Source organism: Rhamphochromis sp. 'chilingali' (genome assembly GCF_963969265.1).
Source record: "Rhamphochromis sp. 'chilingali' genome assembly, chromosome: 21".
Lineage (NCBI taxonomy): Eukaryota > Metazoa > Chordata > Actinopteri > Cichliformes > Cichlidae > Rhamphochromis > Rhamphochromis sp. 'chilingali'.
In genome coordinates, this window is record NC_137949.1 from 21,965,995 (window position 1) to 22,254,352 (window position 288,358).

The following is a 288,358-nucleotide window of genomic DNA, read 5'->3' on the forward strand; positions in this document are numbered from 1 at the left end:
ACAACTGTGGCTTGAAGACTGATGGAATTGTAAGAGCTTAACCTGTCCTTTATGTAATGGAGTTCTGAATCTGTATCTGTATTTTAAAAGCTTGTGAAACTTTACCATGAATTCCCTGCACACTGCAATAATCATAAATCTTATAAGTCTCCCTCACGTCATTTTCTTTGCGCCCTTTTTATGGATTTTCCCACCCTCATCTGTAACATCTCAATTCAGTGGCTCCGCTTTGACAAGGCTGCAACCTGGGCATGGCTCTACCTGCCTTTCCCAGTGCAAATGTGGTTAATGATTAGTATATTAAAATGTCTGCAATTTACACTGTAGGTAAAAAGCAGTCAGCCATGCACACACACACACACAAAGACACGGCACCAGACGTGATTTTTAAAAACACGGCACTTATTTTTTTCCATTTTGCTCACCTGTCTCCTCACTGTTGTTGTTTTAAGACATTAAGAAAACATTCTGGCTGTTGTCAGCTGCTTTTAAAAGTGTTCATTGAGCAGAAGCACGCATGAAGTCCTGTATTCAGCCGGTATTACTTTCTCTGCTCAGTGTTACTCTGTAAATGGCTGTCTTGCTTCTAATTGCATGCGGAGAAGTAAAGATAACCATATGACACTGAAGTCAGACTCAACTTAATTAATTGTAAACACGTGTCTGCCCTTATTATTTTTTTTTTAAGTACGCCTTTTAGACCTCTCTTTCCATAAAGCTGACCAACATTAAACTACAAGAGCAGGGATTGTTAGACTTTCGAGAAGCTTCCTCCTGTCTAGAAAACACACTGTTCCTGTTTTTTGAATACTGTTGTCAATTAAGACAACCACATTTTAATTTTGTTCTGTGAGTCAGACTAGACTAACAAGGCTGTGTGCAGTTCATGTAGCTTAGTTGAAAGGAAAAGTTGTTTGGCCTTGTTGTGTGTCGGCTGAGGTAAAGAACAGAGCGTGTAACGACTCTTTCATGCCACTCAGAGACTTAACTATCATTTGCCGTTCATGATGGATGGTGGATGGTAAAAGGGTGGCCGTGATGGCTGGCTGGTACAGCGAGTGAACATCTCGTCTCTGTGATGTGGTTCACATACGGTCAAAGAAACACTACGATCCCTGAGCAACGGTCCGTGACCACTGGATGCGGGGAAGACTGCTTTCCAAGTCAAATCAGCTCCTGCATGGGGAGGACTGTTGACACTGTCACGTGCAGAGGCTGTTTATGCTGTATCGCGGGAGGGAAAGAAAAACTGAGCCGCGCACCTACTGAACCATCGGCGGCAGGTAATGCTATGCGAAAGAGCTGGGTAAGCACCTATATCAAGTTATCAATCTACAACTTCAACTAAAGCCCAGTTTGTGTAAATCTGTGGTTTCCACTGCAGGGCTAGACAGGGCTTGCCAGACTCACTCGTAATTTATTACACTACACTCTTCCCCCCTCTACACTTTCAGAAAGTATTTTTGCATCATTTTGCAAACATGTCATTTGTCAGATGGCCTATGTGCTTTTCCTTTGTAATGAACACGTTGAGTTGGCCCTGACAGTCCTATTTGGCCCTTTATGTGGCTGCTGGAGGTTCGTGTTTGGGTCACATGTCTGATGACCTTGGAAACCGCAGGCCAATGAGTCTATTTGTGGCTCTCTGAATGTACATGGACTGCACCTGACCCCAGGAGTCTAGGACTCTTGGGCACACAGATCTCAAATTTGTTTGAAAAGCTGATATTTTTATTTACTATTTTTCCCACAAAACCATATGAAAAAAATTCTATGACTTAAAATGGTTGAAAATTATAATGCATGACATTAGGCTGTTATTATTATTTTTTAAAGACAGCAGGGCTTTACTGGAATTAATATTCTATGTTTCAAAGTATAAATATACACTGCATTTTGACTTTTTTTCAGTTTGGTTGCAGTGGGAAATGTCCAAAATTCTCTTATGTTTTGCACATTTTATTCATTTGTGTTTTATTTTTATTTATAATTTTTATGGGAATAATCTGTTAAAATAGTGCGAACCCAAATTACTCAAATTGTGTTTTTGTCACTCTAATGCACAGGTATAATTTTTTATGCTTACAGAAAGGACCGCATTAAATGTAATGAGGTGAGAAGACATGTACCCATTTTTAATGGCCAAAGGACTTTCAAAGAATTGCTTCAAGTGGTCGCAAACACTCGTGCTCCCAAAGCATTTCTGATGAAGTTTCCTAGTGAGCCATGACGCATGGTAATAGAAAATACAGGCCTTGTCAGCGTGCACACGTCTTTTTTTTTTTTCTTTTATGGAAAGCAGTTTCCTGCTCATGTAAAACAGGCCAGTAGGCCACAATGCCCTGAGTCTGGAATAGCTGGAAGAAAAAGAGATGAAATATTTTTAGCTGTGATGGTGCACTTGTTTTCTGTTCTCCGAATAATAAGTGTTGAGGAATCCCCAAACAGCCAGAAAACTCCACGAAGACCAATAAAAGCCAAACAATTTAATAAGATACATTCAATTTCATTGTGCAACATTTGACAATTAATTATGTTAATGCTCTAGACTCCAATGTGCCCAATGCCAATTCTGTCTAAATGTGCGTGGAGATGTCCATGCTTTCTGTAAGACTAATTGCACTTCATTCAACGTACCTTTAATCTAATAAATAAACTTCCCTTTGAAGCTCTTGCATAGGCTACACTTTTAGAGAAGTGGAAAACAACGCTCCATAACAGAGTTACTTTTATCAAATCATAAACAAAAAGCATACAAACATAAAAAAACAATAGCAATTATTATTATTAAGCACCCTGAAACACTAATGTAAAGTTTTTTTTCCCTTTTCTTTGATTCTGTATTCATGAAGTTATACATTACCCCATTTTGCCCAGAGACATTTGCAGATGTGCAGTAAAGAATCTGAGAGGAATTATGTTGATGGGTGGTGTAGCAGTCATATGTCAGTCTTTGGAACACCTGTCCTGCAAGTACTTTTAGACAACACATTTGCTGTAAAAACTGACAGGCTTTTTATTCGTTGTGTGTCTTTGGTCTGACTGCGCTTAGCTCGGAGGGGCATCATATACCCAGTGGCGCAGATATGAGTCCTGGGGCCGAGTCCTTCATAGAAAGCTGGCAATGGGAGTGGAAAACAGTTGCCACCATGGACAGACTTGGAGTTGAATGTCCTCTCCGTCTCTCACCCAACCCACTCCCCTTCATACCCTCCCACCCCCCTTTCTCCCATCAGTCTGTGGAGTTGACTTCACAGCACCGAGGCGGCGACTGGGTGGATGGCGTCACGGTTGGCTGACATCCTCTTGAAGGCCAGCGGGGTGGCAATGTCACAGCTGTGGGGAGATAGAGCATTGCCACTGGCTGGCTGCCACGTGGGTCCGGTCACATAGGCCGACGTGGTGGCGCTGTACCCCATGTAGGGTGACACTTGGGTGGGAGGGTGGTAGGGAGGGATGCTGGGTGCTGTGACATAGCTGTTCACTGTGGGCAAGCCATTCGGCATCTGGGATTTAAAGAAGAAAGGGGAAAATAAGATTAAGATAAGAGCCTCTTAATTATAGGTTTAAAAAGTCACTAATAACTCATTTCATCATTAGTCATTTTCCTTTTCTAAAAAATGATCAAAAAGAAATTGTTTGCCACAGACATTTTCCTAAATAGGGACTGTAATAAGTTCAAAAAATTTCTGCCCATCCCAGGGAAACACACAAAAGCAGCTGCTGTAATTAGAAAAGGAAAGAAAAACTGGGGCAAGCTGTAGAAGAAAGTGAAAGTGATGTTGGTTGAATTATAAACAGCAGAGAGCTTAATTCTAACTTCACAGCTACCACATGAAAATAAATATTTTCCCAGTTTCGGGAAGCATACGTGCACTATATGGAGCTTGTTTTCAACTCAAAAGTGGACATTGCACCAGTGTTGCTGATAAACTGCGCCATATGATGGGAGACAGGCTGGTTGGGGGCGGCACTTAAAGGATGTCATGACAGACTGAGAGGGAAAAGGCACGCACAGGGGAAATATCATGGTTCGAACCAGGAATGGGCTTTGCTTCTCTGGCACAGCGACAGGACTTAACTTGAGGAATTCACCAAAGCATTTCAGCAGGGAGGCAGAATTTCTGTTCCTGGGTGGTCCCGGACTACTGAGAATTATTTCTATACAACTGGGATCTTTTCTGTTCCTCTCACTTATTTTCATAGACTTGCTTGACTGACAAAGTCACTGGCAACTATCTTAAAAGAGATATGAAAAATTATCTTCCTAACTGGCATTTGCGGTGATTATAAAAACACAAGTACAGAGAAAAAACTGCGTGTGTGTGTGTGTGTGTGTGTGTGTGTGTGTGTGTGTGTGTGTGTGTGTGTGTGTGTGTGTGTGTGTGTGCATGCCTGGGCCTGGGCCTGCAGGTGTCTGTGGGTCTGTACTGGGTGGCTGTGGGTGTCTGGGGCAGTTGTTTGTGGGTGTCTGACCATGTGTGTATGAGTATGCGGGTGTTTTGTATCATAACTTCACTCAAATATACTGAAATGTATTTCATTAAGTCCTGTACAGACAGCCCATTATATTATTCTTGTTTTTTTCCAATTTAAATCAACAAATGTAATTAAACAGTTTCCCCAGAATTAACACATTTCCACTCTTGAAAAACATCATATATTACACACAGCCTAGTGTTTGCACATGGTATACTTATACATACAGACACACATTCGGCTCATGGCAATGTCTATCTATCTATAGGTATAGATATAACATAGATATAGATATATAGTATATAGAGAGAAAGAAAAGAAAAGAAACTCCCTTTCAGTTTTACGCAACTGACTACTGCAAGAACACAACTAACTGCAGCCTCCGGAACGACCACATAGTTGAATCAACACCTGTCTGACACAAAGTCAACAAAATCAAACGAGTATACAAAAGGCGAATTTATGGGACTGATCTTGTATCTGATTGTATAATTTATAAGGCGGACCTGTTCTTTCATCCTCCGCCCTCCGTATATATAAAACGTTTTTAAACTTGAATTACATCACTTGTACTTACTTTAACATTACTATTAAAAAGTTTTAAAATTCATATTAATAATAATAACATTAAAGTGTTTCATTGTTATGAATAATAATAAAAATAAATAAAACACTTGGTGTATTTGGTCGACTATGCGACAAAATACTTTAGCGAATTTACTGCTGCTCTAATCCCTGTATTTCTTTTTTAAACAAATAATTTAAACTAAACTTCAGGACATTTACGAGTTTGTTTGTTTGTTTTTTTGTTAAATTTCTAGAGAGTACAAATTTTAAATATTTTTTTTAGATATATATAATATGTAGGCTATGTTTTGTTAAACATTTCGCCTCTTTCAAGCGTTTTTAAAACACTTTTGCATTAACTCCGAGCCGCGGTTCGTGATTTAACCTTAATCTGTGTTAATGATGCTCGCAATCTTGCAGAGAAGCACACACGGGTGCATCTGCCCGCTTTGCCTTCAGAGCAGAGGCCAAAGGTTTCTAGCCGCGGTCTTGGTCCTTATGGAAAAATAGGTGTTAGGAAATTTGTCAGAAATGTAAAGCCGTCAAAGGTTTTCATTGGCCAGGTTTGGTTAGTTTTCTTAGCTGAAAGTAAACCTTTAGAAAAATTAAAAAAGAAAACCAAAAACAACAAGTTCCCTGCTGCTGCAAGAAAGATCGTGCTTTGAAACTGGTGGTAAAAAGTGACTTGTAGTTTGATAGATACAAAGTTGTTTAGCCATCTTGTTTGAACACGATCCTGGCAAGACCGCGCACTTTCCCTGCGTCTCAGCCTGTCTGACAAACACAAATTTAACAAAGTCTAAAGTCACATTAGATCTTAGCAGGCTGCAGAGTCTGCATGTATAAAATCGGAGTGATGGGGCACATTTTAATCCTCAGTGTTTTGGTGGAACAGTTCTTGCTTCGCCATTCTTTGTTTTTCATGCAATAAACTGTGTAATTTATGGAGTTGTTATTTTCTGCATTTAATGGCTCACTTCTGTTTTTGTATAGCTGCTTGGCTAACCGCTCAGACAGTTATTGTGCGTCCACTTTGAGCGCTCCTAATCTTCCAGCATCGGTTCAATCTTTTTTTTTCCTTCATAATGAGAATGAAAAGCCCCCCATGATAAAGTAGCAAAATAAATGATGTGCATGGAAACGTTTTCTGTCAGTGACCAGAATCACAAGCCCTTTCAAAATAAAAGAAGAAAAGGAAAGCATGCGCACACAAGCGTGATTTGGGAGGGAAATGACATTAAAGGCCTGCGATGAGTGGTGTGTAGACCTGCGTTAGTTTTAGATAGAAAAGCGGAGATAAAGCTGAATAAAAATCTATCCAATCACTTTCAGCTTATTGAGTTTGGCCATATACATTTTATTAAAGCTACATAACATTAGGAAATAAAACGAAAAACATCTTAAGTTGCATGAAAGTCAGTAACGATTCGTGTATTAATTTTTCACTATTGTATGTTTGAGTCGGCGTTTTTAGCGTGGACTTAACCGCTCCAGCAAAATAACGAATGCACCGGACGCTTAGAGCTGCAGGACTGCCATTAAGGACACAACAATATCCCAAAGCCTACTTTAAAACTCACAGACAAATGACGGGATGATGGTTGTCGTTGACTAGGCTACAGCATTAAAACCAGCCAATTCAAATACTGTATAATTTACCAGGGAAACGAAAACAGGAGGCAACTGGCTCTTATTCAGGGGTCCAGCCATTGTCTCGAGTGTGAAGCACGCTACACTTAATTTTCAAAATCCTAAAAGTTAATAATAACTAGGCTATTTAAACCCCCTTTGATGTGCTTATTGTTAAATAATCTGCTCTGTAATCATCCATAAAAGCACTGACCAAGCAGCAGGGCCTAAACGAACTGCCCCTTGTAAAGCCAGAATAAAAAAAAGAGAAGAGAGAGTGAAATAAAAATGCACCCCAGCCAGCAGAAGGAGCGCATTAATGCTGTGAAATGGGAAGTTTCCATGCTAACTGTTAAAATAGAAGAATACTCAAGTCTGCAAGTAGATTAATAGCCTACACTCTTTTCGCTCTTTCTGTACTCCTGATTAAAAAACAAACAAAACAAAAAAATAAAAAATTGAGATTTCCACTTTTTTACCTGTGTGTATTTTGCCTCAGGTTCTAAATGCGCCTTATCCACGCCATTGACTAGTGGAGAGCTTGCTGGTAGGAAATTAGTCCTGTTAATAGCGCTCCATTCTTCTAGTTTGGTGCTGGGAAAGGATGGACTGTCACTAACTGGGAGGGGGGCAAAAGAGAAAGAGAGAAGAGAGGGCGGTCAGGAGGAGACTGTGCTAAGGTTAGGGGGGGAAAAGACCGGCACAGGCCGCTGCTGTGATTCATGCATCCGTTAACCGCAGGTTAGCCAGGTTGCACAAGACAATAAACCCTGTGACATTCTGAACTGATTATTTGTCAATTTAGGTATGAATAGCACGTAGGTTGAAGGTCTTTCCTGTGCGTAATGCTTCTTTAAATGTTTCCTTGAGCCATTAAACAATTATCTTTGTATTATCTATTATCCGATGTACTGTATTTCAGCCGAGTTTCAAGTGTATGAAACCTAGACTCTGTATTATTTTTTTCAAAAATTTTCCAGATGTCTGAAATTGAGATAATCTCTTCTGAAAATAAAAGTTTGGGGAAAGTATTTTTTGCCTGATAATTGCCTTTTGTCGTAAATTTATATTTTTCTTTAGGGCTGTGAATGAGAACCTAACACAAAGGTGAAATTATCTGTCATATTTTTAATTATGTATTTATTTATTTTATTCGTCGTAAAGAAAATGTGCTCAGAATACATGGGACTAAATGTAGTTGGGGTTTTTTTTTTAATCCATTTCTTTTTTAAGTTATGGCTAAAGCGACTCCCTCTCTCTGGGTCAAGGATATTAGAGAAAAAAAATTGTCTCGCTGTCGGAGACAAATTGAATTGACTTGCATCGTCTCCTTCTTGTGCATGATGGGCACACTACATAGATTCCCCGTTGTTTATTGTGAGAGAAGCCATCACAACAATTTCGACAAAGAGCTGTAAACAAACTGCGTGCTGCACATATTAATATTATAACACTCTGCGACTTTATCAACCCTCGGGAGTTTTGAATGTGTTGTCCGTGTGCGTAAAAATAAAAACTACCCTAGACAAAGCCACTAATATTTTACATTTTTAGCCGTGCACGTGTTTTATTTTATTTTATTTCCTATCATTTCCATTAATTCCAAACCCATTTTAAAAAAGTATGTGGCAAATCTCTCACTTTACTAAATGTACTAAAAACTTCAACTCAGCGTTCAAAAACCTGCCACAAGCATCTGCTAATAATTTAGAAATGCATAAATTGTTTATAAAGGCAGCCCCTCAAAACACTGTTCTCCCCCCACCCACCCCCACCCCGTGAGCTTTCGTGGATATCTGCTTTACATTTATGTTATTTATATTGCTCGAGTGAAGCTTTGCATGGCGGTGGAAGTGGAAGAGGCCGGGGCGTGTTTCTGCATGGCAGCCCTGAATCCTGACAGCAACAGGATTGCGGCAATGGACTGACAACACTTCCCTTCCTGCCACTGGAAAACAAGCTCTTAGAAGAAGCCCTCTCACACCACCGAGCCGACCATTAGCACTGATTTATGCTGGATCCTGTTTCACTGTTTCCAAAACAATTGCGGTTTTGTTGAGTACAAGGCAAAGTTATCTGGGCCTACCTGCATGTGGACAAAACACAACCCACGCAGCAGAAAACGCATTCTAATGCGAGATACTTATTTGAGGCCTGAATCGGGCAAACCGCTGAATGCACAGTTCTGCACAAAACGACTCGCTCCAAGTCATGGCAAACATTCAGCACACCTCATTTTGATACACTTCGTCTCACCGCCTTTCCCTCCGCTGTCCCTCTAATATTCCACATCCGCCTCTTAATTATTCTTGCAAGCTGGACCATCTGTTTCTGAACTAACCTGCCTCCTTTTAAAATCAATATCAGCAGGCAGGTCAAATGGCATTTAAGCTTTCTCTCTCCAAAAAGGCCTGTGGGTTTATAACGTTCCAATAGTTACTTTTGGAGGCCTTTAAAAACAATTACACTAACTCAAAGGGAGAAAAAAAACACAAGTGCCGGTTTTATTCCAAATACACACACACATACACACACACATTCGCACTCTTGCGTGCAAAACCCCTTCAAAAGTTGGTTATATGTGGTGCAATAAACAAATGTAACCGCCCTCCATGCAGCCATGCTTACTTTGTTGCTCTGTAATAGACCGTATCCCCAGAATATCAGTTACAGAGTGCGAGGAAGGCCATATCCTGTGCATGGCCATGTGTCCGGGAAGGGTGGGCATGCCAGGGGGAGTGGGCACTTTGGACGTCGGGTATGAGTATAAGTGGTTGTAGGGTAACGTTGGTTGTGGCGGTGGATGAGGCGCCTGCTTGCCCGACTCATACTGGCTCTGCTGGGACAGATTCCCAATCTTGTTTCGGAGGATCCGACTGATGGAGCTAACGGAGGGCAGGTTGAACTTGTCGCAAACCCCGTCAGCGAGTAGCCTGTCCCGGATCTCCCAGGCAAAAATCCCCGGGTCTCTCTGCTTGTATGTCCGTATGTGTTTGACAACGGTGGGTGTGGTGACCCGCGGCTTGCTGCCTCCGATTGCCCCCGGGAGGATGGAGCCGGTCTCGTTGTAGCGAGCCAGGATCTTGCTGACACAGCCGTGGGACACGCGCAACTGCCTGCTGATGTCACAGGGTCGAATCCCGAGTTGGGCCAGCTCCACTATCCTGAGCCGGATGGCGTTGGGGAGCGGCCTGCCGTTTACGAAAACACCACCGAGTTGGTTCACTTCACCGAAGGCAGGCTCTGGTGTCAAAAACAAACACACAGAAAGGCACAACAGTGAGACAGCGATTAGGTAACCAACCCAAGGCCCTCCACACTGCTAACGACCCCTTATTTATAATATAACAGAATATTTAAATAATATATGCTTATATTACAGATATGAATTTCAGCAGATATGCTGATAGTTTATTTGTGTCTCAGTCAACATATTTCAACTTTTGTTATTTATATACGACGGGAGGGAAAAAAATCAACCTTCTCACATTTGCACTTGATTTTAAACTTGAATTTTTGTTTTTTCAGCAAAGTTTTCACTCCCGCTAAACAACTGAAGTTATGGATCAACTGTGTTAAGTGATCGCTGATAGCTGTCGTTCATGCAGGGTAGATTTCACACCGATGTCCGGTGGGAAGTGCCAAAATTCGTGCGTAACCTCCACATAAATACTCATCGCCCTGTTTTATATCCTCTGGATTAAAGACTAAACTAATCCGTCAAAACACCACAGACAATATCTCGCTAAATTCCCCCCACCTTGCTTTAAGAAGTTGCACCGATCGCTGCATCCCTGTCAAGAAACCAAAAAGCGATACAACACTGAACTCACCCATCGTGTTAAAGCCGCAAATGAAGAATACGGTGTCCGCTTTGTGCCTCCTGCGTGGGTCCTGCTCCGCGTCCAGCGTGTCCACTTTCTAAAATCGCGTCCAAGAAAATCTTCTTGCGCGATAAGGAACAAGAGAGACAAAATTCTCGATCTGTTTCCTGACGGCGCTGGAGACAGGCTTACATTTCAATCTGTTGAAATCAGGAGGCTGGGCTTCCGAGGGTTCTCCCCCCGCTGATTGGATCGGACCCTCCCATTTGCCATCGAGTTTGCACAGACCTAAATTATCATTGGCCCAGAAGTTTGTCATGACAACTTCAGAGTGTCACACACACACACCCGGGTTCCTCTCATCCTGCTATCCAAAAAACGGGGACATGCCACCATGAATGGCTTTGTTTTTTAGGCAGGTTGAGTGCAATCCAGTATCCGTACGGGATCGCATCTTCACTCTTTCAACAATGATGTGAAGATAGCAACAAAAAAAAATGACAAACAGGTTCCTATTTGTGAGCATCACAAGGAAACACCAACTGAAATATTATGTGAATTTATTTATAGGGGGAAACCCCACAAATGTGTGCATTTTCGACCCCAGCAGTAACCGGTTTTATTTTATGCAGCTGTTTTTATAATAATCAGTTGCCTTTCAAAATAAAATAAAAGTTCAGCTCCAAAGACCCGACTTTGTGTGGCTTTATGCTCCGCCACACTAACTTTCATCTCAAGCTTTTAAATGGCATCATTAAGGAAATGGCAGGAAATGAATGATTGCTTTTCTGTAATGTAATTGGCTGGTTGATGTTTGTAAATTCTATCTCATTGCACTTGAAGGTTATCATAACTTTTTTCTTATTTGTCACCCAAGTATTTCTTTTCTTCTTCTTCTTCTTTTATTCTCTTTCAGGCGTCGAGCATAGACTGACAGCAGACCAAACGCTCCAGCGATTTGGTGAAAATGAGGCGAATAAGTTTAATCTTTAGAATGTAATCTCTCTTGTCATGCAGTTTGAAAATACACGGCACAGTTAAAAACCATGGCCAGGTTTCAATTTTGTGCCCATTTGACATTAAGTATTATTTCGTTTTTTTAGTCGGACACGTGTCAAAAGAAAAATACAATTCAAATCATTGTTTTTTTTTTAAACAATTATTTATTTTCACGTTTCTATTATAAGCTGCACGTCTCTTTAGGCTTAGCCTGCGCAAAGCAGGCCAATTTTTTTAGCCAATTATGCCCAGCGAGCGTTAATGGAATGCAGGTTGTTAAGGTTCTTATGTGATAACATAATTCCCTTTTATTTCTTAACCTTTACGCGATTGTCTTTCAAGCTCAACGTTTGCAGCTCAGTGTGTTATAGAGGGAATATTCCTTACTTTCACATGTTCAGCAGGCATGCACTTTCTGCACAGAAACCCCAGTTGCAAGCAATAAGAAAGATTTGTTGCTCCCCGACACGAGAAACAAACACACGCCATAATTTTGCGCCTTCGCTCACTCCCCGTTTTGACACATGCTTTGGATTTTCCGTGTCATATTTTAAGAAGGCCACGGTGCATGACTGACCTTCATCTCTGTACAATCTAAAGAGATCAGTGTGCATGTAAACATCAAACAGCACCCCTGCGCTGCAGTGCAATTAAGAATATTGTTGAAAACCTCTGCTAACATTAAACACCGAAGCGGCTTTGAGGGGCCAGAATGTACACGAAGTCTTTCTCGGTATTTGTTTCAGCACGCACAGCTCTGCAGGCTGGATGCTGGATGCCTATATTATGATTAGCTTTCCCACCTTTGCTAGGATCGCGTCAAACTCAGAAACTGAACAAATTATAGTGCCTCCACGGCAATGCAAGTCGGTTAGACGTGTCTTTAAAAACGCGTAAATTACTTTTTCTCCCCACGCTGGAGTTGTTTTTGCCTTCATGAACGGTTATTTGTCATAAGAAGACCAGTTGGGGTTGTCTTAATGGACTCTTTCTTCTGTTTTATTTTATTTATTTTTTTTTGTTTGTTTTTATAAATGTATTTATCGCTGCATCACCTCTTGTGCACCCACCTGCCCACCCTCCTCCGCTCCCAGGCCGCTGATGCAACAAGGATAATGTTTACGGCGGGGAAACGTGCCCAACTTGTTTGCCTTGGGGTGCCTCTGGTAACTGAAATAACACAAGGTCAGGAGCGAGGGATCAAAGGTCTTCCCAAACTGCTTCATCTTCTGCATTTTTTAGGCCGGACGGGCATGCACCTTCCTCCCGTTTCTGTGACATAATACACGTCTAAGGTGAGGCAATCTGAAACCGGGTGACGTTTTAAAACAATAATAATAATAATAATGCTAGCGAAATACATGCTTTATCTGATTAATGGCACCGCAACTATTAACATTTAAACGGTAGTAGACAGTGCATTTTTACGCAGTTGTTCAAAAATTCCCATAAATTAATTAAAAATAATGTGATTATTACAGTCAGTGAAACTGTTGCAAATTATCATGACTGTTATTTTTATAATAATTATTGTAAATTGTACTTTTATTAACGGTAAAACGAAACTAGTACTAATAATAATAGTGTATTCTTAAAGAATGCTGCTAGAGTGTATTAAACACATACAAATAAATTTTAAAAAAATTGTGTCGTCACTATCAGACTAAATATGTAAATAATAGCGGTTTAGCCTGTATGGAGTATGTTGGCATCAGTGAGCCTCCACGCACGATTTGCACACTCTACACGCCTGTACTGTTCACGAGCCCAGAATGGTCCGTGTCGAATTGAATTGTTCATACCTCAAGTGAAGGCAACGCATCACTTGTCAGACAAATTGCGTAATGATGGAGTCAGAGCTTCGTCCTGTGCTCTGCAGGAGAGAGCATAACCCAAATGATTTTCCTCTGTCTAATAAGGTTTCTGTGAAATCAGAGATGGATTGTTAACAGGCTTATCCTCTTGTCTATTCTGAAAAACAGTAGGCTTGTTGTTGGGTTTTTAAAGTTACAGTCTACACTTTTATTTTAAGACTTTAAAAAAAAGTATGTATATAGGCTACAGTATTAATGCTTCGTTAAAAACACCAACATGCTCTATTTGAAATAGTCCAGCTCCTGCAGGATGTACTGAGTCATGTTATTTGGTTCTATATGCTGCCAAGCAGACGACTGCATACCCCAGCGTTTGATGGCCCACACAAACAGCGTGCGTCCGGTGGTGTTGCGCACGCACAATGCCTGCGCAAGTGCAGCTCTTCCATAGCACGTCGAAATCCATAATTTAATGCTTGAGGGGTATTTTCTAAATAACATCACATCACATGCTTGAATTTCTAACACTTCCTCTGCTTGTTTGCACTGATGTGCCTTTGAGCCCCTTCAGGTTTTTCTTATTAAAGCTGTTTCTCTCTCTCCGTTTTTAAAACCAGGATGCTTTAATAACGTGGTCTATTTGAGAGCAAGACAATGGACCGTTTATTAATATTTTTATGAGCTCAAAAAGAAGACGACTTTAGGAATTGTAATTATTTGTTTCACTTGTTTATAGTTCCGTTCTTCTATTTGCCTTCAGTGGAATCGCAAGCTCCAACAGCTGTGTTTGGGAGCCACACATACTGCATGGCTGCACGTTTAACTCCTTATATTGCAGTTCACGTCAAAGTGCATGGCGTGGTTGTGATCGTTTTCATGAATATCGAAGCTACATATTGGCAAAAATACCTAGTTTCGATTTACTTCTGCTTTTCTTCTTTTCCAAAAGAAAAAAACTGTCAGAAAACTGAACACTGGGATGTAATGCTGATGATAATCCATCAACACTCAGCAGATAAACATGTTAAGCTGTGAATGCTTATCGTGTAACATGCTGAGTGAAAAACGTAAGCGCTTCGTCCAATTTGCATTTCCAACGGAAATTCATACGGTCCACGTCACATGAAGCCCACAATGCGATAATATTCTTCTTTAGAGCAAAGTTATGGGGTGTGCCTCATCCTCTTATTTGGAAAAACATATCCATAGGTTATAAACGACATCTTAAGGCCTCTATCTGGGTAGAGGGAAAAAATTAATTAGTGATAAGAAAGGGTTCCATGGTTTTGTTTACCTGTGCTACTAGCAAAACAGCCATAAATTCGGATGACACAGGCACTCTTACCACAACTATCCGCTTCGTGTGTGAGCGAAGTCACTAACCCACCTTTTCTTTTTAATTTCCTCATGTTCGACAAGTAAAGGCATGAGGAGCTCAGTTGTCACCACAAGGCTGTGGTGCAGCTATACAAAATTTTAAAAACAACAAAAGAAAAAGCTGAACTAGACTCCCTGGTCTTGGTTTCTCAGGCTGTTAGACTGTTTTGGTATCTGCTAAACTGTAAACCCGTTAAAACAGTTGTGTGGTTGCAGGATTTCGATTAAGCCTCGTGGAAATGCAAAAGAAACTCTCAACATTAAACGCAACTTATTTCCCATGTGTCTTTTAGTTCCATTCAAAAATTGGTGCATCTAATTTTATATTAGCCCACTTTACTGGAGATGCAAACGTAAATCACTAACATTTATCTTACAAATCAATTTACGACTCAGACCGAATTAATTCAAAGATGGGAGGACATTCTAATTTTCGTGGATGCTGAAATAATCTCATAATAATTTTAAATAACGTTTTATTAACGTAACAGTCTAAATGATGTAATCTTTCTAAAAATCGTCAGTACCGAAACAGAAATTCTCGTATTCAAATACATTCGTTTTCTATCCACCGCAAATGCGAAAATAATGATGATGTTCAAAATGACGATGATGACGAAACGGCTACGTTCTGCATCCTCTAGCAGGCATCAACCATGTAGCTGATAGCCCTTTAATCAGATCAATTAGACACCGTTCTAATGCGTTCCATTTAATGTAGTTTGAGCTACCACATTTTTACCTTTTACTCTCCACTCAATCGGATGACACCGTCATATCAAGACGAATGAAAGTGTGACACTGAAATAAAGTGACACACTTACTATAGAAACCACAAGACCATTGCCAAACAGTGCGCATTTAAAGTCCGTAACAAGACTTTAATAATGAATTCGTAATAATCATCTTTTCTTGAAATTAAGAGGCAGCACATAAAGGGGGGGAGGGGGGGGGGGGGGTATTGATATGCCCAATATTTCGCAAAGATCACTTTAATAGCTAAACCAAATAGCCTACGGCATATTACAATGATACAATAATAATATTACAATAACTACAATTAAAGTCTTTGTGCATTATTATTATTATTATTATTATTATTATTATTATTATTATTATTATTATTATTATTATTATTATTATTATTATTATTATTATTATTAACTGTGTGACTTTGTACCAGTGGGACTTAAGACCCTGTGTCATGAAACAAGCTGCTGAAATTGGATTGAGACGCTTTGACTGTAATCCGCCCAGACTGCTACTTCCTCTTTGTGGTCTGAAAAAAAAAAGTGTAAGACAGAGTTTCTTATCTGCAACCTTGAGACGCAGAGCCACCACGCTGCTCATATTATCCGTGGAGAAAGTTACAGAGGGGTGTTAAAAAAAAGTTCCCAGCTCCAGGTTTAATGTTCCCAGTAAGATCCTGTGGGAAATCCAAGTTACCACTAATGGGTTATTATGGGGACACGCAGTGATTTCTTGTTTCACAAAGGGGTTGGAGGTCTGTCATCTCATACTAACTGTCCCCAAAACGACTGACATCTGCAATAAGATACACACGTGCTGAGAGTTATAGTGTTTGTGTGTGTGTGCGTGCGCTGCTCGGAAAATTGAGGTCCAGCAGCAGCTTGTCACCCAAGAGCACCACTAATCCGCGTTATTAAAGCGGAAAAGACGTGATTTCCCCTCAAGTTGTTTGATACAAACGAGATAAGACTGTGTGGATTTTTACTGTGTGGACACTGCTGTTTTTTAGGATAATGCCATCGCTTGGCGCCTTTAAAATAACCCGCACCGACGATTCTAACCTTTGCAGTCCAAATAGCGGTGACACCATTAAAGTCTTTCTACAGGTTAGCACTTCTCCAGGACTGAGTGGCCCGGTAACTTTAGTGCGGCCTTAATGAGGACGAACGCAGGTTAACGACGAATGTAGTCGTGTTTCAGAGGCCAGGCCTGGGTTTCAGCGGAGAGGGACAAAAAGAAACAATATTTACGACACTTTTAAGCATACATCACTTTGACATCTGTTCGTCTGGCACCTGGCATCCATTAGTATTAAATATTTCATTCCGCCCTAATTTGGACCTCTCTTTGTCCCGTACCAAGGACACTGGGGGGGGGAAATGGAGAGCTCTACCTTTATTGCGCTTTTACGCGCCGATTACTTTGTGCACAAAAAAGTGCAAATGGGGTGTTGATACAGACCACACCGCTATGTTATGCGTTGTAGATACGAGGAATCCTTGAGTCATACCTGGGCTGGACTTATATTAAATTTCCTAATCCATTAAGATCCCCGCATAAGCGCGGAAACATTCCTGCAATTAGTCAAGTTTGGGCACACGAGCTTCAGATTTTTACGCAGTGTTATTAGATTACTGAGTGGACGGAGTGTTCAATATCCTCATACACAAACAGAGGTCGGAGAGAGTCAGATGTATAATGTCAGCGTGGACATTGACAAAATACTGGCCCTCTGATAGCCCCCTTTTTTGTTATTTAATTTGGAGTCTGGCGCCGAAAAATAGAAGTACATGTTAATTTAAGGATGGTAGAAATAAGAATACAATTTCATCGTTCTCTCTGGGGACATGCAGTTAAATTGTGATTGATGTGTTTCATAAAGAAGAGAGGATTACACAGGAATATCAGCACTGAAGCACCGAGGCCTCCTTAATCGGGACGCATTGTGGAGACACAGGAATGAGAACAAATTTTGTCTGAAGATAAGGGTGGAGTGAGTTAAATATTGATTTTATTATTAATAATAATATTAATAATAATAATGTAAAGGGATTACATTTTTGAGCATCAAATAGCTGAATTAGTTAGAACCGGCTTAAAATCTTTCCATTTGGTCTTTGTTGACACAAAATTGTGACCAATTTGTTTTAATCTTCTTTAGTTTCACCGTACGTCCTTGTTGGTGACACGCGGTGCAGGGGTCACAAACGCTGCTGTGCCAACACACACTTTACCTGGGCAAGTCTGTGTATTGTGAAATGCAGTGGCGCCATCTGGTGGATCTTCAGGGAACACGTCAAACATTTCTTAAGTATTATTCCACGACTTTTTAATAAAATACCAGAATCATATACTACACATATACAATTTTAATTGCCTGATAAATGATAAGTTTTTACTTCCCTGGATTGGCTCGTTCAATTAGTAAAATTGTAACTATATTGAGTTCTATTTCACCTGTTTAGACTGAACTTATTTCACTTTCAAATATGCTTGTGACGTGTCTGTTACGCAAGTATACGTTTATTTGCATTTCTTTCCTTAAACACTGCGTTCATCCTTCCTGCTATTGGTTGTCTGTGTGAATATATGTCAGGCCAAGTTGTTTTTATCTTGATAAGTTCAAGTTACTTGGTACACACACACACACACACAAAAAAAACGTCTATTCAAATGGAAGGTTCTGCTGTATATGAAATACGACCTTTTTTAGATAATCTATATTTACCGGAGAAACAAAAATAAAAAGTCAGTTAAAAAAATCAATAGTTTTTACACACCTTACAAAACCATAATCGGTTATGTATTACAGCTAAAAGGAGTGAAAACTGGCCTTTGACCCTGGCCTGTTAGACCCACTGAACAGTTGGCACAAAGAAAGCTGTTAACAAATGTTAAGCAGCTGATATTTCTTATGGTGGTGGTGAACTATCTATAAACCATGCATTTTAAAAGATATATATATATATATATATATATATATATATATATATATATATATATATATATATATATATATATATATATATATATATATATATATATATATATATATATATATATATGCTGTACGTGTTTGTTTTCAAGGGTATTGTATTTTGTAAAGCATTGCATTCTCCTTGTAGTTTCATTTTGCAAACATCATAACATAACGTCATAAGATTAGCAAGGGAAAATATGTGTAAGGACAATAAGAGCAAGAGTCTCTTCTCCCCCATAGCTGTATAGTTCACAAAGCTGAAGCCCTTCAGGAAACAAAGAATTAGTAAAAATAGATGAAAACATTAGACACTGCAGAGCTGTCATATCTGTTTGCCTGTATAAGTTGGCGCAGGGATACTAAGGGTGCTGGGGCTACATTAAGCTCAAAAGAACTTAAAGACTAGTGAAATAAACTCCTCCCACAGCTTGTGATTGGTTGAAAAATGCTAAGACGAGTCTGCCTCTCAGTTTTAATGTGAATCCTGCAGAGGGCAACCAAGTATCACACATGTCAGATGCATCTACAACACTCAGAAGGCTTTAAAAATATACATCATGCAGTCGAAAGTAAGCGTATGTAAAAGCATGAATGAAAAAGACTTTACTTGGTCTGTTTGTTTGTTTTTAGTAATGCTGTTTCTCTTAAATGAACAATGAAATTGTGTGAAATTGAATTTTCTTGCCTGAAAGCATTTTGGTGACAGAACACTCGTGTTATTAATGTTGTAGATTTTAAATCATCTCTGAATGCATATGGATCCATTTATACATGTCTGCTTTTAATGCCATCAGAAGTCAATAGAACGATTACAATTAGTCATTTATTGTATATCGGTCTTGTCATAATCAGGACAAGAGCTCAGCTATATATCAATTAATTTGTAAATATTTATAAATGTGGGTCTCTCCATCAACTTGACTTCAAAAGGTGTATATTGATCATGCTTTGCACCGAACATAAACTGTTATTCTGAGTTTGCTAAAGTATCTATCAGGACTGCACTGACAGGTGTGTTTGTTTCTTTTCAGTGGTCAATAAATGATCAGTGCTAACTTTATTAAATGATCAAGATGAATATTTAGCTTTTAACTTCATTTTTTCTTGGTGTTTCTGTCTCCACTTCATTCTTATTTCTAAAGGTGATTTATTTTCCACTAAAATCGTCAGTTTGAAATTCAGGGTGCTCTCAAATATTTTTGCCTCCCCTGGATTTGTTTTATTTTTATTATTTATTTATTTATTTATTTTTAGAATACTTTCTTGTATATTTTTAGTTTCTTCAGGAGTTTTGTAACTCCTTTTTATAAAAACGTCTTTGACACACACTGGTTTATTGTCTTTAAAAACAATACTTTTTGACACACTTTCACCGAGTACAAACATACAGCTGCTGTACGGTCAAGCAGCCTCACAAGACTCCAGTTTACTGCAGCGCGAGCGATGTGGCTGCCAAGTAATTATCCCCCACAGCCCCTGTCCAAAATGCTAATGGTATTTACAGGAGAGGACATCAGCAGCAGGTGCAGCTGCTGGAGCGTGATGTTACGCTGAGACACCACACTAAACTGAGAAGTAACAGAGGAACCATTGTTGCCATAGGTGTTAAATAATCAGTCAGACTGAAATCAGATAAATGTTGTTGTTTTTTTTCAGCAGTTTTTGTCTTTTACTCCGATGCGACAGCTTTAGACACAAATATAATACATATATGTCAGCAGTTGGTTTATTGATGCTGTGGCATGAGTTTGGAGTGAGTCGGAATAAAAAGATTGCTGATTCCAAACTAACTCCAGATTTTTACTGCTGAGATTTTGTTTGCTTTAAACTTTCTTGTTAGTAGTTCATGAAAGTACAGTCCAAAAATTCTGTCTTAAGGATTTAGTGCGGATAGGAATGTAATTTTACATAATTAAGTGATATCTCAAGTTAAGCACTGTGAATGCAAATCCATGAACTCAGGTCTGTGAATTAATCCTATAAAATCTAATATTCCGGGTTAGGACAGTCTTACTTGCACTCTGTCGATTTCTTTTTTTAAAATGAGCTTATAAACCAAATACTGATTAAATGACTTGAGAATGTTATTTGGAACAGACTTCATTAAACATTCATTTTAAAAGCTTAAACGTTTTCTGACTGGAGGAATAACCTCTAAGCTTTCTTAAAAAAAACTACAGTTATTTACAAAAAATTATCATTGCATATGTTAAATATGTTAAATGTTGCTTTCTACAGTCACTATATATATATATATATATATATATATATATATATATATATATATATATATATATATATATATATATATATATATATATATATATATATATATATGATTGCAGGGTGGAAAACAGAAAGAGGTCTCTTCGTCGAACTTCTAGGGAAAGCTCTAGGGAAGCTGTCAGTTCAGCTGCTGACTAGAACCATGAGAGAAAAATCTCCATTTGGCTGAGGAGGGATTGGGAATGGAGAGCTGAACAACAGAGTAAATATTTGGCAGTGGAGAGCTCTTGGGAGATGCAGAGAGCCCACTCTGGCTGAAGCCCGCGGGTGTTAAATAGATTAAGGGGCTGCTGGGTCAAAGAAATTCCCGCTCTTTGGACATGACTTTTCTTTGCTTTTGGGTGTTTTTGCTCTCCAATCGAGTGCCCTCTGTAAACTACCCACTCCAGCTAACCTGCAGTACTGTAATCCTCTGCTGTTTGTCAACCACTGGGAGGCCGATGTGTACACACAAAATGTGCTTCGGGAGGAGTGCGTCTTTTAAGACGTTTGTGCGTGATGTAAACACTTAAAGGTTACTTAACACTGTTTGGTTTTCATGGACGAGATTACGTGTGCGTAAAAACAGTGTAAAACGACAGGTAAAGGTGGATTTCAGAGCATTTTGGCGGAGTAATAATACAGGTCAGCGACTTTTTTTGAACTCGGAAATCTAAATGGAATTTAACAAGTCCTGAATATTGCTTTGAGCTATAGACTTGGTGGCAGTAGACGCAGAGCAGTAGATAGTGTCCCAGATCCTATTCAGCTCCATTCAAAACCATGACAACACAGAACAAGCTCGGATTTATCTTGCTAAGTTAAAGGACATTGTGCCGGGGCGTCAATCAGGCATTATTGCTGGACTGAACAAATGCAAAATCTTGACTGGAACAAATGCTTCCAACGGGTCTCGGACGCGGGGCTACATTTTCCCCCTTTGTTCCCCTTCTCTGGTTGGCATGTATTTGTGTTCCCCCTCGTTCGACCACCCAGGACGACTGGGGAGGCATGTCTACCACTACTCTCCTCCTCGGCCCTCGTGCACCTTGGTGAAGTGGCTGAGGGTGGATATCAATATCAGTTACTAGAAGTAGGGAGGAGGAAAAGCACCCCCACCACCACCACCACCAACATCGTGTTGACATGAGACTGGATTCACGCTTTGCAATTAATGTGCTTTATAGGCTAGCACAAGGGTAACAAATTGACCAACCACTGCAGCAATTTATCAGAAAATCCCCCAGGCTTATTTTCGTGTTAAAGTTAGGTAAAAATCTGCTGTTGGGTTACAGTTATCGCTATTATATTAGCAGTTCTAAACACGATAAAATACAAATACCTTAAAAAAATATTTGTCAATAATATAACACCCTTATTTCAAATCATATCTTCCAAACCAAGTTTTAACATTTCTGTTTGCCCAAAAATTAAACATGATAATAAATCATCTAGTCCAAAAAGGACGTTTCGGAAAAAAAGTCTGGAGATCCTCCGCCGTCCATAAACGTCAAGACTTCTCACGTCTGCAATTAATACGCCCATTAGAGGCGTATTAGTTAAACCAACTGGCAGGCATCACACTAATTGCTCACTTTGTATGCAAATATTGGACAAGTTGTTTGGGCAAAAAAGAGGGAGGAGGGAGGCGAGGTGTAGGAGAGAGAGAGGGGGTGTGTGGGGGGGATGGGATGGGCTCTGTTGTCAGTTGCCACCCAAGATGTGATTCAGCTCCAACAATTACCATTATCTGTTTCCCAGTTTGACGATACGGGACGAATCGGTAATGATGACGAGTGTTTCCTTCGCTCATTCTTGAAGCTCTGAGGATTTTTTTTCTCAGTTCACACCTAACCATCATTGGGTGTCAGCACTCGAGCTATTCAGGTACTCAGCAGAGGAGGAGGCTATTTATAAGCGAGCCCCTTGTGTTTGCAGCTTATGAAGTGCTGTTTGTGTAAATACGGAGGCCAGCGCGCACACTGGTGTTTGGACAGTGCGTGAAGTGGACTTTTTTTTTTTGATAGATTTGGTTTGAGTGCTTGCTTCTTATCGGCCAGAACAAACCCAGAGTGCATGCAAGGAAAGGATGGCTGCACCGACCAAGTTCAGTTTTTCCGTAAGGAGCATCCTGGATTTGCCTGAGCAGGATGCGGATGCAGCAAAGCGGTCTTCCCCGATTTACTCCTCTTGCTCTTCCAGCTCACCCTACAGCTCATGGATCGACTGCGAGCGGAGCCTTTGCATGTGTAAGTGGGCGTTTAAAGCCATGAGAGATGGGTGATAATGAATTTTAAAAACAACCCGCATTTAAAAACAAGGGGAGAAAAAACTAAGACTACCCTGAAATGTTTTAACAATTTGCTTTCTCAAAATGATAGATAGATAGATAGATAGATAGATAGATAGATAGATAGATAGATAGATAGATAGATAGATAGATAGACACATCAGTTTAAAAATGCTTATTCTAACTTGCTGTTTTTTTTCTACAGCTTCTGACGATTGCAATTTCGAGGCCTCTCCTGACTCAACTAAGCCCGATGACCCGTCCCTCGATTCAGAGCCTGAGCAGAGCAAGAAGAGCAAGAAACGCCGCGTTTTGTTCTCCAAGGCCCAGACCCTTGAGCTGGAAAGGCGCTTCCGCCAGCAGCGCTACCTGTCGGGTCCGGAGAGAGAACAGCTGGCACGGCTGCTGAGCCTGACTCCAACCCAGGTGAAGATCTGGTTTCAGAACCACCGCTACAAGATGAAGCGAGGTCGAGCAGAAGGAACACTGCAGGACGTAGAAATCCCGCAGCCGCCGGTGTTGCGCAGAGTCGTTGTTCCGATCCTGGTCCGAGACGGGAAACCCTTTCACACATGCTTACTTGACTCTGAGAAATTTGGGTGTTTACCTCCGTCATCTCAGCCGGTGCCCTTCCCTTTAGCTTACACATCTCTTCAGCATCCATCATCCATCCATCCATCCATTGCTCTTCCTCCAAGGTACCACCAACACTTTCCGGCAGTGGCGGCGGCCTCCAGCTTCGCCTGGAGAGACTTTTGGAGTGATTCGGTTCATCTTAATTCTTTCAAGTAAAGGTCTCGTTTAACTCATTTAGAACGGCATCAAATGTTTTCTGAATGTTTTGTAAATGTTCGAGCAACTTAAACGTTTAGATTTTTTTCTATAGAACGAATTATATTTTGCACATTATTTACGCACGTATGCGGAAATTTTAAATGTTGTTTTCTCTTAAATGGCTCATTGCTGTAGCCTTTAGATTTTTAATTACCGAGGTGTATTCGTGTGATTTTTAAGCCTTTTTAAATGTAATATTTACATAAATGACTTGATAATTGAGTTCCAGTAGCTGCATTAGGCGGTAGAACAGGATAGGAGAATAGGGGCAAAGCCGCTATATAAGTATGAAGGGAGAATATGCCATTTGTTGGTTTTAAGGATACTTTTTTAAAGATTTAACTGTCTTTCTGTGAACAAAATTATTAATAAAATTCTTCATATTTTGTATATTTTGACAATGTAATGTGCTTTCTTTCTTTCTTTCTTTCTTTCTTTTTTTATGTGTTGGCCCCAAAAGCGTGTACCCTGTGCATGCATTTCTAAAGACTAAGCTAAAGATAAAAGGTTTTCGTTTTCCTACAAAAGGTTTTGTGTAAAGATTTATGTGAAGTTCTAAAATAAAAACAACCTTAAAAGAAAAAAAGATTTATTTTTTTTTTATCTAAAAAAATGTAGCAGGTCTTGACAGAGGCCCCAGGGAGCTTTTATAATGTTAAAAACGAATTTTGCACCCAAAAGCTGAGCAAACATCACATCTGAACAGACTAGGTTTGGCATAAGAATAGCCAGTAAACATTAAGGCCTGTCCCTCTACAGCACGCTGTTGTTGTCTGGGACTAAGAGCTGCTTTTCCCTTATACAATTAACTTTTGTTATTCTGAGGAAAGTGGTCTTAATATAGCTAACTTTATCTGGAAATCTTGGTGTGTGTGTGTGTGTGTGTGTGTGTGTGTGTGTGTGTGTGTGTGTGTGTGTGTGTGTGTGTGTGTGTGTGTGTGTGTGTGTGTGTGTGTGTGTGTGATTATGATGATGATGTGATTTTTGAGGGGCATAGCAGTAACTGAAGGCAAATCATCAACCCTTTTTCACTTCTCATACAGAAATGTAATATTTATTCCACAATTGAACTGTTCTAATTTACAAATGATTTAAAAAGGCAAAATGAGCTCTTACTGTTGTTTTCTAGTATAAACACAACACATTTGGGTTTTTGTGTGTCTGCATTCAGGCAACAGTTTAAACCAATCCTCGAGAATAATACAAAAACATTCACTACAATGTTACTTGTAATATTATAGCTTATCCTAAATATAATACATACGTGACTATTTTTTAACATTGCTGTGCCACCTCAAGAAAGCAGGTCCACTCATGCTTATCTTGAAAAATATGCCTCAGTGTTTAAAATCATGTCAGTTTTTCATCAGTGATGAGGGGGGTCTTCTGCTTTCACGCCCCCTATAATGTTGTTTGCTCGTCCTGTGACCCTGCAGCCCATCGTCACTGTCACCTGGCCCTTTGTCCGCATCACTGGGGCCACCTTGTATCACATATGGAGGGGACTGGCCGAACCCCTCAGCTCGCTGCATCTCTCCTTAAATGCTCTTTTTGTTTGGGTGTCTCTCTGTGAATGGACCATTGTCCCTCATCCAAAAGGGACCGAGACAAAATCTTTAGTGTTTCAATTCCCGTGATGTTTAATCAGTCCCTGCGACAAATTTATGAGGTTTAACTGCACAATGGTGTTTTAAAGCATCTTGGGGTTTAAGGGTGACAAAGACAGGCTTTTTAGAGGTTGCCATTGGTTTTTTAAGTTGGTCAGAAGAATTGCCTGAAAAGGATGGGCAGGCTAATACATGCCCATCCTATAGTTTTACTCACTGGCCTGCACTGGGGCCCCTCCAGGAAAGTTATAAGGAGCTATAAGGTCCATGCTAAGGCCACATGGAGGAGTTTTAAATTGTTGTAAAGATGCTCACCAAATATTGCCACCTTTTCAAACTGTTTTTTAAAAATGTAAAATCTTATATTTATTTGTAGAGAAAACATTAAGACCAAACATTTTAACCCCAAACCGGCCTTTACGGTTATTTTGTCAGATGTTATTTTGTTTGCTTTCTATACTACAAACCTACAAATCAAAGTCAAAAAGCCGGACTGGCCATCGGGCATACTGGGCAATTGCCCGGTGGGCCTATGATGATTTTTCATTTTTATGGGCCGATGTTTTTTGTTTGAAAGGTGGTGGACTGGCCAACTGGTCATGATCGACTCTGGCCTGGGCAAATTACAGCCAATGAGGTCGAACTTTAAAGTTCCGTATTGAGATGAAAATGAATGCGATTAGAATTTATTTAGCATTTCTTTCTAGTATCAGCTGATGTTTGCTGGAGCCACAGCTGTAAAAGCTGCTGGTCATGATATCGGTTTGGATATGTGGTGAGAGGGAAACATGAAGATGAAACCAGGGGATGTCCTTACTGAATCATCAGAGCTGAACAGGTGATGTAGAAACATGTTTACCTTTTAGGTGACATGAATGAGTTGACGGGAAGTTATGAACTGTTTCTGAGAGACAAATAACACCAGGATCCTTTTCTAAGTAGCTGACAGCTGGTAACTGTGCAGGGGCGGATCTAGCAAAGCTTTGCCAGGGGGCCAGGTAGGGCATTAACAGGGAAAGGGGGTCACAATGAAATACCTTTCTTTCTTATTCTCATTTAAAATGTCTAGCTTTTAATAAATGATTATCTGAATCTTACAACCAAAATGTTAATCTTAAATGTATAAAAATCCATTATTGTATATAGTAACTATTAAATCTAATATACATCCTAAGCCATAGTACTTTTTCCTTTGGGAAGGTATCATCTGTGCAATCTGCAATTCTGTTGAAGAATGGTAAATGGCCTGTATTTATATAGCGCTTTACTAGTCCCTAAGGACCCCAAAGCGCTTTTACATATCCAGTCATCCACCCATTCACGCACACATTCACACACTGGTGATGGCAGCTACATTGTAGCCACAGCCACCCTGGGGTACACTGACAGAGACGAGGCTGCCGGACACTGGCGCCACCGGGCCCTCTGACCACCACCAGTAGGCAACGGGTGAAGTGTCTTGCCCAAGGACACAACGACAGAGACTGTCCAAGCCGGGGCTCGAACCGGCAACCTTCCGATTACAAGGCGAACTCCCAACTCTTGAGCCACGATCGATGTTGAATCTATTTAATTATTGTAAAAAAAAGAAAAAAAGAAGAAAGAACCAAAAAAAAAGGTGTCTGTGCATTTGTTTTACACATGCATTAAATTAAAGTCTATTACGTCGATTAAGCATCATGAAGCGGAGGGTGCGGGGTGGTTCCCTTATTTTGTTGTTTAATATTTCTGCTAAATACTGTTTAAAATACCAGAATCGGGAGGATGTCGTAAGTTTAAGTTTATTAGATCGATACATATATACCAACAAGACAGTGTACATCACTGTTTTCATTCAAAGGCTTTATGGCTTTTCCTATAATACCCGGTGGGCTCAAAATTCCCAGGCTGATTTTTTGTCCCAGTCCTGCTCTGCCTCCACACAAAACTCATAAGTTAGTTTCACTGTTGCTCCTCTTCTGGTTTGTTGTGTTCTTCATGCAAGAATATATTGACTTCTGAGTTTGCTTTGCTGTAGCTTAGCTGTTTTGTTTTTTAGAATGGAGTAACATCAAGGTTTAGCAGTCAGCCCTCCCAGGGGTCTCAGTGTTTTGCCCCTAGCTTTTGAGCATGCCTTTACCTCTGAGTGGGGCACCATCTTCTAATGTGCTTTGTTCACCCCTTTGAGCAAAAAAATAATTTGAGCAGATATAGATGTAAAGCTTTTCTCACTCAACACTACATAAAGTGAGAAAAGCATTACATCGGCATGTCCACTATGTTTAAATCCTTTTACATCTGAAAGACTAATGTGAAGTTATATTTTAAGCAGGAGTAAAATAAGTAAATGAAAAAGAGAGCATTAGCTTATTTCTACAGTGGCTATCACCTCCTGGTTTGCACTTAGCTGACTGGGGTTTTTCTGTGTGGAGTCTACATTTTTATCTGGTGCCTGCATGGGATCTCTCCGGGTACTCCAGCCTCCCCCCTCAGTCCTAAAAATGCAGGCTAGACTGATGTAGCCTATATCCTGGGTGTACCTCACCCTTCTCCCAGTGACAGCAGGGATAGGCTCTAGCTGTTATTGCTACAACCAATGACAAATATAAATAATTGCAGTCAAAGCTGAAAAAGTCCCTAAAGATTATTGATATTAGCATATCGATAATGTTCCTCTTACTTTATAATGAAAGACTTTTGGTTAAACGGTAAATGAAACATTTGATAATCACGTTATCAGCTATGATAAAAATACAGTCATGTTTAGTCCTGAAACATGCGAGATGGCATGGATTACAGAAATTCAATAATAACTAAGATATATCCTGATTTAAATCAATAAACCAGATCAGCGATCATTTAATTGTAATAAACTGGATAACACATCAGTACCTCAGAATTTAATGGTATTTGAGGCTGAGAAGTTTTTGAGATGCTTATCTGTAAGAATACTGTATTCAAAAGATACTCAAGTCCAATATAAAGTAGAAGTAAAGGAATATCCTCTTAATCCTCCCAGTATCAAAATTAATACAGAAGATTTATTATTACTTTATTATTACACCTTTAGTCATTTTAATGTTCAGTGTAACTAACTCACAGATTATAAGTATAGTATTTTTTTCTCTGAAGTAGAAAGGTGAAGTCCAATAACATGACTCAAGTGAAGTAGTGCTACATTTAAGTACTTAAAGAAATGTGAATGTAGTTTTACAGCTAATATGATCTGATGATGATACTCGTAATGTTGGAAATAAGAATGGATTAGTAGGTGCATCAAATACTGGGTCCTCAGGTGGGAACGACCCTTCTTTGATCCTTTGTTGATAAGCTCAGGACATAAGAGGGTTCAGTTGCTCTTCATGGTATTCACAGTGCACCTTCCTCAGTTCCACATGCCACCATTTTCGCCTTTGCGTTCAGTCCAGATTGTATCTAATGGCAAGGATTTGATTGCTTGTTGGAGGAAGTAACTCAACAAACAGATGTGGCAACAACACTTCTACACTGAAAATATTGAAAATATTGGTCTTTCAGGTTTTGAGGGTCATGACCAACCTCACTTTGTTGCATTTAAATTCTGCTGGGAGACATGAGATCCCTTATTGCAGTTTGCTATACCCACTGTGAGAATTTGGGTATTGTGTAATGATCTGACTTTCCAGCACTTTTTCATAGGTGATTTAATACTAAACCAAAACTACCGCAGTTTGAGTTCTTTTCTAACATATACAGAAAAACTAATTGTATTCTCTTTGACCTGTTCAAACTACTCAGTTTCCTTATACTTTCATGTTTCTCTTGATGTTCACCATGATGTTTTTGTACTTCAGTCAGAGTCTGTGTATCACATTAGACATTTTACAGTTTTATACTCCATACTGCACATTTAAAAAATCGACTGACTGATATAGGTTAGTGTGGCATATTTAAAAAAAAAAAAAAAAAAAATATATATATATATATATATATATATATATATATATATATATATATATATATATATATATATATATATATATATATATATATATATATATACGTACTGTTTCCATGGTAACCATATATACATACATGTATATGTATATATGTATATATATATGTATGTGTGTGAAAGGCCAAAGAGTGAAAATATTTAGTTTAAATTTGAAAAGCTTTAGCGTTATATTACCCCCTCCTTGGGTAAAAGAGAAAATACACACAAATATGGCATGGGGTCATTCAATACATGTCACCATAGAGCAAGACAAACAAAAAGAAACTAAAATAAATACATCTATCAATAAATTACTCATGTCCAAATGCAGATAGAGCTTCCTTAAGTTTTGCAAGTTTACACTGCATAATAATGTCTTTAGGGCTAAACAGCTCCCGTTGTCTTGTATTCATTTGGTCTCAACCTAAAATATACAGGCAGATATTTCTGTCTGTGCGACTTAAAATCCCATTCCATCCCATAAAGCACCTTTAAAAACAACAACAGGGCTGACCAAAGTTCTGTACAATAACACAAAACTTAAAAGACAAACACAGGCCAGAAGGTCTAGAAATGTAAAAACTTAGAAGTTAAACAATAAAGGAATAAATCAAAAAGTAACATAAGATCCAATAAAAGAACTACATTCAGATAAATAATGATAACCTGAAAAGCTTCAATATATGAAATGTCTTCATTGCCCTACACCTCTACACCCATACAGATATAAGACTGTCTGATCAAATAACTGTTAGTGACTTTCAACAGATAATCCCAAAAAGTCTAGTTTTAGTTAAAACACTAAAGAGCTTTCCTAGCTTGCCCCACTTGTGAATTTGTGTAATGGCATTATTTTTCATAACATTCATGTGGCGAGAATTATCATGTCCTCAAAATGAATCTGTGGGTATTTATCAATAAATAAAGCATCAACCTCCAGATGGCGCAAGAACACACGGTATCATTTCGGAAACCCTCTCACTCCCGTCATGAAAGAAATGCACTAAAGGGTGATTTTCGTTGCTTGGATGGAGAGAGCCTCTGGACCGCTAGGGGTCGTGCTTCACTGGAAAAACACTGGTTTCACTTTTTGGAACTCAACTACTACGTTACTTTGAAGCTGCTGATTGGGTGCAGCAGTATGTCTGCCCCTAGTGGCATCATATTGGCTTCGTCTCGTGACGTCATGTTTCAGCATTTCCTCATAGGCTGTGTGACAGGGTCCAACAACACCTCTCATTTGAACCAAGTGGATTTTTCAACGTCTACAAAATAAATCTCAAAAATTCAGAATGACGTGAGCTGATTGGATAAATTATGAGGTGGGGAAATAAAGGGTTATTACTAATTAGTGACCTCCTGTAGTTCACAGTTGAAGCTGAAACAAGGAAATGACTCACGAGGTCGTCAGGACTTTCACGTGAAATGATGAAGCACACACATGCAGCCCACTTTTTCTCTCTGTTTTTTCTTCTATCCTTCTATTTTAGGCTGTTTACGGGTACAAGGTGAATGAGATGTAGCTTAGTCAAGAAAACAAAAGTTGGAGTTTCGAAAGAAAAGAGTATTCAGGCAAGCCAAAGGCTGCAGGAGCAATAGCAGGTAGTTGCTGCACCTCTAATCTGACCACTTTGATAAAGCCAGAGTCAGCAGGGTTAGTGTTTTGGCACAAGAACACTGTTGACATTTAACAAAGATAACTTTGTAAAGTGGCCTGAACGCTATGCTGGTTTTGAATACAAATTACACTAATTTAATAACATGGTATTTATTATTTGTCGTATTATTTCAAGAGAGATAGATTTATTTTATGTATACTTGATAAATTGATGAAAACGCGAGTGTGGATGTTTTTGGAAATTAATTTGCAAAGTTCAGTATTTTTATATAACATTTAAACGTGGTACATTTGTTATTTTCCTGCTGCTCTGGATATCTTTTAATGTAAAAGAAATTAAGGGTTTAATTGATATTAACAACAGCAAGCAACTTCCGTTTTACTTTTTATCGTCCGCATTTTATTTTTCAAGGTCTGTAGTTGCTCTGTTGAGTATATCATGCACCAATCAGTTCATAACTAACAACATGAAGCCTCAGTAACAAAGGCTCGGTAGCCTCATACCCGCCACTTCAAAGTGTCCTCATTATTGTGAGGAATTAGTCGGAACATTTGAACTAATTGCCACTAAGTGGCCGTAATAACTGTGTGCCAGAACAAGAAAAAAGTACTGATTTAGATGATTAAGAATGTCTTGCGAAATTCCGTAATTAAGGAATGCATAAGCAAGATTTACCTTGGATGCAGAAAGATGCTGTAATTTTAATTGCCTGCGATTATGCACCCGCACCGCGGCTATCATCCGAACAATTTATTGCAGCTGTAACATTTAGTCTTGGACTATAAGACAATATTGCTTCATTAAAGATTGGATTGGGTTGTTTTGGAATAGAATGGATTGAATTGTTTTGATATGTATATTGTGGGGACTCCTTATATTGGACTAGTGGGCTGTAAATAGAGCGCAGATTATCCTGCAAGGACATGCAGGCAGCCGTGAAATATTCACAAGCCAGGAAAATAGCAGAACTGGTGATTCCCGTGACAAACTGGCAGTGATCTGTATGCCACTGCAGGCTACACACTCACGGCGCTGACCCTAGCTCCCGTTTGGCAGGTCTTTGCCTTTACTGCGCCATTCTTACTATGACAAACAAGCAAATATTATATCATGTAATTAAAAAAAAAAAAAACATTTAGAATCACAGCGGAGTGAAGGAGATCACAGCGCAACGGCCAAGCGGGGTTGCCACCAGAAGACGCTGTGTTTCCTTAATTCCTGTAGGTGAGATGGTTTGAGTCTGCAGGCGCAGACTTCTGCGGCATCTGGCACCTGACGTTAGACCGCCCCACAAGACCTCTACATTATCAGCTGTTTTATCTGTTTAATGTGTGCACAGGCTCAAGGCATCACAGACTGTGTAAGTAGAAGTTACTGCATCGATTTTAATTCGCCTATTTGTTTTGTTCGGTGTAATTTTATAAATTCTTGGGATTTGTAACCTACACGTAAGATATTGATTTATAGCTAAAATAATCCTAAATAATAATAATAATAATAATAATGATAATGATAGTAACTATATATATATATATATATATATATATATATATATATATATATATATATATATATATATATATATATATATATATATATATATATATTGTTTGTGAAGAGGAGAATTCCACCTAAAAGTGAACTCAGAGGCACCACAGGGCTTTTAAAAAATATTTTCTCATACAAACATACAAAATTTTACAAATGAGATATGATTGGGTTAAACGGTAATGCCTCCTTGAGCATTAAGGCAAGATGCTACTGAGGGCTATACCTGGCGTTGTGCTGCAGGAGAGTAGCTATTTGAACGCCGTTAACTTCGCATGAGCGCCTCTCCTACTCCAGACTCAATTTTTTTCACTGGGTCTCTTAGACGAGTGTGTGCATCTGAATTTAGGTAATGCGCTCCTTGCGTCCAATGATATCAAAAGGAAAAAAAGAAAAAAAACGAGGGGGGTTAATCATTTACGCAGCCACTTAACACGCGGATGTGTATTTATTTACTTATCAGTATCAGTCATTTTCCCTCCGCGCAAGTGCACTTTTGCATGTCTGAGTACGATAAGGCATAACACAAACAATCCTGCAATCACTGGAGGCCTCTCATGGCCATTAAAAGTCAGTAGTTCAACTGAGGAGTGGTTCTCCAACTCTCAAGTCCATATAGGCCTCCTTTCATCAAGAGGCCCTCGTAAACATCACTACAGTTAATAAAGTGTATTGTGGTCACTGCAATCTCAAGGTGCAGCCACGTGTTCATCAGCAACATCAACAAGTCCCAAACTCCACACATGCAGCAGCTGCAGCGTGCTCGGACACCGCTTGCAGTCTCGGGGATGAACATTTATGATCATGCACGGTGCTTATGTTATTGTTAGTGGGAGGGGAGCACATGTCTTGTAAATGAAATTACGCTCGACGAAAGGAGGCTAGAGCTGTTTTGTATTGTTGGCGATGCCCCGCCTCTGATGGTAGCCTTAAACCTGGCACCCAGCTAAAACAAACCAAAGCCAGCACCGAGCTCCCACTCAATCCAATTAAGGCGGACTTGAGGTGCTCTCTTACGTGTTCATCTACCAGGATCGACGTTGAGACAACAGGAAGCAGAGGGGCTTTGGCCAAAAAAAAAAAAAAAAAAGGCAGAAGGAGAGATTGCCTTGCCTTCTAATTTCTCCCTCTCCAGCCCCAGAACAATGTCGATGAGCCCTAAGCATACGACTCCTTTTTCTGTTTCCGATATCTTGAGTCCCCTTGAGGAGAGCTATAAGAAAGTAAGTATGGAGAATAACAACTTGGGGGCACCTCTCACTTCTTACCGGCAGCCGCAAGTCTCACAGGCGGCGATGCAGCAGCACCACATGGGCCATAATGGGACTGTGTCTGCGGCTTACCACATGACTGCGGCAGGTGTTTCTCAGCTGTCACACACGGCCATGGGGGGCTACTGTAACGGCAACCTGGGCAACATGGGCGACCTGCCGTCTTACCAAGACGGCATGAGGGGCAGCGCCACGGCAACCGGCTGGTACGGAGCCAACCCAGATCCGCGTTTTTCCACCAGTGAGTATCCTGCACCTGTTCTTTGACTCCAGCTTGGAGTTATCACAGTCCGCATTGAGCTGAAATCCATATTTTTGCGGATGTTTCGTGGTGCTGTGTTTTAGGAGTTGCAGTACAGTTTTTATAATCTTTACGTTTTTCGGCACAAAATTGGCATTTTTCAAGTTTCGGTACTTTAGATGTTTCCAGTAAGGAGGGGCAGAAATCGCGCAAATATTCAAGTTTTTAATCCACAGATTTCAACATTTGTAAAGATTCTCACGACAGAAAAATAATGGAACAGTTTTCCTTCAGGGCTTTCACACTCATCCAGCAGTAACAGCTTTGCTGTCATTTATGAGCGGCTCCTTAAATTTGGTCGATGTAGTTTATGAACACGCTTTCACTTTGACACTTTTGAGTTTTAGGTGTTGTAAATAAAGGTGTCTGCTTCTTTGAGACCCGTGAAGATTTATAAAAAGCTGATAATTGAGTAACATTGTTGATTTTTGCATCTGCAAATGATATTTGTCCATACTAAATTTTCTCTCCATATAAATGTCTCTATGTAACACGAGAATATAACTTTTAAAAAAAATTGAATTTAATTACAATTATTTTCCCCCCTCAGTTTCCCGCTTCATGGGCTCATCATCCGGGATGAACATGGGCAGCATGGGCAGTCTCAGTTCCCTGGCAGACGTGGGTAAAGGCATGGGCTCTCTGTCAACCACACCGAGGAGAAAGAGGCGAGTGCTGTTCTCCCAGGCGCAGGTGTACGAGCTGGAGCGACGCTTCAAGCAGCAGAAATACCTGTCGGCGCCGGAGAGGGAACACCTGGCAAGTATGATCCACCTCACCCCGACCCAGGTGAAAATCTGGTTCCAGAATCACCGGTATAAAATGAAGAGGCAGGCAAAAGACAAAGCCTCCCAGCAGCAGATGCAGCAGGAGAGCGGCTCCTGCCAACAACAGCAGCAGCAGTCACCTCGGAGAGTAGCTGTGCCGGTGCTGGTAAAGGATGGGAAGCCGTGCCAAGGCAGCGGCCACACGCCCACATCCTCCGCTCAGACGCACCACCAGCAAGGGGGCAATGTCATGATTATGTCTAACAACACGTCCGGCCTCGGCCAGCATCAGAGCCAGCAGGTGGGAAGCACAGGTCACTCTCCAGACTTGGCGCAGCACTCCTCCAGTCCGCCCTCACTTCAGAGCCAAGTGGCCGGCCTCTCCCACCTCAACTCCCCCGCCGCAGAGTACGGCTCGGCCTTGCAGTGTTCAGCCCTGTTATACGGCAGGACATGGTGACAAGAGGCGCCGGCTATGATTTAAATCTAATTTTAAAAAAGAAAAGACATTTTTATGTTAATGCTCGGCAAGTTTCACTGTAAATGTGCGCACTTGAACAAGAACCGAGTGAAACCGACGCAGCTCTTCTTGAATTTTTTCTCCTCCCCATTTCGAAAGGAAGTGTGACTCTTGTGGAAGAATCACTTGTTCACAAACTGCGGATGTAAAAGTCTTGGGATTTATTTATGTAAATTATATTGACACAAAGGAAGAATCAGCAGTCAAATAGGCCCCATAGTTGGGATAACTAAACCCGAAACAGAGACGCAGATAGACTGCAGGACTGCTGGGTGCTCTTAAATTTCCCTCCTCAGACACAAATGTGATGACTCTGATTCATAATAGAATTTAATGTAAGCCGTAGATCTAGCTTGTATATTTCAGTAAAGGGTTTGAATTTTAGCTATTTGTTGTACAAAGTTTTTGACGCTATTGCCGGTTTGTTGTCGTTTCACTGGTATTTGTACGTTTTATTTCTTTGTAACTTATATAGATATTTGACTTACAGCAAAACAGTCCTATTAATAAATTATGGAACCCAAACAGTTAAACTTTGTTGTGAAATTAAATAATTATTTAGGTAAAGACAACAAAACAGCAGGGTTATTATTATTATTATTATTATTATTATTATTATTATTATTATTAGTTTTTTGCAGATAAAATGCAAGAAAGAACAAGCAACTAGAAGTTTTCAAAATATGTTCAGATTTGTCAGAACGTGGGAAAAAATAACTAAATGCCGCATTAGTTCTGACATGACAGTAAATACTGGGGCCTATTTCACCCCCCAGCCCCTGTTTTTTCTCCTGCTAAATCACATACCTCGCAGGCTTATCGTTTCATGGCTGCAACTCACACAAGCATGCCCTGGAGAGTAAACTGAGCCTTTTATGTGCTTTTTTCTTTTCTCTTTCTGTATGTGTGTTTTCTCTCGGCGTGAGTCAGAAAGGTAAGGTACCTCGACTCCCAACATCAAACACAAACGCTGCTCAAAGGGCAGCTTATCGATGAAATCCCTCGCCAAACAGCGCCGTATTCTTCTCAAAAGAGTCGTGAGGTGAACCGTTGGCGCGGGGCTATCAGATGGTTCATCAATAATCAATCCGGGAATTGAAAGGAAACAGGCTGTTTGTGTCGGGCATTAAAAACAAACCTGCCTCCACACAGATATTTATATATGTTAAATATTAGACTGTAGATTTTTTTTTAACCCTGTGGGATGTTTGACACTTGGAGATATCTTTATTTTCAAAATAAAGAACTCAAGCTGTAATTTATTTCCCTTTAGTTGTAGGGTTCGGTAAATAAAAGGTATAATAATCATTAGAGACTATTCTCCTGCCACCTAACAGAGATATAGGTCTTAAACAGTAAACAATGTGGTAGCTAAGCGGCGGGGTTAATGATGGGCGATTTTCGGTTATGGCTTGACCAGGGTAAGTTGTTTTCAAATCAGCGCTGTCATGTGTCATAAAGCTATAATTTTAGAGCCTTTCAGACAGGATACGTAATGAAAATAATTTATCTTTAAAGCTTTTTTTTTTTAATCCTCCAGCTTCTTGGCTTCTACTGGCTTTCATTTCTGATGCTGCCTGAAATAAGTGAGGATTTAAAGCATACACTTTAATAAAACTTCTCTGGATGTTTATCCGTTGTCTTGAGATAATTGATCTTTACTCCACATGATCCAACCAAAGTAATTTTTCCTTCCATTTGCCTATCTGACTTTTCCGGTCCTGCTGCACTTTTAATTCCTGAAATTTTATTAATTATATGGAAACTTCTTTATTTCTAGACCGGAATGTACTCAACTATTCACATACTACTGTTTTTCAAAGTCACCCAGCTTTATTTGACGCCCGAGGTGACCATTATGTTTTGGGGTTTTTTTGTTTTGTATTTTTTAATATTCTCTATTTTTTCTGATACTTACCGTATGCATCGGTGGCCAAAGTACATGCGGCTCATATAGTACAGTTAGAAGCCTTAGTCCACAACTGGACCACAAGTTGTTTATATGACTTTTGCATAAGTCCCATTTTAGCACAGATTCTGCAAAACACTCAGAGAACTGGGGCTCAGCAGTGCTTTTTGCTTAATGGGAGCTAATGTTAATACAAATACAAGAACATTAACTGATTTTCTACAACTTTGTATTTAAAATCCAAAAGCATATTCAGTCAGTATTATCGTATAAAAAATGTGATGTTCAAAAAAATTAGGCACTAAACTCACGTCCGTCTCCTTTCCAAGCACGCAGTAGGTCTTTCCCTTGAAGCCAGAGAAAGATACAGTTTAAGGGCACCAGGCAGCCCCTAGAAAAGCAATTTTAGAGACTTTAAGTGAAATCTTACCAGCATCAGAAACTATCTTCTATTAGGTATTTTGCAGAGCAGGTTTTGTTCGGGAGAGAAGTGAGAACTTTGGGATTACATTAACATGTCTTTGGCGCGGTGTGTGGTCTTTGTGTGCAGCTTGTAGCTGTTGAGAATGACTTGTTGGAAACGTGTGTGCTCTCATCGCTCTCTTTTGTAGAAACCCACAGTGCAACTTCTCAAGTCTTCCTGCCTTTATTGTGGGCTGTCTTCACGAACCCCAAGCAATTAGTCTCTAATCTCAAGGTAATCATATTTGAGTTAGTGACTAGCTGCTGAATTTCATTCACCCAGGGACCCAGTGTATCAGTAGTACGTAGTCAATACTCAATTTAAAGTTGAGGAGGACAAAATGTATAAAATGTGTATATATATATATATATATATATATATATATATATATATATATATATATATATATATATATATATATATATACATATATATAGCTTCAGAAATGAAATAAAAGTGGGGGCTGGGGTCTCTTTAACTTTTATTTTAATTTTCCCTCAAAATGTATAAATTGTGGATTTCTTTTCAGAGCACATTAAGCATTTTATTAGATTCTTTTTATTAAACCCAACAAATATCGACATCGTGGTAAAGAGACAGCCTAACAGCTAACTAGTTAGATACAGTGAGCCTAGCAGGGCAGTTATCAGTAGCTTGGGTTTCTTTTTGTGTTTGTTTTTTTAATTTGTTCTAAAACTACAACTTACAAAACAGTTTTCAAAAGTTTTTTTTTATATTGGGAAAAATTCAAATAAGAGTAATGCTCACGTAGATTACCTATTAATATTAACAGACCTGCAATCATTAAACAAAAACTAGTGAGTCGTTGGTGATTTTGTTCACTGGTGTGTGATTCCTGACATACATTGCTGCTGAGTATGTGACGATGGCGTGGCCTATTCTCGACATTAAGAAGTGCTCCAATAATTACTTGAATTTCACATAAACAAATAATAATAATAATAATAATAATAATAATAATAATAATAATATGCTAAGTAAGTGTTTGTAGTGCGTTTAATTGCTTTTCTTCTGATTTAGATGTTAATGATGACACGGGTGCTGTCCACGGTGCTGAAAAGAATACGTCAATGGGAAAATGAAAAATGAGCACAAAGTCTGCATTTATTACATAAGATATACTCAAAAAAGCATTTTCATATTAGTCGTTGTATAATCTTATAAATCTATATGTATATATGAAAACTGTGTTCTTTTTAAATACAGCCACTCTCGTTCTTCTTTCTTAAGTTCCTAAACATTTCATTGCAGCAGGCCCAAGCATTCATGAGGATTACAAATAGGACAATTACACAGCAAATGCAATCACCCCCCTTGGTAAATGTTATTGTGAGCTAGCAGCAAAAATCTTTAATTTTGCTACGTTTATCTGCTTCTTCGAGCCATTGTGCAAAGAGCGCAAACGAGGGTCATTTGCGAACTGAAATACTTTGCATGCAAAGCGGAACACAAGATGCTGTAATACTTGACCTTTCAGCATAATTGTTGAAGGCATGAAATGCAGCATTCAGAGCTCGCTGAGTGGAGTCTTTCTTTATCTCTCCCTCTGATGAACAAAGTGCATTTTATATATCTTCGGTGTTGGCTTTGTTTCTTTTGAGAAAAATTTCCCTGAGACTGGCTGCAATTTATCTTCATTTTAATAATACTGCTTGGGTAAAAAAAAAAACAAAAAAAACAAAAAGAACCCGAAAGAATGAAAGAAAAAAAGAAAAGAAAACGGCACAAATCACACGACTTTTCAATTCAATACTTAATGGACTTCATGCAAAACCCAAAAACCGACGAAACTTGTAAATAGATGTTCTCGTATAAAAAAAGAAGTCTGTAAATTAATCATGTTTGGCAGCTGGGGTTCAACATATTCCTCAAGGACAATTAAGGCAGAGAATTTTGCAGATGGTTAAGTCTCATTTCTCATGTTGGACGTTGTCGTGGTGCCACTGTAAAATTTCAAGAAGTAACTTTGTTCGAAACTCTCAATGCAAAAAGGATAAAAAAAAAGATTAAAATGAGCTCTCTAGAGTTTCATAATTTAATTGATTAATCTATATAAAACAATCAAAATCGCAATTAAAAACATTCCCTAAAGTGATCAACAAAAATTCATCTCTCCTTTGGAATTGTTAAAGTAAGTAAAAGAAAAAATCCCAGGTATGTTATGCTATTTACAGTAGGGTGCAGAATTTCTAAATACTAATAAATTTGCATGCAAAATTCTGTATTTGGATTAGACATGACACTGAAACATTTAGATTTATATTTCACTTGTTCCTGATCATTTTGTAATAACATCAAAATAAGTAAAGCACTTTAAATTGTCTGGAAAAAACTTATTCAGAGTTCTTGCATAAGAGATTTCTGCTAAATAATCACCAGGCTCTTAGGTTTTGTAGATTTAACATGTTTTTTTCATTAAGGTAATTGATTGTAAGGAGAGTGTCATCTGCATAGATGTTAAAGTCACCGTCAAAAAGAGTGTCAGTTTTGATTTTTTAAATTGTTTGTTTTATATTGTTTGGTTTGGTTTTTCTAAATGAAACAACATGAGGATGGGGTCTATAAAAAGGGGGGTGCAGATTAGCAATCATCTTATATTAAGAAATCTAAAGGGGAGTGCTGGCCTCTGCACCTCCATTGCCAGAGTAGGACAAGAGGTTGAAAAATTAGTTCTAGACAAATTCGATTTTAGAAATGTAAACAAATTTTAGGCTGCTTAAAATCAAAATACACACACCAACATATTGAAACCTCCCAAAACAGAAGCTTCATGTGGTCCCGTGCCATTTTTTATGATGGTAGTGGTTGCCACAAATTATGTTCGTTTAGATAATTTTATAAAATATTGGATTTGTTGTTGTTGTTGTTTTACAGAAAGCAAATAAATCATTTTAAAAACTGACACAGAGTAGGACTTAGAAACTGTAATTTGTTCTGATTTCTAGGCTTACACAGACAATTTGTAAAGTAAAAGGGAAACAGTGATACTGCATATATTTCTTTGTCAGAGTTGGATGATATCAACCAGTTCTGGCCACAGAAAACCTGAATGCCCAAACTGAGCGACAGTGAAAGAGAATTTCTAATAAAGCTACAAATGCATGTTTAATAGATGATACATATTCAGTTTGCCCAGATAAAAGGAAAGCATTTTATTTCACTAGCTTATTAAATAAGGCAATTGTTCTTGAAAATATTAGAAATTAAATCTAACCTCTGTGTACTTACTTATTTCTAACTTGTTATTTAGACAGGAATGCATACCCACAACTTATTTATGTAGATTCACACTGAGGACATACTACAAGCCAAAGGTTAAACTTGAAATCAGAAACAAACACCAACAAACTAAATGTTATAAAATAGCAGGTGGTTAAGTTTCTTATATTATTGATAGTTTTAAAGTGAAAGGAAAATCTGTTACAAAAATGAAATCTTAGTTATGTGCAATAACACGGTTATATCTGCGGTTGGAGGGCAGGCAGTGTGGGTGTCACATGTTAACCGTAGGCTCTCTTCTTCTAAACTAATGAAATCATTTTCTACCTGTATCCATCGAAGACCCAGTTCGACTTAAGTTCAAGATACATTAGGAGTTCTTAATGTAAGTAGCCATAAAATTAGAATAGACTCGGGGTAGAAAAAGAATAATAAGTAATAGGCTAAGGGTTTCGGGCTGTAGAAATTGGCATTATGAGTAGCACTGGACACCAGGATCTAGTTGGATTTAACTTAAACAGTGGACATTATACCTCGTATTCAGTGACCATGTTTAGAAGCAGTGTCACCTGATTTCCATTCTCTTGTTACATGATGACATACCATGTAAACTGGGGTATTATAGAACCCTCTAAATATTGATAAAAATGTATTGATAAAATAAAACACTTTTTTTTTTTGCTTAACCGACTTTGTTGATACTTTTTAAGCTACTTTACTTTATCAACTAGTAAACTTTATTCTGTGTCTTAACTTTTGTATTGCCATTACAGCACTTAATTTTCTTATTTATTGTAAGCTATTTTGTTGTACAGTGCTTTGTGACAGCTTGTTTGTGAAAAGCAGTTTATAAAACGCGTACTACAAATACTTAATACTAATGCTCTCATTTAATTACTTAATATTGTACAAACTTGGGAAAAAAACATGCACAGCATATTTTTACACATGTGCACTTAAGACACTTAGAAACAAAAAAAGAAATGTTTTGATCAGTCTTTATACTTTACAACAATAAATTGTTAATTTTCTTTAAACTTTAAGTTTTGTAGACATTCCCCACCTTTCCATCGCTAAAAAAAATACCTATTTACAAGTACTGTTAAAATCCTCCGAACTATATTTTGGCCATGGCCCTTAATTCCAATGTCCTTCAGAATAGGCCCTAGCCTGCTTTCATGGGTCTGTATGAGCTTATTTCAGGAGAGGATCTTATAAACACTGCAAGGCTACTGCCATTCTCTGTGACCTGAGTGGGTATAGTTTTTTTTTTAATCCAAAAGACAAAATGAGCAGGTTCATATCCAAGCATCATAAACCAACCCAGTTTTCTATGGCACAATACATGAATTGTTTCATCAACTCTCCATACCTTCAAAACTACTCTACTTGTGTGTTTGTCCAAAAGTAACAGTGTGAAATATGTTTGTTTTGTGCACTCACCCAATGCCACATAAATGTAAACATACTTTTGACATTTGACAGAAATGTGGATAAGAATAAGGCTGGATTGAGACTTAAGTCTCTGTGTGGAAGGTCCTCATCAGGATAGAAATTCAAGTAAATGAGTGAGCTGGTGTGCGCGCCCACGCTGTGTGTGCTCCTGTTAAACATGCCAATTAAATGAGACCAGACTAAAGCGGAGTTGTCATGTCTGTGTACAGTACCAGCAGGAGTCCTTTAGAAACCAACGAGCCATCACTAACCCCGTTAACACCAGACCCTCCAGACCGACCCGGGTGCCGCTGCTCGCTCTATAGGCCTGCAGCAATAACTTCTCCATTTAATGAAGGTTTGAATAGTCCAAGGCTATCCCTTTCAAATAGTGAGACCTAAAGTGAATTTAAATTGATTTGCATGCTATAAATATGAGAGCACTTATGAATTATAGGCTATAATAACATTTTTTAGAGGAATTAACACAAAAAAGTGTGTTTAGTTTATAAAGGATGTTCGGCAATATTAAAAGGAGTGCTGCAGAGTAACTAAGTGGATATACTCAATATCTATATGTAAATGTAAAGATACAAGGGCTTACTCCGAGCTCTGTTTTCTATTACTCTTCTAAACTGATTTGAAAGCTACAATTTACAAATTAAGATTTTAGTAAAAACAGCTTCTGTTTAGTAACTACTCATCACTGCAGTTACCACTGACCACCTACAGCATTGGGAGTACTTCATCCAAATAAAAATTAATGATAGTAATTCTCAGCTGATAGGTATAATGAGTCCACCTACTTTTAACCATACTTTATTTTATTTATTTATTTTTTACAATTTTTGACCAATACTAAGCTTTCTTTTTTGTATCTGGTATTGTTATATGTGCCACTGCTATGAATAGTTCTTCCAGAGCTCTATGGTAACATTTTCAGGTAAGAAACCTTAAAAGTCGAAACCAGTTACCCTGATTTTTCTTTTTTGCTTTGCCCAGTAAGCATTAAAAGCTTCACACACATGCCTAACGTGAAAACTTAAAGCATAAAATGAATGAAACTTCCCATATGCTCTCAGTAAAGAGGGACAACTTGATTAAACCGCACTGAATCCATGGATAATCCAGCAGTCAGTCCATTCTCCTGTGTGAGTGAATGGTGGGGTAGGCTGCGTCTCTTTGCAGACTGAAAAAAAAATTCCTTGAATGTTTCTACACAATAAGCAATCAAGATCCCAAAGCCTGGACATTTGACAGCTTAATGAGTTCAGGCTGCAATCACTTTAAGAAAAGCCATGGTCCCTTTTAACCAGAGCACAGTCTATATGAGCCGAGCTGAGAAAAGGCACAGCGCGTCCATCTAACTCACAGTAAAGACGCACATAACTACAGGTTAATAAAAACACGGGGTGGAGGTGGATGTAAATAGGTCCTGTATATTAGGACCTGTTGAGACTTGCATGTTTTGTTCGGCTACAGGAGGAGGGGTGATATTTGCCCCCCTAATGAAATATGTCATTACGAGGAATTCATGTGACACAAAAGGGGCGACAGTCAAAAATTGCCCCACTGCTGTTCAGTAATTATATAGTTTGCCCTGGCAGCGCCTTCAGGCAGGTGGCTGGTCCATCATGCAAATGGCTTGGCTGTGCCGACATAATTAGCCACTGCGAGCCGCTTAAATTAACAATTAGCTAACATGCAATTCTGTTCACAACGCGGTAGTTCTCCTTTTTGGCCAATTGTCACTGTATGTTATTCCGGTGGCTGAATTGCTCAGTAGGATATAGGCTATGTGGTTTCTTACTTGGTCAATTTACAGGCTAAATGAACGGAAATCGACAGAATGGGGGTTTATATCCTAATCCCCAAAGAGAAGCTGCATGGCAGCGCATTTATGTTAAACACTTAGTCGGGAGAAAGAAAAAAGCCTGTAACACACATTTCATGGATGTCAGGCTGACAGGCAGCTCAATATAGGAGTGTCAGGTGTTGATAGTCAAATGGCAGTTTAACAGAAAACAGCAGTGTAAGTGAGAGTGAATCGGACTCAGGGGCCACACGCTGCGCTTCAGCCAGCCCTAAAGGTTCTGCTTTTTTAACCTCTTCACTGATCCCCTTGCAGCCGGTGTCCAAAACACTATTGCCTTACTGCAGGCCAATCACGGCCCACCCACTCTCTCATTATTCTCGCTGCCCTCCGACATGACACGGGAACAAAGTAGACATTAAGCAACATTAAACCCAGGGATGGGAGTAATCAGGAACCCGTTATCTCTTAATGAAGGAAAACACATGCGGAGCGATACACATAGCGGGTAATCAATAGAAAGGCCTGACAAAAGGAATCGGAGAGCCCAAAAAGGGAAAATGCAAATCAATTAGAATCGTTGTTTGCTTTGAAACCGTTCAGTCTATTTCCATTAATTACATGTTCATTAAAAGTAATTCGTCTAGGCTACACACCAACAACAGTTGTCTCTCCCCTTGTCCCTTTTTTAAGGGAATGGCTTAAAAAAGGGAATGGCTTGGGTCCAACTTCTTGTTAACATTTAATCTCACTCAGGCTTGGACTTTTTAGGGGGGGGAAGGAGTTTGAGTCAAGCTGCCTCAGTAAGTCCATCTGCTGAACGATGTATTCTGAGCTAAAACTGTATGAAAGTCATGCTTGAGCTCAATTTAAATACCTTAAAAACTCTGTGTTGGTTCAAATCATCAAAAGGCAATTTGTACAACACTTATATTCACTCTCATTTAGTTTAGCCTGCCTATTTGCTTAAAAACAGACAAAACTGTGTTTTTTAATAGAGTGTTATGTGGAAATGTCATGTTTCACTCTCACAATCAGCATGCTATCTTATCTCCTTTTTTTTCCACAATCTGAGTTGCTTTTACCAAAGGCCCACAACCTCTTGTTGGTTGCTATAGCATTTTCAAGCACCATTCTGCTAAATCCCAACCCCCACATAGACCTGCTCTGCACACTTGTAATAAATTATCCTCAAGTGAAACGACTAAAAATGAGCTGGACCGAAGCTGGACAGGGCCACTTTACTGAATCACACCTCATAAACATTTTCATTTTTGTGTGACTTGACCCCCAAAGCTTTTATACAGTCAATGCATGTGTCTGGGTCTTTCATCACACATGGTCTGAACCTTGCCAACTCTATGGGCCTACTGTTATTGAAGCTCTTATCTGCCTGCTGATGACTGATGTTATGCAATCACATTTTGCAGCAGCAGTAGACAAAATCTGTAGGCGGCTGGATGCATCACTTATGGAGCCTCCTCCTTATCCTACAGTGTGAAGTGCAAACATATGGGCCTGGAACGCTAGTGAGGAGAGTGCTGATTTGTTGATTAATTAAACATGCCCCCCCCCCCCCCCCCCCAAAAAAAAAAAGAATTGCTCCCTAAAATCCCACATTCACAATGCCGTACCACCAAGTTCAGTGTTGAACAAGTGGAAATCTGAATCAGCCTCTTTATTCCATGAGCCCCATCTTTGCCAAATTGAATGCAGATTGAAAATAATTTTTCAGCTCTTGACTTCAGCTATTCACCACTCTGAATTGGTTTTGCTACTGTCACGTTGCCACACAAATGTAAATAAACACATTTTAGTCTTCAAATTATTGTTCAGCTAAAATTTGAGGGATATTGTCTAATGCGCAAAGAGAAATGACAGTGCTAGGTTACTGTAAATACACTGACATTTTGAATAAATCCTCAAATCTCTGATTAATTTTGCTGTCACTTTCACCGCATTTTCCAGAGAATAATTTCAAGATTTTTTTAACATGCAATAACCAGCACAACTACTAATACATGTAAGTGCACCTCCAGCCATGCCAAAAAATGAGGCCGTTATAATGATTTTATTAAATGCATTATACTTAAAATGCTTAATATATGTACATATCAATGTCTGCCACAAACTCTTTAGCACTCACCTATTCTTGTGGTTTCCCAGTACAGGACCAGTGCCTGCTGTGTTTTGGCAGGAAATCAATACAGGGAGAAAATCTGTTCTAATCATCTGTACATTTACCATCACAATCAACAATCAAAGCCAAGACCTGAATCTTTATTTGTAGGCCTGAACTGAACAATTTTCCCACTGTGAAAGGCAAGCTAAATTAGAACCCTTGGTTCCTGTTAGTAGCTCTTAATGGCTCTGATTTGTGAACTGCTAAATGAGGTTATGTAAATTGATCCTGAATGTAGGCAGAGGCCCCCAGGTGACAGGTGCAGTCAGCTGAAGGTGGGGGCAGGGATGGTGTCATGCAATGGGGAATGGGGGGAGTAATATGCTAGGATGTATTTACAGGCCCGCAGGGAGACAGAGTTGCAGACTGAGATTAGGTGCATTACCTGGGAACTGAGTGAAAAGTAACACATTTTTAGTTGGGTTTCTTTTCAGCGTTACAGAATTATTTTGTCACTGCTCTTTCAATTCCTAGCAGGATCAATCCAAACAAGTAATAACAATGAAAAGATGCAAAGTATATTTCTTTAATAAAAAGTACTTGTTTACTTTTCCATTTCACTTTCACTGCATTTTAGATACAAATTTTAATTTACTATATATGTGTTCCCTCTAAGCTGTGCGCGTGAGCAATCGCGCACTGCTGACACGGTCTCCCCACACAGAAAATCTGCACTGCGCACAAAAAAAATCCAGACTGAATTGGAATAAAAGTAAAAACATGTATTTATTTTATTTATTTTGCTCATCCAAAACACAAAAAATTAGTGTGTTGTTTTAACCGAGCCCATGCTCTTTATGTATCATTTCTATATTGGAACCAACTTTGTACAAAAAAAACAACCTTTCTTTGAAGTATCCACAAAAGCAAACAACATATAAATATTTATGGAATAACACTTCCTATAATTTAGTAATAAGCCAGCCACTTCATTAGTTACCCTGTGACCGATATATCAGTTTTGCCCCCCTTCGCTTTCAGAACTTCCTTAATTCTTCATGGCAGACTCAGCAAGGAGGATTTTGGTACATGGTAGCATCACATAGTTGTTGTAGATTTCAGCTGTTCATTCACAATGCAAATGTCCTGTTCTACCGCATCCTAAAGGTGCTCTACTGGATTGAAATGTGGTAACTGTTGAGGCCATTTGAGTACAGTAAATTCATTCTCATGTTCAAGAAACAACTTTGACATGATTAGAGTTTTCTGACATGGTGCATTATCCTGCTGGAATTAGCCATTTGAGGATGGGCACACTGTGCTCATGAAGGGATGAGCATGGTCAGCAACAATACTCAGGTAGGCTGCAGTGTTTAAACAATATTCAGTTGGTGCTAAAGGGCCCAAAGTGTACCAGAAAAATATCTGCCACACAATTACACCACCAGCAGCAGCCTGAACTGGTGATATTGATAGCAGAATGGATCTAAGCTTTCATGTTGTTTACAACTCTACCTTCCAAATGTTGCAAAAATTAAGACTCATGAGGCCAGGTTGTATTTTTCCAGTCTTCTTTTGTGCAATGTTTTGAGCATTATGTGGATTTTACCATCATTTTCCTGTTCTGAGAGGAGTGGAACACAGTGTGTTCTTCTGCTGTAGCCCATCTGATTCAACGTTGAATGTGTGCATTCAGAGCTGCTCTTCTGCATAGCTTGTTTGGTTGCATAGGAATCTGGCCATTCTACAGTGACATCAACAAGGCATTTCACCCTTTTAATTGCTGCCCACTAGATATTTTTCACTTTTTTGGACCATTATCTCTAAGCCCTAGAGATAAAAACCCATTCACCCATATTAGCTCCATCCCATTCAGTTAAAACTTTACAATGGTACATAAGAAGTAGGTCTATTAGAAAAAATATTCAAAATGACTTAAAAAACCACACTGGTGGTTTTATTGAGATGAATAATGAATCCTGTTACATTTGAAACATTTGTACTATATGTACATTTTGATTAAGAGGTCTAGTTTTGTACTTGTACTTGAGAATTGGAATACTTTTTCCACCAGCTGTACATGCAGGGCTTCTACTAAAATTGCTGGTGATGCTCAGAAACATTGTGCATCCCCACTACAACATCACTTTCCTTTATGCTTTCTCTATCATTATTCATGACAGATATCTCATGTTAAGTGTTAAGGCACACACGAATATGATTCGGACACGTTTCCATAGCTCTAACCAAAGACATAATAACAAGGGAACTATCTACATACAGCCTCTCAGGGAAAGACTGCTGAGTGATTGAAGCACTCTGACTCACCGCTCTTCACTTCAGCCATTTAGGCTCTGCTGACTACTGTCTCAGCTGCGTTAAGGACAATGTAGGTGGACTAAGTTGCCACTGGTGACTTGGTCAGACTTTTATAAGTATGAAACCCAACCAGTAGTGAAATGTAATTGGCTGCATTTACTTAAGTACAGTACTGGTGCAATTTTATATTCCACTACATACATTTCACAGCTGTAGTCATAGCTGTAGCTTTCATTGTGACTGTAATAGTTAGTGACTATATATTGCCAGACTATAATACATATTCTTAAATTGCATCTGTTTAGAAACTGCTAGTGAAGTAACAGTCTCTGTAGGTTCATTACTACAAATAACTACTGCAAGAGTAATTCATTAATTGAATGAATGAAAGAAATGCTCTTCATTAACCAAACATCTCCTTGTTACTAGACTAAAACTAATTTGAAAACTAAAATGGAAAATACAACTGGATTGTGTGTTATCCTCCAGGTCTATACTCTCTTTTTTTTTATCTAAAATGGCAACTTCATCACGGGTTCACGGATGAACTTCACTCAAAACTCCTGTTTTATCCATAATCTTAATTTTGTTCACTAGATTCCAGTTTTCTCATGTTTACTCCTCTCCACATGCAGAAGTTAGTCATGGAGTTCCTGAAGGATCTATGGTAGAGCCAATACTTTTCACATTACCCAAAAATTTACTTTTACCTGTAAATCAGACCAAGTAAATCGATTGAACTATAAGAACATTGTGAATTGTAAACTTTTTAATTTCTAAATCAAGAAGTGTTTTGTTTTTAAGACCTTGCAAACAGTTACTCTGGTTGGCATTACCATGGCATCTGTTTTTATTGTGATATTTATGAGCAGAACATTTCATTAAATATTGTATATTATTTAAAAAATATATCCTTAGGCCTTATACCTTGTCAAAGTTAGGACTATCCTCTGTCAGAGTGATGCTGAAAAGTAGTCTACACATGTATTACTTCCCTATTCTAATTCCTCATCAGAATAACCCCATAAAAGCCTGGCAGTGATCCAAAATCAGTACTGATCAGAACTAGCAATAAAGATCACATTCATCTTCCAGAAATAAAAATAAAATTAATTCCCTTAATGACTAAGCTTCATTGTGTTTTTAAACTGATCCCCTGTTGAACCAGGTTTGATTTAAGAGTCAGAAACCCTTTCTACTTTTGAAGCAAAGCTTAGAGCTACTGGCAGCTCCTAACTATGCTGCTACAAGAGCCAGTTCCTGGTTGACCTCCATCATCCAGTACTGCTGCTCTCATTTAATTAACTTTTTATTCTCTCTGTTTTCTCACTATCTCTGTGCCTTTTTAAGTCTGGCTCTCTATCTGAATATTTCTGATCTAAGCTTACTGGCTCACCAAGGCTTGGTGGTTATTTTCTGTTTTTCAATACTGATATTTTCTCCACTCATCCTATTCATTAGAGGCAGCCTTCCCTGGATTTGGTCATGCAACAGGTTTCTTCTTGTTAGAGGAGTTCTTCCTCTGCACTGTCACCAAATGCTTGCTCAGCTGGAATCATTAAGTTTCACTGGATAAACTACCATGAAACAACTTCTATTGTGTTCTGATAAAGCTGTTAAAAGCTACATTTTAAAAAAAGAAGGTAAAACCATATATGAACACTGATGAAACACTAGACCTCTTGAATTGCTCCATAACATTCAAATTGACCTGTATTAAGCTGATTAAGCAAACGCACAGGAAAGAGCTTGAGTGCTGGTATAGACTTACATCTTTCTCTTGTGATTGTAGACTAAATGTGGCAGAAACAGCAGTGCACAGCAGTAAAAGCCAGTTAATAACTTCATGAGGATCCTTAACACTTTGTCCATATTATTAATGCTCTTCACAATCAGAAGTGGCTTAAAGCAATAACTTACCTCCCTGTCCCTTGTGGCTAACTTTTAGTTGAGGCTGCATCACATTGCATTGCTAACTCACAATGAATTATGAAGAGCTGGGTTTCCCTTAGTGTAAGCAGGAAAAAGATTCTGAATAATTCCTGTAGCTGCTTCCAAGTAAAGATGTTTTTCCCGTTCTCTTGCCTAGTGTGTGCTGCAAGGTACTGTTTTGGGGCCTTTTCTTTTTTTCTTATATCTAGTCCCTTTTCAGCATAATTTAAGATTTCTTATCACTCTATGCAGATGACATCTTGTTATATATCTGTTTCAAGCTTCAAGCTGTTTCTAAGTTAAATAGTTGCCTAGTTGGTTAGATTTTATTATCAGTTGGATGACTGAAAATTTTCCAGGAGAAAATGAAAGTCCTTTTTTGTGCCCTGAACACATTTCTGATGGAAATTGTAGTTACACTTGCTATTTGCCAAAATGTCTATAGAACACTTTGATTCAGCTTTAACTTTGCTAATGTGAAATATCTGGTTCACGCTTGCTTTTATCACTGAAGAAATATTGCTAAGCTGAGCTCCACTGTGTCATACTCTGATTTAGTCATGTCTTTATTTCATCACATCTGGATTATTCATATTCATTGTTTACATGTCTTAACAAAACCTCTTTCGAACATTTGCAGGTGGTTCAGAATGCTGCCACGAAACTTTTGAATAAGTCTTCCAAGTCACTCGCCTCCCACCTGTCACTATTGCTAATTTAGTTCCACTAGCTCCCAGTTAACTTGAGAGTCTGCTTTAAGATTTTGCACATCAGTGAGGCTTTGCATGCATACTTCTCCTGCAGGTCCCTGGGGTCATGTGATCAGGATCTGCTAGCTGTGCAGCACACAAGAAAAAAAAACTAAGGAGACAGAGCTTTCATGACAGTGCTTTCAAGCTCCTTTTTAGCTCGAGATCTGTGGACTACATGTTTTTATGTTTTATTATTTTCATTGTGAAGTATTTTGTGATATTTATCTTGAAAAGTGCTATACAAATAAAAAAAAATTGAATTTACTAATTTACTATTTTTGTTGCCAGTAATGGTAATTGACTTGCATTCTAAACTATGTCACTAATCATAAACTTAAACCCGATAAACATGGTACTATTGTCAATAGTTGATACTGTATCACCAGCCCGAACATGTTGGTATCACACAATTCTAGGTCCTGGGGTGAGTGGGAATAGAGGCAGGGAACATCCTCGGCAGGTCACCACTCCATCACAGGGTCAGCAGAGAGACAGACAACCACACACTCTTACATCCACACCAATTAACAAGTAAAGCTTGGGACGGTGGGAGGATTCCTAAGCACCTAAAAGCAAAGTCTAATGACTAGTTGTCTAGTGTAAAGAATAAAAAAATGTATTTGTGTTTAAAAAAAAGTGTTTCTATCAACTGAATAGTTTTATTCTCCAAAATATAATAGCATTATTTCTTTGTATAAGCCATCACGTGTAAAAGTCCATATAATTATATATGTATAAATGCTTGTATATAGATATAGATTTACAACAGTTTAAGAACTAGTAGGAGCCCAAATAAACCTTTTTCTGGGACAATAGCGTTAGTATAGGGAGACAAGCGAGGATGTGTGGCAGTGTAACAATGAGAAACAACAGCAAATAGAAAGAGAACTGCAGTTGATGGGTCTACCAAACAAAGCAGTTCTTCCCCTGTTACACTTCATAGGGAGGATTAGGAGTTCAGTGGGAATCTGTGACCAAGTGGACAAAAGTGGCAGCCCAGAGATTTCCACTATATGAGTGGACATAGAAGACAACAGTACATAAACATTTTACCTTTACAGTTCATGCACATGTAAATACTGCTTATGTTTGCATGCATCTTCAGAACTGAGAATTCCAAAAGTGTTGCAAGTAATGTGCCAAAGCAGTTCAGAAAAAATCTGTAAAAAGCTACTGAAGTCACTCTCAAATCCAGCACCATGACTAGTCTTTTTTTTTAAAAACATTTTTTCTGCAAAATTTACATTTGTTTCCACGTATATCTTTTTATTACTTAAAAGCAGTACGTAATGAGCTGATCTGTGGGAAGCTTGGTCCCAAACTCACAAGAAAGGAATACTTTTAATTATTCCTCTCTGGGGGAAATGAGACAAAACCTTCTTACTGCAATCCACTTCGCTCTTTACATTGTGCTGCCTCTTTCTCCTGATCCTCATGTCTGGCCTTTACTCCGTCTCATGCTCTGTCAACATAATCTGCCACCGTGCAGCAGACAGGCTCAAAAGCGGACCTTTTTACTTTCCTGCAGGTGGCTGATGTGACTGAGGCAAGAGGCAGCAACAATCCCTCTTCACTCACTTCCCTCTAACACTAGGACCACCTTATTTCCTGTATAGCACAAATTCCCTCTGCCTGCCAAGAACACATTCTTGTAAAGCAAAGAAAAAAAATCTTATTAAGTTGCACAAAGAACCATTAAGGTATCCTTGTAACACTTTTCAGCAATTCTCTATAATGGCTTTAGCATTTACAAGCAGTGCATAAATACTTAATAAATGGTTATAAATTGTAATGTTATGTTAGGAATCTACAATTAATATGATTTAATAACAGCAAGAAAAACCAGAGGTCAAATCATTCTCTGGAAACAAGTTAGCGCATTTAAATCAGTTTGCTGTACCTTACTTTCAGCCAATTAGATAAATACAGTACTACTTATGTTGATGCATCAGTAATAATGACCCCACGGTGTAAGCCGACAATGACTAAGGCCGTTGTGCATGAACTTTTACTTGTAAAGGAATATTTTTAGGCTGTAGCACTTGTAAATACTTTTTCAACCACTGGTTTTTTAATCCTCTAAAATTGTTTTTAAGATGTAGGAACATATTAGAGGAAAAGGTGACATTTAAAGATTGTGAATATCTGTAATACTTAGTTTTGGTTTCAAAATGTAAATATAGCTAAATATAAAAACATTGAGCTCAAGTAGGCTATCATGTTTTTTTTAATGGCTCATATAAATGCCTTAAATCACAACTCTTCCCCGTTAGAAGAATAAACAGCTCTTTGGTCTGAAGCCAGCCAAATTAAATGAGCAGTTTTTTAATTTCTGAGCGCCTTGCTGTGTGGGAACATTCAGCAATAGCTCAGCATGTCAAACCATGTCAAGTGTTACAGTTCCTTCCTGTTTTGGGGGGGAAAATATCACCTCAGAGATGAATTAAAGTAAAAAGGCTTGTCTTCAGACCCCTTCCTAAAATGATTAACCCTCCTAAAGAGCATTATTGAGTTCTGAGTGGTTGTGCCTTCTCTTTGCCTGTAATTGTTCTTTTTCTGTTGTTTCCTTCATCAGTCTCTCTCCTCATTATATGAAAAGAAGGGGAAAATGTCTGAATAGAGGAGGGAGATTTTCCCACAGTCACTCAACACAAAAAAATACGCCATTGTAACCAGGTTCCCATCCCAATGCCCTGCTGCACAGTCCACTGCGGTCAGAGGGACAATATCTTTATAATTGAGTGACCATTCTTTCGCCTGTTTGAAAAGTAAGTGACTGAGAATACAGTTAACGGCACATTTGAGTGAGTTCAGTAGACGGGGAGCCTGCTTTGTATATATCACAGTGTTTTAAAATAAACGTAATAAAAATTGCAGGTCATACAAATATATAAGAACTGGCATTCTAAACATATAGTGAAAATAAAATTTGACAGATAAACATGCCATAAGACGACAGAGAATAAATGATTTAAAACATGCTTTAAAAGGCGTTAAAAGAGAAAGTTCAGAGACTGGACATCTTTGGGCATTTAATAATATGCTCCAGATGTGGCACTACTTACAGGCTTGTTTTCAGGTAGAGAACACAAGTCATAAAATTATTTTATTAATATTAAAATAATACTTGATTGTTAATAGAACTGTCTACCAGTGTATGACATTACAACATTAGCTTAACTTGACTAGAGGCAACAATAAAATGTTGCTTGACTGCTAATAGATTACTGTATAAAACCACAGGGTCACTAATGCATGAAGAGGGCTTTTATATTTGATGATAGTCATTAATAGGCATATTTAGTTTGGATTTTATGGGAACAGACTGAAGAGAAGTAGAAACAATTGGGTAAAAGATGAAATGTGCATGAAATGTTTGGAAATAAAGCTATAAAACAGGTTTTTCAAAGTTTTATAAAATCAGTTTTCCTATACAGTATATATAGAGATGATCTTACCCACCCTGTGTCGAAGAACAGTTCAAAGATTTTTAAATTTCACATTTTATAACTTTATTTGTTTTTTTATGCTGTTTGTTTTTTCAATTTGCTATCATGGAGCCTGATAATATCTAAGTATCTAACATCTATATCTACAGAAAACTGATATATACTTAATTGTAATTGCAGTTTTAAAAGTTGATCCTTGACTTTAAGAATTATGTAAACAATTTCCTTTCAATCTGTTAAAAGACTGAAAAAGAGAAATGCCTTAAAGCTTTCAGAAATACTTGCACAATAAAACCCAGTAAAAATAGTGAATTTAATTTAAGCATTTATTATTACTAGTATTTTAGCAGTAATATCAATATTCTCACAACTACGGTTGTGTGCGTGTACGCATGCGTGTGTGGAGCCTCGACTTCGTTAAGCGCGCACACGCAGAAGCCTGCACTCGAACCAATCAGCGCACAGTATTCTTCGGCTTGTCGAACAGCAATGGCGGAGGCAATGAAGCTAAGTAGAAATCATGCTCCTCCCAGTGACTCCAGTAAAATGTCCAGCTATACAGACTGTATGGATTCGTTACTGCAACTGCTAGCAGACTTCGGGGAAGAGGTTTGTTTGGATTGTTTAAGCTGCCTTGTTTCGGACATCGCTCCTTTCAGTCCGGGGTGTTAGCTGGCTGCATGCTAATGTTTTTAGCAATGTGGTGTTAGCAGGGCTGCTTAGCGGACCCACACTGTTCATTCATTGTCACTCACACAGCGCTGTGGTGCTTTTTTTTGACAAGTAGGTTGTTGCAAAGTAACTGTGCTTTAAATGGTTCAGTGTTGTTTTGAAAGTAATTTAAGATACAAGATCGAGCTTGTGCCTTGACTGGGCTTAACTAGGCATTCTGTTTCATCAGTAACAGCAATGTTTCATGTCATTATCCCTGTTGCCGTGCTTCTCGTATTGGATTGAATACACATCTAAATAAACCTCTTTATTCCATACATGCAGTAAATGATCTCAAGCCCTGCTATTTGTGTGGTAAAGCACAAATAAAATATGCATTGAATAAAAAATAAAACCATCGCCTTTCACCCGCTTTATGAATCTATAGAAGTTCATTATTTTCCTAAGTCTGGGATAATCTTATTTTTAATTATGTATTGATTGACCACCATTGCAATAATCAGCCAAATATATTAATTTTACAGTGACAAAAAACAGCTGAAAACAAGAGGAAAATAATCCTTTATTTTACATTAAATTGAAGCTGATACCACCAAATGCTTTTTCTTGAACAGTAACAAATCAATAATAATTACCCAGTTAATTATCAAAAATAGTTTATGTACTTTCACATCAATCAATTGTAACTTGCATATATGAGACAAATGTATATATTGTCCTGTTGGCATGCAATTGCATGTTAAATGCTGATTCACAGTAACATCCACACGTTGTCTTTCCTGAAATTAAGCTGAAATTTGGGGATGCTGCTTTGAAAATAGATGTCAACCCCAGCGCTGTGAATCTTCAATCATCTCCACCTGCTCATGTTTACAGCTCATTACAAGGACATATCGCTAAATTACAGGTAAAAACTTTAGAGGATTTTCAAGAGCTGACATAGATTATTATGCAGCTTTTTATTGTGTTATCATTGCAAGGAAATAAAAGTAGATTCGAATTAACAATATCTGAATTTTAAATTTTCGATTATTCTTCAGAGCTTTAAATAATTACATCTAATATTCTTCTTTCTGGCCTGCTGTTTATTTAGGCTGTTTCAGAAAGCCTAGAGGCGTTGTTGGATGCTGATGCATCCTCTTTAAAGAACACATCAGAAGATGCTGTCATCTCATCTTCAAGCAGTGCACAGACGGCCACGCAGTCTGAGCACCATTCGCACAGCTCCGGGGCTACAGAGAGCAAGACGGCGGCTGATGATGTCATGGTTCAGATCCGAGCTGGGAAGTCAGAGGTTGGTCGCTGTCAGCAGATCTGTCAGCTGTTCTGGCAGTGAAATTTTAGAGCCCTCTTTACACTGTGTCAAGCAAATGAATAATCATAAGTAATTGTTCCAGAGGATGTGCACATGACGTGCCGCAGCAAAGCAAATGCTTGATGGAGACCTGATAAGCTGAGTTCGGTAGAGAATAAGGGGTCCTTTAGTGCTGCGGTGGGGTAGAACAGACCACATTGCTGGAGGGTTTTGAGAGAGGGCCAGGTCCTTGATGGATTATGAAGTGGATGCTCATTACTCTGAGAATGCATGTGGATGAAGGACAAGAGGCCCCATTCTGTTGTGCATTTATTTTGGTAGCCAAGCAAACAGTATTCATATTCCATCATGTGATGATGGCAAGCAGTTCAACTTTTTTGGCTACCTGGAAATTTCTGAAATGTAAATTGCCGCACCCTATTTGTCCCACATCATTATCGTTAAATAGTCAAAAACATAGCATTCTTGCCACCTCATCAATCCATTGTATCTTATTATGTTGTCTTCATTGTAACCCTAGATTGAGCGAAGAATATCTGCATTTATGGAACGCAAACAGATGGAGATCAATGAAAACAATGTACGCGAGTTTTGCAACGTGATCGACTGCAATCAGGGTGAGAATGGGAGAGAGGTGGGGGGGTGGAGAGGGTGCCTGCACACAGATTGCCAATGTTTGGGAGAGAGCTGATTTCCACAGGCGAGAGGTCAGGCTGAACTGCTCCAAGAGTGGGGCTGAAGTAGCTAACACACTCGGCCTCAAAACACAACCCGCTTAGTCCAGAAAAACACGAGACAGAAGAACCTTTTTTAAATTCAAAGCCTGTGTGAGACACCAGTAACAGAAATCAGGAGTAGTTGTTATTCAGGTGTGATATACATATACAGCTTTTGGTAATCATGTTTAATTGCATTTGGTAATTCTAATTGCAATTTATATTAAATGTGATCATCTGTAGAAAACAGCTGTGCCAGAACAGATGCCGTATTCACTCCTTACCCGGGTTTTAAAAGCCACGTAAAAGGTAAGAAAATGTCAGAATTTTTAACAGCTTTTTTTTTTAACTATCATTTGTGTAATCAAACTAAAACATGTTGTTTACTAGAATCTGTTTAGGACCGAGTTGTATCTTCTGTGTTTGTTTCTTGGCTGGGCAGTCACACGAGTGGTAAACACTTACGGACCCCAGACCCGTAGTGGGGGAGACCAAGCAGAGGCTGGGGATAAACAGAGGGGGCCATTGACGAGAGACTGTGGAAATGCAGCCATAGAGGAACGACTCAACAACATCGAAGCTCACCTCAAACTTGCAGCAGGTGAGAGACAGGAAGTTATTGTGAGGCTCAAATGATCTTTGTCTTGTATATAACATTGTACAATATATTTAACTCAGCAATTACATGACACCTTTTATTGGCACTGTATTTTTTACTTATAGTAAGCCTTTATTTATAAACTGATCTATTATTTGGTTTATCTGTTGTTATCAGTCATTCTTTGTTTGCTCCTACTCTAAATTTCAATTTTCAAACTGTTCAACAAGTGTTTTACTCCTCAGTGGGTCCAGTTCCATTGAGTGTCTACCAGCGACTCAAGAAGTTGGAGGATCGTATACTCGAGTTGGAGGGACTCTCGCCTGAGTACTTTCAATCCACAGTGAGTCCTCTGGCTTCAAAATACAAATACAGATACATCAAAGGCGTTAATAGTTATTTATGGCAGAGGTCATGCATGTTTGAAAGAGGAATGAGAATTTATTTTAAGGCACTGAATGTAGTTTAATTGCCATATGTCTTAATGAAATTCTACGAGTTGCACAATTTGTGTCAGTTTTAAGCCAGTTTATTTCCAGCTATTGCCAGCTGCCAGCCTGTCTGCTGCGATTCATACAGTAAGCAGGTGCTGCATTTCACCTGAGGAGCCTGACTAAAAGAAACTAACCATGAAGGCAAACCTCCCTGTTCACACAAAAGACTCTCTGGGCCCTCGTGAGACTGAAGTTTACAGGCGTGTTAATGTGGAGCATATAAATCATGCGTCCTGCTCTGATTAGAGTTTTTGTGTGTGTATGTGTGGGGTTCCCCCCCCCCCCCCCAAACCTGTTGTCAGTGATTTTTTTTTTCCCTTATTCAAGTCATAGTAATCATAGAGAATTTGGAAATTGTTGAACACGACAGTCTGCTCCTTCTCCATTTTGTTTTGAAGTGCTTTTATGTTGTCGCATTGGAACTGAAAACAACTTTGCTTCTATTTCCAAATGGAATTGCAACTAGTTTGCACTTCTTAATGACTTTTGAGTATTGAGGCTCTGGTTGTGATCAGGATGCTAGTTTAAGGTTCAATTCACGACAGATGGCACCCTTTTCGTATCGGAGAAAGACAAAAGATCCATACTGCATTGGTAAGAAGGCTTTAGTTTAGTTAGAATTTTGGTTTCTCCATTTTGCACACTGTCAGCTCAGTTGTGTATGATGCCTAAATTGGCATGGAGAGTATTGGTTTGCTGTAGGAAAAATCATTTCAGAGTGATATCTACTTACTGAAAGGAGTTTGTGGGTTATGAGAATGGAATTTCTTCTGTTATGCTTTGATACTTCAACACGTTTCACTCTTCAAGTAACACTTAAGCTGATTTAAATCAGAACTGCAGTGCCTTTGGTTAGATTTACGTAAACGTTTAGGTGAGGGCAGACGGATGAATCTCAGAATTGACAACTGTTCATTGCTATTGAGATGACGCTGACTCAAAAGATGACAGTAGGTAATTTATTGGTCTTTCTATTCAACCTGTCAGACATCAGCAGTCACACAGACTCTGATTTCCCAAGCTGAAGGAGTCTGTCCAGTGTGTTAGTTATCTAAGTGTACTTGAGATGCTACATGTCTCTTCATCCTGGTATTTCTCAGCACAGCATGCTGCTTCTGTGAGTATGCTGCTCTCCATCTGCTTTTGACTCACTGCATGTTTGTGTGAGCTGAGCAAGAGTTGTTGAGTGTCTTTGAATAAACTGATGAGGATGGGGGTCTTTTATATTCCAAGTTCGCCCCCGCCCCTCCAACCCAGCCCTCCCTTTTTTTGCATTAGTTTGGTGTTTTCCAAAAAGCTGTACACAGTTGGCCCATGATTCCAGGGACAGCGTTTAAATGCTGATTATTAATGGAGGCTTCCTAACAAAATTAGACAGCAACATATCAATAAAAAATTTGACCGTGTTTGAAAATTAGAACTAAAGGTACAGAAGCTTACACAGTCTCACATACATGAAGTTTTCTATTCATTTTTGATGGTCTTGTTAGGTGAGGCCACCTTTATCTGTCTCCCAGTGTTTATTGTTTACCTATTTATTGTAAAAGCATCCAATAAGGACACAAAAATGTTTTAGATTAAAATGGAGCTTTTCCTTATCCTCGGCTTTGTGTATTCCCCTTTTCTACTGCGTTGTATTCCTTTCTGGGATAATACTTTTTTCTGTCCTTGAGAGGGCAAAGTAGGAAGGAGCACAGATGAGCACCTCAGTATGCTTCTCAAAGCTTGTTTAAAAATTGCCCTAATTAAGAAGGTCTTATGTGTATTTGTGTGCTTGTTTTGTAGAGTCACCTGCACAAACGACAAAAGACGTCCTCTGCTCAGGTTTGTTGTGTTTCCTTTCCTCTCGCAGTACTTTGTAAGTGGAGGTTAACCTATATTAAGTGAGCTGATCATTTTTTTTCTTTCTTTGTCCTTCAGTCCTGCAGCCTGACAGAGCTGGATGAGAAGATAAGCGCAGTGAAAGCAGCTCTGCTGAAGAGGGCGACTGAGTTTGGGCCTGAATTTGGAACAGATTGTACATTGTGATATATTCATAAGCACAAACAAATACTCGAGTTCAGTTGCTCAAGCATTCACAGTGTGTCATCATTTTCTTTTCCTCCAACTCTCAGCTACTCATTAGCAGCATTCTCATCGTCTGTGTCATTAAAAACTCCCAAAAACTCTTCATATGACATTTGATGATATTGGATGGAAATCATGTACTGCTATAACAGTTAAATGAAATGTAAATTTTCTGTAAATAAATCTATATTTTCCTCCATGAAAACCCTGACTCGTGGTTTAATCACAGCTATTACTATATTAGTTAAATCTAAAATTTAAGCTAAATGCAGTTTGTGACTTTTATAGGTAGAAATTAGTAGTGCAAATAATATTAATCAGATTGATCAAAAAACATTTTCACTGTGAATAATTTGTTCTGTAAATGAAACCAAATGTCAACATAGTATCCAGCCTTATACTCAGTGTATTTTTGCTTGTATTATAACTTTATGAATAATCAGTGGTTTTTAAATTTCAGCTCAAATAGATAACACATAACCTAAAATACTCTTTTAAATTTAACATTATAGAATGCATGTATATTGGATCTTTGACATTTTCATTTTCACACCCTAATGATAGGAAGGCAAGTGTGTGCGTTTATGCATGACAGTGTGTGTGTGTGTGTGTGTCTAGTCGAGATGAATCAGAGAAAGGAGGGAGAGTGCACCTGATTTATCTGCCTGACTGCTGTGTGACGATGATCACCCCTAATGGTTGTCATTATAACAAATGACCTGATTACTGCAACTCTGTTTGGGAAACATATTGGAGACCCAACAAACCAGCATTAAATGGGATGCTGCTGCGTTTGACACTGTGACATGTTCATAAAAGGCTTTTGCATAGAGCTTTAACTTCGCTAGTGAGTGAAGCTGTAATTATGATTTCTTTTTTTCCAGCTATCAGCAAATCTGAAGGGCTGTTGCTTTATCTTGAAACTGCTTCAGTAGAAGAGGATGTATATAGAAGCTTAAGAAAAATACTAACACAAGTATTTGTTACACAGATTTCTGCATTTAAAGTCGTATTTTTGAGCAGCAAATTTATCAAAAGGAAAAAAAATACTTAACTTTTACCCCCATAAGTATTAATTGGTATTAGAAATGGCACTGTTTTTAACACACTACGGCCACAGTTGGTCGAGATGATAATCTGCAAACTTTAAATATTTATAAGGAAAATTTGACTTTAGAAGAACTCGCATCAATTCAGAGATACTTAAAACATGCTTCTTCTTTTTTCTCGTGCCAAAAACATCAGGAATCACTGGTTTCTGAAACGTTATACTGCTATACTTTATATTTTATTTTTAAATAAGAGTTCACCACATAACTTGAAAAAGTTATTTTGTCATGTAGATAAATCATCTGTTGCCTGTCATTGTGTGTTATAATAAATTTGTGTTTATTAAGTATACGTAATATGTTTCCATCGAGGAAGGGGCATTGTATATTATCTTGGAGAGTTGATGTCATGAAATAAATAAATAAATGTAAAGTAAGTACTAACAAGACCTGTCCATTAAATGTAATTATATAAAATGTGCAATAATGTCCTCTTAAATTTAGTGCAAATATGAAGTGTCATAAACATTCAAATTAGCTGGGTTTTAATACTGTGAAGTGAATGAGCCCAGTTTAGAGGCGAGAAAAGCACTCAATTAATTGTTTTTAAAACGAAAACTCAACAGATTGATCGAAAACATTTTTTTAAAATTCTATATTATAATATTGTATATATGTTATAAAAACCAGCAGCTTGAATTCATGGCTAGCAGACCCAGGCACAGTCTATTTTTCAGAGCCACAGGACAGAAATTCTTCTTCTTCTAACTGAATAAAAATAGCAATGTCATTTTCAAAATAATTTTTGCAGCAGGTGTGACAAACTGACAAGTCCAGAAAAACAACTTTCTCACGTCTTGGGAAATTACTGTAACTCCCCTTCCTTTTCTCTCCAGTTGCTCTTTGTACATCTTGTCAAGATTTATTTCAGAGTTGATTGATGGAGTGACCTGAATACAACGGCAGACGTCGCATTGTGTTTTTCGGAAGATATTTCATTCTAACGCGGAAATGGGGAAATTTCTTTTCACCCCTTCTTTCAGGTGAACCCCGCTTGTTGGGGTCTGTCCATCTCTTGCTCATAGACTGGAACCTTCTAGGCAACAAGGGGCCACAATGTGCTGGGAAGGGGAGCACTTGAGCTGTGGCGATGTGGACGCGGGGAGGCCGGGGGTATTCTCATTGTTCCTCTGGAGCTTTTGTCTCAAACACAGTCCCCTTATGAGGGTTAATGAGGACAAATTGGTCTGAGTGTAACAAATGGATTATGGAGTTGGACAAAAGCTCGTATTTTGTGGGCTGCTTTCTCTGGGATCCACCCATCATCTGCCCATTGAGCCAAATACGCTATCTAGCGTCTACGTGAAGTGGCTTCCTAAATATCTCATTATCTTTATCCTGTCTGATTTATTCATTGGCACATTATGCATGCAGCTTCCTACGGTGGATCTAACAAAAATGTAAAGTTTATATCACAGTAATGCAGTTTCAAATCATGGCAATTACCTCTCCTCTTTCCTACTGCTTATATCAAGAACACAAAGTCAATATGTCAACACTAGTGTCAGTGGTTGGTGCTCTATGTCTGTGTAGGCATAGTGTACCTGTACCCTTCCAAATGAACAAAGAGCCACTTCCTTTTTGACTCTATGTAATTCCTGGCTGTCAATCAGTCCTTCCTCTGCCAGATGTCTTGAAATGTCCTTGGGAACCTCAGTAAAAAGACACAGAGGTGTTCCTTGTCTTCCGTGGGTCCAGTATTTTTTGTGGGGTCGAAGGAGAGGATTCATATCCATTCATATCTCACAAACTCCTAATGGGCTCCAAGCCCTCCAAAAAGAAAGCTCTTTCCTGTGACTAGTCAGCTCCAGTCTTTATTCATCTGTGGCTCAGTGTCAAAAAAGACTGTTGCTCGTTTGTGCCCTGAACAATGAGGAACAAGGCTGAATCTCTAGCTGGGAACAAAAGACAGAAAACAGGCTTTTCACTCTGCAGAACATTAGATTCTGACACATTTTGCCATGGCAGTTTTTTCCCCATCCTGAGTGCTGTGGCTCTGGTCTTTTAAAGAGACCACCTGTTGGCAACAAGCCTGTTCTTCATTACAGACAGGCCTATTATCACAGGATGAGGAGCGCCACAGGCTAACTTTTTTAAGTTAACCCTGCTGCAGTTTTCAAAGCTGGGCGATTAGGAAACATAGATTACGCATTACCACTGGAAAATCTATTTTTTCTTGTAATTTTAGATGTTGTGTTTGAATATGGGCTTTTGTCGCCGTAAGGGGGAAGTACTTTATCCATGCCCTTGTCAGTCGCAAATGTCACAAAGGGGGCTCAAATGCTCGCAGCTTCAGTTTTCTATAACTATAGATTTGGAACCAAATTCAGATGCATTTTAGGAGAGAGTCCCAATGGACTTAATGCTACATTGTTGATGGTGGTCTGGGCTTTTTTTTCTTTTCCATCTCACTGTTTCTGTTGAGTGATTTTCAACCCACAAAACATTAGCATAACTACAGTATGCAGCATCACAACTGTGTGTAAAATAAAAATATTGTGGGTGGCAAAATGAAGCAATCAAGTGTATACTTTGGTTTTGAATTGGACATGATAAACACAGGCTGACAGGAACAGGGAGTGTTCTGCCGTTTGATTGTGTGGAAATTTTAAAGATAATGTTAAATAATTTATGGTTCTCATAGCTCTGAAACCACACGGATAATTCAAATTTCATGACTAGTGCTTGCTACTAGCACACATTTTGCATGTACATGTAGAGGTTTTTGGTGGCCCGGGACGCCGGTGGCAAAATTTCACTCTCTTTAAGCAACATGAAAAACACAGCAAATACCATCACTCTCAGGTTATATCCAATCCAGACGCATTTGTTTCATGTTCATAAACACCAAGATAAAGAGAGTGCATGCACCTGTGACCCTCCCCCACAAAGCAGACAGCACAAGAGAGGATCCCCCTGTAGCCCACAGGCTTCAACAAGAGGCAGTCAGCTGCTCTCTGTGGCCCTGCTGCACAGTCCCCAGGCTCTCTGGAGTTAAATGTGCCTGTGATATTGCCAGGAGGGAGCAGCGGGAGTTGAATTCAGGCAATTACAATCAAGTCAGGGCATAGTTAGTGCGTGGGTCCTGGCAGCACCTGAGCTGGATGCTGATGAGACACTTAGCCACAAACCCTCATGCATTGGCCCAGGCACTGCATAGAGCAAGCCCTCCTCCCCCACCTTCCCTCTCTTCCCACAGCAGCAGACCCCCTACTGGACACTTCCACTTCCCTTTGCCACATTTAGGCCTCTAGAGCTCTCTCATACTCTCTCTCTCTCTCTCTCCCTCTCTCTGGCCCTCACATTGCAATACTTCTGCTTTATATAGGTGGCGTGGAGTACTGCACTCAATCACTCTTCATTCATTCACACTGTACAATAATAGACTACTACTCCGATATTGTCCTTCAAGCACCTGTGCATAGCAGAGCTTTAAACCTGAGATGTGTCATGCCAAGTTCTTGAGAAATGTGTGAAGAGTTATTTTTCTTAAATGCACAAAAAAAAGTGTGGATAAGACACTTTTGATTATTTCTGTTGCACCATAATGTGCAGAAAAAATCACTTTCAGGAGAGTTTTCCAGCATGTCCCCATCTTTATTAAACATAAAACCATCATGCTCAAGCCCCGTCACACTGCCATCTCTGCACGGATATTCATTTGCAGGTGGCTGAGTATAGGACTGCATGTCCCGACTGATGTGCTATGGCAACAGGAAGAGAAAATGGAAAGGGAGGAGCGCTTCTTGAATATCTATGACCCAAGAATATGGAGTCAGGCATCACAACAACAACACTCTTAGCCCCTTTTTCCAATAAGATGCTCTCAGCTCTTTCTGAGGGAAAGCCTCCCGGCTCCCGCCCTCTCTCAGCCACCACACTTTGCTGAAGTGTCATTAGGATTGTAAAGGGCAGGTTGCCATAGAACTCAGATTGCTGCAGATGTATGGACTCAAAGATAAAACCACAATATTTTAAATATAAAGATCTGAGTGTGGTATCTAATGTAAGGGGCCATGCTGGGGACTGCACTTGCTGTTTCTTCATCTGTAGTCTCTGTGCATGAATCTGTCATGTGTCGCTTTAGTGCTGCGTTTTGTGAGATTGCTAGCTTTGCTCTTCAATCCACTTTCATTGTCTATCTGTAGCCGTGCTTGTTAGTTAGAGCTGGGCATCGTATTTGGCAGAGCCAAGGAGAAAGGTGGGACACCTCTTTCACAGTTTTTGCCATAATGGTTGTCTTTTGATTTTTCCTGGGCTTTGGAGACTACCAAGAATTGTCTCTTTGAAATTATTCCATTTTGGCCATGAAAAAGAAAATGGATTGTGCTGATCCTGTTTTGTTCCTGGGGGGACGGCTGCAGTATTATCCTGGGCTGACACCGGTGGCGAAGAGGCAATCACTGTGGCCCTCGCTCTGACAAAAACACTCCATCTGCAAGGAGAGGAGGAAATCACACCACAATGATGTCTGACTCTTCTGCCTCACTCTGGCAGCTGGGCCCTGGAACCCGTGAACTGCTACACAACCGCCACCGCAACGGCTTCTATACAAACGCACAAACACCGCACTACAAATCAGCAGCTGTAACACACAAAGGCAATGCACCTGCCATCAAACAACAAGAACAGGGCTAGTTTGTTTGGAAAGTTTCTTTGGCTTCTCAAGGCTAGTTAAAATAGTCTCTCTTTTATGTTATGCATTCTTATATTATTATTGCTGTGCATATATCTAATACCAGTATAAGAACTAATAATGTAGGTCTTAGTATGTGTCACTTAGACCCTATATGATTTCTTCTGTTTTTCTTGTTTTTGGTTTGGGTGGTTTATTTGAAACAAGCTCATATTTCAACCTTTACACCCACTAATCTCTTTGCAAAGCACATACCATTAGGACGTCAAACACACACACACACACTCACACACACATTATACAAAAGATAAGCAGGCATGTAGCACAACCTGTTAGTATTCAGTAGTGTCATCTTCTTCCCTCTGTGTCCCATACCTGGGGATCAAACGCACCTCTTTGTGAGCGAGGCCTGACCCCCTGCTATTAGCAAACAGAAGAGAGCCCAGCTGACACCACTCTTGAGATGTGCCATGTAGACGGAGGCCTGTGATTACAGCACAATCCTGAGGAGACAACCCTCCACCTCGCTCCAGCCCCAACCTCCTGCAACTCCCCGCTCACACACAATCTGCCTGCGACCACCCCCACCCACCTCTCCTCCACTACAAATTCACCTATCTCTGAAATAGATGTTAATCTCTCACCCAACTGCCTTCCTCTGAGACCTCGTTGACACATTTATAGCCATCCCTGAACCATGAATAATCAATAGGGCGCTATTTACCTGAACATACGTACAAGAATAGGGTATTTCTGGTGACTATTCCTCCGGAAGATTAGAATCAGAGATTGGACTTTCAGATTTGTCATGGAGGTGGGTGTGCATGTATGGGTTTTTTTCCCTATGGTTGTGGTCACGTGTATGGATGGAGAAGCTCTTTCACGAATACACTGTAACACAGGAGGGATATGGGTCTGCGTAGTGCCGTCATAGCGCCACATGAAAACCAATGAAGGTAAAGCAAGAGGGGGGATTAATTTGTTGTGTGAGAGGTAGAGGCTCAAGTGGGTCTTCCAATAGCAAATTAGCAAACCCTCATTTCAAAAACCCTCATACATACTGAAGAGAGAGTAATGCACAAACACACACAACATGCACATGGATCCAATATATTCACACAAGGCTGTAGCCTAAAAGAGCCAGGCTTTGTCTTTTGTTTAAAAAAAAGAACCATCTTTCCTACTCTTATTTTTCTTTTTCAGCCTCCATCCCTCGTTGACACATACCCACGCGCACACAGACGCACACATACACACACTTGTGCTCATGTGCACACACATGAAGAAAACTTCAATTTTATCTGCAGGGGCAGAAATCAATCTCACATCTCTTTAGTTAATCCGCAATGACTCTCTACAGATCCCGACACTAATAAGGTATTGAGCAGGTGAGGCCAGGGGCTGAGGAGGAGAACAGAGAGGGAGGAGAGGCCTGTAGTCTGGGGCCTGACTGGCGGCTGGCACCGTTCCAGTGCAATTATGGGGCTTGTGTATGGGAGAGTAGGGTGGAGGAAAGAAGCAGCAGAGATAGAAGGGCAAGAGAGAGAGAGAGGCAACAAGAGAGAGGGAGCGAGAGAGGCATAGAGAAAGGGTGAGATAGAGGGGGTGGGGGGGGGGGGGGGGGGGGGGGCGGGGGAAAAATCGATCCCATCTGTGGTATGATGGTTAATTAAAGCAGCTCTTGAGCAGCCCAAGGATGAGAGGCTTGGCTGGGCTCCTGGAGGCACAGCTCTGATTACTCACACAGAATGGATGGTTTCTTAGCAATGAAAGGAGGAGGCCAAGAGCTGCCTGGTGGGGTGCACAGACAACGTCAAGGAGGAGAGACATGTGCATGCTGCACACTTACACATGTGCATGCACACATGTGCAAATGGACTCGCATATGCTCACATGTATACATTTACATACGGAAACACCTGTTCGCACCAACATACATCACAAGCTTGCAGAAACCAGTGCAAACGTCCCTTAATTATTCGAAAATAAATATAGCAGGATGCTAATCGAATACAGCGTGATTCCACAAAAATGAACATTTTTCAAATAAGATGAACTCAAGAGGTTAATAACAACTTAATTTACTCCAATCTAATGAGCTCAGTGCACTCTAATGTCACACCACAGTTACATTTCACATGTATTACTTACTATTTATAGTCCTGCATGAAGTTTCCCAGGATGAAAGCTCTAATTTTTTAGAATTACAAGTTAATACAGAACATTATAATGATACTTTCCTCACACTCGTCTCCATCATATACCTGAACAAGAAAACACAGGATCTGCCTCCTGGTTCTCGACAGTTATCAAAATTTCATATTATAAATCGACCCATTACATTTAGATATCCCTGAAACCAATTACACCCTCCCCTTTGACATTCATGGCTCTCTCAATATTAAGAGGGCATGGGTGACAGCACTAGCACTCTGGTATGACCCCACCCCCCTATGGCGAGATTTGGTATTGCATAACATAGCCAGACGAAATATTATTTTCAAGAGCACACACATTAACATTCACTATCACTAGTGTGTAATAGCCAGAGATGCAGAAATGACAAAACTTACTTGATATCACAAACTGCAACAACATGTAACTCTATGCAAAATGATGTAGATGTAGATGTAGATGAGAGAGAAAGACAGCCCTTTTCTCCTATTTTTATAAAGTTGAAGCTGACATATAATCATACCCTCAGAGTAAAAGAGGGGTTATAATAAACCTCCAAATCTGAGGTGTATGAATTATGTATATAGCAATGATTTGATGGCTGCAAAATAGAAAAGAGGGTGCAAGTGGCTGATTGAGGCACGCCACGTGGTGCGTCGTTGAGCGCCATGTCTCCTGGTACAGACATCCGAGGTCAGGGCCCTGTGCTAATTGGTGTCGGGCCAAACGCTTGTGAGCTAAATGAGAAAATTACACGTTCGGGGAGGAATCAGCTGCAGTTGTTGTGGTGCTTTTTACAGTACGGCTGCAGACGTATCTGGGCGGAAGAGACAGCCGTCTGGCTCTGTTTGTTGGGGACATGAAAGGAAATTAGACACTAAACTTTAGTCCTTTAATGGTGTGGGAACTTCAGTTAACCTTTACAGCCAAACCCTTTAGATATACATGCACTGCTGGAGCATGTGGTTCAAGTTAGGTTTTCAAATCAATAACTTAGATTAAGCATCAATATTTTTTTTTACCTTTCATGCACACTTTCTCTGAAACACCTTTCAATGGTCCATTCACTCACATAACAAAAATGTCTAGTTGTATAACCAATAAAGTAATAGGCAAAAATGCCTATATTTTTGGCTTCTTCTTTTTTCTTTTTTTTTTTGGTGTGCAATGTTTTGCAATGTCCAAATGCATAAAGGAGCTGATAAGGTTAGAGTTAGAATGGACAATTTGTTACCAGTCCTCAAATACAAATGACTCTTTATTCCCATCACTGTTTGTTTTTTAACTAAAATTTAGTATGACTCCAAAGGAATGCCACTTTTACACTCTCACTGTGTAAATGAGTACCAGATTTCCTTAGGTCTTCATATTTTATGCAGGTGTCCATGCTGTGTTTAGAACTTGACAAAAACAAAAAATCTGCATTAGCACATTTATATATTGTTTTAGACATTTCTTATGTACTCTTCAATGAATTTTAGTCTCTACTTGTATTTCAGTGCATTTCTGAGAAATAGGATTGTTTTTTTACTTTTTATTTTTGTTTGTTTTTTTCACCTGGCTTCTATGAATACTTATTTGTTTGACTACTCAGTCTGTGATTTTAGTAAACCGATCCCATCTGCTAGAAGGGGACATAGATTACTTAAGTACAATGTTTAGGCTCTGGAAAAACAAGTCTACCTAAAGTAACATAATTTTTCTGTCATTTACTCTCAGCCTAAGACTTTGACTGACGTTTTTTTTGCTCTAAGCGCAATCAGCATCAGCAGTAAGTATTCTTTGGTGTCACACTGACTTATTGCATTACATGATGAGTGATACTGTTTGAGAAATTTTTATTCTTCTTAAATTATGATTTATTCATGAAATGCTTTCATCACATGCTTTTGTGTGAGTCAGTCAGAGTTGTGCCTGTATGTGTCATTCAAGGCCTGGACAAATTATTCACTTCTAACCATAGCATTCCTCCACTCCTCTGGCACACCCAACAAACAGACAAACAACAATGTAGACTAAATGACCGAAGCATTGAATTGCCTTCCTTTTGTTCTTTGGCGTATTTCTCTTTTCTGCTGGTTCTTTCTCTTTCCAAGACAGACTCCTTTGGTGGTGAGCCCCGTGTAATCTTGAGTAAACGTCATTAACTGTTTGCTCATATCGCCCACAGAAAGTATGCTGCAGCCTCCTTTGTCTCACTATCAGTTGTTTAAAAAGGTTTGTTCTGTAATGGCGTGGTCAGTCAGTGCCAGGGACTTTAAAGTGCCGTCTCAACCGGTGCATTAACGTCAACAGTCGCTGAAAGCTGACCCTAAAGTTGCATTTTCAGGTCACATGACAAAATAACTAATAGAAAACTTGTTTTTTTTCTCAAAGCAGAGAGTCTCTTCTCGCATTGAACATGTTCTAATAAGGCATCCTTCACATAAGCTTTATCAGTTGAACCCAGTTACTTAATGGATGTTAATAAGTAATTTATTAATGCTTTAGAGATCATAAACGTGCCTTTAATGTTCGTTAAATGGCAGGTTTGTTTGTCACGTATTGAAATACTCCTGAATTGTGTAATGAAACGTGAATATGAATGAAAATGTGAAATCTATTTCTAACATTACTTTATTTTATTTTTACATTTAAATATACATCAATTAAAAAACGCCCCCACCCTTCACTCCACAAATGAAGCATTGTAACCCCAACTAAATGAGCGAACATTCTGACAAAAAATCATGACAACCATGCATTAAGATCTATACTAGCATATATGTCTGTTTTATAAAGCAACTATAATTAATATTTTTGAAACAGAAATATAACAATTGATAGAATTGACCAAAAACAACATAAAGGTGGTTTACTGTGAAAAAGAACTCACAACTGGTCAACTAAACATGTCCTCTGAGCTCTACAGTGTTCCAGATTCAAATGTGCTGGTCAGCTGGGACATTCAGGTGTATGATTTCTGTATATGTGATTTGAAAACATGCAAAATCTGTCTGGAGTTTGCATGTTTTTACTTCAACTCACAGAGATGCTTTTTCCTCACCCTGGCCACCTCATCCAGCTGATCTTGGAACAGCAGAAAAAGCTGCTTTAGGAGTGCCTGAGCCAGCTGAAGAGGGAGGGTAATGTGGAACAGGAGGAGAACTATCATGGATGACCAAGCCCCTCCACAGGAGGAACCATAGACAGACAAACGAAGTGCTTGACATAAAGAAATCCTATTAGAAACTAGAAAGGGCCACCTCAAAAGACCTGGCCCAAGTTATAGACTGTGCAAAGATGCCCAGGGAAATACCCAACACATTGTAGCAGGATGTAAGATCAAGAAATGACAGCATATACTAAGAAGTACAACCAAGTGGCTGATATAGTTTACTGCAAGTCCCGATGAAAGATGCAAACATAGATGGTAAAGAACTACAGGGCTAAGGTCTTTTAGGACTTCAGCTTCCAGACAGAAAAGCAGCTGCTGGCCAACCAACCATAATAATGGTGGTTGACAAGGAGCAGAAGACTGTTTGAGATAGATGTGGCAACCCCAGCAAACACCAACATCAGAAACCAGGGGAAGTACCAGGAACTGAAGAAACAACTGGTGCAGAAGTGGAAGGTAATAGGATCGTTAGGACCTGTAACCCTAAAACTGGAAGAATGGCTCCAGCAGATTTCAGGCACAACGGCCTTGTAGCAATCGTTGATGCGGGTGTTGGTGGTGTGATGGTGTGGGGTATTTTATTGGCATGCTTTGGGCACCTACCAACTGAGTATCATTTATACATTACAACCTATCTGAGGATTGCCCATCTCCATGCCTTTATGATAAAAGAAGGTGTCCAGTGCATTGTTGAATCTATGCCACAAAGAAATTCTGGGAAAAAGTTCTGAAGGCAAAAAGGGTCCAACTCAGTACTTGCACGGTGTACCTTTTAAAGTGTTCAATGAATACATACTGCTCCACTATCCATATTAAACATAGCCAAAATTTCAAATCATGAGATTAGTGTTTAGGCAAGTAATCAATCAGAACCAAAACCTTGTGGTACAGACTGCTTTCAACACTTAGACAGTTGATCCCCTTTTGGATGTTTATGATGTCAAGAGGAGGGTGTTTCTCTAATACTGGTCATTTTAGGTTTCTGGCTGTGAGCACAGATGCACTGAGCACAGAAGTCCCACCCACTTGTTGAATTTTGCAAGGAATTGCCTCATTACAGTGACGGAGAATGAAGCTAAAACAACTTGTTTCAGATAGGACTTTTCAGGTGTTTTTGTGCAGTGGTACAATAATAATACAGGTAGAATCCAAGGTCAACTTTACAGAGGAAACATTTTATGATGTAGTAAAAACTGAAAAAACTGTCATGTAATAGCACTCTTTTTTATGTCAACTTCTCCTTACATACAAAATCTTGAATATCAAGGCCACATCATATTGTAAAAACCTCATAGTACTATTATCCAAACAGAACTCTCTTAGACTGCAGACTTACTTGGAATTCCTAGTCTTTTCAAAAGAAGAACGGGTATGGATTCATACCCTTTGTGTACTCTCTACTTTTAAGATTAGGCTTAGAAGCTTCCATTTTGAAAAATCTTTTCACTCCCTGTGTGTTTATACACCATTCTGCATTTAATCATTACTAATTGTGAAACTCTCTCTCTTTCCCATTGTTTGTTCTCCTGTCTCTCTTTGCTCTCTTCTCTTTCCCCTCAACTCAACAGGTCACTGCATGTGTGTTCACTGAGCCTGATTCTGCCAGAAGTTTCTTCCTGTTAAAAGGGAATTTTTCCTTTCCACTGTCACCAAGTGCTTGTTCATATTTCTTTAACTTATGTAACACTGTTAATATTTCTGGTATCATAGACCAGCAGTGTGCAACCAGGAAGTTAGTCTATAAAGCATTAATAATATAGTTATTAACCATAAATATCAAATATCCCACCATTTAAAAACTCAAGTTTCTCCTTTTATAAGAGGTATGATCTCCATTTTCTTCAAATGGTGCTAACTTTGTCCTTTATCAGACCCATTATCAGAGAGATTTGAGCTCTGGCGGGACCTGGGTGAGTAATGGCAGCAGTGCATTAGGAGAGAGAGGGAGAGAGATGTGTGATAGCCTGAGTTGTGAGTCAACATCAGAGGCCGCAGGCTGACCCCACAGGGGATTACACACTCTGATTTAAGAGCATCTCTCCAGCTCCCCTCCTTTCCTCTCTGTACCACTCGGGTCCTCGGTGCATACAACACCCACATGATGCAACATAATGTCCAGAAATACAGACACAAGCTCACATGCACACTCTCTCTCTCTCACACACACACACTTGTATGCGGGATCATTCTCGTTATACCCTTATTCTTAGCCCTGCTCCATTTTCTGTTATAGGGCTGGGGCAGAGTAGGATCATATCAGGGATTGTATCCAGAGAAAGAGGGAGAGAGAGATCTGAGCCCCTGCAGTGGTAAGTAAATACAGCCTAATGGCCTCTGATTAATTCTACATTGCTCTCATCGGGCCAGTAAAAAGAGACGTAATGACCTGCATCTCTCTCCCTCTCTTTCCTTCTCTCTTGCTCCCTCCCACCCCTCAGTCTTTCTCAATTTCTGCCTCATTTGCTCAGATTTTGATTATGAATTAAAAGGGATTGCAAATGGTATACTGTTGGTTGGCCCCCTGATTGCCATATTTGATTAAGAAATGTCAGTGTGCATGTTTCACATGTCTGTCTTTTCTTAGCCTTTCTGCTCGCAGTAACATTCACACATCCACAAGGAACACAATGGTGAACTTGAGCTTGAGCAAACTTGCACTAATCAAACACATTCTTTCGTCTCCCCTTTCGCTTTTCCTCAGCCTCTTTTCTCATTTTTTGCCTTTTCAAGGCTCTGTGGGGTTTTGTATCTGCAGCAACACACCAACAACAGAGAAATCACAGACAATTAAAAAGCATTCAAAAGACAGGTAAAGCTGAGAATAAAGACAGGACAAGTGATGGAGATCTGTATATTCTAGTTGAGAATGAAATCAGAACAGACAGGACTAGTCTTCTATCTGAATAATGAAAGACAGACGGACAGACAGACAGACAGATATCCAATATTGATCTGCCTCTTGGCAGATTTAACAGATTTCTTCAGCTTCTCAGCATCTTTTGATTATATTATGTGCTGTATAAAATGAAATACTCAAACAAATACTCTGAGGAACATCATTCATAAATGACTCCACAATATGCAGACCAAGTTCTTTTGCGGACAGGGCAACCTTTGCCCATCTTGACCTCTAAGAAAGTCTGCCTCTCTAAGATGCTCTTTTTATACCCAGTCTTGTTACTGAACTGTTGCAAGTAAACCTAATTAGTTGCAAAATGTCCAGGCGACTGTTTCTTTTTAGTACCAGGTACTTTTCGAGACTTTTGGTGTCTCCGAATGAAGTAATATTTTTCATTAAATTGTAAAATGTCTGAGTTTAAACATTCAATATGTGTTGGATGATCTATTTTGAATAAAATGTGAGCTTATGAAATTTGGAAAGTTTTGCATTTTGTTTTCACTTACCTTTGACACAGCATCTTTTGGAAAACATTAACATCGATATTATTTATATGAAAAATACATGATCAAGCATCTTTTTTTATGTTGAACTACAATATTACACTGTGGAAGGCTTCAGCTGCACTGAAAACTGTGTAACAGACAATAAGTGCCAGTCATGAAAAATATAACAGATTTTTAAAGTGATATGAGTTTAACAAAAAGATAAAATATCAGTATAATTAGCAAATGTTTCCCTCCAACATATTTTTTCTGTGCTTTCATGGACACAAGTGTACTGACTGTTCACTGACTAAGCTTTTTCAAAATTCAGCTCCTTACTTCTAAGGCATGCTCAGACTGGGCCTGAGGTTTCCTGCAAGCAGTATAATATTATAGTATAACATTGTTATTATACATTGTGTGTTACCATCCCTGATATGGTTATTGGAGCTGTTATCTTACTTGTAATTTTAGAGTTTTGGTTCTATGTTCTCACAGCACCATTTCTCTCCTGCAGTTTCCAGATGTTTTCAGTCAAATGTTTTTAATAAGAGCTCTAAAAACATCCCATTGCATTCTACTTGTCGTATTTGTTGTTCTAAGCAGGGTTTTTTACCTTGAAAGGTGATCACATGTCAGTGGTGTGTTCACAACTCATTCCCCACTAAAGTAACAGGTCATAAAGTTATTAGTGTTCTAATATTTCTTATTTTGTTAAGCCCATCAGAAGCTATCGATTTCACTACTCAAGGCTGCACATTTACCTGCAGCTGCTTGGTGCCCATAAATAACCTCAAATTTCATCATCACTCCTCATTTTTCTTCCCAATTTATCTTCAGGTTTGAACATTTCTGCCTTGCGACCTCTTCAACCCATTTAGTGCTCCTGTCAAAGCCATTAGTTTGAGCTCAGCAGGACATACCTGATGAATTCTCAGTCACAGGGATTTTACCGATATTCTCTGCACATTATCTCAAAGGCCACACTCACCAAGACTGTGTGAATCAGTATGTGTCTGTTGTTGTTTGCATGCAAGTGGCTCGGTGCAGCATAACCGTGAATCCATGCTTGTGTGAATGTGGACATGTGTCTGCATGCATGGATATGTGAACAAATGCCCCTTTTTGTGAGTGTCCATGAGTGTGTGCTTGCACTTGTGTGTGATAATGGGCAGCGTCCATCAGCACACAGAACACGAGCCTCTGTATCAGGCAGAAGACACACTTAATGCCTGTCACAGGGTCAGATCAAGTGTGTACAAAGGAGAATTGATTCCTTTGAAAAACAGAATCCAACCAAGGACAGTTTTCCCATTTGCCAAGGAGTAAGAATGAGAGAGGTGTATAGAAAGAGAGGAGAGGGAGAAAATGGGAGAGAGAAGTGGTGTAGGTGCCTGCAGGAGAGAAATGTGTTGATCTTTTGAGATGAAAAGCCCTACTTTCACAGGCTGCGAAATGGAATGGTGGGCTTCAGGGCCAAGGCTATAAGAAGAGGAGTTTCTTTCCCCTCTAGGTTCTTTTGTTATTCGCCCATCAGTCCATCACAGAAGAGGTGGAAGTATAGTGTTAGGGCCTGGGAGGAGGTGACTGTGTCAACTCTCTGCCGAACTAGCAAGAAATGGACTCCCTCCCTGGCCCTCAGGGGGGTAGATACACAAGCTACCTTACACTGGAGATGAAGATGGGCGCAAAGAAGAAGGTGTGATTGAAGTTTGGAGCTGGCATAGAGTAGAGGAGGCTGTTAATGAGGGGACAGCACAAGTAGAAAAGGTTCCACTGGGCTCTTTTTTTAGAAGTTGGCCCCTCTCGCATTATATTCTTGACTCCCCTCCAGGAGGGCCTAATGACACTCTCCCAGGATGGTGGAAGAGGGGTGTGGGGATGTGGGTTGGGGGCATACTGGGAAGAAGCACCCCGAACGCCACAGAGGAGGTAGCCAAGAAAGGGGAGAGAGAATGGCGTCCCCACTAGAGAGACGAGTGAGAAGGAGCTCTTTTCTTCAAGACTCTTCATGTGCCCATCTTCCTCTCATTTCAACCTCTCTCTTCTTCTCCACTCACCTCTCCACCTCCAGCCATCCTCCCCTTTCTTGCCGCTCTGTCCTCGGGAGCAGGTTGGTAATTGTCACTACAGAGTAGTACTACTTTCCATTTACTTAAGCATGTACAAGGAGCTAATATCTAACTGAGATAAATGTGCGCTTAGGTGGGAGTTTCAAGCTCCATCGCCTGCAAAAGCACCAACCGTGGCATATGCTTTAATGTATATATAACATTTTTGGAGAATTTCTCATCTTTCTGAATGTGTTTTCTTGCAATTTCAGAAACACATTTAGAACTCACACCCATCCACCCACAACCCCTTCTTTTCCCCAAGAATGCCAGAGTATCCATAAACAAAATCAGAGGGTACAGTAAGGTCTCTAATCAAGGCAATCAGTACTGTTTTCAGAGGTGTACAGCACAGCAGCAGCGCTGGTCTCATCTTTGTCTGTGCTTTAATTACTTGCTTTTGCATTTTGATGGAGGGGGTGATGGGGGTGATTGTGCCTTATCACCTATCTCCAAGGATAAAAGACAACCCAATTACTTTGTTTGGATGCTAATGATTGCATTTCATTAGTAGCCGCTCTTAGCCCTCCTCACCCAGTAAATGAATGAATATGCCGTAATTTCAATTATTGGAATTATGAAAATTGCTTTTAAAAAGACGGCACGGGTATCATCAGCTTTCCACTGTGACATAATGCCATTTTAATTTCTATAATAGTTTTAATTGTCAGTGGCCCCTCTGTGCATTAATCATTTAATTGTATTGTCTTTTTCCTGCTGCAAACACCTACACCCCCTTAACACCCACCCACACGCTTTCCCGCCCCAGCTTTGAAAATACAAATCACAATCAGCACTATCATCTTGAGAGTGGATGAGACACGATGAAAACAAAACCAAGTTAGAGGCGTGATTCAAAGTTCTGAGACCGAGTGAGACTGTTTTTCTCGGGGATTTTTATAGAGTATATGTGCAGCATGTGGACGACGTGTGACCTTGGATTTATTCAATCTCTTGTTCAAGTTTTCAATAAAAAAAATAATGAAAGTAAACTGAAGAAGGTGAAAAAAGAATTTTATTGTAGCACTGCACTGCAGGATTTAATGGCATCAAGGCTTCATTCCCAAGAGTTTTTTGCAACTTCTGGACAACACATTTTTTGCAAATATGTAGAAAGGTCACAAGCCAAGGACATCACACAGCCCCCCAGTGACAAGAATAATCTCTTTGCCGCCAGAATGACTTCCAATAACCCCACTGCCACCCCAACACATGGACACGCAAAGAAAGGAAATTCCTGGTTCTGAGCATTTTGTGTGTGTTTTTTGAGTCTACCTCGCATCTTCTCCTGAATGTAACAATGACACAAGTTAGTTTTTAGTGCCAAATGTAAAGCAAAAAGAACTTTGTTACAAAACAACTATAAAGAGCAGCTCAATTAATTCAAATTTCAATTTCAAGGCTGTAAGATGTTTTTAAAAAGGGTAAAACCACAAATAATTCTTATAAATAAACACTACGAGCCAGAAATGCAGTAATTTGTTGAACAAAAAGGTGTAGCATCAAACACTTAACATGACAATTTATTCACTGTGTTTTCATTGTGGAGGTGTGAGCTGAGACATCCATGAGAGGATAAAGTCTGACTGGCAGCCCTGAGAAGCTCTCCACTGTCTCCTCCATTGCTCCTCGAGAGGGAGGAGGTCAAGTGTACCCCCTCAAACAAACACACTCGGATGCCCATGTAGAATACCTTGCCAAGCCTTTTAGCCGCAGCTATTTTTCTTAAACTCCTGTCGTCAGGAGTACCAGGAGGCATCTCTCAGGCTTGAACTTCAGGTTGTGCGGAGTGGGCCAACGAACGGGCAGGAAAATACACGAGGAGTGTGAGTAGGATCAGAAAGTGTGCTCCCCTGTGAATACATTCGATGCCTCTGCCTCCAAATGTTTTCTTGCTATAGTGTTTTGAGCACAAAAGAAATTCTGCGAGGATACCATGTACATGTGCAGTTGCACTCTGCTTGGTTTGAAGTGTGTGCCTTTGCCACAGCTGTGCGATACTTCATATTTTTTATTATATATTTGAAAATCTTTAGAAAGTTACGTAACAGATCTCGTTATGCCATCATCCCATAATGAGTTAATGCAAGAACTATTTCAAGAGGTAGCAGTCATTCTTTTGTTTACCATTAGGGACTGATCAAGTCTTTTCTGACTGTACACGTTAACACTTAATGGAAAGCAAGTAAATCAATTTTAACTCACAGTTATTTCACATATTCAGTTATATAGCACCTTATTGGAAAGACAAGGCCACTTTTCACCCTCTTGAAATCAGACATGTTCAAAGCAAAGCATTCTCACTGAGTGCTCGCTGCAAATATCTACATGTAGCCGTATAGCCAGCTTTGTTTCCATCGAAATTACATGCAAAGACTTACCCTTTAAGTTTCGCTGTCTTTTTTAGCTGTCATTCAAAAAGAACCCTGAAAGTAACAGAAAATACACACATGCACCTGGCATTGTAAGCAGGTTGCAAACTATCTATGTATATATTCCTAATGATTGCTTTATTAACTGTATCTGCACATTCTAACACAGTCCAGTACAACAACAATGCCTTACAATGTATTTTCACAAAGCTCGAAATGTTAATTTTTCTGTCGATATATATAATCATATGTTTATTATTTATAGGTGACAGCTGTGGTCCGCTGGGCTATGATATACTGAGAGGTCATTTTAAGGTCATAATAGCAGAAATAGCTGATTATAAACAATTTAACAATTTAAGCAATGTCCTCCTGGTATTAATAAATAATAGTATCAACAAAACTGAACATTCTAGGTATTATATGACTTCATGGCAGGGCACCTGTGTCGAATTGACTCTATATATCTAATAAAATGCACAATGTGTCCAAAATTTGAATCGTGTATAACAATCTGATATTTTTGAAGAGAATGGTTTCATTAAGCAGTGTAGATGTTTGAATTTGACCACCAGTCTGTTTAAAATAACTCCCTTCTTGATTTCATTTTTTTTTAAAAGGACAATTTGTACATTATTGTATTGTAATCTTATTTATTTATGTATTTTAAGATAAGGAAGTCAAGTCCATAAACATGATTTTTCAGTTTTTGGTTGATTGATTCACATCAGTCCACTTATATCAACAAAAGTTTAGAGTGGGCAAACTTTCCTTGAAATTTCAGTGAAACTGCTGATTCTTAAAGTTTCTGAAACACTATCCTCACTAAGCAAAGGATGAAGAAATTCAAAATGTAGCCTTCTTGATGGGGGTCATTAACAATGTCCACACCTCCTCAAAGCAGGACAAAATAGCATTTTGAAGACATTTCTGTCACATTAATTTCAAAGTCCAGGGATAAAAAAGGATCAGTGTAAAGTCCCTGTGAGAAATCTTGCCATATAAAACACAAGGTTTACCTTCAGTGAGGATATTGAACTTTTATTTAAACTTAAAAATCTTCAAGTGATGCTCTTTTTGTTAAGGTTAGGCTAGCAGATGCTTAAATAGTTTTTAATCAAGCAAATGTCCTGTAAGCTGCAGAACACCGGGAACCACCGAGTTGGTTTCTGCTGGTGTTTTATCCCAGCTAAAATTGACAGCCATTAAAGTTGTTGAGGACCAGACACTGTCACTCAAGAGAGCAAGCAAGGACAGAGATAGAGAAACAAAGGCTTGTGTGTGTGTGTGTGTGTGTGTGTGTGTGTGTGTGTGTGTGTGTGTGTGTGTGTGTGTGTGTGTGTGTGTGTGTGTGTGTGTGTGTGTGTGTAAGAGAGAGAGAGAGAGAGAATAAAAAAAGTGTGAGATCGAGCGGAAAACAGGAAAGTACACTCGACTAAGGGGAGGATTTATAAAAGACTCGCCCTTGGTGGGTTTGAATTATATGACTCCATGGAAGGGCTACATACTCTTCATCTGATGCTTTCTTTTCAACCAACATTTTTTTTTTTTTGCAAAACTAAAAGACCGTGACATTTTGGCAACTTGTTAACACTGTCTTCAGGGCAAAGGGTCAAGAGGTCTCTTAACATACAGTGCACAAAGATGGATATACTGTTTTCTATGACTGTCTAAGGAACAAGACCTCAGTGACAAGCTTTTTATATTGCATCAATGGCACCATGATGAATGCCAAGCTTGTGACCAGTTCCTACACAATTGTGCCACCTTCTGGAATAAATGGGAAACTCTATCAAGGACAGGCAAGAATTCAACAGGGACTGAATTTAAGAATTATCTTTTTTGACCACAGTAAGACGAGGGAAACCTGCTTTTCAGTGTACGGTATGTATTATTTTCTCTGGTTCTGGTTCTGTTCCTTCTCTGCAGCTCTGCAAGTCTGCTTTACTTCTGCTTCTTGCAACTTTAACTGAATTCCTAGAAAGTATTACATTCATTTTAATTCACTTTCTTTATTAAGGTAGAAATGCTTTATTTAACTTTAAATGTCAGAATTATTTTTAAAACAGCTTTAAATACATCAACTCCCCGAGCATTCTGATCAGTGTGCAGAAAATCAAAAAATACATTTTATTTTCTTGAGTCAATCATTTAGCATTCAGTTCAACACGAATGGGCCATATTTCTTTATTTCACGTTAATTCCTTTCCATCTCTAATTAGTATTACACTGGTTCTTTTTAAAGAACTTTCTTTAATAACAAATTAGTTGAACATCATCCATATGGAAATAAGTCATGTCTTATAAATCCAACAGCAACCTGAATTGAATTTTCCAAGTATTTCTGCAGGGTCATCCACACAACTGGTTAAGGTGGACATACTGTATCTGTATTTCATTTTTCATGTCTTCAGATTTAGGGTTTGCAGAGCTGTCAGCAAGGCTTGGGTGGGGGTTCCAAGGGGCACTCATGAAAGCATGGGTGTATGGATGTGTATTTGGGGTGTGGGGGCCGGGGGATGAAAAGAGAAGATTGGGGAGTGATTCAATTGCTACACAAATGGATTTGGCTAATAGAACGAGCCTCTGATCCTGACTGGTACACAGCTGGAGCTCCCCTAATTGGAGAGGGTGAAGAGTGGAGAAGAGAGTGGAGAGAAGAGAGAAAGAGAGAATATGGCCCCAAGAGAAAATGCACCTCTGCTGTAACACTACTGACTCAACATGGACCATGACACACGTTAACAGGACCCACGCCTGGAAAACAGGTCATGCGGAAGCACATGGTACCTCAGCGTTCATATTCTCAGCTTCAATAGCAGCTTTGTGTAATAATTTCCAGTGTTTTAAATATCTGATGAAGTGTGCCATAGGAGCAAAAAGTGGACCACTTCAAATCAGCAAGGACCATTAGAGAAATATCTTGTTCTGATAGGTGAAAACGGGAGCCTCATAACCATCTAGCAGCACTAAGTACTCCCCACTTTTTGTGAATTGGATTCATTGCGAGACAAAGCATGCAATTCACTATTATTGACGACCTTTGTTATTAGCGCTGCCTCTGAAATAGCTCAAAGCAACAAATGTTAGGCTAGTATGAAAGTATGAAATGATTTCACTCTTAAATTCCTGAATAGATTAAATTGAGTGAACATCACTTCAAGGTACATTTCCAGTTTGCTGCTGCCTTTGTGAAAGTCTGAATAGTTGAGAGCGTGTTCAAAACATCCAAAAACGAGCAAGGCTCATCATATTGACGGCAATAGTCCAGCAATGACAGATTATAAGAGCTGTTATCCTGTAATATTCCACCCGTCAGACGATAGCTAACAGAAAAATGGAGGGAAACTAAGCACAATTTCTATAAAATTTTGCATCTGAGCCAAAATGAAGACATGCGGTGTGCATAAACCTTGTTTACTTGCTCCTCCATTATTAGTTTCTGACAAAATAGGATAGTTGTGATGTGAGCAAACATGTCCAAAGCATCCAAATACATACATTTTCAAAACAGTGAACACAAACACATAATAAATTTCTATGTTAAAACTGCAGTACCCAACAAATCAAAAAAGAAAGAAAGAAAATCCATAACAACCTTTGGCCAGTATATAGTAGGCTAGTATAAAGAGTGAAAAAGCACACATATGAAATAAAAGTGGACTTTCACCTAGTAGAGTAGAGTATACCCTCCAGTGTGAAACTGAATGGGCACTGCCTTATTTGCCTTTGTGACAGGGGAGAGCTGGAGAAGGAGGGCAGTCTGGGGAGTGATCCTGCTCTTTTTTCTCTCGAAAGGTCTCCAAACCTCTCAAACTACAGCCAAAAGTTTTGAGGATTAAGAAAAAAATCCGAGGTGATGCAAGAAATATGTGTGTGTATGTGTGAGACAGAGAGAAGCAGAGTGGGAGAGCGCTTGTGTGTATTCTAAAAGAAGGGGGTTCTTCCCAATCACCGAAAATACAAAGAGCTGCCGAGCATGAACTCACCAGGGGGGCTCTTAGGAAGCCTATCAGCTCACATAAGGGCAGAGGAAAGGCTTACATATAGGAAACATGCTCTAAAGGAGGAGCACACAAAAACGCCTGCACTTTCATCTCTGTGAGGATGCTCTGTGACATAGGAACTTCTTAACTCTCAAGCTGCACCAGAGTATCGACCCCAAATTACACATTTGGATGTGTGTTGCAAAGTGGCGAAAAACGAAGGTCACAAAATTTGCTTATCTGAAGTAGTTCCTCACAAAGATACAAATACAAATACACACACTGTCTCAAATCCTGCATGATGCTCTTATTCACGACAGAAGTAGGAGGAAAACCTCTTACACCTCTTACGCTACTTGAAGGGGAGTTCCTACAGCACAAATTGTCCGTTTGATAATCCACAATCAAGATCAACATATTAATGAGCAAACACAGACATACTGACAGATATTGCGGGAACACGTATACAGGGAGGCAGTCCGGCCAACCCTCCCACTGTGCTTCCTTTGTAGCGACCATTGTAACAGTTTTGTCTGAGCCATATGGGCTGATTTAGGGATGTGGACCCCCGGCAGCTGAGGCTTTGTCCCTGTGTCACAAAGGTCGCTGGGATTGTGTTCCCAGCTAATTCCCTCTTTCAGGGACTGCAGATCAGAGTCTATAATGATCTGGGCGGCCTAGAACAGGGATTACTGCTGCTGCTCCTGACATCAACAGGCTTGTGTGTGTGTGTGTGTGTGTGTGTGTGTGTGTGTGTGTGTGTGTGTGTGTGTGTGTGTGTGTGTGTGTGTGTGTGTGTGTGTGTGTGTGTGTGTGTGTGTGTGGGTTGGGGGTGCGAAAGCGCAAGGGAGATAGAGAGAGATGACATCTTAAGATGAAACATTGTTGCTACTCCTTTAGCAGGAATCAATTGATTCCCTCCTCACACCAAACCCACCCCACACACAGAAATAGATCCACCCCCAACTCACACACACACACACACACACACACACACACACAAACACACAAGTACACTCCGAGTTTTCCACCTCATTTCCCTCAGTCCCGCTTAGGCAAACATTATTAGCAGAGAAAGTGAAGGCAGTGAAGGAAAAGTAATAGCTTCTTGTGTTTTCACTTACCTCCATTGTCATCATGTGGTCTCCAAATTAAAGGCTTCTGTCTGGCTACTTTGTTTAAATCTTACACTTCCAGTATTGCTCCTTCAGGATAACTAATTAGTGCAGCATTTATTACGAGATATTGTATGCAATAGTAGCAATAAAAAGAAAAAGCTATCCCCACCCAGTTCAGCTTAAACTTCTGCAGTCTAATACAGGAGTCCTACAACCTTAATTAAGGCTTAATTAACCTTAGATTGTCTTAAAAGTTCCTTTGAGGGCTGTTGATTCAACTATATGAACATTTTCGAGGACATCATTTTTGGTTTTGCTGACACAAAAAAGGTGGATACAGCATCAATCCCAAATATAAGCTTCATGAAGGATGGATTTATTGAAGGAAGGCTTTTTTTTTAGACTGCATTAGCTTTGGCTGGGTTTACCTAACACACTAAGCGGCTGTTTCCAATATCCTCTAAATAAACAAATAAATGAACAAATTGAGGCACAAACTCAAGAAGGCTTTTGAATCAGAGCTCTTCTTATTTGCAATGATCACAGATAAAAAGGATTACAGCAAAGTAGTCTGTTAGTCAAGCATTACATTTCACACTTTAATATACCTTACGTTTCAAAAAATCAAATTTTAGGAAAAATGCCCCCCCCCCCCCCCCAAATTCCAGTAGCACTTTGCCGTATTATTAATACCCAAGTCAATGACATGCCATTGTTTTCTCTTGTATGTGTTTTTAGTTGTACTTTTGATTGCAGCTTGGTAATAAGGTGATAATAGTTGTGTAATAAGGTGGAAACTGTGCGCTATTAATACGGAAATACCAAGTTAAACATAATATTTACACCGTTTACCTCCAAAGAAGGATGTTGGCAACATAAGATAGCATTTATTACTGTAGTACAATATGATAAAATATATGATATTATGTTAAATGTGTTCAATCATGAATCAGTATTGCCTTATTATTATGAGGTTACTATCACTTGAAAGTCAGTATATGCCTTTTGTAAATTAATTATTAATTACTATACTACTACTACTATACAGCTATTACTATATTAATACTAGTTTATAATACTACACTAACACTATTGATTGGTTTAGCCACATTGTTGTCCCTCTATGGCTCTTTATTACAAAATTATGAAAATGTTAGTGTAATAGTACATGGCTAAAACCATTGTTGTGACAAAGTTGGTGCCAATATTTATTTGTTAGTACTAGACTATTACTTTGGTAATTAATTGGTAATAACCCGCTATCTCCATATTATTACCTTCTTGTTTCCACCTTAGTACACCATTATTACCACACTATTTCTTATTATTAGTCTTTCTAAATAAATAATGTGTAATCAGGTAAAATTCTTTAGTATGTAAAAAGATGACACTCTAACATTTTTCAGTGAAGTGTACTACTTGTACCTAAATGACTTTTCATCAGTGTTTACCTGTAACTTCAGTGAAACACCAGGAATATTCTTCGAGTATGTTTTCCCTCTTTAATACTAGAAACTGAAAAAACATTATGAAAATAAAAATCAGCCTCCACATGGCTCCATCACAAGCTATAACTGTCAGCTACATCACAAATAGAAAATACAGGGTTTGAATGAAAGACCTATTGATACAAGGGCATTTCATTTACTTCAAGGGAAAAAATACAACACTGATGTTGCTGTACCAGACTGCTGTAAACAATCCTGACCAGACAGACTTTCAGGAAATCTAAAAAAAAACAAAAACACACACACACACAAAAAAAGAAAACTGAGTAATCAGGTATATGTGTTCTCAAGAAAAGACATGTCTACATGCTGAATGAAGAGCCCTCACATGGATACATGCTCAGGATGAATCACCTTACCTTTATAATGTTTTCCATTGTTTTATGGAGAGTACTTTCAACAAGGGAGCTGAAAACAAAACTTGTTTGCTTTCCTTCAACCCTCTTTTAATTTTCTGCTTCCAATTGTTTCTCTAGGCATTTTCCCCCCGGTATTTTATTCTCTTTCTTCTTCCCCCCAGTGAAAAGAGACTTTCATTGAAATTCATTCTCTCAAGGACCGGCACCCATGCAAGGCCAGAAGATAATAGGCCAACCTATTTATCCGGCAGTTTTATTTATCTTTTTTTCTCCTTCCCTCCACCTTTTCCCCCTGGCTTTGGATTGATCATGGTCGCAGCAAGATGACAGCTGTCTCCTGTGCATTAGCAATGCAAATGAATTTGAAGAAAAAGAAGTGGAGCTTCAGTGTGCTGGGCCATAGGTCTGCAGTCTGGGCTGAGACATAGAAGACCACATCCTGACCAGGTGCTTCCAGGACTCTGAGGGACAGGGAGCAGCTGACAGTAGGTCATAGTGGCTACACTGTTAGCTTTAACATTTCATGTTATTCTTGATGAAGGTAGGTAACAGGAATCGAAATGCAGTAGTGATTCAAAGGGGTACATTTAAAAGATTTATAAGGTTTCTTTATGCACCATAACATCAATTTGTTTGCAATTAAAGGTCATGCAAAGGTTGGTGTTAGCCTTTTTTCTGCTACCTTCTATTACTAGGTGGAGTCTCTCATCAATAATTTCTTTCTATCTTTAAGAAAACAATAAACCTTAGTTTCCACATTGTATCATACAAATCATAGTCCCACAGCAATAACTGAGTCCATCCATCCATCCATTCGCTTCCGCTTATCCTTTTCAGGGTCGCGGGGGGCGCTGGAGCCTATCCCAGCTGTCGTAGGGCGAGAGGTGGGGTACACCCTGGACAGGTCGCCAGTCTGTCGCAGGGCCAACACACAGGGACAGACAACCATTCGCACTCTCATTCACTCCTAGTGGCAATTTGGATTATCCAATTAACCTATCCCCACAAGCTGCATGTCTTTGGACGGTGGGAGGAAGCCGGAGTACCCGGAGGGAACCCACGCAAACACGGGGAGAACATGCAAACTCCACACAGAAAGACCCCGGCCTGATGGTGGAATTGAACTCAGGACCTTCTTGCTGTGCGGCAACAGTGCTAACCACCGCACCTGAGTCATTTTACAAAAAAATACATTTTCATTTTTCATGAGGATTTTCATTCTCATTTGGGAAAAAAATCATCAGGCTTTTCCAGAATCATATTTCACCATTTCAGCTGTAATGTCTTAAGTCTAACAACTTCCAGCTTTTTTCTCTCTCTCTTCAGGTATTTCTTTGTAATCATCTACAGCTTGTATGAAATAATGACAACTAAAAGCTGCTACCAATAACATCAACAATAATTAGATCATTTTTAAAAACACAATATAAGTATTAGGATGCGATACTAACATTCATGACTTAATGACAAGGCATTAATTACAGGCTCTACTGACACAGCCGTTGCAAAACTATGGGTGATTGTTACAAATTGTTACATAGTGTAATGGCTTACATGTTTGCTTAGCAAGTCCAAGGTTGCTGGTTCAACCTGAGCTGGATACACAAAACCTCTCTGTGTTTGCATCAAGAAGGGCATTAGGGATGAAATTCTGCCAAATCAAACAAATTGCACTCCCTTCTGTGGCAAGCATTTTACAAACCAAAGTGAAACTTCAGGTTTCTATAACAGAATTTAAGCTTTGATGGGTTAACCAGTGTAAGTATAAGTAAAACTAAAAAAAAATACATATTTACACAGTGATATAGAACAGAAAATAAAATATGTGTCATATAGGTTTTTATTTATGATCATAAATTGGTATTTATTTAAAATTTCTGTGTTTCACTATTATGAGTTGTTGCCCCCCCGCCCCTCCCCCGATGGTCATTAAGATATTCTTAGTCCCTCTTTTTCATGACAACTCACATAGCATTTCTTTTACCCAGGATCTTCAGGGTCGCTCAATGCAGCGTTATTGATTTTATTCATATAAATTAACCATTACAAGGATGTTGTACATATTGTGTGTTGAAAGAGCATGCGTGGAGGTAATAAGTATTTACTTTGACCATGTAATGAATGGACCTTTGTGAATCCAGAATCGATTAACACAATTTATTCGCAAGGACAACTCATATTAAGATCACTTGTACATTGAAGGAATACAAGGAATACAGGTAGGTGATTGTCCCAAACCTCTCTGAAGAAGTATTGTCATGGTAACCAGTAGGTACTTTAGACAGCACTTCATGTATCCTCATGACTAAGAACTGGAACGCACACATGAACATGAATGTATAAGCATAAATAAACCAGAGAGAAACCTAAAGGTGGTGTTGTGAACGCTGCTAAAAAATTAAAAAATAAATAAACAAAATAGAAGCATACTCTTTTTAAAATTTATCTGGATCCTTTTCAGCCCGAGCAGTTGGTTCTCTATGTTGCTCTTAATGAGCAGTAACTATGTGCCATATCTTGTGCATATTTTTCTTCCTAGGAGCTAAATTGTCTTGTTATTTTTTATCTTGAGCAATACTTCTCCAAGCTTTCTGAAGGTCTTTCAAAAAAAATTTTTTTAAACATGGCTGCTTTTTCAATCATTTTCAGACCAGTCCGTGTTCCTGATCACTTTCAGACAAATGATCTATTGTTCACGAATAGTCTTAGTGGAAGGGTGGCTGTCAAGAAGCCATGTTTAAGTAAGAGAAACAGAGAGATTTTGATCCACCATGCAATATAGAATATGAAATTAATGAAACTGATGACTGCTAGTATATATAATTATGCTAATTTATATCTAAATGATATCTATTATAGATTATAGTGCTAAAGGGAACTGGGGATAAGGATGAATATGGTAAGTCTGTAGAGTGTTGACTGTGGGGTAGGGATTATTCCAAGTCACCGAGACTTTGTTTATTTTGTTTGAGCAAATATGTGTACGTATGTGTACATGTATATGCAGGTATCTGTGTATATGTGTATATACTGGTCTGTTTGCTTTATATGTCCAAAATAAGAGTTTATCATCTGGAAACCATCTTATTGGTAACGGCTACATTTTTTAGCATGGCATGACACTGGCATGACAAACTGGCAATGCGGTAAAAGCATACCTGGATAGAAAAACACACAATGGAACACCATGAGTCAAGGATTGTGCTCCCCAGAGCCAGACGTCAACATTAATAGTAATAATGGATTGCCTTTATATAGCGCTTTTCAGGGCCCTTAAAGTGCTGTACAATTCCACTATTTATTCACTCTCACATCCTGGTGTGAATGCAAGCTATAGTTGTAGCCACAGCCACCCTGTGGCAGGCTGACAGAAGCGAGGCTGCCATATCACACCATCGGCCCCTCTGGCCATCACCAGTAGGCGGTAGGTGAAGTGTCGTGCCCAAGGACACAACGACCGAGACTGTCCGAGGCGGGGATCGAACCGGCGACCTTCTGGTTCCAAGATGAACTGCCAAGTCTTTGAGCCACGATCACCCATTATTGAAGTAGTGTGGGATCGTCTTGACCGAGAATTGAACAAAAGGCAGCCAACATCCAAAGAAGAGCTTTGATTGTCCTTCAAGATACCTGGAGAACTATTACTGAAGGCTACTTAAAGGAATTACAAGAAAGCTCGCCTAAGGGAGTTCAGGCTGTGTAGAAGAATAAAGATGGTCATACCAAATATTGACTTTGAAGCTTGTTAGAACTGTACAAACTCTGCTTTTGAGTTCAATGCTATAGATCCATGTATGTCTCTAAATTGCCTCTATTTCCCTTTTTCCTAGCAAAATACAAAGAAATAAGGGGCAACTTGAGACTTTTACACAGTACTGTAGTACTCCAGTACTGATCCGTTTTTTAAAATTCCACTACACCTATTGACTGTAGGACCTTTCCTTTTTACATTTGACATTGAAATTTTACATAAGAAGAACAAGCTTATCATAGCAGAAGTCTCCCATTGTGCAGAATTCACCTACACTGTGCTGTGTGCAGAGTTTTCATTCTCACCTTGACCTGGCAGTTTTTACACATGTACAAGCAAGGCTTTTGTGTATGGTAGTTGTTTAAAAAGCAGATCTTAGCCCAGGAAGGCCAAAGGTCTTAATGTGTGATTGGGTCCCCAACTTTTTTTGCCTTGTTGGCACTCTCCCAAAAAGTAATATTTAATTGGATTCCTTGTCAATTTTCAGATGTCTTGATCAGCTTCATTTAGATACTATAACAGGTCAATCCCAAAAGAGGTAAAGTAACAAAATATTTTACAGAAAAAGTCAACCCCAAAACCCCATGGACTCTTGGAATACACACTTTCAGAACCATTTATGCTTTTGCTGCATTCTCCTCTACCTAAGTAAGAATTTAATTTCAGGGCTTGTAGTGTCACCCTGCCATACAGGAACTCACCTCACTAAATGTATGTCTTCCATCACTGTTAATAAGAGTCACCTGAGAAAGATCATCTTCTTAAGGCCCCTCAGAATACATGGGTCCAAAGAGAGGCACAGAGGAAGGACAAGCAAACTGCCTGAATCCTTTACAAACCTAGAGTGGCCATCCTCCTGCCAGTCCTCACACAGGGCCACAATTAAATTCTTCGCCCACTTATTCTTCTCCTCTTTTTTTGTCTCTTGAGAAGACACCTCACTTGAAAAACCACTGAGGCTGCTTTTTAAAGGTCCCTGTGTGGCAGGGTGACAGAGGACACCACTCTCTGCCTTTTCTCTAATTTGGAAAGACCGGGTGAAATTGAAAAGGGGGTTCTCAGCTCCCTCCCCAAAGACCCTCTCCACTCCTGCCCCCACCCCATCACTACCCCCCGCATCCCCAGCGTGGCCTGGGTGGACTCCCCTGGTCGGTTCTCAGACCTCCCCTGTCTGTGTGATACCAGTGGTATTGTGAGAGGCTGACAAAGAACAGGAAGCCCAGGGGTCGGTAGGGCAGGCCTGAAGGTCAGCTCAATCAGTCTCTACATGATGGATGCAGCATGGGGGCCAGGTCACCTGAAAATGTACCAAGCAAGATGTCTACATGCGCACTCGTCTCCGCTCACTTTACCCATCCAACTGTCTATCTTTCTACAAGAAGTGTGGGAAACATCTGTGTTTTCTGCACATTTGAAGAGCAAGATTTTTTTTTTTTTTAAAAATAATTAACATTTTAGGGACATTTTAGGTCTAACAAATTTTTGTGCAGAAACTTTTGTTTAAATTAAAGCATAAAAGTGATAATAAAGGCACTTTTTATCTACAAAGCAAATTCTACACTTTATTAATAACACATAAATATTTTTAAAGCAGTGTCACAAAGTTTTTGGACTTTACACAACAGTGTTGATGTAACACAAACCAAATAATGTACTGAAAGGGTCATTAATATTTGTCATTTACTAAACATCATCATGCATGCATCATGCATCTTAGATTGTGTTTTAAGGCGTCAGCTCTTTCAAAAGCAGCAAATGTATTTTTACATTTTAATGCATACAAAATGAAGTGTGTGTGAGCCAGTGCGTGTGTGAGTGAGTGGAGTCCACAGTCGTCATGGAGACCTCTGGCTGTGGGAAGCAGTCCAAACATGACAGAGCTGAGTTTACTGACTCAAGGTGACTGGGCCGAGGGTGCAACAGCACACAACGGGGGGACAATGGCTGCTCCATTAGTGCTAATGGGGGACACATGTAACAGAATTAGGGTGAGGACACGTGGGGGGAGACCACATGGGGAGATGGTTCATCCCCATCCCAGCCCCCTCACCACCACCCCCCAGCCCCACCCCAAACAACCCCTCCCTGTCCTGTCCCACTCCATCAAACTTGCACAAACCCACAAGTCATATGCAGAACGATCTTTGTTTGACATTGATGTTTGACATTTTTCAGCACCTTAGCGTCAACAGAAAACTATGCCACCATACTCAAATTCATCTAATTTTTTTTTTTTAAAAAGCCTAAAGGTAACGCCAAACAAATCTTTATGGTGAATGAAGTTGAACATCATGTATTTAACCAATAGCCACTGGGGAAGAAGGGACAAATAACCAAAGTGAACTGCATTAACAGGAAGTAGTGTTGTCATCCTGTATTTGGAGCTGCTTTATAAAACTGATGTAATATTGAATGAAATAAAGTCAGGCTAAACTTGAAATAAAATGTGCAGGAAAGTAGAAGTACACTAGGATTAAATGAAAACGGATATGTCAATTTTTTTGAGAAGAAAAATGTGTTATTTTGGTCCAAATAAACTAAAATTAGTGTATTATACATCTCAGAAATATTGTCTATGTTGTGAAATTAGGTTGGACTCCAAGACTTTTTGAAAAATATCTAATTGCAGCCAAATTGGAAAGTTTTAATATTGCAGAACTTAAAAGTTATTGACTTAAAAGTCATTTTAAAAAATAGTTTCTGTGTTACTGCAGTGCAGCCACCTCCGCATTGCCTCCTATCTTGTCCTCCTCACCGCAGTGTAAATCAAACGGACATAAATCTGAAACAGAGGTCAATGAATCTCTGCTGGTGGACTGTGAATCTTCCTCAGTCATCCTGCCCCTCCATCGATCCCCCTTCTGCAAATTCCTGCACTCTGCCCAAGACACCCAGTCAATTAATAAGACATTGTCTCCTCCCCTTGGAGCCTGTGCACAAGAGGCCACCCAGGAGCCAGCGGGCCTTCCCTCTAAAAGCTGCTTCACTGGTGGCCCCCAGGAATGCCAGTCGCTTTGGGAACAGGCAGAGCAGGGTAGGGTGGGGGTGAGGTGGAAGGAGGGGTCTGGGAAGTTGGATAATAGGAACAGCCCCATCATCCTCATGTGCTGGGGCAAGCCAGTCAAAAATTGGAGGGCAACAAAAGGAAATGCGTTCCACTCCCAGGGATCGAAGGCACTTCACCTCTCTGGAGTCCAGCTTAAACCTCACCCTGTGGAGTACAAACACACACATGGTGAAACACACACATTACTTTGCCCATACCAGAGAGACAACAATGCCTCGGTTTATATTTACTTCCTTCTAAACTTCAACTTATTAAGATTTTTAGATCTAAAGCAGTGAATCATGACATCATAACAGAGCTACACAAAAAGATTCTGCCATGATTCGCCATGCTCACTCCCCAACACCATCTAATTTATTGCAACATCCTCCAGTTTGAGGAAGTTCTCAGCTCTCTGAAAAATGTTAATAAAAAAGTGTTGGTCCTGTAAAGGTATATCACACATACACATCAAAACCACACTCCAAGTTCAACCTCCTCCCTTGCCCTCTGTCCCATTTTGCATTCATCTCTCAAACGCTGCTCTCCTCTTTGAGGACATGCCTGGGAGGAGCTGCAACTAAATCAGAGGCTGTGCAAAACCTTTGAGATTTGTTGGTATATTTGCTTTTTGGTTTAAAATATTCACTTAAAGCATTTGTTGCTTTTAAAAGCAGCTTTTCATTCATAACAGAAAGCATTTGTTATTTCTTCTTGATAACGATTATCTTTAATTAATCTGATTAGGTCTACTGCAAAATATATGAAAAAATATTCAATACTAGTACTGGGACAGTAGAGCCCAAGCAAGGGATGTGAAAAAATAATTTGCTAAAAATTTAAAAACTATGATGTAATTTTATAAAGTTAAAATTTAAACCACTATTAAGAATGACAAAACAATAATTATATGTCCAAATTTCCCACTTATGTTATATTTAGGAACTAGAAATTCTAGGATAAACATGATGCATCATGTCACATCCAAAGTATTTAGAGTAAAAGAAAGTTGAGTAAACAAATTATTCTCATGGCATCTTAAAATTCTAGTAAAATTATTGGTTATTGTTTATTTAAGAGGGGGGCCTTTGAACATTTGGATCATTTGGAATATTTTCTCCAGGTCCTTGGCTCCATCAAGTTTAAAACTGTTTCTATTAAGAAAAAACAAGTAGAAGTAAAACAACAAATTTTCTCATTTGAAAAAAATGAAGGCCTGGAATGATTAAATACTTGGCATATCTCTTAAATTGTAACCTTCTTTATAGACTGACAAATTATAGCAATATCATATATAAATTATTGCACATTTAGTCTTGTTTTAATTGTAATTGGCATTTTAAGCAGGTTTTGTTTCTAATCTGAGACGTTATTTCAGCGTGGCGATGCATAAAATAAGCCATGTGCCTAACTGCATGAATTATCTTTGAGAAATGTCTGTAATCATTTTAACATTTTGCGTAGTGCTGAGTAGTGGCAGATGAGGAGAGACGAAATGCGGACACAAACAAAAGTAACATTGTTTCAGGTTGTGCTCTTTGAAGGTGAACAAAAAAGGCTTTGCATAAATTGTGCTGTATCATACAAAGGTCTACATTGTTTTCACTTTACTACAGTTAGCTGAATTTCTGGTGCTTTGCATTTTAATCACTGTGCCACTACATGTCTACCATAAACCATATCTTACACACAGGCACCCTTGTGATTATGCAGCACATGGTTATAAGATGTTCTGCTTTCTGTGTTTATTTTTGTCTTTTTTGGTGTATTGGCAAATAGTTCTCAGTTATGGGTTTTAGAGCACAGACCTTCCATCTGAATACTTACCTACTGTATACCACACATTGTTTAGTAATGGCTAGCATGTTAGTGGAGAGAGAGATTTCAAAGAAAAGAGATATCATGTCCATGTCCATGTACACACACAGACACACACACACTGTATAATGAGTTTCTCCTGCAGAGCGTCCATGTTGCAAAATTAGCCAGGCAAAAGTGCTCTGTAAGTGCACCATCTGTATTGTTGCATATAGTAGCAAGTGGGGTGAAACCACAATAAGTGGATTGAAAGCCATGAATAGGAAAAATCTTCTTTGTTTTTTTAAATATTATGCAGGAGTACTGTCTGTGTCCTGCAGAAGCCAGCTTACACTCAAAAACATGACCTGCCTACTGGTTTGTATTAAAATGGCATTTGATTTGATGGTGGAAAAAGGAAAGTATAAAGGGAACAGTATCTTTTTGAACACCCTGCAAAGTAAACATTTGCATGAACAAGTGCGGTTTTCCTGTAGAATTTCTGCTGCCATGTCCTTCAAAAAACAACCCTATAGCTACAAAATACAACATGTTTACATGAAATATTTTTCATAACTGTTATGACGAATATTTAATGTAAACATGTTGTATTTTGTTATAAAGAATACTGATGCAAAAGAAACTGTGACTGGTGTTGTACATTCTTTTGCCGAAATATATAAAACTCCGTCTCCTTCACTTTTCTGGGACTTTTTTCAGAAGATGTAGATGAATTATACTGGACATAGAGTCCTCTTCGGTGAGAGGTGTAGAGCATCCTCTCCTGGTAGCATATGATATTACACAGTAACTTCCAGCTAAGTAAACTGGCAGAAAACTATTTCAAAAACTATATTCATACTTCACCGATTCTGAATTGTGGCACGTATGCTATGATTAATAACTTAATCGACAAATGAGTAAAAAAAGCTAATGATTTACAAATAATTTACAATTTAGTGGAAAAGACATTTAATATGTTGGTATTGAGGAAAACAGATAAAGCTGGTTTAATAAACATCATTCTAACACTAAACACAAACAGTAATAATTTTGCTTTTAAATAGTCTGAGAACCCTTTTTTCACATATTTCCAGATGATTAAATTATTACATTTGTCTTATATCTATAAATACTGCCCTGTATACAAATAAGTAAATCAAAACATAAAAATGATATAACAGGAGACTGGCATATTTATGGAGAGAAACAGTCTTAGGGTGCTTAACAAATTTAAAAGACAAACTGTAATAAATGCAAGAAAACACAATTATTACTATTTTAAATTCATCAAATGTGTGTTTTAAAAGTAAAAACTATATTGTTATTTATGAGGCAAATAAATTGAATTCTTGTTTTTATGCCTAAATCTGAAATGAATCAATCTTAATATTCAACCCCTTCAAAAAAAAAAAAAAATTATTACTATTACTACTAATACTATTTTTATGTTTTTGATAAACAAGAAATTTGAAAATTCACTTCATATTAAGAGCTTAACTGGTGAATTAACCATTAAGGAAATATACAAAATTATTTTGGTAATTATCAATAATGTTAATTTAGGGCACCCATGGCATAAACCTTACATCTGGTGGTGATTTAAACAACCTTGAAGACACAATTTATTGTAGCAATGTTTAAGATAATATATGCTAAACATAATTTTCTACTTGTTTCTAAAGGCTTATTGAACAGTAAACTGCTCTTCTGGTTAAACTTTATTAAACACTGCCATCTGGTGGCTGCCGTCTGACATACTTTTAAAACTCTTGTCAACATGACAAGTTCACACCTGATTTATTAAAATCAAAATCATCAAGTGAACAGGAAATCGTACGTTTATTGTCTTTTTGACAACTCATACACACAAATCCTGGTATCACAAAATATCTTCATTAATGACGTAAACACTTAAAAATACAATGAAGCAGAGGATCTATTAAAAGACTCATTACTGGTATCAGATTATCAAACGTACACATGTATTCAGCTAGCACGTAAAGCATTTATTGAAGCAAATCGAGGGTTTTTTCCCCTCATACTATCGACGGTGTGCCCAAAAGTCCTGAAGGATGATTTTCACAGTGCCTTAAGAAGCAGGTACGCACATGGTGTCTCCTCGCCGTATCTAAAAAGTACTACTGCTGAGGTTTATTTTATCTTAGAATTATCTGACAACAACCATCAAGAGAAACAGAAAGATGAGAAACATTTGAACCTGCACAAAAGAGGACATTTTTCCTGCAACATATGTGTGACTAAATCAACATGTAAGTGCAAAGTTTTGCCCTTAAAGCTTGATGTTGTGTTTTAAACCAGTTTAGTGACCAATCTCAAAGGGATTCACTGCTACAGTACGTTTGGACAAGTTTTGATAAGAACAGAAAGATTGACAGGAATCAAGCAACATCAGCACATGCATGATGGCTGCACTGGTGACGAAAATGATGATGATCACGATGATGAGGATGATGCCTTTACATCCCTTACAACCCATGGATGTGGAAGCATTAATATCTGTTACCAACTTTACATATGCTCTATGTAAAGTTGGTAACAGATATTAATGCTGAGTCAAATAAATTAACGCAAGAGAACACGTCCTCATGCAGGTAAGTGTAGCTCAGCAAGGCCACTTTGTAGCTGACCACTTGCTTTTAAAAGGCTGAACTGTAAGGGGGGTATATATACATATGGCTGTCACTGCCCCAGAGATATCAGTGTAGTTGTAGTTGGATACTTTTAATCAAAGTAACTGTTAGCATATACTCCCAAATTAAAACAAAAAAAGTTCACATATTTCATTTCCTGGCTGAAATGATTCTGGATATTATTTAACATTATTAATTCCATTATTTGTATCCAAAGTGGAGCGTATTAGGTCCTTTTTATCTCAGTAGTGCCATTTGTGGACACTACCAGGGTGCCTTTGCATGATTAACCTTTCAAATGAATCTCTTTTTTTTAATCATATACTGAGCTTTTCTCCCTTCCCGCTCCCTTCAAGCCAACTTTCTGTTGATTGGCTGCCCATATCTGGGATATCTGCTCTCACTGACATCATAAAATGTCAGGTTCAAAGACCAATAGACCAAAAAAAAAAAAAAGAAAAAGAAAAAAAAAAAAGAAAGAAACCAAGAATTCAGAGCGGTCTGAAGTCTGAGCTTTTGCCACGCAGAGATTACATGTTCAGACATTGAAGTATTTTAGACTTTGATATAAACATCTACAACACAGAAGCACAGCAAAGCTGGACATTTTAACCATTCACTCTTTCTTTTCTCGCTCTTGATCAAAGCTGCTACACCTGACTCATGACTGATGAAAGCTCTACCTTACTTGGAAGTGCTCTAAATTGTATCAATAAATATACTTATCATTAGCCATAGCGGGAGATTTTGTTTGTTTTGAAGCACTTTTTCTGTGGATTCGTTGAGCCACTTAACAATCATCATGGTCATTTTAAAGGATCGCACTATTATGCTTCTCTCAAACAACTGATAGTTTGAGCACTTCAGCACCTTGGACAGCTCCATACATAAGGCAGTGACCAATCAACATGTCTTGAGTCACCCATCACTTCTTTGTATTTTGCTTCCAAGGAAACATACTTTAACTTTTTTTAACATTTTCTAGAGCAAAAGTTCTGTAATCTTTCTAAAAGTTGGTCTGTGGACACTAGTTGCTTTTTCATTCATTTTTTAGACAAGAAAAAAGAAAAATCCAACAAAGACCTAACGCAGGACCTGAGATAGACATCTGGTCCTGCAGTTGATCATTAGAAATGATCTCAAATGAATAGTGACTAAAGAAACCACTCTTAAAGGAGGGAAACTGGGAGAAAAGACAGGTGTGCCAACTATACAAGTGCTGGACTAAAAATAAGTGGGAAGGTCTTATAGAGTGATGAATCCAAATTTTAACATTTTGGAAGTCAGGAGAGAGGTACAACAGTCTACAGCCATCTGTAAAACACAGTGAAGGTTCAGCCATTGTTTTGGGTTTGATTTCAGCAAGTGGTGTTGGCGATCTTTTCAAAACTGATGGAATCATGAATGCAGACAAGTAGCATCAGATTTTATCCACCATGCAAAAACAAAAAGCATCTCATCGGCACTGGTTTCAAGTTTTAGCATGACAATGATCCCCAAACAAACTGTTAATGTGGTAAGATCATCCAAGAAATATCATACAATGAAACATTTTGTACCAACTCTGATTTTGCCTGTATACTGTATTTCCAAGTTAGTTTCTATGTGTCCGATAATTCACTGCACATATTTCCAATTTTCCTGGCAAAATATAGAGAAATGAAGCTTGGCTCAAGACTCTTGCACAGTACTGTACACGTCCTTAATGTTGACAAAAAAGAACAACACTAGCTGCAAGGTGTGTCCAAAATTATCGACGTTCACAAACAACACATGCACACGAGCACCATACTGAGAATCAGTACAGGATGTCACTCAACGCTGCCCTTAGTGTCTTAATCCCATGCGTGACTTCATGGACCGGAGCACTAAAAACACACCGCAACATCCCAAGCCAATTTCTCTGACTAAAGTGTACAACAGCAGTCGCTGGTTTACACAAAACAATTCAAACTACCAGCCCTCTAATTAAGTGTTGGAAAAATGCTAAAAAGGTTTAGCATCATTAGGCGTGACGCTTTCAGGCTTAGAAACGAGGAAGCACTGTAGGCAGAAAAGGAACTTTCGTTAAAATTTAAGGGAACTGACAAAATAATGTATCAAAGGCAACAAGGCCTAAAATAAGAACCGGCCTCCCTCTGTCTCTCTTCCTCGTGGTGGCACAATAAACAAGGTGTTCATCAAAAGAAGGAAAGCCTAGTTTGGAAATCAGCCCCAAGAGACATTGATACTAAACCAACCCTTTCCTGTGATGCACTGTTATTTTCCCTACAAAGAAAGTGAGCCGGGTCCCACAGAGGCAGTGAGTAGAGTACGGTATTTTCTTTGGAACAAACAGCACTGCAGCACATCAGCTAATAGAGCCTGGCTCCCAGAGGGGAGCTCAATATAGGACACTCTTCCTCTTCCTCCACTTGAGCTATTAATACACCCAAACAAAAGAAAAGAGGCTTAATGAGGCAGCAACGGGGAACTCATGCGAACTAAGTTAGACGAGAGCTTTGTAGTGTTTAGCTCCAAGGATTCCAGCTTTTTCATACTGGGAATCTTTTCCATCTGTTCCATTTCTACAGTGGCTGACGTTATGGGAGTAAAAGTACAGTAAACACTGATCAGCCAAAACATTAAAAACACTCTCTGCAATGTTCTGCTGAGAAAACTTGGATCGCACCATTCGTGTGGATGTTCCTTCACCGTACGCTTCCCACCGAAATAACTGCTTTTCCCAGCAGGACAGTGCACCTTGCCACACCACAAAAATTAAACAAAAAACATGAGCAAGAGCCCAAGGTCTTAAACTGCTCTCCAAACTGACTGACAGCAGTCCATCTGCCCTGTCCCAGAAACTAACAGCATCTCACGTCTGTTCTCCAACATGTCAGAGCTGTTTCTTCTGGCACAAGCTGGACATTACACAATATTTGGTGTTGTAGACGATCAGCGTATAGAAATTTTGTTACACCTTTTTAAGCACTCTGCTTAAACCCATTCAATGAGGTCTTTGTGAAATGGCAAAACAAGCAACACAAAAGTGTAAAAGAGATGCATAGATTTAAGCATGATAATGTGCTGGGTATTGATATTACTGATTCCATAAAGAATCTCTGAAGAAAACACATTATGTGCTGTTAAAAAAAAAAAAAAATCATCTGTACTAAAAAAATATCGTTCATTGAATGGACCAAGAAAAGAAACTCGAACAAACAGAAAATGTGATATATGAAGCTTTTTTTTTTTGCATATTTGCATGCAGCTTAAAGCAGCTACCTTGAAGTTAATGCTTTGGTTCTGATTCAGAGTAAAAATGGAAGAGGATGACAGCGTGTGTTTAAATGCACACAGTAGTCCAACTGAAAATCTGTATCCTGGCTGAGCAGGAGAATCTGATTCTAGGTAGCTTCACATACGGATCACCAAGTACCCCACACAACAGCAAAATACAGTATTTCAATTATTACAATGAAAACAGACAAAGACGTAATTAAAAAAAAAAAAAAAAAAACAGTTAACAGAGCATGGCATTTTTTTCCCCTAACTATCCCAACTAACACCAGAATTGTAACACTGGGATATTACAATATTTAGGCTATTGTAACAAGGGGTTTTGTACACCCATCACAATTTTAAACAGTAAAAGTCCCGAATTGAAAATTGGTTAAGCAAGTAAACAAACTCACATTAAATCAAGTAAGAATCTGCCCCCCAAAAAAGCCCACAAAGGCAAATAAAGGAAGTGGTTGATGTTTCGGGTCATATCATGCACTGGGGACCTAATACTAACAAGATATCTGCCTCAAAGTGCGAGCTGTCACACAGTGCAAAGATCACCTTTTCAGTCATGCAGTACAACATGGTAAATAGAGCAAGGACGGCATCAATAGTAAAAAGAAGCATGTGGTAGGGATGCACTGATTGTTAACTTCTGGGCCGACTGGCAAATTCTGATGTACTTATTCCACCTTCTGTTCCAGGGAAGCAAAGAAATCTTCACTATAAATAAGCATAACTGAACTTGAAGTCTTTCAACGCTTCATCACACTATACTTGAACAATAAGCCAGTTAAACACTGATATGATTCGCACATCAGACATTTTTAATTGCTGAAATGAGTCAACAAGGCCCACAACAGCCAGATACCAACATTTGGCTAATATAATCAATCGGTGCATCCCTAATTTGTGCTCAACAACTTGTAATCATCAAAGTTCGGCATTTTGCAGTAGTTTTATGACTGAAGACAAAACGGGGCTACTTTTGCTCTACATTGTCTCCAAATGTCCTAGTGTCTGACCGTCTTTAAACGCAAACATTACCATTCAAATGCAGTTTGGCACATAAGCCTTCCTTTAATTAATATTTTTTAATCTAAAAGAAAAAAAAAAAGAGGTCACTTGAAACTGCCCTCAGGCATCTTGGTTCCAAGAAGGCTCAAATCTCAAACTACTTGACGCATTCGACCCTTACGCTAAGCTGATCTTCATTTTCCATTTGGGACATTCTGCTCAATCCAATTGGTTGTAGTGATAATGAGACAATTAGGTCTCTACTGCTTGGCTAAATACTGACTTCAGGATCAGACCACATGGAACAGCAGCAATGCTAAGTCCGGCAGTAGCCATACTCCCACATAAGAGACAAAAAAAAAGTCTAAATATAGCTGTTCTAGTCAGGTTGCACTGCCTCAGGCAGCAGTACTCGCTGATAAAAATCACAGATTTGGCTGAACATACTACATCCACATTTGGTTCTTACAAAAAGATGTGCACACATTTTCATCTTTTATATGAATCAGGAAATGTATATTTTTTAAGCCACTAAACAAATATCAATCTTAAAATTCACCTTAAATAATTAGCAGTACCTATAAAGAACTCTGGTTTCATGACTTTGACTCTTACGATGTATACAAAACAAACTAAAACTGACCTACTAGACTCTTCGATGTGTCTAACTAGAAAGATATATGAAAGATCATTTCACTGTATGGAAAGTTTTTTTGAGCTGATAGGAAAACACACACACACACATACACACACAAAATATCTTCTTTTTTTAGTCTCACTGTATCCATTATTTCTTTTCAGATCATAATGAATCATAAATAAGTTAATAATATAGCTTATCATAAATAAATTTCAGTCTGCAAAATTCACATATAAATAAGCTGCTCCGTATAGCAGAGACGTAAGATTATCCTCCGGCATGTGGCCTTTTGTTTCTCTCTCCTTTTGACAGAAATTACAAAGCATCCGTGGTGTAAACACTGACTTTCCCTTTAAATCTCTAAAAACTCGGACAAAGACAGAAAAGGAGAGGACAGATGTTGTGATTTAATGACGAGACTGAAGATGTCTCTCCATTCTCTGGACCGGGGGCAGTAGGGCAGCCCTTTTCTTTTAGGACACTGGTGACACTTCTTCCTGGTCCAGTCCCTGATTGATAGTCTGTGTGAGAAAGTCAGAGCAAAAGATACGATAGGATAGGCTATTGCTAGTGATGATTGATTGATTGATTGATTGATTGATATAGAGGTGACAGTGCTGCTCCTGCTGCATGCTTGGTTTTAGAGACGTGCTGACATCCATGCAATTGAGCCAGAGACAGAGAGAAAGAAGAAGGATGTCTCTATACTAGTCCAAGCCAAACTTCTTCTTCATTTTTTTTTTCAGACCCAACTGTCTGAATCTGGATTCTCCTCAGGCTGTCTTACTGTCCTTCTGAGAAGGGAAAGGTTGGAGGTGCTGGCTGGTGCCCAGAATCTGTTCCAGAGGGCACCGGTGTGTTGACAGGGGTGATGACAGGAGTGATGTTAGAGTGCTGTCGATTTGGGTCTCCTTCTTGAAAAGTTTTCTCCTGTGACTGGGAGGAAGAGGAGGACGAATGGGTACTCTCGCTGGAACTGCTGCGGGTCTCTGTGCTGGTACTTGTTTTTTTCATCTTCCTCCTCTTGGCTAGAGGCGCCTTGTCCACCGTCTGGAGGCGGAACCCTTCCCGCTTACATTTGTTAAATGCCTGCGAGTACAAAACAGATGTTTGGTTAGACTTTTACATTTTAGTTTCAATGAAATGCACTGCTCTCATCTTTTTTCAAGGGATCTTACGTTTCAGATCCCATCAATATTTGGCCAAAACCCAGGTCACATAATTATATCATTAGTCGCATTAATATCCATTCAGCATTTTGATGAATCGCAATAACAACACAAATCCAACCTCAAGTAAGACAAAAACTAGCATCTGCGCTTTGTTGCAGTATCAAAGTGCCTTTTGATGCATTTTAAATTACTAATATCTTTAGCATTTGTTTGAATTAATCTTCCCACAATACGGTTAATATAATGTGGTCTCCATCTCTATTAATAACAGCCGGTTGACACTTAGCAGAAGCTACACAATCCAAATTTTACACTAGGTTGGAACGTTCTGACCTACTATCTAACATTAGCACCCTTCTGAACATTTCATACATTAAAAGTAGCTTTGACACAAGTGTGGACAGAGGCAGTGGAGGATCCGAGAATGTCTGGGGTCATAAGTGGGTTGGAGGACAACTGGCTGTCGTCCTGGAGCCAGGCGTTGTAACGGAGGCCACACATCTTAATCCTCTTGTTAGGGTCGACCGTCAGCAGCTCTACAGGAACAAGACGCAGATAATTACCTTTAACGCTCTTAATCCAGGTGGGAAAAGGTGAGACACAGGCAGGAAGTTATTTCCTCTTTAGGAAACCTGATCTCTGAAAGCTGCTTTGTGAGTAGAAAGTTCATCCAAAACATGTCATCACTTACTGACATTGCACTAACGGAGCACTACTTGTCCATTTCTTCTTCCAGACTCTACCAGCACCACCAAAATCTGCCCTAAACACGACTCAAAGCTTTTGCATAAACCTCATTTTATTTATTTAACTAATTTACAATTTCACAAAAACAGTTCATACTACTTTATTTTGAAAGTCGATATTTTATTCTGAAAAAATGAGCCTGGAACAAAGAATCTACCGATAACAGAAGTCTTGGAGCTGCAAGCTAACACTACTCACTTTCATAACCATACCCTAAAATTTGTAGTACTATTTAAGTGGAATTTTATAAATTTAGTGCACTATGTTTCTATGTTTTTAATGGGAAAAAAAGAAACCGAAGCTCAAGTTATTCAAAAGAAAATGAGCCAGTTTTTTCCCCTCACCTTGTATGAGGTCCTTAGCTTGCTGGGACACGTTTCTCCAGGCCTCTCCTTGAAAAGAGAAATCTCCCTGTTTGATTTTACGCATAATCTCTTCAGCACTGGTGTGGGTCAGGCTCTTCTCCTGGCACTGAAAAGGCACCTGGCCGGACAGCATGGTGTACTGCAAACAAAGGAAGACCATGCAATCTGCTATGAACATAAACATATTAAAATAAAGATGATTTAGAGATCTCAATGCAATTTTTACAATACAGTCACATTTAGACTGGCTTACCAGTTTATAATAGCTCTCGCTTAGCTTTTCAGTTATAGACTTTAAAGAGAGAACAACGTTTATTTAGGTTTTTGTTACATTGTTGAGAAAAGTCTTGGAGTGAGGCCAACTGTTGGTCACCTAGAATTAATAATTATTAAGTTATTAGTTTTTTAATTTTTCTCAGCTCTTCTCTGTCTCTGAGCTAACAATAGCTGCCACATCATCAAACTGTGGCGACTCAACCATAGCTCGCCACAAAGTGTAGACGCACCTCTGACACCTACTTCCTGTTAAAAGAGAGGTTTTGCTTCCCACTGTCACCAAGTGCTTTCTTAAAAGGGGTCTGATTGCTGGAATTTTCTCTGTATTATTGTAGGGTCTTTACCTTACAATATAAAGTGCCTTGAGGTGACTGTTGATGTGATTTGGTGCTATATAAATAAAATAGAATTAAATGTGAAAGATGCTAGTTTGACAAAATTGGGTAGCACAAATAGAACAACTGTGTCAAAACTTGAACAGTGTTTTTGTGAAAAGCTTTACTACAAAGTTAATAACGACTCCATTATTTTCCGTTTTCAGTACAACACACTCTGCAACTTTGATTTCCAGGAACTGGGATGCTGTGTAAAATGTATATCACCAAAATATCACAATAATCCAATGATTTTGAAGAATTTATAAGGCCTAAATAAAACAAAGAACAATATAATCTTGAAAGAGACATTGCACTGTTACTAAACTCATTTTTTCACAGTAAATATGAAAAATCTGAACATCTCTTTGAGACTCATGGATGCTGCGTTCTGCAAACTACACAACACACTATTTAAAACCAGCATCTGTGATAATTGGGAGCAATAGTGCATATAGAATTAGCTACATAGACATGTGTAAAGGCACCATTAATGCAGATTATGTATACAGGTATTAGATTATTCTGTTATTATATGTTACCTTATATATGTAATCAGAGTAGTTGAATTAGAATACTGCTGTAGATCACATTATACCCTTTAATATAGAGTGTGTGAGCTGTATGTAGTTTAGTTCTCATTATACTTTTGAGTTAACAGAACATATTCACATATTAGTTCATTAGATAAATGTGCATCACTCTGTATCCTTGATCTGCTGGGAATGTGTTACACTGTTTTCTTGACATGCTTAATTGTTGAATCATGAAGAGAAGGTTGTAAGCAGGAGACTCTGTGTCTAAAGACAGGGGAGATAGATAGACCACATTCCACACCCCCACCTTACAGAAAGCAGAGAAACAACTGCCGAGGTCATAACTTAGGCGCTGTAACAGAGAAAAATGTGATGTTTTGGCTTTTACGACTAGCTGGGGGCCACTAGAGACTATAAAAAGCTGAGCAACCCGTCACCATTTTGAGACATGTGCCTGACCCTCTGGTAGCATCTCTCCCGTCCGGACGTTGTAATGCTCTTATTGTTGAATTGTATGGAAATAAATGATTGTTGATTGAGCATTTATACACCGAGTATTGTCCTTCCTTCAGCCCAAAGATTCAAAGAATTGGGAGAATTCAAGAACTTGGTGCCGTGACCCGGATCTTTGGTGTGCTGAGGAGGTGTAGATTTGGCCTTTGGTGAGATCGTGGGGCAAAGTGAACAGAAGGCCGGCCTAAAACAGAAAGGTAAGCACAGCCTGTTGTATTATAAATACCAAATGTGCATATTGGGCTTTCCAAATTAATCTGTTCACTGAGTCACATGTATTTTCACAGTAAATTTGTCGGTGTCTGGTTTTTGGCGCAAGATACTAACAACATAAGTTGAGGCTGAATTCCAGTGTGTTAAATAAACTGCTTCTACCGAGAAACTAATAAGACACTACGTTGAGCTAGTTGCAGTAAACTGCTTCTACCGAGAAACTAATAAGATACTACGTTGAACTAGTTGCAGCCACTTTACCTTCCACATTTAATTTTGTCTAATACTGGCTTCTGTAGCAATAATACATTAGAATTTATTCTGAAGACGCGGCCATTAGTCCAGTACATTGAAGTCGAGGTTTGTTTATTTTGTTTATGGTGTCAGTGACGTCCTGGCTTTTGCCGGCTATGAAATAGAAGTTGATTTAAGGAAAAGCAGATGCTGGCTTCACGGTGCAGTTGAACGCTGGCAACGCGAGAGCGAAACACGTCCGTAGGTTTGGTTTATGATACGGCGTGTTCCGGTGGTGCGGCCGTGAAGTGCAGTAGTGGTTGGTGCTAGTTTTAGTACATTGGATAGAGGTTTTGACGGTGGTTTGTGGCGTCAGTCGAGTATAAAGGGCTGCGGTCATAATACAAAGTAAAAATTTTGTACATAGCAACACCTGGTTTATGATGTCAGGTATAACTTCGGGGATGCAAGCATCACTTTTATGATGCGACTTTGCCCCGTTGTGGCGGTCATAAGCGCAGAGAAAGGGGTATTTTGGTCTATGGTGCAGTGTGCTTTAAGAAGATCTAATAGTTGAGCTCAGAGGTTTCTGTGTAAAATTCCCGCTGAGGAAAAGTGTTGTGTGTGAGTGTGAAGGCGCGCTCTGGGTGAGAGAGTGTGTGTGAAGCTGCGAAGCGCGCTCTGGGTGCTGTTTTGTGGGTAAAGCGCGCACTGAGGGAGAGTGTGAGTGAGGCGCGCTCTGAGTGTGTTTTTTGTGTGGAGTGTGAAGCGTGAACACAGTGACAGTGACGGTTGATGTGTTTGATTAGGAGGACATTAGAGCAAATACACATTTTAGGATCAAAGGTTGATGCCTAGTGTACCTGTGGAACATTTGCCCTAGGAGTGGCGACCCTCCTGTCCGTGGACGCGTGGCCAGGACCGGCGTCGTCCGGGTGCCGAGGTGGTGACTTGGGGAGGTGAGGGCCCCCGCATAGCTACGGAAATAACACTGGAACGGCCGTGTAATCACGGGTTCACATTTATTCCGGACAAGACACATTTTGCGAACAAAGGTTGAGTCTAGATTAGTAAAGAAATATAAAAAGGTTGAATTCCTCGTTTCAGTGGTTGAAATTGTTGTGTGCCTGTCCCCTGACGAGTGTGAAATTAAAATAAAGAGGGAATTTGGAGCCACATAGAGATAGACGGGCATAATTGGGTGTATTACTCTGTGGTGTAATAAAAATAAAAAGGAGAGATAGTAAGAGGTGTGCAGTGGAGAATTATGGAGGAGTACAGAGAGGAATGTGTTGGGAGACTGGCGTACAGTTTACGCTGTCAAGGTAGGCGGGTTGCCTGCTTATCTGTTTAACATGTGATGAAAATGAAATTAAATAAATCTCTTAGTGTGTTAATACAGGAAGCTGCGGACCTGGACCAACTGCCCCCACAAGCACAGCGGTCGAAGCAAAATTATAGGTAATGGGAACCACACCCAGCACGAATCAGCAGCTGTGAAAAAGACAGCAGCGAGGAGAGAATTAGAGGAGAAATTAAGAGAAGTTTTAACACATAAAATTGGGGCCAACGGACTTGTGGAGGTTGGGAAGGCGTCCGGAGCATCACAACAAAAAGGTGAAACAAAAACACACAAGCAGAGAAATCTGAGAGAAAGGCTCCTTTTAAGGTAACGCCTAGTTTGAGAAAAGATAAAATTAACCTGCTTTTATACAAATGCACATACACGCAATGAAGAAACAGCTTACACTCATGAACACGTGAAGATTTTCCAGCAAGGTTAAAGAAAAATTAACATACTTAAATGATGAAGTCTATACATTACTGACAAAGAAACCCTCTGGGTTGCAGGACAACAATTTAACTAAAAAAAAAAAAAAAAAAAAAAAAAAAAAAAAAAAGGAACACTGGTCTAACCAACCAGGCAAGACGCAACAAATTTAGTGGTAAAAAGAGTCAAATTGTGACATGTTTTCTGTTGATTGATTAATAAAAGTGATTACTGAATGAAAGAAAGTTCCTTTTTTGGGCTTTTAAACATGATCTTAAGAATTTTAACATATACCGGTGTTGTCCTGTCAACTTGGTGGGTTAGGAGTTGATTATATCGGGAGACAAAAAAAAAAAAAAAAAAAAAAAAAAGGGGGAGAGAAGGCTGACACAGGGCCTGGCCCCATTGTCTCCCCTCTGAATAACACAGCCAACACAACATCATTTTCCTGTTCATTTGTTTTTGTTTTTTGTTTGTTTTTGTTTTGTTTTTTGTTTTTTCTATACATATTTAATTACAGGCTGCTTTGCCGGCCCTGAAAGCCGAGGCTGACTGGACTCCTGCTCTCCCCCATACGTGACACTGACCAAATGCTGCAACAGCTGGACCCACAACAACGACCTGAGAATGTCAACAGACCTGCAGGAATGTGATCTCATGCAGCCGAGACGGAGAGCACTAAACCTAAGGCCCGTTTCACTACACGGGGGAAAATTCCCAGACTGCGTCAGCTGACAGAGCTGTGACGAGACGCCCGCCAAGCCCGAATGAAAAGTAAGGCCGAGCGAAAGAATGCTGACCTTGATAACTTTGCATTCACACTGTGCAGGACAGTGATGGACCAACACGGATGATCGGGTGGCGAAAAAGGGCGTGACCGAGACAAGAGGAGTAACTGAGGACAGAAGGCACCTCAGAATGGACAAAAAACACAGAAGAAGATGCAGGTTTCACCTGCGGTGAACATCGACACTGGAGAAAGGACTGCCCCAATTGGGGTCAGAACCAGGACGGACTGAATTTTGAGCAGCAGCAGCAGCAATGGTCGCAAACAAACTGAAAAGGAGGGGGGCAGGACCCCAGGGCACGCTTCAGGCCGTGGTTTACCCAGAACACCAGAACAGGAAAGTGATGAACACACACACACACGTCTCCAAACACACAGATTCAGAATGAAGTGAAATACACACATGAACACGTGCACTCGTTGAGTGAGTGAGAAATGACACACACACACACACACACACACACACACACACACACACACACACACACACACACACACACACACACACACACACACACACACACACACACACACGGGAATGCTGATTCACTGAGAAGTGATGCACACACATACACATGCACACGCTTGTGCAATGAAGAGTGATCCACACGCACACACATACACGCTGATGCAATGAAGAATGCTTTGCTTATGCTGATATGCAAAATGCTGCACACAAACATCCCAATGCATAATTTTTATGAGGAGCCATTGATTACTTAGAATGTGTTATATGTCACCCAGAGGGCATTTATGTAGATTTTAGGAATAAGGTCTAAAAAAGTTTGGTTATGAAAACAATGTCTGTGCGTGATGTCTGTTTATGGCTCAAGGCCTTGACTGAATTCTTTGCTGTGCTTCACACAGCCCTGATGAGGAACAGTGGCACAGAGTGAAAATGATGAATTAATAGTGTAAGTTTTAGGTCGGAGTACGGCATTTTCTGTGATTGAGTTTTAATTCAAGGAGGAACAAAAGGTGTTACGGCACCTGAGGTTCTCATTCCCACACAATATTGTCCCGGCAGGAAGCAAAATGTTCCTGTGAATTTCTGGTTGATTGTTTGGTTTTGTTTAGCGCTAGCTTGATTTTATCAGTGAGCTTTGGCTTGTGTTCTTTCTCGTAAGCGAGAGAGGGATAGTTTTATGCTTGGACATGTCTGCAACGGGCCCTAGTTTGTGTTATTTTAGTAGTATTTTGTTGGTTATGTCTGTTTTCGTTTTTGTTACAGTGCACTGGAGAAAAAACATCTGAGAGGTGTGATCCACCGGTGGTGATATGGTGATATTTTGTGAGTTCATGATTTAACAATCAGCTCTTTAAACCAGGCCTGAAAGATTGAAATTTAAAGCGCTATAAAATATTATTACTGTAAACAGTTGCAAAGTGTGCTTCTCCATGATTGTAATTGGCTTGGGAGAAATTCACTTATAGGGAACACTGATCTAAAAGGATTGCACCGAGTCAATCCGGCCCAAAAAACAACAAGGAATTGTTTTCCTTTAAAATGATGACGTCATCTTGCTGGTGATGGAGGCTCGAATAGGTTGCGCGGGAGACTCCATTATCAGCAACATCTGGTATGAATGTGTATGGAGGTATGCATGTGAATGGACTGTGATGGACGGACTGGAAGCTTTGACTGACTTGATACTGAGACAATGACTGCACCAACTTTAGGATTAGTAAATGCCAATAAACAATTCATAAACAATTCACCCAGCCGACAAGAGAAGGGTGGATGCTTCGCTTTGTTTTGTTTTGTTTTTTCAGGAGCAGGAGGATAAGAGAGACTGGAGGAGGAGACTCTAGCTTCACATAAGTATGAACTGCAGACTTAACACTGTGGTTGCTGATTTTGAGTTACCGATGTTTGCATTAAGAAAACTGTGCTATATTAGCTGTGTTTTGATTAAGGTATCATGTTATATTATTGGGAATGCCAAATGCTACAGTGGAGAAGACTTTTGATACCACTCATGACTGGAATATGTTATTATTAACCATAGCAGGCCACTGTAAAAAGTCAATTAAATTTTATAGAGGAAAATCGCCAAAATTGAACAATACCTATGAATGACTGGCCACATTCAGAATAGAGATATGCAATAATAAACATTGGTCCACGTGATTTAGGTTCTCACTTGAAATAGTAAGTTATTAAATGTAGAATATAATCGACAGGGACATTTGATAGGATGTGGTACTGAAAAAGAACAAGAGCAAAGTAAATAAAGAAAATATTGTGTTTAGTTTGGATAAATTCAAATTAAAATGTACCATTACACTCAGAGGATCAATATGAAATAAAACATATGCAAAATTTGTAGGAAGTACATGACTGATAACTGTTCTGTCCTGAGCGTTTGTTTCTAGAGCACCCACTTGACCACACCAACAGTTTCTCGCCACCGAGGAGGGGTACTTGCAAAAAGAATAAAATAAAAATCTGAGTTTAACAAAACATTTTAAATGTAAATATCAAGCTTACCTTTCTTTTTCCATGAAATGTGCTTGTGGGCACGCCAGCCATTTTGAAAAGGTGGGCAAAACAATTGGCAAGGCCACACCCCCACACATGTGATATAATTTTAAAGGTACTGTTGCCCTCTCTAAGAAACATCAGGAATTAGAGGAGTGGCAAGTAGAGTATGCGAGCTACAAGCAAAAACTAAAATGTGTACTACAGTGTGCAAAAATGAAATACTGGGTCATCAGGGGGTCATGAGGGACATTTATAAAACTAAAAGTCCCACTAACCTTAAAGTGCACTTGAAAAGCCCACACAAGAAGGTTAACCTAGCTTACCTAGAAGACCTCATCAGGGGGAGCACACTCCCCCTCCTTGAAGAGCTCACCCACTCAACCCGCATCCCCAGAAAACAGCTAACCCCAGATAAGGCAGCGTGATGTATCCCGAGACAACAGGACTGGGACATCTAAATAAAGGTGTGAAACAATCCCCTTCAAAAGGTTATCAATTCACTTCAACCAAAATTAGGACCACTCGGTGCGGCAAGAGTTAATAGTTATTAGTCTCAACACCCAAGGATAACCAGAAGAGCATGACTGATATGATGGAACTGGGATTTTGTTACACTTAATTTTTTGCAAAACACAAATAAAACTAAATTGAAACTAAGGATTTTCAGAAAATAAAAACTAAACTAAACTAGCAAACAATTGGTAAAAACTGATTAAAACTGATGAAAATTGCAAAACTATTACAACCCTGGTCCAGACTAAGATGGTGTTGGACATCTTCAGGGCAGAAAAGGGTTGGTGTGACCAAGGTGTGGTTTGGCTTGTTGTATGTACATTTCAAAATGTTACAGCTCTGGATGGAGCAGTTACCAGGGCATGGAAGGATGACAGACTTTATTACATGAGGAGAAGGGACATTTTCGGGATCGAAGATCCTCAGGGATGACAAGGCTGGAGCAACGGTACTCGAGAGAAGAATTTCTGATACTTTCTGAGATATGATGTCACCAACCTTCTCTTTTAATTGTCTAGCTCCAATGAATTGACACATGGGAGTGTGTCAAAAAGGGGGAGTTGAGTTTGAACATCAAACAATGGTGATATGAAAATTTCTATGAGTTTATTTTTGTGTTTAATAAATTAGCTATGGTAAAACTTAAGCTTATAATGTGTTAGACTTAGAAAGGGTTCACTAATTTTTGATTTCTTTTACACACACATAGATTATGATTAGAATAAGTCCTGAACATAATATTTTAAACCAAATTTGAATCATTAGAAGAACAATGGATAACAATATTAGATTATCAAGGCTAGGGAGAGAGGTGTTTTGGTTTTCTGTCTCTTGCAGAGAAAGGAACAGACACCAGACGGGGACCCGGAGATGTGAGGACCCTTCACAGCAGGGACAGATGTAGGGACTGCCGAGACAGCAACTGGGGTCAAGTGTCATGACGTTTGGGCTCCTGGAGAAGATGGATCCCACAAACACAGCAATAACCATGAAGGGGTTGGCGAAAACCAGGAACACCAGACCAACGAGGTTCAAGAGGCTCTTGGCAAAAAGGGGGACACGCCGGTGAACCCAAAACACACAGATCCTTGTTTGAAATCGGGGCAGAATAATCCCCAGAACTGTGCAATGACTAAAGGGTGGTCTAACCCCGGAGGTTGAAGAAAGAAGCTGAGAATCACCCAACTGGAAGACACTGGTAGCTGCAGCAATAAAAATAAAGGTTAAAAGCTCCTTAGACAGAGGTTCTAGTCTAAGTACATTTGAAAGGTATAAGGGGGCATTAAAATGGGAGTGGAAAACTGGAGCACCAGAATAAAGCTGTGGGAGAATTGGGGAGTGATGGGAGAGTCATCTGTAACTGCTGTTATGGTTGTAAATCTAACTTTGCTTGCATCTGAACTGCGTGAACACAGAGGTCATCCCACATATGGTCCACCCGTTAAAGGGGGACAGAGGGCCTCAGGATCAAGAAAACCTGGACCTTGCGACCCTGGAGTGCATGTTGTAAGTGATCTCTTTCAGAGATCAAAAGGGGGAATTATTAGATTATTCTGTTATTATATGTTACCTTATATATGTAATCAGAGTAGTTGAATTAGAATACTGCTGTAGATCACATTATACCCTTTAATATAGAGTGTGTGAGCTGTATGTAGTTTAGTTCTCATTATACTTTTGAGTTAACAGAACATATTCACATATTAGTTCATTAGATAAATGTGCATCACTCTGTATCCTTGATCTGCTGGGAATGTGTTACACTGTTTTCTTGACATGCTTAATTGTTGAATCATGAAGAGAAGGTTGTAAGCAGGAGACTCTGTGTCTAAAGACAGGGGAGATAGATAGACCACATTCCACACCCCCACCTTACAGAAAGCAGAGAAACAACTGCCGAGGTCATAACTTAGGCGCTGTAACAGAGAAAAAATGTGATGTTTTGGCTTTTACGACTAGCTGGGGGCCACTAGAGACTATAAAAAGCTGAGCAACCCGTCACCATTTTGAGACATGTGCCTGACCCTCTGGTAGCATCTCTCCCGTCCGGACGTTGTAATGCTCTTATTGTTGAATTGTATGGAAATAAATGATTGTTGATTGAGCATTTATACACCGAGTATTGTCCTTCCTTCAGCCCAAAGATTCAAAGAATTGGGAGAATTCAACACAGGTTTGGTAGCGACAAATGCTCTCATCAGGAAAACCTCTTTTTCGGGGAAGATCTTGGCTATTCTAGCAACACAACATCAAACCCCATTCTGCACAGATCAGTGTGGCTCTGTAGTAAAACATTCAAGGATCCTAACTGGCCTTTTAAACATGCTGTCATTAAATTTGAAATGAACAGATATTTTAAGCGGTTTGACATTTTTCTTTTATCTTTATATGTGCTTTTGATGGTGAATAACTGCATTGCATTTTTTTTTTTAATTTACATCTTCTAAAACATCCCAACTATCTTTTTTCTCCATTTAAATCTCTAATGCCTTTGTCCTCAGAAATCAGGTATCTCTAGTGAAAATCTAATTTATACACTTTATACAACAGCTGCGGACGAAAAAACACTATGTGCTCATTTTTGTCAGTGCCACACTACCTTCAATAAGCTGGTTAAGTAACTAGACGTAAGTGTTTAAACACATTTACTGTTAAAATAACATGTTTTAAAAGCGCCCTTGACCGATCACGACTGTCCACATTTTTCCATTGTTATGCTGCAAGTTGTTGACCATGGCTGAACTAGCACTCAAGAGAAGAGCGGTTTGTGCTCAGCTGAAAGAACAGGATTCTCTCACCTTGGCCTGAATGCATCTGCCCTCATATTTCTTATTAAAATGACAGTAGTTGGGAACAACCCTTTTGGCAGCAAAGGCTCTGTTGTGCTGTGATCTCTCTCTCCCTCTATATCTCAACTCAGTTGGCTTCCAGGGCATTGTGCACAAAGCATGTCAGTAGCCATTTCATCAAACCTCCAAGAGGCACAGTACACCCATATCCCCCCAGGGGGCGACGGTGGGAAGCAGCACTTAAACATAGAGCCATGGCTCTGTACGGATGACTGGCCAACTACAGAAATCTTTCTCTCAACTATGTGTCCTTTCCTTATCCTGTCTACCTCTCCTTTTAATTCTTCTCTTCCATGCAAAAAAAAAAAAAGTTGAATGAGGATGACATATCCGCATAGCCTTTACCAGGTCTAAGAGTGGGGCAGGTTTTGCTTCTTTTTGTGGTGAGCGTAAACTGTGTCAGCTCACCACAGGATGCTGAAGTTTGTACCGCTGAACAAGAGGAGATGAATATCATCCAACACAGATTAGCCTAAACTACTACCAAAATCAGTTAAAATAACAGCTGATTGCTTAATCAGAGTGGCCTGTGTCAAATGTTTAATCCTCAAACTGGATAAGATGTGCAAATCAAGAGTATATGAAGCTTCTGATTAAACATTTATTTGGTTATAGAAACACTTCAGTCAAAAGCATTTTTAGACAAGCTTTAAAGTGGGAATCTGGGTTCTGAAAAGATTTGTGTAAATTATACATTTATATAATCAGGTCACTTTCCTGGAGCATTGTGGAAAGTGATGGCGTTAAGTCACAAAGAAGGATGCTCCTGAATAGGGCTAATCAATGATCAGTTATTTAGTTCTATTACAACCTGTGAGAGCCATGAGTTTCATCAAAAATCTACCTTTCATGTACAGAGCAATACTTTCATAATGTCTTTGAGCTACATGAAATTTTACTTACCAAGAATATTGCATTTCAACAAGCAAAATAACTTAACGCACTAATATACCCTGGAATTTATATTCTGCCTTTTTTTTACGAAAAAGCACCACACCTATGAACAGCCAACCATTCTTTGGATAACAGATACTACTAAGGATGACAGGTTTGGTATGGATCTTCTTAAGTGGAGCTGCATGAGGGAACGTCTAGCAGAGGCCCCAGTCCGCGAGATCTTCAACGCACACCTCTGGCAGAGCTTCGACAGCATTCCGAGGGAGACTGGGGACATTGAGTCCGAATGGACCATGTTCAGAGTCTCCATTGCCGAAGCTGCTGCATTGAGCTGCGGCCGCAAGGTGGTGGGTGCCTGCCGTGGTGGTAATCCCCGAACCAAATGGTGGACACCAGAGGTGAAGGGAGCCACCAGGCTGAAGAAGGAGTTCTATCGGGCTTGGTTAGCCTGTGGGACTCCGGAGGCAGCCGACAGGTATCGACAGGCCAAGCGGAATGCGGCTCGGGCAGTGGCTGAAGCAAAAACTCGGGTGTGGGAGGAGTTTGGAGAGGCCATGGAAAAAGACTTTCGGACTGCCTCGAAGAGATTCTGGCAAACCGTCAGACGTCTCAGGAGGGGAAAGCGGTGCTCTACCTGCACTGTGTATAGTGCTGGCGGAGCGCTGCTGACGTCGACTGAGAAAATTGTCAGGCGGTGGAAGGAATACTTCGAGGACCTCCTTAATCCCACTGACACGTCTTCCGAGGAGGAAGCAGAGTCTGGGGATGAGGGGAATGACCCGCCAATTTCCGGGTGCGAGGTCACTGAGGCAGTTAAACAACTCCTTGGTGGCAGAGCCCCTGGTGTTGATGAGGTCCGCCCCGAGTTCCTGAAGGCTCTGGACGTTGTAGGGCTGTTCTGGTTGACACGCCTCTGCAATGTTGCGTGGAGATCAGGGGCAGTACCTGTGGACTGGCAGACCGGGGTGGTGGTTCCCATCTTTAAGAAGGGGGACCGGAGGGTGTGTTCCAACTACAGGGGGATCACACTCCTCAGCCTCCCTGGGAAAGTCTATGCCAGGGTGCTGGAAAGGAGAGTTCGTCCGTTAGTCGAACCTCGGATACAGGAGGAACAATGCGGTTTTCGTCCTGGTCGCGGAACACTGGACCAGCTCTTTATCCTCTCCAGGATACTTGAGGGTGCATGGGAGTTTGCCCAACCAGTCTACATGTGTTTTGTGGACTTGGAGAAGGCATTCGACCGTGTCCCTCGGGGTGTCCTGTGGGAGGTGTTGCGGGAATATGGGGTGTCTGGCCCATTGCTACGGGCCATTCGATCCCTATACAACCGTTGCAAGAGCTTGGTTCGCATTGCCGGCAATAAGTCGGACTCGTTCCCGGTGGGTGATGGGCTTCGCCAGGGCTGCCCTTTGTCTCCGGTTCTGTTCATAATTTTTATGGACAGGATTTCTAGGCACAGCCAAGTGGCGGAGGGCTTTCGCTTTGGTGGCCTCAGAATCTCATCTCTGATTTTTGCAGATGATGTGGTTCTGTTGGCTTCATCGGGTGAAGGCCTCCAGCTCGCACTGGAACGGTTCGCAGCCGAGTGTGAAGCAGCGGGAATGAGGATCAGCACCTCCAAATCTGAGGCCATGGTTCTCAGCCGGAAAAGGGTGGAGTGCCCACTCCGGGTCGGGGATGAGTTCCTGCCACAAGTGGAGGAGTTCAAGTATCTCGGGGTCTTGTTCGCGAGTGATGGGAGAAGGGAGCCGGAGATCGACAGACGGATTGGGGCTGCAGCTGCAGTAATGCGGACGCTGCACCGGTCCGTCGTGGTGAAGAGGGAGCTGAGTGTAAAAGCGAAGCTCTCAATTTACCGGTCGATCTACGTCCCTACCCTCACCTATGGCCACGAGCTGTGGGTAGTGACCGAAAGAATGAGATCGCGGATACAAGCGGCAGAAATGAGCTTCCTCCGAAGGGTGGCTGGCCTCTCCCTTAGAGATAGGGTGAGAAGTTCGGCCATCCGGGAGGGGCTCAGAGTAGAGCAGCTGCTGCTCCACATCGAAAGGAGCCAGCTGAGGTGGTTCGGGCATCTGACAAGGATGCCCCCTGGGCGCCTCCTGGGTGAGGTGTTCCAGGCATGTCCCACCGGGAGGAGGCCCCGGGGCAGACCCAGGACACGCTGGAGAGATTATATCTCTCGGCTGGCCTGGGAACGCCTTGGTATTCCCCCGGACAAGCTGGAGGAGGTGGCTGGGGAGAGGGAGGTCTGGGCCTCTTTGCTTAGGCTGCTGCCCCCGCGACCCGGCCCCGGACAAAGCGGATGAAGATGGATGGATGGATGGATGGATATAAAAAAAAAAAAAAAAAGAAGGCCTACTAATCTATTAATTATATAACCATAAAAAAGATCAGCTATAACTGTAATCAACAATTGTACCTAAAAATATTAATAATAGAACAGGTTAATGGAATTCAAATTAAAGCCTTAAGTCAGGATTTAAAGTAAGTTAAAGATCCAATACCCTTCCATTTCCAGCCAACTCAACCCTACCAACAATGCAACAGTCCTAGGCTCACCACATGAACATCAATAAATGCACTACAATCTATGATTCATATAGTGTAAATGGTAACGTTAGCATAAACAGCTTGTTCACCATTCAAAAACTCAGATAACGGTTTGCTCGTTGTTCTCTCCCCAATTGCTGAACAATCAATGATCCTCGGTCAAATTAATAGTGCTTTGATTTAACCTGAGCGTGGCTGCTCCACTCACCAGGATGACCCCTAGACTCCACAGGTCACAGGACTCATCATAGCCATCATATTTGAGTATCTCTGGTGCAGCATACTGTAGGGTGAAGCAGGGAGTCTTTAGGAGCTGATTGTCTGGTGGTTTCAGTCGAGCGAAGCCAAAGTCTATGATTTTTATCTCAGAGTTCTCACTCTCATCTGTGAAGAGCAGGTTCTACAAAGCAATTTGAGACACGCACAGCAATCATTTTTCTCAGCTCAGCAGAACTGGTTCACTCAAGTAGTAAATTGTACATCATGACTGACCAGGTACTTGTGACCCACGTTGGGGTCAAACAATTTTACTCTTGTTTTGTAAAAAAATAGCAGAGTGAGAACGAGAGAAGGACAGATCATACAAAGTTCAGAAAAACACAGTAATTCTTTTTCAGAAACGTACGATCCAGCCAGCCTGCATTCATCACAAAGACACAAACTGTGCTTGGACAGAAAGAAATCTCTGGCAATAGCTCAGCTGAGAAGCTCTCCAATACCTCCGGTTTAAGATCCCTGTGCACAACTCCTACATCATGCATGTGACTGACAGCAGACACCAGTTTGCGCATGATCCGGCTGGCTTCCGTTTCGCTGAAATGTTGTTTCCGGCGGATTCTATCCAGCAACTCCCCTCCACCAAGCAGCTCCAGAACCAGGTATGTGTGAAGCTACAGCAAACACATACAGGATAAGGTTACATCTGTTACACCCACTCTTAACCTATATTCTTTAACAACCCTTGAATTAGCTCGGCATGCACAAACACTCTTAAATGTTTGGCAATTAAATAAATATTGGAAAGTTTGTCTTTCCTAAAATATCATCAATGTTGCTTTCAAAGCTTGAACACCACATTGAAAACAACTGAAAAGTGATGGGTGAAACATTAAACTGTAATTTTTCTATTGCGTAACAAACAGAAACAAACACACACAAAAAACCATCCTTGATCTCATGATGGTGACATTAAACCACATTGGTATTAAGTAAAAATGAAAGGGGCCAGACAAAGTGGCAGGAGAATGATGTGCCAGAGCAGCGGGGTTGAGCTTCTCATTAGTGCAGGATCTAGGGAACAAAGACAGGACTCAGCTGAGGCGGGTGAGGCAGCGCTGCTTTGATCTGGGTCACAGACCTGTGAGGTACAGTAATAACCCCACTGAGCTCATCAGGACTAAAGTGGTGCTCCTGGGCATGAAGGACCGAGGCTAATGAAGCTGTACACAGTCACACACACGGTCACACCTTCCATATACCGGGGGTAAGCTACATTTAGAACATATGCGCGCTTAGTTTGGGTTAAGTGTGCGGCTCGATTAGCAAAACAAGTGAATCTAGGTTGTTACTATTCAGTGGCGAAAAATGGATGTTTGTGCAGCTGCAGTTTAGAAATAAATCAGAGGCGAAATATTGAGCACAGTGTGAGATGTTCATGAAACAATATGCAAAGAGATAAAGAAACACCCAGAGGGCTACCAGCATCCCCATTAATCTGCCTTGTTCCATTTCCTCGACTTAATAAGGCTGCAGTCCCCATGGAAAACAGAATTTATGGAGGCAAATGTAACGGACGCGATTATCTTTACCTGATCGTGGTAAATTTCATGTAACTTGACAATGTTGGGGTGACCGTCGCAGAGCTTCAGGGCTGCTATTTCCCGCTGAGTCTGGGCCTCCATCCTACAGCAAAGCCAGTCACATATACACACACAGGACAAGTGGAACATTTTCCTACTTTTGCATTACGTGTTTAGGAGCACAATATGCTAAGATTTTCTTTTTTTTTAAAGAAGACAAAACATTTACACACATTACAACACTATTAGTTGTACCACGTTAACGTTTTCTTATAACATGCTCAATACAGTATAAAAAAAAAAAAAAATCCTTTTATAACTCAGAACACACTGGAAAATATTAGGTTTTAGGAATTAGGTTTCTTTTATTTATTTTGTTTACTTTAGGGGAATTTCCAAAATACTTTAGGGCAGTTTTGCTCTAACCAACGAAGAGCTAGAAAATACTGGACATGGGTTTGCCTTGCATCAGTCCTAATGTCAACTATAATCAGAACTATAATACTGGGTGCCAAACTGTGGAGGAGTGTATTATAAGCATACATGGGATTTTACAGGACGTGGCAGTAAAAACAACCAAGTGATCTACTTATATAACCTGGATTTTTCATAGGGAAAAAAAAAAATCAGGAAAATATGTAATCAGGTCGAATTATGACATTATTTGGCCTTTGTTAGTTTAACATTTATTAGTCTTCTCAGACTGGCTTCAGACTTGGCTGAGCAGGGGATGGAGGAGGGTGGCGGTCCAACTGATCCAGTAAATCTATAAACAAAAGACAGAGCCAAAAGCATCTGAGTTGACAAACACATGTGTGCACCCAGTGAACTCGTACCTCTTGCTGACAATCTTGACTGCATATTTCTGCCCAGTCTTCTTGTGTGTGCACCGTCTGCAGATCGAGAAGCTACCCTCCCCCAGAGCACTTTCCTTCAGGTCCATTTCATAACTCATATAGAAAGGCGAGTCCTGCAAATACGCATAAAAATAATCACAAAAAGTAAGAATTATGTGTATATTTTATTATCACGCAAATAAAATTCACATTAAATATTATAGCCTGATATAGGATGTTTGTTTGTAGAATTAAAGTAGAGATTTTGCAAGTTCCTACATTACTTATGACCAAATTAATTTGCCAATTATCTGAGTATTATCTCAGGGCCTTAGTTGCTTTCAGTTTTCTACAGAGAATACTTGGTACACTTGACATTCTTCATTCTTTCTATTCCCTTTCTTTTAGTCAAGTCTTTTCTGGAGGTTGTATGCAGAATTTATATTAAAAATCCTGATTCAATTACAGCTAGAATCCCCAAAGCTATCCCTCTTCTCACCCATAATAATGTTCATAATAATTCTTCTCTCATTCTAGTTTTATGCTACACAAAGGGTTGTTTTTAAGTATATCACCACACCAACCCTGTACACTTCACATGCAAAATCGAAAAGAAGAAATACAAATGTGACGAGGACTTTAAAAAAAATAGCACTGAAAGTCTCGACTTTAGATCTGAACTAAAAGAGTTAAGATCGTCACATGATAAGACAGAAATACCGTTAATAAGCTTCCTGTTTGCTAACCAGAATCTGGTTTAAAACCTATAATGTGCACCCAGTGGAAACTTTAGAAAAGAAAAGCCAGCTACTGTAGTTAAACCACTAATTTCCTTCATTGTTTAGATACAATTTAAAAGCCCAATTTCTTGTTTTTCCCTCCGTTTTCTTGGATTATTGAAGCAGCAAACTGAAAAGGACTAAGATAAATAATTACAATACCTTTCAGCATTATGACTAATCTCATAATAAATAGAAAATGCTAAGGTTTGCAAAACAGCTCAGTTTCCCAGGATGTTGTTGAGAAAGCTTTAAGCTAACTGAGCGCACAAAAAGCACTGCTACCTTTTCAAAAAGCATTATGCTGCAAAGACACGCAAGTGTATTCACGAACAAACGCTATTAAATAAACAGGATTAAGCCTGAAACGGAACGTGAGTGCAGTAAAACTAGCACAGAAGAAAAATAAAGTTCAAGTGGAATGGAAAGGAAAGGAAGGAAAAGTTCTCATCTGTCTGTGACAGCATCCATTAGCTTAAGTGTGTTTGTGCTCGGAGAACCAAGTCCATTCATTTTACCTTCATCATGGCGCTGCGGGCCACCGCAGCTGAGCCTGGCTTTTCAGAACCCCCACACAGCTGGACAGGGTCATCCATCACCACATTCCTTTTGAACAGGATGGAGGGGGCCATAAAAGAGTAACCCTGCAAATAAAAACACAAGAGCCCTAGGTGTTTACATTTTACTAAGACATAAAGCGAGAGATGGACTAGGGCAGGAGAAAAGGAAACTTCCTCCACTGCCACAGAAAAATAGAGTCCCTTAAAATAAAACAAAATTGCGTAGTTTTCTTTAAATCTATCAAAACCAGCCTGTCAGCTCAACAATAAGCCCAATTCTCTTCATGTGTGACTGACAGTGGCTGTCCAGCTGTTCCTATTGTTAGGCCTGTCATTGTGGAGCGCTGCCTGCTTAATTCCAGCTGTGGGGAGCACAGAGCTTTGAGCTGGCATTAATCTCTCCCTCTCTCTTTTACACCGGCACACACACAGCTGTGTGATATGTAGTGACAGCAATGGATGGACGGAAGGATGGGTGTTGAATGAATGAGATGCCCTAAATTGCCGGGCTTGAATATTTGATTGCTCTGCTGTGAAATTACATCTTGGCGCTCTTAATGCAATTTTAATTTTGTTTTGTGCGACACGGCGGGGGAGCAAGTGCACGGTTTAAAACTGGGATTGCTGTCGTTATCGCAGAGATTGCTAGGCTTGCAAATTATAAAGACCACAAAATTTCAGACTACATGAATGGCAGCTGAGAGTGAAAAAAGCCAAGATGAAGTTGGCAATCAAAGACTGAAGGCGTAACCGAGACAGACGTGGTGATGCTCTCAAAGTGTAACCTTTTATTCCATGAGAGAAGCCCGTTAATGGATCTATTGATCTAGCATGCTCAAGGATCCAGAAGGCAATCAGAGTTGAAATTTCATGCAATACATCAGACAGCCATCAGCTGGCATGGAGTTGTGGGCCATATTATGGTTCAAAGCTACATCAAAAATAGTCATTCACATCTGTTACTTCAATAAGAGCTGCATATGGCAGCAATTACTTCAATAAAAGACCCTTTAGTCAATTTGAATACCAATGCACACAGACAGACTCATGTTGACTTACAGCAACCTTTTGAGGATATTCAAAACTTCACTTGATTACTTCAATTGCTGTGAAGTATGTCAAATATAGTCACAGACAAAAAGCGGATAATGTATAATGTGATTTTTCATCCGTGTCAACATTTCACACTGCCTGCTACCAAAGCCCAGACAAACACGGGCTCTAAACAAATGCCGATAAACGGTGTCCTGTGCGATGACCTCCAAGGAGCACAAAGAAATATTCCTGTCTGCAAACAGCAGCAGCATGAGTCACAACAAAACACAGTCTGCTTGTCTAAGATGTCTTCCTTCCCTCCCACCTGGAAGATGCGGTCACAGTTCTGAGGCAGAGCTGCGGGAGAGTAGGTGGGGTCCATCTCTGTGAACTCGTCTGCAAAGTTGCTGACGTCCAGCTCATCCCGAATCACTGGCTTGAGTGGCGCAGGCACCTTTTTGGCTGCCAAGTCCTCCCAGTTAATTTTCTAATGTGAAAACCATGTAGAAATACTCAGTACAAAACAATGACATCTCAGTCCATTAGTTATATTAAATATCGTGACCATTACAAGACAGGCAATGAAATCCACCTGGTAAAATGGGTGTTTCTTTACATTCTCCGCTCCATTAGGCCCCGACCCTAATCTCTTCTTTGGATCTTTAATGAGGAGTCGCTGGATTAGGTCTTTGGCCAGTGGTCCCATGTCTTTAGGGAAAGGGGGATCTTTTTTGGCAATCCTCCTGTGATGTGCGAGAGATATACAGCAGCATTATAGACTGATTATAACTGAAATATAGCTGCAAGCTGAGGCTGATGATCAAGGAGAATTCATACTTGGCAATGTCCGTGTGCGAGTTCTCATCTCCATCAACAGTGAAGGGCGACCCACCAGTCAAAAGCTCATACATCAGCACGCCGAGGCTCCACCAGTCCACCGCCTGGAATGCATGAAAGCACCTAACCGTGACTTCTCACTGGAGAGTGTGCAACATGATTTGATCAAACAGGCAATGACATGAAACTAGAATTTACCTTGTCATGTCCAGACTCTCCTCCTTCCACAATTTCTGGAGCCATATATTCAATGGTGCCACAGACAGAGAAAGCTCTTTCAGCCTATTTTTTAAAAACAAAACCAAACATTTCGTAAGACAAATATGACACAGAATAGAGATAAAATACTCTATCCTAACAGACGCTGCATCCTAATATTTCTCTGCATTTGTAATGAGGAAGTGAGAAGTGGTTATATCTCTATACTGATGAAAAAATATCTCTAATGTGAAATACCCAAACCCACACTATTTAAAGTAAAAATCTGGCTTCACAGTTGGGTTTTTGAGGGCATTAAAGAAAAAGCAAAATGTCCTTTTTGGGGTTTTATTAGCTAAAACGTATTTTGAGAATAGAAAAGGTTTGAGAGGTTTAAACACATAAAGGCAAACTGTACCTGATCAAATTCTTTACTAAGGCCGAAATCTGTGAGAACTATGTGACCGTTTGAATCTAGTAGAATATTCTCAAGTTTAAGGTCCCGATAGACAATCCCAAGCTGGAACAAGAAAATGAAACACAGGTTAATCATCAAGGACGGAAGAAGCGCTACTGTTTACTGTTGAGCTAAATCTGAAGGTCACCTCGTGTAGATGTTCTAGTGCCAAGACAATCTCTCCACTATACAGGGCTACTTCTTGCTCCTTAAACCGCACCCTTTGCACTAAGTGCGTGAAGAGCTCCCCACCATTTACATAATCTATAAAGGAAAACATCATGTTTGTTATGTAAGTTAGTTAATGTCCCTACAAGGAAAGACAATTTTTATTCTCTGCGTACATTAATATATTTAGCTGTTAAAAATGTGGGGGTTTTCCACTGGGTTCAGACAGTTGCCATAGGCCTTAAATCTTTGATATAACAATTTAAAATCTGAATTTATCTTAAAATTTAAAAAATTATTATCAAATATCCTCACCAAGAATGAGGTGCAGCTTGGTTTCTGTTTGGAAGGCATAGTGAAGTGTGACAAGGAATGGAGACTGGCGAATGTGCTCCAACACCTGCCGCTCGGTCCGCGTGTGTTCTGCAGTCTTGGCCTTCTGTACAATAGTGGCCTTCTTCAAAACCTTCATGGCATAAAGCTTTCCTGCATCATGGCCACTGACTTTTCTCACGAGGAACACCTTTCCATATGCTGGCAGGAAAATAATCACAGACAGGGCAAAGTTCAATGAAGGTGGGTAAACAGAAAAGACTCGTTCGACACGCTTAGCATTCCAAAAACACTCTTTTGTTGGATGACAGAATGGCGTGCAAACAAATTTCTGAATGTTCAAGTTTACATTAAGGGAAAGTAACACTGCACTTACCTCCGGTACCCAGCACCTTTAATAGCTCAAAGTTTTCTATCCCCACCCTCTCTACATGGCCCGTCAGGTTGGCTGAAGTCAAAGTAAAAATAACAATATTAATATATTTGTAGTGAATACTTGAAATAATAAAGATGGCTTGATTGTCAATATACACAGACACTTGAAAATATATTCATACTGTATTTTTGGCATGAAAAGTAATTGTCAGTGAAATTATATTTTTAAGATTTCTCCAAAGCAATTAAATCACATAGGGTAAAGTTTATTAGCACTGAAAGATCACTTAATGCTTACTACAAGAAAAACTTTATATTTAGGGATGCTCTGAAATTCTGGATATGACTATTTTTCATTTTTCATTTGGTTTTTGTTGTTTTTTATTCCCCCTTTTGCTCTAGGGAAACAGGCAGGCCAGTGCAAAACGGATATAACACATAAATATTGGCCACTGATATTTGCAAATGCGATTTTGTTTAGCAATATCCCAGTACCAGTTAATAAGGCTAATATAGGCTAATACCAATGTTAAGCAAATGTCTCAGTGCTTCCCATAGTGCATCCTTGTTTATACTCACAGCCTGACTGTATGCAGTTGCACTATGAAGCTCCCACCTGGCATTTTTCAGTACCTGGAAATAACTATTAATGGCTAAAGATTAGATAGTAAAGTCAAGATACCTAAGGTTCAAAGAAGCACAAACTGTGGATACACATTGTAATAGAAAACTGAAGGGTTTAATTTCTGGTCCGATCTTTACCCCACAGCTCTATAATATATCTGTTTCCAGTCTTAAATAATAAGGATTAAAGATGGTTTGTTAACTACCATGCTCGTGTGCTCTATTGGGGATGAAATAAAGGACTATGAGTAAAAAATTCTCCTCTTATCTATTATTAATCAACAAAACAAATCTTAATTTGTTTTTAACTACTGTTGAGTTATCAACACTGCATGTCTACCAGTAGACATTTTTTGGTACACTTGTTTTGTAGATTGGGGTCAAGTTTGAATTCTGATGCACTTTACTATGTGACTTAACTGAGACTTAATGAAAAGGTTTAAAAGCTGGAGAATTGGGCTTTCAAATGAAGAACCATCAAATTAAAACAAGAGACAACAAAACACCAACAACAGCAGACTGGTAGCATTGTTATGGTGATTTCACTTCACCATTACGTTAAAAAAAAAAAAATGACCGCAAATAACACATGCATGATTACCAAACTTCCTCCATGTAAACAAGTGTTACAAAAACACATTTGCTCTTCCTGTCTCCTAAATATGCAGCACTACAAAATAATCCTCCCTTCCACTGCAAGCAAACTCGCTAAATTAACCAGCAAAAGGTCATTATCTTCCATTAAAGATCTTCACTGAATTCAGCACACACTGTCTGTGACTCCCTGTGTCTCACTAAATCATGGTCTCCCAGTACAGCTGACTGAGCACGGCACACTCTTAGACATGCATGTCCATTGTAGTGAACACATTCCTTCTGTCTCGCACTCTGGAAATAGGGTACTGAGCAATTAAAGCGGCTGATTTAATCTTTTCCTCTGCTTCTCCAGTTACACACAAGACAAAATGCTGCAACTGTTAGGCAATTTGAGCGCACACTGTATCATTTCAGAACAACAAAGCTGTCCTTCAAATTTAAGGTCAGAGATTCAGGTTGCATAACACCCTTGTCAAGCTTACCCTGCCAAGGCCCAGTTTGATTTTGGTGTTTATTAATAGCCTAACAGAGGAGTCCTAGGAATCCCTTTGCTTTATTGGAGGGAAATTATGCTTCCTTTAAAAAAAATAAATTAATTAAAAACTTTAAAAAAAAACCCAGATCTGTTAAACTTTGTGCTTGGTTGGTTTCCTGAGCAATTGTTGTTAAAGACCCAACATCTAATACAAGCCCCGGACAAGCAAGAATATTCTTTTATTGTGCAACTGCCAGCACAAGCATGATTACTTATTTTATGATAACATAGCCACATTTAGTACAGCTCTGCCTTGATCTCCAACAGGAAGACAGGGAGGTGCAATGACAACTGATATTGACATATTTTTATATTGACATATGAGCTTGGAGAACTGTGTGGTTGTTCTGGACTAAGACATCTCCACAGACAAAATGGTACAGCTGGATGCAAAGTAGCCATAAGTTTCACTGTGTTAAATGAAACACACAGGGAAAAAAGTGACAACTAGACAGACTGCATTTTTAGGGCAGGGCAATAATCGGGGTGCAGCATAGTCATGTTGGAGCCTGAACAGGAGCCCTGTATCATTATAACCTAGTTGTCCACTGTACAACTTCACTAAGCAGTCTTCTTCACTTCTTCACAGAAACCCTCTTTCGAACAATAGAAATAAAATTGAATTGAATTGAATTGAACACTAACATTAAAATCTCTGTTTATTTGTGAATCCTGCCTAGATTTACTGTAAATTCTTAGTGAACTCACACTATACTGTCCTTCAGTAGATTACCCTTTTAGGGATGAGGCTTAGTAGTATAAAGTTAACCAGGCTGCTCAGGAGATTAATATGTCATTGCATGCACTGTTAGAAGCAACAGCTGTAGCTAAGGTTACAGGTGATCTTAACTATTGTGTAATATGCAGAATGAAACTATAGGCTAACATTAGCGTGTTGGACTTGACATCACTGCAGCTGGCTCTGCCTTTTTTGACTGAGGAGAAGTTAGCTGTGACAGCAAAAACAGTCACACACAGGCAACAGCAGGAAAACCCAGCAAAATAAGTTAAGGCGTTGACAATGGCATTAACTTAGTGAAATCTTCATCGATGCTCTGTTTTTAACCTGGTTACACGCTGACAACTAGCTTAAGCTAATGTTATTTCCCTGGTTGAGTTCGGTTTATAACAAACGCTAGCCGCTAGCTCGCCGTAATAATATGGTCAGATAACGTTAGTTTGTGTGAGTTCGCGGTAACGTTATAAGTAGTAATGACAGTCGGATGTTAGCTTTCCTCTGCCATGTTTGAACTTGTGTAACGTTGATGTTAGTGCTTACTACAAACGATCACTGACAGTGACAGTTGCCTCCCCTAAGCTAGCCCAGCTAACATTTTTCTCGCTCCGACACGTGTCTCCAAAACATAAATATCGAATGAAATTCACAGCATTGAGTTTTACCGGCTCCCAGCTAACTTACCATTTTTCAGCTCGTGTTTCACAGTAAACAGGTCACCTTCTCTGGAAGATCCCTCCATCGGGGATGGCATCGTAATTTCGTGTCCCTATTATATTCAAATATGCTTTCAGACAGATTTAGATTCACCTGCCAAGCTAGATTGCAAAATTAGCATGCAGAAACCATATAATGCATAACAAAGGGATCAAACGCCGATAAATTCGGCGCCTAACCTGACAGATACACGAGTAAAAGGTTGTTACTAAACCTTGCAGCTAACAAGCCCAGAGGAAACACTTGCTTCTTCCAGTACACCACCACGACCACTACCTTCGCAACCAGCCAGTCCCTATTCGCTGATTGGGGTTACTATGTGAAAAGCTGGCCTCTGATTGGATTCTTTCGTCGTAACGACACATAATCCCGCCTTCTCCAATATATTGGTGCTGCCTTCAAATGTCCGTGTTAACACGCTGTGCCAAAGGTCAGAATGTAAGTATAATAAATACTTCTTATCAGTTTAGACAGCATATACATATGAATACAAACTACACGCATGTCCTAATGTAATAAATTAATGCAGGCCTACAGTGTTAGGTGCAGATCTCACTTTAGATTTTCCACTTCAGTTTTCTGATGAAACCTCTTCTGTCCTATCCTACTTACTGTCAATAAGATAATAAAGTTAGAATGAAGAAAAATGTATCAGATTTAACATATAACCATAATACGGAATATGGTGCAATAGGTTCAAGAGATAATCCAACAATACAGAGCTGGTATGACTTTTGCCTAAGGATAGTAATATTTTATTGTTTCACTATTATGCACATGTCTAAAAGGAATTATAGTTACTTTTCTTTTAGATTTTCTTTTATCCCCTCATCTGGTCTTGCCACAAACAGCATATCATGAAAGTGATCAGTTCCTGTTAGTTGAGGTAGAGCAGTTCCTCAGAAATACAAACCACCTTATCCAAAACGATCGCACTTCTGAAAGGAAATCTCTCAAAAACGGATTCAACACAAATGTGAACATTATAACATTAATAAATATTGAATTAACTGCAAAACTGTTAGGCTAGTATGTTAACTTCAAGTGGATGGTTGTAACGTAAACTGTCAATCTAATGCAATTCAGTTAACTGCCCACGGGGTGTCGCCCTTGTGCTGTTACTGTGGAGAACAAACACGTAGACAGTAATTGTAAATATTTTTTCCTTTTTTTTTTGTTCAATAAATTGTATTTGTAATATCTCCTGTGTGAATATTTCTTAATGTAAAAAGCAAATTTTCTTAGAGCAAATCTGCACTGATCATTCATGCAGTCTACCACAAAATTGTTGGCTACCTGAAGAAATGTGCTTCCTTTATCTATGCAGAAGACTGTAGCTTTAGGCAAATAAATTTTAAAAAAAGACGCAGTTCTTCCTGCGTGCCTTTATTAAAAGGCGCCACTTCTCTGAAATCTGTAGCTAAAGGACATTTTAGTCATAAATACATATACATGGGTAAATATCTCTGCTATTTAAAGAACTCAGTGCAAATATTCTGGTTATGTTTGTATTCACTGATTTCTGCCTCTACCTTGTGGTAGCATGCTGCGATTGCATCATGAATACGGTGTGATTGTTAACTTTAAAATTGAACATTTTCGCTATACACAAAATAGTAATAACAATAGTAGTAATTGCTTGAATTTTTTATTTTAAAAAATGTATAAGGACAGTGTGGATGAAACCCAGCCGGCAGTACTTACGTTTGGCTCATTTTTAACAGTTTGGTTAAGAGGCGTTTTGTAGTCTTTGGGCGTCCAATTACGTGCGAGTTCCTGAGATTTGACCAATGCTGTGGGGGTTTGTTGAAAGACAGCCAATAAGTACCTTGTCCGATTGACCGCTTTCAGGAAGTAGTACAAGTCTTGTTCTTCTCTTCTAAAGCACCTCCTAGTTAGCTAGCTTCCCTTCACGCCACCGCAGACTGACCTACGCTTCCAAGATGGCCGGTGTACGAGCTGTTGGTGTTCTCTCCAGACTCACATTAAGGAGATATAACGTTTTTACAGGTAGACTGTACACTTGTTTCATGCAGACATTTTAAGCAAAGTCGGAAGAGAGAATGGCAGCGAGAGTCCAAATGTATTTAAGTGTCGTAAATGTATTAAATGTATAATTAGCTTGCGACTAGCTCTTATCGCCAATGAATGCCCTGCATAAACGTGTGGTAGTGCAGGTTAAATAACGCTAATTTTGAGTCAGTAAACGTATATCTCAATTAAAGTTTAACCAGAATTTCAAAGTGCGCGACACTCCTAAACTTTTATCTGTGCAGCGAGAACACTTTTAAGCGCTAGCTAGCCTACTGCTACGGAAGCCCATAAGTTAAAGTGGGAGTGGATCAAAGCTGTAAATCGATTTGCTTCACTTTTAAGCCTTACATTGTATTGATTAAGACAGTTCAGACTGAGATTTAAAGGCTTGTGTACAGTATTCTCAATTGTGATGACCGCGGTTTCTGTCCTACTGGTGAGGGGAGAATGTAGGTGAAAGGTCGCTGTGCACTGAGGTCACGGAAATGTTGTGTGAACGTCTCATATACATCAGATGTATTTAATGCACGAGGACATTCGGTTTAAGTTCCTTTTAAATATGACATTGACTCTTAAATCTGTACGCAAAAGATATTGTTTAAAATATTTCAAAATGTTTTAAAAACTGGTTATTCCATCTCGGATCATGACATTTTTTTCTGTTAGATCATTTCTTATTTGTCTTTTATGCCCCAAGATTTGAACATACATAATGCTTGTTGTGAAAGTTTAGCTTCACGCACGTATGTGTATATGTAGAAAGAGAGATTTTTGTTATAGAAGGCCTGCCCATCCAGTTTCAGGCTTTTTTTCCCGCACATTGAAATCTGACGCCATTGAACATTAATATCTCAAAAACTATTAAAGGTAAAACCCTGAAATTCTTTCTTACTATAACATTGAAACAGAAGCTGTAACATGGGACAGATATATCTGCATTTTTAGTTCAAATATGAAAAAATAAATTTAAGCAGTCTTAGAAAGTGTTACATTTGAGCTCACACTAATATAAACCTTTATATAAAAAAGACAACGTGACTGTTTCTAAATAATATATACTTGTATTTCACGATTATGCAAAACAAAACTCCTATAATACTTTTGAACGTGAAATGAATAATCAACTTACTTAACTTTGGTGCAGGATTGAGCTAATATGACAAGTTATACAATAAAAAAGAAATATCTGTAGCTATTCCGGAAAAACAAAACTTGTGATTTTTCCAGATTTTACTCTAATTATAACTAAGAAAATGATTTTGTGAAATACATGCATATTTCATATCCTTTTCAATACATCCTATACCAACCATTTTGACATCTGCTACCCTGAAGGATTGTGTTAATTCAGGTTAAGTTTAACATATACCAAGAGATTTCAAGGGCTCAGAAAGTATAATGTAAATATTTTTCTACATAAAAAAATAAATGTATATTTGAGTAATTAACAGTAATAAAAGGGGGATTAGTAGCTTCTTTCGGGTAAGTAGTATTCCAAGGCCAAGACCCCTGGCTCTGATTGAACTTTATGGTAATATTTATATTCATGTACAAATACTACCTGAGAATTAACTTTGTGGGGAAAAAATGTTGGAAAAGGATTGGACCATTTTTCAAAAAAGTGCATCTTAAATGGATTTCCTATATAAAGCTAAAATTGAACAGCAATTAGTGTATTTATCCTAACTTTAGATCATAAAATTTTCAGGCAGATGGGACATGGATCAGCAGAAGTCATACAGAGATTTGTGATGGAAAAACCCAATAGTAAACTAACTTGGCACATAAACTAATAATGCACTGTCTTTTCCCTTGGTTTTTACAGGCCCATCTTATCGCTCCTTCTCAGTATCTCCTGCCATGCTAGGTAATTTCAGAACAATCATACTGTCAATCATCTGTATAAAAATATGTCAGACACTCGCTGAACCTAATTACACTCTCTTCTTTCTGTATTTGCAGCCCGAACACATGTGAACTATGAAGTCAAGGGAGACGTCGCTGTTGTACGGATTAATGACCCAAACTCAAAGGTGTGAGCTCAGTAACAGACAGTTAGTTTATTTTACAGTCTTGCATCGTGCAGGTTAAATGTAACTATAATTATGTTTCCCTCTAGGTCAACACACTGTCTATTCAAATGCAAAAAGAGATGACAGAGGTCATGAATGAAGTGTGGGAAAACAATGCCATTAACAGTGCTGTTCTTATCTCATCAAAGCCGGGATGTTTCATTGCAGGAGCTGATATCAAGTAAGCACAAACTCCTTAAGGGTGGTAGTGCAGACACAAAGCGTGACCCTAAAATGAGTGACGTCTCTGAATAATGAGTCCAAGTGGCTTGTCATTTTATTTAAAATATTCTACATCTGATTCAGTATGATCCAGGGCTGCAAAACCCCAGAAGAGGTTACCAAACTTTCTCAGGAAGGACAGAAAATGTTTGAGCAGATTGAAAAATCTCCAAAGCCCATTGTCGCTGCCATCAATGGTTCTTGCTTAGGAGGCGGCTTAGAGGTAAATAAGTGTTATTTTTAGCAGCTTGCTGTGTTTAACAGGGATCGATGATGATAATGTGTTCTCTAACCTGCTCTTTGTGTTGCATTTCAGTTTGCTATTGCCTGCCAGTACAGAGTTGCAACAAAGAGCAACAAAACAGTTCTCGGGACTCCAGAGGTGATGCTGGGTCTTCTACCTGGAGCTGGTGGTACGCAAAGACTCCCCAAAATGGTTAGTACTGGAATTTATTCCCCAAATTGTCTTTGATTTTGTTGAACTTTATTCACTTAAAAAAGTGGCATTCAGGGAGATACTTGTGAAATGGTAGCAACGATGTTCTATATTGGCAAAGCTCTAATACAGAGCAGTCAGGTAATGCTCGTAATTGGTTTAAGCTGTTGGAGACTTTGCAGACTGATTATCACTCCAGTTCATCATGTGCTGTTTTCTAGTGTGGACCACATTATAACCTCTATAAAAATTAAAAAAATATATTAGTGTATTTTTCTTTCTCCACACATTAAATAGTGATGATTATTCAGTGCATTATTGATCTGCTTTCTTTACCTGTAGGTTGGCCTCCCCTCTGCTTTTGACATGATGCTGACAGGACGAAATATCCGAGCAGATAAAGCCAAAAAGATGAGGCTTGTTGACCAACTTGTAGATCCTCTAGGTAAAACTCTAATGCTACCCAAGTAAAATTAAAAAATGGTGAACATGTGGGTAATTTGAAGTATTATAATTTGCTGTAATCTGTGCAGTTTGGTAAGTACCGTATTTTTACGACCATAAGGCGCACTTAAAAGTCTTAGATTTTCTTCAAAAAGTACGCCGCGCCCTATAGCGCAGTGCGCCCTGTGTGTTGTAAGGAGGACGTAGTAGAGAACACCATGAGAAGGCTAAAGGGTGAAGTGTGGGCATTGATCGTATATACCGGACAATCGCACATACCTGTATAAAAGGACAGGTATGTGCATTATGTGGAACATCGTTGTTTTAACAACCCTGAAAATGGCAAAGAGACACGCTTATGAAGCACAGTTTAAACTGAAGGCCATCAGCTATGCGGAGGAACATGGAAATCGAGCAGCGGCGAGAGAATTTAAGATTAACGAATCGATGGTTTGCAAATGGAAGAAGCTAGAAAACAAGCTCCGGCAGGTCAAGAAAACGCAGCTGAGTTTCCGCGGACATAAGGCGAGGTGGCCCGAGTTGGAGGAAAGACTCGAGCGGTGGATCATCGAGCAAAGAACGAGCGGTAGAAGCGTTTCGACGGTCACCATTCGGCTAAAAGCAGTTTCACTAGCTGAAGAGATGAACATTGAACATTTCCAAGGAGGTCCGTCTTGGTGCTTTCGTTTCATGAAACGGTGCCATTTTTCCATCCGGACCAGGACTACGGTAGCGCAGCAACTTCCAGCGGATTATAAGGAAAAGCTGGCCATCTTCCGCTCCTACTGCAGCAAACACATCGGCGACAAAAACATCCAGCCCAGCCACATCACAAACATGGACGAGGTCCCGCTCACTTTTGACATCCCGGTGAGTCACACTGTGGAGAAGAAGGGGACCAGCACGGTAGCGATACGCACAACGGGGTATGAAAAGTCTTCTTTTACTGTTGTGCTTGGCTGCCATGCTAATGGACAGAAACTGCCGCCTATGGTGATTTTTAAGCGAAAGACTTTGCCTAAAGAGAAGTTTCCAGCAGGAATCATCATTAAGGCAAATGAAAAGGGCTGGATGGATGAGGAAATGATGAAAGAGTGGCTGAGGGAGGTGTATGTAAGGAGACCAGGTGGTTTTTTCCACGCATCACCATCGCTGTTGATCTGTGACTCTATGCGTGCCCATCTCACAGCCGATGTGAAAAAACTAGTGAAACAAATAAACTGTGAGCTTGCTGTCATTCCGGGAGGCCTGACAAAGGAACTCCAACCGCTGGACATCGGTGTGAACCGCCCGTTCAAAGTAAGGCTGCGAGCGGCGTGGGAGCGATGGATGACCGGTGGAGACCACAGTTTCACTAAGAGTGGAAGGCAGCGCCGGGCGAGTTACGCCACAATTTGCCAATGGATTGTAGATGCTTGGGCTAACATGTCTGCTGGCACTGTTGTTCGAGCTTTCGCAAAAGCCGGCATCATTTCCGAGGAGCCGCACGGCACGGAAAGTGACTCTGACAGTGAAGAAAGTGAACTTGGCATGTTTGATGGAGATTTAGCGCAGCTGTTCAATTCAGATACAGAGGATGAGGACTTCGATGGGTTTGATTGATGATAAAAATGTGAGTACGAAACTTTGTTTTGCTCCTGCTTTATTTTTAAATACGCACACTTGTATGCTTGTGTGTTGTTGATGATGACGATTACTGGTAATAAAAATGTGAGTACCAAACTCAGTTTTGCTCCTGCTTTATTTTTAAATATGCACTCTTGTATGCTTGTGTGTTGTTGATGATGACAATTACTGGTAATAAAAATGTGAGTAAGGTACCGAACTCAGGTTTGCTCCCGCTTTATTTTTAAATACGCATACGGTACTTGTATGCGCCCTATAATCCAGTGCGCCTTATGTGTGTGTTAAATACAGTGATGGCACACATAACTGAGACTGCGCCTTTTAGTACAGTGCGTCTTATGGTTGTGAAAATACGGTATTTGAGTGTACGTTGTTCAGTCTGAGGATGAGATTATTTCTGTTTGTATTAAAGGACCAGGACTGAAGAGTCCAGAGGAAAGAACAATAGAATACCTTGAGGAAGTTGCCATTGAGTGTGCCAAAGGGATTGCCAACAAAAAGATTTCTCTTCGCAAAGAAAAGGGTACAATGCAGAGTAAGTTGTATTGGATTTGTTTATCATTTGATTCTGTAGTCACTCTTGCTTGTTTTATCGTAATAACATTTCTGTTCTTATCTCCATAGAGATTCAAGACTATGTTATGAGCTTCCCCTTTGTCCGGAATCAGATTTACAAAACGGTCCAAGGCAAAGTTATGAAGCAAAGCAAAGGACTTTATCCAGCACCCCTGAAAATCATCGAAGTAAGTAAAAGCGCCTTCTAATGAATATGTTTTAGGAAATACAGTGAAAGATATGAATAGTACAGAGAAGTCAAAGTCATGGCATCGCTTTTGGGTAAACCTTTCTCATGCAATCTGCACCTTTGGCTTCTATGACGAGATTTTTTAAGAAAATAATATAACATTTTTATTATATATTTTTTCCTCCTCTTAGTGTGTGAAAACTGGAGTTGAACAAGGACCTGTTGCTGGATACTTAGCGGAGTCTCAGGTGAGGTTGTTTTCCTAAATTATTGGCACCCTAAATATTTACATTAATAAAATGTGTTTATAAACGGCATCAATATCCATGTTCATCACAGAATTTTGGTCAGTTGGCTAAAACTTCAGAATCGGCAGCCCTGATTGGTCTGTACCATGGTCAGGTTGCATGCAAGAAGAATCGCTTTGGAACCCCTGAAAGAGAAGTGAAGTAAGTGTAATGCAGATGGGAAGGGAGTTAGCATATTTGCATCCAGCAATTTAAAAACAAAACAACTTAAAGAATTTTAACACAACTGGTAATTTGCCAGAAGTCAAAACAGAACTATAAACAAGCCAAAAGCTTTCAAAAAAGTACAACCCACATGAACATTCCCAAGCAAGTCTTCCTCTTTTAATAATTAAAGTTGCTAATGTCCTGCCCTTGATATTTTTTTAATGAGTTTTAGTCCTGCGTGAATTCTTGCTGCTGATTTTATTTTATTTTATTTTATTTATTTTTTTTAAATAATATGACATATTGACCCTCATGACAGTAAGTTAACATCTAGGTTGTCTTTCTTTACCACTAGCACTCTTGCCATCTTGGGAGCAGGTCTTATGGGAGCAGGTATTGCTCAAGTGAGCGTGGACAAAGGTGTGCATACAATCCTGAAAGACACCACAGTGGAAGGACTGGCAAGAGGCGAACAGCAGGTTTACAAAGGGTGAGCTCATTTCTATATCACCCAGCACCGAACCCACCTCCTGATGGGAAATGCAGTGACACAGCCATGATAAAATAACGGTCAGGTCACCTCTGGTAATGTTATAGCTTTTTTTTGCTGACTCGTATGACTTCTTTCTTTTAAAACAAGGCTCAATGATAAGACTAAAAAGAAGAGCATTACATCGTTTGAGAGAGACTCTATACTGTCTAACCTGACTGGCCAGTTGGAGTACAAGGGTTTTGAAAAGGCCGACATGGTTATTGAAGCTGTGTTTGAAGACATAAACATCAAGCATAAAGTTATAAAGGAGGTGGAAGCTGTGAGTATAATTTTTTTTTTTAAACCATGTGATTTATACTTGGTTTGTAAGCATTTGTAGCACTAACTGTAACTTTGAGCTGTGATCTTGCTTTTGTCCTCAGGTGATCCCCCCTCACTGCATATTTGCCAGCAACACATCTGCTCTGCCCATAAAGGACATCGCAGCTGCCAGCAAAAGACCAGAAAAGGTCTGTACTTGAGTTTAACTTCCTAAGATCCACCTTTCAAATAATGCTATATATAAAAATCCATAAAAAATGGTGCTGATGTTGACCTAACCTGAAATCAGAAAGTTTTGATTTGTTTTATTTCTCCATTCTTAGGTGATTGGAATGCACTACTTCTCTCCAGTGGACAAGATGCAGCTCCTTGAGATTATAACCACTGATAAGACATCAAAGGACACCACTGCCTCCGCTGTGGCAGTTGGCCTGAAGCAAGGAAAAGTCATCATAGTTGTTGGGGTGAGATTTGGCGCCATGTGTGTTCTTTCCCCTCTTAGTTTAAACTAAAACTAACAATGGTTTAGCTTAAAATGTAACATGTTTTTGCAGGATGGACCCGGATTCTACACAACAAGATGCCTGGCTCCCATGTTGGCTGAGGCAGTGCGATTACTTCAGGTTAGTGTTGTTCCAGTAACAAATTCCAGCTCGGAGTTCAGTGCTGACTGCTGTAAATGATGTAACAGCATCAATATTTAATAGAGAATATGTTAATTTATCTTTCCGCATTTACAGGAAGGTGTTGACCCCAAGAAACTGGATGCACTCACCACAGGTTTTGGGTTCCCCGTGGGTTTGGCCACACTGGCTGATGAAGTTGGCATTGACGTTGCAGCCCATGTGGCAGAGGACCTTGGGAAAGCTTTTGGCTCCCGCTTTGGTGGTGGAAATGTGGAGGTTTTGAAGACTATGGTGGACCTTGGATTCAAGGGTATGTACTTCACTTCTTACTGAAATATGGTGAGTGACTTAAGGGCTTAAGTTTTAATTTTACTTGATTCTCAATTGTGTTAATGTTTTCTTTATTATTCTCAAGGCCGCAAATCAGGAAAGGGTTGCTACGTCTACCAGCCAGGAACTAAAGTCAGAGATGTGAACCCGGATATTGGAGACATTCTTGAGAAATATAAGTTGACACCAAACCCCTCTGTGTAAGTTGACAGTTATAGAGGTAGTAGTAGTAGTAGTAGTAGTAGTAAAAGGACATTCAGTTCAGACTTTTCTTATTAAAAAAAAAAAAAAAAGGGGGGGGGGGGGAGAGAAAGTGCTATCATTGCAGGTCTAAATCTAAAAGTTCATGCAGTGTTCTACTTGCTTCTTGAGGTTGGGATGTTTAACCACTCGTGTTTCTCACAGTTCATCAGACTCTGAAGTGCAGTACAGACTTGTCTCTCGATTTGTCAACGAAGCTGTGATGTGTTTGCAAGAAGGTATTTTGAACAACCCCTTGGAAGGAGACATCGGAGCAGTGTTTGGTCTTGGATTCCCCCCCTGCCTTGGAGGTCAGATTTGATTGCAAAGACATTTCACAACTGAATACTCATCTTGCAGTTACTCCTGTTTAATGTATGTAATACTAATATTTCTCATACATCTTGCTGCTTCCAGGACCTTTCCGTTTCGTGGACAGCTTTGGTGCTGACAAACTGGTGAACAAGATGAGGCAATACGAGGCCGTCTACGGGAATCACTTTGCACCATGCCAGCTTCTACTGGACCATGCAAAAGATTCCAGCAAGAAATTTCACAAGTGACCGAATCACCATGCTGTGCCAGTAGCTAATAGTAAAAACTCCAGCCTGCCATTTGAATGTGCCTAACATTTATATCGGTATAGGGTGGGGAAACGCACTGAGTCTAAACCTTGACCTAACCTTAAGTAATGCTGTTTAATGTAATAGTCCTACAGTAAATTCTGCCTTCATGAAATTTGTAATGTTCTGTTTTTTAATGTGTTTTAAAGTGGTGTAGATCTAATTTTGTGATTATTTGACAGGATGCAATCTGAGGTGTGTTGAATTCTTTCCCACGGTGTGTGTGCACAAAAGCATCCCAAATTATCATAAAACGCAATCAATACCTCTTTAAAACTGTCAGAAAAACTGGAACATTTCCATCTTCATGGAGATCAGACTGCATTGGTTTTTGTTAGGTCTATCTAATAAACTGGCAACGGATGATCTAAAATTGAAGTTGTTTTTTTATCATTAACAAAAAAAATTGCATAGGTGTGTTAGGGGCTAATTATTTACACATTGCATATGTAAAAACACTGTAGATGTAAAATAAACGGCTCCAAATGGTAACAATGAAATTCCTCTATAATGAATGTCTACAAGTATGTTTTAGCGAATGCCTTTTCATTCTTTTTTCTACGTGGAAGATTTTCTGGTTTGGTCTGGACAATGTGATGTGAAATAAAAGCTTGAATGAAATAAACCTGCGTTGTCTTTTGCAAGGTGCGTTCACGTCCTGCTCAGATGGGAAACGAGCCGCGTCTGTGGGCCACAAGGTTTGCTGAAATCTAATTCGTTGCGCAAGTCACATGTCTTATTTCCATTGTCCGCAGAGCAGGGTGTGTACCGGGGACGTGTGGGCTGGGTCTGGATGGATGGATATTCTGTGGGGGGGTTTTTTCCCCTCTTCATCAGCCTCCTCTACAAGCTTGTGACATCGCCTCTTTTCTGAGAGATGCTCGGGGCGGAGGAGACGCTGCGGTCATCGGTGGGTGATGAAAGCGGCTCACATGAGGCGTGTCTGACTTGTTTGCCTTTCTTCACTAAATAAAATGGGAGTTGCTGCACCTGTACGGAGAAGAGAAATTATGTGGACTCAGCGCGAGATAATTGCTTTTTTAACGTGGTGAGGTGATGTTAGCCTTTTTTTAAGATAAAATGTCCAAAACCAAACATTGTGAGGCGGTCAGGGTAGTGGTCCGCTGCCGGCCGTTCAGCAGGAGAGAAGAGATAGCGGGGTCTGAAAACATTTTAGAGATTGATGACAAACTGGGGCAGATCACCATCAGGAACCCGAAGGCACCACCTGATGAGCCAATGAAAGTATTCACGTTTGATTCTGTTTACGGATGGAATTCAAAGCAAAGCGACATTTATGACGATGCGGTGAGACCTTTGGTGGAGTCCGTCCTCCAAGGCTTCAACGGGACTATATTTGCTTACGGACAAACTGGGACAGGTAAAACCCACACCATGCAAGGGGTTTCAAACGACCCAGAGAGGAGAGGTGTCATACCTAATTCATTTCAGCACATTTTCACACAAATATCCAGAACCCAGAATCAGAAATACCTGGTGAGGTCATCCTATCTCGAGATCTACCAGGAGGAAATCCGAGACCTGCTGTGCAAAGATAACAACAGGAAACTGGAACTTAAAGAAAGCCCAGACTTTGGCGTGTATGTTAAAGACCTGTCTTCAGTGGTGACCAAGAATGCCACAGAGATTGAACATGTGATGAACATAGGCAACCAGTCCAGGTCTGTGGGATTCACCAACATGAATGAACGCAGCTCTAGGTCTCATGCAATTTTTGTCATCACTGTGGAGTGCAGCGAAGTAGGGCCAGACGGTGAGGACCACATCCGAGTTGGGAAGCTGAACATGGTTGACCTGGCTGGCAGCGAGCGCCAGAGCAAGACAGGCGCCAAGGGGAAGCGTCTGAAGGAAGCTGCCAAAATCAACCTGTCCCTTTCTGCGCTGGGGAATGTCATTTCAGCTCTGGTGGATGGGAAGAGCACCCATGTCCCGTACAGAGACTCCAAACTGACCCGCTTGCTCCAGGACTCCCTGGGTGGCAATGCAAAGACTGTCATGATAGCAACAGTGGGGCCTTCGCACAAGAATTTTGATGAATCCCAGGCCACGCTGAGATACGCCAGCAGAGCCAAGAAAATAAAGAACAAACCACGGATTAATGAGGACCCCAAAGATGCCCTGCTGAGGGAGTTTCAGGAGGAGATCGCACGCTTGAAAGCTCAGCTAGAGGAGCGGGGAATGCTCGCGAAAGAGAGAAGAAGGAGGAGGAATAGCAAAAGATTGAGTAAAAGTTTGGCTGGCATGGAGGAGGACGTCCTTAGAGAGAGGGATGCTGATGTGTGGAAGACTGTGGAAGAGGAACCAGATGGGAACTTGAAAGATGCAGGTGACATCCCAATAGTCCTGGCTTGCCAGGGAAGCAGTGAAAAGCTAAAGCACCTGAATGAAAACAGAAGAAGCGTGGAGGACATGCAGTGGGATCAAGATTCTGTGGAGAAGATCATAGAGAAATATAAGGTATTGTAAGTGTGAAACCAGTGAATTAATCAGTAAAATTTCAGATTAACGAGACACTGGTGGAACAAAAGAAATCTGCATAAATAATTAATTGCATCTTTGTTCACAGGCCATGGAGAGCAAACTGTTAGTTGGGGGAAAGACTATAATCGATCACACCAATGAACAACAAAAAATGCTTGAGCAGAAGAGACAAGAAATTGCAGAACAGGTTATTAATTGCGTCTAAAATCAAATCAATAATAAAGAAACTTTTTTGTTGCTTTTATTCAGCTTGGAATGTTTAATTTGCAGATAAGACAAGAGCGAGAGATCCAACAGCAGATGATGCTGCAGGATGAGGAGACCGTGGAAATGAAAGAAACATACTCCTCCCTGCAGCAGGAGATCGAACTTAAGACAAAGAAGCTGAAAAGAGTAAGATGACTCACCCACTAATGCGTCCCAATGGCATTATTGGAAAATCAATTAACTATTAGTCTTATTTACTATAAACAATCCTTTTTACACAGACAATGTCAGTAAAATACTTAGATTAGCCATTGTTATTGTGAGCTTAAATTTGAGGTTTTAATGACTTTTCTTGTGCGGGGGTATTTTACATTTGCATAAACCATCACTGTTTTCATGCAAACATTTTGCTACTCCAGGTTTCGTGATGCAGACCTCTGTTCTGTCCTTTCTGTACAGTTGTGTACCAAACTACAGGTACTGAAGAGAGAGATGAAAGAAATCATTGACGAACACATCACAACAAGACAGGAACTTGAACAGACGCAGAATGAGCTCACCCGAGAGCTCAAGTACAAGTAAGTAGTACATAAAACATACATTATGGAATTTTTCTTTTTAGAAAGAAAGAAGAAAGAAATCCACCCAATTTTGGCTATAATGCATTTTTATTTGATAAACTAATAAACTTTTTCATGAGTTGGGGTCTTTAGCGTTGTTCTTTCTTAGTCATCAGGAATGCAAATTATTCATGCATGCTTGTAACCAAGATAATATTTTTTGTTGTTCATTGGTGCAACTTGTTTTAGACCTCACCTGGAGATATACAATCTAAGCTTTTAAATTTTACGCCATCATTGAGGTGTCTTCCTGTTATACTGTATCACTATAATATCATTAATATATATCAAGTTAAACAGATGTCTCACCTTCATTCAAAACAACAATTATCTAAAGGTACTCTAAGACTATCCTAATGAAACACACATATGCCCAAGTTTTTGTTTCCATTTTACACCATTTTATACAGGAATTTAATTTGTATTATTTTGGCTGATTTCAATTTGCACCCGCTTGTCTTCTGTATTACAGATATCTCTTGATTGAGAATTTTATACCTCCCGAGGAAAAGAACAAAATTATAAATAGGCTGTACTTTGACAGCGAGGAGGACCAGTGGAGACTCCGACCAGTTATTCCATCAGAGAGGTCAGTAAATTAAATATCTGTATCTGTAAATGGTACATTAAAGAAAGAACATTCTCATAAAGAAATTGTGAGCACGCAAGAAATCCATCACTGAAACAGAAAAACACCAGCCGCTGTGTACCTGGAATGTGTAAGGTTTTAAATAAGGGATACACATGTGCTTTTTCTACTGTAGCTATTAGAGTTCTTTTGATCTGCATGCTTTACACTTAAATGCACCTGCACATTTATTTTCTATGGGCTCTCAATCAACCCCCTGGAAAATATAGGAATTAAGTAACAGAAGCACATAACCAGAAAAGTGGATCTGGCCAAAAGATATTTTAGCACTTCATATACTGACTATATTGATAGAATTTGTGTCTAAATTATAACATCTAACAGCATATCTGGTATTTTTCAGCCACAATAATTTTAGCTACCACTGGGAGTCACTAAAGTAAAAAAAAAAAATCCTTCACATGAAAATGGCTCTGGTCTTAAGGATTACAGATAATGATATATTATGAATTCTCATGAATCTGGTGTATTTTTATTTCCTAACCTGGGACATTTGCCATGTTGAGAAATATTGCTACAAGCTAATTAGCTGGCTATCTATGGGGAACATGGGTCTCAAAAAGGTTTACATCTCAGGTGACATCCACCCTAAGTGTATTTAACTGCAGAAATTCATCCTTTCCTATGTTTTTTTTTTTTTTTCCAGTACACCCACTCAGGTCAGGAGAAGGCCTCTCTCAGCTTTGGGTTACAAGAGGCCAGTCAGCCAATATGCACAGATGGCTGTTGCCACAGCTACCGGGGCCCCATCTCGATACCAGGTCAGTGTTTGGAAATTCACAAGGCCAGTTGGCAGAAACAGCAGCGAAACAGGGAAGTTGTGATCTAATTTCCATTTTCATGTTCACAACCACGAACCTTTGCTGAAGGATGCGGAGACCATTGTAGCCATGGAAACTATTCACAGATTTAACTTTCGCATCTTTAGCCAGTGAGCCATTATTGTAAGAAAGCATACAGTTTACATTTCAGAAGAATCACTCATCACTCTATGGCTGTTTAATGTTTCATGTTTTATCAGTGTTAAGATACTGTTAATAAGACATTAAAGAGCAGAAGCTTTACAACAGAAGCCTTTACTGGAAAGGGAGAAAACTATTTGCATAAAATGATGGAAGGTTTTTGGTGTGCAACAGTTGCAGACCATTTTTGAATCGCAAAGAATTTGGCTGGGTCCAAACTTTTAACTCTGCATCTAGGCATCACTTCAGCTAATTCATGTCACTGGATTGGATCTATGTCTGTGGCGTTGGTGTTTTATGGAGTCTTTTTAATGCAGTTGTCTGGTAAATATTATAGCTGTCTGATTAAGTGTACTAACAGACTGTTAGAAATATCTGATTACCTGATAGCCATCTTGTTTAAATATAGACAGGTATTTTACAGCAGTGGTCTTTAACACCGGGTTCTCAGTTCAAATACACTCACGGCAGGGAAGACCAGTCAGCACCATGGAAGAGTCTAACACTGATTTCAGGCTGTGCAGCACAACCAAGGAGTAATAACCACCATAGGGATCATATTGATATCCTTATATCCAGCAAAACGAATGTTTTTATAAGGATTGCATCAGTGTCAGTGTAACCCAACATTAGACTGAGCTGGGATATCTTGGTCTCTTGTGACTGTTCAGATTAAATCTAATGTGCTTCTCCATGGAAACTGGCTTAGAGTGGAGGCTGGATTTTTTTGTGCAAGTAAATGTGTTTTTTAACTACATTTTTATTGTTGTATATCCTTACAGGCTGAGAACATCATGCTTTTGGAGTTAGACATGTCTCCCCCAACCATGTTCATGTTAAATCTTGATGGTACTCACCTGGAGAGAGCCTTTACACCGAGGCTAATACACGATCCCCTGGCAAATGTTTTCTTTAGAGAAAGGACTGCATCACCAATGGTCAGGAAATCTAAGTCCTGGTAAGAGAACAGCAAGTAGATAATTTATTTATTTATGGCTCTAACTGAATTTTGCAGCAAAATTTTAGAAGAATAATTTTGTAATTTTGTCTTCAGTTTTCCTCTTTAATAAATTGGATTTCCTGAAAACATGTCCATGCACTTTACCATACATTGCACCATTCTGCTTTAAATACAATTCACATATTTTGTTTTGTTTTTTTATATCTCACCTATTAAATCTTGTGCATCATTCTGTGATATTAAAGATTAAAATATAGTCAGTGGTTTTTGCAATGGTTTGCAGGTATCAGGCACCACAAGCAGCATCTGTCACATCATCTTCTTCGTCCACCACTCTGACATCAGAACTTCAGAACTTCTCTCCGTCTCAGCGACAAAGACCTTCCTCAGCTGCCTATCTTCCACTGGGAAGTCCAACTCAGACAAGCCCCTGATTTATGTCGATTACACCTGCACTGTAGGGCCGGCCTTAATTAATGGTGGCACCAGTAATGTCTGGGAGAGATGGGGGTGGCTATATGTCTTGACTTTAGATTGCTTTAAGTTCTCTTATGCAAAACGGTGAAGTAAGCATGTGTTCAGCTTAACCCAGAAGTTAACCTTTATTGATTTTTTTCAAATGCCTGACTCTTAAAAGTGATAGTTTGCTGTTTGGCTTAATAAGATTTGGCTTTTTTCTTTGTTGCCTAAGCCATGCAATTTTCTTGGCTTACACTGCCCTATCAAAATAGCACAGACGAGGCTTCCAGGCTTTTTTCAGCTAATAGGGGTGTATTTTAGTCCAGTTTGTATTTACTGAATCTGTCCCCCACCCCCAATAAGAACACTTAAATACTTATTTTTTTCTGTTTAGCCATATATCAGTCTTTGCCAAAACACTGAAGGGTAATGGAGGTGGGGGGAGTGTCTGCAAGACCACTTTGGTTTAGCCTGTATGCTTGATGAATTGTTGCTTCAGTTTGTAGCCAGTGTAATTGTAAGCCAAAAATGTGAAGAAAGCTTGCAGTGCTCTCTATATCAGCTGCCTTATTTTTTCATAGTTGTGAAATTGTGCAAAGTCCATTTGCTTACACATGAAAATAAAGAGACTTAAACAGTCTTAAACTCATTATTATATATATATATATATATCCTCCTTTCTCGTCATAGTTGCAGCTGGCAAATGTGTAAATACATGTGGGAAAGTTGAGGACTTGGAATGACAGCTACATACAGTAAGATGACGTTTCTTTTAGAGTCACATGACTCTTTTACAGTAAGTCCAACATGGCAGACGGAGTGGATCTTACGCGGTAACTAAAGCAACATTTTAACTGAAACAGAAATTGAAGACTACTCTGCAACAGGACATTCGCAATGAGGGAGAGACAGAAGAAGAAGAAGGGGAGGACGTGGGCGGAAGCAGCGAAAACGGTATTCTTGGTGTTTTATGTAGCGTTTGTTGTGGTTGTTTTCCTTGAACGCTCCCACTTGTACAACTGTGTTTATGAGTTCACGACCTGCTGGTGAAGATGAAATGTTGCGTGCACCGCGCAAGGCCTGTGTTGACGGTTCGACATTTGGAAAGACCGCTGTCACTACTAGCCTTGTAGCTTTCATCAAGTGGCACCTCAAAGCATAAATACAGCGAAATAAATATAAGTCATGTGCACCCAAGCATGCCTCTGAACCCACTGTATGTGTTTTGTGGGGATAGTAAGGCTGACAGGTCTCGTAGGATATTAAGTCCAATGAAGTAACCGTGAAGTAATCACGCCAATGTTGCGCGCTAGCGCGACTAGCATGGGCTAACGCCTGCTAACGCAACTCTGTTCGTCAACAAGTTTGATTTGTATTATTTGGAAATAAACCACTACAAAACCTCCTGTTTCCGTAGTTAAAGCAACCCAAGAGCAAACTACTTAACTACAAAATCGATGACAAAGTCCGTCTAGTCATGCTAGCGTTTTGCAAGAGTACAATATATGTTGTTAGCATTGAGCTAGCTGACAGCATAGCATGCTAACGAGTATAAAATTATCAAAACGTCCAATAGTAATTTATAATTTAAGCACATTGCAATCGGCTGTAACGCCTTGCGTTAGCTTCATACAGGTATTTACACTTTATAGTTTGCGCACAGCGTGTAGTATGCTAACTGCATAGAAAATAAATAGCGATAACGTTTGTAGGACTCAAAGTTATGTTTCATTGCAGTGCTCAAAACACTAGCTAAAGTAATTCAAGGCTTTTCGAGAGGGTTTGGGAAAAGTGTAAGCGCTACATCTTAAGGTCAGCCATAGTAGTTTTTTTTAATTACCGATTTAAAGTTGCTGATATGTTGTTGTTGTTATTATTATTATTATTACTATTATTATTATTATTATTATTATTATTATTATTATTATTATTATTATACTGTTATGAGAAGCTTTTATTGTCATGTTTTTTTTTTCAGCCAACACTCAGAGAAGTGAGATGTTACAGCATAAGGTGGTGCATCCACCTCAAACCCAAATGAAACTTTAATTTACCACCCCTTATTTATTACTAGACGGATTCTGTGCATTTTCTCCAGAGATTGCAAAATATTCATGCCAAATATATTTCTAATAGTGGAAAAAAGGAAGAAATACAAAACACAACTGTGCTGTGCTTGTTGACTGGATCATTTTAACCATAGTACAAACTAGTTGAGTTTTTGCATAAATTGCTCAGGCTTTAAGCTAAGATTGAGGAAATCGTCCTGGATCAGGCAAGTCTTGCATCGAAAATCAATAAAAATCAAGACAAAAACCCTAAAAAGGCACACAGTCATTAGAACAAATAACAATTAGTAGATTTAAAAAAAAGCTTAAAAACCTTTGCCACTTCTCTGTCAGTCAGTCATGAGCACTTTGCAGTTTAACTGACAGAGAAACAAATGGATATTTACAGTGGTTATACTTACATAAGGGGAGCCTGTACCTCCTACTACAGATAAAATCCTGTTAGCTTGCCGAACAGTACAGAAATATCTTGGTGAGTGAGGAGTGTTGTTCCTGTGGTTATTTATTTTAATTTAATTTTACTGATGTGTAAAAAATGTGATATCTTTAATGAAGTAACCTTTGGACTGCCTCTTAATTTCTGAATATTTTTCCTTTAAATAATCTCTCAGCAAAATATAATCATCTGCATTTTTATTTTCTAGGTTCTGGAGAAGTACCCTAATACACCTATGAGCCATAAAGAGATCTTGCAAGTGATCCAAAGAGAAAGACTTAAGGAAATAAGGTACACAGGTCCTTGTTGTCATAGCTTTGGAGCTGCAGATACACTTCATATATGAGACATTTTCATGAGAGCACAACAGGTGTCATCTGTCATTTCTCAGCTGCTCATATCATGTGCCTTTTTGTTATTCACATAGTCACAGTTACTTTACTCAATTAATAATTGTTTTATTTCTTTTTGTTTCACTTTCACTATTCTCATCCAGAAGGTAAGAAAAGGTAGCCCCCCCGCTTATCTTAACAAACTCACAGCAATGCAGGTTTGTTTGGAGTTGCCTTTTTGCATGTTAATAGGAATAACATGTTCTAGGTGAGGTTGCATAAAAATGCAATGCTACGTTCATAGTTTGAGCTTCCACAGCCACCTGTTGCATAAAAATTACATTTTCTTTTTTTTTCCGAGTAATTAACAAAATAAAAATTAGAAATATTTAAGCATAACTAGAGTAATTTCCCAAAAATTAAAAATAGACTTTTGTTTTTTCTAGTAATTATATTGTTCAAAGCCTTATGTGTTATACTGTGTAAAGCAGCACAAATGCAGTTTGACCAAAAAAAAAAGTAAGGTTCAATTTGTCAGTCTAGATTTGTGCATGACTTAAGCAAAGCTTGACAGATTAATTTTTTTGCAACAGGCATTTTTATGTCAGACCCCTTTATTCTGTGAATATCGGTCCATCACTTTAATTAGATGAGCATTGGATCAGTTTTCTGCAGCTGATTTCTCATAAAGCACAGAGCAAATTTCCCCTCTAACTGCACTGATGCAAATCTGACCTAAACTCACACATGTTTTCCTGATGCATGATAGCAGCTTCTCCCAAGTTACCAGACCAACCTCTCCCCTTCCTTCGTCTTTTCCCAGCCATCTGATTTATGGGGGAACAGATGTGTAAACTGTGTTTTTCCTCTTGTGATCCAGCGGAACGTCACCGCTGGCGTGTCTGAATGCAATGCTGCACACGAACTCTCGTGGTGAGGAGGGAATCTTCTACAAAGTTCCGGGCAGAATGGGAGTCTACACATTAAAGGTTTGTGAGACACAAGGCACTGTTTATTACTCAGCCAATACAGGAAAAAAGAACTAGCACATGTTTTTCTTTGCTAATTGCAGCTTTTCGGGTACCTGGACACAAATTAAGTTATGAATGTACATGCCGTAGCTGGTCATTTTCTTATTTACTTCTGCTTAACTGTTCCTCCGCTCTGTTTCCTGCATAAAAATAACATGGAGTCTTTTGCTCTGTTTTTCATATAGAAGGACATCTCAGATGTGGTGAAGGAACTGTCGGAAGAGGGCTCTGAGGAGAGCAGTGACAATCTTTCTGACTCTCGAAGCTCAGAAAACAACAGTAGTGCTATCAGTCAAGAGGGCAGGAGAGGAAGGTGGATGCGAAGAGGTATTGTGCCCTTGCATACAGGTTCTTTAATTAACTTACACATGACCATAAATTTTAAAGTCACTTGTTTGCAATGAGTTTCCAGACATTTCTTTGTTGCAAGATAATTTGGTCCTACCTTTACTGCTACAACATTAATATGTGCTGTCTGTTTGTAATCTAATTTGTAATTATGGCTTTAAAAAAAAAAAAAAAAGTACTCATTGTAATTATCATAACTCACCATTGCATTGAAATACTTCATAACACAAAAATGTGTGCTTTATATGAAGTATTTTTTTATTTAGCTAAGAATGATGAAGATTTTAGCTGTAACTGTGAATTAACATAATTGATGCAAAGCAGTAAATTCCGTTAAAGTAAATATTTGATAAGCAGGCTACTCAGCATCACATTTCAGACATGCCAAAAATTTAGTTGTACCTGATGTCTCAAATACAGTTTTGGTAGGTCTTTTAGTTTTAAGTGTTCACCAGGAATTCTCAGAGGGTAAGAAAATCATATTCTATCAATATGTAATGAGTATTTGTTTTTTAACTTGTGACAGCAGACTGCTCAAACATTATGGTCCAAGTCAGTGTATGAACTGTACCAGTGTATACTTGTAGTGGATGAAATTTGCAGCTGTAATTTTGAAATGCACTGCAGGATGGCTGATTTACTCTACTGAATAGTAGACTACAGAGTGAATAAATGGGCAGTTTGAACAGTCAGATTGTCTGCCATGAAGAAAGGGTCTCATTCTTAATAGCTCGATTACATGTTTAGCTTATATTTCCTGCAGATTTCAAACAAAATTATCCATCCATCTTCCTCTGCTTATCCAATTTCGGGTTGCAGTGGGGCTGGAACCTAATCCAGCTATTACAGATGAAAGGTTGGGTACACCCTAAACAGGTTGCCAGTCTATCGCAGAGCTAGTTGATGGAGCCACACAACCATTTGTGCTCACATTCAACATTACACCTTAGATTTCCAGTATAACTAACTCAAACTAGCTAACCTGGTTAAACTAGTTTTAGTTGCATGTCTTTGGACTATGGAAGGAAGCTGGAGTTTGCAGTGAGAAGCTGATTTTAGATATGAAATCTAATTAACTTTTGCGCATAAGATTTTGGAAGTACCCATCATATTCTTTTAACACTTGAATATCATTATAATGTATCAGTGCAATCTCTGGAATGTTAACTATTTCCCATTAAAACAGTTTTAATGTGTTTTTTTTTCCTGAAAATAAACAAGAAGGTGATATGAGAGACACAATAAAGCACATTTTCAGCGCACTTAAAAATGTTCGAGGCACTTGGTTTTTTGCTTCTATATCTGTCTCTCCTTGCAAGAATTAACAGTAATCACCCTTCATCCTCGGATTAAATTTTTCCTGATATCAGTTTTCCATCACTTTAATATCTTGATTAAATTTTTCACCATGCTCATCACTGACATCGCTCAGATTTGATGGAAAGAACGTTGACAAAACAGTAACATCATATCATTAACTGATATGATTTCAGCATGTTAAACACAAGTTCTCTGCTCTGAGATTGCCAAGAAAATTCTGGCTACTTGCACAAATGTTTCCTATGCTGCTGATCCAGCTGGCTACAATTTCCTTTCAAACTCATCGTCAAGCATCAGTTCACGGATTTCAGGACTAACAAAAACATCTTTGTTGATTTTGGCTTCACTTTTCTCGAGACCAAACTTACATCTTAAATGTTGAAACGCATTGCTGTGTGTGTTCAGTCATCCCAGTTGTCCAGTACTTGGAATGGCTTAACCAGATGAAAATGGTTTTCAGATTTGGGGTCAAAAAGTAAATTTTGAAAAACAAAACACTTGTTGATCAGTGTTATAGATTTGAAATATGTCACCATTATCTAACTTCCAGACCACCTATATAGATTAACAGTGAATACTACTTAATAAAGCACTGAAATATGTCTTTACTAACTCCTTAAACACCTTTAGATGCAACCCCTGTTGACGTTTATTAAAGAGTGAGCGTGTGTTTTTTGCTGAAGTGTCATCACTGTTCATCAGTCAACAGAGAAGGAAAAAACCCCATCAACAGATCATAATGCAATAATGTTTGGCTTTTTTTTTTTTTAGGTGATTGTAGCTGATTGGTTATGCCAGTTAGAGTTAACACCCCCCTGTCAGCTGATGATGTAGGTTATTGTGGAAACACCGGAAACTAGCTCAAGTCGCATTAGACATGCCAAGTTGGAAAGTGGCTTTACCACAAACATAAAATACACCACCTCATCAAAAACATTTCCTGGAATACACGCAGCACTGAACATGATGATAGCGAAAGGTGGGTTTTATCTTTGAGCTTTACTTTGTCCTTAATGCTGTCTGATAATTGTTCACCAAGAGCCTGCTGGCAGCGCACAACAGCCACATTACAACGGTTTCTGATCTTTTGTGATTCTGTGGGGTTAAGATATTGCTTTATTGTGAAATGAACACCTGATTGTGCCTGATTGCAATGCGGTTTGAGAGAGGGAGCTTTTCATCAAGTGCCAATTATTTTGTTTTCCTCAGGTTGTGGTCTTACCGATTCTTATTATTTCTCACTGCCACTTGAATAACTTAAGTGACGGTTAAAACAGGAAACTGATTTTTCTCAGTATGACCCGTGACCACTTCCTCATTATGCACAACTTAAAAGTACCAAGCAAATAACCTTGGTTTACAGCTGAGTAGGAGGGCTCTGATATTGCTTTATTTTTGAAATAATCGATGCAAAGGACTGCAAAGTCAAATGCAAATTAGGCAGCACTGGGAAGGAACTGCTGCAGAATGTAGAAAGATGTTCTGTAAGAAACAGAAGGCAGATAGTAGGAGGGGGATTGTTCTGAAGTTGAGCTCATTTTTAACAATATGATATTTTAGTAAGGTAATGTAATCTGCTTCTTTGTCTACAGAATTGGTTTCAGTTTCGCCAAAACAAAAGCACAATGTTATAAAGTCTGCACACCGCCCTCAGGAAATGTATTTGGTAACATCTGTTTTGTGCTTCTGTATTTCATAGTTCCCTCCAAGCTGCAGTCACAGCCGTCGTCTCCACAGCCTCGATGCTCGTCGCCGTCTGTCCCCACCAGTAAGCTCATCTCTCCCTCGCAGAAACACAGCAAGAAAGCTTTGAAACAGGTACAGCAAACAACATATATTTCTTGTTGTTTTTCTTTTTTAAACATACATTTAAGTTGTTAACTTATCCTCCCTACTCAGATGAGTAACATGAGTTCCTGCCACACCCCACTCCCATATAAATCACTCCCTCTGTGTTCTGCACTATGCAAATCCACCCTTTTGTTTTTACATCGGTATACAGAGTGTGGAGTCTTAGACTTGGGCTCTTTTTGGGCTACAATGAGCAATTAAATTTGTATGATTATGTTCATTACTTTGTTTTAATTGGCAGCATATAACTCAATGGTAGTGTTTCAGCTGGTGTTCTTTGTTTTTTTTCTCTATCTGACATCTTGCTGATTATTTCAAACATCAGGGAGAAATGCCTGTAGCTGTTTTTTTGTTGTTTTTACAGTGTTAATGTTTTCAAAGAACCCATTTCCCATTGGCTGTCTTTTGCCTTTTGTGTTCCATTTAATTAGATTTAATTTGATTGCACACATTGTAATTCACTCCATCTGTGCTGGTGTGAATTTGTATTCATTATTTGGGCGTAGGTAACACTACAAGATGGCGACTTGGCTGAAACATTACTGGACGGATCTGTTTATTGTTTCCTATTTTATATCTTATTGTGGTGGACCTCCTTTCTTTGCTTCTTTAAACGTGTAGAGAAATTTGTGACAAATTTGATCTGACTTGTTCTCAGATTTACAGCAAGGCGAGGATTTATGCCTCTGTTATGCAACCTATGTTCTATTGCTCTGCTGTTATTTAGCTGTTATTTAACCAGGCAAGTGGCCCTTGGGGAGCAATTGCAGGGAAACAGAGGGTTACACATATTCACACTCTGTTTTTCTCATACTGCTGGCTATTTGCGTCTTTCTGTGTTGTTCATTTTAAGGCCCTAAAGCAGCAGCAGCAGAGAAACCAGCGTAGACAGGGGGGAATGCCAACCTCCTCCAGTCCAAGACTGCTTCTGAAAACCCTTAAAGACATGGCAGATAACATTACAACAAAAACTGGTAGGTGGTAACTCTTACATTGCCAAATTGTTGGATAGTTTACTGATGTTAATTGCATGATATTACTCACAGTTTTGTAGATAGATGATGGATAGTGATGTAGTTCTGGGAATTATCCTGTTTATTATTGCAGGTTTTTATAGCTAGACTACAAAAGGTTATGTATCATCATCATCCAAACATGACTCATATAATTGGCAGCTTTAATGTGGAAACTGAAGCAGTCGGATCTCTGGCTTTCATTTCTCAGAGCATTTCCTTTAGCTCCTCTTCTTCTTTCCAAACAGATTTATGCCACCCAGTCGTACCCAGAAAGGTTCCCCAAAGGTCCAGTCGCCTCAGTGCAGGTAATTCAGACAACTGCTTTTATTTAAATCAGTTGTGTGGAAATTTTTATGATTTAATTATAATATTTAACAGAAAAAAGTTAGCAATTAGTAGTTTCCCTGTAGTCCTGCTTTGTTTTTAAGAAGCAAATAAAAATACTCTTTAGGACAGTTAGGAGCACAATGGCACACAATAACAACCTCTTAGTGTATTTTAAATCACTCCCACATTAATCAGCCTGATAGCACAAATATCCATTAGTATGCCACAAACAGTCACACACGCACTATTAATTCATATGTGAGTGAAATTTTCTAACATCGGGTTAACCAAATTATTTACAGTAAGAATTTTTGTTTCGAGTGTTAAGAATAATCTGACAGTTGGGTTTAACTTTATATGTTCAGCTTTTCTGTGTCTGCTTGTAATCTAGAATTAATTGTCTGCATAGTTATTTCTTAGGTGTAAGTAAAATTATTCTACTTTGACAGAAAACAGTTAAGTAAAACAAATTATTTTACTACATTTAAAAGTGAACTACATAATTCACAGTTGTTTCTTTGCATTATTGAATCTCCCTTGGTTTACATCTGTTTCCTGTTTTGTTTGTATCGCAGGGCAGATAAAACGTGCCAAGTATAAAATAGACGTGGAGACGCCAGACTCTATTTTGGTTAACACCAACCTGCGAGCAATCATCAACAAGCACACTTTCTCTGTCTTGCCTCCAGACTGTCAGCAAAGGCTGGTCAAACTTCTGCCAGAAGTAGACCGCCAGGTAGCCCTAAAATTATACATATGTTATAACGTTTGCTATTTATATTACATTAAATGTAAATGTGTAAGTAAAATTGTTGCTGTGTGCAGTATCTGTCAGTCATTATTTGATATATGCCTCATAAAATATCTTTTTAATCTCTGTAAAACATTTGTATGATTCTTGATGCAAATTCTAGATCATAGGCAGAATCCAAATAAGGTCAATGTACCGATGCAGTGATGTTGATCGTCATGCTGTTAGTCATAACATTGTGCCTTCTCTCCTCAGGCTTGCATGGACGGCCTTCTGAAGGTCACTAGCTCTGCCTTAAACAATGAGTTTTTCACATCAGCAGCTCAGTCTTGGAAAGACAGGCTGGCTGAGGGTTAGTTCAAAAGCTTTCAGTTCATAACTGCAAAATTCAATTCACATTAAAAAAAAAAGCACAACACCAAGGTTTACATTTGCTCTTTTGTGACTCTTCCATTTTTAGGGGAATTCACTCCTGAATTGCAGCTCCGAATGCGCCAAGAAATTGAGAAGGAAAAGAAAGTTGAGCACTGGAAGGAAGCCTTCTTTGAAAACTATTATGGGGAGAAGTAGGTTCTCTGTTTCATTTATAATTTCTTGATCCACTAATCCTACCTAGTTCTCATGAACTTGGACATCATACAGTATCTTGCTAATCTGTCAGTCCAGCTGTTCGGTCTCCACTTGGCAGGTGAAGATCTTTAGCCCCGAATAAGTGTGTCGTAGGTTTGGGGTTGTTTAGATGACCAATTCTAATATTTTAGCTAAAATTTTAGAATCTCTGTGTTCAGGGAGAATGAGTATGAGGCATGTTTGCTTGGCTTTTCTTGTGAGGACGTGTATTGGTGTTATTGCTTTCCCGAGACTCTAACCCCACCTAATCCCAAGTTTAACCGTCACAAATAAGTGTGACATCTTTATCCAAACCTTAACCTAAACCAACTTCTTACTTTAACTGTAAAAAACCCCATGTCTTCACTCTCAGAAAGCCCTTTGAAGGCTTTCAAAGAAAATGAGAGCCAAAAAGAGTTCTCAGTCTTACCAAAGGTCATCTAATCCTGACCTGGCAGAGTTTTTAATAAGATATCAGGACAGGTTTTATTTAATTTTCTTTATATACTGTCCTTGGTGTCCTGTATCAAATGACATCAGTCACTCATGCCTGGTCTAAACAGCCATGGCACAGTCACACACACCTTCAGTTAGTTCACTTTTACAGCTGTCATCTTTTCCATCATCCTCTAGGGGAACTTTAGGGGACATCAGGAAATTATATCTACAAAAACTGGCCTAGGTTACACCCTCCCTTATCTTGCAGTGTAGTATTTTTTTCTTAAATATCAAAAAAGACTAAAATCTTAGTACTTGTAGTATTTACAAAAGGAAAATGGAACAGTCACTTTTCTTAAGAATATTGATTGAATATCTGTTTCTAAAGGATATTTACTTTCTGTATAACATATTGGAACAGATTAACCAAACAGGGCAAAATAGTATGTCAGTGCAATGCCCAGATAGCGCTCATAAGTGTCATTCGTTTTATGGATGTATGAATTTTTTCCAACAATTTCACTTTTAATGCACAACTTCAGATTAGATTCTGTGATTCAAAGATTTGTCATTTGTTGTCAAGTTTGTTGTTAAAAATTAAGCAATTCATAAGAAAAAGAACAGATTGAAAAGTAAAATACTACAATGAATAAAACAATACTAGCTGATTAATAGTTTTTAGTTTGTTTGGGCTATTGTCATTTTCAAAGCTCTTCTTGTGTATTTTTAAAAAAAAATAATTTAAAAGATAAGTGTTTAATGACTTTTTCCTCATTCAAGAAAGACTTAATTCGTAGATTTATGTTTTTTTTTTCTCTCTTTTTCTTTGTCTCCCTTTCTATTGTACAGTTCTGGGCTCAGCTATGAGGAATCCAAAGAGCTGACAAAGGCTGATTTGAATCAGGAGTCTGCCAGGCCTCAGTCCCCCTCTCATCAGACAGGACCTGTCGCTCAAGCACTAGAGGAATCTAAGTGCACCAAGGACAGCAGCCTGACTGATGCTCCTGCAAAAGACGTAAAGCCAGCGCAGACATCGTCACAGGAGCCTCTGAAAGCACTGCCTGCTCAAAAAGAGCCTCTCTTTACTGCAGAACCCATGAAGACGCGACGCTCACAGTATGCTGAGGATCGGAAGATGAATACAACTGCAAATACTGGACTGGCGGCTGCAGTGAGAGCACCAGAGGTTGAGAAACGTGGTGAATGGAGTGCAGCATGTACAGTGCCAGAAAAGGAGCACAAGGAAGACATGAAGGAGGAGAAAACTGAACGCTCCCAGTTGTCTGTGGACAGCAGCCCTCCACCAAAGGCTAGTTCAGAGTTGAAAGAAGTTCAGTCGGTGTCTATGGTTAAGCCTGCTGCAGAGAGCGAAGAGATCATCTCTGAGCCCAGTGGCTCCTCAGAGCCACTGAAAAGGAAGTCTCTCAGTGAGATAGAGGGTGAATTAACACCAGAGAAAAGACCCCGCATGTCGTCAGTTTCTTCAGTGTCTTCATTCTCATCTGCGTCTCCCTCAGCATCATCCATATCCAGCCCTGCTACACCAACTTCAACAACAAGTCAGAGGGTTCCACCACTAAAGGTAGGAATAAATGTGGCAGCTCAAAGTCTGCTCAGATCACTCTATTTTCTGAGCGGACCTGACAGGTCTGTAGCTTTATCTTTTCAGAGTTGGGAAACTATACTTGCTGAGTATATTGTTAGTCTCACTATGCTCCAAAGACTTAGAGTTTTCCCAGTAAATCCCAGAGTTTGTTGTTTTGTACGTGTGGGAAAATAAAATAGGATACAGCTTGAAGCCTATTTATATTGTTATATGTTTGTTTTTTTTTATTTATATTTTTTAGATATACAAATGGGAATTCATCTCCGTTTTGTTTTTTTTCCCATTTTGCAGATCCCAGTATCACGAATTCTTCCCTTGCCTGTGTCACCTAGCCAGATCTCACCGAGGACTCCCCTCCCAAGCCCACTTAGTAGCCCATGCCGTACTGGTGCTCGCACTTTGGCAGATATCAAAGCCAAAGCTCAGCTTGCCCGAGCACAACGTGCAGCAGCAGCATCATCTGCTTCAAAGGGGGCAGTGCCAGGCCCAGGGCCAGGTGGAGGCAGTAGTGAGCAGACACACCACTTATCCAGCCCGACATCCCCACAGGGATCTGCTAGGTTAGCAGCCACACAGTTTAGTATATCTTCTCCTTGCCAAGTGGACTCTTTTGGTCCATGTAGCCCAAACCAGTCTCAGAAGTACTTAAGCAAAACTGAAGAAAAACATACAAGTCTTTCTGCTGGTACAGTCAGTACAGGAATCCATAGCGTCCAAAAGAGTTCAAGTGTATCAGCACAACCATCATTGGTGCATGCTTCAAAGGAACAGGAAATCCCATTAACTACTGGATCAACAACCAGAATCAGCTCCTGCATCCCTGCAAACAACCCGCTGGTCACTCAGCTTCTGCAGGGCAAAGAAGTTCCACTGGAGCAGATCCTCCCAAAACCGCTATCCAAGGTGGAAGTAAAGATGTCAAACTTCTCCTCTGGTACTATGGCAAAGGCGTCACATTCTGCTGAGCACAGGGCTGAGAAGTTCAATACATCAGGCCGAGCTGGTGTTTTCTCAGAAAACACAAAACATCACAGGGAACTTCCTGACAAGGAGACTCAGGAGCAGATCCTACAGGCTCTAATGCAGAGGAAAGTCCAACAAAGTCAGCCTTATGGAGGAGGTGTAGGGCCTCAGTCACCTCAGTACAAAGTTCAGCAACTGATGCACGCAGAAGAGCGACAGGATCGATCCAGGATTTCTGTTGGTTTTTTGGGTCGAAGGAGGATGCCAAGGCCTGCCATGACAGGACATTACCTGCTCAATGTCTCCACGTATGGCAGAGGATCAGAGAGCAGGAGACTTCACCTGTCTGCCATTCCAAACACAACTGTAACCAGCACAAAAAGGGAAACCACAGAAGCAGAGGACGCAGCCAAGGAGGACCAACCAGCCAGGAAGGTTTTTCTGTTTCCTTCTGGGGTCAAAACAGAGCAGCAAAGATGCTCAGTAGGCAAGTCTAATGAACCAGCGGGCTTTCAGCATCACTATAACATAAAGACTGAGCCTGGATCAGAGTATTTTGAAGCTGGTGGTGATAACAACAACACCAGCGCAACCACCAAAGACACCAGCCCCTTTTCTCAATCACACCGAAGGCACCTCGAACTCTGCAATAGTAATCAAGGAAACTCCGAGCCATATCTTACCCACGTGGATCCCAGTCACCAGCGGCCGACTGCCTTTCAATCCCAGAGAACACTCGATAATCAGGAACCCCCGGTAGCGTCACGCTACGGTGGCACTATCAGCATGTCCGTACCTCACACTTTGAACCGCAGCACTGCAGGCACCGGCTCTTCCACATCCTCATCAGAAGCTGATGGTGGTGGCATCCACGGGAGCGTTATGTCCTTCTCAGTGACTGTTACCACCATACCTGCTGGTCACTCATTAGACCACGGCCACCAGGGCGAGCCCTCACCTGAACAGTCATTCATTGAGGGCTCCAACATGGAGGACGTCCAGTCTAAATGCTACTGCCGACTGAAGGCAATGATCATGTGCAAGGGGTGTGGAGCTTTTTGCCATGATGACTGCATAGGCCCCTCAAAACTATGTGTCTCGTGTTTAGTGGTACGATGATATTAAATTAACAGTAACAAAAAATTGGTTAGAGTTGTATTGTCACAGCACAAAGCAGAAGCAAGTGTTTTAGAATCAGTGCATAATAGGCTGAAACATGTTAAGTCACACTCTGGAGAAAACGGCTCTAGGATCGGTTCGTTGTGGGAAAGGCAAGGATTTACACTGGATGGTCTTGTTTTTCCACTAACATCTAAGAAAAGTCGTTTTGTGCAATTGTGTCATAGAAATGCCAATCCATTTTCAATCAAATGTTGTCAGATATGTGAGAAATGAAAACTGGCAGTGTTTGCACTTGGCTAGATTAGTGTGATATATTTTTTTAAATATATATATGCGTCTAGTTTTTTGGGGTTTTTTTTGTTTTGTTTTCTTTTTGAGGAGGGAAAATGAATGTTGCTATTTTTTTTTTTTAGAACATAATGACTGTTGTGCTTTAGACTGACACTTTTTATTATTGGTCCTAATCAGTTATGGTTTAACGGCAAAAAAAAAGAAGAAAAAGGGCGCTAATGATAATCATTTGATGTAGAGTACCTCCTATTTGGCATTTATGCACGTGTGGCAGGGAAATGCAACTTACAGTAACTATTTTATATGAAACTGTACTTTTATTACTGAACACACTCAGATTTAAGAACTAGAAATGAACATGTATAGTTTTAGTAAGAAGATATAGAGTGATTTTTGAATTATACTTTATATAAATCAACCTGACTTGTTTCCAAGGCAAAGAACTCGAAAACCACCTGGATATAAAGTAATAACAGTGTACAGCACTTAAAATCAAACCTAAAGAAAAGAGAATCATATATAATTCCTCTATAATCCTTGTTGGTAAATTAAGATCTTTTCACTTCCAATGAAGGTCTGAAGTCACTTCCTACTGCGTGAATCAGCATTTCCTCCCCAAAAATCAGGTTTGTGGATATGATCTCCCTTGGTGTGGGATTTCTAATGCTTGTGCGTCTGTATAGATAAATCAGCAGTGGCAAACTTAATTTAAACACTCAAGGCGGGTGGAGAAAATGCTGACAATTTTGTTAGTTTGCTGTATATACTTGCTCATGTATGGTATTTGCCTAGATGTAGAAATATTGTTATTTTATTCGTGCTGCACACCTTGCTTGAGCATAACTGGCTCTTTATTTCAAAATGTTTTTCTTTTTTTGTTTTTGTTTTTTTTACTGTGGAATGAAAATAGAGAAGAACAGTGAAATATGCTAAAAACAGGTACAATATGTCACCAATACATCAATAAGTGAGTGTAACACTTCACTTTAACGTGGCCTTTTTCCAGGAAATTAAGAGAGTGATCCTCTATAATACTGTGGTTGGAAGTATTGTAAAAATGATATTTGTCACATATGTATTTAATCAACAGTAATTTGTCTTTGTGATGCACAACACATTAGTGGTGTCAGCACTTGTTATAACCTTTGCAGGCCCGTTATGATGATTTTAACATTAGTGCTTAGTGCGTACTGACTTGTAAAAAGGCCACTGTGTTTGAAGTGTTATCTCCAAAAGTTTTGTGTTTTTGCTGGTTACAAATATTGACACATCTACTATATTTTAGAATCTCCTGGAGGTACAAAACATGACCTCTTTTATAGCAATTATTTCCAAGGTAGTATGCCAAAGTCACCTTAAAGAAAACAAAAAATAATCAGAAGTTGTTTTTAAATGTCTGACTAGTTAATCAAAGTAATATATTTTAATTAATATATTTTAATATAAAAGATCTATTTGCTAATTGTTTTTGACAAATCAACAGGGTATTTACTATATTAATATATTGGCTGTCCCGTTCTTTCCTATAGTGTTTTTTTTTCTAGGCTGGACAGACCACCGTGCAGAATAATCACTTTTCAAATAGTCCAGGTATCTGATATTCTGTATGGTCCAGGTTTTTTAGTGAATCCATTGGTCTATATTTTTCAATGAAGATGTTGTCTAAAGTGTAGCTTTTACTTGTCTATTTGCATCATCACTTTATGAAAAGATAATGTTTTAATGCACCATTTAAAAGTCATTCATTTAATATAGTTTTATTTTTTAGTTGGTGGGTGTGTCTTGTGGAAAGTTGTTTTTGAGGGCTAGAATCTAGTAGGAGTTTCACAAGGCATAGAAATTTCACTTATTAAGGACATAATGATGTTTTAATTAGTGATACAGATGTCTCTTTTATTCTCATTTTTGATCCCCATTAAACATTTACGTCATATTTGGTTGAAAGTGATGTTAGAGTCCTGCTGGACTGGATTGCACTGCAAAAAATATTAACAACAATCATTCTCAATCCTAAAGGCAGCTGACATTTTGGTTAATGATGACTGAAACAAGAGTCCAACAGCAGTCCCAATCAATACTAAGGCTAACTGTGTGTGTGCATTTGGATGTGTAGAGCACATCATATAGAAAATGGCTGGAAGAAGGGAAGGGGGTGGGTCTCCACTTTTTTTCCCTTCTTCTTTTAATGTCATGTTTGACACTAGGTGAATTTCTTAAATGTCAGTGTCATTTTGTCTCCATTTAAAACTCCAGGTGAATGTAATATAGTAATCAGAACTTGTAAACAAAGTGTATTTTATCAAAGTAATAGAATATTATGAATAAATAATAATGGAAAAAGTTTCTTCTTTGACTGCATCTTCATTTTATTGTATTTTTTGTCTTTGGTACTATTTATAATTTATATATATATATATATATATATATATATATATATATATATATATATATATAAAAAAATTTTTAAAGCACAATAATGTTACGACCCCTGTATGGGCCAGTCTGACAAAAAAAATTCTGTTGCTCCAAAGTTTGACATAATAACCCTGATTGCTGTAGCTGAGTTATCCCTGACTGTCTTAGAAAAATGTAAAAAAGAAATGTGGTGGGGTGTCTCCTAAAGATCTCTGCCCTTAGGAGGGATACATGTTTTTATATGAGGTCACCACACTGTCACAGTTGGGGAGCGGGTATTATTTTCATTAAATAGCTTCAAAAAATAAACTATATTTAATTTAATATTTAAAAACATTTGGGGTCAGTATATTATCCACAAGAGTCCAGTTGTTGAATAAAGAACAGGAACACTCTATGACGCTGTTGAACTGCATTATGAGAAATGTAGAGCCCAGGAGTTATGGAGCTTGGTTCTCCAGACAACTAGAAAGTCATGATACTTTTCCGGTCTTTTAGAAAGTATTTGCGCCGGCCACATCTCTTTCTTTCCCCTCTTTATGAAAGTCCCAAACTGCTGCAGTATCCCTTTAAATGAGTCTAAATGAATTCTGTGCTTCTTCCTATTCAGTGTATAATATTGGGGATTATATTTCAGAGTAACAGCGGTATTAATAATAGTAGTGCGCCTTTAACCAGTGTGCGTGCGCACATGCGTAAAGTGTACTAGTAGTTGGTCGCGCATGGCATCTTCGTGCCTGCTTGTATCTACTGTCCTCTGCCGCTGGGTCGCTGACGATGCCGAGCGGAGCAGGGCGCCTCTACGTTTCTGTGTGCGGCTACAACCGCAGTTGCGAAGACTGAAGTCGGATGAGACGGGAGAGGGGCTTGAAAAACGACGATGGATGGTCCGAGCTGTTTCTCATCGCCCGGACAGCTTTAACATCAGGGGAAACGCGTGGATTTATTAAAGGTGAGAAGTGGGGCTGTCCAGCACGGAGGAAATATCCCCCTTATTCGCCCATAGCCACTTACATCCTCCCTATCTGATGCTGCTGCTGCTGCCACCGATGATGATGATGCTCTAAACGCAACCTGCGCGATTTTCCTCCGGTAAAGGCCAATTCCCCGCCATGTATCTTACTTGGCTGTGGAGACACCAGTAGGATTTGAAGAAATGCAGAATTGTCATTGTTTGTTAACCAAAAAAATACAAATTAAAAAAATAAAAAATAAATGTATGGACATCACGACACACATTCCCCACTGCGGAAATAAGGTAAATAGGCGGTTAAATCAGCAACATGGCTGCGTTGATGCTCTGCCGTCGCTTTAGAAGTGATTTTTAAGTGTTGCGGTGCTGCTCAGCGTTAGAATTAAGGCTCGTAGAAAGGGAGAAGTGAATGATATCAGCGGCGGAGAGATACTGCAGTAACCGAGTCCTTATGTTGACTCGCGTCAAAGGATGTTGTCATTACCTTGGAGCTGAAGGTGCGGTTACAGTAAAATGCACCTTTCCATGCCTGTGATGATTACTACACAGTCTGACTTCACTGCAAGCATCTGACATCCAAATTATTACGAGCTTGTGATTGTTTATGGGGAGATGAATAAATGGCACTAGCCAGAAATCCCATTGATCGGGACCGGTGAAACAGTGATCACACCGACTGTGATCTGAATGTGCTGAATTTATTTTGGCATGAATTATTAAAAACTTCCATCAAATAATCAACTTAACCGTTAAACTGTCATCTGCTTACAGGCTCTGATTACACGTCTGTGAACACGAACTGCCAGTGTGCAACCCTTGTTGCATACTCATGAATTTCAGCAGTTACCTCATAGAGGGAATTTATTTACAATGAACCATTGTGATATTTTGCTGACATGTCTCTGCTGGGTCTTCCACTGCATAACCAATGTTTTTTAACCATTTCGCCAAAGGGCAGCCGTGCCCCTTTGACATATCTGCTCTAAAAATGCCCCCAAAGCTCTTTTTTTTTTCTCTATTTAGAATCACAATTATGATATATAATTGGTCTGACTTTATCCAAACTACCATGCTTTGCCAGCTCCAAAGGCATGTGATGGTGTTTATAAGCACTGAAGCAGATTTTTGACTATTGCACAGAGTGGTTTTGCTGCTTGTGAAACGAGTGGTTGTTGTCAAAGAGCTGAAGATGAGTCATTCAGTTGCTCAAAAAAATTAATTATTTGGAAAAAATCTGACATTTCGTTTGGTTTTTCAAGCAAACATCAGATTCCCACAACTGGATTTTCTGCTTTACTCAACCCGCTGTTTAGGAAGTGGGAGGTTTTGCTTGTTAGAAAGCCAGGCTGTAGTTAAAGAAATCACCCAAAGCTGTCGTATGGCAAAAATATTGATTGAACATTTGAGAAAAATATCAGCAGATTGTTTGATGTTGAAAATAGTCTTTAGATGTGGCTCTTATTATATTAATATCTATTATTTAAAACTTAATTTCAATGAAGCGTCCCCTTTAAAAATCTTTGCTGGCTCTTGTAAGCAGCACAGAGAAATGTTCAAGACAAGGGAGAGGTGCGAGTTTGTGACTGGAAATAGGCTCTGTCATAACATTAGAGATCAGTCTGTCTAAAACAAGGTTGGATAGAAGTGAAAGCAAAATAAAAAAAGGGGGGGGGGGGCTTCTTGTCTACACACTTCGAACCTTGGCTTCTATGGTTTGCTGATCAGCTGAATGCCCTCAATTCACCATGAGAATAAGCAAGTAATCTAAACATGTTTGGGATACTCTTGAGTCCTTGGTCCCAGGGACACCCAGTGCTAATGGCTTATTGGCTATCCCTAATGTGCTCTGTGTCCGTCATCATTAAGTGGTTCCTTTGCAGCTCAGTCGGTGTCATTAGCCCACAGGATGCAGTCACTGCTGAGCGGGATGTCATAGAGAATTATCATTTGCACAGACCACAGGCACTGGAGTGCTCCCTTGCTGGCTCACCAGTATCTCTACAGGAGGCGATGGAGGGGAGGTTAAGAAAAGCACAAAGTGAGAGTTAATAAGTCCTTGAAGGAGGTAAACAAGGGAGGTGTTAATTACTTATTTAAAAGTCTACTACATTTTGTCAGCGTGAAATAGCTCATCTCTCGTAGTAATGGTGGTGTCGAGTCAATATCAAGACACCCTCGCTGACCTTTTTCAATTTGTTTTTTTTTCACAGGGTCAACGTTTAAGGCTTCACTTTGTTGACATACAGTGTGCGGCAGGTAAGTACTTTTAAAATCAGTGTGACATAATATGTCACATGTAAAGCATGTCATATAAGCGCTTGGTAAGCAGGAAAGGATACGGTGTCCATGTGCAAATTGTCTTCACGGTAAATTATTTTTGTCAGATAAGAAAACAAGTCCAAAAGAATTGGTGGTAACGGTAAATTAAATTGTCCTGTGTTTGAGAGAAGTGACACTGTAAAGAAGTGACTGGAATCACAATAATAAAAGCCATGGAGATGCTTTTGAAAAATAGTACAGAGAAAGAAGTGAATGAAGTAATGAAACCTGTGTTGTTTCAAAGGGGGCTTTTCTTTCCCTGCTGAGCTGAGAAGAAAACATACACCAGCAGTGAATCCTGTTTGAAAATGCACAACAGAGTCAACAGTGAAGTTCAATCAGGCAGCAACAGTTAAAGCTGTTCAATAGGCATCTCTTCTTTGGTATCAGATAATTATTTGGGGGCACTGAGAAATATTTACATGCTCGTGAGTTTAGAGCTAAATAGATTTTGTCATCATATTTTAAAAGATTTGTAGAGATTGCAATTTCCTTGGCTTCTTGAGATTTTCTTTCTAAGAACTGCAATAGACAGCATACTTTTCTTTAATGCAAAATTTATTTTCACTAGTAAAGAATTGATAAGATTGAATAATTTTGCCAAACTGCAGTAAGTTACACTTACTCTTTCATTGCTCATACCGAGGCTGATACTGATAGCTTTAGCCATTTTGCCTTTGCTACCTTTTTAAAATATCCATGTTCAGCTTGGTGAGGGGGATTTAAGTGTCTTATTAAATTTGTTGTTCCATTTTGTGGCGATTTATTTTGCCAAGGTTTGTGTCTTCACCCAATAAGATGCTAGTATATGACTGTTTGCCTATGCCATTGTGGTCTGGCCCATAATAAGCCATATATGTACATGAGGCTGACTGGCTGGTCACCTGTCTGGGCAAAGAACACTGGAAATCAGCTGATTCTGGTCTCTTGTTGGTCAGTTGGCGCATCTCTAGTTATTTCCACTTCCCCCAAGAGTTAGATCGCGTAATTGATCTAAAACATTCTCACATTGGTAAGCTAGTATAGCCAGAAACTGGTAAAACTGTCTATGCAGAAATACTGGAATACTATATATAAATATCCCTTATGTAACCCACCCTAAACTACAACCTATTCTGGTCATTATGTGAGTTTTAGAAGCTGGAGAGCAAACAATTTCCACATTTTCAAATCTTTATACTAAGCTAAGCTATTTGGCACCTAATTGTAGCTTCATATTAAACCTACAAATGTGAAAGGATATATTTTTTAATTTTTCCTTATATACCTAATGAAGGAAGTAACATCATCCGGACAGTGTTAAACTATTCTTTTTAATAAAAGTCACAGTTCTGACACGGCTATTCTTTTACCAAGCACACTCTCAGTATAATGTATATATAATTTCTTTTCAGTTCTCTGTCCCTTCTCGGTAATAGGGAATGGACTAGTAATAAACAAGTGAAATTTCAAAGCAAAATCATCTACATAGTTGACCAAGGTTATATTGATGACTAACGCTGTCCTTTGTGCAGAGGGTAAATTGCAAACTTCCTGCTGGTACAGCCGTATTCAAGGGTTCATCTGAGTGTTTCAATAATTCATTATAGCCACATATTGGATCACTTACTGTGTGCCCTCCACTGGTAAATGTAATTTAGACTTGAACACCAGATCCTTTTCTATTCTGTTTTATCCACAAAAATCATCTGTTCTGTATATATCTGCATTTTCTTTAGTTTTATGCAAGAAGTGTAGTTCATTCAAATCCTTCTTAGTCCTATCTCTATGACTTCTGACACTGAAATGAGTTGTGTGTTGCATTTATTACTATGCTGCTGTGCAGTAAGCACAGTAAGAGTAAGTGCTGCATGCACTGGTGTTTGATGTGCCACAGAATGATCGAGGAAGGCAGTAAACGAGGCAAGGCCATGGTGGAGAAGAGACAGCTCTTCATGGAAATGAGTGAGTGGAGTCGACTGCGAGAGATGTCTTTTCACTATCTCATGTAATGCACAAACATGCATGGTCCCTCGCGTGTAATTCCTCCCACACAGAGCGTATCACTGATTAAATAAACATTCAAAAAGCTTTAAGTGATATTTTTACTTTGATATCAGATTACATTTGTCAGGTATAGATGATTTTTTGAGACTGCGTTTCTCTTATTTTTCAGGAGCTCAAAACTTTGATGTCATCAGACTGTCAACTTATAGGACTGCCTGCAAACTTCGGTTTGTGCAGAAGAGATGTAACCGTAAGAAAAAAATGTCACCTCTTTTCAGCCGTTATAACACCAGCAGAAACATTTGTTTGAACATGAATGCAGACTTGATTGATTGTATTCTGTCTGTTTGCCAATCCCCCCTCACAGTTCATCTGGTGGATGTCTGGAACATGATCGAAGCCTTTCGTGACAACGGGCTCAACACATTGGACCACAATGCTGAAATCAATGTGTCACGACTGGAGACTATTCTGTCTTCCATTTACTACCAGCTCAACAAGCGGCTGCCCACCACCCACCAGATCAATGTGGAACAGTCCATTGGGCTCCTGCTCAACTTCATGGTGGCCACATATGATAGGTATGGAATAGGTGCACAACACAGAGAAGTACTATACTGTAGTCTAGTTTGTAGGTGGTGTTGTTTGGATAGAAACAACAAACAACAAAAGAGTAAAGGCACAGCTCTTATTTAGGATCTTTTAAAGATAATATTTACCAAAGGAGGGTGGCACATTGGAGCAGTGGTTAGCACTGTTGCTTCACAGCGAGATGGTTCATGGTTTGAATCTGCTGGCTAATAGCAAATTCAAGATAAGTGTAACTGCAGGACTGCAAGAAAATTTACTGTATGCAGTAAAAAAAAAATTCAACAGAACAACAAGCAAAGATGAATCCAACATGAGTTTTGCAATAAACTGTAAATAGTTTTTATAAATAGGTTAAAAAGACAAAAAGTGGCTACAGATTACTGGATCAAGTCCACTAATATAAAACATGTGGAAACCTCACATTGTCACAAAAGAGGAGCTGAAGCCATCAACTATTTGACATTGTTGCTTCAAATCAGTTTTTAGGTAATAATCAATTCTTAATCGCTTATAAAATGCATTGCTTAAAAAAAAGCTTTTTCTTATTTGAAATAAGATACACAAATCACACAGATATCACAAAGATACAGACTTGGCACTGACTGAGGAGACACAGGAAACACGGAGCACAGGAGGAGCACAGGAACAGAAACCAAGAAACCAGAAATGATAAATTATGAAATCAAAGACTATATAATAACTGAAAATACAAAACACTGCGTCACTGACCCAGGACCGTGACATAAACTTTGTCACCTGCTATCATTCTGTTGTCAGTCTGCTATTGAATGGGTCAAGCTGGCAATTACGTACTTTATCAAGCTAAGTGTTTTTCCAGTGTTGGATTTAGTGTAAACTTGTTCAGCTAACATTATCTCAGGATGGTCATGCAGTTGAGTCGTATTCCCAGGGTATTTTCATTTATTATTTTCTATTTATTTTCATTCTTTTAACAAAAAATATTGATATTTCATGTCCCTGGGTTAATACAGTATCACCATGCAAAAAATCACAATACTGTGCTGGTTCGATTTTTTTTCCCGCCACCCCAAATATCTCAGCAATTGAAGTTCAAGAGAAGAAGTGACAGTTCTAAAAATGATCTACAGCAGATCAATGGTGTCGAAAGTCATCCCCTTAATAGAAGAAAAAACTAGTAAAAAAATCCATCAAAAACCTTACACAGGACCCGAGAGATACACTGGAGCCTGCAGATAATCCACTGTTTGCTAAAGCCTCAAAAGAAATGGTAGGTTGGCTGTCAAGGAAGGGAAACTAGGATAAAAGACTGAGGTGTGCCAAATTACACAAGAACCGGAATGAAAATCAGTGGCAACAGGTCTTGGATTCATATGATTAGTATATATGGAGGAGATCAGGTACAAAAGTATCTGCAGCTATCTGTAAAACACAGTACAGACTCTGTCATGGTTTGACTTTGCATTTCAGTCAGTGGTTTTGGGGGATCTTATCAAAATTGATGGAATTATGAACGTAGAAAAGTACCATCAGATTTTGATTCGCCATGCAATACCATCTAAAATAATCTGATTAGCAACAACTTCATTTTTCAGCATGACAATGATCCCAACCTTGCCACTGCAGTAAAAGCATACCTGGATAGAAAAACAGTAGAAAACTATCAGTCATTTGGAGTGGCCTCCCCAGAGCCCAAACCTCAACAGAATTAAACAAAAGGGAGCCAACATCCAAAGAAGAACTTAACTTTGAATGTCCTTCGGGAAGTGGGAAGAGAACTATTCCTGACGACTACTTAAAGAAATGGCAAGTAAGAGAGTTCAGGTTGTGTTGACGAATGTAGGTGGTTAAATTAAATACTGACTTTCAAGCTCACTAATAAATCAGTAATTTCGGGAGCCTTTTCTCATCTTCCTAGCAAAATATATAGAAATCTGAGGTGGCTCTGGACTTTTGCACAATGCTCTTTTTGAACCTTTTTTAAATCAAGTGCAGTTTTAAAATTTCAACCCATAAATCTTCACAAATCCACATTTCTGACTCTGTGATTTGTCACACTAACAGAAAGACTGCCACCTCCCAAAGATTTGCTTGGGCACTTCCAAGTGTTCTCCTTCTGGTTTGTGTTGTGTTATATGTGATTAAAAAGACCAGGGGAGAACATTTCCTGTAGCTGCTTAACTTTCAGGATGTTAAATAGACACTTATACATGGCTGAGTTATTTCCAAACATAATCAAAATACAGTAAAACCATTACTGGCACTTAGATGGTCCATGGATCTTGTTTTCAGAAATCCCAGAAATACAGATTGGTGCAGAGGACAGAGTATCAATGACCCAGCAATCGATGAAGAATGTAAAATGTTATTAACTTCTAGTAGGTTCAAAATCAGGATTTTAGGTGGGTATGGATCAGGCTAACAAATAGACTCTAAGCTAGCTAATAATTAAGATTATACAAGCATATTTACTTTTATTAAAGGACCCTGTCTATGTACATTTAACTAACTGAAATATTAAACCGCTCATCAATCAAAAATGTTAACATATAAGCTACCCTGTACCGGTCGACAAAGTCTGGTAACCCTGGAGATGTTTTACGGTACGTCCCTCCTCTTAATATCCGCTTCCTGAATCAGGGAGGTTTATTATTGACCATAAAGCACTCTCTCATTATTGTACCTCGTGTACTCAAATTGATTGGCTGCTTGCCCTCTCCATTCAGGGATCCATTCAATTGGTTTACTTTTATCTGTAAAGCCATTCTGGTCCCACTCTGTTATTATTCATGCTCCCGTATCTCTGTGAAACTTTTGGAAACGACTTGCTGCAGTCACAGGAAGCAGTTTTGCTATCTGTCCCTCAGGTCCAAACTGAATTAGGCAGGAGAGCTTTCATCCACTCTGTTACTTCTGCTCGGAAGCAAGAGCTAAATGAATCTCAGACGAAACAAGCTGGTCTCGCTAGGCAAGTTAAAACGATTTATAAGAAGAATACAGGGAGTGCAGAATTATTAGGCAAGTTGTATTTTTGAGGAATAATTTTGTTATTGAACAACAACCATGTTCTCAATGTATTAGTATTTTTAGTATTTATTTATTTATTGTCATTGTCAAGAACAATGAAATTGCGTTTGGGGCTTCCATACAACCCAAAAAAAAGAAGAAAATAATAAATACCCCTTAAAACCCAAGTGTACATATTTAACCCAGTGTGACTCCAATGCAATAAGACAATCCTTAGCAATAATGTTCGTAGAAATTCAGACAAAGACCTGAGAAACATGACAAAATACAACAATGCAACCCATTCAATATTATTGTACTGTGAGATATGATATCAGATATGATAGTTATCTATTTAAGAAAGGGGGGGGGGCAGGAGGGGGAAGAGAATAAAGATATGATGCACCAATGCAGACCAGTTCATTGCTATTAAGAAGTTGGATATGGTTATTGTCCGTGAGAGGGGGGCAGAGAGTTCAGGAGCCTCACAGCCTGTGGATACAGGCTGTTGGCCAGTCTGGATGTTCTGGCCTGTATAGACCTGTACCTTCTCCCTGAGGGCAGCAGATGGAAAAGGTGGCGCGCAGGGTGATGTTGGTCCCGCAGGATACTGTGCACCCTCCTCAGACAGCGAGTGGGGAAGATATTACTGATCTCTGGCAGACTTGTTCCAATAATTCTGCCAGCTTCTTTCACCACCCGCTGGAGTGCTTGCTGATCGGCCTTGGTGCAGCTGGGGAACCACACTAGAAATCCATACGTCAGAACGCTGCATGAACCCAAAAAACTCATTAATATCAAAGCTGAATGTTTTTGGAAGTAGTTTTTAGTTTTAGCTATTTTAGGGGGATATCTGTGTGTGCAGGTGACTATTACTGTGCATAATTATTAGGCAACTTAACAAAAAACAAATATATACCCATTTCAATTATTTATTTTTACCAGTGAAACCAATATAACATCTCCACATTCACAAATATACATTTCTGACATTCAAAAACAAAACAAAAACAAATCAGCGACCAATATAGCCACCTTTCTTTGCAAGGACACTCAAAAGCCTGCCATCCATGGATTCTGTCAGTGTTTTGATCTGTTCACCATCAACATTGCGTGCAGCAGCAACCACAGCCTCCCAGACACTGTTCAGAGAGGTGTACCGTTTTCCCTCCTTGTAAATCTCACATTTGATGATGGACCACAGGTTCTCAATGGGGTTCAGATCAGGTGAACAAGGAGGCCATGTCATTAGTTTTTCTTCTTTTATACCCTTTCTTGCCAGCCACGCTGTGGAGTACTTGGACGCGTGTGATGGAGCATTGTCCTGCATGAAAATCATGTTTTTCTTGAAGGATGCAGACTTCTTCCTGTACCACTGCTTGAAGAAGGTGTCTTCCAGAAACTGGCAGTAGGACTGGGAGTTGAGCTTGACTCCATCCTCAACCCGAAAAGGCCCCACAAGCTCATCTTTGATGATACCAGCCCAAACCAGTACTCCACCTCCATCTTGCTGGCGTCTGAGTCGGACTGGAGCTCTCTGCCCTTTACCAATCCAGCCACGGGCCCATCCATCTGGCCCATCAAGACTCACTCTCATTTCATCAGTCCATAAAACCTTAGAAAAACCAGTCTTGAGATATTTCTTGGCCCAGTCTTGACGTTTCAGCTTGTGTGTCTTGTTCAGTGGTGGTCGTCTTTCAGCCTTTCTTACCTTGGCCATGTCTCTGAGTATTGCACACCTTGTGCTTTTGGGCACTCCAGTGATGTTGCAGCTCTGAAATATGGCCAAACTGGTGGCAAGTGGCATCTTGGCAGCTGCACGCTTGACTTTTCTCAGTTCATGGGCAGTTATTTTGCGCCTTGGTTTTTCCACACGCTTCTTGCGACCCTGTTGACTATTTTGAATGAAACGCTTGATTGTTCGATGATCACGCTTCAGAAGCTTTGCAATTTTGAGACTGCTGCATCCCTCTGCAAGATATCTCACTATTTTTGACTTTTCTGAGCCTGTCAAGTCCTTCTTTTGACCCATTTTGCCAAAGGAAAGGACGTTGCCTAATAATTATGCACACCTGATATAGGGTGTTGATGTCATTAGACCACACCCCTTCTCATTACAGAGATGCACATCACCTAATATGCTTAATTGGTAGTAGGCTTTCGAGCCTATACAGCTTGGAGTAAGACAACATGCATGAAGAGGATGATGTGGACAAAATACTCATTTGCCTAATAATTCTGCACTCCCTGTAGAAACCTAATAAAGCAGGTGAATAATCATTTGTACGTCCACGGTCAACCGTAGTTTAAGGTTTAGTTAAAGATTCTTCACATTTTGTATGCTAAAGGATGCAAAATCAACACTGCAGTCATATTTTTCAATTTTATTTTTGTTCGTACTCCTGAATGTTAGTTTTTCCTCTTAAATGACAAAACTTCAGGTTAAATTAAAAAAAGAAGCATGAAAAGCATAAAAACCATAAATTCCTAGTACTATAGGAGCAGAATTAATAAACAAATGTATATTTTATTCATTTTGAATTCAACTTTCTGCTTCTTGGAATGCTTTCCACTTGCAGTGAAAGCCATGGGAAGTTGACAGTTTTCTCAATGAAAGCCATGCTGGCAACAATGTGTGGAGGGAAGATTGTTGACAAACTACGCTGTAAGTACAATTTTGACTGCTTTTTTTAAAAGCTGATGTTTTGGTTAATTACTTATGCCAGGGTCTGCATGTAGTTACTCGAGTTAAACACACAGGGGCACTGCTGCAACATATATACAGTATTCATTTATTTTAAATGCATTAAGTTAATGCTGAGTCTGTGTACCTAGGATCAATAGTTTCCATTCACATAAATGTCAAGTGCCGGTTTGCATCCTGTTTTTGCTCAAAAGTAAAATGTGACATTTGCTTTCTCAGATATTTTCTCGCAGATCTCCGACTCCAGTGGCGTCATGGTGTTTGCAAAGTTTGATCAGTTCCTTCGGGAGGTGCTGAAACTCCCCACAGCCGTGTTCGAGGGCCCATCATTCGGCTACACGGAGCACTCAGTGCGGACGTGCTTCCCTCAGCAGGTAGGAAGAGAATATTGAATCAGCTTTCTCCTTTACTTTTTTCAAAGTCTTCAGTGCTTTACACTTGTTCAACGCATGCATGTGTGTGTTTGTATCTAGAAGAAGATCATGCTGAACACATTTTTGGATGTGTTGATGGCAGATCCTCCCCCGCAGTGTCTTGTGTGGCTGCCGCTCATGCACCGACTTGCTAATGTTGAAAATGGTAAGTTTTCCCAAACCAAATTTAATACTGAGAAGAGATGCTTGAGAAAGGAATAATAATTCACTATTTTTAGACATTTTCTCTCATGGTAACATTTCATAAAGTGAGTGAAATATCATAAAAAACCAACAAGGAAATCCTGTTATAAGAAAAGCCAGAAGAAATCATGAAACCAGTCTTGGCTTGGCTCCAAGACCAAAATCAAGACGATGACAACAAATTGTGTAAATAAATTATAAATGTACTTTCCCGTCGCTTATTTCTCCAAATGAATAAAAATATTTTCTCTCTACATTTCATATGCTAATGAGGGGGTGGGGTGGGGGGGAGGTGGGCTGTCTTAAAGATGTGTCATAGTGTCAACTTTCTAGCTATTGGTTGTTACAGAAGTGGTGGAGTCAACTCAGAAGATCATTTTTAATTGTCCTTTATCTGTAAAGCATTGACTAATTTCTCAAGTAAATATAGTGGAGTATAAGGTAACATAAAATTGACATACGTAAAGTATCGGAATTTTTTTATTATTTAAAACAAACCAAATACAGAAGTAGCTCTGAGATTAGTGACATCACCACTCTGACAGGAAAGTGTCTTTGTTTTCGTGTTTATCCACTCAGTCTTCCATCCGGTGGAATGTTCTTATTGCCGGAGTGAGAGCATGATGGGTTTCCGGTATCGGTGCCAACAGTGCCATGGCTACCAGCTCTGTCAAAGCTGCTTCTGGCGTGGCCATGCTAATGGTCCCCATAGCAACCAGCACCAGATGAAGGAGCACTCGTCTTGGGTAAGGGGAAAAGGCTCTGATTATTTCTCAGTCTTACATTATGCTTTTCCCATTTCCATACAATTGAAAAGTCAATATCTCTTCGGTCTCATCTCGACTGATTTTATGACATAGCAACCATGTGCCCACATTTCTCGTCCTTTCAGACAAATTCAGCAGGGATTTAATGGGGTTTTACTCATCTTGGCAAATAAAATTGTATTGACTGAATTTACTGTGTTGCTGCCCCCAAAGCTCAATCATTATGTTATAAATTGAAACATGGGAAGTCTGAACCCATTTCACATACCACTTGGATTTTACACAGAGAAGAATGACTGCTCTTGTAGCCTGAGGACTGGAATGACATGCCGGAGAAAAACAAAACGCTTTTTCTCTGATATAAAAAAAGAAAGAAAATTATAACATGGGGTAGGTGCATGCATCTGTTTGGGATGTTGTCCTGCTTCCCTGATAAATTGGTATGATGTACGCACACCAGTGAAATTATTTGCTGTTGCCATTTGGATGCTTTTTCTGTTAACCTCGGTCCTGATTACCTGGCAGTATTACTGGCTATGTGACAGAAAAAAATGGATGCTCATCCATTTTTCAATTGCTCTCTATCTGCCTCCAAGTGCAGTACATTTATTTTTCCTACTTTTATTTGTTAGTTAAATCTCAAGTGTGAGATTATACAGGCAAGGACATGCATTTTTATTCCTACACCACATCTCACTACGTTGTGCTAACATTAAGGTTCGTAGCAAGAAAGAGGAGTGCTGTTTACTACAGCTCTGCACGTCGCCCCGATTTTCAAGAACAAGGTTGATGTGCAGAGCTGTAGTAGCTACAGACGGATGTGTTTAATCAGTCACACTATGAAGATATGGGAAAGAACTTGAACTGTATCATTTTTATGTGCATAAAAACTAAATACCATTTCTGCTTGCCCTAGGGAAAATAAACATTTAGCTCAACATATGAGGACCATAATAAACAATGATAATGAAAATAAACATTGGTACTTAAAAATATCTGGATCATATAAAACATGGTTAAGAAGCATTTAGAATAAAATCATTATAGCAGAATAAAATGCTTCTTTACCTTCTTCCTGACTGCAGGTGAGAAAACAGGCTGCGAGATAGATGGCAGGGATCATTTATGATGCTGTCACCTGCTGTTTTCTCAATCCTGTTCAGTTTGTGTCTTTCCTCAGACCTGCTGTTTCCAAACCAGCAAGTGATGCAGGACATGATTATGCTCTCGGTGGTGCCTCTGTAATAGACTGTCAGGGGTGGAGTGGCGAGGTCCCGCTTCAGGTTCAATGTCTTCATGTTACAGAGGAGATGGAGACAATGTTTTACCTCCTTAATGAGGGCTGTGGTGTTGTCACTGGAGTTCAAACCTTCCTTCAGATACACTTCCTAATACTTGGTGCACTTTGCCTGCTCTACTATAGATCCACTGATGGTCAGTGGTCCTCCTGACATCCATGATCATGTCCTTAGTTTTGTCTGTGTTCAGAGTGCTGAGTGTTATCTGGTAGAGTGGGGTCATTAAGACCTGATTGCACAGTGGGTTTATAGCCTTCTGCTGTCTGGAACGCAGCCACAAGCACTGTGTGTCCTTGTTGTTTGTAAAATGATTTGACAGTTTTTCACATAATGCTTGTTTTCAGTTGCTTCTTCGTATGCTATAGGCTGAGCTGTTTCCAGATGATAACTCTGATCCTCGGTGGTGAATAGACCTCAGTTGTCAGCTGTGGCTTGTCACCAAGTGTCTTGACAGTTCTGATGACAGTCACATCGTCTGTGCATTTGTTTACAAATTCAGTGACAGCATCTGTGTATTCCTAGAGGTCTATACAACTCCCTTGATGTAGCTGTGTCTCTAAAGGTCCACCGTGCGCACTCAAAGCTGTCCTGCAAGGATGTATTAGCCTCATGAGGCCGCTTTCTGATATCTGACTTGCCGGAGGCATTTGGCTCATTCTGGGCCTGCATTCAGGTGTCAACATGACAGTCAAGTGATCAGAGCTACCAGTGAAAGAGTTGGTGAAGGTAGTTTAAGAAGAGAGCTGAAAATTAGTGAGCAGCAGTACAGCTTCATGCCAGGAAAGAGCGCTACAGATGTAGTGTTTGACAGCGCTGATGGAGAAGTACAGAGAAGGTCAGAATGTGTTGCAATGTGTCTTTATGGCTCTAGTAAAATCACATGATAGGATGCCAAGAGAGGAGCTGTAGTACTGCACAAGGAAGTCAGAAGTGACAGAGAAGTATTTGATGGTGGTGCAGAACATGAGGGCAGCAACAATAGCGAGGTGTGCATGAGGAGTGACAAGGTGGGGGTGGGATTACATCATGGATCAGCTCTAAGACCCTTCTTGTTTGCAGTGGTGATGGACAGGCTGACAGATGAGGTCAGGCAGGAATCTCCAAGGACTATGATGCTTGCAATTGACATTGTGATCTGTAGTAAGAGTAGGAAGCAGGTGGAAGAGAGCCTGCAGAGATGGAGTCATGCTTAGAGGGGGAGGTGAAGTTGAAAGAAGCAGTGAAGGTGCATGAATATAAATACCTGTGGTTAACCATCCAAAGCAATGGACAGTGCACAAGAGAGGTGAGTGGAGATGAGCGTCCGGGGTGATTTGTGACAGAAGGATAACAACAAAAGTGAAAAGAAAAGTTTCTAAGTTGAGACATTCGGTCAAACAAAAGAAAGACATGAGGCAGAGTAGAAGGTAGCTTAAGGTGCTAAGATTTTCATTGGGAGTGATCAGGAGGGACAGGATTAGAAATGAGTACATCAGAGGGACAGCTCAGGATAAGCACTTTGAAGGCAAAGTTAGAGAGGCACTGAGATGGTTTGGACATTTGGAGAAGAGTGATAGTGAATATATTGGACAAGGGATGTTGAACACAGAGGTGCCAGCCAGGTGGAAAACAGGAACACCAAAGGATGTAGTGAAGGAGGACATGCAGAGGATTAGTGAGAGCCGAAGAGGATGCTAGGGACAGGATGAGATGAAGGCAAATGATCTGTTGTGGTGACCACCTTGTACCGCACTAAAATATGTTGAAAGATGCTCTAACCTGCCAGTATGAGAAAATATAATTTAAAAAATCATAAGATATGAGTGACTTCAGTTAAGAAGTTAAAGTATCACTCATCAGAAACATTAGGGATAGTACTGTATACTTTTCCCATATAATTCAGAGTTTCCTAAAGAGTGAAATACAAGTGCTGGAAATCATCCTAAACCATTGGTCAGAGTAGCCAAACCTAAATGTGTTTGTTATATTTTGAAGCTTCTTCCCTTATTTCTCCTGAATGAAGCATTGCTGTCAAGCTTCACTGCAGTTTTTCAGCCATTTGGATTAAAGAATCCACCGAACCTGCTCAATAGAAGCTTTTACTGAGTATGCAACAAGTACTTCTCATCCCCACTTTTCCCACAGTAAACAACGTCTTGACCTAGTTATGTAAATGACTTCTAACAGCGTAAAACTGTTTTCACTCCAACACAGTCACAGCAGTCAACAAAATTGCAAAGCTAACCAATGCGTTGTTTGTCTTGCCTAACTCACAGAAGTCTCCGGCTAAAAAGCTGAGCCATGCCATCAGTAAATCGCTAGGCTGCGTCCCCATCGGAGAGCCGCCACATCCCGTATTCCCCGAGCAGGCCGAGAGACCACAGGAGCTCACCCACACTGTGTAAGTACTCTTCCCAATGCATTTGTTCCTGCTCTCTCTGTCATTATTGAGGGAACCCCAGCAGATTTGTTGATTAACAGCATGGCAAGGATCAGTATCCTCATGATCTATAGTCTGCTACCGTCATGTAACTGCCTCCATCTTTCCACTTTGCTGTCACCACATGACTGATAGTGCGCCATCCTGCTCAGACATCTCGTCCCTGATTATTTGCTACCATGGAAATGCTGATATACTACACAGATTCAGCCGCTGCTGCCGTTAAGCGCAGTCATCCTCATCAGTCTGTTGGCAATGAAACAGGGACGATGGTATAAATCTCAGATTCTAGGCTTTGGGAAATCATTATAGAAAATGCATTATATTCTGCTGGTGTCCTAAACCCTGAAGACTCATTTACATTTCAGCTGAAAAATAGTACTATTAACATAATCAATTCCACCACTGAGATACTTTCACGTAGCGTCTTCTTTGTTGCACTGAAACTCCAACACTTTATGGTCTCCACCAAGACAACATCTAACTGTGTTTTGAGTATAAAAACAGTGGTCCATGGTTGTTCTTGTCTATGGCGTTAACATGATCGCAGGAAATCTCTCAACTTTTGTATTTGAGCTTTCGACAGTTCCCATAGCACGTTTCATAACAAAATCCCGCTTCATATTCCAGTCACGACCATAAATCTAAGCTGTCTGTATATCCTTTTGTTGCTGGCAAGTGTCAGTGAGTAATTGATAGTGCACTGCATCACAGGGGAGAAAGTAGCTTCGTGAATACCAAGAAAATTGACACAACGTAAATACATTCGCATGATTTCCTGTTTTACCCCGATTCGCTTTTATATCCAGACTCTGCCCACTGCCAGGGGGCTTTTTCTGCATTGTGCCCAAACTTATGCGTTTAAGATGGAGTTTACATTTGCATAAATTTACAATTCATCACAACAGGGAGAGCCAACTGTCGACCCGGATGTTTTCCTCCTACTGAGAGATAAGGCGATTGGATTAGCTTGCACACTATAGGCTGCGTAGCATGAAATTACTTCACACAAGTAGATTAATATTGATAAAAAATAAAATTTGTGGCTAAAATATATTTAGAATTATGTATCTCTAGGGGCCACAGGAAGTTGCAATCCATATCTATATCTATCTTTTTTTTATGATGTTGATTATTTCAGACAGTGTAGTCACGGAGAATATGGAGCTCCGTCACAGAGAAACCAGCTGGGGCTTTTGTTTAGAGCTCTAAAACTGGTTTTAATTGCTCAGTATTTTCTGATGTAAACTAAAATTTGCAGTGAGAAAAGGCCCTTGATTAAATAATACTGAATATAATATAGCTTAGAGGAAGTTGTACCACGATTATTTCTACTTTTTATAATTTTACTTTTAAGTTTTAATAGCTTATTGGGCTTTAATAAAAAAAAATATGTTTGGCATTCTTTCTTTGAAATTCCAAGAACTTATTGTTATGATCTCCTTTGAGGATTTTGAACACAAAGTGCATCCTCATGCTCTTGCAGATGGCATTTTCAGGTTGCTGAAACTCTGTATTCGTGTTTGCTGACTTTTAGGATAATGGATGTGACTGTTGACCCCTTCTTTTTATATCTTTTTGTCTCTATTGTTATGTCTGAAAGGGCATTTACAAAAAAAACAAAACATCTATTTTTGGTTCCAGAAATGATTTTATGTTTTGATTTGTGTGGCGATGAAGTAGCGCCTCTCATCAGCTGTGCAATGAAAAGAAGCTTTTAAACCTGACAACCCTTCAAAATATGTATTCATCAGCGACTGTCATTCTCAATTTTGGTTCGGATTAAAAGCTCCCAAATTTAACTGTGCAGGTCTTCAAAATAGCAGGCAGATACATCTGCAAAACAACACACAGGGGGAAATAACAGTGTTGTTTAGTTCTTTGGAATATGATCCTTAGTATGAAATTATACATTAAACATGACACTTAAGTCTGCTTATCTTTAGATGTGAGAAAAGTACTAGCATGGCTCTATCTAACTGTAACAAAATCTAGAACCTCATTAGCATTTTATATGTTACACAATTACTGGACACTTTATTAGGTACACCTTGCTACAACAGGGTTGGATCCACTTTTGTCTTCTCAACTGCCTTAATTCTTTGTGGTATAAATTCAGCAAGGTGCTGCGAGTGTTCCTCTGAGATTTTGGTCCACATTGACGTGATAGCGTAAACGCAGCTACTGTAGATTTGTCGGCTGCACATTCATGAAGGGAATCTCCCATTCCTCCACATCCAACAGGATTTCTATTGGATGTGGCGAGATCTGGTGACTACGCAGATCATATGAGTGCAGTGAACTTGTTGCCATGTTTAAGAAATTAGTTTGAGGTCATTCAGTTCAAATCAGGTTAATTTATATACAGATAAGGACAATATTATTAGCTTCTCTCCCTTTATTTAAAGTATTTAAAGTATTTTCCAAGCGCTTTTAAACAGAGCAAGGAATTTTTTAACACAGCTTTTCCAAACATCCTGGTTTTATTTTGTATGCTTACTTTATTTTACCTTGCACACAGAAACATAATCAGAATTCAGTAATGTTCACTTTGGTCTTCTGGAGGTAGTTCTTCACCAGGAGTGATGTGTGTTTGGGATCATTGTCGTGTTGGAAGACAAAGTGATAACTCAGAGCCAGTTTTGGTGCTGACCGTTTGAGGTTTTTCATTCAAAATCTTCACATATCTTTCTTCCACTTTCCACCTTCCACCTCACAGTTCCAGATGCACTGCAGCATCCCCACAGCATAATACTCCCACCACCATGTTTCACTGTGGGGATGTTGTTCTTTGGGTTGTACACGTCTCATGTCTTTCTCCAAGCATAAACAGTTTCAGTTTGACCAAAGAGCTCTAGTTTTGTCTCACCTGATTAAAGGGAGTGACTCCAGTATTTCTGTTTCTCAACGTTGTCCTTAGAATACTTCAGGCTTGAAGTTATCTTTTTTGTATTTGTTTTCTTGGTGTACAACCTTGCAGTCTGTTCCTGTGGAGGGTTCGAGTGATTTTCGTCTTTAAGACAACAATTGCCAACTTGGTAAGTCATTCACTAGAGTTTTGGCAGTTGTTCTGGTGTCTTTTGACACATCTCTTTATTTCCAGAGTCTTTGAAATCTTTCTCTTCCTGCTTCTGCCAAGCTTGTGCCGTACTGTGTGGCTCTCTTTGAATTTCTTGATGATACTTCTCACTCCAGTTCTTGACACTTGGAAACGCTGCTATAACTTTGCATATCCATCTCCTGCTTTGTGAGTGCCAACAGTTCTTTTTATCTCAAGTCCAAACCGATTTCTTTTGTTTTTGGCGTGATGCTTTCTCAAGTGACAGCTCAAACCCATGCCGAAGTTTTTATACTGTGTGCAAATTTGGAGATAACTCTCAGTTTTAACTTGATTTTACAACCTTTACAAGGTTAAATTTCATCAATACACAGCAGTAGTTTGTGCAGTTGCTTAATAAAAAGGTCAGTTCTCCAGAGGGACTAATAATATTGATCATGGTAATTGGTAGATGTTTTTTGTTTTGTTTTTTTCTGAAGTAATGTGTCTAAAAAGAAATTATTTCTGGTTTCTAAAGAAAACTACAATGTATGGAAATTCTATGTTACAAATCCCTTGCTATGTTAAAAAAACACTTTCTTCATCTGTAGTGCCAAATCACAATAACAGCCACCTCAAGGCACTTTATACTGTAAGGTAAAGACCCTACAGAGCAAGCACTATGTGATGGTGGGAAGCAAAAACTCCCTTTCAACAGGAAGAAGCCTCCACCAGAAGCAGCCTCAGGGAGGGGCACTCATCTCCCTCCACCAGAAATGGGCGCGTTACTGTAATCCGATTACTTTTTTCAAGTAACGAGTAAAGTAAGGGATTACTATTGCGAAAACGGTAATTAGATTACCGTTACTTTCCCGTAGGAACGCTGCGTTACTGTGTTACTAAAACTGTGATGTTTTTGCGAGAATGTCTCATGACAGTGACGTAAGTGAGTGCGACGTTCGCGACAACCGCTGTGTGCAGATCAACAATGGATAATATATCAGTGCGGAGAGTGTATGAGCGTGCAGCGTTTAAAGCGTGGAAGTACTGACCTTATTTTGAGTTTGATTCCATAAAAAGTGACAAAAACATAAGCGTCTGTTGTGCCTGGGAAGAAAACTTCTTTTTACAGCGAAAAAAACCCTAAACTTCCGAACAAGCACGAGTGCGCTATGACGTAATGGGAAATTCACAGAGAAACTCGCGGATTCTTCCACTGACCGCTGCGGCACACCTGCACCAGGGTAAACCTCCGCCTACGCCACTCCTGCTTTACAGGTGAAAATAGAGCAACAGGACCGCTGAGTCTTTGACTTTATTTATGTTCTGCTGTGTTTTACTTGCATCTATTTGAAAGACTGAGTGTAAACACAAAAAATATTTTATTTTATGTGCTGGAATGTGTAGAAAATAGGTTTAAATGTTAAACTAATTTATTCAAGTCAGAGACTGTTGCATATAATTACATTTTTGCTTGATGCATAAAGTTAAAAGATTAAAACTGATAAAACAAGTTTTAAAACGAAATGTTTCCATTTGATTACATTTTGTATGATGGATTATGCAGAAAAAGTAGAATTGGGCTGAAAGATCTATCGCTTTATCACCTATTCAGGTTGTAAATCGTGTTTTTAAAAAGTAACTAAGTAATTAATTACTTTTGAAAATAAGTAATCAATAAAGTAACAGGATTACTTTTTGGGGGAAGTATCAGTAATTAGTTACTGATTACTTTTTTCAAGTAATTTGACCAACACTGCCCTCCACCAGTTTGGGGTTAAGTGGAAATAGGGAGACAGGACAAAACCAACTAAGAGAGAGAAGACTAAATTGTAATGACATACTGCAGTGGTAAAGAGTGAAAAGAGGTGCTCAGAGTATAAAAATTACAGTTAGTGGCTGTGAATAGAGCGGTGCTTCAACCATGTTTCTTCAGTAATTATGAAGAAGCAGCTTTAAAACTTAGCTTAACTTAGCATAAATACCAGAAATGGGGGAGCTAGCTAATCTGGCTCCAGATGAAAGTTTAAAGTTTAAAAGCCTCCCAGCACCTCTAGAGCTGATTAATTTACATCTGTGATGTTTAATAAAACATAAAAACTGAAAAATAACAACTACGCTTTGATGTTATATGATATTTGTTGTTTGACTGTAAGACAAGGACAAAATTAAATTGAACTGTACCGTTAAATCCAACATCAAATTGTAAATCATATGCCCTCGTTGTAGCCATGAGCCATGAGTTCTGCCGCTAATGGAATAATTCTGTTTTTTAATGGGCAGTTTAATAAAAAAAAATGATGGGGGAACACAGCAATTATCTGCATACCATTCCGAGTTCCCTGCTGGCTATAGAAATGGATCCCTCAGATAATTAGTCACAGGAAAACTGCCAGGCTTCTAGTTTTATTCTACATCGACTTCATTTTACTGGTGATGCATAAGAGTGAGAGAGATGCAGTGTTGGAATACTAAAACTATTGCTGCTGCTTGCCAATTCTGATGAATGTTATTTGTGAAGAGATGGTGTTTCATATCGTAAAAGCAGAGGACATACATCAGTGCGATCTCTTAGGTGTGTGTGCGTGTGTGTGTGTGTCTGTGATGGCTGACGGAGCTTCTGTGAGTGACTAATAATGGCAGAATCAGGCTAGAGAGTCAAGTTTGATCAAAACGCCCAAATCGAACGGACACGAGTCTCCCAGTTGTCCAAACTCTCATATCATCTTCAGACAAAGTGCATCTATTCTGAAACTATTCTGAAATATTTACTGGCATCTGAAAGCAAAGACCAACAGTGAGCTGAGCTGTGAATTTCTTCTCTCCACTCTAACTGTCAGCGAGATTCTTGGGGATTTGTGTTTTAGAGAGGAGTTATAGGTTTAAAGTTTAAAGTTTCTGTCTGTCTCAGAAACTTTAAATCTAGGATGCGGCTTCTTACCTTCAGACTTAGCACCGCTTCTGCCAAAAGACTTTAAGCACCAAAACAGACTAAGAGTCAAAAAATAGGCATCTTGCCGTACTTTGCATTTAATGTGGAACACACCAAGTCTGTGAGTCTGTAGGCTCAAATTCTCTCTTCCAGTGTTTAATATTTAGTAACCAATTTTCCACTCTCTATATAATCCCTAGAAATCCATTAACATTTTAAAATGCTTTCCTCTGTTTTATGCCTCTTCTTCTTTTTCTTTTTTTTATTCTCCAGGTCAATGAAAATTCCATCAGTGTCATTAAAATGTAGAGAACAGGCATATAATTCACTTCACTGAGAGCGTGATCCATTGGGTTTTTATGGCCGAGGTACTGTCAGCCTCGCGGGAAATAGGAGCACAGCAGGAGAGGATGCTTCACGCTTGCTTATTATTTTTAGCCGACTGAGGACGATTGAAGGCACCCGTCCTTTTCAGAAATAAGGCGAACGAGTGTGCATGAGGTGCCACTAGACTTAATTTTCCCAGTACCCCCTTCAAAGCCAAGTATAAATAGCACGTGGTACATTGTCATTCGCTGCACGCAGGTAACACAAAGCTTAGCGCATTGCAGACTTTGATCTCTTAGTGCCTAAATGTTGTGTCAATTCACTCCTGGTTGACCTCTGAGGCGCCGCCCAAATGTCTGGCCTGTGTGTCCTTAATCAGCGTTCAGGGAGTCAGTGAATCACAGCGTTGCAGACACTGATGTGAACGAGTCGGGATGCCTGTTAGAGTTCATTCTAACATTTAGAGGAGAATGAAATACTGCTTTACATAAGAGGAAGCTTTTTTATGGCACCCTGCTGTGCCAGAGGAGTTTTATTGGTATGTTCAAAAAGGGCTGATGATTATTTATAGAAGGCTAACTGTGAAGAGCTTTGACTTATGTAACTCACTAAAGGTAAGGGGAAGAGTAAGGATATATAATTGCAATTATAGTAGAAACTGTAGAGTTCATTGTGCGCTTGTCTGCTGAGGAGATGATAAAACATTTGTGCTTTTTTTTTGTTTAGAGGTTGCAGAGGAGGTATTTTGAGCAAAAGGCATTTCCCCCTAATTTCCACTGTGTTAGCGAGAGGTGAAGAGAGGAGAGTGAGCGTGTGCGAGAGAGAGAGAGAGAGAGAGAGAGAGAGGGAGAGAGCAAATCTACGTCGTCACAAAGTCACATGACCGCTGAGTTTCCTTGGAGACAACAGCAGTGTAATAGTGAGATGCTCGCCTGCTCAGTTGAGGGCAGATTAGGCATCTGGCAACAGCAGCAATTGGATGTATTTTGCCAGCCAGACAGGTGCTTTCTCTCCTCACAGAGGTAAGTGTGGCGCCTCGCTTCCTGTCCTCAGACTGGAGCTCACCTTCAGGGTGGATTCTTTTTTTTTTAATGTGATTAAAAAAAAAAAGAGGTAAACATTTTTCACATGCGCTGGGATTTTAGCCGGAGTGTTTGTCAGGGAGACTGGAAGGCAGCGCGTGGCCATTTAGTAGTGACACTTTTGCGTTCCTGTTTATCCTAATGCGTGATCCAGAAATTAGCAGTGCTGTGGTTGTGCAAACGGCCCCAGAAACAAATACTCGGACTTGCGTCTCTTACGACCCCATTAGGCAACTCTTGAGGGGCATAAACGTCTGAATGAATTAATAATTGCAGTGTGTCTTCAAAAAGAACACACTGACCCCCTTGAGCACCCACGTTAATGCGAGGAGCATGCATTTAGAAGTACTGCTGCATTTTTTCATATATTTTGTGCTGATTTCTGTTTTTAGTAGCTGAGTAATATACAGAACTGCCTGTGCTGTTGATGCACTTTGTGGGGGGGTAAAGGTGGCTTTTTTGCACAATGTAGATATAAATAGTTTGATTTGGAAAAAAGAAAAAAGGAAAAGCTGATTGGACAAATAATCTTAATAAGACACAGTGCTCTACATTGCATTTTCTTTTATGTGGTAATGAGTGTTTTAAATAAAACTGTTACAACAGAATCAAAGCTGATAACTACACAAAGATACTGCGGATGCGTCTTCAAGGATTTGAAAATCAAATGCTTTCCTCTGCTGTTTTCTGTGTCGGATGTGAAGCTGAGAGGACCTGAGATGTGCAGAGTGATATTTCGGCGCGTTAATGAGACTCTGTGGTCCGGGGGTTTGGACTCCGATGAGTTTGCCACTGATTCAGCCGCCAGATGGACCCCACTGCTTTGTTTACTCTCACAAAAAATTACCTCCTACAATGTCACCTTTACTAGTTTTTCACAGACTTCCAGTTTAATTAGATCTCTTGTCTGCTGCTCTTGCTCTTGCTCATGTTAATTAGGTTTAAGCTAATAGCCCAAAAACATCTAATTCGCTGTTCCCGGAATAGTCAATTATTTTGCAACAATTTTAAGTTAACTGGAGTACAGCATGTTGCTTTTTTTCCTGCAACACACTCAGTGGTTTATAATGATCCTCCTGCTTCCCTCCTCACCCTCCTGGTACAGTTGGATTAAACTGAAGCCAGGATCGCTGATTCATGATTATTAATAAAATGCAAATGCCCTCTCCTCCATTCCCTGGTGACAAGCACCACAGACCTCTGCAGCGCAGCATTAAAGACCTCTAATCTTGTCTTTTAGTCAGCCGAAACCAGCGGCCAACAACATGAACGACACAATGCTCATGTCCTCTGGGGCACCTACTCCAACTAAAAGGTAAGCGACCCTCAGGCCTGGTGTCATTCTGAAGGTATAACATCTTTAAAAGATGACCAGACGTCACTTGCAGTTGCACACTCTGGCTGTCAGTTCTTCTAATCACAGGATTCAGATGGTTTCGGGTTTCCTCCCATCAGTGGAAATAACAGAGGGCAGTCAGTGAATCAAACTACAGATGTTATTTGTTCCTTCACACTTGACACACATTTCTTTTTTTTCTTTTGTTTTTTTTTTTTTTTTTGCATCCGAACAGCATTGCCTTGTGAGTAATTTTAGAGGAAAATTAGTTCCGCTGTCGTGAAGAATATGCGAGCACTCCTACTTAAAGGGCTGATTTGACAAATAGATTATGATAGAACTGGAGCCTTATCATGTAAGCAGATAGCAGGCGAGGGCCCCGTGAAAGCAGCCTAATTGTCCTCTTATTTCTGCCCCTCTCAGTTAAAGGCAACCTCAATTATTATTTACTCACAGTGCTAATGAACCATTGTGGTTATGAATTCAATAATGGAGAGCACTCCGAGGGAGCTGTAATGTATCTGCACTCTCTCTCGCAGGTCTGTGCTGGTTAAATTTTCCTTTTTGTGTTCACAATCTCTTTATCATATCTTTCCAGCAATTTGTGTTTGCAAGACAGGCACGTTAGCAGACACGCTACAGTCCACTGTGGAGAATGAATAGAGGCATGAATATCAAACCTATTTAGCATGCGGCGTTTGATTGAACTCTAAAGAATTTATTTAAGAATTCAGTGTGCAGTTTAATGAAGTCCTGTGGATGCTTTTTTTTTTTTTTTTAATCCACTTGTGTTTCTCCAGGCTGAGGTATCATACAATACTATGCCAAGGACCCTCGCAGCTGAAGGGCACCTTGTAAAAAAAGGGTCCAATGATGTGCAACTAGATTTAGCCCTAAACTGTGTTTTTAAAGAGACGTGTTAATATAAGCCTGTTTTTCTGTTTTAAAGATCAGTCACTTCACCTGGTAACAAAGTGTAAGTATTTAACCTTGCTGAAAGCAAAGTAGCAATCAATACCGGATTAGTTTTCTTTGCAAGATCAACATTTTGTGCAGTGCAGTCTTGTCTGTGTGGCCCGACGGTATCGAGATTACAGCTTGCATTGAGGGAAGCCGACAAGATAGGGTCACCCGAGGCTGTAAACAATACCTCACATCCAAACCTGTGGAGGTCAGTGGAAGACATTACGTTTTGCAGCATGAGCAGGCAGAAGGCGACACTCTCCTGAGATTTGCTTCATTGTGTGCATTGAAGAAGCCCGATAACCTTTGTCTTGACATTTTGCTCTGTGAGTCATGGCTGTATGGGAAGATGTCATGCACCGAAGATGCTGTTGCCTCGGAGGGGTCCTAACAACCACAAAGCTGCCATTTTTAGGGCAGGAATTGTGCACTGAGCCATTGTGACGCTTCTAAAATAGGTTGTGTTGTGAGTGGCAGTGAGGATATCAGTAGGCAGGTCAAAGTGGGTTCATATTATTGTATTTGATAATTGCGCAGCGCTAGCCTGCCTGCTTTTTTTTTACTAAGGATGTACGAGTCAAAGATGTTACTGTTGAATAATGGAAAGCTCCTTGTGGCTCTGCTTCAGTTTGAAAGCCTCAAACTGAAAAGCAGCACCAGTGCAGTCCTTGTTTGTTGACTCTTTCAGATTTTTTACTGCAGGGAAACAAACAAAAGAAAAAACAGAAACAGAACTATAAGATGTCAGGGAAAAGAAAAAAACTGATGCTCTCTAAAAAAAAAAATAGTGCGTGTTGTGCTCCTAGCCTCCATCACAGTGTGCTCTCTGATACTGTCTGCTCTGCTGACAGGGCATCTGCTCTCTTCCACATCTCCCTCTCACACAGCAATATCTCAGCATAAGCAAGCAAACCAACAGCCCACAATTTAGAACTTATTAGCCGCATTATAGCAGCAAAAAACAAAATGCTGTCTCAGACTTAAAGGGCATTAACTCAGAGTCAACTCACTATTGACCAAACGTCAGTATGAAAGCACTATTGACAAAGCAGCTGTAGTTATATGTGATTGATGAACTGCTATTGCTTGCTTAACATTGAAGTTGAGAATAATTTTCATGAAGCAGGCTTACCTGGTGTATTTAGTGAGTAAATGAAACGGAACAGATAGAGTTAGGTCCATACACATTTGGATAAAGGCACAATTCTTGTACACCGTCGTTGTATTTTTTTAGTCAAGCATTTAATATTAGACTGAAGTGCAGATTTTCAGCTTTAATTCAAGGGTTTTAAAATGTATACAGAATAATGGGCAGCTTTTTACAGGCTTGAACGTAATCGGACAAACTAACCTGATTTTAAATAAAATCAATGGCTGTCTGAGTTCTCGAACCAGTGGGAATCACCAAATGCTTCATTTCCTCACATGACATGGCCTACCAGGCCTTTGCTGAGTCTCTGTGCATTCAGATTTGTATTTATTAACTAAAAAAACATGTTCTGTTGGGTTGAGATCAGGTGACTTATTTGGTCAGTGAACAATATACCATTTGTTTAACCTGAGAAACTGTTAGGTTGCTTCTGCAGTTTGCTTTGGGCCATTATCTATCTACTATAAAACACTGTCCTATTAGGCTGAATCTGAGCCGTGTACACCCATCACATTCGTACAAGTTCACCTTGGTTTCATCTGTCCAAGGAATTTTTTTTCAGAAGTGTGCAGGCTCTTTTAGACGTTTCCTCGCAAAGTGACCTAGTTCTTGAGTGTAACCAGTGGTTTGCATCTTGTTGTGAGCCCCCTGTAATTATATGTGTGAAGGGTTCTCTTGATTCTAGACTTCGACAATAATACACCTTCATCCCTGAGAGTGTTCTTGACGTAGGGTGTGAAATTTTCTTCTCTCTCTGATAGATTTTGATTTTTGGCTGATGATAGACTCCTTGAGTTGTTGCAGAATCTCTTTGGACCTGATATTGAGATTTCCATCGAAAAGCAGCCAAATGTTCAACACTTGGGATTTAGGCGTTAGATCTTTTATCCACTTAGATCGTTGTAAATAACCAGGAAACAGGCCTCACCTAGCCACAAAACTGCTCGTCATCCAATTGTCCATTTAATTCTGAGTCTCTGAAAATGGCAAACTATGTATAAATGGCTGAATGTCCTAAACAGATGATGCAAAACTTTTGAATTAAAGCTGAATGTCTTTATTTCAATGACATATTTAGTGTTTGGTTAAAATCCAATGTGATGGTGACCTAGGTAAAACTACAAACACTGCGTCATTGTTCAAAAACATATTAACGTCACTCTATCGTACTTATAGTGGTTGGCAAATGACCTAATGTAATGTTTTGCTGTTTTTTATGAAAATGGATGAATTTACTCTAAATCATATATATTGATTTTAGTGCTGTAAACACTTGATATCCAAAATCTGTCACTTAAAAGTCATTTAGTCTTTATTTATAGGAGCGTCAAAGAAACCAGAAATCTGAACTCTGAGCCTGCCCACGCTGAGCTGAAATAGGTAAACATGACAGACACAGTGGTGTCTGAGAAATTGTGTTTGAGTAAAAATGCTTACAACTAAAATAAGTATCTGGGAAAGATGCCAGTTTGGAGCGCTTAAAGGTAGTTCATGCATCTCTGTCTGAAACCTGGCTCAGGCCATCAGGTGGTGCCAAGAAACTCCCTGAAGAACAAAACACTGGAGCTGCTTCCAGCCTGAAGATTCAACCCAAACGGCTCCCTGACGTATGTTAATGCCTTACTTTAATTCTACAAGAAACCTCAGACTCTGCCTGTGCTTTGGCCTGAGGACGAGAAGGTAAATTATTTAGAAAGTGCCCCACTTAACGAGACATTTTCAGAGATCTGGCTCAAAACGACTGCTATGACATGTTGGTTGAGTGATTTCTCCTCTAGTGGACCAAGTTTAATCTCCTCCAGTCAGGTGATAGTATCTAAAAATATGTCAAATCGTACAGTGACTATTTAATGATGTAATCAGTGAAATTATGGGAAAAAAACATTGAAAAAAATAGCTGAAATGATCTCAGTACACTAGCAGATTTATGTGTATAGATAAGATTCAAATACAAATGTTAATTAAGAGGCTGATTATCAGTCCTTTTGAGGCCGTGTGGTTGCTGATGCAGCGGGTTTGAAGCCAGATTGGGTTTAATGGTCTTAATCATCACTTACTCTCAGATAGCGCCCAACTCCATATCAGCTGTCCTTCACTCTTCACTGCAGACCGCCTGCCGAGAAAGAACAGCATATGTCCTGTCGTCTGTCCGCACCATATGCCACACCCATGGTCATTTAAAGTCTTGCGCCTTATTTGACATTTCCAGTCAGTGATGAAATGGCCAGAATGGGCATTGGCACAGTCACAAATGCATTTGGCATGCTGCATTCTCTCTTATCCATCACAGTTCATTGTTATGACCAATTACTGTACCTCAGACTGTCTATCAACACTGCAGTCAAAGCCAATTGTCCTTTGTAAGGTCGCCTTAATTATGAAGTTTTGTTTTCATGCAAATTATTTTATATAATCACTTGCGCCATGCAATTTTTTTTGTTCCTTTCTACTTACATAAGCGCTTTTGACATTTGAGTCACTGTTGCTGTCTATGCTTGTGTGCATGTGTGCACGCGTGCATGATGTGTCTTTCTATCTTTGACTTTGGGCAGTGTCTTGGAGAGTCCCAGCCGGCTAGATGAAGAGCACCGCCTCATTGCTCGATACGCTGCCCGCCTGGCAGCTGAGGCGGGCAACTCCACAGTGAGTATGAGACCCCATGGTGGGCATCAGTCACCCTGCATTTCAGATTTGATGCTTTGAAGTTTTTGTCAGGTTTTCTTCATCAGCACAGGGAACTTGGATTTTGAAACTGAAATGTGAGCTTTTATTTTGCATGACTTGTATTTGTTTTAGAAAGACTTAAGGAATTTTTACTTTTTGGCAGAGCGCTGTAGAGAAATAGGCAGGGCACATGGGGCAGTGAGCAGGGAAATGACTCAAGTTGAAGGTCAGCCAAGCTGGGAGTTGAACATGTTCAGGGCATTAAAATCTCTAAGCAATGGGAAACGTAGCCCTTACGTTGATGACTTTTCTAGAAATACAGTGAAGTAAGGAGCACATGTCATCTGATTAAAAGTTCTAGTCCTTTCTATGCTGGTAACATGTTAACAGCAAAGTGTGGCTCAAATATGCAACAAATACTCCTCAAGCCAGATTCCTTATCACAAATACACCAACTGCTGGGTCTGTTTACTCTGCAGCCAAACAAAATCAGGTTCTCTTAATAAAAACTGCTTTCTGATTTTATGCTCCACTAGTCGTGAGCTGGAAGAGTACAACTCTCTCCTTCTTAACTCTTTCATATTCCATTGCTACCTTTTAGAAATTTAAACATAAACCTCTCCAAGAAATGGAAAAAAATATGTTTTGAAGGCACATTTTGGTGAAGAAAAATGGTAACGAGGGTGACACATACATGCTTCAAAATAAAAAGCGCCCCGCTGGTTTCGCCAGCTGAACTCTTTTGTTGTGAAGCAGCAGCAGTAGATTTCTTTGTCACTGTTTGTTATATATGGAAGGGATAAAGCGACGCTGTGGTTCCTGTTTATGCTGAAACATAATAAGTCTCCAGCGGAGCATCATTACTGCTCGCTGTGGTCAGACGCGATAGCTGTTTGTATTTAACTTTTGTTCTCCCCACCGTGTTTTTAATACTGTTTTATGATAATTTTGTTTTTCAGCAACAATGTCCTCCAACAGATCTCAGTTTCAACTTTGATGCCAATAAGCAGCAGAGGCAGCTGATTGCAGAGCTGGAGAACAAAAACAGGTACAGCTTATCATGCGACCATTGTCATACATGTGTGACAGGTTTTGATTTGATTTTTTGGCTTGTTGGTGGTAAAGCAGTGATGCATGATTTTGTTGCACTCATTTGCTTTCTGTTACAGCCTTTAGTTGAGATGATGATTATATATGTGTGCTAAAAATATTACAACGGTGCACAGCGTGGCTAATCAAGCTGTTCCTTTGAAAGTTTCTCAGCCATCTGTAATATTAAAATGCTGCTTGCATGTGAATGCATTAGCAGTAAACCCATTATTAAATCTTTGTCCTTTGACTCATCTGAGTACAGTATGTAAACAATATGTGCTTTTCCTTTCACATTTTAAATCATTTCAAATGCAAGTTTTGCATTTAAGGTATTTTTAAACATGTGACAACACAGCATGAGTAATAAAGCTCACGTTTCGTCTCTGCTGTCTGCTATATTCAGAGAGATCCTGCAGGAAATCCAGAGGCTGCGTTTGGAGCATGAACAGGCCTCTCAGCCGACACCAGAAAAAGCCCAGCAGAACCCCACACTCCTGACCGAACTACGACTCCTCAGGTATCAACCTGCCGACACGATACATCACATATAACATCATCATTAAGGGGTCAAAAAGATAAAGAAATAAAAACAAACAAAACCTCAGGGCGGTTGTACCTTTTTGGACTGAACTCATTCTTTACGTAAAATTAATGTGTGCCTAATTAGGGAGCATTTGCTTCCACAACAGCATGGACATTTGTCTTGCTGGCAGGACACTGAGACCCTTGGGTTCAGTTGCTGGGAGAGAGTCACCCTGTGAGGACATGTTACAGCACTTTTTACCTTGAACGACTCCTTGATTGTGTCAACTGGCCTAAATAATGCATCAGAGGCAACATTGCAAGTCAACAGTTGTGCCAAAGGTTCAAATCACATCATCTTTTAATGTTTTATAGCTTAACTGTTTAGCTTCTAAATTAATCTTTAGTCATTCATCCATTTGTATCATGGGTTTTTTTTTTTCAATTTTACTCCCCACGCGGACTCTTTTTGGCATGTTAGTGTTGATAATATTTTCATAATATGGTAATTATTAGGTAATTTCTGTCTTATGTCACGTAACCACATTGTTTCTTACTAGTAAACAGGTTTTCATATATTAATACGCTCTCTTAGTATGTTTGCTTTAGGGCAGACATCATCAAATGGTAAATATTTAACAGCACAGTGTTCTGTGTGGAGCTGTATTTGGACTGAACAGATGTCCTATTGCATTTATACAGCCACAGGATGAAGAACAGATAACTGCTGCTTACAATCTGCAAATGTTTGTACGTTTCTTATAGGACAACTTTAGCCATACAAATGATTGCTACTGTGCTTTAATTTTTTTTTTCAATATACAGTTACATAGTATGGACACCAGGGGGTGATAAAGAGCCAGAAGCTGAATTGAAAAGAGGCCACAAGCAGTCACAGAGTCATGTTTTTATATATAAAAGAATTATTTTAGACCATTTTTGTGCATGTACTTTATGAAAAGCAGCAAATCAAAACTTTATCCTAAAACAGACCTCTGAACAACAAAGAGCTCATGAAGAATAAAAGGGAACACTGGGGCTTAATCATAGCAAGAACAGAAAAACACACTAGAGCCTTGTTATTTGGCATCCAGGAGTCTTTGTTTCCTGAATGCCAAAACGTGAAAGAACACATATTCTGATAGCATAGTGTTAGTGTCAGGGTGAGGGTTAATGGCTGGATTTGACCTTAATGGCTGTAGGTTGACACACTTGGTTTAAGGTGTGACATTGATGTCATTTTTTCAATATCGAGAAAACATATTACCTAATAATGCCGGTTATGGTGCACATACTTGATGCAAATGCCGTGGGACCTAAAGGCAAGTCTGTCTCCCAGACACAAAAATAATCCCCTCACTTAGCTGCTCTTCAGGAAGTGAATAAGTGTATGAAATAATTTGCTAATAGACTTTGATGAAGTCTCTGAAATAGACTTCATCTGAAATGCTTTCAGTTTCAGATGACACCGCCTTCTTTACAGAATATTTTCCAGGAATCTTTTGTTGTCTGTTTGGAGTTTAAAGCAAAGCACTGGTGTAAGATTATGCCTTACAAATAAAACAGGAATGCATAAATCTTTTGTTTTCCTCCTTCCTCGGCAGACACAGGAAGGATGAGCTGGAGAGGCGCATGTCAGCCTTGCAAGAGAGCAGGCGGGAGTTGATGGTGCAGCTGGAGGGTCTCATGAGGCTGCTAAAGGTAAAACTTTCACCTGCTTGGAGAAGATTTATCTTCAAGTAGGGATATATAATAACCCAGAACAGAACAGATATTAACTGTCCTAAATCTGCTGTTATTCTTTTATATTTCACAGGTTTTATCAATGATATTCTACCTTACATAATTAGGCTTTATTTGATGAATTGAAAATTTCCTTAAGTCTTCAAAACCAAGACAGCAGTAATCTTATGTAAACGTGCCATGTGGTGCATGCAGAAACCCCTTTCTTCTTCTTTTATTGCTTTAATTCTGTTGCTCTCACTCTCCTTGCTCTCTCACTCTCTGCTTACCTTTGCTGGCTGATAGGATGAGGAGCAGAAGCAGGCTGTAAGTTGCCCTTAATTCAGTTTGCAAGGCTCAATACCTGCTCTAGTCACATCACTTAGTCCACTGCTCCCCTCTCCACACAGATGTGATTGAAGGAAGCGTTTATAATAGGTTTTAAGACGACTGTTAAGAAAGATGATAGGATTCCACTACCTAACATGATTACACTGATCTAGTTGTCAAACTTGATTCTGCTCCACCACTTCCTTGTTAGCTTCATGCCAGTGCGGTAGAGGCACAATCTTTAAAATTTGTTTTCTAACCCAGGCGAGTTGAGAGAACTGTGTTTTTCTTGGTCCAAATGTCAGGGACCTGTTCCTTTCATTGGCGCTAACAAACTCACTTCTAATATGACTGCAGTCTGGCTGGCCATCTGCTGCCTGGCACGGAGCCATCAACCCAGGCCTGCAACAGTCCCAGAGACACACACTGATCCTTTCTCTATGAGATATAGCTCCCAACTCAGCACAAGCCCCACATGCACACCTACGCATGGTTCTCATTAACCCTGTGAATGCAGTAAAGGTGTACTATAGACAGACAAGGTAAAGCCAATCAGTATAGCTTTACCACAAGTCTTTCTTTTTTTTTGGGGGGGGGGGTTGTGGCTTTTAGCCAATATTTTGTTTGTTTGTTTGTTCTCCCAGTAAGGATTAAGTTCTTTTGGTCACATCTGTGTCAAGATTTATTTCATTAGAAGTCACCTTTAGAAACAAAAAGGTTTCCTAAAGCTGCAATCTGTGATCCCAATAGAGCATCATCTATTTAAACTGGTTGTTCGAGAATTTGATTAGTTGATGTTAGGCTGATATTTAGGTTTCTTTGTTTTTTTTTATCTTCTTTCTGTAGAATCACTAAAGGTTAGCAAGCATAGATTCCATGTTTTTCGCTTATTATGCTTCTGGAAGAAGATGACACCGGTCAGCTAGTGTCTTTGTACCTGCCAGGGTCAAACACATAAATATCAGAAATCAGTCCTGATGTAAATGTAGCCAGTCTCTTCTTTAAGCTTATCTGGTTGTATACCTCTCCAATTTCAACTTTGCTACTATTTTTAGAGTGCTCCCTGGAAGTTGTGCTCTACCCTCTTGCATGTGAACTTTCAGCATGTGGTTCCTACGTTTGGAGGTTAGGTAATGTGCTGATGATTACCGTAACTATCATAAATGGTTTTATCCATTGCAGTCACAGTCTGGAGGCTCCCCTCACTCTTCTCCCAGCCACGGTGCGGGCTGCTCAATGCCTATGCCCATACGTTCCACCTCGGCTGGGTCCACCCCAACTCACACACCACAGGACTGCCTGGCAGGTGTGGGAGGGGATGTGCTGGAGGCCTTTGCTCAGGGTTCGTCTGAAACCAGTAAAACAAAGAGGATTTGAAGCAGATTATACTTACGCAAAGTTACACTCCAAGACTGGTCATTTGATGTCTTCTCCGTTCTCTGTTCCTCAGGTGTGCCTAGAAATCTTCGGAATGATCTTTTAGTTGCTGCTGACTCAATCACAAACACCATGTCGTCACTGGTGAAAGAGCTTCACTCAGGTTAGTCTAGACAAAATAGGTTTTTAGCTTTTTTTTCTTCCTCTTTGCCTTCAGTCCTTTTTTCTTATCTTAAAAAAGGCACTTCTGTGTTCTTTCTGCTATATTTTAGCCTTTTGTGCCCAAGTATTTACATAAGGAACTGCTGTCACTAAAATGTAGTTCTTGTTTTTTAAAGTGGACGATGCCGCAGAGGATGAGGAGACCAACATGAGGAATGGTGGAGACAGAGGTAAGTCTGGTAATAGTAATTATAACGATTGGCCAGGATCAAAATATGCAATATTTGGTTTCTTTTCTGTTGCAACATAAAATCAATCAAAATTTGACAGGATAATATAAAATTACTGCAGAAACAGCAGCTTTTGATGACAATGACTGTGTTGTTTCTTCATTTGTTGGATTTGAATGATTGGCTCCGACTAAATATTTGCATGGCACCTATATCAGCCAAGAAAAATATACTTGTTTGGCTCTTCGAACTGGGCTCCTTCTGTCACACTTCATCCAAAAGCAGCGATGCACTGTGGCGTATTGCCACATTCTTTTTTTTCTTTTTTAAAAAAAAAACAACTAATTCATCTAGACTCTTCGGGCTGTCAACAAGCTCTTCTGTTTGTGTATCCAGGCACAGTGAGATTACAGAAGCACTGAGGGAAAGAGAACACCATCCCATCCTGTAAGGACATACAGTCATTAACTGGGAAGAATCAGCAACAATAACAACAAGAACCCCCCTGGCATTAGCACGTAGAGTAATGCATGCTGTAATCTAACAGGATTTCACTATGTGAAAAAAAAAAAGTTTCTTCGCACCTTGCTGGTAGCAAGATGTGTATAATTAGCAAGTATGTATGTTGTCCTGTAAACAAAAACTGCTGTAATTACCCAATGATTTCCCTCATGACTGCTAAGGAATGGCTTGCTGTGCTTTCTCTCCCAACTGTTCCACCGCAGCAGATCATCTGTATATAAGATTCTGTACACACATGACCTTGGGAATGCCCCGACATGAAGGCGACCTGCTGTCACCACATGTTCCCTGTCATTGCTTTTTGTATGATTAGCACTAGCATTTCTTTTTTTCTGTTTTGATATTTTTTGCATGACGTTGCACTCGTGTCTTGATAAAGGTACTGTACCACACTATGCCAGCTCTTTGTGGGTTTATGATGACAGCTGGAGTGTCAGAAGTGTCCTGCCTCAGAATTCATGCTGAGTGTGTTTACCTGCACATCTGTATTCTGCCACTCTAGTCTCCAATAGCAAAGACGCTCTATGCTCTGGTCACAGCCTGGAGAAAAGCTTCATATTAAGGAATATTTCATTTCCTTTCTCGTAGTGCTATGAAAGGATTAAGCTGGGACAAAATTAGATTAATCTAGTATAAAAGCCGGAGGAGGGTTAGCTGGTCTGTCAGAAGCCATTGGCCTGGCAATCAAGAATCACAAAAACAAAATACTAGCTAACTTAGCTGGGAAAAATAAAATAAAATCACTAGATTTGGTTGTTTTTTCTATTTTTCTTTCAACGAATATTTAAAAGCAAGCAAAACCAAGTTAGCTGTTGAGCACCCGCTTCTAGCCAAGAATACTGGCTTAAGCCTGACTCACACAGGTCTAGAAACCAGTCAACGAGCCCCTGGTTGCTAATTGAAACTAGTTGCACATAAGGTGATGCATCAAAAACCTTTATCTGGCTACCTGTAGTTTGCAATGGAGATGGTAATTTGTCTGCAAGCAACAGTGATGCTGTGAAAAGTGTGAGAAAAAAAAAAATCAAAGTTTCCTTATCGTCTGCAACTAACACATTTCAAAAGGCACAACTTTTACTTTGACGGCATAAGTTCTCCATTTCTGGTTTCTGTTTTACTATAAACAGTTTCGCTACAGCTTGGTGAGTAGTTTGCAAATGTTTGCAGACAAGTCTTTCATGCAAACTGCTGGTGACCATGGCAACCTTTCAGTGACCACGGTGATTGCAAGGATTGCTATTGTCCTGCATTTACCTTCCAGACCAGAGTACACATCTGACACTGATTTTGATTTTCTCCTTTTGGCAAGAAAGCAAGCAGGTGTAGTTTCCACAAGGCTGAATTTTTCCTTTAATCGTTTAAAAAAATCTTGGAATGAATAAGGAATAGCATGGAACTTTTACCACTGTTGTTTCCAGAATATCAGGAGCATGTAAACACACTCGATGAGTCTATACTATTCTGCTGCTAATGTGCTCTCAGTGAGCAAACCCTTGCAAATAAAGAGGGCTGTGCGCTTACAAACCGAGGGGCTGCTCTATACACAATAATGAGCCAAGCCTTGTTTCCTCCCAGTGAAAACTGAACCACCTGAAGGGCATTGTACTGCTCAGCACAGCATGGTGCCTCCTTGCAAATGACACTGACTAGCTGGTAGCCTCAGTATTTATTGTTTAAAGCAGTGTTTCCCAGCCACTGTGCCACGGCACATAGGTGTGCTGTAAGAAATGATCAGGTGTGCCGTTATCTGTTTCCACCTGATTAGTACTCAGCGACTGGCAGAACTACTGTATTACATTCTGTTCCACTAGAGGGCAGTATAACTGGCTGCTCTAATTAAATGGGTTGCTGTAGTAGTGGTCAGAAGAAAGCAAAAAAGGTATACTGGGGACAAACCAAACCAATTCCGCTATGGCCGGTGCCGGGGAAAATGATCAATATGCTTTTTGTGACATTTTTGTTTGGTGGTGTGTCGTGTGATTTTTCTAATGGGGAATATGTGCCGTGGCTCCAAAGGGTTGGGAAACACTGGTTTAAAGTATAGAGAAGCACCTCAGGATGTTAAATAGTAATGAATTAGGCACTGACTTTTAGTTTTGAGTTATAAAATTTGAGGATTTAAGGTTTTAGTGAGCAAGTAGATAATGTTTTAATAGCTTTATTTTGTTATTTCGAGAATATTGACAATGTGTATGTGCAATGAAGGTAGGTGCTCAGGGACTGCAGAGGTAATTTAGGTGAAATGTGATGGTAACATGAAGAAATCTTTTGCCACAAACTAAGATCAATGTTAATTGAAGATGGAGGATTTAACTGCAGAATAGTGCAGTTGTGGTCACTGGCTTTGTTGAAGTTTCCCAAAATAGTTTCACATTCTACCAAGTCAAGTTTGTTTTATTTATTGGATTCGAAGAAAAGGAGATTTCAGTGAAGCATGTTGTTGAATATAGTTTGTCTGTGTGTGAATTTGTACTTTTTGTGGAAAAGCAGAGTGATTCGCCTGTTAAGGAGGCAGCTGTTAACATGAAAGGAAGTTTATCCTACGTCACTAGTAGAGTGAGTCTCAGTTAATTTTACATTTTTGTCTAGCTCACTGTTTTGTCCTTCAGAGTAGCCTTTCATCTCATATGAAAACAGGCAACGTCGGGTTTTTAAGTAAATGCTTGATTGGTAAACGTTGGTGAGCAGTTTAAGAGGGATGTGTTCAGTCCCAGAAAGAAGCGCAGGGTAAAGTCTGCCTCAGTTAAACTACAAAAAGTGTGATCTATTTATTTACATTTTTTTTTCTGCTTTGAGATTTGTAAATTAAGCCTGTGCTATAAGCTAAGTATAGGGTTTGAACAACCTGTTACACTGTGTCAAGAAAAACAACAAAAAGACACTCCTCTGTTATTGTTGTTCTTAATGTGACGTTTTTCATTAAGTTCTCTTTTCTGCTCTGCGTTATCATTACTGTTATTATGGTTTACAATATTAGTGGAGTATCGTTATTGTAATGATTTTGTTGGAATAAGGATTCACTTGTATAATTGCCCAAATATAATATATAGCAGGTGCCGTAAAGTACAATTCTGGGACCCCTGCTGTCAAAAAGTTCGTCCGGCGTCAAAGGTCCCAAAATTACAAAACTGCACAGGTAAAAATTTAGCGAGTTCCTGTCTTCCCCGTCATTTCAACCATGCATTCCGGTGCAAAATTGAGCTTTCCGTTTGTTCTTTCAGTCCGTGCCTGTAGCTGTTCTGTAGAGTGCTGTACAAAGTAACCATTCAGCAAATACTGTCAGCCTTTATGTCTGTTTTAGCTTTTGATTTTATTTATTTATTATGTTCTGGGGGAAACTTACTCATGCTCAGCCTTTACATTTGTGCCAAACTGTTTGCAGACATTGTGTGTCAAATTCCAGGTATATATCAAAGTATATCTGCATTAGTACGTTGTTGTTCATAGTTTATTCACAGAATGCCTGAAGATGTTCGTATTTAATGATTTCATCTGCTGGGGAAAAAAAAATCCCCAAACAAAAACAAACTCATATTAAATATTTCAGAAAAAAAGATAATTTAAAAAACCACACACACATTCCAGATCTACTGATAGAGAGTCACTGATGTCATTTTAACCAACGCAGAGGCAATACTGTATGTACATACCCTGTCAGACCAAACTCGGGGTAATACAATTATAACATAGCTGGTCACACAGAGGTGCATACATCGTGATCCTTTTAATGTTTGCAGAGAGACAATGTGTAACGAGGACAACCTCGGCGACAACGCTCCCCTGATGTTATTTATCTATGTATGTGTTCTGTATGGTTATGCTTCTGGTACCCATTGTTTCTCATGTTGATTTTACAAAACAGAGTTTTATGTCACAAAGCCACTGTCTTTTGTAAATAAATCAAATGTGAGATATATTAAAAAGATTTAAAATATGGCTGCGGCTGGTCACGTTTTTTTATTTATCATCACTCGATGCATACATCAGCTATCATTGGTGGCAAGTAACATGTACTCACTGGCAAATGCTCATTAACATGCATCTCTAATGAGCCAAGCACACGGCAGCAACTTAATGCATTTATGCATGTAGACATAGTCAAGATGACGTGCTGAAGTTCAAACTGAAGCGATTTAGGTGACTTGGTTGTTGTTGCCAGGCTGGTTTGAGTGTTTCAGAAACTGCTGGCCTGTCGTCTTTTTCTCACACAACCATCTCTAGGGTTTACAGAGAATGGTCAGGAAAAGAGAAAATATCCAGTGAGTGGCAGTTTTCTGGGAGAAAATGCCTTGTTGATGCCAGAGGTCAGAGGAGAATGGTCAGACTGCTTTGAGGTGACAGTAAAGCAACAGTAGCTCAACTAACCACTCGTTGCAACTGAGGTATGCAGAAATTTGCATACAGCATGTCTTACCTAGAAGCAGATGGGTTACAGCAGCAGAAAACCACACTGGGTGCCACTCATGTCAGCTAAGAACAGGAAACTGAGGCTACAATTCACACATAATGGAAGCATCATTCATAGCAACTCTCATCACTATTAATTTATACTGAATGTTCTTACAAAAATCTCATTCACTAATTTTAGTTAGTGTTTCATTGCTGAATTTTACATAGCAGTATTATTATTTTTAATTAGACTACGTTCTCCAGCATTAATAATACCAATTAAAAGAATGGGGCAGTAAAAGTCTTGGGTTTCATTGCAACATAGAAACATTAAGATAACTGCTTTTGAATCCTGAAATGTACTTGCAAGTTTGTTGCAGTGCAAATGTTGAGTTGGGTTTCTTTGATCACTTTTGTCTAGTTTGATGTTCACACTTGTAAATGAGGTCATTCTTACACATTTAAAGTATTACTTCCTTTATTTCAATGCATTAGTGGTGAAGACACATGCTATTATGCTATTTTAACATGTATTTCACTTAATACAGGAAGTATAGAGTTCAAGGAAACAGAAACTTTGCAAGTAATGTTGGTCACATCCCTTTTATTTAATATGCACTTCATTCATGTAGAGTAGATTAAAAAGAACGTTTACTCCAATGTGTATCTAAGGACAAATCATCACTTGCTGTCTTATGAGTGTTTCATCCTTTGTTAATATAGGTAAGTCTACAGTGTAATATCCATCCATATTTTACTTGTTTAACAGGCTATTTTCTTTACATCTCAGTTACTGCTTGTTTCGCCAACCTTACACAAGTATTTCCAAGTTGCAGACACAAGAAAGTGTGAGTACCCTTGATTTTAATCTTTTATGTGCAACCACCTTTTCAGCATCTTCTTTTAAACAAGAAGCAGAGAAACAGAATAACCCAGCAAAAAATGAAGCCCACCAAACTCTAAATCAAAAAGAGTGTGGCCTTTTTCCCAATACTTCAGGCGTAGATCATATCAAAAGCTATGAAGCTGACATGAGGTCAGGATACTGTGACCTCTCAGTATCCTCCTCTTGGGGTTTCCACGAATAGACAAAGGGTGTCCACCAGCCAGCAGCACGCTGCTTATGTCTGTAGGTCATGTGCCATCGTCTTGCTGCTGCTATCCTCAGATGAACCACTCAGTCCCAATGACACTATGAGAAAGAGGAGCCATTGCTACTTCCACATCAGTGAACCACATCTGCCTGCTACGCACACATGTCCTCTCTTCCTCATTGCCCATGAAAAGCCTTCAAGCTGCCCCAAAGGGATTTGTTCGGTGAACATTTAGCCTTCCTGGAATCTGGCATTGGGCGACTGCGTCTAGTGGCATGTACGGGTATAGATGGTTGTTTGCAATAGTGAGTAATAAAATGAAAATGATAAAACCACAGACATGGTGCAAGATGAAGAATTCTATATGGACTATAGTCCCAAACATTTTGATATACTGCATGCATTTTTGCACGTTTAATTTAAGATACATTTGAAATAAAGTGAATCTTAGACCTTTGCACTGTTTTTTTTTAACTCATACCTTTGTCCAGCTTCTCTTTTAATGTGTTGTTTTGCCATCTTAATAAATCCTACTAATGTGACTCTTTACTGCGATATAAAGGATACTAACTGTTCCCAGGGGGCAAATTAAACAAGGACTTAGAAGTTACTGAGTAAAACCGAGCAAAGATCTCAGATACTAAATGTTAATACCTTTAATATTGTGTATTGCCTTCAGCTGAGCCTTAAAAGCTCATCATGAATTATCCTACTCTTACATCTCTAAACTTGTTTTTATTTCCTTTTGTTTAATGTTCTTGTAATTTGCATTTAAAAGCCTTATTATTATTATGTATTAATGCATGATGTAAATGACTTTAAATTGTCTTTGTGTAAGTAAACTTTCTTTTACAGGAAACGTACCAAAGTTTTTTCACAGAAATTACTTTTGATTTGTCACAGCCTCCACTCCAGCGCTTACAGGCATCACAGTGAAACTTTGAACATTTTATTAGTCCCAACTGCGTTTCGCCAGTTGAACTGTCTGCTTCTCTAAAACTGTTGATTTGACCGAGAAAGGATTGAAGGATACTGTTGTCCTCTCATCCCTTATTAGATACCAGAGACAAAGCATCGCAGGTACCAATTAGCGTACAGAATAAGAAATCTAGGATTAAAAAAAAGAATCATAAATGTCTAAATCTAACAAAGGCACATTTACGAGTAATTTGAAGGATCTGAACAGGGATGAACAGACTGTACAGGGAATGTTACAATCCATAAATATGTAAAAAAAAAAAAAAAAAAGTGGGGCATTAAAAGAAAAAGTCTACACCAGCGTCAAGAAGTAAAACACACATTGCAGTTTAATTAAAATAGGCATAGATGACACAAGTGTTACTTCACCAGACCCCAAAGCTGGCTTCAGGCATCAGCTAATTACATGGCTGCTTGGGGCCCCACAGCCACCAGGGGGCCCATAAAAGAAACAAAATAAAAACTAGGAAGTCTCTCCAGGTTCCTGTGTGTGTGTGTTTTGTCATTATTTTCTATTACACATGTATTACTTGTATTACACACTACATTTGAACAAGTTCAAGCCTTTGTGTGTTTCAGTGCCAATACTAAAAATGCAACAATCATTTTCAAACAGGAAACTTCTTGCATGCTTGGTTGTTTCATTTTTCTCAACTTAGTATTTGTGTATTTTGATACATTTAAGAACTTATCTTGCATATTTTGTCAGTGTGTCACTTTTACGTGCACGGCATTTCAACAGCTGCTGGTGATAGCTTTAAATGATCAGGTTCATCAGGTTTTTGACATGTGAGATTTGGACAATCTTTTGAATATGCAATGAGCAGAAAAGGAGATGGGGACTACACACACATAAAGGACAAAACAGCTCAGGACTGGTTATGACTGCAAGTGCATATTGTCATTTGGCACAGGCACGCAGAGACTCTCTAAGGGGCAGTGGAAAAAATGTGGTTTGGTTTACTGCTTATTTTTACCCTAAGGTCACATCACTGGGGCCAACCAGAGCAGCACTTAGGGGACATCTGGACCATTAAAATGTCTCTGGTGTAAAATCAGTTTAGAAACTAAGCATAGTATTGTTCCAATTGTGCAATAATGCATAGACCTGTAAATAAAGTTATAGAGGCATCCCTGCAGCCTTGTGGTCTTCAGTGCACACAGTGTGGTAGCATGAGTCCCAGCCTGAATTATCTTTGTTATACAGGATTCCCCTTTACCTGTCTCATGTTAGAGTATAAGGTAAAGGCCAGAGTTACTAAAGACTTGCATTTCCAATTGAGCTTTTTTTTTTAAATTTTACTTTGAGTGTTTGTTTTCGATTCAATTCAGCTTAGTTTCATTTATTTTCACAGTCATGCACACATTACAATGTACACAAATCTCAATAGACGCATTCCCCAAATATTCGTTTAGTTAATTATAATAGCTTTGGTAAATACTCAAGAATAAACATATGAAGGCATCCCAAATGTTCGGGGGATACACATGGAGTAGGGCTGGGTTTCAATTATCGATTTTCTTATTAACACAAAGACGTAAACACAAAGCGCAGACTCGACACCTCATAGATTTTGATGGTGCAGGTTTTGTCGCTCTCCGACCAAAATGCACTGAACCAGCAGTAAAAGAAGATCAAACTACGCTTTAAATTTGATAAATATGGTCATTAATTACTCTTATTTTTGCTGTTTTGCTTCCATCAGGATAAAATCACACTTCCTGCACAGCTCTCTCTCTCTGTCAGTGTAGTTCAAGAATAGTTTCCCATCTTAAATCTCAGTTTTCTGCATAATTTTCTTGCTTATTGCTTATTTCTGCTGTTTAATACCGAAGAAATTACTTTTAAGCTGTTTATCTGACGCAAAATTTCAATCGAAATCCAATCGAATCGGGACCTTGTGAATCGGAATCTAATCGATTATATAAATCAGTGACGATACCAGCCCTATTATCGTGCAAAAATGTAGATATTTGCAAATGTGTTGAGTCCACGATATATGACTGTTTCTAGGACCCAGAGAAAAGCAGGCACACTTCAGGCCCCTGCAGTCAGAGCGGCGCATCTGGAAGAGAGCTGGCCGGCTGGGGAGGTGGAGGACGGGGAGAGAAGAGGAAGGAGGCTCCGGGAGCAAGCGAGACAAAAAGGGTCAGGCCTGGGACTTGGGAAAACCGGGTAATGACACACAGTGACTCACGCATGTAAATTTGTTTAACCCGCCACGAGCAACCACGCAGGAAGGGTAACCTTTATGTGAACAAAAAACGTGAACGACCGGAAGGCGCTCGATGGAAATGGGGAAATAGCGATTTAGGGTTCGCTTTTTGCAGATGTGCTGATTGGACGTCGAGATGTGAACTTGACCGGTTTTGGAGCACGGAACCAGCATCGCGGCTTCTCAAAGCTGTGGCCTCATTAAAGGAAATAACGGGGGGGTTATCCTTCAGTGTCCGTGGCCTGTAAAAGATCCACAATCCCCTGGGTCATATTGCAGACTTCCCCTGCTGTAAAAAGACGTCTAAAACTTTGCAATTTTTAACGCATAGCCGGTTGAATAATATATGCACACCAGTCGATCGTAGTATAGTGTAAGCGTGTGGCCTGATTGCAGGCTGATGGCATGGAAATGCGGTGACACTGAACGCCTGTGTGGCCTTATAATAAATTATTTTTTAACACGTTCTGGTTGTTGCCTACATTTATTTTCCACGAGCGTGGACGTAAATCCGGCAGTGTGTTTTACATACAGCATGTTTTAAATAAATCACAACCGAGTGTCATCAGTCTCATTTTAGCCCTTAGATTCAACACATCCTGTACGAATATAGGTTGTTGTTTTAAATTTCCACGAGTGCAAAACAGTGTAACTGTGGCTTCGCTTTGCGCGTTAGGCAGACCGCTCGAGTAACTTTAACCCAGACTCTCACGATGGAAATGAAATATTAATGAATTTTGAAAAATGTCCCCACAAAAATACAAGTATTTTTGCGCTTAGTTTGGAGCATCGCGCTCTTTATTTTCAGGCTGCACGATGCACCCAGTTCATGTCGTCTACTGCACAACACACATTCATGTGGTGTAAAGGGGCCTGTAGGATATAGTGGCCATACAGTATCTATAGAAGCCTGTGAGGGTCCTATAGCTACATGACGTGTACTCAGCAAAGAGAAAGCTGATGCTCAGGGTAAAACAACTTCATTTTAGAGAAGATACATAAAATATGTCACTGGATTATCTAGTCTGCATGAAACTAAAGAATCAACACATTAAAGACAAACTTGCTGAACATATCTTACCATTGCTTTTCTTCTTTTAACTTCCAGGAGAGCAGGAAGAAGAGGGGATCATCCGTCATTGCTTTATTTTCTTTTAAACTTTTCAACTTCCTTTTAACGTGAAAGTCCATATCTACACTACCCATCATCAGACATTACCCATAAGCTCATAAGACTCTCAATGATGCCGTCCAACACTCTCACCAACACCACCACCACTGCTGATTCACCTGGAAATCCAATGGTAAGAAACACGTGCGTGACAACAACAAAAAATGCGTCACTTGACACGTTGCGGAACTTAACTCATGATCTGGTGATTTTAAAAAGATGTCGGGAGGGTTTCTGAATCACTTGACTTGAGCTCAAGATTGAATTGGATTTGCTCGTCCATCACTGAAAAGTGCTTCTTTTAATGTCTTCGGAAGCACTGATTTAAAAAGACATTATTCACCCCTGAGCTCGTCCTGCAGTGATATAGCATGCACTGCCTGTTTGTATTTTCATATGATCTTGGCACGGAGTATGTGTACATGAATTGTATTTTTTATGACCGTGCTGTTACACAGATAAAGCCTTAAAAATGAAAGGAAGTGGATTGGATTGATTTCTATAGTCACTTCAGGCCAAAACCAATTCAAATCTTCCTCAATTTTACGATTCCCGTTAATCATTAACCCACACTCACTAATCTGTGCAGTCCAAAGAATTGCTAGAGCAGACCTCATTGCAATGAATTCCTCTATTCAGTGAAGAAATGGGCAAATTTTTACAGTAGAATCCAACAGCACGTGACATGCCTTGTCACCTTTCATGATGCAGACGCACTTGTAATTTCAGTCTCTGTGTAACTGCAGCATCACCTGTGTGGCAGCAATAGCAGCAGCACCGAAGAGGCTGTTGGGAGGTGCAGCTGTATTCTGTGACATTTACTGGTATAATGGTGGTTGGTGACGTGGGCGTTGGCTGGTGTAGGTTGAGATGGAGCTGGAATGGCTCGACAGCTCTTTTGCTGGGGGGATCTGTCCTCTTCTTCTGTGTTCCCATTACACAGTACTGCCCTTAGTCTTGTTGCCTGGCAACAGACATTGCCTTAAATAACTGGCTACCCAGACGGAAATAGTGCAGAGATATTGACAATGTAGTAGGGTTCACTCCAGGCAAGAACAAATTATATTCCAGGCTTTTTTTGTTGTTTTTCTCAGAAAATATTAGGGCGAAGCTGAATGTGAAAATGGCGTGTTGTCCTCAGTCGGAGGACCTCAGCCTGAGCTCTCTAACAGAGAACTGGAGGAGCGGTGTGCTGTGCTGTGCTGTCCTTGCAGAGATAGCCAGGCACCACTGAATTGTGTCATCCATGTAAGTGGTTCCCAAATGAGCCTGCACACCAGGCTGCACTCAAAACGTGCTATTATCTATGCAAATTCTGCCGCCCTGGTAGGGAAAAACCGACGCACCAGGCACTCTATTAGTGATCGCACAATGAACTGGAACCATCATCAAAACACATTCTCTTACAAAAGGTTTCAAATCTACGTGTAAAAATAACCGTTCAAATGCTTATCTCTAACAAAAATGTCATTATTTTCACTTATTTTATAACCATTTCTTCCAGTTTTAATCCTCTGCCCATCAATCAGAGTATCATTTACCTTGATTATATCTATTTCCTTATGCAAATTAGTTTATCTCCCAGGAGCATTGATGGCTATGGCAGACACTGAGGGCGAAACGTGGCCAGACGGTTGAAATAACTGCCTATAATGATTAAAACCCCTTGCCCTTAAATTATTTAGTAGACCTTGTGGTACTTTTATGGTATTTTTTTAAACATATTATATAGTTATAGTATTTCATCAGCACAGAATCGGATGAGTTGCAGATTTTACTGTAGGACTGACTCAAACCCAGAATGTCACAGCTACCAGGTACTTCATGAAATATGCTCAACACTAAGGCTACTGTAAAAACTCACTTTGCATACTGCAAGTTTTTTTTTTCACATGACAAGATCATCGTCAAAGGGCACATTTTGTACGGCTAAAATGAAATTGTTCCTGTTTAAATAATTTTCTGAGAAAATGAAGGAAATCCCGTCCATTTTGGTTTAACATATGAGGTGAATTTTTGACTTTTGAGACAGCAGTTGAAAGAATAATTAACTCCAAGGCCCAGTTAGCAGCTTGTAATCTTTTTGCCCAAATCAAGAACCCCTTACCCCCTAAGTGTTTAAATTTGAACATTTAATTGACTTTTGAACCCTTTGTGCTGATAAAAGGAAATGATTTAATTAGATCTGATGCTGAATGGATCCTGTGGCCTCATTTCCTGTTCTTTAATTCCAGAATAAATTATGACACTAGAGTATAATCTATAAGGTAAATGTTTTCATGTAACACCAGGGTGGAAGACCAGATGAAGTCATGCAGTGTAAGTAAAAGACGTGCACATGCACTTTGAAGCAGCTTGTTGATTTGTGGGCTGCTTAGTCTCATTTTGCTGCTGCCATCTTGTTTAAAAAAAAAATGTAACAGGAGCATATATGGACTCAAATTGCTTTCTTATTTACTATAAGCAGTGTTGGGAAGGTTACTTTTCAAATGTATTCCACTACAGATTACAGAGTACATGCCTCAAAATGTATTTTGTAACATATTCCGTTAAGTTACTCAATGAGAGTAACGTATTCGGAATACTTTGGATTACTTAATATATTATCATGCTTTTTACAACTACATGAATGTAGTATTGCTGTGTGATTTATTACTATAACTGAAGGATACTCTCCATACCAATAGCAACTAGATTTTTAAATCTTAATATAAAATGAGTAACAGTAGGTGGACATTAGGTAAGGCTGCACTTTTTGCAGCGATTTCATATAGAAAACTATTCCGCGCGTGTATAGAACAGGTCCGCAGCTCCGAAACCGTAGTAAAGGGACCTCTGGCTAATACGTCGGGTTCATGTCGGGCTCGTAGCTGAAAACTAGCTTTACTTTGTTGTCTGAGTCCGCTTTGCTAGCGAGAGACAGAGAGAGGCATTGAAAGGCTGCTCCAACGTAACTTATTGTTTTAGAGGAAAATACGATCACAGTGTACAGTCGAGTCTTAATAGCTTACTTACAACTGGGCTCATCAGGCACTCTTTTTGGCTGCAGTGGTTATTATTATATTTACATGCTTTCATCTCCCGTTTCTGCTCTTTGACAGCTCGTACTTTTCCACTCTCCTTTTTAAACGGTAACTGTAACGGAATACAGTTACTCATATTTTGTATTTTAAATACGTAACGGCGATACATGTATTCCGTTACTCCCCAACACTGACTATAAGCCTCACCCATTTACACAAACATTCATAGAAGTGCTTTTTTCTATTCCTAAACACTTATGACCTAGCATTCATATACTCACTCTCCAAAGAATACATCGGGAGGAACCTGGGGTTCAGTATCTTGCCCAAGGATGCTTCGAGTTGGAGGAATCAGGGATTAAATTTTCCAAAAAATAGATGACTCACTCTACCTCCTGAACCACAGCCAATCTCCCCCCCCCCCCCCCCCCCAAAATACCACACTATGAGCCAAATCCTAAAGCATAACCTGCTTTATTGTTAATTTACTGTAAATGGAACCATAATTTTAAAAAATGAACGTCATGCTGTGTTAAACAGCACGCGAAATGAGTGAATGAGGTCTTAAACTCAGTAGGAGAGTGTTTACTGAGGTCATAAATTGAGTGAGAAGTAGGCCCATTTACTCATAGATCATACAGCAACTACGAGAGTTGCCTCCTGCTGGTCATTGTGAAATAATTAAGGTTCAAGGCATTTCCACCTTGGATTCGCTTTTCAGTCCCACAGTTATCCTGCATTCTGTTGGAAGCAGGAAGTTTCCAGTCTCTGAAGTTTTAGCTGGAATGCCCATTCAAGTCAACGTGCCACTTGGAAAGTTGGAGAATTCATGCCAGCGCCACCTTTGCACACAAACAGTATTGAAATGGCAACATGTCTTGTGTATTTATGACTCCCTAAATAAGCCATACATAGAAAACCCACCAGGCTCTATCCATGAACGCGTCGCAGCCTTCCACTCCATGTATTGCTGAAGGATTGTGTTCATGGCATCGCCTTCTTGATGAAGCGCAGACAGCTCAGGTATGAACATGAGATCCAACATCCAAGGTTAAAGCAATGCCATAATTGCTTTTATCTTTAATTGCAGTTTGATACTTCCATAGTCTGCATAGCACAGTAATTCTGTGTCATATTGAAATACACTAAATCTGACGTAGTTTCATATGTTCATTGTTGTAATTTCTAGTTAAATGTCTTTAAGATGACAAATTAACTGTGGATATGCACTGGAGACTGCTTTTACTCTGGTTTGCTGCTTCTTAAAGTTATTAATGTTTTATACCACTTTACCTCCGTAATTCAGTAACTCCTCTTGTTAGACTTAACTCCACCCATTATATATAGACAAAAGCTTGTACTATCTCATAGTAACATTTTATCATGTTGTACTACGCCATCTCACTAGAGATTAGACATACATACACTTATCAACATGTCAGCAGAGGTTGGAGAATGCCTACAGTGCAGAGACCCCGTTTATCTTTGATGGAATTTCACATTCAGTACTGAAGGAATTTAATAAGGACCCGGCCCTCCACCCCCCCCCCCCACTGCAGCTGTCAGGAATGGCGTTGCACTCTCATTTGCATTCAAACCTGGTACTGGTGGTTCTATTCAGTCAATATTGAAACTCAAAACATCTACATTAGGATCATCTTTTCTCCCGTCAACCCCAGGGGTACTTGGTGATGGCAGACATGGGGCTTTGTTCCTGGGGCTAGACAGTTTTATTAATCAAAGGGAAATTGCAGCAGGGGAAGGTGGGGGCCGATCTATGTCTTTGTAACGGTGTCAAGAGGGAATTGTCTGTGGAAGGTCAGCACTGCGTCCGAGGAGCTTTCATTTCAGCCTACTTCAAAGGAATGTGTCATTCAGTTTCTATCTGTCTCATTGTCCACTCAACCAAAGACACTGGAGGACCTGCTCCAGCCCTCCCAAATGTTCAAGTGTTTCACTGTAGTGCAGTTGTCTCTGTTTCCTATAGATCTAGTATCTTTGGTGGAGGTGAAACTGCCATCTAGCTGATTGTACACAAAAATGCACTAATTAAATCATTCAGTGTTACGTGCATCTTTACCCAAGCAGCTGCAGGTACTTTGTCTAAATTGTGGCATGCATTTTTTCTTGATAGGGTGAGAGAACAATACTGGACTCGGACCTGATGGAGGAGAAGTCACCTAAAAGTAGCAAGCCTGGAAGAAAACGCAAGCAGTTTTCAGTGAGTGTTGACATGTCTAAACAAATTACATTTGTCCACGCATGCATACTTGTTTTGCAGTGATTAGGTCTGATTCAACAAACCCAAAAATAGGATTAGAAAAATATTTGCAGATGATGTGCCAGAGGGCTTGTGTAAGTAAATTTAACCTCCTAAGACCCAAACTCTTCCACGGCATGCATTTTTAATTTCTCTTTGATATTTGGTCACATTGGGGCCCGATGAATGTAAAAACAAAGAATTACCAGATTTTTTTTTAAAACTTATTTTTGTTTTTAAGAAAAATAAGAGCCACATATGAGGATATTCGTTTAAAATTTTGATAGAACAGTAGCAGTATAATGTCCTCGTAAGTGGATATCAGGCCCTTGTAGAGCAAAACTGAGTATTTTGGTCTAAATAACACAAAATGTGATGTCCACATATGTGGACGCCAGGTCCTAGGAGGTTAAAGCAGCTTGGAGTTAGTATTAATACCTGGTATAGTAACACTCTACTTCGAATCAAGGCACCTTAGTAAGTGCTTTCACAGCTGCGTGGGGAATTGACCACATGTACCAAATGCTCAAATGTTCACTGTTGCTGTTGTTGTAATTCATCTCTGAGCGAGACAGCCACTTCACTTTGTCACATATCAGCCTCCTCGCTGACTTGCGTTGTTTCCTGCCTTCAGTGTCAAATGTCAAAAGAAAAAAAAAGTTGCAAAGAAATAAATTTAGAACTCAAAATGGGTTCAAGTTGTCCAACCACAACCGAAGGTTTGCTGTTTCAGAACTGAAACTACTGAACTGAAACCCTCCTGGAAGGCAGAAGGACAGATGGCTGCCTTTTCACCTTCACATACTGTAGCTGGCCAGTCATCGCGTGAAGTGCTTGTTAGACTGTTGGTTTCAAAATTCAGCCCTTTTCCAGCATCGTCAGAACGATGTGTTTAACCATCTGACCAGTTTCAACATGATTGTTCTTGTGAATCCCACCTGGCCATATTCGGTTTCATTCACTGGTATTTATAAGCCCGATGTACTGAGTGAATCTCATCATTCCATTCAAGCAGAAAGATTATAATGGCGGAAATGCCTGTAAGGAAAGCCCATCTAAAAATATTTGATATTATTCTTCCCTTCGCCATGTTTTTGCCTCATCGTCAAGTAATCATTTATCTGTACGCCACATTATTTGAGGAATGTACCAGTTTATAATGAAAGCTCTTGTTTTGTCTTTGCACATGGCACCTATAAGCAGTTTCAGTAGAAAAACAAGTATTATTTTAGCCTTCAGAAATCTGTTAACCTGTAAGACACAACGTGTACTCCTTTGTACTCATGAATAAACATGACATATTCTTGAACCTTGTTTCCAAGATACATGCATGCACTACACTAACACCATTTGCAGTCTATTTGTGATGCCTTGTGTAGTTAAAAGCTCTGATTTAATAATGACTCTAAGGGCCAACATGTTTCTGGGTATTTTTTCTTTCCCTGAGATGTTAGCATTTGCATAAGCTTCTGTTGAAAATCATCTTAATTAACTCTCACTGTGCAATTAAACAAACCAAAAAGGGAAAAAAGGATTAGACAAATATTTACAGATAATGTATGATTGGACGGGATATGCCAGAGGGTTTGTGCCCCTGTATTTAAAGAAGCTGAGGAGTGGTATCAATAACTGATTAAGAAAAGCCGTACGCAGAATCGGGGCGCCTCACTGAGTGTTTTCACAGCTGTGGGGGATTGACCATGTGTACCAGGCGTTCTGCTCACATAGATGTTTCACAGTTGTTGTTGTTATTCTCTGAATAAAAGAGTCACTCAAATGCCAGATTGGCCAACTTCAAATGCTGTCAGAAAGCCTCTTTTAATTTTTTTGTTTGACTTTTTTGAAAAGAGGCTGACATGGAACATTGGTTTTAAAATGTTGTTTTCCATGCAAACTGTCAAAAGCTGAGTGAAAACAGAAGGTAATTGTTGGAAAGGATAGCGTAAACAAGCCTTTAGCCCTCTTCGTATGTTGCGTTTACCCACATGGACAAAGACAGTGGAGAGAAATTCTCAGAAATGTCCTTTCTACAAAAGTGTATGTATTTTATCAATGCACACTACTGTATATGGGTGAAAGTATTGGGTCAAACCTCTTAATCTTTGAATCTTAGCCCCATTGCTTCAGGTCTATACTTTTGTCCTTATTGTGTACATACTCACTCATTCTGCTCTTTACATATATTTGCGTTCTTTTTAAGTGTTCAGTGACAAGATCAATATACTAGGTAACAAAGTGAGTATGAAACTAAAGCCATCAGGATGTTAGCATAGCTTAGGAGCTGTACACAGATAGCCATTTATATACTGACTATATCATATGTATAGAATAAGTTTGTATAAGGTGTGTAAAGTCTTTTTGATAAAATACTTGCTATAGCTTAATTCTTATTGTACAGACATGAGAACGTAGCACTTGGCAGGAACATGAATAAACAGGTTTTGCTTGGAAAGATGTTGAGCTAATCCTTTAGAAAACCTGCCTGAACAAAGTAACATGACTAAGCTCTTTTTTTAGGGCACCCAGCTTCTTTATTGCTGCACTGCACTAGTTTCACGTGAACTGATGAATTTCTGAAGTTTCAGGCTAAAAATATAAAAAATCCAAACAAAAACTTGCCTGCAAAAAAGCCCTGTTGCCTGTTAAATGTGATGATTAGTTTTCTGTTAAACAGATCAAACACTGGAGTGGTATTAAAAAAAAAACCCCTGAAAATAAAGAAAAACTTCCATAAACATCTTAATATTTCCTGTTCGGCTAGCTTTCCAGAAACAGAAGATCTTCAATCAATGATAATAACACGTAGAAAGGCAGCAAAATACCTCTTTTCGCATAACAGTTTCCAGTTGCTGTTAATTGAATAATGTAAGAAGTTATCAGGCAGTGTAATGAATTATTAGCTCATATTTTCAGGCGTACATCTGCATTTAATTTTAATTTCAATGTGTATTTTTAGAAACCTTTATAATCATATTATTACTGCACCTAGTTCTATGAGGGTGTGTGAGTGTTGTAGCAGTAAGTTGGTTGAGGTAATTAGTCTTTATTTTTTCAACCTCTCTCTCTGTCTAAGCTGCCTGATTTACCAACTTTGACTTTTGACCTGTAGCAGGGGCCGCATGTTGTTAACTATGTCACAAATCTGTTGCGTAATTCTTTCACTGTGAGTTCTGTGTGTTGCTAGCATGTGTGTCTGAGAATATGAGTTTTTTGGGTTTTCTCTTTGCTTACTTCTTTTTTTTGCATGTGTGTGATATTTGCGTAACCCCCCCCCCCCCCCACACACACACACACACACACTGTAGCCTCTTTTTCTAGTAGTAAACTGAGTCAGAATATTAATAATGTCTGAGCTCTGGGTTGTTTTCATTCATCGTGTCAAAGAGATTTACTGGAGAGCTGTTCTTTGTAGGAGTGCAATTGTTCAGTTTACAGTTAATTTGTTCTCAGTTACTACAGTGATGAAGTCGTTTAGAGTTCTGCGGCCTCTGAAGAATGTTTTGAAACCGACTTTGGCTTGCTGTAGATTTGTTTTACAATTCAGAGCAACTTCCACTGAAGCTTTTTTTTTCTTTTGCATGTCTGCCACTCATAATTTGCATTGCATCCCTTACACAGACATTAAAACTTGATTTAAGTTGTGTTTGCTTATTCCGACTGTAAGAATCAGATTACGGATTTGATCCTTACCTTCCTGGAGAGGATCTTTGCTCAACGTCGTCCGATGACAGACAAGCCTCCTGAGGCATTGCTTTCCCCCTTCCTCAAACTTCTGTAAATACCTGCAGATAAAAGTTTCAGATACTGTCGTAACTGCTGACAGTCTAATCTCACAAGACACACTCCACTTTCTCCCCTCAGTGACCCTATAGTGGGACTGTCTCACTAACTCGGTTTTTAGGGCTATTTTTAGGCAGTAGCAAAGACACTATTACATTGCTTCAAACATTTAGGACTTTTCTAGGTCTTCTAAGATAGTTGGTGTTTTATTTAAGGATTGATGACTGAGTTCCTGCCATTGAAACTTTCAGCTTCAGGTCAGCTCTATTTGAATTTACTCCGCTTTATAGAATGAAACACTTGACTGGGCGTTCCAAACTGGCCGGAGAAAAAGCCTTCCCATTGTCAAACAGCCAACATTCTCAACATATTTCCGTGCTGCTGTAATGATGAATACATGACTACAAAAAGTGCACTAGTGTACCTGATGAACTGTAATGTAATCCCTTTCCTTCTTGCAAGTTAATGGCTGTACAGCACATTTACTGGCACAGCTTTGAAGTTTATAAGTTTGCCATAATTCACAGATTAATACGTGCGGAGCTGAGCTACATGTTTGATTCTGTCCAGATAGAGCTGAGGAAATTTAATTAGGCTTGTCTAATATGAAAGAGATGAATGCTTTCATTCACATTCTCTTTGAAAAAGGCCATTTAGCCACTGCTGAAAAGTGCTTATCCTGACACGGATAGTGCCAACTGTTTTATTGTGGGTCGTTCAGATCCACTGGATGATTTGTTGTAAATTCAGAAAGGTTGTGTTTATCTCACAGCCAGCTATCCAGTCATATTTCATGACTGCTGAGGCACAACTCTGTTGTACACTTCAAAACATCAATTTATAGCATACAGCTGTAAGAATCTTTAAGGATGATCGATCATCAGGATGTTAACATTTCAACCTCCCCTTTTCCTTTCAGCAGGTTGAGAGCTGTGGCTCTCTTAAAGACAGTGCGAGTGTAGGCCACAGCTACACTATGGCGATGGCACAGGTCTTCAATGGGGACATGGGCGGGATCAGAGACAGGATGCCCGATGCCTGCTTCCCAAAACAGGAGAAGCGGGAAGTCGAGAATGGGATTCCCAGAGACCCTTCCTCCTGCCGTGCAGAGGACAGCTCTCAGGGGCAGAGTCTGAGTCATCCTCAAGAGAACGGATTCCTGTCCAGCCGGGAAGAACAGGACTTGGAGAAAGCCAATGATGACTGCCTGATGACGCCGCGCAAGAAACGAGGGAGGCGGAAACTGGAGCACCCAACTAAATGTAAGATTTTGGCCATTTTCATTTGGGTTTTTTTTTTTTAGTTTTTAGTTGAGGTTTATTATCTTTTGATCAGTCTTGTGTGGCTCCAGGAAGAAAAAATCCTGGGCGTGTGACAAGTACAAGATGTTGAGTAATGAACCGTAAATGGATGTCAGACCAAGTAGGTCGACTGATGCTGCCAGGATTAGTAACACTGGGCTCGAAGAGGTGCCTTCATGCTGCTGCACAGACTAGTCTGCAAAGCAAATTGGTGATGATGATCTCCACTGTTAACATTTATGTGAGACACAGTATGCAGACTGTTATGCATGCAATATGTCGCTTATTTTGCCTCAGTTTGGGCTACCAAATGCTTTCAGTATGCAGAAGCAGTTGGCATTTAAAAGCTCAGCGTGCTCCATATGACAAAAATGAAATTACAAATGTAATGAAAAAAGAAAGGGATAATTACCAGATAATGTAGTGAAAAGAAGAGTGGATCACTTTACATTTATTATGCTATCCTCTAAGTTAATTACAATGTGCCGTTTTAGCAGGATATAAAAGAATACAAATTTAATTTACCCCAAACGTTTCGACTCATCCAGCAGTTCATTAAAACATCAAAGCGCAGACTACATGTACCAGCAGCTCTGACAGTATGAATTCACAAACTAATCTTGAAGACAACACTTAATTAAAAATTTAGGGAAAATGCCCAGATGTTTAACTTTTTAATAAGACAAGAACAGGCTCTGCTCCCAGTGTGCAGTTTTAGATTAAAGAAGCAATTATTTATTAATCTGTCTGTTCAGTTTTTCTAATAATTTCTCCATGCACAAGTAGTTTCTGCTGCCAGCTTCTCGAATGCGAATGTTCGCTGCATTTATTGGACTTTGTACAACGTAACAGACAAAATGATTAGTGCATGTAATTTATTACTCTACTCATGTTCATTTTGAAAATATGGCCACATTAACAGTTAAAATTAGCGGGATTAAATCGTTTATAATAGAGGGATGCAAGAAAATTAGGACAAAAAGGAAATGTCGTACTGAAGAATGCCTCAAATATTTATTTTTCAGGAAATAATTTGACAAAATAATTATGGCAAATATAATTATTTTGTATAGATCAGATTTTTGTTCTGTTGGACTAAATCAGCACCAGTCGCAGTGCACCAGGAGATAAAACAACCATGTAAAGCGATGTAAATCAGTGGGGCATTGTTGTGAGAAAATACTGCTGACAGGTAGGTTTTAGGCCAAGATGGAGATTAACCATATCACTTAGCCCCCCCAACACACCCATCACAGCACACATGCACTCCATTTTTTGTCCTATCTCTCCCTCAGCCACGTGCCTCTCCTGCTCCGCTCTCAGTCGGCAGACACACTGGCTATGACCTTGATGAGTGCAATAAATAAATCGAGGGGAGGAGCAAGTTCTCTCCTGGCAACGGGCCTCTGTTGGGAGCTGGCAGGTCTCTGTTGTGGCCACCTCCCTGTCGGGGGTCCTGCCAGGTGGATGGCTTTGTGCCCAGAACTCTTTACAAACTGAGTCTGCACTCTGCATACACCTGATCTGTGCTTCTAGGATCTGTTACTTCACTTCCAAGCAAAAGGCAGGAATATGCATATTGGCTGCAGGTGAAAAAGGGTCAGATTTCTTAAAGCTCAGTCCAGTGCCACTCACCATTAGCATGGGACGCAGATGGCATGGAAATCTGATTTCCACATTTCTACCTTAATGATGGTAATTCTCTGATAAATCATGAAAGTGTTTTGAGCCAACCATTTTCTTCCGCTTATTTGATTCAGGGTCGTGGGGAGAACTAGCCTATCCCAGCTGTCATAGGGTGAGAGCCAAGGTACACCGTGGACGGGCTGCCAATTTGGTACAGGGCTAACACAGTGAGACAATTTAATTCCACTGAGTTTTTTATATAGTGCCAAATCACAACAGTTGCTTTAAGGCGCCTTATATTGCAAGGTAAAGACCTTAGAATAATAGAGAGCAAACCCCAACAATTAGATGACCCCCTATGAGCAAGCACTTGGCAACAGTGGTAAGGAAAAACTCCCTTTTAACAGGAAAACAACTCCAGGGGTACCAGGCTCAGGGAGGGGCAGGTGTCTGCTGTGACCTGGACAAAAGACAGGATAAAAAACACTGTGGAAGAGACCCAGAGACGGACAACCATTTACACTCACATCCACAGCTGATTTAGTATTACCGGTTAAACCTGAATGTGTAAACTTGACACAGAAAGGTCCCAGCTGGGATTCACACCCAGGGCCTTCTTGCTGTGAGGTGACAGCGCTAATCAATGCACCGCATCTTTTTTTATTTTTACAGTGAGGAGAAGCCTTAGAAGTAGACTGTATGAAGTGAAAACTATTAGGGAGTATACTATTAGGGACTGCATGAAGTTAAAACTATTGAAAAGCACTTGACCAGTCTGTCAAAAGGCTAATATTACTGTCAGAAAAAGTGTTACTCGTGCCTCTATTCAAAGAATGTGTCTTTTTTGAGGACACTGATTTGAAACCAGTGGAAAGTGCAACATTAAAGCACTGTTTACAACTTTAGTCTAATATAGGAGCATGCTAACTCAGAAAATTAACAGCAGCTTTGTAAATTCCCAGTGTTTCAGTGACAAATGTGTTTGTAATTATTTTTCAAACATTAAGACCACATAAAGAATGACCTAATCTCTAAAATTTTGAAAGGGTTGTCAGCACTCTTTTCCACGATAACCACTTTTAATGAGCCCTGTGCCGTGATAATCTAGAGTGAATTGTGGGAGTTTGCAGGAAACAACCTATAAGCATTCCTTTCCACTTTAGCTGTGTAACAGAAATGAAAGGTCTCAGCAAAGTTTCTCTCACAAGATAAGACCAGTTGTCGACATGTCAGACCAGTTTGTCAGACAGAGGAACTAGGTAGTGTGATAAAGCACCGTTAGCCACAAAGTCAAACAAACAACCTTCACAATCAGATACTCAGAGTAGAGGTTTGCAAGCACTCTGCAAGTCCTTCAAAATCTGCAGCAGATGTTAGCGACATGGCTGCATCATGGTGTTCACCAGCAGCTATGTGGGATGATACAGCAGAAAGTTTGCTTGAGATTTTAAGATTTTTTTTTAATCAACATGGAGAAAGGATGGTGACATTTTACAGAAATGTGAAAGCAGCAAGGCGTTATGCAAACACTCTGGCATGCGCATGTATGATGTTAACATTTACCTTATTGCATTATACTCAACAGCATATCAGACTGCAAAAAAATCCCAAAACAATCCATGCAGGGGGCTTATTAAGGTTTTAACTAAACATTTAAAATGTGTTGGTATATCCTTTTTAGAGTGGAGAGACCTTGGTGGGAGGCACTGCGGTCGATCAATAGTCAGCTAAACAGGGTTTCTGTTATCCATCTGGAGGGTACAGGAAGGACTTTAGCTCCAGCAGGAGTTGAACTGAGCTCCAGCAATACTAGAGCTGGAACCCACTCAAAGTATACTCTCTGTGGGCAACATTAGCCAGCTCCTCATGCAAACCCAGTGACCTTGGCAGTGTGCATGCCTCACCGATTTGTTATATAGTCACTTATTCCCGATGAGGACAAGGAGACCAGTAGAGAGGGGTGGGGTCAGGGTGTGTGTGTGGGGGGGTGGTGGTGCAGCAAGTTCAGCCACACATGGAACCAACTTGAAGAGGCTGCTAAGAGAGCGGACTATTGTTTGGACAGGTTTGCAGGGCACTTCACTAACAATCCTGTGCAGAAAACACGCCATCAAAAGTTGTCCTTAACCTCTTAGGACTCGAGTGTTATGATAGTGTTTGGGCTTTAAAACAGCAGCTAGTTATGTGTACTCTGGCTGTGCCATCATGCTAATTCAGGCCACAGCTGCCTCAATGTTGTGTGTATGCTGCCCCGGTGTAATATCACTGAGCCAGGGCCCTTTTCGAAACACGTGCCTTCATTCAGATTAAACATAGTGAAAGTAATACACGAGCTTCTGGTTTGAGCTTCTGTGATGAAGCTGATTTTGGCTTGCTTATCAATGTTTCTGCAGCCACTGTGGCAGAAAACCTTTTCATAAATCATGAATCCCTGCTGCCAGGCTAGCGTTTCAGTTGGGTGATATCCATGCTTGCAGGCTAACCTCTCGCTGCTCCGCTGAACACAGGCAAACAATGCCTTTTAAGAATGAATAACATGCCGTTGTTGGTGTGCACCCCCAGACATTAAATCATGGCCAAGTTAATGGGAAATCCCAACTGGAGCTTTTACTGTGTTTGAAGCATTTTTATTAGACTGCGGTTTCAGTGCACGTTTCAGCAAATATTTTCAGTGCCATTTTTGACAGCTTTACCCCGCTGCTGTACCTCTCACTTACGGTTTCGCAACTTCCTCTGTACAGTTAGGCACTCTTTCCTGTGCAAAACACTGGACTTGCTGGTACTCTTTAGCGTCTTGAGCAGTAATAATATATCAGCGGTGGGTAAAGCATGATGATTTCATGTAATTGCGGGAATGTTTTTACAGATTTTTAAAAAGAAGAGTAGAATTTTCCAGTAGTAATGTTGGGAGGTTTGCATTTTTGGATCAAAATGCCATAATACAGCGGTTAGAGCTTTTCTTATATGAATATCTCCTCATTTCTTGGCAAGAATAGCACCCTGAAAAAATTTAGCTTCTTACACTGAGTTTCTGCCCACTTAAACCCACACATATCCATGATTAGTTGTCTTTTTGCTTATAAATGAAGGACTATAGTTGTTAGATTGACTCATCCACTTAAAATCTAAATATTGCTCAAAATTCTTGAACGCTTGCTTGTTTACAAAGATTCTTATTACTATATTATTACTGTAGCTGGTTATAGTTTGACCTAAGGCTGGGCCATATCATACCGTTCACGGTAATACCGGTATAATGTTGGGCAACGATAAGAAAATGAAATATCGCGATAGAATATGGGTAAAACGCACATGCGTAGTGCCTTTCTTTTCATATGCACATGGCGGAAAAAGCATGGTGGAGAATGAGAAGGGCGAAAGCGGGTCGTTGAATGAAACGGATGAACCAGAATTGGTTTGTAAAAATGCTGCAACTTCAGTGGTGTGGAACTGGTTTAGCTTTCGTCTGTCAGACACACAACAAAGCACTATTTTTGGTAGAGCATGCTAGCGGGACGACGTTATTACCGTGTTCTTTGGAAAATACGGCACACTTAAAATTAATCCTTTGATTTTTCTGAAAATCAACAGTGCCCCTTATAATCCCGTGTGCCTTATTTATGAATTCTGGTTGTGTTTACTGACCTCGAAATGATTTTATGTCGTACACGGCGCTCGAAAATCTGTCAAATATTTTAGTACGACTTTGCTAACCTACGAACCCGCACCGCTTGATGGATTGTCGGAGCATTACGGCTATCGTAGGCAGGAGCCTCGCAGAGTGATACGTACTGTGCTTCAACATAATATTATCGTATTGTGTGTGTATAACCTCTTTTTAAGTTTTATGGATATTATACATGGTTATGCTGAGGCCAATTTCCACTAGAAATGCCTTTTGGTTAAACTGTCAGCAAGGAATTTGCATTTGCACTGTTAAATTTTTATATAACTTTAATGCTCATAAAAACAGCTGCTTGTTTAAGTAAAAATACATTGATGGGATTTTTTTTGTACTAATAAAGTTGTGGAGTTGTAAAGTATTTTGTCTAGTGTCAATTATATCGTCAGTTATATCGTTATCACAAATTTTCAAATGCATATCGTGATAAATATTTTTGGTCATATCGCCCTGCTCTAGTTTGACCTACTACTTACATTTGAACTACTTTTGTGCTGTTGTATAATTTAACGTGTGATATCATATTCTAAAAGTTGTACAGTGGCAATCAGACATTTTTAACTGCTGCATGAATGTAGTCTAGTAAACCGTACTAATAATCTGTAGGAAGTCCCTCAGAAATATTATATCAAAACTATCAATACTCATTTTTCTCATCGCCATGGATGCATGAGGGATTTCTTCTCTATAGTGTTGGCAGTGTTAAAGCCAGTTTGCAATTTTGGGGTGTCCAAAATAATGGAAATCCCAAAACGGTGCTTGTGTTGTACAGCGAGAGGCATTCAATGTAATCTTCAGTCTTCAGTCTTGCAACCGAAGATTATCTGGGACAAAAAAATTCTCACAGTGTCTAATATTTAGGACATTTCTAGCACAGCTTCACCTACTTCCAAGGTCTGTGGAGATAAGCAGTAGTTTTAGACAGGTTGACAATCCAGGAAAACCTGTGGTACTTCATTACGTATTGGTCAAGTAAGCACTGGAGCTTCAACCTCTTTAATGTCTTCCAACCAGCCAGCAGGAATGCATCATGAAGTGATGTGTCTAAATGGTATCAGTGGATTTTAAAATGGGCTAAACCAATTGACTGGGACAACCAAGAAGGAAAAATAGTTGAGTTGTGGCAGCAGCAGCGTATTTGTATGAAGTGTCCCCCCCAGCTGTTATCCTGACTCCATCATGAAGAGTGTAGTGTGGAAAGGAGTAAAAAAAAAACCAAACAATATATTTAAAATGGAAAACTAAAGATAGGCTTGGAAAGGCGTATCAAACAGAAGTCTATTAAACAGGTGTGTGCAGGTAACTGTGTAAGTGTGCGTGTGTGCGTGTAGGTGTGTGTGTTTATATGTGTGGACAAAGATATGACACTGCAGTTATCTTTTGGATAATTTAAGATGTCATTTGGACTGTAGCCAGCTGGCCTCAGCTGTCAGGTTTTCTTTTTATTCTTTTTTATTTTTCCATTAAATTGATTCAGTGGGGTTTATTAAAACAGTTCCAAATGTGAAAATAAATCTTTTAAAACTAAGAAAAAAATAAAATAAAAATAAAAACTCCTACTGAATGAACTGTGAGGTGAAACCCTCCTGTTAGCTGTGAAGTCTGTGATCTTTGAATGCCCAAACTTAGCTTTGACAAAATTGTACTCAGCTAAGGTACAAAGTAAATTATTCACTCCTCAGCTTTAATACACAAAATAGGAGGCTGTTTTTTTCCTTCCAAAATAATGTTGACAAGCACTGGCTATTGTGTCTCCTCACTACATACATCTCCATCTACACAAGACAACTGCAGGGAAATGAGAATCCTGTGTCGATCCATTTCAGGCTTTGGAGATTGGCGGGGAGATTATATACAGCCCCAGAGTCACAGACGTGAAGCAGTGTACTGTTGCCTTCAAAACTCACTCTCAGTAGTTAGGGAGGGGCCATGTTAATGGCAGCCAGCTGTGTTTCTCATGAAGGGGGGATATCAGGTCAGAAACACAACATTTGCAAGTAATCCTGGCCACCCTCCATCTTCATCATAATTTGGGCAGGCCCTCCGAATGTTCGGAGTGGCTATGGTATCTTTCAGCAGTTTATTAACTTGACTTTAATTTGATCAAACACGTCATTTATGGGGGTCAGATTAATATATGTATAATATGGCTCAGTGATGGACGAGAGCTCACTGAAGCTCAACATTGATACAGCGAAAGCCGATGCCAGCTCCCTCTCTCTTATGAATGATTCAGGCCATCCATTGTGTCACTGTCTTCTCTCTAGATGTGGAGCACAAGGAGGAGGATGGGAGTGATGCGGTAAAGACTGAGGTAAGATTTCTGTCCTGTTGTGTCTTTATTCTTTGGTTAATGTAGCTAAGGTGACTGTCCCACGTTGCAGAAGTGTAGCTTCATTTATTGAAGTGGGTGAATTACCTTGCTCGTGTCAAACCAGAAGTCAAACCGGTTGGGTTCTGAACTGAACATGGCAAAAATGAGAAGCTATTCCTTTAAACTTACTCATTAAACTTTTGCCACATGCCTTCCCATAAATGGAGCAAAGAAGCCTACACTGTATCAGCACCATTACACAAGTGGAGGCTATTCGTTTTCTTGCCTTTGGACTTATGAAAGAAATGGTACCTGATGGTGTATAAATTTGAAATATCAAATACACTTGGGAGCTTGTTGTATAAGTCGGTATTGTTGGCCTTGAGTCTGTTAGACATGGTGACATCATTTCTTCCTGCCTGACCAATCACCAGCATGCGAGACATCATATTTTTAGCAATGTAGTTAACCCCATCTTAAGTTTATTATTACCCAGTTGTTACCTAAATTGTTAATTTGCAGGTTGTAGCGACAGATCAGTCATTTTACTACAAATCTGGATGCTTCCTTATGACAGAAACTCTCAGAAGAAGAATCAAAAACAAATAGCTAACTTTTTTTTTTAACGCCTTAAACAGGGAGGTCGAGGCAGGCTGCGAGGGGGAGTTGGTTGGGAGATCAGCCTTCGTCAGAGGCCCATGCCCAGAATAACCTTCCAGGCTGGTGACCCTTATTACATTAGCAAGAGGACCAGAGAGGAGTTGCTGGCCAAGTGGAAGATGGAGGTGAGTACCCCAGCTCTGTCCCAGCCACCACAGACGGCAGGATGAGTGACAGGCGTTGACTAAAGCCGCCAGGGTAAAAGACAGAGCTCGTAGTGCATTCATGCTCTGCCAAGTGTATTTGATGGGTCATTTGATATCTCATGAAGGTACCATTTATTTCAGTGGATTTCCAGGCCTTTCTGGCTCAGTAGGCTCCTGTGTCTCCTGGCTTAGTTCTTGTGTCTTGCATTTGCAGAGAAGAAATCACACACAGCTGTGTAAATAGCATTCGTTTGGTGTGTTGATATGATTCATGCCTCCTGGATGAAAATGTGTTACATTTCGATTTGCATCATTCTGACTGCTTTTGGTGTGTTGAAGCTGAGCCAGCCAATGCAGTCTCCTAAGGACAGATTTTCCCTCTGTCTTTGTTAATATCGAATGTACTTTTAATTGGCTAGATCAGACTAAGTTTAGATTTAAGAAATGGTGTTTAAAAATTAAAGAAGTCCAGTGTGAGGATGATCTTGTAAGAGTAGTATTTTCAAAGCTTTCGCAGATGCTTATATATGGCACGGGTTCATAATTTAATGGGAAAGGATTCAGGAGTAAAAAAAGTAATTATCAGCATATTAACCCATTTTCTTCCTGTGTATTCAGTCAAATAGAAAAAAGTAGTGTATTATAGATGCACTTAAAAAAATTCTAGCAATGTATTTGTAAGGTTGTTAACAACTTGATGTGAAGACACTGCTTGACTCTGCCCACCATCTGCAGCTGTGCTGTGTACTTTGCTATTTGTACTGCAGAACGTATTATAGACAAAGTCAGAGTTCCTCTGCTGGACAAACACCAGCCGACTTTACTGCTTTGAAACGTAATCACAGTAGCAATCATTTCATCTTTCAACCCAACAGTTGCAGAGTAAATTTAATTTGTATATATAGCTATATGTAGCACTAAATCATAACAACAATCGCCTCAAGGTGTTTTGTATTTTAAAGTAAAGCCCCCCTGACAGTATTGCCAAATCAAACATACTGAGCAACCAGCTGTAGCAATCCCTATTGAATAATGGGGCTGCCGAAAGTAGATTTTATAGTGGCATGTAAATGCATCATGAGTCGAAAAGAAGCACTCAGTGCATCATGGGAAGTCCCCCAGCAGCTTCAGTTGGTAGCAGCATAACTAAGGCCTCAGTCGCACAGGTCTTCAGACAGGTTGGCAACCCCCTGCCAATCTCCAGTCGGTAGAGAAAAATGTGTATGCCCTGACAGGTTGCTGAGTGGTTCCTCGAGGTTGCTGGCTGCTACTGGGTGAGATTGGATGCAAAGAAGGTGCTGCATCAAAAACCTAATTGGTTTGTTCAGCAGCAGATTTCTGTGGCTGTGGTTGCATGGATTTGCAAACATGTGGTTGCAAAACTTGAAAAGGTTCTACTTTTGCAAAGTGCAAAAGTAGAACTTTTGCTATTCAAGTAAAAGTTGTCCCTTTTTGCTGAAACCAACACACCTTCAAAAGATGCAACTTTTACTGTGAAAATAAATGGTTTCCTTTTTATTGTTTGCATTCCACTCTTCACAGACTCCCTATGGTTTAGCATGTAGTTGGAGTGCTTTTAGACAAGCTGACCTCTTCTGTATGGGCGACTGCAGCGAAATACTAGCAACCAAAGCAGTTGTAAGAAATTTTTTTGCATGTCATCATCTTTTTGATTAATTACATATATATTTTTTCTGACCAGGCGGTCGCCATTCAGTCTCTAGGAGATTAAGGGAAGGTCCAGGGTCACCGAGTACAGCGCTAACTCTAAGCTTTATCAAATATGATAGTTAGAGAGCATGCTTGTTTACCAAATGCAAACTGGGAGGTTCCACAGGTGAAGTGCCTGAAAGCTGAAGGGTCTGCCTCCCATTCTACTTTTAGTCTACACTCTGAGAGTGAACTGCTCTAATACAAAAAAATATGTTGGAGGCCAATGATTCAGGACTTTGTCAGAATAAGGATTTCAAAGTCATTCCTGGATTTAGAAGGAAGCCAATAAAGAGAAGCTGAAATAGGAGAAATATGATCTGTTTTTATGGTCCCTGATAGTACTCTTGCTGAATCAAACAGCATTTGCAAACCAGGAATTTCCACTTGTCTAATTTTACTGTTGGATGATGTTGCATTGTGGTACAGTTGGCCTTCCTTTTTTTCTTATTTTTGCCAGAACCAGTGGCCACTTCCAAATAAAGGAGGGGATTTTTACACAGGTTTTATGAAGACCTCTGTGCTACCTGTTAACACACTTCAAACAATATTTTATATCCATTAACTACACTCAGAACAATCACACAGCTTGCTCTTTTATCTTCTGGCAAATATTTATCCTTGATTTTTCTTTTTAGAACATTTATCATCTGTGAATGATGATAGATCATCCTTCATCATTGTAAAATTCTCCACATTGCTTATTTAATCCTCATAGTAATGTGATGGCACCTACCTTCATCTGTTACATAATGGGGAGTCTTCCATTTCTTCTGCTGCTCGCTTCTCCCTCTGCTCTCCTCGGGACCGTAAAAGTGTCTCCAGAGAGAAAATATTGCCAAATTAGTCCTACGAGTGAAATGTCATAAAATACAAAGTGGGTAGTTCACATTTTCCAAACAGAGGTGGATACTCTTGAAGAAGTAGCTGTACAAGACAGGGATTTATGGGGATTTGCAAGATGCAAATTTTGAATGTACCTGCTCCCCCCCCCCTTCCCCATCCTTTTCTTATCTGGCTTTTTGCAAGCTTTGAACTCATTTGCATAAAAGGGTGATTTGTTTTGACATAAAAGCCCTTTCTTGATATGATTCATATCCCGTAATTTTGGTTCTGCTCTTGCTACAAAGATCTTTGCTGTTGCATTCTGCTGCAACAGGGGCCATATGTTGTTGAAAGGCTGTCTTGCACTTTCTCCAGGATCCCTGTTTGTTTCATTTGCCCTGTGTTACAGTGGACTTCTCGGTCTCTCCCTCTCCTTTTCCCTGCTCCATTCTTCCAAGGACCCCTCCCCCAGCTATGGAAATGAACTCTGTGCTATGGATATGAGGGTGAAGATGAGGTTTGCAGCAAATTTCCAACCCTGCTTGCAAGAGAGCCTCTTGGCTCCTTGCCAAAACTTTGCAAGTCCTCTCTAGCCAACCAGCGTTCCTGTCGGCAATCACCTGACCCTGAATTCCCAGACAAAGAAATGTTCATGCTTTCTTTTTTTAAGCGATCTCTCCTACGCCAAGAGTGGGGGTGGAAAAAAAACTTCAGCCCCACACTGGATTATGAGGGTTGCACGCTGGCGTGTATGGGTATGTGCACTGCATTGTTTGTTTGATAACACAGGGGGATAGTGTGCATGTCTGATTAGCCTGCTTACAGCGAGGGGAATATGCTGACTTCAGGTATTTCCACGAGAATTGTTGTGGACCATCTGCTCTGCACGGCTTAAAGGGAAACGTCTCTTTAAAAAGGAAGAGGGAGCAGGGAGCTTTAGCCGTGTTTGGGAAAAAGTTGATTGGCATGAAAAAAACTTTTTCCCCTGGGTTGAATACTTGCTCAAACTATTTCCTGCTTCAGAGCAGCAGCTAGAAATGTTAGAATAGCATTGTTTTCAGAGGTGAAGTATATTTAACTTTTGAAAAAAATGTTTGTTTTTTATTTCCTCAGTGCCGGTATCCTTCACCTTACATAACATGCACCTAGAAAAAGTGTGAAGTGAAGCCCTTTTCTTCCTATCTCTGTGCACTTTGTTCTGTTTGACTCCTAACATAGATTACTGTAAAAACTCAATCCCTTAGAAATATTTTAAGTGGCTTTTTTTGTTAACAACTCTAGTTGTGGATTAATGGAGAAGTTGATTTATGTATTCATGGGTAGCTCTGTAAAATTCCTAATTATCTCTTAAAGGGATGTAATACAATGAGAAACAGATGGCCTTTTTTAAAACGTATTTTCTGGGCGATGTGACCCCCCGCACCCCCTCTTCCGAGGACACTCATGTTGTAGGGATCAGTGCTAAAAACAGCCTAATGAAAGCAGTAGCCGCTGAACCTGACATTTGTGCATTTTTGCAAAGTATTTCCACGCTAAAAGCTTTTTCAAAGCTTAGGATCAGATTATTCTCCATTTGGAGTTAACTACACCTGTTGTGGCTTTAGTTTTTATTATTTTGCTGCAGTTCTGCTCAGCAGATAAGCTTAGGTCTTTGCACTGAAAAGACATCTCACTGCATTATCCATCACACAGTCACACAAATGAGTCCCCGCTGTGCCTCCCCTGCCTGTTGCGCATGACAGACTACTGCATTCAAAGGTCACACTCTTTTGTGTTGTTTCAAAGGCTCAGTGTAATTTTTGTGACAGTGCATTTCGTCTAATGTTTAGGATACCTGATTGTTTTGACTAAATGGCATTTTTTCTTGAAGTTTTAACACGCTTCTCTCTGTAATCAGATTTGATTTTCTCTTTGTAGCTGGATCATATTATTTTTAACATGCACAGTGTTGTTTCATCTCAGCAACTGCACTTTTAAATCTTTGACCCGTAAATACTGAGACGTCTATAACTTGTAAAGTTAATAACCATATAATAGACAGTTGCTGACTGCAGCTATGCAGTAAAAGTGACCTTTTTGTTAACAAGTGCTGCCAGATTTGATAGTAAAGTATCATCTGCACACCCCAGAGACCAATATCACTTCTCTTTTTTTTCTTCCTCCGTTGCAGTGCACTCTGTCACCCCTTGAGCCCTCAGGGTATCATGCAGCACATCCTCTAAGTCTGATTATCCCTTATTGTGCGCCCAACATGTCTCCACAGTCTGCCAGGGGCCTGCAGAGCTTCTGTTTTCTCTCTGCTCATAACAAAGTCCACGATCACTGGAAGCTTAGTCTTGCATGATACTTTAGAACATTTAACATAGTTTTTTGGAGGGTGGGGGAAGGGGGATTGTGTAGTTGTTTTCAGCACATTTATTTTGCAGTGTTTTTACAACTACAGTATGTCTGCTGTCATTTTTGGTATTGTTGTTCAGCACGGCGTGACAGCGGATATATGGTATTTCTGGTATCTGGTATTTCTAAGCTGTCAGTGACGGGCAGGCGTGTGTAAGTGATAAAGACCGCATTGTGTCTCTGCTACCTCCTTTCGTATTTTCCCCTTTAGACTCTGAGGGCCTGTCTTGCTGGTGGAGCTGCACACACACTGTGAGGCCCCCAAAAGGGGGCAAGACAAATATCTGGTTCTTATAGCCACTGTACTTTCTCTCCTCCCCCCACTGGCATTTTCAGCGTCACTTTCTCATTGGCTCCGAGGAGAAGGAGTCATGGAGACAGCCGAGTCCTAAAAACACAAAAACGAATGCAGGAAAAAGGTGCTTCATTGGCTTTTACAGATAACTCTGTATACCTGCAATTACCAGTCAACAAATATGAAGAAACTCACTGTGCCAGTTTAATTCATTAAACCAAGACTAACTAACCTTCCAGTTAGTCTTAAGTCAGCTCATTTCGTCACAGCTACACCAGTGACTGCCCTCCTCACTTGCCCATAACAACACGGATTATTCCACCACAAACTATGTCAGCTTAACTGGCATTTGGTAGTTTTTGTATTTTACCAACTGGAACCGCACATTCACGCAGGGCTCTCGAACACTAACTTCAGTGTTCTTGTACTGGAGCCAAGAGGCCTAACACATATGGCCGAGGGCTTTGAACCATCCATCCCGCACTACAGTACAGATATTTATAAACCACAGCAGAGCCTCTTGATTGAAGAGCACATGTTTCTACTCTTCTGCGCCGACACCCCTCCCCATGCTCGGCACTACCTCCCCTTAAAGGCACTATTGTTTACTAGTCACACTGGGGGAGAGGACGGAGCGTTGTGCTATACTCTCTCTCAGCCTCTCTGCTGTTTGACTTTTTTTCCTCCTCTTCCCACAGAGCCTCTGAGTGAGATATGAGAACCTGAGAAACACTTGAGCAAAAGTAAGCACAGCTGTGCAGCACTGCTCTCACGTGGAGCCTATAGTATGACCAGCACGTGTTTACATATGGTACTGCATATATTCTGTGTGTGACAAAGGAAAAGAAAGAAAGGAAGAAGAAAGTTAGCACGTGTTCGCAGTACAGCCCTACTGGGTGTGTGTTTGAAAGAGAGAGAGAGAGAGAGAGAGAGAGAGAGAGAGAGAGAGAGAGACATCAGAATGAGTGCAGCTGTTGGGGATTTGCTGTGAGAGGCTTAAGTCCCGGCTGTGTCTCGTCCTCTCTGATCGACCTAGCGGTTCAGTGTCAGGTACCACAAACCAAGTGAACGATACACTGCAGGTCTGTACACTATAGAGTTATTGTATTCAGTGCTGCTGATGAATAGGTCTCACACGCAGAGATAAAGACGCGTTTGCAAAGGCTACCATTCTGCATTTACACAGCAGAAATGAGGCGTGCCTCTTATGTTCTATAGCTAAATAGCTTCAAATCCGTCAGCCTCTGTACAGCTATATCTATATCTGAGGGAAGCATTTCATGCATGACCAGATTTATGGAAGACTGGGCTGCGTAACAAATTGTTACCCTTGTGAGTAAAAAACTGTGTCCATAGAAGTTGTTGGCAGTTTTACTGCTTCTCGGATGAGAGGTGAAACGTCTTCAAGCAACTTAAAGAAGTCCAGACGCTTTTCTTTGCAAGCTCCTTTGACTACGATGACCTGGATGACTGAGAACCTTCACAGACATTTTGGCAGTTTTACATTTTTTTTTTATTTTTTTTTTTACTTCTTTGATATATTGCGTTTATATTTCCTTGAGGTTAATAAGACCCCCCCCCCCCCCCCCCAAAAAAAAAAACAAAACAACAAAAAACAAAAAGAAACATCACACCACCCCCTATAAGCAAGCACTTTGTGACAGTAGGAAGGAAATACACTCTTCTAACATGAGGAAACCTTTACCACAAGCAGGATCAGGAAGGGGCAGCCATCTGCTGTGACCGGTTGGGCATGACAGGAGGAAGACAGGACAAAAGATTCATGATGGGAGAGATATTTAATAATTAATAAAGATTAAATGTGATTTAGTGATGTATTAACAGAGGTACTGAAAACAGACTGAATGAGCAACAGGAAGCCCCCCCTAGCAGCCTAAGCCTGTTGCAGCATTACTAAAGAAGGGTTCAGTGTCACCTGATCCATCCCTTGCAGCGTTCAGGATCAACTGAAGGCTCTTCAAGTTTTTAAAGCAACCTGATTATAACGAATTACAGTAGCTCAGCCTAGAAGTGAGGCACAGGTTACACATCATTTATCTACCTTTGTTTATTTTCAATTAATTTTTTAACTTGAAAATGTCAAACTGTGCCTATTTTTGTGGTTTAAGAATGTTGCAAATTGATAAATACTCACATAAAGGACGTTGGTAAATGATTAAGCTTCAGTTTAACACTTCAGTAGGTTGTCCATCAAACACAAACCACACAGTGTTATCAGGCTAAAGGGTCGCACACCCATGTTTAGCTGCAAAGCGTGGGGGTTTCTGCTCTGATAGCCAAGAGGTATGTTATATGAGGATTTGGTTCAAATAAGCTAGATTTTTCACAGCGTTTTGAGAAATATTGTAGTAAATGAAGTTAAGACAGCAAATATTTGAAATCTTGATGTTTCATCATTGCTTGGCTGATTTTTTTTTTTTTTTGCAAGTACCTGGGTTTCCTGTGCTTCATTACATATCTTGACAAGTTGGTGGGGTATTAGTTAAGTTATTAGCTAGTGCTACCATGCTGAAAAAGACAGCTGCTAATTAGCGCCAAGTAACATATAAACAAAGTATCACTCACCAAAACTGGTGCTCAGAATTTTTGAAAAGGTACAATTATTTGCACAGCAAGTCAGTATTTGTCACACAGTTGTAGGGCTGGGAGATATGGCCTAAAATCCATATCATGGTATAATTTGAAGCATGTGCGGTAACGATATATATTGCGATATATTCTTTTCTTCTGTATAACGTATTTTACAAAGTATAAGGCACACTTAAAATCCTTTAATTTTCTCAAAAATCGACAGTGTGCCTTATGTATGAATTCTGGTTGTGCTTACTGACCTCAAACAGATTTTATGTGGTACACGGCGCTCAAAAATCTGTCAAAAATGCTTTAGTACGACTTTGGTAAGCTATGAAGCCACACCGCCTCGGAGCATTACGGCTACCGTAGTCAGGAGCCTGGTAATCTGGGTCCAAAACTCCATCTTCTTCAGGTCCCAAAGTCAAAGGAACACTGCGGCATTACTGACAGTTAAAAACTGTCTAAATTATTTCATCTTTAATAAAATGATCAGCGTTGCTGCTTTACCAGTTGTAACAATTAAGTTTAACATCCAGGCATCCATGAAAACAGAATTTATTAAATTCAACGGAGTTAGAAGTTAGCAGGAAGTTAGCTCGCTGGTTTCCACCTAAACATGACATGCCATGTTCTGACTGAGAGATATCTGAAGAAATTCAAACGTACAGCTCTGCTATCACTTCCAACATAAATGAGGACAGAAAACTAAGCAGTGACGTTTGTAGGGTTACTGAAGTTGGACTAGCTGGTATATAATAATGTCCTACGTGATTGCTAGCAAAACAGCTATGTTAGCATAACATTAGCACAGTGAAGCTGAAGGATGAACGTTAACTTTTTTCCACTCGATAAAAGTTAACGTGAGGGTTCTGCTGGTTAGGGACAAATGCAATTGCATAGCAGGATGCTATAAACGGACCAAACTTCAGTCAGGAGAACAACTAAGATAATCCATCCACAATACGAGGTTAGTCATTAATATACAGCAACAACATGGGAATAGAGCAGCTGCGAGGGAATTCGGCATTAATGAATCAATGGTAGGGAAGTGGAGGAAGCGCAGTTTTTGACTTTCCTCATATTCCAGAAGTGCTTTGTCTCTTTGCTATTACTGTCGCCCGGTGTTCTGGGAATCCATCCTACCCGAAAAAACATCCTACCCAATGTTAGATGATGTTGTTTGCAGCCGCTGCAACCAGGCGCAGCTTGATAATGACACCATCAACATGTGCTATTGCGGTAGAGCGGTATAGTAAAAATCTACTGCTGGCCAAATTTATATCGTTTCTACCATATACCGTTTATACCGCCCACCCCTACACAGTTGCATGAAAAGACACAAAATGAGAGATGCAGATGAAGTCTGGAACATAGCTAGCTGTTACAGCTCCGTCCACCTGTAATTTTAAGGCTTAATAATATTTAAAACGGAGGTGTTAACAAATCAGATCCTGCACAGCTGGTGTGAGGGCAGTAATTTTTCTATAAATACCAAAACCATGTTTTAACATGGGAGGGTATGGTTATTGAGTTGCTGTTGGAGCCAGCCTCAAATGGCCAATCCAGAAAGTGCAGCTTTGTGCTCTTACTGGTTAGCTTCATCACAAGTGGCTTCTTTTTCTTCTTTTTTCACAGTTATTCTTCAGCTGTTTGTATTAATATACAAACAGCTATGTCTGATTTGGTCACATTTATACATATTTTTTGTAAATTATATTTTTTTAAATCCTCTAATAGTGTAAATTCCTGATATCTTGATATCTAGCTTAAACTTACTTAAACTCAGTGACTGCACGCATCATGTCCTCATCTCTGTTATCACTTGGCTTTGTTTCAGGCAGAGAAAAAGGCCAAACAAATGTCAGCAATGAATGCGATGAAGGATCACGAGGATAATGAAACAGAGACCCGGAATGAAGAGGTCTCAATAATCAAACACCCACAGCCTTCAAAGCAGCAGCCGCAGCAGCAGCTGCAGCCGCAGCCACACACTAAGTCTCAGTCACAGCCTCAGTATCAACAGCAATCACCGCTGGTGCTGCCACAGCAACAGCAACAACTGCAACATCAGCAGCCACCTCAGCAGCAGCAACAGCAGCAACAGCCTACTGACCCAGCTTCCCCCACTGTGGCCACGACCCCAGAGCCTGTCGCCATCGAAGGAGAAGACAAGACATCCCCCAAGACTCCAGACACTGAGTCTGAGTATGAGGTAAGATCATTTTGGGTTTCCCACTGACTCGTGTCTGGTTGTAAGCTAGTCTGTACTGGATAAAGGATCCAGTTGACGGTGAGGGTTCATCTTTATCATGCAAGGTAGCCGGTCACGTTCTGGGAATGTATTCATTTCAGATATTTACATAATTTCTTCTGGGATTGTTAAGAATTCTGATTGTGACATCTGCAAACTTTAAAGGGCAAACGAAGCATTCAAATAAATGACAGGTTTTTAAATATGCACTAATTTAACGGTTATTTGGAGTAGATATGTGTAAATCAATTACTTAATTCGGCAATTATTCAACCTATTTTCATAAGCTGTACTTTTTTCATAGTTTTCTCCCACATAAAAATCCCTAGCATTGTTAATTTTATGGGAAAGTGAGTTTAGCTTTCTCAGAAAAAAAAGGTGATTTGTGATGTTGCTACGGTCACCATTTTCATATAAACGTTTTTATCTAAGCGATCTAACCATCCAAAAAGTAAAAAATATCCCTAGACAGGCTGTTGAAAAAAGGTTTCACAACTCTGCCCACAAGTCATAGCAGAGGGGATGATTTGTCTTTTCTTTTGGCTGCAGGACGGTCGTGGTTTTGGCATCGGCGAGCTGGTTTGGGGGAAGCTCCGAGGATTCTCTTGGTGGCCAGGCCGCATCGTATCCTGGTGGATGACGGGACGTAGCAGAGCTGCTGAGGGAACCAGATGGGTCATGTGGTTTGGAGATGGAAAATTCTCAGTGGTGAGTCTTTAGAGCCAACATTAATATTGCTGTTAGGTCTTTTTTTTTTTCTTCTTCAAGCAAAACAGACGTCTGTTTATAGTGACAGCCACAGACTTTATAATGAGCTTATTGGTTTTATTTACTCAGCCAGATGATCCTTTAGAATATAAACAGAAAACTCAATGTCTGGAAAGTTTTTTTTTTACCTCAACACGATTCCTTTAAACATGCGGTGTAAACAATCGTTTATTTTTATGTGTATTTTCACAGGTTTGTGTAGAGAAACTATTGCCTTTAAGTTCCTTTAACAATGCCTTTCACCAACCAACTTACAACAAGCAGCCCATGTACAGGAAAGCCATCTACGAAGTCTTACAGGTGAGCATGGGAGAAGATTTTAGGGCACAGCTTTCGTTGTAGTTAAACCTTTAAACTTACAAAGCGAATGTATCTGACATTCATATTTTTTACATGTTTTCAATCTTTCATGTAAAGACTTCAATATCTGCTGTGGCATTAAACCAAAGCCTACTGACACTTAGCTTGGCATAGCATAAAGACTTGAAGTAGGGTTGAAGCAGCTGCAATGGTTCTTTAGAAAGGCCACGAATATTAACATGGCACATCTTGTTTGTGTCTTTGTGTCTTTTTGCAGATATAGAATAAGAAGTAACTTTATTCCATGTTCCCCAGTCTTTTTGAGCATCTCAGGAAGAGGGTGTTTAAGAAGCTTTATGAAAATTGCAGAAACGTTTCTGCAATTACCATAATTTGGAGAGCCAAATGCAAAAAAAACGAAGAAGTAATTTCAAAATAAGTGCTCTCAATGAGAAATTCAAGAGCAAAATTATCCAAGACGCCCCGCAGGCAGAGCCCTCTCAAATTATCCACCCATTTTAGGCATAGTATTAAACTGAATGGGACTAAAGGATCTTTACTGTAAATATCATAGAATAAGAATACATTTTTGGTGAAAAACATTTTGAATGTGTTTGTAGGTGGCTAGCAGCCGGGCAGGAAAGGCCTTCATGGCCTGCCCTGACAGTGATGAGACAGAGACCTCAAAATCCGTGGAAATGTTAAACAAGCAGATGATTGAGTGGGCTATGACAGGATTTCAGCCCACTGGACCCAAAGGCTTGGAGCCACCAGAAGGTAAGATGACATCACTATTTTAACCCTATTTATGACCCATCTGGAAGAGTTAAAAATTGCTATATATAATGGCATAGCAGATGTATTCTATACACTTGGTAATTAAAAACATCCGTAACATTTGGTGCAATATTAATTTTTTGCTTCTGTTGTGCACCCCAGAGGAGCGTAACCCATACAAAGAAGTTTATCCTGAAATATGGGTAGAGCCAGAAGCAGCAGCCTATACACCTCCTCCAGCCAAAAAGCCTCGCAAAAGCACAGCAGAGAAACCTAAGGTCAAGGACATCATTGATGAGAGAACACGAGGTAACGTGCCTCATTTATTGGGTTATATTGGAGTCATGAACTCTGTGTCCAGCTCCTTGGGGAGGTTGCGGCGGTGTTTTACATCACTATAGTGGTCTGGGAGGTAAGGTATGGACAAGAGATCCATTAGCAAGTGACGTGAGAAGGCAAAAAGATTCAGGTTGCTCTAAAGACAATAAATAGATGCTATCTAGAAAGACAGTGCCCTGTCTTTATTACAAGTATTACTCATCCTCCGTCTCTTCCAAATGACAAAAGAAGAAAAGAAGTGTAATTCAATTCAGTTTTATTTATGTAGTGTCAAATCACAACAACAGTTGCCTTAAGGTGCTTTATAATGTAAAATAAAGATCCCATAGTAATACAAGGAAAACAGAGGAAACTCCAACAATAACATAACCAAATGTGTATTTTGACTGACCCATCAAATGATCTGTTTGTTACATTATTTCTTTATATATCATGAAAGCATTTGTGCTGTCAGGGATTATCATGATGACTGATACTTTAAGTGGTTTCTGACATGTTTGGCGAAGAAGTTTTATTTGCGTGATACCATCTTAAATTTTAGTTTTATTTATTTTTTCCTATATTTTTTTGAATTTACTTCTAAAAAAAAATGAAGGAACTAACACAGATTCTTCATTTCTCTGTGTCAGAGCGACTTGTTTATGAAGTGAGACAAAAGTGCCGCAGCTTAGAGGGTAAGTGAAATGTTCTCTGTGTGCTCTTGCTTGTAGCAACACCGAAGGGCCTCTCAGGAGGCACCGACACACCTCTTATTTGTACCTGTTGTTGACGGGCAAAGCCGATTATATGCATGCATCTGTGTTCACAAAATAACAATGAGTAAAAAGGAGGAAATGGGTTTTCTGTAATTTCATCTACCTTATTAGCAGCTTTGTTTGTTTTCTCATAACCTGATAGCTAAACTAACTAGATCTAGACCTACAGTTGTGGTCAATGTTTACACACACTTATGGTCATGAATAATAATTTGGGGCTCAAACATACATTTCATTCAGTCTCTCTTAGCAAGTTGCAGCTCAACCCTTCTGAGCCATCAGCAAGCTTCTGGAATAATTATGGCTGTATATCTGACTGGTCTTCTAGGTGGTATTGACAGAATTAATTTAAATTTGTTGGTTTTCTGGTACATAGTACACACATTTTCAATAAGGTTCAGGTTGAAGCCTTGGGAAGGCCATTCCAGAAGCTTAATTTTAGCCTGCTTTATTCATTTTAAAATCAGTTTTGATGTGTATATGGGATCGTTGCCCAGCTGGGACATCCAATTATATCAAAGTTTCAACCAGCTGTTGATTTGAGGTGAAGTTAAAGGATTGGGTGATGCTACCACCATGCTTGACAATTACCTGACAGCTGGATAACGAAGTGTTTCTAGGTTGAAACACTCACCCTTACTACTCTAAGCATGCTTCTTGGTGTTGTTGCCTATCCTCTGTAATGCTGGCAAAGAGAAACTACCAGTCATGATCACTAATGAGAAGCTAACAGGCCTTGTCAAGTTAAAAGACATTGCAGAACCTTCAGCACCAGTTATTCAAAGATTTATACTTCTGACCATGTTTAGATAAGAGAAAATCCAAAATAAATTAAAACTAGTGCAAAGATGTATGCTGTACAATCATCCCACTCTGGAAAAATAACAGGAAATCATTAAAAGTACAAATTACCCTTCGTGTCCCATGATGAGCGTATGGAAACTTCTGACCACAACTGTATCTCATAGATATTCAAATTGTTTCACAGAGGTGTGAGTTCTGGGTGCTCACTCCTCTCAGAGCTCTGCCTGTTAAATACTAACATGGTGTTTCTCTTACTGCAGACATCTGTATCTCCTGTGGAAGTCTGAATGTTAGCCTTGAGCACCCTCTTTTTGCTGGAGGAATGTGTCAGAGTTGCAAGGTAAGCTGCGATAAAGGCTTAGACTTGGACTCAACTAGGGTGTTATTAAAAGTCACAGCAAATTTCAAAGCTCCTAATAAACAACACATATTTTAAGCAGCAACTGATGTGACCCCGTGTCTTAGAGTATATTTTGGATATTTTTTGCAGAACTGCTTCCTAGAATGTGCTTATCAATACGACGACGACGGCTACCAGTCATACTGCACTATCTGCTGCGGGGGACGAGAGGTGCTCATGTGTGGGAACAACAATTGTTGTCGGTAAGGTTTCTACCATGAGAGCCTGTGTTGCAATTACATGGATGTGCATGGAGTCTGGTAGAACTAGATTTAGTCTACATATACAGCTACACATTACCTGACCTGAGCACAGCCTTTTTTATAGTTTTGATATGCTAAGTGGTCAAGACAACAGTTGGATTTTTAAAACCATAGCTATGAGGGATTTTCTTGGTGCAAAGTTGACAGAAAGGCAACAGTAACTGAAATAACTGCTCATTACAACCGAAGTATGTAGAAGAGCATCTCTAAATTTGCAACACGTCAAACCTTGAAGCATTAGAAGCCTACAGCAGCAGAAGACCACACCAAGTGGCACTCCTGTGAGCTAAGAACAAGAAACTAAAAATAAACTGACCTTCCATAACCTAAATCTACTGTTAGTAGAGTATGAAAGGGTCTTTAAAAAAAACTTGCAATCTTTGCAAAATTCTCATATGCTTTCTTCACACCTTTATTACAGGATAATCAGCCAATTGACTTGTTCTCAAATCTCTTTGTCATAAAAAATACTCATAAAATTATTGCTTAATAAAGAACATTGTGAAGCTGTGTAGCAAATAACAGCAATATTTTTCATTTTTGAATAGGACAGTACTTGCCTCTAAATTTACAGTTGTTTTTCCAGCACAGATAGCAGGATTGTGCGTTCACTGCTCATATTGGATGCACAATAAAGGCTTTGTGATGGGTCACTAATCTCGTAGCAGTGATGTAAGGCAACATCGTGGCAGCCCAGTGGAGAACTTGCTGATAGCAAATATTTTATAAAGTGTGGTTGCACTGTATTTCTGTTGAATAGAGCATTGTTAAACATAAAGAAACAGACTGGTGTTCTCACACAGTTAGATTGAAGTCTAGAAAAATACCATTGAGAACAGATTGAGCTTTGTCAGAGGCATGCTGGACTGATCACAAACAATGCTATTTTTGGATGGTGGCGTTTGACATTTGGATGACAGTGTTAACGATAACTTGCTGCTTCTCAAAACCCACAAACCCCATTAAAAACCTTTTTATCTACACCTTTTAAATACAAAACAAAGAGTGATAATGAAACTGTGCTTGACCTATGACCAGTGTTGGTCAAGTTACTTGAAAAAAGTAATCAGTAACTAATTACCGATTACTTCCCCCAAAAAGTAATCCCGTTACTTTACTGATTACTTTTTCAAAAGTAATTAATTACTTAGTTACTTAGTTACTTTTTAAAAACACGATTTACAACCTGAATAGGTGATAAAGTGATAGATCTTTCAGCCCATTTCTACTTTTTCTGCATAATCCATCATACAAAATGTAATCAAATGGAAAAGTCTCTTGTTTTTAACTTGTTTTATCAGTTTTAATCTTTTAACTTTATGCATCAAGCAAAAATTTAATTATATGCAACAGTCTCTGACTGGAAGAAATTTGCTTAACATTTAAACTTATTTTCTGCACATTCCAGCACATAAAATATTTTTTTTTTGTGTTTACACTCAGTCTTTCAAATAGATGCAAGTAAAACACAGCAGAAAATAACTAACATCAAAGACTAGCGGTCCTGTTGCTCTATTTTCACCTGTAAAGCAGGAGTAGCGTAGGCGGAGGTTTACCCTGGTGCAGGTGTGCCGCGGCGGTCAGTTGAAGAATCCGCGAGTTTCTCAGCGTACTTGGTGCTTGCTTGGAAGTTTAGGGGCTTTTTTCGCTATAAAGAGAAGTTTTCTTCCCAGGCACAACGGACGCTAATGTTTTTGTCACTTTTTATGGAATTAAACTCAAAATAAGGTCAGTACTTCCACGCTTTAAACGCTGCACGCTCATACTCTCTCCTGCATTCGATATATGATCCATTGTTGATCTGCACACAGCTGTTGTCACGAACGTCGCACTTGCTTACGTCACTGTCATGAGACATTCTGGCAAAAAAATCACGGTTTTAGTAACGCAGCGTTCCTACGGGAAAGTAACGGTAATCTAATTACCGTTTTCGCAATAGTAATCCCTTACTTTACTCGTTACCTGAAAAAAGTAATCAGATTACAGTAACACATTACAAGTAACGCGTTACTGCCCATCTCTGCCTATGACTGATAAACTGATTTAGAGAAGAGAGACATGTCGGTCATGTTCATATTGTATAATTTTATTTGAAGGACACAGATGTTCTCCTACGATCATTACGGTCAGCAAACCCCCTCATACGAGTCCTTGGTACTCATTGGTTGATTTTCTTTTTGATCTCAGCCTGTAAATATTTGGATTTGTATCTTGCCTACTTGATGAAGTATTCAAACCACCTTTGTGGTTGTTCTTATTACAGCAGGTGACTCCAGGGCAACATTTGTCTGTCATAAAACACACACTGATAGCTGGTGACTTTGGAGGCCATGTGAATACAGTGAAGATGCTGAAGATGCAATTTTGAGAATATTTGTTCTTTATATCAAGGTACATCAAAAGATGGGTACACTGTGATCATAAAGGGGGTGGATGAGGTCAGCAAGAGTAATCAAACTGGCTATAGTGTTAAGACCAAATTCTGACCTTACCATCTGAACGTAGCAGAAGAAATTGAGACTCATCAGACCAGGCAACAGTTCTCCAGTCATCTAGTTTCCCATTTTGGTGAGCGTCACTTTCCTGTTCTTAGCTGACAGAAGTGGCACGCGATGTGGTCTTCTACCACTCCAGCCCATTAACCTTCAAGGTTTCAAGTGTCGCATGTTGAAAGATGCTCTTCGGCATACCTTGGTTGTAACAAGTGGTTATATGAGTAACAGTTGGTTTCCTATTAGTGTGAAGCAGTCTGGCTGTTCTCCTTTGACCTCTGATATCAACAAGGCATCTTTACCAAGAGAACTGCTGCTCACTGGATATTTCATCTTTTATGGACCATCCTCTGTATTCCTTTCTAATCTGGTAGTAAACTATGCCAGATGCATCTGGCTTTGCTGTTGGCTAATAATTACCCTGGCAATCAAATTTTCAACAGAGGCATTGTACCACTCTGTCTTCTGTGTGTGTGGGGCTCTTTCAGTCACAACTTCCTGTTCCTCTTCTAGTTAAACCATTACTGCTAGACCAAACATTTCTCCTTACAGTCCTACTGGCACAAACGAAAGACTTAACAGACTTATTTGTTGAGGGTTTTTTTTAAACGATTTTTCCTAAAAATGCAAATAACCTGTGTAGTGGAGGTATCAGGGATAGACACGGTTATGGCACTGATTCACTCCTTAGCACTACGGTCACCCTGGTGTGTCAGCCAGAACACCACTTCACCAATTCTCCCAGAGCATGGAAAAAAAAGCTTAAGGTTTGGTTTGAGGAAGTTTATTTCCTTCACAGCTCAATTCCTGTGGCTGTAATCGTGTGTGTGTGTGTGTGTGTGTGTGTGTGTGTGTGTGTGTGTGTGTGTGTGTGTGGTTTTCTACTAAAGAAGTACATAATACAAATAAGTGATAAATAAGGTGAAGAGATAAGTGACATATCCAGATATATGCATAATACAATATAGTTAACATAACCATACATAAAGAAAAGAGCACAGTAGTGTAAGGCAGTAATGCTAAACACAAAAAGATGTATCTCTACATAAATCTATCCTTTAAATGAGCAGAGCAATGTAGTACACTTCTACTGCTTACACTATGCCAGCTAAATAGCATTACTGCGAGGTTAAGTTAACGTCAGTACAGAGGAACTACTTCCGGTAGCTGTAGAAAATAAAGGCTTCTCCGTTATAATCCGCCGTAATGCTTTTATTGCGAAGGGGAAGTAGGAACATGGTACTTCCGGTCGAACTACGCTCGGCATTTAAGCGGTACTCTGAACAAATTATCCGCTATAAACTCCGTATTTTAAATTAAAGAATCACGAGCACCACATATACCATACAGGGAAGCTCTGATAACACATGAATTACGTTAGAAACATATTGAGGATCGTACATGTGGCAAACTAAAGCCAAACCAGGATGAAGTAACTGACATCAATTAGCATGTGAAATGAGGGTGAACTCACGCATTGCGTGCGTGGCCTATACCGCTCCAACTATGAACTACATTAGCTCCTAAATGGTAAATATATCACAGTATCAACACAAATAAAGCAAAATGCAACACAGGTTAATAATCACTTACCATTCACGCACACATCATATCCCACAGGAATCAGTGCACCCCCACCTGACCAACACTGCTCATCCGACACTAAAACTGCCCACCTTACTAACTATATGACATCACCAGACGGTGGGCTGGCTCAAACTAACAGAAGGTTAAATGCTAAATGAACAGCATATAAACTTGTATATAAACTTACAAACACCTGTATAAGAATTCAAATATAGTTATCCTATGAACTTTGGGGCCTTTTAGACAACCTTGGTAAACCCCATCAAAGATGCAGAAGTTTTTTCACTTGCACGTAGGGTTGCCAACTCCCTGAAAAATAAATAAGGGACACCTCGTGGCCAGGGCCGGGCAACCCAGTTGTCTTCACCCTTCCCAGTGTGGTAGCTCTTTTTTTTTTGTGTGAAATTAATTTTTAACCATTTGACTTGAATTTGATTTAAGCAGATGCATATTCTTTGTGATATGACCATATGGGAAACAAATGATCATTTAGCCATTTATTTTTAGCTCAAAATGACAACATTAACACAATAAAACAGGTCTCTTTCTTAAACAGAAGCCTGTCATGCTTAACTTTTGAGAATATAAGTAAATCTTTCTTTAAAAGAACTCTGTCCTGCTTAACTTAAAATTATATAAATTAATAGAAAGCAATAGAATGAAAAATATTCTTGTAACTGTGCACATATAGTGCATTTAGTACAATTGGCTTCAGTTGAGGTATTATTTCAGCTTTTCTAATGCTAATCAGCTGCTTCTGTTTGTAAACCTGCTTGTTCCCATGATTACGCATCTTAACTCATCATCATTATTAATCTATGTATTACTTTTATGTATTAGTCATCTATTTGTTGTAATCATCTATCCTTGCAGTTTATTACACAAAATAAATTATATTATCACACTTCTGGCCACATAGCGCTGATATTCACTGCACATGCCCATATTAACCTTAACCAGAAGGTTTAAAAAAAACAAACCAGTGTTTGCATACCATATCTGCTTCTGCCGTGGCCTGGTGGACAAGAAATTGGTTAAGGGTTCCCCGAGCTTTCACGCCCCTCTTGTTCTTCATGTGCCCACCACTAGAAGCATGCCTATGGAAAAAGTGCGCCGGCACACAGTGCAGTGCGCTTTAAAGGTGTTATCGTGCACTTTTCCAGCCAGGTGTTTTCCTTTTCCCATTCCTCCCTGTACTTTTGCAGCCTTTTTTTTTCTTTCTCTGAGCGAACAAACATTGCTGCTCTAATGCTGGGCTTACACTGTGCGATTTTTGGCCCATTTTGAGCCGATTTTTGAGTCGTGCGACCGTTTTGGCGATCGGCCCGATTTTGGCCTTCATCGTGCATCGTGTAGTATACGTGGGGTAACGAGACACGATTAACACCTCACGACCACTGCTCACGCGCAAACACGTAAACGTCGGTGAAAAAGGTGGAGCAGCACAGCTGTGCAGCGTGTGATCTGGACACAAGCGATGGAGGCACAACTTGTAGAACTTTGGAAAGCTCATCCGAGCCTTTTCGATGTGGCCTCACAAAATTATCATGACCACAACAACTGTGAAAATAGTTGGATTTACATTGCTGCTCAATCACAGCTGCCTGATCAATGTTTTTCATTAGCAATTTAGCAAAGTTGATGGTGGTGGTGTGTCTGTGTGAGTGAAAGACAGAGAGAGGGAGAGCGAGCGACAGATTTTCTGTTATAACCTTCATTTTATGGAGGCACAGTGTGAGCACTCAGGTCGCATCAGAGTATCGGGTCGTATAGTGTGAGACCCTGCATCGTGACCTATGAACTTCTAACCCCTGCGAGTCAATCGTGCAGTTTGAGCAGGAGCTGAATAACGTGACTGAAAAAATCGCACAGTGTTTGCCCAGCTTTAGGTGTACTGTCGTCCGAGACTTGCACTGCAGTGTTGGCATTTGTTTCCCTGTTGGCCATGCTTCTTGTTGTGGTCATCTGTTGTCTTCCGGTATTTTCTCCGCAAGCGACCTTTCCTCGACCAATGAGATGAGCAGTAATCTGAATTGTCATACTCGAATTGTCATAAGTGTGCTGTCAGCTCATTGGTCACAAAGCAGGAGAGGGGCTGGGAATTATGTTTTCCAACAAAGCGTTAATTCCATTAACATTTATAGACTACTTTTGATTCTCACTGTATTACGGGACAAAGTGCGTCCCTTATTAGCTCAATACGGGACGTGTACTTTTGTTTCTAAATACGGGACGATTCCGTTTTTTAAGGGACAGTTGGCAACCCTACTTGCACGTTACATTTCCTGCATTTTCATTCTCAGATCAAGACCATTTTAAACAGTTAATAGTTTATTTTGGTCTTCTAATGGAAAACATGCAGTCTACCACATTTAGTCACTTAGTCGCTTACTGTACTTAACACTGTGACTGCTTTTAATAGGTAGGGTTAGTTATCATTTTAGAAGTAAATGTCCTTGTCCTTGGCGCAGGTGCTTCTGTGTGGAGTGCGTGGACCTTCTTGTTGGTCAAGGAGCCGCTCACGCTGCCATCAAAGAAGACCCATGGAACTGCTACATGTGCGGTCAGAAGGGTGTGTTTGGTCTGCTGGAGCGTCGTAGCGATTGGCCCAGCCGTCTCCAGCACTTCTTTGCAAATAATCACGATCAAGATTTTGTAAGTAATTGACCTCTAGGCCATAAATCTCAATCACCATGTGACTGAGGAGTCTGTCTCCTTTGTGTCTCACTGTTGCCCCCTCTGCCAATAATTTCAGGATCCACCAAAGCTTTACGCCCCAGTCATGGCGGAGAAGAGGAAGCCCATTCGTGTCCTTTCACTATTTGATGGCATAGCCACAGGTTAGAAAATTTTCCCCAGTTTGTGTTATAAAAAATTAGATGGATTTACTTTCTTCCTTTATTAGTCAGAACATTGCCAAATATCAGTCACTACACATGCCATATATAACTAGCTATACTAGCTATATAGCTATTAGCTATATTTGTGTTAGTCATCATAGGATTTATTTATTAGGGATAGCTCCAGTTCTTCAGATCAGATCATTTAAGTGGACAGATTTTTTTAGACTGTCTCCTTCTTTTCTTTTTAAAAAAAAAATCTTTAACTACACCCTGCACAGGACTGCTGGTGCTCAAAGAACTTGGCATCCAAGTGGGTCGCTACATAGCTTCTGAAGTGTGTGAAGACTCCATCACTGTGGGTATCGTCCGGCATGAGGGTCGCATCATGTACGTTGGAGACGTGCGGAACATCACGCGCAAACATGTGAGTGAGAATAAGTTACTAAAAAGAGACACCAAACTTGCAAATGGCTACAAACTTACAAATATATCATTACTCGCTTGTACTAAGTAGCATTGGATATCATTTTCTATTGTGGAAAACCAGAAATTAAATGCAGACTCTTCTAAACAGAAAATGTGGATATTTTTAAGGCTTAACAGTATGGTTGTTTACCAGATGTACAAATGACCGACAGTGAGACCATGCTTTTCTTTGACACTTTACCTTGTCATATTAAAAGCCAAGAGTGGAGAGTAAAAGACAATAAAGACATTATAAAACATTCAAACTCTAGCATCTGTATAGCTAGTTTTATTAGTATTTACTACTCACTAGGAGTACATTGCTGGTTCAGTTCATAACCCTAATCCTGACTCTGATTCTTTTCTCTATACAGATAAACGAGTGGGGTCCTTTTGATCTAGTTATAGGTGGAAGCCCATGCAATGACCTCTCAATAGTCAATCCTGCAAGGAAGGGTCTGTATGGTAAGTTTAAATGAGTCCACTGCTTTTTTGCTTTGCTAATGTATTAGTTGGGAAATTCATTCATATATAAAGTCACTGGCCTAAATAAATCACTAGAATATAAGGAGTTTATGTCTTTTGCTTTGCTTCAGCACCTGGTTTAATACCTCTTTCTGTCTCACAGAGGGCACCGGACGCCTGTTCTTTGAGTTTTACCGACTGCTCCATGAGGCTCGGCCGAAGCAGGGGGAAGACAGGCCTTTCTTCTGGCTCTTTGAAAATGTGGTTGCTATGGGCGTCAGTGACAAGAGGGACATATCTCGCTTTTTAGAGGTTAATTTCTTTACTGATACTTATAATCTCTACCTGCTGTAGGCGGTAGATGTATGATGTGCCGTTGGTGAAGTGGGTATTGTTGGGCTTTGAATGCCCCCTTGTGGCAATAATTCATTATCTTTAGGCAAAAATTATGAGAACGGAGCTCTGACGTCTTGATCTTCATTCAACAGTTTAATATGCCATCTTTAATGCGCTGCAATCTACTCCTAGATGGTGTTTCTGGTTATCTGTTAGGTGAAGCCCTCATTAGCTGTTAGAATACTCTCTTTTTTTTAAATGACTGTCCACTGAGGAAACTGACAATTTTTAAGTTTAATTTTGACTCTTTTCTGTTATATTAACATTGTGCTATATAATAAAATTGTTGTTGTTGTGTGATTACACTTGTATTATTCTGTATGCAATCACAAGCTTTTTACCTTTGTTGCTTCCTGATTGGTGCTTGTTCTTCCTCGTCTCTGTTTTCAGTGTAACCCAGTGATGATCGATGCCAAGGAAGTGTCAGCTGCCCACCGTGCCCGTTACTTCTGGGGTAACCTTCCTGGCATGAACAGGTTGGTGTATGAATGGTGAGAAAAGAAGTAGTATTTAACAAAAAAGTAACACTATAAAGGGACTGCTTATGTCAAATTATATGGTCATGTTACAACAAAGTACAACCTAAATTCTTTAGTCCGTATCAAGTCTTAAAATAATGCAAAAACAAACTAAAAATGAACAACAACACAGAACATGTTACACTATGTTATTACTTGTTTTTAGAAAAGTAAGCCCAAAAGAAAAAGTGGTGTGTGAAAAACTAATCACACCCTGTGTTTCATTATAACTTTTAGGTGCCATAATTTAAAGTGTTTTGTTTTCTGCATGACTTTATTCGTCTCTCATGTTGCTGTGGAGGAACTTCCTCCAGTTCATTGAGATTTGCAGGCATTTATATGGTAAATTTATGTGGTATAGCATTTCCGCTATTTCCTTTTTTAGTTATTCTGTTTTAGATTTGCTGCTGTACTTGGGATTATTATCGTGTTGCATGACATCATTTTGGCAAGTTTCAGTTGTCAAACAGATGGCCTCACATTTTGCTTTAGAAATCTTTGGTATACAAAGACTCAATGACTTCAACATGCCAAGATCCTGTGGCTCCAAAACAAACCCAAACCATCACCCCTCCACCACCATGCTGACAGTTAGTATGAGGTGTTTGTGCTGATGTGCTGTATTTGGTTTTGTGCATTATAGCCACACATGTCTACTTTGGTCTCATCTGTCCAAAGGACATTGTTCCAGAAGTCTTGTGGTTTGCTCAGATGCATCTTTGCAAATCTAAGTATGCTGCCATATTATTTTTAGAGAGAAGAGGATGTCTCCTGACAACCCTTCCAAGTATGCCACATTTGTTCAGTGTGTCTTGAACTGTAGAATTTAACTATCTAATTAAGGCCTGTTGAGGCTGAGACGTAGCTCTTGTTTTTTTGTCATTTCTCTGAGCATTGCATGGCCCGCCACTGCTGAGATTGGCAGCTGTCGTGAATGTTTTCTGATCGTGAATAATATTTCTCACTGCAGAATGAGAGACCTCAGACTATTTGGAAACAGCTTCTCTGCTGAAAATAATTGCTGATGTTTTTCCTCTTTGGCATTGTGTTAACACACATGTGAATGTTCCTGATGAACAAACTGCCTAAACCTTTTGTTTTTTAGAGGCGCGTGCTTGCTGATGATCAATGAATCGAGTGAACTTGATTAGCAGCACCTGGCTGCTACTTATTCTCTTAATTCCTGTTGAAGCAGTGTGGAAGAAGAAGTGTGGCTTTAGTTTCTCACGCACTGCTTCTGATTTTTGATTGTTAAATAGATAGTCACACAGTGTGGTACGTCGTGTTTTGTAGGCCCTTTGAGGTTTTATGTATCATATTTTAAGACCTGCTAAAGACCAGATTATTTTTATTTTTAGTTTATTTATGGGAAAACAGAATTTTAAGGATCATACTGTCTTTTTTACTATGACTATAGATAAGGTAGTGATAGTGAGTCATACATACCCAATTGATTTGGCTTCTTTTTTTTTTTCTTTTTTTTTAACTATTCTTGTCCTGGCAGATTATCTTCTGTTTTCTTAATACTGCATTCAAAGCATGGAACAGCAAATTAGATTAGATTATCTCCAAAATCATTGAATCAAAATGAAGTGCCATTATGGCATGGACTGAAACTGATTTCAGTGGCTAGATTAGAAGTAATTTCATACTTCCGGCAGAGATTTTTTTTCTTGTTTAAAATTGCAGATAAAGGCCGATGAAGTAGAGACTTGTAGTATAGCAGATCCAATTCAGTCTATTATGCCCTACTTTCACATTTGTAAATGGGACCTTTTACTACCTCCAGCTCCATATTTTTATTCTTGGACTCTATTAGTGTAGCTTTGCATGATTCACAGTTCAAATAATAATTTGTTATCTTTTTCTGGGCCCCGTTCCTCCCTTGGCTCAATCCCAATGTCTACATTTACAGACTCAGAGACTTAGGCTATCCCACTGTGACATTATGAAATGCATGAAGAGCTCTCTGCTAGACATTATCCATAGTTTCACAAGTCTGCATTTCTGTAGACTTTGCTCAAGACAGTTACTCAGAGTTCGTAGCAATGTGGCATTAAATGCAAGGTTGTAGGGGAGGGCTTAGAAAAAGGTAGAGTAATCAGAGGAATGTAGCATGAGCTTTATTGCACACCTAGTAATGAGAAAATTGACTGTTTTTGACTGTTACGTTTTGTCCACAAAGATTTGAACTCACCAGGGTTATTTGTACCTGCACTCATTCCATCCATCCTAACACGGAGACACGGACAACCATTCACACCTATTAACAATTTAGAATCACCAGTTCCTCCCACAGCCCGTGTCCATCTAGAAAGGCCCGTGGCGCCCAGCTGGTGAACTCAAACCCACATCCTTCTTGCTTTGAGGTGACGGTGCTGACAACTGTGTCACCATACCCTGACCTGTTATGTAATTGTTTGAAACTTAGTCCAAGTTTAATGTGAGCATCCACTATTGTAAGTGTATATAGGGACCAGGAAAAAAATGAAATGCATGTTAGATTTAAATAACGTGTTAAAGTGTAAATTGTTCATTCTCTCTTTCAGGCCTTTGACTGCCATGTGCACTGATAGGCTGGAACTCCAGGACTGTTTAGAACATGGCAGGACAGCCAAGGTACTTGCAGCTTGTCTTTCAATACACATCATGTTCGCTCACCGGTGCACACAAAAACTCAGTCTGGCAGCTGTAATCTCTCTGGTTAATCTGATTCATTCAATTTAAATACAGTAGAATATCAGAGACACTAAAGCTGGTGTGGCAGAATGTCATACTAGAGGATGGTTCTTTACATACAAGGGGGGAGCAAGCGAGTCAGAAACCCAGGGCACAAAGATGAAGCAGGTCTGATCAGAAAGGGTTTATTCCAGGCCAGGGAGCAAGAATGACAAACAATTCTAAAAGCCATAAGCAATAAAATGTTGTAGAGGTACTAAAATTCCCAGGAATAAACAAACCCAATATCAAAAAAACCTTATAAAACGCAATGTTCTATGCGCTCTAAAATCCCACCCCGTCACACAATGTAACTGTCCCACAGCCAAGGACGAATGTTTGTTAGGTGTTCACAATCAGGGCAGAAATCGCTCTTCCAGAGCGGGGTCCATACCAGCCTCGTCCCAGGAAGACGAGGAGAAGCCTTCTATCCCCCTCTCGTCCCATCACATCCCTGCCCAGCTCGAATTCTGCACTGGAGTCCGTTGCTCGATGCCACCACGGCTCCCCTTGCATCATTGCCCTGTAAGTAAACAAACAGGGGCCAGAACCATCGTCCCGGAAGTTGGCCTGGCTTATAGCCATGGCGACCATCTCCCAACACGGCTGCACAACGGTGGAGACACTACTCACAAATGCAGCCAGAGGTATACCTCTGCCCTGCTGTCAATCCCACATGTTGTCTCCCACTGTCGCCATTCCTGCTGTTGGGACTGGGTCGCCACGTCACGCTGACCAGACTGTCTCCAGATGAGGTGTCGCACCCCCATGATCAGGCAGCGGGTCCCTCTTTATCAGCTGGCCTCCATGCATTCCTCTCCATATCTGGGGCCTCTCTCCTTCCAGTGCTCAGCTAGCTTCCTTTTAATAGGTCCTTTAAACAGCTGATAGGCCGCCTTTGGACACACCCATGCCTCAGGAGGTGACCGCTATCAGCTAATTTGTCCCATGCCCAGCCAGTCCACATTGGATTAAAACATGATCGGAAGGTCGGGGGTTCAAATCCACCGAACGGCTACCCCGAGTTACCCCTGAGCAAGGTACCGTCCCTACACACTGCTCCCCGGGCGCTGGATTGGCTGCCCACTGCTTCACTGAGTGAATGGGTTAAATGCAGAGAGTAATTTTCTTACAGAGGATTAATAAAGTATACAGAAGAAACATGCAATATAACCAGAATAAAATCATGCAAATAAAAACTACACTCACAAATAAACACTAGAATCAGAATAAGACCAATATAAAAGATAAATGCAAATTTCCACTGTGTGACATGTTCGGATTTCGTAATACAGTTCATTTGATTCAGGAGTGTAAAACTCTGCACACTGGTGGCTCCATGTGGCAGCTAGATGTAATAGTTTCAAATTGAATTTATCTAACAAAAAAAATCAGCTTTGACATGACTCAGAAACTAAGTTTAAACTAAAAGACAACTTTATTGCAGAGCTTAAACTTCAACAAAGAACAAAGTACTCCATGTCCAAAAAACTAGGAAACAAAACTTTAACGAAAGAAGACACAACCATGAGGGCGGTAAACAAACATGGAAACAATACTGGGCCAGAAAAGGAAACGAGAGGCGGGAATAACCAGGGATTCTTAAACCAGCCTAAAACCAAGAAACCAGAACACGAAAAACTCACAACAGAGGACTAAAACCAATACAGAATCATGAAATAAAGATCAAAAATACAAAGCTGAAGACTCAAAACTCTGGGACCAAGATCCAGGGACAGGTCTTCACATGGAACCTCATGTTTACCAAATTATCTGATCACGATAACCTCAACATTTTAGAAAAGGTATCTCAGGTTTTGTAAGTTTGTTACGCAGCAAGGACATAAAAATGGCATAAACAAATTTTTTTTTTATTGTCCTCCAGTTTGGCAAGGTGAGGACTATCACTACCAGGTCTAATTCCATCAAGCAGGGCAAGGACCAGCACTTCCCAGTCTACATGAATGAGAAGGAAGACATACTGTGGTGCACTGAGATGGAGAGGTATGTAAACATAATGATTTCAACTACTGTGTAGGCTTTTTTCAGAGGTCAGAATTTCAAGGTTTTCTTCCTTTGTCTTCCCCTGTCTGCTCGCTGGTTGCACGTGTGGTGTGGATGGTTGCTCACATCAGGGTCTTTGGTTTTCCAGTCCACTATACAGACGTATCCAACATGAGCCGACTGGCGAGGCAGAGGCTGCTGGGCAGATCATGGAGCGTCCCAGTTATCCGCCACCTGTTTGCACCACTCAAAGAGTACTTTGCCTGTGACTGAGCAGTCAAAAAATTAGCTCAGAACCATTTAGTATGAAGTGCCGTAAGGGGCATTATTACTGAAACGCTCTCAGACACACTACTGAACACCAAGGCATTTCAGCTGAACAGGAAGGTGTTTTAGTGTTGCCAACTTAGCAACTTTGTCGCTATATTTAGCGAGTTTTCAGACCCCCTTAGCGACTTTTTTTCTCTAAAAAACGACTAGCGACAAATCTGGCGACTTTTGCTTTTGTTATTAGGAAGACCTATGACCACTTTTTGACGTGAAAGCACATATCTGTCTTACTCCCAACAAGCAGCGGGTGCTGCCGTGGGCACTTCGCCCATGCCAAAGTGCTCACAGGCAGCAGTCGCCCCCAGCTGCTGTCAGAGCAGGAGATGCTGATCCCTACCCATCCAAACTGCAAATGAATCACGCATGAGCAAAGCCGCTGCTCCCACCCTGACTTTAACGCAGTCAGTTCTTCTTTTACTTTTTGTAAATCACAAGGTTTAAAACTACTTAAACACACACAGTGTGTGTGTGTGTGTAACTCCGCCAGAGTGCCTTTTTTGGGTCACTTTTGCCGGTACCAAGCCCGGATAAAGGAGGAGGGTTAGAATTGTGACATTAAAAAAAACAATAATTACTCAAAGAATTTAATTTGTAGTTCTAAATATATTCCTAATCCATTTAGGGTGGTTTTTTACCCACTTTATGTCTCTTCCACGATGTTATTTCTCTCTCCTACAACATAGGTTACAATTACATAAGCATGACCAATTATGCAAATTAGGCAATGACCATATTTAGCAACTTCTAGCGACTTTTAGGACAACAACGCTAATAGCGACTTTCCTTACTAAGGATTTGGCAACACTGCCCTATCCAGCTGAAACGCCTTGGTTTTAAGTAGTGTGTGTGACTGCATTTCAGTAGCGTGTGCGAGTACATTTCAGTAGCGTTTGTTAGAGCGTTTCAGTAGTGTGTGTGAGAGATAAAATTTTAGTCGTGTGTGTGAGAGCATTTCAGTAATAATGTCCCTTACGGTACCTCATAATTTAGGAACCACAACTGTATGTTGTGACTAGAAACAAGAGCCTTGATCCTCAAATTATACTCTGGTATAATTTGTAAGCGAAACATAGATTTCACATTATTTCTTGTATTTGAATTGCAATTCTTATTCTATTTAATTTTATATATCATTTTACAGTAGGGCCGCTGCAGTGTTATCAAGTATTGTTTATTTGTTTGTGCAAGCTATACTTGAGACTATGCTTTCTTCTCAAGACACGAAGACAGAAGAGTGCTAAATACGTCTTGTAAGAGAGAGGGATAGGAATACATTGGGAAACATCAGAAAGACAGGAAGTAGGATATTTTTTTTCAAGATATGTGAAATGCTTCTGCTGTGTGAGCGTACTGCGAGACTCCCACCTGCAGTGCAGCCATGCTTCCAGCTACTGAGCCTCACAGGGATGTTTCCTTCAGTGTCAAGAGAGCTGTGTCTCTGAGAATCCAAAACACCAGATCACATATACCTCTTTGTTTACAGTTTCTATACACAACTGAAGGTAATAAAGGTACTACTGTAATATGGTTACAATACCATGGTGCTCCAAGATGATATGAAACATCATAGCCCATGTGGCAATGCATTTTTAGACAATACGGAGCGTTTTAACCTGTTGCTGGATGAACTTTTGTTTGACGTTTTTACATTTAACGAAAAAAAAATAAAATAATGTTGTATGCCGTTCGGTTGACCGACGTTTGACTGCAAAATAGAGCTTATACTCTTTTCTGCGTTTTTACAGCTATTACACAAGTTTGTACTGGTGCTCTTCTAATCTCAGCCTTGCTACACTCAGGCTCACTGTCTGAATCTGCACAAACAGAAAGTGAAGCTAGCCACATGGGAGATGATGTTTTCTGTCATTCAAAAGAAAAAACTTAAGATCAAAGTCTGTGATGAGCTACTTTTTTCTAGTTTCATCATGAACAATGACGTTACTGTACAACTGTTAGTAAGCGTGGTCGCTGTAAAGGAGGGAGAGCGACCAGGCCGGGTAACTCTCCTCCTTGGCTTCCACCTCTCTAAACTGAATAACTGTCAGGTGCAAATACTCAACAATATGGTGCCGCTTCACAGAGTTCTTCTACCTTTTTATAGCAATTTTGTGCTGTTTTATCAACATTATCAAGCACTTTTATACGTACACTTTCTTTTTCTTTTAAAAACTTTTTTTTTTCTTGTGAATTGGTTTATTTTTCGTTTAGTTTAATGATGTGAACTGATCAATCCTCGTGTAATATTTTTTGTATACAGTAGGGCTGTGCCAATAGAAGTGAAAGAATGGATTTTTTTTATATGTGAAACCATGTTATTTGACTCGGTGTACAGTAGATGGATTGTCATTTGTAACCTCCAACTCCTTTTCTCACCTTCCATCATCCATATTGTTCTCTGTTTCGAAGCAGCGATACAGTATGTTGCCACGTAAATTCAAGGAATGTCTGTTGCTATTAAGATTGTAAAAATGTAAGGCAGCGTCAAAAAGCTGTGTTTCCTGCTTTGTAAAAATATTTTGTCCCCTGTGAAGGACAGTAGGGCCGCTGCCATTTGCTCGATAAATTGTAGTCGTCACGTTGGCAAATTGTAAGCGCCGATCCAAATTATGGATTACACGCGCAAACTAAATTCTCTTGATTGTAATCCTTAAGCTAAACACAGAGGATTTAGGCTGCAGTTTGTCAAAACAAAAGCCTGACACAGTGTTTGACACGGATGTCAGCACTCAAAGAGTAAAGAGTAAGAGCAGATGCTATCGCTTCTCTAAATCATATTTAAGATTTGAAATTTAATTTCTTAATGTAATTAATTTCTTAAGTGACCTTATTGCCATCCTTTTTGTCCATGCATGGTGGCTCAATATGAGCTCTCGTGCTTTGTATTTTATCAGATGTTATCCCCCTCTCCACCTTTAATACCTAACGTCATATTCATGGTTGTACATTCTGTACATAGAGTTTTCTGGTTGCTGTTTTCAATTTTTTTTCTTTTCTTTTTTTAATTACAAATGAGATGTACAAATAGAATTCTTTGCTAATATATATCATCAAATAGAAAGAAAATCTTAGGTCGAAAATAAAAATCATTGACAAATTTCATTCAAAGCTTCAAGCATTAGATGTAGAGAGATTCCAACTCTGCTTTTTTTGTTTTTTAGTTTTTTTATTTGTTTGTTTCAAGTGAATCCAGATTGGATGTTTTGTGATCTTAACATTGGCCTAAAGACAGCTTTAAGATTGACGGTCTAAACTTCACTGCACAGCCCTACACGGTGGTGTTTTTTTTTTAAACTTCTGTTTCTTTTTGTAAGACTTTAAAAAGAGGGATTGTAGGCGTTTCCGATGGTGCTAAACATTTTACCTAATCAAGAAAAATGTGTTTGATTGGAAGACAAATAAACATGTCTTGACAATGACTGTTTTAAGTTCCTTGTAGTAATGAAAAATAACTATTATTTCACTCATATAAATATATTAACAAAGGCATTTTAACTTTGTACTTGAAAAAATAAGGATAACAAATAATGAAAGGTTTGCTATATTGTTTTAGACTAGAGATTGCTGTAGTCGGTGCTTATCTGTGGGAAAATTGTGTGAGAAAAAAAATGGTAATAACTTTTACTGTAGCATAATGTATGCTTAATGCGCATTGCTTCTTAATCCTACATTCCATGCCACAATATTCTCCATGTCTGTTTTCCGAATGTTGTTTTGAACTGACGCTTACTTGTTTCTTTGTTTTTAAAAAAAAGAAGAAAAAAAAATCTGAAACAGCATTTCATTTTACTGGTCAAAGCAGGTCAATACTTCAGTGATACTGTTAACGCTCTTTGTGACTTTCTTTCTGTCATAACTGTTTTATGGCCTGTATGGTTTTCCTCAAGACCAGTTCATACAGCAGATGTAGCAGTCATTCTCTGCCCCATACCTTTGTTTAGTGTTCAAAGAGAAGATAAAGGCTTCGTATGTACTTGTGCTGGAGAACACTTGAATAAATGTATTGTTTTTGTGCAAAAAAAAATTCACCATGGGTCTTTCTTCTTTTTTTAAATGTATTGATATCTTGTAAAATGTATCTTTTGACGTTACACTAAGAAAATATATTTCAGATGTTCAGCATCAGAATTACGCCAGAACCAAATTAAGTGTTAGAGAAATATGTACCATCACCTTTTTTTTAAAGTTAGACCATTATCTGGCCAAAAACTGAAACTGACTGTGGCTAATAAATGACAAAGGTACTTTAAAATAATATCAGTGTCACATTACAGTCAAACCAGTAGATGTGTTTAGACTTTTAAGGTGTCCAAGTAAGTAAGGCACAGGCTGTTGGACATGACAGCCAAAGTGATTCAAAAGTATGAATGATTTTTATTAACCAGACATGGCTTCATTGCTTCATTTGCTAGCACTTGAAGACACACAACACATTTTAGTCTTCCATTGTTATTATTTGTCCATTGTGCTAATTAGCTGAGTTTGAGAGCCAGTGATGTATTTATTGCCATATTAATGTGAAAATGGGCAGCTGAAATTACACGTTATGTCTGTGTCTATGATTATTATTATTATTGTGTGTCTTCAAGTTTTAGTATATAAACCAATGAAGCAAGCCAAGCTAAAGTGGCATGTCATCACAAAGTACCCAGCATTTTATCAGCTGAGGACTATAATTGGGTCCAATGGGTCCCCCCCCCCAAGGGGTCCCTGCCCCCCAAAAGAACCTCTGAGATACATGATGCAATATCTAAATCAGTACTTTTGATTTAGTGGGAACTCCTTGTATATGAGGTGATTCCTATTATATTTTCAAGTCATATCTGCTGCAAATATTACTAAGAATGGTTCTGCATTAGTGAATTAATGTTATGATTTTCAGTATTTGTTCATTTGTAACTTAGTCTGTAATTAAGATATAGCCTACTATATCTTAATTATACTGAATAAAATGATAAAAGTATAAATCATAGTATAATTATAATGTTGCTTAATTAGGCAATTATAAGCTTGTGACTGTCAGCAGCCCGTGAACATTGATATTCAGCTCCAGTTTCCATGCTCCTCCAGCAGAGGATCTCTCAGTGTCTTGGCACCTGAGTTCACTACGACTCACTGCTTTAAATACAGGTGACAGCCTGCAGCTCCCCTTTGATCACATTAAACCTGAACATGTTGCCATTCTCCAGCTTCTAATTCAGCCACCAATCAGAGCTGATGAGTCGCCTGCAGTTACACTTTCTGCTAGTACCATGTTCTTGCTTGCAATAGAATTTCTTTTTCTTTCCCCCCTTTACCTCATTTATAGCTGTGGCAGATGAAGCTGAAGTCGTTGAAAGATAACGCACAAAAGGTAAACGAGCTACTTATACCTCAAGGTGAACCTCATAAAGATACATAATCCTTTAAATCCGTTACATTAGTACTAACTATGAATCCTAAGGGTACTTCAATCAGCCTTGCTGTACTGCTGTCTTCATAATCACCCTCTTGATCTGGTAGTGGTACGGCCTCCTCAGAGTGAACACGCCCTAAGTCCAAATTAATTGGGTGCTTGGGCAACCAAGCCTTCACTGAACGCTGCTGATTGGAGCGTCACACAGTCGCACGGCCTGGATGCTGCGAGCTGCGTCAAGTTAATCACAGAAACACCGGAAGTGTGCTGATTTTCCTACAAAATAAAATATAGTAGCTATACCATCATAGTTAGTTATAGCGTTTCGATATCGGTGCTGATATAAATTACACTGATCGTATAAGTTGGGTAATTTTCATTGAGTTATTTTATGCAAAGACAATATTAGTGCAGTTATTGGTTAGTTATAACTCAAGAGTTTTTTGTGAATCAGTGACAAAAATAAATAAATAAAATAAACAAATATTGTTATTGAAAAATAATTTAAAAAAAGAATTACCTCAAATTATTGTCTTCCATCATATGTATCTAAAAATTACTACATACAATGTTTTTTTTATTTATTTGATAACATTTGATATAAAGCTATAAAACATGAGCTGCTCTAAAATATATTCTAACACATTTTTAACATCAATAAGTTGTAGAAAACTCCCTTTCTTTCTTTCTTTCTTTCTTTCTTTCTTTCTTTCTTTCTTTCTTTCTTGAGCTTGATGTTAGGTAGCAGCTGATCAATTATATACAAATCATGATGAAAATCTACTCTATATTCGCATTACTTTACTAGAAGTTGCATTGGGCTCAACAACTGTTTTATTTTGAAAGTCACAATAAGAAGTCTTGCTTGCATGTCATTGCTGACTTCACGGTGATGATGCTGCCCCTGATGGTCCCGGACCGGCCAGGAAGGTATCCATCTGGTGTGTGTGTGTATATCTCCTTGGGAAGTGCCATCCACGGATTGTGTTGAATTGTGTTGAGAAAGTATCCAGTGATCCGAGTGGAGCAGCAGCAGGCCCATAGAGGAGGTATGTGGTCCACGTCGTCAGAATTATTAGGTCTGCTATGCTGCAGTGACTGTGTCTGGGGTGCAAATCCTCTCCTGGAGCACGGAGACTTTGTTTCCATGCCCCTTGGCTACACGTCTGGTCCCTACCTGGTGTTTATACCATCCTCCCCGTGATCTATACACACCCTACAAGTGCAGCTGCATCCGTTCACCGTGCATGAGGGCAGTGTGATGATAATGTGAGGCCACTTAGATAGCAGACTGGTGCTCATTGTGGAAGAGGAGAGGAGGGCGGACTGAGAGTTAAGAGGACGCTTTTCTAGGTCGGTAATGAACGCTGTGAAGCCGATCATGCCGGATGGAGACCGGTTTCTTTGTGTCAAGTCGCACAAGTGGAAGTGTCATCATTTCACTGTGTTCACAGCTAATCAGCAAAATTGCCATATTTATTGGAATAATCATTGTGGCTGGCGCCAATTTAAAAGCACGTTTGGTTTTTACGAGGGATTTATTACATTTATTTTATGGACGAACAAGAAAAATATCAAATAAAGAGCATTTGAGCAATGTAGCCACGAAAGAAGCCTTGCGTTATAAGTTTGTAATTACCTTTATTTTATATTAAAGGTTTAGTGTATCCTTATTTATCGTGCAGTGATTTCATGCAACTCAAGCTCCTATGTTTAATAATAACTAACCGCCGACAACTTCCGTACTGGTAACTGAGCTATAGGCCTCCTGATATAGTAATGACTTTATTATGCCTGTAGCTGTCCCCTCAGGCTTTAGGAGGGTAAAAAAAAGCACCTGTGAGTATTAATAGATGTACATGTAATAATGGGATATCCATCACATTATCAGCTATCAGATGTGGATGTGTAAGGAGTCCATGCCTTGCAGTAAAGTTGCCGCACCCTCATACGCACGCATCCTGCATGCACACATGTACGCAAGCACGCAAGGATGGAAACACACTCACACACTACATCACACCATTAATACAGTGGTGTGGAGGGAAGGGAGGGTGTAGGTCTTAGAGACTGCTTCTTTGTCACAGATGAGCCGTTAATTACTGACAGTAATTATATCTGTGCTACCCAACAGCTGATTTAAAGAAAATATTGTGTGTGTTTATTTATGACTTTTATGAGTTAAAACGTGTTTAGGACAGAGCAGATAAGAGTAGAGGGGCCTTTAGGACCAAGAGGCCTCGGACAGCCTTACTCAATAAAATTGTCTTTGGAGTAATAATTTGTTACTTACTATAAATTAATTTAATTTTACATGAGAAATGCCTAAAACCTTTGGAAGTTTTCATACTGCCTGGAATAAAACTGTGGATTGGTCCAAAAATAACCTGATTTAAACATGTAAAACTGGAGTTAGCTGTTAAAATATGAGGGCTTGCTACACCATCCAATTCACATGTGTGTGTATTTTTATCACAGCATTCACACCTGTGAGCAGTTAAAATCTAGAGGTGACTATTTCAGATGATAACATGATTTTAGATAATGTAAGTGGAAAATGTGTACGTACCAACCATCAGTTTAGGAAATGGAGTAGAGGCAATCAAAACCATTCTCAGTTTAAGCTAAACATATTTTTACATGTTTTCTTAGGGTTAGGTTTAGGGTTAGGGTTAGATTCTTGTAATATAACAATACAGTGAGTGTAAGCAGTGTTATGCTCCTTCGGTCCTTTCAAAAATAATAGTCCCATTGACCCTTGCTTGCCCTATTGTGACCCTTAACTGGACGCAGCTTCTTTCTATTTATTATGACGCCTCTGCACACTGAGCTGTCAGGTCTCAGGCAGTGACTGACACAGCCTACTCAGCCTTGTAGCTGATGTCAGTCACAGTGTGACAGACTGGTCCCAGAGCAGCATTACTGATCCTTCTCTCTCCTCTGTCATCTTATTCTACTGTAAAAATGAGGTACTGTAAACAGATTTTTTTCATAGAAATACTGCAGATTCCTTTGTCAGGTGGTTATAACTTTTCTTCTGTTTTGATGTACACTGTGGTTGCTTTGAATCAGATTGCCACCCTTTAGTATCTACAAAAAGCAAAAAGTATTCAGCTGTATGTTTCCCTCTTCCTCGCAGATCAATAGCCATGTCTTCCAGCTCAGCGATGGTGCGGATCCTTATAAAGGGTGGCAAAGTGGTGAATGATGACTGTACCCAGGAGGCTGATGTTTACATCGAGAACGGCATCGTCCAGCAGGTGGGGAAAGAGCTGATGATCCCAGGTGGGGCTAAAGTGATTGATGCCTCAGGGAAACTGGTGCTTCCTGGGGGCATCGACACTAGTGTCCACCTGGAGGAGAGCTTCATGAATGCCACCACAGTAGATGACTTCTACAGCGGTACCAAGGTAACAGTCTTTTCATATTGTCCCAAATTTAGAGAAGCAAAAGAGCAAACTTCATGTTTTATCACCTTTGTCACAACAGGAAAGATTAAGATTCAGAGACCATTGAATTATTGAAAAAAAGGTTTTTTACTGATGTTAATTTTAGTCACACTGTCAGTAATGCATCATTATTCTGTTCTTAATATTTGGAGATCAAATATTTAGGTTATTTTAGGCAGGAATACTTTTGCTGTCAAAGTTAGAACTAAGAAGTCAGACCTCAGACACAAATTTATAGGTCACTCCTCCTTCCCTTAAGAGAGCCAGAAGTAATATATCTATTACTTTGCAAATAAGCAGAGCACAGAAATTACGTCAAAAACTGGCACATAAAATAGTAACGAAGCATTTAATTTTAAGATCTAGCTGCAAGCAGAAAAAGCAGACAAACCAGCGGTACTAACATTAACAATAGCTGTTACTAAGGATATAAGAAGCATTTATAAAAATAAATGTCACTGGGTTGCATCCAGAGTTTATTTCTCCAAAATTAGACAAAGGTGTTTTGGCAATTTTGCTCTTGGCAAGGGTGAATGTTGGAGGCTGATATAACCGGGATACCCCACTCTGCTTCAGGGCACTGTGATGACTCATCACCCTGTAGTACTTTCAGCTTTCTAAGAGGTGACGGATGCTGGGAGCGAACAGGCCGGTAGATGCTGGTGACAGACACAATTCTTTGCTGCTTTCCATCTCCGCCAGTCATTCCTCTTCTCTGTCTCTCTCCTGGCCCCTCCCTGCCTGCTCCAGTATAAGTCCAGAGAAAAATGCAGATCAGTATCTGTTTCCATGGATACCGGGGTGCTGCTGCAAAGATTGCCGCAAAGCCTTTTCACTCACGCTATTGTGCTTGGAGACAATGGTTCCCAGACCCACGCCCCCCTAACACCCGTACTCCGTGCACGCCGCTCGAGTCTCTAGGGTCAGCTGACAGATGCTCAGTGAAGCATGAAGCACAAAACACTTGTTTGGGTTATTAAGATTTTCCTTAACTTGTGTCTGAAACATCTAAATCTGCTCGTAGGAGGTTAAAAAGTAAGAAGTGCTGATGCTGTAAAGAAATGATATAGTTTGTAGGTTTTAAAAAAACATGATTACACTGTAAGGAGCACTCAATCCTGTGCTTTAACTGCTGAAGGATTTATATTTCCATCAGCAAGAATGTAAAGATAACCATTAGCATTAATGGTAATTGAAGCTATCACTTTTATGCTTTAACTGCTGAAGGATTTATATTTCCATCAGCAAGAATGTAAAGATAACCATTAGCATTAATGGTAATTGAAGCTATCACTTTTATGCTTGGACTCGGGGCTGTGCTGATTAGTAGATTAAAGTTGTTTTAGTAGTTCATAAATTCTAGCACAAAATAGCACAAAATGGATTGCTTCATAAATCAATCCATTTTGTGCTATTTAATCATTTTTAAAGAAGCAAATGATTAAGTTTAAGGATTTAATTTAAGTTCGTGTCATATAGTCTCAAATTATTTAAGTCTTAAATTGCAGCTGACGATTCTAAACAAACTGAATAACAGCTTTTAAACTGAAACATCTCAGTGAAAAAAAATCAACTATTATAGCAAATGAAAAAATGTCAGAGCAGGAAATACACCACATGTTTTTTGCAACTTATTTGACAGAATTAAATTAGACATTATAAGTGACTTCAGAGCTACTTTTGTTGTTTTTCCAGGCTGCTTTGGCTGGTGGCACCACCATGGTGATCGGACATGTTCTCCCTGAGAGGAACGAATCTTTGCTGGAAGCCTACGAAAAGTGCCGCAACTCAGCCGACTCCAAGGCCTGCTGTGATTACGCTCTGCACATTGGAGTTACTTGGTGGGGACCCAAGGTACTGGAACACTGTCGCTCTATGTCATTGTAATACGTTTCGCCTCCACGAACACTTCTTCTAAAGTAAAAACTCAACTTTGTGACTTAAATTATTATAAATGACCAGTGTGTATAAAGTATTGCAATGGGTTTCTAAGCCCCCCCCCCAAATGCAATATTAGGAACAGTTAGCAGCACTTTTCACATTTCCTTTCTCACAAAGTACCAGAATCTATTCGAAATACCTGGAATATGTTTTAAAATCCTTGTTAAATTTGACTAACTTTGTAATAATGAACTTGATGATCTTTAGCTGCTAATATGTCAAAGTACAAATAAATGCAAGAGACTTGTTATTTTTAAAGAGGACCTGTTATGCTAATTTCCAGCTTCTTATTTTAAATCTAGTGTTCTGCTATGATAGCTTTGAATTTACAGCTCAGATTAATCCTTATTCATATTTTGCTTGCTCATGAACATCTGAGTTCATCTTTTGTCAGAAACGAGCTGTTTTCGCTCCCTTACCCCACCCTTTAAGACGACTTCTTTTGATCTGGTTGCCCCTTTACAACCAGTGGGTGGGGCTGTTGTGCTCATAGCTAGCTGTGTGCCTGAGATGATAATGCTAACCTCATTCTTTGAATCTTTAGCCATGTTTAATATGAGCCTCCACCACTACAGGACAGTCAAGGTAAAAAGAAAGAGCATCATTTGCCAATTCTAAGGTTTTACACATCAACACAAAAAAACAAAACAAACCCCATAAAAACAAAATCAGGTCCTTAGCAGGCATTAAAATGAGGTAACTGTAATCTACAATATATTACACATTACACTGTGTCATTATTTATTATATCCGTTGTATTATATTTGACAATAATAAGGAAAAGCATAACAGATCCTCTTTAAAATAACTATTTTTGCATTCTCCTTAAATCAGGCTGGATTTCATAACTGACTTAAATTAACAAGTAAGAAATGACCCATATTTGCTTTATGACTTCATAGTTGTTAAAAACAATACTGGAACAAACTATTTATTTCAAAAATACCAAACTTTTTTTGTAAAAATAAGAAATCCACTTTGATCCCACCTACTTACAAGAATAAATACTGTAACTCAAATAACGGCATTAAACACTCAAATTAACTACTTCAGTTTAACCTTTTTTTTCTGGATAAGGATATTTTGGAGATTGAGGCCACATTTGAGCTTGTGTCATTGTTCCCCTTGTACAGGTTCGAGCTGAGATGGAGAAGCTGGTAAGAGACAAAGGAGTGAACTCCTTTCAGATGTTCATGGCGTATAAGGACATGTTCATGCTGCGGGACAGTGAACTCTTCCAGGTCCTGCAGCACTGTAAGGACATTGGAGCCATAGCGAGGGTCCACGCTGAGAATGGGGAACTTGTGTCAGAGGTAAGGGATTTACTGGGAATTACAGTGTGTGTACGCAAATGAAAATATTGTTAAAGTTATTTAATTACATTTTCTATATATTTAAAAAAAAAACATTATTACTTTTTTTGTCAGGGTGCCAAGGAGGCATTGGATCTTGGCATTAGTGGCCCAGAAGGTATTGAAATCAGCAGGCCTGAAGAGGTATAAACATTTATAATTATAACTCTTAATGATATCCAAACTCTGGTCAAGGATATGAGATATTTTTTCTATGATTGAATAAATTCCTTGCTTTGATTTACTGTGATTTCCTTGCAGTTGGAAGCAGAAGCAACCCACAGGGCGATTACCATCGCCAACAGGGTGAGTAGGATGTCAGAAAAAATGCAGTATAGAAATCAAAATAAGGTCATTATAAACTCTAGGGATGTTAAACATAAAACATTTTAATCACCAATCTTAGCACTGCTAACACTGCAATTTAACTCCAATGATTAATCTGCACAGAGCTGTTTTTGTTGGACAAAATTGTCTTTGTGCACAACCACAGTTGATTTTAAACCAACAATCAGGATGTGATTAAATTAAAGGGCAGACTTTAGGCTTTAATTTAAGGGCTCTAACAAAACTATTACATTAGTTGTTTAGCAACCATTTTCATACACAGTGCCCCATTTTCAGAGGCTGAAATCTAACTGGATGGCTGACTGACAAACAGTTTAAGTAGGGATTTTACCCTATAATCTAAAACACCTTAAGACTACAGTTATTATCATTTGGTAAATAAAACTGAAATGAATTTAATTGAATTGAATTTGAATTGAATCAGCGAGACAGCAAAACTCTGGAAGTGGTCAAATCAACAATCTGACACTTTCTTGGAAATAATGAATGCGCGGGCCAGCTCAGGAACACCTAAAAGCCTGAAACACCACAAAAGACAGCTAAAGTGGATGATTGCACTGTTCTTTTCTTGGTTAAAAAAACAACAACCCTTCAAAACATCTAGCCAAGTCAACAACACTCTGGAGGAGGTAGGCGTATCGTTGCCAAAGTCTGCAATCAAGAGACGCCTTTATGAATATAAATACACCGAAGCTTTAAAACAGGGTGCAAACCACTGCTTACACCCAGGAACAGGAAGTTCAGATTAGACTTTGCCATAAAACATCTCAAAGAGCCTGTATAGCTCTAAAAAACACAGATTTAGCAGATAAAACTCTAAATTAACTTGTACTAGAACGATGTAAGCGAAAAGTATGTAGAAATTATTTTCATCCACGTAGTTTGTCCAATTACTGTACTTTTGAGACTTTGAAAATAAGGATCTATGAATAAAAATAACTGTACTTCTTCAACAGTTAATGCTGCTTTTGTATTAAAAAGTCTGTACAAGCACTTGTGGACCTAACTATATAACCTTTTTGTTTTCTGTTAGGCCCACTGCCCAGTTTATCTTGTGAATGTCTCCAGTATGTCTGCTGGAGATGTAGTGGCTACAGCCAAGATGCAAGGTGAGGCTCTTTATCTTTTATATTTAGTGTTACTATCTTTGAAGCAAGTGATGTGCATTAAGGGAATGTATTTCTTTGATGAGATTTGATCTACTGTTACTTAAATGTCTGCTTTGATGATCCTAAAGTCAACTGAAAATCAGTGTTTGCTTGTCTTTTAAGCTCCTTGCACTATTATTCTAGCTAATATATGTCCTTATTGAAATGTCTGACCACAGGTAAGGTGGTCCATGGAGAAACAACAACTGCCCACACTGTCCTGAACGGTATGCAGTACTATCATCAGGACTGGTCTCATGCAGCTGCCCATGTGACTGTGCCTCCTCTCCGCCTGGACCCCAATACTCCAAATTTTCTAATGAGCCTGCTTGGAAAGTGAGAAAAAAAATACTATAACATCTGTCGTTAAGTTTAATTTAATATGAATGTTTCTTGTTTCTTCCACTGATTAAATAATTAATAATAAATATGACTTCCTTTGTCCTGCTTCAGCGACACTCTAAATGTTGTGGGGTCTGACCATCGTCCATTCACCGTCAAACAGAAGGCCATGGGCAAGGATGATTTCACAAAGATCCCTCATGGGCTTCCTGGCATTCAGGACCGTATGAGCGTCATCTGGGAGAAAGGGGTGGTATGTGTGGCTCTTTTGTTCCTGTGTGGCTGTCAGAGAACTTTCACAAATAGGACATCTGTTTTGGTGGTTATGAATGTGAGCTTTTAACAAACAGACAGAACGGGCAGAAGAGACACAAAAACATCTTGGTCTCCTTTTACTGGGTCAAATGATTTAGTAGCAGTTTGTGTTTTGTGTTTATCCCTAGTATTAGAAATGGATTCAAATGTGTGTGCGTGTTCTCATTTTCAGATTGGAGGTAAAATGGATGAGAATCGCTTTGTAGCAGTCACAAGCTCAAATGCAGCCAAGATCTACAACCTCTACCCGAGAAAAGGCAGGATCATCCCAGGAGCAGATGCTGATGTGGTGGTCTGGGACCCAGAGGGATCCAAGTATGAAACTCAATCCATCCATTTATCGACCAGCTTGTCTCAGTGCAGCTTTTATATCAAAGCTGTAAGGCTGATCCAGCGTTTGCTTTGCTAAACTGGGTCACTTCTGTCTTTCAATCTCTGCCTACAGGGTCATTTCTGTTGAAAACCAGGTGCAGGGAGGTGATATTAACCCGTATGAAGGTCTGCGCTGCCACGGTGTTCCGATTGTCACCATCAGCCGTGGACGTCTGGTCTACGAAAATGGCATGTTCACGTGCGCCGAGGGCTCCGGAAAGTTTTGCCCACTGAGGACTTTCCCGGATTATCTCTACAAGAAGATGGTTCAGAGAGAAAAGGTATCAGCCTGACCTGAAATACACTTACAAAGCATTGGTTTATAAACTTAAATTTTATAATAGGATGATACGGCACAGTTGTTTCATGTATTTTTCTCTATCACCGGTGCCGCACTCCCTACTGTAATGATTGAACTTCCCATTTGTTATATAAAAAAAAAAAATAGGATAATTGACAAAGCAGTACTAAAAAGGCAAATATCATAGAAAAGGTTGAAGGTTGGTTAAAAATAAACCAGAGCTGCACTAATTTAAGTTAATTATATCATAATTTAGAAACATGTATTTTTCACACTATATTTCTCCTTAGTTATATGTATAATTGTAGTTTATTGTGATTTCATGTCTCATCCTCCATAGTGGAACTACAAAAGATGGAAAGCTAGAAAATCAAAAACGAATTTGTATATTTAACCAGAGTTGGCCAAATAGCTCTTAATCAATTGGGATGTTCTGTGAGAGGGAAAATGTTAGAGATTGTTGGAGCTTCCACTACAAAGCTCAGTGTTTCCCACTGATTAATCTTGATTCTGGAGGTGTAGTTAGCATCTAAGAAATTTTGCAGTGGGGTTGAGAAATATACTCAGTTGCTAAAACATGCATTGCTTTCAGTGCCCCCTGGTGGAACATAAAGCCCCTGCTAGGGGACAGCAAGGAGAGTTTGCTGATCCTATCATCTTCATATTTTTTCCTTAAAAAAAAAAAAAAAAAAAAAATCTCAATAATTGATAAGAATTCTTGGACCAGGGTGTGTGAACTTTGTTAGATTCAGACAAGATTAGAGGATTTGAAGACTGTAATGAGATTAATTTAGAATGTCAATAAATATGTGCTACTTCAACTTATGTTCTCTACATTTTTACAGGAAGCCTGCAGCATAGTTTGTTGAAAGTATTGTTTTTAAGGAATACTTATTGCTATATGTTTCTGCCAGTGCCAGGCGGTGAAAGCTGTGGAGCGGGAACCCTACACAGGTGAAGTTGTTGCCGTGGCAAATTCTGGAAAAAGAGACACCGGCTCTTCAGATCTGGACACTCCAACACGCCCCTGCACCCGGCATGGGGGCATGAGGGACCTCCATGAGTCCAGCTTCAGCCTGTCTGGTGAGGACCAGCTGATTCATACACATGGCATTGTGAATTTTATAATTATGTTATAGATACACAAAAGGAGGAATTTCCATGTTAATGGAAGCTACGGGACACTGGTAGCTTGTGATTTGGTGGCGCTGCTGCTGGTTTTATAAAATGTCTAATGACTGGCCTGATGAGGGCGCTATAGTCAAAGTAACTTTGAATAACAGCACTTTAAGTCAGCTGAAGACTATAGTTGTCCCATGTTTGGGATCAAACTTGTTTGTTTAGGCCTGCATAATCAGAGCAGTACTTACTGGCAAGCTGCTGAGGTAGAAATGACGAATGACAGGCAGCAAAAAGTCTCAGTAGAAAGAGAGTAAAGGTTTCTGACAGAATCTCACCTGCTTCCAGGGTGCATGCTGAAGAACACGTCTGAAAAGGTTAAAACTCCAATAATGATTCTAACTGTGCAACACGTGTTGCTTTATGCCTGGGAAGTCACTTCACCTGGGAAGATAATAATTGGAGTGTAGTTATAGTGAACATTTATGCTGAAGGAATCCTTGTATTTGTACCTTACATCAAATTACTTACCAATAGTTTTATCAAAACCATAAATGCTTTGATTAAATGGAAAGCAAACAAACACTTCCATCCTTTTAGTTATGCTCCATTTCCTAAATCTCCCGGAACTTAACATAAGCTCTTTAGAGAAGCCTTTACTGTACTACTGCAAAGTATGACTGAGCTTCAAGTAAGTTCTTCAAGGCAATAGCAGTTGTTTGTTTTTCGTTGCCTAATCCAACGTGATCTTGTCCCCGGTTGCTCCAGGTGCTCAAATCGATGACAACATTCCAAAGAGATCCTCAGCGAGGATCCTTGCTCCTCCTGGTGGAAGATCCAGCGGGATCTGGTAACCAGTCAGAATGCTGCTACGTAAAGCAGAAGAATGATATTTGAGGAAAATGTATGGCCAAGCAAGAAGACTTGTTTTACTTTAGAACATGTGTGGAGTAACGGAGTCATGTTTTCATTTTGAACTCAGTGCTGTTATTTAGAATTGTAAAATTGTATGACGTGGCTGTAATTATACTGCAATACGGCCAGGGAAAAATGTTTGCTAAGTGGTTATTGCTACCAAATTCCAGTGAAATGTTAACCAAATATAAGCAGCAGATATAAATTGAGTTGCAGTTGAGTTACTTTGGTTATTGGATTCTGGTAGGGGAAAATGTTGAGTCTTATTAACAGTTTTAGAAATATGAAGGTGAGTCAAGGTTTTTATGATGCGATTGTGTTACCTCACTGTAAAATACGATTTTGCACTTGTATCATGTACTATTTAGATGCCTTTTTACATGATTTCATGTCACAAGTGTCACAAAATGTCTTTTTACTCAGAGCCACGATGAATGAAATGTGACAAATTCCTACAAGGATGTCGACGTGACATTAAAAAATGTCAGTTGTGAAAGGAAGAGTTGCTACTGATCAAATGATGAGGAATATCATAATTCAAGCTTACTGTTTTTTGTTATCATTTTTTTATATTGCATTATTTGTTATGTTCTTTTGATGCTACTATGTTGGAATGATTACACAAATAAGAACATGAAGTCTTTGCTCACTGGTTCATCAGGTTCAACAGCCTTATAGCAGAATAGACTTCTGTTCCACCTCCACCAAATGTGAATGAAGCTATGCTGTGAGTACTGTGCATGTTAGCATAGTTAGAAGAACTTTAACAAGCACTGATACTAAACATGTTAGCATCTTTTCTGATCATATTTATTTCCACAGAGAGCAAACAGTCTCACCCAAATGGCCTTTTTCTCACCTGAGAACACATCATCCTGTACCACTGGTGCACTTTTAACAACTTAACAACTTTGGTTCACTGTGGTCAGGGTGTTATCGGTCATCTGACTGACACGTCTAATGTAGCACATCACTGTGAAGCACATACAGTGCTCAACAAACCTATTAGACCACCACACAGTGTGAGTTACCACCGGTGCCCCAAATTAACTCCTGAACTTTCAAATGTACTTTTACAAAAAAAGAGATGAAATAGTTAAACACATGATCATTTTTTGATTCAGATGCCAAATTACAGCTATTTACTTACATTCCTCAGTAGAAACATTTATTTTAGTGGTTGAATGTTGTGCTTGAATAATTTCTGACCCAAATTTGTGCCTGCTCAAAATTTGGGTATAAAAAAGTATATTTTACTTGCCTAACAAACAATATAATTTTAGTTTTTAGTAAGTTTTTGACAGATTTATAAAATATTTGTGTTTTCTTCTTTTTATGACAGGTGGTCTGATAAAATTTGTTAAGCTCTGTATAGAAGCGGTGAAGGGATCCACTTTAGTGTTCATAAAGTTGAAATCTTCAGAGGATCAAATGCCTTCTTATGACACTGAAAGTTTGTATGTTTGTTTAGCAACTACAGAAAAGCACTGATACTTTTTCAAGTTCTCTAATACTGTATTTTTACTGTTCATTTTGTAGTTACTACTTGTGAATATTTGTCTCGGCAACCGATTCTCTCTCTTTTTTTGTATTTTGATCATGCATTCAGGATTTAGCTCATTTTAGAATCAGTTATGTTCACAAGATCTTCATGCATGTTCTAGTAAAACTCCTCCATCACTGTTTCTTTTTGGACAGAGTTCACATTTTGCTCCAGTGCATTATGCTGTGTCTTTTCCCCACCTAACGTACACTGGTGCTGAACAATGTGTCGTCACATTGAATCCTTTTATCTCCTTTTTTCGCCCCTTGGAGCTCTCTATCACATGATGTGAGTGCAAATAAACAACAATGAAATCAAATCCTGTGTCTGATTCCTGGCTATACTCGATATACTGCACATTCTTTCACAGGAAAATTACAATTTTATCCAGTTTTATGCTTTTACATTACATTTTTCATACTTCTCTATATTTCGCAGACATTTGCCATTGCTAGTAACTCTTTTGGCTTGTTAGGCTCCTTCGTCACATTTCACCAATAACAATTTTCACTTAATAGGACAAATGTAAATAACTGAAAACAGATGGCATATATAATTAGACAAAAAATATAAGAGTGCTTTTTCTTCTTTTTCAAAAAGGGTCTGACCACTTGATTGGAAACTGTCAAACTAAATTAAATTTATACTGTAGATATAATAGATACAGATCACAACTAAAATACTGGACCCAGCAGTATTAACAGCGGTTTGCACATTAAATCAACCCATAGAAATTCTAAAACAGTTCTTTTGTAAAAAATGATCACTCCACTTTGTCCTTCGTTCACATATCTTATCCAGCAGCAGATAAAACAGCAACATGTGAAGCCTGACCCCACAAAAACCTTAGTCACTCGCAGTCCTAAGATCCAACCAGACACATCATGTGTCTCTTAGCTGGAACAGGCCAAAGTCCTATTTATAATGAACCTTTAACAGCATGGAGTCGGGCGCACGCGCAGTAGAGGCTGAATTGTTGCAGCCCCAGACAGGGCGGCCCGTTACCAAGCACTGCACCGCGCAGGGTCTGACAACGACGACAGCAACGGGCATTGACATAAGGAATACTGCCAGCGTGATAACACCACAGACGCTCCTGAATACAGTGAGTATCGCCGCATTTACGCCCTGCCGACCCACCCCGTCTCTTAAATCTCTCCTTTTTCTGCGCGTAAAGGGGTTTAACGGGGAGCTGTGCTTTATTCCCATGCAGCGAGGATATTTCCCGTGCGCTGACAGTCCTGAGGTATTCGGGGAGGCCTGTAGAGGGGGCCGCTATGAGAGCAACACCCAGCGTTGCGGCTTTTTTAACCAAAAGCACCCAGCAAACGAGCACATTTATTGTTCTCAGCTCGGGTTGAAATGTCAGACCCCCGCCCATTTGCTCTTGCTTGACTTCAGCGGTTTGCGCTCAGGATTTTATTTATTTATTTTTTGCTGCAGTCATTATGGGAGCTTTTTCCAAGGCCCGATAGATTTTTGGAGAATAGATAGACTTCCCTTCGTGCCCTTATTTAATAAATGTACGCCCACTGCGTGGTCCTTTGCTGCTCATGTAGCTGAAACATTGTGATTTTTTCCTCATCCTGGCTAGTAGTTGCTCGTGGGGTTAGACGCTACAGCCATGCAATTTCAGTATAGCCAATGGCCCGTGGGAGAATGCGTTGCTGAAGGTGCATTCACAATAGAAGTGTTATCATCAGAAATCACAGCACGATTCAGCATCAAACTAAAAACTGACAGACGTGGTTTCATTAGTCTTTGGCTGTCAGGTGCAGACAGAGCGGCGTGTGACCTTAAAAAGCATCATTTTAAAGTCGCCACGTTGCCCGTGTTAATATGCATATTGGTGCAGGAAAGGTCTGAGGTGTTACAAGATCATTTGGACATGACACCGCATTAACAGGCAAGCAAAGTGAGCACAGAGAAGGCTGGAGATGCCAGATGTGTAAAGCTGCTGACAAATACTCCGGATTTTTTTTTTCTCTGTATAATCAGGGAGGATTATGCTTGAAACACATTTTTAGATTAGAACTGAGAATAAAGATGCTTCTTAGGGACTCAGTTTATGTCTGAAAGTCAAATTTCCTCCCTAAAAGCTTGATATCCCCATTCTCAGTGGGCTTTACAGCTGCAACAGACTGTGGCCCAGCCCCAGGATTTACAGTCAGACAGGGGGTGAAAAAATAATTCCTAAAAATTGAAGAAACTGCAGTGCAGTTTTGGAATCTGCCTGTATAGATTATAGGGTTTAATATTAACATGGCCCAACGAAGAAATCCAGGTCAGTACAGTAAAAAAAAAAAAAAAAAATGGATTCAGTGAAAGTAGTGCAGTGATGTAGATTCACAAGTTAATGAAGTCAGAAGTCAGTTTAACATTTCCTAATTCCAGCTTCTTGAATGTGTTGCTATCTCTTTATGTTTAACCGAGATAAACATTGTTTATATAGCGCCAAATCACAGCAACCCTCGGGTGCTTTGATACTGTAAGTTAAAGACCTTATAATATTAGAGAGAAAACTCCAACAATCAGTTGACACTCTATGAGCAAGTGCTGGTGACAGTGGGAAGGAAAAACTCCCTTTTAACAGGAAGAAGCCTCTGGCAGGACTAGGATTAGGGAGGAGCAGTTGTAGCTGGTTGGGGGTGAGGGGAAAGATAAAAGAGCAGAGGGAAAAGGAACACATGGAAGAAAGCCACAGTTTAAAAACTAATTAATAATGATTGTTAATTGTTAGTGATAAAAAGCCATAGTGGTGTAGTAGATAATGGCATAATAATCATGTATAGTAGGTTTATATGTTTTGCAGTGTTTGCATGAGAAATAGGCACATTGTTTTTAGCAAGTAATTAATTGCAATAATAATCATTATTTAAGGCCTAAATAAGTCCTGTTTCAGTCTTTCAAATCCAATATAAGAAGCTTGGTAAATGTTATGTACAGTAGTTGGTAGCTTGGTTAAGGAGCATGCAGAATGGTTACTTTGCCTAGATTATACTATAAAAACAATCCCTACATTTTTATACTCATACCTTGCACTGACCAATCAGAGAGATTAATCATTGACCAATATTCTTCCTTCAACTTCCATTTAAGGTTTTCAAGTCTTGCTAACAGGAAAATGTAGCTGAGTGGTTGTTTCTCTCTTTTCGACTCAGGGATGGCAGTGAATGTGTACGCAACATCTGTGTCCATTGACAACCTCAGCCGACATGACATGCTGGCGTGGGTCAACGACTCTTTGCATCTCACTTACACCAAGATTGAACAGCTCTGTTCAGGTGAGGCCTGAGGTTATTTTTTCCCCCTGAAATAAGCTGCTGAGGTAATTTTGGGGCAACTCTTGACCGAAATAACGAGATCGATTTGTTGTGTCTTTATGTTTTCAAGGAGCGGCGTATTGCCAGTTCATGGACATGTTGTTTCCGGGGTGCATTCTTCTGAAGAAGGTCAAATTTCAAGCCAAGCTGGAGCATGAATTTATACACAACTTCAAAGTTCTTCAGGCAGCTTTTAAACGGATGAGTGTCGACAAAGTCAGAATCACTTTATTATGGTTTTATTATTTATTTCATTCATGATACCCGAGATAATTAATTGTTTTACCTTTCATACTGATATACGTGTGTGTATCAAGTGGAGCTTTTCAACTATTTCCTGTTTTCATTGTCCAGATAATTCCTGTAGAAAAGCTTGTAAAAGGGAAATTCCAGGACAACTTTGAATTTGTGCAGTGGTTCAAGAAGTTCTTCGACGCCAACTATGACGGCAAGGAGTATGACCCTTTACTAGCCAGACAGGGGCAGGACGTGGCCCCTCCCCCCAATCCAGGTGATCACTTTATCCACAAACCAAAGAGAAACCAAGGTAAAGCCAAACATTTTGCCTTTGCTGCACGGTCTTGCTGAGCTTTGGATGGCTCAAAAGCGCTCCCTGCAAGCAAGTGGTGTGAGCAGCACGATTCACAGAATGACTTCTTTGATCCATCTCACTGCCCAGCATTCGCAAAACCATGACACTTTAGGTACAAGTGAGTCATTGGTAATATTCTAGTAATCGTCACAGTGCCTAGTGGGATGCAGCGTTAGTTTGGCAGAAAATCCACATTTGTTCTGATCGATCATGATCAATAATGCCCAAACACCTGCAGAAACAGCAAATATAGTTATCTCCCCAGTGTCCTGCATCGAGCGACTGATGCAACACTGTTGCAGCTTTGTCTCTATTAAAGCTGGTTTGATAACAACAAATTCTTCCCTTTCTACTAACGAGAGTGGTGTCAGCCTGAACAGCCTCGCCCTGTCTCTGTAAAAGCTTTTTGCTTGAAGAGCATGGCAAACAATCTAATTTAAGCTGTAGTATGTCATAAGCCTGCTTTGTGACTTTGTCACTAGCAAGCAGTGTGTTATAAATGGGAAGAATGATTGCACTTATTTTTAAAACTGAAAATACCATAGACTGTATATAAAAGATGGATGTCACTCATTGCATTGTGGGCTGCTGTTTCGAAGCCTCAAGTCTGGCATTTACCTTATTTGAACATGAGCGTCCGGTTTTTGCACTAGTTAGCCATCTTGGTTAGCCAGGTGCTAATAATGAACAGTTTGAGCAACTTGGAAAACAGGCTTAAAAATGTGCGTAGTAGAAAAACTGAACAGCCAGCTCCTTAGCCTGTTGCACCCTGAAGAATAGCAATTATTTTACCATTATTAGGCCCATAATTTATAACATGAATATCATTTGTAATGTATCAAAGCAACCAATACATTGTGAGAATTAAGGGCATTTTTTCACTGACTTGTGCACAGTCCCAAAAACTATTTGCAACCAGGAAAGCCACCCCATCTTGGCCAGTAAAAACAAAAAACAATGATAAATAAAAATAAGTTTTGCACTACTTGATTAGCGTTACTTTTAAGACCTGGAAGCCGCTTCCATCTTTTATATACAGCCTGTGGATAATGTGTTCGCATGTTTTGTCTTTGAGTTTATCTGAAACACCTTTGCTTAAGCACTTATAGAGGTTTAGTAGGCAACAGGTCTTTTCGTTTTTAAGATCTTGAGTCAAATTAAAACAACCTTTGGTCATTTATATAAATGAATCGATAATTTGGCTATTTAACCTCAGCACTCTAAATATGTGTCATTTCTATCAGTTTAGTTGTAAAACAATTTGAAACCTTTTACATGTCAAAGGCATAAAATTCTTCTACAAGATGATTGCATCAGCGCTCTATAATGTGCTATATCCATCGCCACAACTGCTAACAAGCCAAAATAAGTGCAATAAATCTGTCTTAAATGAAATGCTGAACCACTCCCACCATCTCTAACCACTCCAGGACCACAGAGGACATCCCCAACAGTTCCCAAAAACATGCCAACACCGCAGCGGGTCCAACATAACACTCCAGCCTTGAGGAAGAATCCGACTTTGTCAAGAAATGGGGGCAGTGATGCTGAAATCATGGAGCTAAATCAACAGGTAGAGTTGAACGGGAAGGACAGAAGGCCGTGTGGCTCTTTTGTTCTGATTTCATCCTCCAGACTAGTTTTTGACTACCAGCTTAAGCACCTTTTTCTGTTTTTCTAAGTTGATGGAGTTGAAGTTGACTGTAGATGGCCTTGAGAAGGAAAGAGACTTCTACTTCAGCAAACTACGGGATATCGAGTTGATCTGCCAGGAGCACGAGAGTGAAAACAACCCCATTCTCAGCAGGATAATTAACATTCTCTACGCAACAGAGGTATCTAGCCATTATAACAGATATATAACAGATTGCCATACTCTCTCCACTGTTGACAGTGAAAAGCAAGGAGAGCAGAAGACCTGATAAAATATTATCAGGTTTTCTGCCCTTCTTGCTTTCAATTCAATTCAATTCAATTCAATTCAATTCAATTCAATTCAATTCAATTCAATACAATACAATTCAATTTATTCAACGCAAATCACAACATCAGCTGTCTCAAGGCACTTTTTTAAATACATACAGAGAAAAACCCAACAATCATATGATCCCCCATGACCAATTTAGAATTAGAATCAGAATCAGAATCAGAAAGGGTTTTATTGCCAAATGTTGAACAGATTTACAACATTAGGAAATTAGGTACTTTGTGTGAGACATACGATAAGACAAACACTTAAATAAAAAGAAAAAGTGCTAAGCAGATTGATATATACATGAATGCAGGTGATGATCAGTGCAAAAATGTAACAGGTGTGGAGAACACAATACAGGGTCATGGGAATCCCCCAGCAGCCTACGCCTATTGCAGCATAACTAAGGGAGGATTCAGGGTCACCTGATCCAGCCCTAATTATAGAAAGGAAAGTTTTAAGCCTAATCTTAAAAGTTGCAATAGTGTGTGTCTCCCGAATCCAAACTAGAAGCTGCTTCCATAGAAGAGGGGCCTGAAAACTGAAGGCTCACCTTCCATTCTACTTTAAATACTCTAGGAACAACAAGTAAGCCTGCAGTGCAAGAGCAAAGTGCTCTAATATGGTGATATGATAATATATATATATATATTTTTTTCTGTATCTTAGGAAGGCTTTGCACCTCCAGATGATGAAGACCTCGATGAGCAAGCTCACCTGGACCAGGACGAATACTGAACCCATCGTGTCCCTACCCTCAAACATCTCCATCTTTCTTCCCCTCTTCTTTTTCCCCTCATTTTTTTTCTCCTGTTTGCACGCTTTCTGTAAATACTCACCATCATCCCAGCTTTCTGTCTGTGTTTTCCTTTCTTTCTCATGTGCATATCTGTTGGTAACCTCCCCCTCCATCCTCTGGCCATCTACACACTCTTCACAACATCTCCGTATCAATATTTGCTGCTCCTCCCTGCCTCCATTTACACAGTAACAATAACAGTAATGTATGACACATCCCCAGTTATTTCAGCATGAGTAATGCAGAAAATAGAGCCGAGAGCTGGCTGGCATGGAGGTTGTTATGGCGAACAGTTGAGTTTAAGTCTGTAAATATTACCGACATTTTGATTACCGAAGGAACAATGTCTTTGCTCTTTATGGAGTAACTTATTTGCCTTTGGTGCGTTGTTAATACTACTGTTAGAGCACAGGACAACACTGCTCCCATGTGCAATCAGGACACTCCTTGAGCTACTAAAACTGTAACAAAACTGACTTTTTATTAACACTTTATTATTTATTATTTATATTTCATTTAACTTTCTGTAGCAAAATTGGTGCAGACCTACTGTACGTGAACTGAAAGCTGAGGCCATGTGTGTTACTCATATCGGTTTGTGCTTCAGTCAAGCTTTTGGTTTCTGTGACGGTGGGTCCATGGCATGTAGAAATGCTGAAGGAAATTCTTTGGTGTAATGACTCAAGACTTATGATAAGTGCTCTGCAATTATTCATTATTGATCAGCAACATATCTGAGCATGAGAATGTTACACATTGACTGTGAATGAGTGATATTTTGTATGTGTATTTTGTGTGCAGATTTTCTTGGATGTCGCACGATCCTGGTTAATTGCCATTGTATCTTTTTAGGCTGACATACCGCAGTCTATTTAGGTGTAAAATGTAAAGGTGGAAAGGCACCTGGATTCTGGCAACTTGGTTATCGAGTGTAGCAGATCTAAAGGTTTAACTCTACAATATGAAAAAGCCTGACTCTGAATTAAAAACAGAGACATTTTCACATGTTCTACTGCTAATCATGCTGTGTTTATACTTTAAATTTGCTGTAAAGGGTTGCCCAGGGTTTTAGAGGTGTCTCAGAGAAAGTCATTATTTAGAGATCTAAGACCAGTTGACTGGTCATCAAACAAGGAACTCTCCTTGTCCTTCCCTAGTTATTTTTACTTTGCAAACTGGCTGTTATCTACTCTGGAACTCGCATTCATCGACCATATAAACATTTACAGAACACTCATCTTTTGAGTTTTGAATAAATAAACAGTTGTGAAACAAGTTGTTTTTGGTGTATTTGGGGTGATGCATTGTGGTGAATGACTGGGATTGTATTAGGAAAGTTAAAATGTGTTAACGTAGCTAAATTAAACCTTGCAAACTATATGTTTTTTTAAGACTTTACCTGAAATTAGAAACTAATCAGCCAAGCCGTTAAAGATGACTGATGAAGTGAATAAAATTGGTCACCTTTCATGACCTGAAATACAGCCCAGGGAAATCACAGTATACGTGTCAGAGATAATTATACCACAAACTGAATTGGTTGTATAACTATAAAGCAAGGCTGTTGCTAGGATCTTGAAATCTCCGTGCTTCACAAAGGTTTAATTCACAGAATGATCCTGAAATTAAAAAAAAAATCAGTGCAATTTCATGTCTTGGGAGCTTGGAAAGAAAGTCACTGGACTTCTGTAAGTTTGTTGAAGATGAGTTTCCTCTCATCAAAGAAGCTTCTTCAGTTCTAAAACCAAATGGTGGAGAGCCCCAGGTATTTACAACCTAGTGGGAGTTGTCACTTAAAAGGTCATGACCCACTATTGATCATGTGCCTCATCCTTTTGCCAGTTAATAGAATTATCCAAAATGTCAATATTTTTTCTAATATGACATTTGCCATATTTCCAGTCTTCTTTTTTTTAAAATCTAATATTTTTTTCCTCAAGTGTATTAAGTCATAAGATCAAATGTGTGTTAATAACAGTTAATGTTCATAAGATTATTTTTGCAACATTAAAATGGTAAAAATTGACCACCTTCCCATTGATACTTTTACCCCTAAAATAAAAGTTCAGTCATTAATTCTAATGCTTATAATCTTAGAGTCATGAAGCTACAGTGCATGACAATACATTTACATTTAATAGAATTCAATGTATCATATAAAAACCAGTGAACATTAGTGAATGTTTCAGAAAGATATAGGGACTCAAAATGGGCACTACCAAGACCACTAATGAACTGAAGTACAAACAAATTCAGGTATGAAAATATTGATAAATCACAGATTGGCAGATGGAACATTCATATACGCATTATTTGTGTTTAAACAACTATTAGTAAATATGGTCCAATGACACTATACATTCTTTTAATGGCAGGAAAGAAATCTGCCACATTGTGTTCTAGCTGGTACAAGGAGATATGATCATGAAAATATGCACTTTTCACAGCAGATGGCATTTCAGTGATTATTTTAACATGTATCATTCCTTTCATTTAGATGAGATAATTTCAGGATCCTGGAAGTCTGCAGAACTAACTTCTGAGGAATTCTGGTATAAAATGATAAAGTTAACCCTGTAAAGCCTGAACCACGAAACAATTGCCAGAAAATTCTAATTTGCTTATTTATTTTTGAAAATGGAGTGGTTATTGAATCTTCTGACAAAATAAGTAAATAAATATGTATTTTCCAACAAGTGTTGTTACATTTGGTCATTGCTTGAAGATATATTGTGCAATTTGTTTAGTTTTTTTTTTTTTGGGGGGGGGGGATCACTCTGATGACGTAGCGATCTCGAAAACCCTAAAAAACCTGTGTATCAAATAGGATATTTTTGCCATTAGAGGGTAAAGGCTTGCTCAAATCATGTGATTTGTGAGTAGATGTCATAATACAGATGGAAACCAAAAAAAATACTGATATCAGAAATCTTGCCTTTGACTACAGCTTCTGTGTCTTTATATTGAGATATCAGTTTATACTGCTTAGGGTCCTTCTGCTTGGCATAATGGTTGTCACACTCATGGCTAACTAAGGTAAAACTGAGACATCACTAGTAAAATTTATCTCACTGTGCTTTATTATCACATGCACCTCAATAAGGAGACATCATTTTGAAGGAACTGAACATGATTTATTGAAATACAGCTATTTAGCAATTACGCCCCATAGTGCTATGTAGAACAGGAAGTAGAACAGGACCCCTGGAGTCTAGATGCTGGTGGTGGAGATGAAGCAGGTGGAGATAAGGGTGAGGAGCTCGATCTGGCCAGAATGAGGTAGGGATGGGGAAGAGGCAGGAAGTAACAATGAGAGTCTCAAAGGCTGAATGACAGAAAAGCAGTGCGATTTAAAGATCATCACACAGAGGCTGACTGGTTTGCAGAAGGGGGACAAGAAAATGACTGGAGCAGAGTGATGAATACAGAGTTAATTTAGACAGCAAGGGAAAAGTGAAAGTGTTGCAAGGAATAGAGAAGCCTGACACCCAGTAACGATGAAAGATGAGTGAATCTTGATCTTCCTGCATAGATTAATTCTAGGAATATTCAGGTCTTTTGCTTGTAGTCTTTTTTTGTGAATGAAACGTTTTCATTTTTTTTTAATTGGAAGAAAAATGTTCTGAAGTTCTACGTTTCAGCCCTCTGGTGGTAGTTGGAGGTGTAGCAGGTTTCTTTTGTATATTTTGTATTTTGTGTAATGTTCGGTATTTTGAACAGCTCTTACTATGCATATGATTGTTTTATTGGTAAAATGAACACAACAAAAGAGGATTTCTGTTTTTTTTTCCAGATTCTTTTTTAAAAATTCATCTTTGGTTTCCTGAACTATGCAATCTGCACTCAAAAATCACAATATAATGATAACCCTTAGACACATAGTATTATGAAATTTGTTTTAGGTGGCTGGAGTAACAGATGAGACTGTTTCAATTTCCAGAAACTTTAGAAAATCACTGCAAACACTGAAACTTGTTGATGTATTTACTCCACAAGTTGACACAAATCCTTAGGACACAGTAATATACATCATTATGTGTTTTTTTAACCAGAACACCTGCTCCAGTTAGAAATATGTGAGATTGAAAAGAATAATTTCTGGCACTGAATAAATTTTAGACATGATGTAAATTATAATTAAAGTTTGGCCTCAGAGATTTGGATCTCAATTAATGAGATGCACGGATAAAACTGTTATGTTAAGTGACTGTCCCACTTCAAACAAAGTGACAGTTTTTGGCTACTCGGAGGTGAAAAATGACCATAAAAGGATGCAATAAAAAGAGGTATAAAACAGGAAAAAATGACTACAAAACACTACAAACAAATATGAGGTGTGGAAAAAAAAACACCAAAAGGAAATTGTCATGTTAAGCAATGCAAAATACTGTAAAATAATGTATGTAGATGCAAAATTGCAAAGAAACACAAACTCTCGACAAAGATCATTATAGCAATTATTATTATTTTGAATATAGATCACTAGAAAGAGGCAGGGCATATTTTTTTTAAGCCACTCCTGTAATTTTGTGTCTCTTTCAGAGTCGCTCCGATGTCCAGTTTGCTTTTTGTATCAATTTGGTGGATTTAATTTTATGTGTATTCTCTTTTTATGACAGAAGAGGGCACTATTTGTTTTCATATAAACAGAGGGGTATAATTTCCCATTCAGACTCTCCAGGTGCAGGTGTGTTCACTGACCCATGCTGTAATTTGAATATTTGCTATATATTCCATATTATCATCCCAGAAAAAAACATTTTTGAAAAAAAGTTTTTATTATGCGATGATAAAAAAAATCTTAAAAAATATATATTTTAAATATTTTACCGGACTGACAGCTAACCTAGCTCTGATTCTGACACACAATTATCAACGTCTATAAAACAAGGCGATACCGTCTCTCCGATCTGTACAGTCAGCACAGGTACCTGTAAAGAAATCAGCTCAAACCTGTTGGGTTTTCATAGATTTATGCTATCATGAGTTGTGTAGAACTGAACATCTTTCAGCACATAGAAAACAGATAATATTACATCAGTTTAATATACCTTCCTTTTAATTGATGTTCATGTATTTACATTTAAATATAGATTTGGTTTGTCAGAATGAGCAAAATGAACCAACCAGTATCTGGCGACCAACTAATATGGGCCCTGTTAATGAGACAAATATAATGGAAAGGTTGAATGAGCCTCTCCTCACATGACCTCTGTGTTTTCTGTTTCATTGGGAGAGGTGGGTGGTTTCCTCCTACAGTGTGTTTTGCACACTTTCATGCATCACTGCTCCTCACAGTTTAAGTTCTGCTGTCACACATGCTCTCATTCACTTCCACTGAAAACTGAGTCAGGATGGTGTTTCCAATGTTGGTGGTTCTTTTGTTAGGCTTTCTGAGTCAGGGTGAGAGTTTTGAAAACATTTCTGACATATAAAACAAATTTTATGTTTGGTGACATGTTATCTGCTCCTTCTGTGTACATTGAGTTTGAGAGTTTAAAATGCCTTACTGATGTTTACTATTTGAAAGTTAAAAAATGCTGTTAAAGTCTTTGTTTTATTTCTTCATTTCAGGGTCATTTGCCAATAACTTTCTGACTCAGACTGATGAAGCCAAGTCTGTCAGTCTTGGTGGGACCGTGACCATCAGCGCCACAGGGAGTTCAAATATTGGTCCTGATCTCAGTTGGTACCTTCAGAAACCTGGACAGCCTCCCAAACTCCTTATATACAGAGCATCAACTCGCTCCTCAGGAACTCCGTCACGATTCAGTGGCAGTAGATCTGATTCTCAGTACACTTTAACCATCAGTGGTGTTCAGGCTGAAGATGCTGGAGATTATTATTGTCTGGGTGACCATGGTGGTGGAGTGTTCACACAGTGATATATAGCTGTACAAAAACCTCCTTCAGCAAGACTGAAGGCTGCAGGTGCAGATAGCTGGTGCAGAGGCTGTGATGAAAGTTACTGGCCCAGTGAACACAAAAAGAGCACAAACACAAGAACATACTAACATACTAAAAGCTTAAACATGCTGATTTAACTCTGCTAAAAAACAGTAAATGTAGTTTTCCTCTTGAACTGATCAACTAATAAAATAGAAACATATTATTTACTGTTACAAAATACACTAAATCACAGCTAAATCACAACAGTTGCCTCAGAGAGCTTTATATTGTAAGGAAAGGGCCCTACAATAATACAGAATAGACAAAACTAAAACATGTTATGTTACTGAAACAATAAATAACGGGTTATAACCTTGACTGTGTGATAGATTGGTGGTCAGTTACTGAAAGGATCTTCATTGAAGTGGCACTACAGTCTTAAAAATCTGTAGTACATTGTATTTTCTTCTCTACATTTTGTATTACTTCCAATGCACTGCACACAATAAGGTAACATAATAATAAGATGTTCTAACAGTTTTTAAAATAGAGTTCTCACATTTAAGACATAGACTAAGTCACAAAGTGTTACACATTTACA

At 39.5% G+C, this 288,358-nt stretch overlaps 12 protein-coding genes, 1 long non-coding RNA gene and 1 gene segment (V, D, J or C); 12 read left to right on the forward strand and 2 right to left on the reverse strand.

Moving 5' to 3' along the window:
• Positions 1-1,943: 1,943 nt before the first annotated feature.
• Positions 1,944-10,684, reverse strand: pax9 (paired box 9). The gene is made up of 4 exons (XM_080870401.1): positions 10,509-10,684; positions 9,304-9,918; positions 7,155-7,294; positions 1,944-3,506 (listed from the first exon to the last, which is right to left on the reverse strand). The coding sequence occupies exons 1-4, from the start codon at positions 10,510-10,512 to the stop codon at positions 3,252-3,254; spliced, it is 1,014 nt and encodes a 337-aa protein (XP_080726527.1). The 5' UTR covers positions 10,513-10,684; the 3' UTR covers positions 1,944-3,251.
• An 11,756-nt stretch (positions 10,685-22,440) lies between these two features.
• nkx2.9 (NK2 transcription factor related, locus 9) lies at positions 22,441-24,372 on the forward strand. Its single transcript, XM_080871503.1, has 2 exons — positions 22,441-22,933; positions 23,180-24,372. The coding sequence occupies exons 1-2, from the start codon at positions 22,774-22,776 to the stop codon at positions 23,764-23,766; spliced, it is 747 nt and encodes a 248-aa protein (XP_080727629.1). The 5' UTR covers positions 22,441-22,773; the 3' UTR covers positions 23,767-24,372.
• A 9,137-nt stretch (positions 24,373-33,509) lies between these two features.
• nkx2.1 (NK2 homeobox 1) lies at positions 33,510-35,929 on the forward strand. Its single transcript, XM_080871324.1, has 2 exons — positions 33,510-34,049; positions 34,660-35,929. Exons 1-2 carry the CDS (start codon positions 33,683-33,685, stop codon positions 35,334-35,336), a joined length of 1,044 nt encoding a protein of 347 aa, XP_080727450.1. The 5' UTR covers positions 33,510-33,682; the 3' UTR covers positions 35,337-35,929.
• Positions 35,930-55,281: 19,352 nt separating this feature from the next.
• Positions 55,282-60,888, forward strand: mbip (MAP3K12 binding inhibitory protein 1). The gene is made up of 9 exons (XM_080870226.1): positions 55,282-55,438; positions 56,292-56,408; positions 56,595-56,795; positions 57,337-57,433; positions 57,776-57,841; positions 57,975-58,133; positions 58,376-58,473; positions 60,410-60,448; positions 60,545-60,888. The coding sequence occupies exons 1-9, from the start codon at positions 55,319-55,321 to the stop codon at positions 60,650-60,652; spliced, it is 1,005 nt and encodes a 334-aa protein (XP_080726352.1). The 5' UTR covers positions 55,282-55,318; the 3' UTR covers positions 60,653-60,888.
• A 36,889-nt stretch (positions 60,889-97,777) lies between these two features.
• Positions 97,778-130,069, reverse strand: rps6ka5 (ribosomal protein S6 kinase, polypeptide 5). Of its 3 annotated transcripts, XM_080870458.1 has the most exons (18): positions 129,864-130,069; positions 129,617-129,701; positions 126,442-126,513; positions 126,048-126,266; positions 125,713-125,828; positions 125,526-125,627; positions 125,108-125,191; positions 124,910-125,013; positions 124,665-124,815; positions 124,398-124,559; positions 122,996-123,121; positions 121,699-121,832; positions 120,872-120,965; positions 119,783-119,953; positions 119,272-119,463; positions 105,042-105,201; positions 104,323-104,486; positions 97,778-103,867 (listed from the first exon to the last, which is right to left on the reverse strand). In XM_080870458.1, the coding sequence occupies exons 2-18, from the start codon at positions 129,684-129,686 to the stop codon at positions 103,562-103,564; spliced, it is 2,427 nt and encodes an 808-aa protein (XP_080726584.1). In that variant the 5' UTR covers positions 129,687-129,701; positions 129,864-130,069; the 3' UTR covers positions 97,778-103,561. The 3 variants fall into 3 exon arrangements, with proteins under 3 accessions (XP_080726584.1, XP_080726583.1, XP_080726585.1); XM_080870457.1 differs by having other exon boundaries at positions 129,617-130,069; XM_080870459.1 differs by lacking the exon at positions 104,323-104,486 and having other exon boundaries at positions 103,824-103,867; positions 129,617-130,068.
• Positions 106,237-112,355, forward strand: LOC308389229. Its single transcript, XR_013970239.1, has 2 exons — positions 106,237-106,958; positions 109,500-112,355. It is a non-coding gene; the product is annotated as an uncharacterized lncRNA (long non-coding RNA).
• A 1,447-nt stretch (positions 130,070-131,516) lies between the features above and the next one.
• Positions 131,517-140,941, forward strand: hadhab (hydroxyacyl-CoA dehydrogenase trifunctional multienzyme complex subunit alpha b). The gene is made up of 20 exons (XM_080870869.1): positions 131,517-131,659; positions 133,509-133,550; positions 133,646-133,716; positions 133,803-133,936; positions 134,062-134,200; positions 134,294-134,413; positions 134,756-134,858; positions 136,896-137,018; positions 137,108-137,226; positions 137,420-137,476; positions 137,568-137,677; positions 138,039-138,173; positions 138,324-138,495; positions 138,599-138,685; positions 138,821-138,961; positions 139,052-139,120; positions 139,238-139,433; positions 139,539-139,653; positions 139,859-140,004; positions 140,111-140,941. The coding sequence occupies exons 1-20, from the start codon at positions 131,593-131,595 to the stop codon at positions 140,254-140,256; spliced, it is 2,292 nt and encodes a 763-aa protein (XP_080726995.1). The 5' UTR covers positions 131,517-131,592; the 3' UTR covers positions 140,257-140,941.
• Positions 140,942-141,080: 139 nt separating this feature from the next.
• Positions 141,081-147,306, forward strand: LOC308389394 (kinesin-like protein KIF3B). Its single transcript, XM_080870793.1, has 8 exons — positions 141,081-142,794; positions 142,904-143,005; positions 143,089-143,211; positions 143,485-143,603; positions 144,118-144,234; positions 144,941-145,055; positions 146,039-146,214; positions 146,501-147,306. Exons 1-8 carry the CDS (start codon positions 141,397-141,399, stop codon positions 146,649-146,651), a joined length of 2,301 nt encoding a protein of 766 aa, XP_080726919.1. The 5' UTR covers positions 141,081-141,396; the 3' UTR covers positions 146,652-147,306.
• A 172-nt stretch (positions 147,307-147,478) lies between these two features.
• asxl2 (ASXL transcriptional regulator 2) lies at positions 147,479-163,517 on the forward strand. 2 transcript variants are annotated; one of them, XM_080871416.1, is made up of 12 exons: positions 147,479-147,630; positions 149,390-149,472; positions 150,394-150,502; positions 150,730-150,871; positions 153,912-154,030; positions 154,917-155,037; positions 155,325-155,384; positions 155,982-156,142; positions 156,413-156,509; positions 156,618-156,723; positions 158,054-158,786; positions 159,102-163,517. In XM_080871416.1, exons 1-12 carry the CDS (start codon positions 147,574-147,576, stop codon positions 160,890-160,892), a joined length of 3,579 nt encoding a protein of 1,192 aa, XP_080727542.1. In that variant the 5' UTR covers positions 147,479-147,573; the 3' UTR covers positions 160,893-163,517. The 2 variants fall into 2 exon arrangements, with proteins under 2 accessions (XP_080727542.1, XP_080727543.1); XM_080871417.1 differs by lacking the exons at positions 147,479-147,630; positions 149,390-149,472; positions 150,394-150,502; positions 150,730-150,871 and adding an exon at positions 150,927-153,191.
• An 872-nt stretch (positions 163,518-164,389) lies between these two features.
• On the forward strand, positions 164,390-203,583 carry dtnbb (dystrobrevin, beta b). The gene is made up of 21 exons (XM_080871579.1): positions 164,390-164,553; positions 166,785-166,830; positions 168,770-168,837; positions 169,049-169,129; positions 169,247-169,460; positions 175,035-175,120; positions 175,379-175,533; positions 175,633-175,738; positions 176,356-176,522; positions 180,097-180,221; positions 188,879-188,953; positions 193,640-193,730; positions 194,711-194,799; positions 195,247-195,360; positions 196,970-197,066; positions 197,394-197,414; positions 198,600-198,759; positions 198,868-198,957; positions 199,133-199,186; positions 199,583-199,633; positions 199,915-203,583. Exons 3-20 carry the CDS (start codon positions 168,771-168,773, stop codon positions 199,606-199,608), a joined length of 1,818 nt encoding a protein of 605 aa, XP_080727705.1. The 5' UTR covers positions 164,390-164,553; positions 166,785-166,830; position 168,770; the 3' UTR covers positions 199,609-199,633; positions 199,915-203,583.
• A 4,647-nt stretch (positions 203,584-208,230) lies between these two features.
• On the forward strand, positions 208,231-260,654 carry LOC308388946 (DNA (cytosine-5)-methyltransferase 3A-like). 5 transcript variants are annotated; one of them, XM_080869979.1, is made up of 23 exons: positions 208,231-208,345; positions 209,494-209,689; positions 214,714-214,800; positions 219,539-219,881; positions 227,496-227,542; positions 228,181-228,327; positions 238,008-238,382; positions 238,971-239,129; positions 239,382-239,489; positions 240,110-240,266; positions 240,429-240,575; positions 241,235-241,279; positions 242,425-242,504; positions 242,655-242,767; positions 249,378-249,561; positions 249,662-249,746; positions 250,028-250,173; positions 250,589-250,679; positions 250,843-250,991; positions 251,466-251,566; positions 254,143-254,212; positions 256,197-256,315; positions 256,447-260,654. In XM_080869979.1, exons 2-23 carry the CDS (start codon positions 209,627-209,629, stop codon positions 256,586-256,588), a joined length of 2,958 nt encoding a protein of 985 aa, XP_080726105.1. In that variant the 5' UTR covers positions 208,231-208,345; positions 209,494-209,626; the 3' UTR covers positions 256,589-260,654. The 5 variants fall into 5 exon arrangements, with proteins under 5 accessions (XP_080726105.1, XP_080726108.1, XP_080726107.1 ...); XM_080869982.1 differs by having other exon boundaries at positions 251,466-251,551; XM_080869981.1 differs by having other exon boundaries at positions 219,542-219,881.
• A 2,272-nt stretch (positions 260,655-262,926) lies between these two features.
• dpysl5a (dihydropyrimidinase like 5a) lies at positions 262,927-275,501 on the forward strand. The gene is made up of 13 exons (XM_080870227.1): positions 262,927-263,086; positions 265,177-265,447; positions 267,182-267,340; positions 268,561-268,740; positions 268,855-268,923; positions 269,041-269,085; positions 270,161-270,236; positions 270,455-270,611; positions 270,729-270,870; positions 271,105-271,247; positions 271,378-271,585; positions 272,520-272,688; positions 273,493-275,501. The coding sequence occupies exons 2-13, from the start codon at positions 265,187-265,189 to the stop codon at positions 273,576-273,578; spliced, it is 1,695 nt and encodes a 564-aa protein (XP_080726353.1). The 5' UTR covers positions 262,927-263,086; positions 265,177-265,186; the 3' UTR covers positions 273,579-275,501.
• Positions 275,502-276,137: 636 nt separating this feature from the next.
• On the forward strand, positions 276,138-283,137 carry mapre3a (microtubule-associated protein, RP/EB family, member 3a). The gene is made up of 7 exons (XM_080870574.1): positions 276,138-276,287; positions 278,344-278,466; positions 278,576-278,721; positions 278,860-279,016; positions 280,528-280,670; positions 280,780-280,932; positions 281,739-283,137. Exons 2-7 carry the CDS (start codon positions 278,346-278,348, stop codon positions 281,805-281,807), a joined length of 789 nt encoding a protein of 262 aa, XP_080726700.1. The 5' UTR covers positions 276,138-276,287; positions 278,344-278,345; the 3' UTR covers positions 281,808-283,137.
• Positions 283,138-287,222: 4,085 nt separating this feature from the next.
• On the forward strand, positions 287,223-287,753 carry LOC308389666 (Ig kappa chain V region 3381-like). The segment is given in 2 exons: positions 287,223-287,271; positions 287,443-287,753.
• Positions 287,754-288,358: the final 605 nt, after the last annotated feature.

Excerpts from the sequence above, each read along its gene's own strand:
- pax9 (XM_080870401.1), bottom strand. Across the intron at positions 7,295-9,303 it reads GTCTATTACAGAGCAACAAA|TTAGTGACAGTCCATCCTTT; the intron begins GTAAGCATGGCT and ends CCCCCCTCCCAG. Across the intron at positions 3,507-7,154 it reads CTGAGGCAAAATACACACAG|ATGCCGAATGGCTTGCCCAC; the intron begins GTAAAAAAGTGG and ends TTTAAATCCCAG.
- nkx2.9 (XM_080871503.1), top strand. The coding sequence starts at position 22,774 with ATGGCTGCACCGACCAAGTTCAGTTTTTCCGTAAGGAGCATCCTGGAT. Across the intron at positions 22,934-23,179 it reads CGAGCGGAGCCTTTGCATGT|CTTCTGACGATTGCAATTTC; the intron begins GTAAGTGGGCGT and ends TTTTTTCTACAG.
- nkx2.1 (XM_080871324.1), top strand. The coding sequence starts at position 33,683 with ATGTCGATGAGCCCTAAGCATACGACTCCTTTTTCTGTTTCCGATATC. Across the intron at positions 34,050-34,659 it reads AGATCCGCGTTTTTCCACCA|TTTCCCGCTTCATGGGCTCA; the intron begins GTGAGTATCCTG and ends TTCCCCCCTCAG.
- mbip (XM_080870226.1), top strand. The coding sequence starts at position 55,319 with ATGGCGGAGGCAATGAAGCTAAGTAGAAATCATGCTCCTCCCAGTGAC. Across the intron at positions 57,434-57,775 it reads CGTGATCGACTGCAATCAGG|AAAACAGCTGTGCCAGAACA; the intron begins GTGAGAATGGGA and ends GATCATCTGTAG. Across the intron at positions 58,474-60,409 it reads CTGAGTACTTTCAATCCACA|AGTCACCTGCACAAACGACA; the intron begins GTGAGTCCTCTG and ends CTTGTTTTGTAG.
- rps6ka5 (XM_080870458.1), bottom strand. The coding sequence starts at position 129,686 with ATGCCATCCCCGATGGAGGGATCTTCCAGAGAAGGTGACCTGTTTACT. Across the intron at positions 125,192-125,525 it reads TTAGTAAAGAATTTGATCAG|GCTGAAAGAGCTTTCTCTGT; the intron begins GTACAGTTTGCC and ends TTTAAAAAATAG. Across the intron at positions 124,816-124,909 it reads TCGCACACGGACATTGCCAA|GAGGATTGCCAAAAAAGATC; the intron begins GTATGAATTCTC and ends CGCACATCACAG.
- hadhab (XM_080870869.1), top strand. The coding sequence starts at position 131,593 with ATGGCCGGTGTACGAGCTGTTGGTGTTCTCTCCAGACTCACATTAAGG. Across the intron at positions 137,678-138,038 it reads ACCCCTGAAAGAGAAGTGAA|CACTCTTGCCATCTTGGGAG; the intron begins GTAAGTGTAATG and ends CTTTACCACTAG. Across the intron at positions 138,686-138,820 it reads CCAGCAAAAGACCAGAAAAG|GTGATTGGAATGCACTACTT; the intron begins GTCTGTACTTGA and ends CTCCATTCTTAG.
- LOC308389394 (XM_080870793.1), top strand. The coding sequence starts at position 141,397 with ATGTCCAAAACCAAACATTGTGAGGCGGTCAGGGTAGTGGTCCGCTGC. Across the intron at positions 143,604-144,117 it reads ACCCGAGAGCTCAAGTACAA|ATATCTCTTGATTGAGAATT; the intron begins GTAAGTAGTACA and ends TCTGTATTACAG. Across the intron at positions 145,056-146,038 it reads GGGCCCCATCTCGATACCAG|GCTGAGAACATCATGCTTTT; the intron begins GTCAGTGTTTGG and ends ATATCCTTACAG.
- asxl2 (XM_080871416.1), top strand. The coding sequence starts at position 147,574 with ATGAGGGAGAGACAGAAGAAGAAGAAGGGGAGGACGTGGGCGGAAGCA. Across the intron at positions 149,473-150,393 it reads GAAAGACTTAAGGAAATAAG|CGGAACGTCACCGCTGGCGT; the intron begins GTACACAGGTCC and ends CTTGTGATCCAG. Across the intron at positions 158,787-159,101 it reads AGAGGGTTCCACCACTAAAG|ATCCCAGTATCACGAATTCT; the intron begins GTAGGAATAAAT and ends CCCATTTTGCAG.
- dtnbb (XM_080871579.1), top strand. The coding sequence starts at position 168,771 with ATGATCGAGGAAGGCAGTAAACGAGGCAAGGCCATGGTGGAGAAGAGA. Across the intron at positions 175,121-175,378 it reads GATTGTTGACAAACTACGCT|ATATTTTCTCGCAGATCTCC; the intron begins GTAAGTACAATT and ends TTGCTTTCTCAG. Across the intron at positions 198,958-199,132 it reads GGTGAAAGAGCTTCACTCAG|TGGACGATGCCGCAGAGGAT; the intron begins GTTAGTCTAGAC and ends TGTTTTTTAAAG.
- LOC308388946 (XM_080869979.1), top strand. The coding sequence starts at position 209,627 with ATGATGCCGTCCAACACTCTCACCAACACCACCACCACTGCTGATTCA. Across the intron at positions 228,328-238,007 it reads TGGCCAAGTGGAAGATGGAG|GCAGAGAAAAAGGCCAAACA; the intron begins GTGAGTACCCCA and ends GCTTTGTTTCAG. Across the intron at positions 242,768-249,377 it reads GGGAACAACAATTGTTGTCG|GTGCTTCTGTGTGGAGTGCG; the intron begins GTAAGGTTTCTA and ends TCCTTGGCGCAG.
- dpysl5a (XM_080870227.1), top strand. The coding sequence starts at position 265,187 with ATGTCTTCCAGCTCAGCGATGGTGCGGATCCTTATAAAGGGTGGCAAA. Across the intron at positions 267,341-268,560 it reads TTACTTGGTGGGGACCCAAG|GTTCGAGCTGAGATGGAGAA; the intron begins GTACTGGAACAC and ends CCCCTTGTACAG. Across the intron at positions 268,924-269,040 it reads AAATCAGCAGGCCTGAAGAG|TTGGAAGCAGAAGCAACCCA; the intron begins GTATAAACATTT and ends ATTTCCTTGCAG.
- mapre3a (XM_080870574.1), top strand. The coding sequence starts at position 278,346 with ATGGCAGTGAATGTGTACGCAACATCTGTGTCCATTGACAACCTCAGC. Across the intron at positions 278,467-278,575 it reads GATTGAACAGCTCTGTTCAG|GAGCGGCGTATTGCCAGTTC; the intron begins GTGAGGCCTGAG and ends TATGTTTTCAAG. Across the intron at positions 279,017-280,527 it reads GGCCCCTCCCCCCAATCCAG|GACCACAGAGGACATCCCCA; the intron begins GTGATCACTTTA and ends TAACCACTCCAG.